We start from the raw sequence: 230,782 nt of genomic DNA, 5'->3' as shown, positions 1-230,782 counted from the left end.
CCGCGTGTCACTTTTATACAGCATCTTTACAGCACTACCAGGCCGGGTAGTTTGGCGGAAAGAACGCAACAGCTTATACGGCCGTCAGCTGCCTCTTCCTTACGGGTGTCATAATTATCCTAATCTCCGCATCAACGTCGTGCAAGTTCGCATACAGGTATCTGTATCTGAACCATATGCGCCAGCTTAATACACGTGTAGTGAAATTATAATAACCACTGCGTCTTATCAAACGTATTGGTTTTGCAAATGCGCATTACAGCTGACGGAACGACATACTGTAAGTGAAGCACAAGAGAACAAGGACAAAAGGAGGATACAACACTTGAAGAAATGAAGAATTAGTAGGCATACAGCAAACAAGCGATGACGGAGAACACACAATGATGCATCGGGTGTTCTGTGACATCGGTTTGCGTACTTACGGTGTTATGGAGATCAACGGCATAAAAACGTACTTACCTTCAAGCGTACTCCCTCAACCTCCGCCGCATTCATTATGATAATCAACGCCTAAACAAAATGAGGCACTATTCTTTGCCAAGAGTAGACCTTTTTAGAGCAAGTCTATGTAATGACTCGCAGACGAAACCAGCATGCTTTCGAAAATGTTTTACCGCCGTAGTATTCGAAGGCCAACGGCCAGGAAACACATCGATACCAATAGGCTGTCGGCTGTCGGTGGTTAATCGAGCACAAAAACCTTGACGCTATGACTAAAAAGCAGCTTCAACAATCAAATTAAAGAAAATCAACTGCCTATTTGCCTGAGGTAAAAAAGCATCCTTAGACACCTCGATTGTTCATGTCAATAGTTTGTGTAAACTAAAAAATTCAGCATGTTCAGCGCCCCTAGCAGAGAAAGCACAAATTAAAGTATTCGAGCAAATTACAGTAGCTCCACTTGCGCGCTTACGCTGAAACGCGCCTCGATTGATTTTTCGCCCTCTGTGGCCATTTGTTGAACTTGAGAGTGTGCGGGGCCAATGTAAAGGAGGCATTGGCGGGGCCGACTACAGTCTCGTGGTGCCGTCCTCCATGAGTGGCGCCAACGTCGAAATTGTTTGTGCCCACGCGTGCGCCGAGTCAGCGTCAGCCTTGTTCTGTCAGTTCTTTATTCTATGGTTCTGTTCTGCCGTCGCTTTTTGTAACTAGTGGGAACGCTATTGTGACGAATGAATGCCGTGTGGGCTTTTTGGAACAGTGTGTTTCGGTTATACGCGTGTTTTTCTCACCCCGTCGCGTCCACGCAGCGAGCAAAGGAAGTGATCTCGCACTCCCTGTAACGGCCTGCTGTGCGAAACTTCGCGTATTGTTGGAGTCATGGGGGCCTTTGGTAAGTCATTCGCGAGTTCGAAAACTCCTGTGCTTGCTGTTAAAGTTAACATGAAATGAAGATGTTTTCTAACATCCAGACTTGAGGTGTGTTAACGCTTTTAGCTCAAAAGTCGAACAACGCAGTGCTTGCTTTGGCAGCATATAAGTCGCGTCGCACGGGCTTGTGCTATGCTAAGTTGCTTCTACTGGTGTTTTACGTACCATTCCGCGAACCAACCCTAGGTCGACCATCTTACCGTTGAACTATAGTCTCACGTTGCTCCGTAGCCTGCTCGTAATGGTTGGCCTGATCATCCCATCTCCGACACAATTTGTCGTTAACGAAAACGTCGGTGACGTTCATTAGACTTAACAGCAATACATTGCGTTGCTATTAACATTACTTTTCCTCTGGCTTTAAGCCGTTGGCGATGGCAGTCATTGCACTCGTGACTTAGCAGCAGTGGGTAAACATCACTAGAGTGGTGACACACCGCGAGAGATCTTTCCACCACACAGTGGCAAAAGTGACGTCCGATTCAGCCATGCCATCACAATTTTCTGTAATTTTTGTCGCGTTTCTATATGGCTTCTTAATTTTTCATAAACTTCTTGCACTTCGCCCCGTCATGTTACCCACTGCTTTCTCAGCATTTTGGGTGTTGAAGTTGGAGTATTGTGCAGTCTTTTATTAGGGGCTCCTGCTCCTACTGCTAGTAGTCCTCTTCATTTCGTCAGTTCTTATAATGTGGCCAAGCCAAATGTCTGCCCTCTTGAACCTTTGCTGCAGTATATAGTAACGAACAATATTAGGTAAAGGGCCACCTTAAGCTGATGTTTGAAGTTGAAGTTTATTGCCACGCCATAAAGATACATGAGTGTCTTAGTATATGAGTGTTACAGGAGGAGGTCTCAAAGTGAAAACTGTCAGAGGAGACCTCCTATCGGTACATTGGTTGATTGCAGGGCAGGTGAGTCTAAAAGCTGTTGGTGTACAAATCATTAAAAAAAAACATAATGGAAACAAGGTTCTGTTCTAATCATGGTTTTATTCCTGACAAGCCCAGCCTTCCTTCATTCACTCACACAGAAGAGATTGCAAGCCAATACTCATCACCACACGAACACACTTGTATATTTGTGTATCTTGCAAGTCTTAGCAAATACAACTGGCCATTTAGCATTGGAAGATGTTCACTCGTTAAGTACGCTTACCACCACCTGACATGACAGTTAAATTTGCAAGTTGCCACGTCTACGAGGTAAACAGGTGTGGAGTGTCTCTCTTCTGTGTACATTGCGTTTATTTGTTGAGAACAGTGCATTGGCACAATATATGTTTGGCAAATAGCTCTTAAACTTATTAAAAATGTCCTCATCTAGTTGCATTATTATTAAAGAGCCTGAATGTATACATATCCTCAACTTACTTGCATACCTGGATGAAGCTGTAAATAGCATAGGGGGCATTTGCAACAGTGTCAATCCAAACTAATAGGCCCATTTTTGTGTTATGTACTGGATCTTTTTATCTCCTGGTGTAAAGGCTCTGTAGTGACAAGCAAACTTTGAAGTACTACATTGACACATGTGCTTGTTTACCTTTCTCCGGTGACTGCTTTTCACTGGCTAACAAATGTGTGTTTCAACTTCCAATGTGCATCTTGCAACCAATAAATGTTCACAGAGCATGCGATTGACGACTGTCACAAGACGTCCCCACACCTACTAATCATTCTTCTGTTCCTTAATCCTGGAAAAACGGTAACACTACTATTTATATGTTCAAGCTAAAACTCCCTATTACGCTTCATGACATTCCTGCTGTTTGTTGACCACTTCATGCATGATCCACAGCACATAACTTACTAATGGGATTTAGAAGGGTGGCTGAATTGGTTAGTTGGTATTTATTGTTCTTGTTGGGGGGGCACAAAGTGCGAAGCACAAACCATTGAACAACACCAGAGGAGGACAAGTTTCAGTTGGAAGTTAGTGCTCATCCCTGCCTTGTGTTGCCCTTTTGCAATTGCTTCATGCTTATATGCCCTGCAACAGAAATAGTGAATGTAATTCCTGCCTTCAGTATTACCATTTGGATGTTGGTCATGTTTAGGAACACCTGATGGTATGGGTCTGAATCCTTTCATTTAGTCTACATATCCTCCTGCACTGTTGTGTTACATAGTGCTGTTTGCCTTTAACCTCATAATACGAGTAGCAGTAATGCTGTGTGGATGCTCCGGTTGCATGCTGGCAAACATGGTGCTTAGTTTTGTCAGACTTGTATGGAAAGAATGACACTGTGTTGAAACTGTGTTTATCTTTGTTTTCAGCATCTAAAGTTATCATTTGTCTGGAGAACCTGGAGCGAAAAGTTGTACTACTGCGACGCTTCGACAGTTCACTCAAAGGCTACACCAAGTCTCTGGAAGCTTTACAAGATGCCATGGGACAACAGTAACATTGCTTAACTTTCTTGGACTGCATTTTTGCATGCACTCTTCAGCTGTGTCGAGCTTTTTACTACTGTGCACATTGAGCTATAATTCACAATACATAGAAAACCAAGGGGGAGCAACCGTCAAAAGATTGTTTTAGTACACCTGAGTAAGGCATCACTGTTCCCAGAAGGCAGTTTGTGTTACTAATAGGATAGAAATCTTGGCAGATGACTCAGTAATCTGATTGATGTCCCCCAACCCCTCCACGAATGCATGTATGGCAGCTCATTTTTTTCTCCATTTCAGAATCGATGAACTGCACCAGTTCGTCCAGTTACAGGTGGGACTGTTTTGATGGCTTTTATCGTAATGCATTTTAACATGAATGTGCACCTACTTGCAATGAAATTTGTGGGGGACCAAGCAGGGTTGCTGTCATTGTTACTGCAAGGAAAACTGGCAACCAGTGAGATGTAGTTCTACACTGATTTTTTAATGCCACATATTCAGACAAAAGGAAGGCCATAAAGTAGTGGCACTATTTATTAAATGGGAAAACAGTGCACTATTAGAAATTAATGTTGTGCAATGGCAACATGCAATATAGTTGGCTAGGGTGGATACTATAATTGGATCTAAAGTAGATGTGCATTTACCAAAATTGTTTGTAGAGAAACTTACTAATGTGCTGTTAGAGTTCAAAATTCACTCCTTGCACTTTGTCCTGTAATCCACTTTAAGCAAATGTGAGTTCTTAATTGCTCATCCAGGACAAGACTGTAAAACTGGCAAATGCGTACTAGTCGGGAAGCTGAACCTGCTGCCAGTATCTGCTGCAATAAGCTAGCTTTGCCTGTCAAAAATTGGACAGCGGGAGCATTAGGTTTGCCCGTGGCTAACAACTTTATGGTGCCATGTTAAGGAAGAGTGTTCGGTTGAACTAGGAGCATAATGAAAAAATTTTTAATAACAATGTTCTTAAGCATGTTGTACTTTCCAAAGTTTTCTTTTATTTAACATTACTATGTGAGCTCTACCAAAGGACAAATAATTCATATGTAAATAGGTTCGCATATATTTGCACTGAGCTGGATTTGAACCTGGGAACTTAATGTGAAGCCAGGCACTATCCACTATGCTACACAGCAAACACATTGTAGCTTTGACATTGGTATTTGTACATGTAATTTGTGCTGAAACTTGCAGGATGTTTCTCTGCAACTTCTGTGCTGCCCAAGTCCAGCAAAACTTTAGATAATAGTACTAGAGTTCGCTGTAAGTGGCCAGAAATGAAACATGGGTGCACATAATTGCAATTCATGATTCATTGCTATGTCTGTGTAGTAAAGCAATCTGAAAACTTGCGTATTGGTTATTGAAAAAAGAAAACCGCCCTGCAAAGTAAAAATATACTGACATGCACAATATTTTGCAATGTGACTATTATTTATCATGCATACTATGTATTCCTAAAATAAAAATTTTATCAAGCTGCATAATTTCATAAGAAATCACGCATGAAATGTTATCTTGCATCACAGAAAATATGTTTATTACACTTGAAACATATCTTTAAAGGGACACTAAAAGAAAATATTAAGCTAAGTTACATCGACAGATTTCTGTGAATGGCCACTCAAAGTCTCGCTGCTGCTCCTCAGGTTCAATCACCCGTACCAAAATGGACAAATTGGTGCAATTCCTTCTTGGCCTTTTTTGCAGCCATCACATTAGAGGTACCATAGTCGAAAATAGGTGGCGCCTCTCCGATATTTAATTTGGTCATTTTCTCGCTTATATTACTGTTCTTGCTACGAATATCAAATTCATTATTACAGGAGCCTTTCAATCTTTAGTCTTTCAATCTAGCTTGACTTAGTATTTTCCTTTAATGTTCCCTTTAAGCCCCTTTGAGATACAAAAACAAATTTTAGCATTAGTAAACAGGCTAATCGGTGTAAGAACACCCATCTTATATGGTACACATGAGTACTCTGCAACAATGGGTGCAGTTTTTAAAACACCTTCAGAACATTTATAGGTACGAATCTTTTTTTTTTTGTTATTTTTTCTGCTCTTTTTGGTTTTCATGTTCTTGTATATTGTAAGAATCTCAGCGCTGACGCCCGTTGTTGCAAATGGGTCGCAAGCCCCAAGGGTAGCGTTGGCCTGGCGGCCTGGGGCACAACTGGAAGCATCCGAAGGTCCCGGCAAAGCATGAGTCGACTGCTAACAGAACAACTTGTTTATTCTAGCATCGCAAAAGAGCGGGCGGTCAGGTCGACCGAAGTGGAGAGACGGGAGAGCACGTAACTCAACGGAAGAAATCGGAGCCTCTCTCTCGGTGTCCGGGGGCAGCTGCTCTTATACTCTCGGAGTTGAGGGCAAGAGGGAACGCCTCGATAGAGGCGCACGTGACTGGGCACGGACAGGCTGAGAGACACGTTGAGACGAGTGGAGTGACGCATCCGCCGGGCTGGCGCCGGACAGACCTCCTCGCTTCACACTTGGGGAGTTCCTCTCCCCGGCTGGCGCGCTTTGACAAGCGTGGGCACCACTATGCACACACACACACACACGCACACTTGAAGACACGTGGCATCGAAACATGCCTGGACGCGCTTGGCGGGGAGGCGTATCGGCGGCGAGGAACGGGCCAAAATGTCCGCCGCTTTGAACGAAGCCCCGGCGTCCGTTGCATCCGCGCCGGCTATACCGCGCGTCGTAGGCGAAACGTAACAATATATACCATTGTAGGGTGTTTTGGGCATACATGTGTGCTAAATAAGTGCAATTAAGGGTGTAAACACAGGAAGCATCCTTGTAGCACTCTTAATGGTGTAAAAATTTTTGCTGTGTAGAGCCGTGATGGATGCAGGGATTTTATCAGCTTTCGCTTTGAAACGGTGTGATGGCTATTGCAACCAAGCTTGTTATGTTTACCTTTCTACTGTATTTACTTTGACCACGAATCAGTCATTTGTGCAAACAGTAAAATCTTCAAAGTATTTTATTGCACTAAAAAGTAACATTCTTTTCAATCTGTTTGTTCTACCTTTACAACGCCTTCCCAGACACTTAGTAATACTAGTCTCAGTGAATAGCTGGTGACATAAGGAAAAAAAAAAACGGGACAAAACTAGACAACTGTGCATGCATTATGGGGTCTTGTCCCACTTTTTTTTTGCCCAGTCCCCAAGTATTCATCTAGATTATGTACCGACAAGCCCAGTTCATAGCCCTTCTGCAGTAATACTTGTCATTGTGGAAGCACGTGCAGCCAGTGCCCCTTTGTTGCCCTTATGCTAAATCTGGGAACCCTGCCTACACATAAAACTTTGTCATCTCTCGATTTGTGTCCCATTAATGATGACTAATATCTCTATAAGTGGCGCCCTTTAACAGATCTGAGTATTTGACGTGGCTGATTAGGCATTCTGGCAGTAACGCACTGCAGGATGCTATAGTATTAGCAGAGTCTTTCAATGCTTTTCTGGTCACGAAACTCCGCCCACAGTTTTATACAGTGACAGAAGCTGCCACTAGGGTCGCTGCTGTTAGCGTGGGGGCATTCCGTGCCCGCGCGCACCGCACTCGGCTGAAATTCCTGCACCGGTTCGAGGCAATTGTTTATCTTTCATCAAACAGCTAACATTCTACTGTCACCCATGTTTCGCCGACATACAATGCGGTTATTGCATGTGCGCATGAAAAAGTTACTTTCGCTTACCTTTGCAAGATAGCAAGACTACTATGGAGGAAGTCGTGCCAACGCAGCAATGTTGAATGTATGTGTTGTTGCAGCGCAGTTTTTTATCTAAGGCAGGGGAGCATGAGATTATTTATTTAAGAATAGGTCATTTGCTTGGGCTTGTGACACTGTGCAAGCCCAAGAAACTTGCCAACTCGCAAATTTAAACCTCGCAGCGAGACTTGAAGCAGCACCGATCGCGCTAGCTATTTGCAATGAAACCGTCTACGCCACGGGAGTTTGCTGCTGCTACATTACAAAACAGAAAAGCTACTAGATTTGCCGTGTTTACAGTGTATAAAAGCTAACGTCACTCTGCTGCAGCATATCACAGAGAGCATCGGCAACATTTCAAAGCAGGAACGACGAAGCTTTCGTAAGGCAACATTCATGTGTCGCGTGAATACCTAACCTGATCCCTAACGTAGTCTTAACTCCGAGTTTTCAACCACCGTCTGTTCATTTCTTATGTGTAACCTTGACAAGTTCATGTTACGTAGGCATTGCACGAGTGAAAGTGCTTCTCACTTTAAGTTGCGCAGCTACGCAAGGCCATCCGTGCAGCTCTATTTCTTGCGTTGCTTTCACAAATCTCCCGCCTCCTGGGACGAGTCCCGCTATCACCTCCACTCCAATTTGGCATGCTTCATAATGACAGTGTTTGTTGCTTGGACAGACTACACTTGCATGACGTGAGATTGTGTAATGAAGACTGCACTGGGGAGACTTGATTAAGCGTGATTAAGTGAAACGAAGCCCTGTTTCATGTCACTAATCTAAACAAAAATAAGCACACGTGTTCACGAGCATGACGCCGCTGCACTGCCGATTTACTCGGAATGTGAACCACATAAGATGGGGCAAAATACCCAATAATGTGTCACGCTGAGGAGACACTAATGTCCATTGCATCACAAGCTTCACTATAATGGCACATTTCATTACTTATGTTCGTGAACATGACACTGTCATGCAACAAAATTTACAGTAAACAAGGCAAGAAGGCAAAATACACAATATGAGGGAAAGCACCTCAAAAAACAGCAAGCTACGAAGTAGTTCTAATGAAGTAGTTTAAAAATAGAAAAATGAACAAGGTTGACACATTAGTGAAAGAAAAGAGGAAAGTCATTTTTTTTTTTACGATTATCTATCTCATTGAGAAAAAGCAGTGAAAAAAAAAACTGCTGCTTGTTTGCATGGCTGAAGCCGTTAAGGAAGCAATTCAGCACATCACTTTATTGTCCCCACGGGCTGGGCATGTTGCGCGCTTACTTGCTTGTGAAAGCTTGTTCTTTTCCCTTGTGAAGAAGTGCAGATGGCATCTGAGAAAAAAATGCACAATTTCTGCCCTGGTGCCTAGTACACCGGCAGCCCTTCGAACAGCTAAGGAACAGCGCTGGGCAAGGACACATCAAACTTATTGCTTCGAACAACGACCGTGGTGTCAAAATCTTTTCGCACATTCTACGGGTTGAGAGTCAAAGGTAAAGCCGCTAGCTTCCTGTCGCGGTATTGCACGTCTCCACTTCTCCCGCTCATTGACGTCACTAGGCAAACAAAACAACGATACCTTTTCGCTCGTACCTCTGTAGCCGAAGCAACAACGTGGTACAAGTCAACAAATTATCTCTTGAAATGAGGAAAACTGACTGCCGATGCCGCCAGACTACTTGGGTGCCCAGCCGTAGAATAAAGAACCAACTGACGCAGCCTGCAGCTTTCGTCTAGCCCCCACCGTGCTCCCAGCACCGCCGCGTGGCAGCTGTGGCAACATAGCAAGCTCTCCCATAGCGTTACGGCGGAGTTTCATGACCAGAAAAGCATTGAAGGACTCTGGTCTTAGTAATAGTTGAATCGAAGTGCAGTTGTTGCTTTTTCAATACATTGCAGTCGGCAGACCTGCAGTCCTTGGAGGTTGACCTTTCTCAGGGTTCTTCGAGCATTGAGAGTTCAAAGTAAGTCATAACAAGTCATTTGCTTCCTGCAAATCTCTTGAGGTGCATCTTTTCTGCGTGTATTTACTAATATTTTTCAATATGCAGTGGTATGGTAGAAAAAAAATCAGAATCAAATTCTCACCCGCCGTTGTTGCTCAGTGGCTATGGTGTTAGGCTGCTGAGCACGAGGTCGCGGGATCGAATCCCGGCCACGGCGGCCGCATTTCGATGGGGGCGAAATGCGAAAACACCCGTGTGCTTAGATTTAGGTGCGTGTTAAAGAACCCCAGGTGGTCGAAATTTCCGGAGTCCTCCACTACGGCGTGCCTCATAATCAAAGTGGTTTTGGCACGTAAAGCCCCATAATTTAATTTAATTTTTTTTAGAATCAAATTCTCGGGTTTTATGTGTAAAAACCACTATACGATTATGAGGCGTGCCATAGTGAGGGACTCCAGATTAATTTTGACCACGTGGGGCTCTTTAACACTCACCCATGCACAGTACATGGGCGTTTATGCATTTTACTGCTGCGGCAAAGATAAAAAAAAGAGAGCTAGGCCAGATTTTAGCACTCCTAACTCTCTAAGTATGCCATAATATACTTAGAATGTGATGATAGTAAAGTCTCGACAGCTGCTTGCACGTGCATCATGGGCAACCTTGCACCCTCTCATTTATCAAAGTCATGATTCTGTACCTCATATTTCTTTTGTGATTTTGTGCACCCTGTGATGAAATCGCTTATGCTCAACAAACCTAGAGTTTTGTTAGATGCCTCTGAATTAGGTGAAGTCTACTTGTAAGGCTATAAAGAAATGCATTAATGAGATCGAACCTCAGTCATCCAGCAAGCAGCCCAGTGCTCTAACCATTAGGCCAGGATTGCAAGCATGCTTCTCACATGCCAAAGTCTCTCTTTGACACACCTGGTGCAAGCACCACAAACCAGTTTCTTGCATTATTTCCTCACGACAGCTAGCGCTTTCAGATGCTGTGTTAGATTGCATTGCTTTTAGGATCAGGCCACACTTTTTGCAAAAGGATACCTACAAAGCATGCGAGGTCTGCCTATAATGCTACCACATCGAAGAGTTTTATAACTATCTCTGCAGGAAGTGAACAAGATGGAAGACCACTAAGATGGAAACAAAGTGACCTACACTAGTCGAACAGCGGAAGCGTCAGCCTGGCGCCAATGTTTTGACAAGTTGACTTGTCTTCGTTAGGGCTCCTATGAAGACAAGCCAACTTGTTGCAATGTTTGTTGCAGAAACATGCCTTGTTTGACAGCTATTGATCAAGTCTGTAGGTTCTGGTGGCATAAAATGAGGTTTTATTAATTTTTTTTTATACAATATGTAGCATTGTCTTGGAAGACACGGCCATATGCATTGATCTCTATCTAGGCCATGCTACTGTAAAGGCAACAGCAACAATACAATTTTTAGTTAGGTGTCATAGTAAGAACACCACATTACTCAAAATCGTCGAAACTTTACTCACACTCAATGTGACCAACAATATCGAAAATTATTCTATGAGACCATAAATAGTGCACTAGGGATGTGCGCCAACTTTGACAAGAAAATAAAGTGAGCACATCACTTTGCACAATTTATAAGGCTACAAATACACTGAATAAGTAAATTGTTACTCTTTATGCATCAGTAAGCATAAAGGTGCAGTAAGCATCACATTGATTTGTTGCTTAATTAAAAAAAATTGTTTTATGGAATTGGAGCTCTGTAATGTCTTTTGGAAAAGCAGGGTTGGTTTTTCCATTCTTCAATAACCCCTTTAGTCACCAAAGGGGTATGTCAAATTGTGCTTACGGGCCTGTAGCACCAAGAAAAGTGGAAAAAAAAAAAGTTGGGATGAACAGGAAGGACACAATGCAAGCTCTTCAGTCCATTCCTATTGCATTTGCACTCTAAGCTTGTGGAGGCATCATGCAGACATTGCTGAACTGCATTCCATGTTAAGGTTCAAGTGACTTGAAGTTTCTCCAGAGGATTACTGATGCGGCACTGTCGACTTCTCCTTTTTTTTTTACTACAAAGGCAGAGTGAAACCCTCTAAACACTATAAAAAATACTGGCAAGTTTGAGAGTGCCCTAAATAAGTTACTAGAATACTTGCTTCTACAAATCAGTTTTGGTTTCTGTACCAAGGACGTGGATGGGTCATGATGTCATAATACAGTTAAACCTTGATATAACGAACTTCAATGTAAAGAAATTATCAATATAACGGAAAGCATTGAACATCTTATAACGAATTGTGTTTATACACAAATTCAATATAATGAAATTTTATTGCCGCGGCAAAGGAATACCGAGACAGTAAATGGAAACTCCAGTGGACACAGATGGTCAAGGGGTTGAATTACAAGCGGCAGCTTGCCAATACACCTCTCAAATCACGTGCCGCCGTCTGACCAAGAGGGATCGCCGAGCCGTGTCATGTTCCGTATAAAGTCCAAGTGCAATAAGATCCTATCGCACCCTGCACGAGTGGGTGTGCTTTGGGTGCTTGTGAAAGCATGCAAGGGTGAGCCGAGAAGAATGGTGGCTTGATGAGCCCTGTCTTGTGTCTCTTCGTGCGAGTAAGGGCAAGGGGTGGAGGCGAGGGAGCTCGTGGTAATCAAGCACATTGGAGGGGAGCGAGGGAGGAAGTGGGTGGCCAGTTACTGTACGTCTCCTTTTCCAGTGCAGCTGAGGGCATACGCAGCCCGCACACCCAATTTTAGAGGTAATCAGCTATGTGTGCAAACAGCGTGAATGTTGAGAACGTATTGCATTATGTGCGTTGTCTTTCAGTGTGTTTTAGGTCTGGAGGTTGCATAATCTTGAGTTTCGGAGATGCATTGAAGCGAGGGGCAGATCACGCATTCGCTCCCCGCTGCTGCCGCTTTTCATGATACCGTCGTCCTACCGTGGGCGCGGCGGGGGTGGAGGGATAAAAAAGCCTGGTTGGGTTTGCTACGTACCGCTGATGTGAAGATATGGTCGACACAGCATGAAACAGGATCTTTCGTTGCCGACTCCTAAATTCAACAAAATTAATTTTTTTTCTCATCCAAATTTTCTTTTCAGACTGCCCAGGAATGGGGGGGGGGGGGAATATTGCAGCCCCTACCGTGTTTAAAGAAATCCATCAGTGACTCTACTTATTTGCATAAAAGGTCAAATTTGAATGCAACAATATTTCGCTATATAAAGCAAATTGCCGCTTTTGCCAACTTTGTTATATGGAAGTTTAAATGTACATTGGCTCATTTTTTTCCTGTGATTGCTGCAGCTGCCACACGTGAGAGCAGCCAGAAGGCACTCGTGCAACACTTGTGTATATTTTGTGAGCGATGTCATCCTGACTAGCCTTATTGCTACATTATTACAGAGCATTGAGTGTCAAGACTCATGATAAAGTCGATAATGCCAGGGTGTCATTCCAAGACAAACTTTGGCATCAAATAAAAAAAGAAATGCAGATCTCATGCATCGTGGAGATCTAAGTAAGCGAAGCTTTCTGTGCTGTTTGCTCTGGCTGACGATAATTAGCAGTCATGTTGACGGCAAATGTTTAATTTCTTCAATGTTTAGCCCAATACAAGAGTGGTGGGTTAATGTTAAACATTACCTTGCGTGCACCAGTAGTGTTTCTCTGTAGTACACAAAACACACTGGGAAACGTGTTTGCTGGAGGCATTGTTGCTGCGCCATTGTTCATTACCTCTAAGAAGGTCAAGCATTGTCATTGCCTCACTTGGCACATTGCATCATGGCAGAAGTGTTAAACTTTAACTGAACTATGAGGCTGCATGTGCCAAAACCACAATCAGATTATGAGGCACGCTGTAGTGAAGGGCTACATTAATTTTAATGCCCTGGTGTTCTTTAATGTGCTTCTAAATTTAAGTGCATGAGCGTTTTTGTATTTTGCTCCCGTCGAAATGCGGCTGACGTGGCAGGGATCGAAGCTGGGACATCGAGCAATGCCATAGCTGAAAAGCTACCATGACGGGCACAGAAGTGTTAATTTGACTTGCGACCGCTTCCGTAGTGTCGCCTAGACCCTGTGGTGATTGAGTGCGACTTCGCATCTGCACGACCTACGCCAGTTGTGTGCTTGATAAATTTGCATGGTGTTTATTTTTCAGAAGTAGCAGAAACGTACTGTACCTTCAGTTTGCCTGCAACCACTGTTGTGTCTATAGTAGTAGCATTTCCTTGCCTTCTCACATTGCCTTTTCTTTTCCTTCTCCCGCCCTCCCCTCATGTATGGGAACTGCGAGTGAAAAGTGGTAAGGCTGTTATTCGCTCGTTTCGCGACTCTGTTAGTTCTACCCATTGTCTGACTCTTCCCCCTGCCGCCTCCCTACTATTCTATCTACCGCTACTCCTGACTCACACGTTAGTAGAAGGGTAAGTGCTACAGTTTCTGCGATGCTTTTTTGAGGAGTCACGGATTATTGCAGCTGTCAAGAGGCTAATGGGATGACGCCCAGGGAGCTCCAGAGGGCATTGTGCACATGGGATGGTATGGAAAAATCCAAACGAATTTCTCATGTCTCCTTTTTTCTCTGCCACTCTCCTTCCATGTATATACATGCTCTGAACCAGCCCCCAAAGCGACATGCAAAACAGCAGCAGCAGCAGTAGAAAAGTTGAAGGAAGAGGCAAAGGAAGCATCGCTTTAATATCTTATGTTTCCCAACCTTCATATTTGCTAAATGCCAAGAAGTGACTGGTGGAGTTTCTTCAACTTCAAAAATATGTCAGTAGCATGTAAGTTTGAGTTCCATGGTATAATTGGTGCAAAAGTTATACATAAGCAACAAACACACAGACATCTTTTTTGCACCAATTCTGTCATGGAATCAAAGCACCAAAGAACTTTTGCCAAACTTTTCTTTGAAGTTGGTGTTTGTCGTAAACATTGTTATATCCCCTTGTGCTGTTTAGATAATGTAGTAGTATGTTTGCGTTTCATAGTGAGAGAGGGCTTCTTCGAGTTAATTTTTCACTGAAATGCAATACTGAGGAATGTTGCCGTACACTTCTGACGTAGTCAGAAAGCTTTTTTCTTTGTTTTGTCTAGACTCATGCACATTTTCTTCTGTTGTCATTCTAGGATGGAGCAGACTGTTATTGGGGACTATGACTCAGCAATGGAATATGTGAGTGGCTTGGAAAGGCATTTTTGTTTGATCAACATCTTTATTTACTCGTTTTGCCAAGAAAGAAAATTTTGTGAATGATATGATTCAGGCCTTTGAGCATTGCTAATGGGACACTAAAGAGAAAAATAAGTTTACCTGTATTAGTAAACCATGCTTCTAGTACAGTCTATGCTTGCTACAACGGACCGTAATAATCCAGCGAAAAAGGTCAATACCAGGACCGTGCTATGTCATAACATGGCGGAACTTCAAATATACTGTTGTACAGTGACCGATTGATAATTCGGACTCAACAGGCACTGCCAAAAAGTGTGAATAATCAGTAGTTCAAAATATCAGATTCGCCCGAAAATAAGTTACTTTATTCCACAAATGGCCAAAATAGGTGTGCCATATTCTGAAATCGTCGCTTTCGTGGATACCATCGGCATATCTGAGCGGTGGCATTCTTGGTGCAGTGCCAAGTATGTGATCAACATTGCCCGTCGATGCGTCCACTGCTTGTCAAGCGAAATTTCGTGAAGAGTGAACATTGGAGAATATGGCCCAAGTTTGTCAACGCGTCACTGCGTGCAAATCCACTTGTTTTTCTTGTACAGTCCATGGCCGCAATTTTCTTGAAATGCCTTTTATGCTGTTCCTTTTTACACTTTTTGCACTTTGTCAGGGGTCAGAGTGATGCTCTGCACATCTTATCAATGGAATCAGTTGGTCGTGAACGGTGGATGATGAGAGTAGCATAAAATAGAGCGGAAGGCATCACTACAAAATTGCGGCCTGAAATTCGACCGTTGTCAGGCTGTCGCTGCAGTTAGATGAAAGTGCACTCAATACGTGCACTGAATCTTAATCACTGATAACTAGATTGACTAGTTTCGGTTTCTGGAAAGTGCTGGCAGCATGGCCGACAACCATGCCGGCGATGTATCAAAATGAAAATATCACTAGTTCTGCTCGACTCAGTTGCCACATTAACATACGTTTGCGAGAAACTAGCTTCCTGCACATACATTGCAAGAAGCTAGCTGCTAGCGTGTTCATTCTTTAAGAAACAGTGCATTTTTGTACATTTCTCAAGTGGCCAGAAATACAAGTTGCCTACAGTGCACTGTCACACACACACATCACTATGGCAAAGTATGCTGTGTGTGCACCATCTAGACAAAATTTCAGTGAAAATTTTCTGTTTTAGCTGATAGTTTGTTGTAGCCGGGTCCATTAAAAGCCTAATTTGTTGCAGTAGTATAAGCAGACTGAACTAAGTATGAATAATGATCTGTTATATCTGAAAGTATCTTGTATGCAGATCTACTATAGTAGGTGTGAACTGCGTATAAAGAAAGCCACTGTTATCGTGACAGGGAACCAGAAGAAAACAAAATGAAAAACAGATGTTGATGCCACCTTGAAGTTCCTACACCAGCTTGCTGTGATGTAAAATTTGACATCTGTTCAGGCCGAGTTAGAGGTATACTAAAGAGAAACACTGAATTAGTTTAGATGGATAAAGTATTCTTGAAGAACCCTAGTTTCATTGATTTCACTATAATAGGTTGAATATATGAAAAGAAAATGACTGTTCAAGTGTCATTCTTGAATTTCATGTCGCAACCACAAACCCGATATGCCACTGTGACATCACAGATCACAGACTATTTTTTTTGCATTTCTGCCTTTGTGGTTCAGTAAATGCTCCTGAAACTTTGTAAGTTCAGTCTTTGTCTCTTAAAATACAATGTAATTCACTTTTGCCAATAAAAAGTTAACTAGACCCGAGGAGGCAACATCAAAATCTGTTGTCACACCTAGCTGGTGAGGGAATTTCAAGGTGGCATCACCACCCGTCTCATTTTTCTGTATTCTCTGGCTTACCAAGTGTCTTTTCACAGTAATAGTGGATCTAATGGTATTGTGGATGGTTAGTTCACTAGCACAGCTCAAATCATTTTTCTTTTTGGTGTCCTTTAAATTTCTTATTGATAAATATGTACTGTATAGTATTCTGCAGGAGTCAAAAGCAAATTTTAGCAACTCTCAAAATTTTGATAAGTCACAGTGGCCAAAATATGGGAAAATACTTTGAAATCTGTGCTGTCATCCTGACGTATTTGTCCTGAGGTTGTGGCGTGACATCCTAAGGGCGACGTTTGATTTTCATTTTCTCTTCTAATAATCAGTAAATTACTGTCAAATGTATGGAAGAGAGTTCAGAAAGAACACATTATCAGTCTAAATTTAGGGTTTTTCTCTAGTATCCCTTTAAAGGGGCTCTGAAACACTTTTTATCGATGCCGAGAAATGTATTTGACGATAAACTAGGCTATTTCAGAAATATTTTGCAGCAAAAAGTACTGCAATGCGATTAGAATAAGTAGAGTTACTGGCAATGAAAGATCATGTTTGAACCTCTTTGCGGTGCTCCCGTTCCTTCTTCAATGCCTTGCACTGTGAAGGCTACGGCGGAGTGAGGCATGCCCACAATGCTTCGCCTATTGAACGTCACTGTGGCATGCAGTTCAAATTTGATTTTGGATGTTCACGTAGAAGCCACTACTTCTGGCTTTTGCGTCTGCGATGTGTCAAACTCGGAGGCTATCCCTCATGGTCGAGTTTATGGTGTCTCATCCCATTGATGTGCTACAATGTGCTGTACCCGCAGCTCTGTTTTCTTGCATCAAGGGGCTAGTAACACATTTCCTTACGCACTTATCTCTATGGCAGTTGCACAAGTTTTGAGGTTCAAACGAAACGTTGCCTTTACGTTCACTTGTGCAAGTACGTCAGCAGTTCCCATATCAAGTAATTGATGGATACCACACTACGGCCTCGCATTGAAAGGATTCCTAACGTAACAGGCTTTGACTACGATGGTGACACACCTCAAAGGTGTGCAACAAGTTGGATGCTGGCACTCGAGCCAACCCGCTATGCACCTGGAGCCATGTCACCCACAGAGACCCCTTAGTATACACAGGTGTCCTCAGCAAGCTGTCATGGCAGCCTGCAGTGGTCGCGGTATGTACGCCGCGTATCAGATGCAGCTACGTGTGACTGTATGCAATACTTGCCACGTGCACGAGCACTGCCAATAGCTCAATATGAAGTGATGTTTGCCAAGGCATCTAGCCGGGAGTAGCCAGGAGTGAGTGCACACTGGCAAGCGTCCGTCTGGTCCGATTTTAAGTTTCGCTTGATTTGAGGCTAATTGAGCGTTCAAAACTAATCGAAATCGACAAGGCCTCGTTGGAAAAGAGAGTGATTGAGAAAAAGGCGACTTCGCGCTCTGCTTGTAAGTTCCACACGCTGTACACAACTCCAAAATTTGGCGGAGATGTTCACAGCAGCATATGCTATCCACGGACTGTTTCTTCACCAACCCCGAGGGGTGGCTCAGGACCCCTTTAATGGTGGATAGCACAAACAGAATGGATTCCTGTCTCCTTGTTCATTTGCTTGTGAAATCCACTATTACTGTCTGGCAACTGGCCTATTGTTATATTCTATGGTCAGCGGAGAGTCCATGTTCATTGGGCAACAGAATCAGGGATGTAACAGTCTTGCCCCCTCCCCGCCCCTCCTATGCTTACTGGTAGAAGGTCACTGCCACTCTCATCTTGAATGCTGTACAGCATAAGGCACAAACCCTTTGTAAATATACTTTCAGCCCAGATTCTGTGCTTTTTCTGATGAATTGCTTCTTGACTCCACAAACATACGTGCATTAAAGCTGGTTCAAACTTGATACAACACAAAGCTTATGCAGTGAAAAAAATAGATAAAAGGCAATGAATTGTTAGGCAAGCTAGTGTTAAATAACTGCAACTTCAAAATATTAGCTTTATGGAAGGAATAGGGCTTTTTGTTAACTGTAGTCTTTGTGTTTGTAAGTGTTGTAGCTGCCATATTTCTGCATGTATAACCTGCACCAAAAATGAAAACTTTAGCAGTAAAGTAGGAGTGTGCGTTATATGTGAATTTCGCCTTGAAGTAAGGCTCATGGCAGTGCTGTCCCTGCTGCCATGAAGCCACGCCTCAAGGCAAGGTTCTCTGCCATTCAAAGTTTGTTATCTCCGAGGAAACCCCACCCTCTCTCCACGGTTTCATGTTGAATCACTGTTGGGATTTTTGGCTCAGTCGCATTTGCTTCGCCACCGTTGCCCATGTAAGGGCTGCTCTGTTCACGCATGTAGCTGTAAACTGAGCTGATTCATGTCGCATATCTGATTCATCCATGATCACGTCCGTCATGTGAATCCAGCTTTATCAGCATGCTGAAGACGAGGGAACAGAGCTGATGGCCGAAAATACGACGTGGACGAGTCGTGCATTCACAAATAGAGTTGGTTTTTTCAAAGAATAAAGTGGTGTTGTATGCAGTTACTTCTGTGGGTTATACACATATTTTTAATATTTCTGGGCTGTTGTAATTGTGGGTGTGTGGTATACGTAGAAAACTACGGTATTAATGAGGAAACCATGGCTGCGGTAGTCTAGCGTTTTAGCTAAGGCAGGGTCAGCCAGAAGGTTAGGCAAGGTTGGACCATTAATGATTAGTCACATTCCACAATCTGTAGCACTCTTAACAAGTAACCCATTTGGTGTGTTGGTTCTGAACTTGCTATAGGAACGGTCCAGTGGTACAAAGTTAGATGCAGGAAAACTGGTTGCTGCTCCTCTCCTCTTCATGTCTTTTGTCCTGTTGTACTGTTCCTATAATGCATTCAAATCACACATTGTTGACTGCTTATTACAGACACAGTTTAAGTGGTTTCATAAGCTGCCATGGCAAAATCTTGCAACTCACTAGCTCACATTGTGATAGCTCATGCACCATTGTATGTTGCAGCCATTGCATTTCATTCTTAGTCAACAGCACAGAGACTTTCCCCGAGGCAGAACAGCATGCACTTGTCTGTCAGTTCAGCTGTAGCCTTGTTTATTTTTACAATGACTCTGCATTGCATTGGAATTGGTGGTCCACTGTGGTGGCACCACACTCCCAGACATTTTATTCCCGTTTATATTAAATAATGGACAACTTTTGCCATTTTCTGCTGCTTCTTTGTGTCTGCATGACATGCTATGAAGGGAAGTTGGCGTGACCTTAACAGTACCCTTTAGACAATCGCCAACTGATTGAGAAACTGGCTCCCTCTAAGTGACACCTCCCTTTGGCATCACCAGGCAGGCATTGGAAAAATAGAGAAGGCTGTGGCTTGGCCATACTACTGTGTTTATTTCAGTGTCAGCACATTTCTTTTTGCTGCCATTCATTTTGGGTGGCTTACAAGCAGTGTTCTTTCAGATTGAAGACTTTCTGGAGCATGAAAAAAGCACATTGCTTGGTGCACACCCCTTCAAGTTGTGAGTGGTCTTTGATCTACTTTGAGTTGCTTGGGTGGTCACATTAAGGTACTTGGCGTCATCGGGAGTTGTAGCATGGCCACTGCGGGATAAAGGTCTTATTTGTTTGCTTAAAGGGCCCCTGAAACGGTTTGGATAAATTTTGTAGACGCGTAAGGTACAGCTTAAGTAGAACATTCGCACCACAATTTAAGTGAATCGTTACGTATTAATGGAGCTACAAGCGATTACAAGTTACCCTCCTCCCTTGCCATGCTTTTCGCCCTCAACTTGTTCGCTGAGCGATTGGGGCTAATCCTTCACTGCCTTCACTGGTTCTGCATCATGATGCGACGTCACATCGTCCACTTCCGGTTGTTTTGGAGCCTGCCCCCGCCTGCGTGAAACCTTTCCGCTAGCCGCTTGGCCGTTGACCCCAAGCGAGAGCTATCGAAGCAGCGTGCGTTGCGATCATTCTGTCATAGCGCCGAACGTGTCTGGCATTCCGGTAATCACACACTAGCTGAACGTTTCGGCGGAACGGTGGAGGCATAAACTCAAGCTGATGAAAGAACTTTAGTGTAGACGTACGTGAGCTGCCTGATCGGTCTTCACGGTCCAGCCACCTGTTGGTGCAGAGCTTAACCAGCCAAAGAAAGAGCTAATATTGCTCTAAACAAGTGTAAAACATTTGAAACATTTACAAAAACAATGTGTTAACGATTACACTCCTGCGAAAAATTTACACCAGCAGCAAAGACCCTCCGGAAATCTCTGGAGGGGGCTCGGGCCCCGGAGCCCCCCCCCCATAGTCGGCGTCTATGGCAAGGCCATCAAAACGCGCAGCTAGGCGCCAGTGTCTGTAGGGCCAGCGTATAGTAAAGGAACATGCATAAATTATAATGGACCCTTTAAAGTGGTAAAGGGACCGACAACCGTATTCTTGCTCACAATGATAGGAACAAGTGTAATTTTATGTCTTCAGTATGGAATCGGCGCTGAAACATACACTAAAATGGTGCAGGGTGGCTCTCTGCACTGAAACATGTCATTAGGGCTTGAAAACCGTGTCCAATTCTAAATAACTGTATAGGCCTCTGTTTGTTTCACAAACACAAAAATGTCTATTTCCTGATATTGCAAATGAAGTCTATTTCCCTGTATACTTGCTATTCATAAATAGCTTTATTGAAAACTGGTGCTGCCCATGCGCAAGAAAGCGAATCCATTAATTGACTGAGCGTTGACATGGTTGAATTTGAGTAGTGGGAACAGATCTTGAAGGCTATGCTTTTTCTCTCTCAAGCACCGAAATTTCAAACTCTGAAACACGTCATGGCTGCCATGATAATTCTTGACCACTTTTCTTTTGCCGGCAGGAAGTTTTGCAAAACAGAAAACGTCTGTGACATCTCTACAGTAATAAAAAGTTGTGGCTGTTTTTATGAAAGTGACTGCAGCGTTAAATACAAGAGCTATTCTGCCGCCTAACCAGAATGTTTCTGTCACGCGCTGTTGCCACTGAGATCAGTTATCACTGTTGCTGCCACCCATACACAGTAAGTAGAGGAGATTTTGCAGATCGAAAAAATGTTTTAGAAATTTCCAGATGCTTCCTAATTAAACTGCTGTGAGTATAGAAATTTCAGAGTGTAGGCTTTTCATTGCGCCAAGAAAAGATGCGGCTGCTGTTCCCTTTAAACTTAGACATAGGGAAGCATTTGAAAAGGCTCAAATGCAACTAATTAACTGCACTGCTAATTAACTGCATTGTGAAACCTTTGCAATTCTTAGTTCCAAAGGGTGTGAGAAGTCCTTTATACAGCTTTACTGTCTTTGATGCACAAGTTGCTTATATTTGCATACATCTTCAAAGCTTTTAATGAGGCTGGATGTGCAAATTGACTATGACTATCAGCATGTGCAGTTATTTTTTCTCGTTATCCATGTGCAGGAAACCAGATTTGGCTGTTGGTGCCGCAGAGCAGACTACTTCAGTGAGTGTCAAGTGGGCTTTGAAAATGTGACTTGTAAACTTCAACAAGCAAGTCTTCTTCTTCTTTTTTTTTTTTTACAGATGTCTCCTTCGCAGCTCAAGACAGCTTCTCATGAAATGCCGGATACAATGTAAATTTTCCAATTATATCTTGCATAGGCACTAAGAAAGGCAAATGCATTTAAGGGCAACAGAGGATTAGTTGCAGCGATTTTGAGGCCAGGAAATTTGCATGTATAGAGTGAGTTTGACCTGTGCAGGACAGGGTAGTTGGTGACTCCTGAGAGAGACCATTGTCTTCAATGGACTTGTGTTGGTGCTGTTGAGATGCAGAGGAGTCTCTTATACCGCTTCACTGTATTTTATGTACAACTTACTTGAATTTTATATCTTTGAAGCTCGGCAAAATGTGCAAAATGGCAACAATGACCATCAGTCAGCACATGCAGTTATTTTTGCTTCATCTCTGTGCAGGAAACCAGACATGGCGTTTGGTGATGCTGAGCAGACTATTTTGGTGAGGGGCTTTCAAAATATGACCCACAAATAACAGTGTGTGGATATGAATTGAAAACGTATACTTACCTTCAAATATCAAATAATATGCATATGCATTTCTTAGCAAGTATGGTTGCTTTAAGATGTTGGAACTTCACATATATACTGTCAAAGGTAAGGAATTGACTAGTAATTCATTAAAGTATATGCTTGTTTACTCAACTCATGTTATTTTTGTAAATGAGTAATTCACACTATCTGCCTGGTCTCTTCAACCTCTGCTTATTGTACTGCATGAAATGCCCATAAACTGAGAGGCGTTCGGTCCTGCACTAGTTGTCACTCATCACACTTGCTGTCAAACAATAAACTCTGGATGGTGCATTGTGCTGCAAAAGTTACAAATTAACGAAGAAAAACTGTGCTTGCACCCAACCAAAACAAAGTGGTGCTGTACTGTTTTCCATGACCATTGCTTAGAAAACAATCGCAAGAGCACAGGTTTTTTTTGCTTCTTTTTTTTACTTTATAATTTTGCTCCACATGCTAGCAGCACCTCTGCAGTGCAGTTTGTGTAACAAGCTCCTTCTGTTGTTTTCCTCAAGTGTTTTTCTTCAACCCACTCACTGTTGGCCAAGTACTGCATTTTACCAAGTAAAGCAACTATAAAAAATAATACAAGCTGTGAAAAAGAAGGTGCTTCTGATTGCAAAAAAAAAAAAGAGTTTTCATTGTAACTTCAAGTAAGTGTACATAATGCAGCCGTACTCGTTTATGATAATGTCTTTTAGCATACCGTGATGCGTGCAGGTTTCGTGGTAATGCCCTTTGCCCGTGAGGTCTGTATACATTCAGTGTCCCACTCGGGTATGTATTGCGGTGGCGGATCGCCCATCGGTCTATGCTGAAATGCTGTAACATGCGTGTAATATGCTGCGCTGAGGCACGACATGGGCATTTGGCAGTGAGCTGCCATGTTTGCATAGTGAGGCTACATGGATGGTTGTCGCTGTTGAGGATCGGCCCATTGAACTAAGACTTACAGAAAGATTCGTTTGTGCAATCGCCCTTATCGCTGTTTGTTGCACATTAAGTGTACCCTCACTGAACCTCTTTGATCTGTCATCCCAAACTGTCTAGGGCTGCTCAGGATGCTACATTTGCAACGCTAATTGACTGAAAGCACCACTTCAGGCAGTCCAGGTTTGTCAGGGACGGATAATCGAAGATTTCTACTTTTCGTAAGCCCGTTGAGAGGCTGACTTTTCCGCAACAATTCAAAGTCGGGCGGCTGGGCACACTTTAGGAGTTAAATTCTGCCAGCAGCACGAAATCGTCGCAAAATTCATTACAAAATTGGACACATATTCTGAGATTAGATAGAAACAAACACTAAGAGCGGTGTCTCCTCCCCCACAGCCAGCAATATACTTGATTTGTTTCAAATATTTGTATCCTACAGAATATTATGTTGAATTCCAATGGCGGAGTCGGAGCAGCCGACGGACTCCGCGAGCGAGCACTTGACTCTGGCGTAGAGCAATGCCTCCGAATCCGCGAGTGGAACACAGCCTGCGCCGCTGGAGCAAGGCGGAAGCGGAATTTCTATCACCGAGTTACCCAGGATACCTTGCGTGTTGTCATTTCCTTCCGCTGTTTGCTCCCAGCACCTCCGCACCGGTCACTTGTCTCTTCAGCGCCGTTCACTTGTTGTTTTTTTAAAAGTGCGGAATGAATATCTCATCAAGCGTGCAGCAGCCTTTGCTTCCTCGCGAGTCGTGAACGGTGGCGCCTCCCAGCAGACAAACATGGTAAAGGAAATACATCACGCAGAGTTCCGGTCCACTCCGCCGATTTTGGCGGAGCATCTTTTTCTGCTCCGCGGAGTGACTCCCGCTCTGAATCCACTCAGATTCTCTCATTGGAACACCTTACTCCCGCCCTCACTTTGTCATTGGAACAAACTTGCTCCGACTCCGCCATTGGAATTCAACATTAGACAATTTCTAAATTTCTAGTTTTTGAGTCAAATGCAAATATTAAAAATATAATATTCGGTAGTATTAAAAATTCTCGAATATTTGCACAGCTTTGCTCACAAACTTCAACATGGGAATCTTTTTTTTTTTCTTTCAGATGTCTGTTTCTTCACAGCTCGAGTATTCAGATGAAATGCATGGAACAGTGTAAGTTTTTCAATTGTGTTCAGTATAAGCACTAATGCGGGTGTCACACGGTGTGTTTTCAATTGCGATCGAGTCCAATCAGGATTAAATTTCCCAGTCGAAATTGGCTCCTTTTCGCAAGTTACCAGAGGGAGCCAATCTCGGTCGAGAAATTCAATCCGGATCGGCCTTGATCGCGGTCAGAAGTGGGCATGTGACACCGATATAAGAAAGGCAAATGCAGAGAAAGGCAACAAAGTGTAAGATGTAGTGATGAGACCAGGAAATTTGCTTGTATAAAGTGGGATTGCTCATGACCTTGAGCAATGCCATAGCCGCATAGCTACCATGGCGGACACAGGAGTGTTGATTTGACATGTGACCACTTCCGTAGTGTCGCCTAGACTCTACGGTGCACTTTAATGTGACTGTGCTTCTGCACGCCCTGCATAAGTTGTCTGCTTGGCAAATTTGCATGGTGTTTATTTTTCAGAAATAGCAGCAATGTGCCGTACTGTAACTTGAACTTAAATTTATCCTGTTTGCCTGCAACCGTTGTCGTGTCTATAGTAGTAGTGTTTCTTTACCTTCTAAAGTCACTTTTTCCCTCCCCCCCTCGCCTCCTTGTATGGGAACTGCGACCAAAGAGTGGCAAGACTGCTATTCACTTGTTTCGCGACTGTGTCGGTTCTACCCATTCTCTGCCTCCTCTACCATTCTATCTAGCTTCCCTCTGGACTTGCACGTTAGTAGAAAGGTAAGCGCTGCAATGTCTGCAGTGCTTTTGCAGGGGCGTTGCAGATAATTACAGCTGTCAAGAGGTTAATGTGGCAACACCCAGGGAGCTCCAGAGGGCATTTGACACATTCGACACAGGGCAAAGGTCCAAATAAGCTTCTTGCGTCGCCGCCTTCTCTGCCGCGTCCTGTCATGTATACACACGCTCTGAACCACCCCCCGACGCAGTGTGCCCGACAGCAGCAGCAGCAGTGGGAAAGTGTGAGGAAGGCGCAAAGAAATCTTCACTTTAAAACAAAACTTATCTCTTGAGTTAGAGACGCCCTACCATTCACAAGCAACATCATCGATCACATGCACTTATCATGAAGGCACATGGAGGAAGGGAAAGGTGGGCACGAGTGTAGGGCTGCTATGCGCTTGAAATGTGGCTCTGGCCATTGCTGAAACGGCACTTTCGAAGTGAAGAAGTTAGAGCACACAACTTTCTTAAGAATGCTTTATGGAAAAGCGTTCCACTGTACAGCGAAGCCTTTTGGAATGTGATTTTGCTGTGGTATCGTCAAGTTGGCGTGTTATGGCTGAAAATTTAGATAAATGCAACTCGCTGCACATGTTACTGAGCTTGTTTATCTTGTTTGCCACGCTCGTGTTTCCTTTCCTCTCGGTCCTCTCACCGTTATCTTTCAATTTTGAGTTTTTGCGCTACTAAGATTATGTTGTTTATCTTAGTTGCACTGCTGCCGTTTTGCTGTTTGCAGCTGGTGTGAGCGAGCATTGCTTCTCCTAGCACTCTTCCTTGGCCAAATTGCTCAACCTTTTGTCTGTATGCACACGTTTACAGTTCCTGCCATTCTTGCGCCCTGCCCCCTGCAAACTGGAAAGCTAAAATAGAGATTAGAGAGGTTTGTAGTCATACTACCATCATGATGCTGTAGTAGTCTCTGTTGTCATTCCAGTTTCATCTAATTTTCATCACGCCATCATTTTCACACAGTCGGTTGTCATCCAATTTCCATCATGCTGTCATCATCACACCGTTGTCATCATTACTTCATCATCATATGTGGGATTCGCATGTTTCGGCACCACAACATTATTTTGAGCTAAATTTTTTCTGGTAAAAATGGGATTGTTTCCTGGTGTAATGGGCTTCCTCCTTCTGTTAGCTCTCTTGCGTCTCTCAAAGGCAATTTTCCCATTTTTATATGCGTCTGTAGATGCTCCAAGAACCTGTTTTCCTGCTACAAAAACGTCCTCCAAAATGGCCTTGGCCAATCAAATCATTGTGTTGGTGATATAGAGAAGTCCTTTATACAACTTCACTGTCTCTCTCTTACAAGTTGCTTGGGTTTGCATACATCTTGAAGCTTTTAATGAGGCAGGATGTGTGAATTGACAGTAATGGCCATTAGCGCATGCAGTTATTTTTGCTTCATCATCCATGTGCAGGAAACCAGACTTGCCTGTTGGTGATACAGAGCAGACTGCTTTGGTGAGTGCCAAATAGGCTTTGAAAATATATTTCACAAACTTCAACAAGCAAGTCTTTAAATGCAAAACATTCTTGCTTAGTTCGACCCAGTTTTCTGTAATGGCTATGGCCAATTTTGTGGGCCAACTCTGCATATAGTGCAGCATTGAAATATGAGCTGTTTCTGTTAGTATGTGCCGCTCTTCAATGAACCTCTTTCATGTCTTCTTGGGTATGTGCCATTGGGGCCACAGAGTATTTCAGTGAGCCTCTTTGTGTCAAAGCGAACCCAAACAGAAAACCATAACTGAACCCCAATTTTGTGCAGAACTGAACCCGAACCCGAACCGAACCTAGAGTGAAAAAAATAAAAATAAATAAATAATGGTTACTAGTTCAACATGAAACAGTTCAAACATATAAGGTGACCATGAGTGCTTAATAATTTGCACAATTTTTCGAGTGACTACTCCTTCAGTTGGTGCACCCTACAAGCAGATTGCTACTACTCACCGAATTGCTTTGTGTGTGAGAACTGGGATAGATGATGGGTGTATGCTGGTAACTACAGCCACCTCGGCAGAGACGCTTGCACTTCTGAAGTCAGCCATACCACTAATGTCCCGTGGTCGAAAAGTTGTTTCAGGGGCTTCGCGAAAGAAGAATTTCTGTTGACACGCCTAATTTGGCTGTTAGGTCAACTTGTTACTAAATGTAGATAAACGTGGACAGCGGAAAAGATGATGTCCTCGAGGAGAGATGTTAACAAGTTCAGCTGCATGACTTATTGTAACCATAACAGTGCAGTCACTAATGATTGCAGTTAGCTTCTCAGTGAGCGGCAACTACGGCTGTGAAATCTGTTTTGTTACGTGCCCCGATTCAACATACATTTAGTTCTTAGCCAAGCAGAGTACAACATTATTTGTGGGGCACAATGCGCATGCTTTTTACTTCATTGTCTGCCCTTAGCCAGCGCAAGACTACACCACTTGCAGATGCATAAAAATGATCGATGCAGAGTTCAGTGCAAACTGTCCTTGTTCATCATTCAGAAGCATCAGTGTTCTCACCTGCTTCTCAAATAGCAGAAAACTGAGCAAGATGTCAAATGCTGGCTTCTTTCATTGCTACAGACTTAGAAGATTGAAGTTGTAATTCATGTAATACAATGTGAATTCAGGGCTGTCTTCGACACCATGATCACATGCCTCAGTTTGCTCACCACCGGTCCTGTAGTAAAATCCTGAAGTAAAATGAAAATAACTGATTCTGCAGCTGTCAAAGGAACAATGTTGAAGCTGCACAGACCTCACACTGATGCAGGGATTCTCACTAATTACCTCTTTCCTTAATGTGTACGTACTTGCAAATTTCCCTTTATCTGTGTAATTCATAAATTTCTACCATTTCTTGATTAAACATGCGCATGTAGCATGTGGACAAGTCAATAGTATTATGCAGTATGTCGTCATGGGGCAGGCTAAAATGTACTGTGCTGAACTGGTTTGCAAGCTGTTATACACTTTTATTTCACTGAGTCAGAGCTGAACCAGAAGGAAATTGGAGCGTGTTGAACATGAATCAAACCAAGCCAGTATTTTTTCGGTTCGACACCCTGATGTAAACTACAATAAACAACATGTGCTGCACTCCACATCAGTTCGCAACATGTCACACAAGTATGAACCGTCACCCAAGTTGGCAAAAGCATTACCCAGTGACCCAAGAGCAGCACAGCTAGCACCACTGGGTATGCCCCACTGGGTATGTGCCACTAGGTACGCGTCCGTATATAGATACATATACAGTCAACTTCCGGTTTTACTGACTCCAGGCAACCGCGAAAACGTCCGAAAAATTAGGCTGTCTGAAAAAATAAATGCATGCAAGAAACACACCATCCTCTATGGAGCGAAAAAGTACAGAATTTTCGGCGTCCACCACTCACCCGCCGTCCAAGAGCTGGCTGTTCACTACCAATCTACTCTATCCAGATATTCGCTGCCCAGCAAACACAGTCATCGGAATAGGTTGCGTGGACCAATGAGAGCGTGGAGAGTGTGGACCAATGAGAGCGTAGCAGAACCGTTGGCTTCTGTCAGTGTCGTGAGTTGAGGTCGTCTGGCCACAGTGACTCCTCGCGTGCTGTGTCGTCGGCACAGACAGTGGCTTTCTCCCGCTCTTGCTTGCTTCGAGTGACGGATACGCGGTGGCGCTTCACGCTGGATGTTCTGCCGCGCAAAATTCGTCACAAAAGATTGCTCCATGGAGGCTAGCCTTTGTAGCTATTTCTCAGGTGGCGAAAGTCGAGAACAGAGTAGCAGACCACTGCATCTGTGCCAATGCATCATTAAGATGGCTCAGAAAAGTGCTTTCGATTTTTAAAAAAATGCCCGGGTGCTATCAAAGTATAGTGGCTTAAAAATTTGTGAGTGCACTTTTGTACAGTGTTCTGTTTAGGGATGCTTAGGATTATTAGTATTGCATCACTTTAGCCTTTAATCAATTAATTACATTCAATGTAGGGTTTTACATTGATTAATTGATTAAATGAAATTTTTGCCTGGCACTTTTTGAAAGATTGAAACACAGTTATCTACATTTATAGGACCCTATTTTAATGTTTGAGAGGTGAAACTAAGTTTGAAACACAAGTGTATAAATGAATACTAGATAAAGTATAAGCATTAACTTGTTAAAGACTAAATATAGCTGGCACTGGGGACTTCTGAAAATATAAACAATATATGCTGTAATATGGCGCTTACTGCAGAATTAAATAAGATACATGGCATTAGTGAATCCCTGTACAGCACAGTTAAACAAGAAATAAGAAAAATGGAAAAATTGAAAGGTGAAGTCTAACTAAAATATTCCAGAAATTGCAATATGCACGGGGGAAAATGAAATTGCTAGTTTGGGATATTAAACCATATGATCTTTTCTACAGAGAAAAGGAATGTCAATTTGCTGGGATGTTTGGGTCAAACCAACACTTTTGAATGGCCACACAACCAGCATGGGATAATAGATGCTTGGAAGCTATAGATTTGCTGGAATCGACACGAACTCCATTGCTATTTCAAATACATGCTCCAGACCAACGCGCATGCTGTGCCACCTCTTTAGCGGACTGGGAGTAGCACGACGATCGACTGGGTTGCTACAGTATCTCCTGAATTGTGAGGGCATTTCAACCCTGTGGCTTTGTGTGGCGTGGTTGCGTGTGCGGTGTGGGGGAAGAGAGGGGAAGCACTCTGCTCGGCATCAATTGTGACTTGGTTAAAACAGTCGACCGTCACTCTGCCACAGCCGCACAGTCACTGCTCATATGCCACCCTTCTAGCACAATCTCAAAATTTTCGCACCACTCCCACCAAACTCTAGAAAACAATTCATCGAAAAAGTCTAATCAATTTGGTTGATTAAATGAAAGATTTAAATCAACGAAGGCTAATTGTGTTGTGGGATACATTTAATAGATTAATAATTTATCAGTATTACTGATCCTAGTGCTTGTACACACTAATGTCTGCTTGAATTTTGACTAGAGTTACGTCATCACTGTACACTGATGGCAACGTCATCAGCTCTTGTGTCAATTCAGAGCTTATCAGCAGTGCAGGCGCTGGCTCTTCATTGCCAGTGTCGGCGCCATCATTTGACAGACAACTTTATTGCCATTGAATGCTGCACAGAGGTTGAGTTCATTGTCACTGTCGGCGAATCATGCAAATGTTACCTCAGCATAATTCACAACTACCAGCAACGTGTAGGTCGATTATTACAAAGTCCATGGAAATGGACTAATCAGACATACTGTTGTTATCTTTGGATGAGATCGCTGGCTCAATATGCATAATCAAAGGCCATCCTTGAAGCTTCCACTTGAAAGTTTCTTGAGCTTGCCTCAAAGGAGCTTACGCCTAAAATATATTCAGCTTTCTTCTTTAAAATCATGTCATGATTGAAAAACCATTGCTAGTTGTAGATTACGACATAAATTCCTAAGATGCTCCTGAGTTACACTTCTGGAGCTTTCTCTTCAACTTATTTTCATTTTTCACCATCCAGGTGATGTTGAAAGACCAGGGCACCATGCGTGTGAAATTAATGTCTGTTGTGCTGTAGGTGATCTCAAAGAATGGAAGCATTTGATTTACGTAACTTATGGCATTGCTTTAGCCTTCAGACTGCTGCAGCCATTTTCACATGTTGAACATGTTATAGCGGCTAATTTTGTACTGCCCAAAACCTTATGCCAGGGTATCCACCAACTGGGACAACCGGGAATTCTCAGGGATCTTGAGCAGTCTGGAAAAACTCGGGGAGAATTCAGGGAATTTGTGCCTCTATCAGGAAAAATTTGCTGTAATTTTATTGAAAGTGTTGAAAGTCGCGCTGATGCTGGCTTGAGTAACAGACAGTAATCGTAATGAATCGCCTTTGATGCCCTGTCATCGGCTGGAGGAGTTGCCAGTGTACCACCACATACCCCATAGAGTCAATGTATCGGAACGTCTGAAATTTTGGACGCAAGAACTCTTTGCCGTCCGATTTTCCGGACGTTTTTCCGTGACTGTAGATCCAAAACGGCCACCACCGCTGCCATTTTGATTAACTCGCTGCCTCGAACCGGCGCTCTCGCACGCAGATCCGCTGGCAGCCATAGCCACCACTGCGGCAACGCTAGGCCCCTAGCTGCGTTGACATTCGCTATGAAGCTTCTTGCCATTGGGTGTCGTGTTTTTTATTGAAAGAATTCGCTGCTGTCAGCAATGGCACGGGCTTCACCTTTGTGGTCCTTGCGATTGGCTTAGAAGCTCGGAGAGCACGGTGCGTTGCATAATGCCGGTTCCCGAAAGTGAGCTTCGCCTCTGTACAGAAATCTTACGTGGTGAAGCATTCGCAAAAGTATTGCAGTGAAGCATAACAAGTGTGGGAAGGGGCTATTGCCACGGGGCATATTATGTATTCCTTAACCCTTTCGCTGTCGGGCCTTTCTGGCCGTGACGCCCCCCCCCCCCCCCCCCCCCCCAGTGTCTGCTTGGTTTCAGGGAACGTGCATAACAGGGAATGAACATAGCAATTTACTTTTGATTATTATTGGTATAGTCAATGCAATATGTACATTTCAGTGTTCTACAGCTGTTGTTAGTAAACATCATCATCGTCACCAGCCTGACTATAACATCCGTTCAACATCCGAATCTGACGATGCGGAACTCACCTCTTCCTCGCATGAGACTGTCCGAGTCCGAATCCGAGCTCGGCTCGTATTCTGAATCAGAATTGAGCCACCGCTCCAATGAGCAGACGAAGGTCCACGCGCTCAGCCATCCGAAAGTAACCGCGCGCAGGGAGGATGCGCTTTCAGTCGCCCGCACAACGGAGAGAAATGGGGCGTTGCGTGATCAGGAAGACAGAGGGAGATGGAAAAAGGTTAAAACAAAGTTCGAGGGGCTTTACGTTTACTGCTGCAAGTCGGAAGCGAGGGTGCGGCGAGAGAGCGAAAACAGCAATCGAGTCACTCTTTTCGGAGAGGCAACGGCGCGGCGCGTGCCTCTGAACTTGACGTGCCGTAGCAGACACACCAACAGAAGAAAAATAAAAACCTTCAAACCAGCGGAGATGGCAGAACAACCCTTGAACCCATAACCACACGCGTGCGACGCAGGGTACAGCGAACGCGGAGCCACCGCGCCACTTAGCAAAGAGAGAGGGGCGAGTGGCAGTCGCACCGTACTCTTCAATACATGCACTAACACAGGTCGAGGCGAAAATACGAACTTGTAGAAAGAGTCAACACATGGCGTGGCCAGTCCGGGAGCGCCAGCTTTGCACTGAGGCTCGAAATTTTGAATGCACGATAGAGAACGTACCGGTACGTCAATGACACTGTGAGGGGGAAGCGCAAAGACGTACCGGTACGTCCGTGACAGCGAAAGGGTTAATTATACATGCGTGCACCCGGTATTTCCTGTCACAATATGAGCACCGATATGCCTAATACATGTACCGACAGGCCTTCAGAGCGTTTTCGAATGTGCGTGTGGTGGTTTGAGCCCTTAAGGGCAGTAAATGACATGCATTTATTTTTTCCAACTGGCCGATTTTTTGGATGTTGTTGCGGCCCCTAGGGAGTTTGAAAAATTGGACGTAGACTGTGCAACTGACCAAGAAGATGCTTCAAATGGTCTGTGGGGCGAACGAGTGGCGGAAGGAGGACAAGAACAGAAAGGACCTACACATTGAGGAATGAACGGGAAAGGAAGCATGCTACCGCTATTTTGAAGGAGCTGGAGCTCAAAAAACAAAAGAGTTGGCTGATTCTGAGATGCAGGTGTCCCTCATCAAAACCAAAATAAACTCTTTAAAGCAGTGAAACACAACACTGAGGTGTCGTGCTTGGGCTGAGAGTATGTCAGGACAGTTGAGGTCGACTTACGAGCTGTTGAGAGGGAGTTTCAATTGTGACAAAGTTCGGGCCTCATACCATTGAGCTTGCTATCAGCTGATAGAAATAGCTCATATTCGAAAATATTTGCTTCTGTATGCATCTAGTTTTTATTCATATTTGAGAATGGCCGACTCTATTTGCAATTTTTTTCGAAGGCATTTTATATGCTGTGCATTTTACTGACCCCTTCCTTCTATTCCATTTTTGAAGAACATAAACACTACTGCTTAGTATTCAAATTGGATTTAGTCGTTTTTTGTTTAAATGTTTTTCATATGCTTACTAGAGAGTGACAGCATGGGCAATATGGTTTCAGCCCTTACTGACATAAAACATAGTTCTGCGTCACTCACAGAATTTTGGAAAGGCACTCATGGAAAACCTGAAAAACTCAGGGAATTTGGAAATATCAACTTGATAGACTCCCTGTTATGCCCTTACTTTTCTGTGGTGTACCCCTGTTAATTGAAGTGGACTCATCTTTGTTTTCATTTATAAAATAGTATAAGCTAGTTTGTAAAGCAATATTTTTGTCAGTTTATTATGGATAGACAGATTCTGTATTGTAATCTATAATTTATGATTGCATACACAGCATTCGAGGTGCAAAAACATGGTCAAGTCAAAATCTTCATATGTGTGTGTTTTTTTGTTGGCTGTTCAGTTCTTAGCACTGCCGTCCAGTGGTTACGTAAAGGATTATAACTACACAGCTCTTAATAGAGCCGTATACAGGTACACTTGTGGCTTTATGTGTTGAATTCTATATTTGGAACTTGCTTGGCAATCACAGTTAGGTGTCCATTCATTTGTTTTGACATCAATAGAATGAAATGCTTAGATTTGCTAATACAAGTCATTCATAGTGACAGTTATAGCTTATGTTACCTTGAAAGTAATAGCATCTGGTTGCTCAGTAATGAAGGTATGGAACATGATTTGCGGGAGAACATGATGATGACAATGGAACCCCACAAAAACCATCTGAGACGGAGAGGAAGGTTTACCACAATAATTGAAGCTTGTTACTCTAAATAATATGATTCTTTTCTTGTTGGAACAGTTTAGCCTGCCTAGCATGATCATTCAGTTAATGGCTTGTAGAAGGAAAAGAAAAGATAGGGCAAGCACTTTGTATCAGGACTTTTTAAAATACTATTACTCAGATTTGTAGGCACTTGCCTAATAGGCTTGTGTGTTGATGTAGTTTGAGTGACGTGACAATTTTAAGTTGGTATGATCTACATTCCAGGAAGCTTGCATGGCAAAACTTGAAATTGCTGGAGACATATTCTACAGTCATCTACAGGAGCAATGGTAAACACCATTCGAGTCCTTACTCCTAGAATTGGATTTATTCCTAACCTTCCATCGGATAGGATAAACTTTATTAAAAGAATAATCAGAATAATCGCTAATGGTCGGGGCCCCTAGTCCAGGGCTCCGCTGGCTCTTGCCATCTTCTCAGCTTTCTGTATCTGCTTGAGCTGGTCGTCGAGGGCTGAGCTGGACTGCAGTGCCTCCCATTGCTCTCTCGTGGTAGCAACACAGATGATGGCCATCTTAAGTCCCATCTCATTAATCCAGCTGGGAGAAAAATAAGCAAAATAGGGAAACAGGTTTTGTTGTCTTACGTGATGCCAGCAGCATCTATAACTGCTGTTGACTTCCATTGATGTGATACTGATGGGACATAGAAAACTTGTTTGAATTATCCAGTGTTTTAATTGTTTGATATGTTTGGGTGCCTTTTGGAATTTTTGAATGGTGTCCAAACTAAACAGCAGGTCAAATTAACCCATCAGGTTAAAAGATATGTCAACTGTACAGCCATATGAAGCAAACATACAATTCAGGCAAGGAAAGCGTAAAATAGTAATTTTCTTCCTTCTTTTATATAGAAATAGGGAAAAGGGAAATGAAAGCGGACAGAAAGACGACTAGCTGCAGCTGACAGCCTAACTCGCATCTTCCATGTTACACTTTATTATTGAGCTACCACAGTAGCCATTATCCTGTCCACTTTGCTGAGTTTCGTGTATGTGTGCTAGATATAACCCTTCGAGTGTTAGCCAGCATGGCACTACACATGGCTACTGTGGTGGTTGCGCAACATTAATTAGATGGCAGGCCCGTTGTCCGCTTTCATTTCTCTTTTCTTTTTCTATATTTCAATTAGAAAATAGGTTAGTTTCCCCTTTGCTTTCCCTGGTTGCATTGTCTGTTTGCTTCACATGGTTGTAACTGACAAAAAGTTGCACCCCCTTGTTCTCATGCACTTTACAGCTATTTTATGAAAAAAGAAAGGCATTCATTGCAGCACTTACACCGAGTGCAATTTGTTGTTTATTAAAGGAAGCTTAAGTGGCTCACTGTATGTGTCAGGTAGCACTTTAGCCTTAGCTTTCCTTGTTCCTTTCATATGAAAACGTTATACAGAGGTCAGAGTATTTTGCAGTAGCTTTTGCATGTTTTGCATACAAACCATATCGATGGGGCTCTACTACCCCCTCTTCTTTTCTCATTAAACAAGCCACCTCCTCTTCCTAAATAAGGCTGCAAACCAGCCTTATGTGTGCAATGAAGTCATTAATTTATTGGCACCGCTGTTGCAGGGCACATATTTGTGACCTTTGTGATGGCTTCGTTGTAGCAATTCCTGAAAATTGCCTGAAGACATCCATAAAAGTAAGTGTGCCCTGTGGTTCATGTAAATTTTCTTGACTTGTAGGTAATGCATTTTCAAGTGTGTTCCACTGTTTCTGTTAAACATTGTTTATTAGTTTTTAATCAACAGTTATTAGCCTAACATGGAGAACTATTGAAACTGTTAGCAGATAGATATATGCATTATTTTGCTAAAGCTATGTTATTTAAGTATGTACTTTATATACTTGGGCACTGTTCAGTGTCTTCGTCTTCGTTTGCATTTTTAAAAATTTATTTATTTCAATTTAGCGTGTGTCATAAAATGTAAACCTGCTTTTTTGATGACTACTTTAGCTCTGCAAAAGTTTACTGCTTTTTCTGTGTATGTGTGGTTATCTGCACGCAAGTTTACTTTTTTTTTTTTTCACTGATATGTGTAGCAGTTTAAATGTGTACAATGCCTCTTCCATGGTTGTTTATCATGCCTCAGTTTCTGCTGTTCTAAGTAGCGCGAGAATAATAGTGCTTATGGAGGTTTGTGATGAGTGGCACACAATTCGTAAACATCAGTATTGTATAATTGAATCTTAAATTGATTCAAAAGAAACTTTCTGCAAGTGGCAACAAGTTACCTGTAGTGCAATTTTTTATGTTGAAAATGCACAGGAACAAAAAGTGCAAGTACTGATGGGCTCTCATACACCTGTTGCACTGGAGGATTTAATGTCATTAGATTAAAATGACATTGGCATTGAATGGTATTAATTGACTGCTACACATAAACATTTAATGTATTTAGGATCGAATAAGTCTGAAAAACTCATTTGCTTTTGCATTCAAAATGAATGTTTACCTCTACCCCAGAAACTCATTAAAACAAGAAAAGTATTTTTCATTTGAGGACTGTGTTATGGCAAGAGTTAACAATTTTGGAGTACCTTAAGGCATTTATTATTTTAAGGAAAAAAAAAAGATGTATACTGCAGACTATCACGCAGTTCTTATTCTCCATCTCAGTAGCATTTGGCGCTGCTTTTCTGCTTGTTGGCGATATTGTGTACACTTGGGTGCCTTTAAGTATTTGCTGCTTGTATTATTTCATTCACTTTAGAGATATGCTGTGTGTGTTAGTGAAAAAATAAAAATTGGGAAACTGTATTGCATGCTGCTTCGTGGACACTAGTGTGACCGCATTTTTGAAAACATTGATACATAGACAAGGTGCTTTTTTTTTTTTCTACCAGGTGTGCAGGGTATTTCAGGGCATGTTTTGGAATAGCCATAAACATTAGTATTCTATCTGTATAGGTGCTTTACTTCATCCATGCCAACCCTTCTGCCATCTATATAGCACATTTATTCCAGGATATCGGCTTTCAGTATGATGCTGGAGATGAAGGTGTACGTACCTGTAGTCTCCCTAATGCCAGCCACAGAGACTTGGAGATCACCACTTTCTTTGAATGCCGCAATATTTGTTGCTTGTGGCGTGAGACAAGAGTTTTGGGTCAATATGATCTGTGAAAAAAGACAAATTGGCACTGCCAGTAGTCAGATGCCATTCAAGCAGTTGAGTTTCTTCAGCAGGTGGAAGTCATGATGAGTGAGAACCCTGAAAAATCAATTATGGGCATTCCAAAGCGGCTTCGAGTTGCAGTCAATATTCAAGCTTGCTATGCACGATTTCATTGGGCGCCACCCCTCAGTAACAGATTTGCTTTCTCCCACAGCGCCTGTGCAACCCAAGGATGTCTGGTTGTGAACTTCTGCAGTGGCGTCACCCTTAATGTAGCTTCTTAGTTTTTAATATCTAAACCTGTACACTGCTATGTATGGCAGGCATCACTGAAAGGGAGACTAACAAGCAGCCACAATGATAAAAACTTGACAAACGCTGCTGTTGTACAAGCACTGCCCAACATCAAATTGGTGCAGGCATTCAGCTATTATTGAAGCTGAAGTCACTCAATAATTGATGCTGAAGATGGTTTTATTTATCAGTTTTATAAAGAAGCAGCAAAGGAAACTAAAATATTTGGAAAGAATATATCAAATCTCGTCTGAAATATTGTTGCTATTCGTGAAGTCTTATTATCTCCTCAAATATTTCTTGCACCCGGTACTGTGCCGTGTATTTTTTCATAAAATGTTTTTTGCATCTTGTTTTATTGTGTATCATGAGAAGCCAACAAAGACTCCAAGGACAACATAGGGGAAATTACTTGTACTTACTAATTGGATTAAACAATTGATAAATTAATGGCAATGAAAGTGGATGAAAAAACAACTTGCCGCAGGGGGGAACGATCCCTCGTCTTCATATTACATGTGCAATGTTCTAACCAATTGAGCTACCACGGCGCCATTTCCCCATCCACTTTCTTGGTATTTATGTGTTACTCCTAGAAGACAAGAGAGGAGCGCTACAAAGACGCGGACTAAAAGAAGAACATGTACAACAGACAGGCGCTCGTCTTTGTAGCACTCTTTTCTTTTCTTCAAGTATGTTAAACCAACTCGCCCACATCAAGCTTCTACTGCTAGAACTAACCTTGGGAATGTTAGCTAGCACCACCACTCACGAACCTTGGCAGCGGATGTGAAACATCCTTTCTGCCACAGGCGTCACGAGTACGCGATCTTTCTTAGTGAAGGCAACTGATCAATAAACCCGCACATACTACCTGAAGGCATCAATGTTGCCGGATCCGATACCCTCATTATGTAAGAATGAGAAGAAAGGGGGTTAACCAAGGGGCCTGATTCTTATTAATCGTATCATGAGAAGCCATCAAACACACCAAGGACAACATAAAGGAAATTACTTGTACTTACTAATTGAATTAAAGAAATGATAAAGTAATGGCAATGAAAGTGGATGAAAAAACAAGTTGCTGCAGGTGGGGAACGATCCCACATCTTCGCATTATGCGTGCAATGCTATAACCAATTAAGCTACCGCGGCGCCATTTCCCTATCCACTCTGTGGATCGGGGAAAGGGTGCCACGGTTTTCTCTAGTGTATTTTTTAATTTTTGCCTAAAGGTGATGTATGTATATCAAGATTTGGCGTGCATACATGTGCATAAATATGCGACAGCTGTCATTATAGCTGAAGTGGTTGAGCACAACATTCATCATGTAACAAGTTTGGGTATAGCTCCCCCCGTAAAAAGTTTTTTGCAAATTTGCCCCATAATTTCCTTATGCTGGTGTTGGCTGGATTAATGTAATTTTTACTAGAAGATGTGCCTTTCGATTACCTTAGTTCTTTTCTCTTCTTACAGTTGAGAGTTGTTAAAGGGTTTTCTGTATCTAATGATCATTCTTTGCAGTACTGGATGGAGCTTGTCATGGCCCTGATTAGCCAGAGAAGCATCAAGGAAGAAGACAAACATATGTGAGAAAACGTTGAACTCCTCCTGTTTAGTGCCTTACTATGCCAAGACTTATCTTTTCTTCCTGTTGTGTCATCTTCACAAGTTGCAAAACATGTCATGAATATGCAGTAATGCAGCCCCAGTTTTGGTGCTGGCAGAAATGATAGTCTACCTCATAGTATTTGCTTTATCTCATGCTTACCTTACACCATAACCATCAGGTATGCCATGCTGAAACCTACTGCGGTGGCAAAGTGGCTTTGGCGTTGGGTGCTAAGCCTGAGGTTGTGGGATCAAATCCAGGCCACAGCGGCCACATTTCGATGGGGGCGAAATGCAAAACGCCTTGACTGTGCATTGGGTTGCATTAAAAAAAAAAAACCAGGTGGGTGAAGTTAATCTGGAGTCCCCCCACTATGACATGCCTCATAATTATATGTGGTTTTGGCATGTAAAACCCCAGAATTTAATTTTTTATTCTTCATGCTGGAAGTCTCGGAACAAATACACTGTTTAATAATATTTTGCAGAATGTTATCAAACAATTAGTCCTATAATACTAGATTATACAAGCTTTGTTTTTTCGTTACTTTCAAACATTTTTTGTGCAACTGGCACGGTGCCACCTTCAGTTAACCATAAATGTTTGCGTAATGAACAGTCCCCCCCCCCCCCTCCCCTGCAAAATGGAAGCAAAATTAGGAGATGTGTTTATTATGCGTTTATTGGAACTTTTCCAAAAGAGCAAAAATTGAAAAGACTGCAGTGATTTTAAAAATCCTTTAAATAGCGTCCTTTGCAATAAATATACATGTCCACTATTTGCAAACTATGACATTTTTTTTATTGCACTTTACTGCGCATCGCAATCACTAGACCTGTCATCCAAGTTGCTGGCCGCTTCTTCCACATCATGGTTCCAGAACAGGTCGTCCTTGCTGCTGTCCAGCACATTTGTGATGCCAATCTTATTTAAGCTTTTTGTGGTCAGGTCAGCTGGCAGCGAGTGCCATGTGTCCAAAATCCAGGAACACACCAACTCTATGGATGGCCTCTTAACCTTGCCAATTGGTGTCAGTGTGCCCTCCCTGGGCCATCCACTCTGTGTACAAGCATTTCATGTTGTCCTTATTAAATGGCTTGTTTGTATACACATCTAGGGGCTGCAGCACCAAAGTGAGCCCACCTGGAATGATCGCAATCTCGGTGCGCACGCCCGCAGGGGCGTCTGCGTCGGCAGGCATTTGGTGTGTTGCGACACCACGTACCTGAGCACACGAAGGTTGAACCCTCCTGTGTGTAGCAGTGCGTGGCTTAGCCATGTCTGGGGAAAGGGGGATTCTGGGGGTTGAGCCGATGCCGGGTGTTCGAACCTGTTAGGCCCCCACACCTCTTTGGCCTCTTACACACCTCTTTGGCCTCTGCTTCACATAGACGGCACCCGCGGACTGACCCACCCGGGGGAAATTGGTAGTTGCCTTTTCCTGTCTCTCTCTCCCTCCAACCTTCGTCTTTCTCTCACTTTCCACCTTCCCTGTCTTCTCCTGGCTTCCCTTTACTTCCAATTTTTCCAGGCAGCAAGGGTTAACCTTGTGTGAATAGCCAACCTAGGTTATTTCATATTTGGTTATAGTGATAATGTACAGCTGGCGTTTGCAGGACCTGTTTTTACAGTTCCTGTAGCGTCCCCTTGTAGGGCTCCACAGTGGGTGGCTGGCTGGCATTATTGCCGAAAACTACACATTCCTCTATGGATAGTTCCTTCCCCCCACTCCCTGATCGCCCTCAGAAAAGAGGGCGCACCTATGAAGTATGCCAGTTTTTTGGTCGGCAGAAGGAATCCTCCCCCGTTTCCATAGTATTCATTCTCAAAAAGCAGATAAACCAGTTCGAACAATTTCACCCTTCCTTGTTTCCAAATCATTGACTGAAGTGTTTGGTCCAGGTTATAAGGCGTCGAGGATGGTAAGCGGTGATCTCCTCTTGGATCTCCGCGATCAGAAGCGGTATGACAAATTGCCAAAACTAGTGTCATTTGAGGAAACCCAAGTAATTGTAACCCTGCACCGTACGATGAACACAACCCGTGGCGTTGTCTCAGACGATGACTTGCTGGAGCTCACTGAGGCTGAACTCTTGCAGGGCTAAGTGGACAGAATGTTATCAGTGTCAAAACAATTAAGATGAGGTGTGACAGCAAAGAACTCAAAACCAAGCCCCTGATACTCTGATTCAGCTCAAGTGTTCTTCCCGAGTCTATGAGGCCGGGTACATCAAGCTCCGTGTTAGGCCATATGTGCCAAACCCCCAAAGATGTTTCAAATGCCAACGTTTCGGCCACAGTTCACAGAGCTGCTGTGGCCACCAAACCTGTACGAAATGCAGTGCCTATCAACATACCTCTGAATCTTGCGAGAACACTCTCCACTGTGTAAACTGTGATGGGGAGGGGGAGCTGTGACGGTCGTGCCCATCCTGGAAAAAAGAAAAAGAAATTGTGACAATAAACATAAAGGAAAACGTAACTTTTCAGGAGGCACTCTGGCGGGTATCCTACCTGCCAAAGAACACATTTGCCGATGTGACACGTCAGGAGGCGGTGATGGCTTCTGGTGGCTGTCCGGCCAACACACAGTGAGCCGGCAGTGATGCCATCTGGCCCCCTGGTGGCTACAGCTTGTGCTGTTACGCCACCCCACAAGAAGTGACCGTCTACCTCCAGGCAGGTGGTCTCAGACGTCTCGTCCAATGTGCCGACGCCTTCACATCAAACACAGCGCTCGGAAGAGTGCGTATCCAGCTCCTCGCAAGAGTCGATGGACACAACAACCAGCCAGATGGTGCCACCAGTGCCTAAGGAGCGGCGAGGCTCTCTCAATCGCTCCAAAAAAGACAAAACTCGCGTCACGGCGCCTGCAAAGGGCCCGTGAGCTAATCCTTATCTCTTAAATACATAGCACACAACACATTTACCATAATGGAGACACAAATACTACAATGGAATGTTAGAGGACTCATTCACAACCTAGACGACATTGCAGAACTTCTACACAAGCATCATCCAAAGTTGCTGTGTGTTCAAGAGACACATCTGAAACCCACACACACAAACTTTCTTCGTCAGTACACAATCTATCGTAAAGACTGCAACGAGGCTAATGCCTCAGGCGGTGTTGCAATAGTTGCGGACAAGTCTGTAGCTTGCCAACAGATAGCTCTTCAGAATCCCCTTGAGGCAGTGTCAGTTTGGGCAATCCTTTTTAACAAACAGGTGACTGTGTGCTCTATATACATACCTCCTAACTATCATCTGAGAAAAAACGATTTCTATAACCTAATTAATTAGCTTCCTGACCCCTACCTACTTGTAGGTGATTTTAATGCCCACAACATGATGTGGGGAGATTCGTGATGCGACACGAGAGGCCGATTGATTGAAAATTTGCTTCTTACCTCTAGTGCCTGCCTGTTTAATAAGAAGGAGCCGACCTATTATAGCATACAACACAACTCATATTCATCGATAGATCTAGCAATGGGCTCTGCTTCTCTTCTGCCTCATCTGGAATGGAATGTGATCGATAATGCTTTTGGTAGTGACCACTTCCCTATAACTTTAAACTTAATAATGCAGCATGACAACCGTCCCCGTGTTCCCATTTGGAAATTAGCATCGGCTGACTGCGAGCATTTTAAAAAATCAACTCATTTATCACCCGATTTTATAAACAATTTTAGTATAGATGATGCTGTCGCATATTTTACCGCTTTCATTTATGATGCTGCTGAAAAGTTTATCCTGCAAACGAGTGGTGGTTCACTTAAGAGATGTGTTCCCTGGTGGAATGGAGACTGTAGAGATGTGCGAAAGAGGCAGAATAAGGCATGGGGCATATTGCGCAGTTCGCCGAATACAGAAAATCTCATTGAATTTAAACACATAAAATCGCAGGGAAGGCAGATATGACGTCAGGCGAAGAGAGAAAGCTGGGAGAGGTTCCTTTCTGGTATAAGTTCGTACACACAAGAGCCAAAAGTTTGGAATGCTGTGTAAGGAGGCTAAAAGGGCAGCAAATAAATCCGTTGCTTCTGGTGAATGATCAAGGGAATACCTTAGAAGAGCAGGCAGACTTTCTTGGGGAGCACATTGAGCGTGTGTCGAGCTCAATCCACTATTCTCAATTCTTCCTTAAACACAAAGAAATAGAAGAACGTAAGCCAATCATACGTACATGCAGACAGAATGAACTGTATGACCGGCCTTTCAGTATTGCCGAGTTGAGAGCTGCCTTGAACACATGCAAGAGCTCTGCATCGGGACCTGACAGTCATGTATGACATAATCAGAAACTTAGATACTGACATACAAGTTACACTACTCATACTTTTCAACACTATATGGGCTGCGGGATATCTTCTATCCACATGTAAAGAAGCGATTGTGGTCCCTGTTCTGAAGCAGGGTAAAGACCCTTCCTTGGCTGCAAGTTATCGTCCGATAGCTCTTATAAATTGTCTGTGTAAGCTTTTTGAAAAAATGATTAATTGCAGGCTCATACATTTCTTTGAACTCGACAATATACTCGATCCCTATCAGTGTGGCTTCAGAGAACAACCGATCATCTTGTGCGCATTGAAGGATACAGTAAAACCTTGTTAAACCGTACCCACTTAAACAGTAGTTTTGTTTTAAAAGTAGTGAAGTGAAATCCCCGACTCAGCGGCCACTGAATGTAATGTGTTTTGTATCCGCATAAACCGTACCAGTTTATTGCGTACGGATTGGTTAACACATAGTGTTTCCCTTTTTTGTCGCACAAATACGGCGGTGCGTCGTCTCCATCAGGCGGCCAGGCAGAACAACAAGCCTCAGAGATCAGCACAACTACCTCCAAGCACCCTGTGCTTTTGCACGTGAAGCCACATCAACATCAACATCATTTCGGTGCCGTGTCAGGGAGCGTTGGAGCGTCGTGCAAGCGAGAACTCCCGTCATGCCGAAACTCATAAAAAAGACGCCGGGTGCTTAGAAGAAAAATTAGACATCGTTCGTGCTATTGAACGTGACGCACAAAGTCGGCGCTGGCACGTGGCATGGGTCTACTGTTGACTATGGTGTGCGGCATTTGGAATGCGAAGAAGTTGCTCGGCAGCGCTGCTGCGACCGCGAACATGTCGGCTACGAGGTCCGACTTTTCGCCATTGTTGCCTCTGTTGCCGAAATGTCGCCTAGTGACAATGATAAGGACAACACGGAAAGCGACAGCACGCGCGATTCAGGCCCGACAGTGGCAGAAGCTGCACGTTACGTCACCCTCATGAATGCAGTTGTCACGACGAGAACAGCACCCCGCAATGAAAAGGTGCCCCGCGACTTCTGAAACGCTACTGTGCCTGTGCATGGAGAATATGCAATGCCAACGAGGAATCTGCCATGCGAGTGTTTGCCGAGAAGTAGGGACTGACTGAAAAGCTGGCTCACACCTGCAGCAAGTTTGAGGCTGCTGTTGTCGCTGCTAGGCCGCCGCAGCATCAAATGAAAATAATACATTTGTTGCGCGAAGTAAATAAATACTGCATGTTTTTTCCCCTTTCATCGCACTCTCTCAGAGTTTCGTTTTTTACTGGTAAGTGGGCAATCTCATGCTATTTTGGTTAAGCAGTACTACCGTTTAGTACGTACTTTTTCCGAGCTCCGGCCAACTACGGTTTAACGAGGTTTCACTGTATATCCGCGATGCATTTGTACATAAACAGTTTTTCTTATCGGTATTCCTCGATATGGAGTAGGTGTATGACACAACATGGCATTACGGGATCTTGCGAGACTTGTCGGGAATGGGCATCTGTGGAAATATGCTGAACATAATTGAAAGCTATTTGTTGAACTGTATCTTCTGCGTGAAAATCGGTAACGTATTATCGCAACCTTTTATACAAGAAACTGGTGTACCCCAGGGAGACATACTCAGTTGCACACTCTTTATCGTTAAGAGGAACACACTTCGTGCTTCACTACTACCAGCCATTTTTTATTCCGTCTACGTAGGTGATATACAAATAGGTTTCAAATCCTGCAACCTTACAGTGTGTGAGACAGGTGCAGCAGTGCTTAAACAAGCTGTCCAAGTTGGCAGACCAAAATGGACTTAAAATAAACCCCAAAAACGTTCTTGTGTTCTCTTTACAAGAGAGAGAGGCCTGGTTCCAGGTCCTTGTGTAGAACTGGGCGGACAATAAATTCCTGTCAACAAAGAGCACAAATTTCTAGGTGTTATACTTGACTCCAGACTTACTTTCATTTCACACATAAAACGTCTTAAAGCAAAATGTCTAAAAACAATCAACTTACTTAAAATCCTATCCCACACAACATGGGGTACCGACAGGAAGTGTTTATCGAATCTTTAAAGGAGCATAGTTCAATCTCGGGTAGACTGTGGTGCCGTAGTATATCACTCTGCCACACCAAGCGCGTTAAAGACGTTAGACCCCATTCACCATCTGGGTAGCCGCCTGGCCACTGGTGCATTTAGAACAAGCCCTGTCGAAAGTCTATACCTAGAGTCAGATGAGTGGTCACTCCATTTTCAGAGAACATACATCAGCTTTACCTGTTTTCTCAAAGTGCGCACAACCGTTAACGACTTGACGTGTGAAACACTTTTTCGTTATAGACCCTGTATGAGACTTCCTTTGTCACTGTGTGCAAGAGAACTTAGCGAAGAAATGGATGTCCCAGTTTTTGAACATCGCCTAATGCCTCCAGCTAAGCTATTACCACCCTTGGAGTGGCAGGTGCGCAGCTCTTGTGGTGTCCAATGTACATTACCTTACACGGGGCCACGAAAACTGTCCAGCATGAGAAGAGGCAGGAGAAGCAGAGCACCAGGTCGCTGCCCTTGGCCCCAGACAGTCCTGGTTCAGTCGGCCATTAAATCAACAGACATGCAACCTTTTTCTTGAGCTCCCACGTGCATGCTTGTTGGCAATTTAGCCTTCGGTGTTGTCTTCCTCTTGCAGATAACATAAGACTGCAGCTTCTGGCTGTCTGCCGTTATCGCAGGCATCATGGTGAAGCGCTCCTTTTCGGCACATGTTTTGACAAGCATGCTCTTTTTCCTTCACCATCTTAAGATGCTCATCAGCATAATGTTGATAGGTGTCCGATCGGTGTTTACGATTTGTGAAAGAATAGATTTACTGTCCTGCCACAGATATATCACAAATCTGTGAAAAGCAAGGATGTTCTCCTCATATCAAGGAGGCAGTCATTGGCAAAGTGAAGTGCGCCTTTTCAAGCACAGTCCGTTGCATCACATGAACTGTGTGGTCCAAACTTTGTTCGGTTTAAAATCCATGGACGCGATGCTGTGCTTTCTTGCCATGGCTTCTGCGTGCATCCTGATCATTTCATGTGAAATAGCACAGCCTTCCTTTTGCAGGTTCCTGACTTATTTGAGGACTTCTTTCTCCACACGAGGAAAATTTTCGACCTTGGACACCCCCCCTCCTTCTCTGCCCCCTGGAAGGCGTAGTGTGGCTGATTTGTAATGAGCAGCTTGTGCTGCTTCCGCCAGTATTGCATGCAAAAATTCAACACCGAAATGTCTTCCGGCAGCACGATTCCCCTGTTGCATACTCTACAACTTTAACTTAAAACTGGCCGTATAACTGGAATTATAGCCCTTCACACATAGCAAAATGGAAGAGTTTGTAGTTTATTTCACCAGTGTTTCAATGTTTACATTACATGAAGCAAAGACACAATGTGTGGTGTGGAATGCGGGAAAAAAAGCTGCAATATAAACGCAGCTTGGCTGGCCCCACATCCCAGCAATACAAGGCAGAAAAGTGACAGTATTCGTAAAGTCATGAAAACAAGTAAATAGGCACATAAATGCATAGTGAAATTGGCACAATAAGGAATATAATTATACAAAAAAGAAAAGGCAGAAAAATTTGCACTCCTCGAGAAAAAAAAATTTCTTAATTGAAAAAAATGCAGCATTTTATGCCGCATTTTTTGCAACAAGAAATACATCATGTTAGTAAAAAAAGATTGGACATATCCTGTCGCAAAAGAAGGCACAGTTGTTCTAATTAAAAATTGAATTTGTTAAGTATGTGTGGTAGTGAATGCATTTGGAGACCATAGTTTGTGTGGCATCGAGGAACCTTCTAATAATCGCTCTGTCTAGTAGGTCGAGACGAGATGCTGCGCTCTAAGCATGCTATGGAGGTAAGATTATTATTTCCTTTGTTGAATTCAGTTTTAAGACAGGCAGAAGAGTGAGCAACAGACAAGCGATGAGAGAAGGGTCGCTTTCAGGTAGTAAAAAAAAAATTAGGGCTAATGTACGCCTCACTGGTTCACTTGCTTCTAGCTGCGCAGCTGTATGCATCGCTATTGGTGAGAGCAGAGAGTATATTGTCCTTTGAAGAGAGCCATATTCTGTGAGACCCGAGAAAGAACTCATTAGGTCACGTAGAAAATATGGGCAATTCTTTAGCTATAATAACAGGCTGAATGCAGGGAAAAAATTGTGCACCTCCTTGCCCAATGGTTTTCACTCAGCAGGGTGTGCATTATAATGCACATTGGGTGTCAATGGGTACTATGGCATTTTGCCTTGTTTATTATACCTGTGACAGATTCACACGGTCTGAAGCTGCCTGTTGCAGTTATGTGAAGCAGCGATGCACAAAAACACATTGCAGGTCATGCAGCAAAACTTTGTGTTTTGGGAGCACCTTGGGTTTTGGCATCGTGATGGTTATACTTTGTGGACAGGCTCTAGCATGTGTCGCGCTTTGGCAGCCCTCTGCGGTTGAGGCAGCGGGGGGGTTACTTTTGACTTCATTTTCTGTGGTGGCTCATCAATTGATTTAATATCCTATTTATCCTGGGCCAGAAGGTGCTGGGCTAAAGCCCTCCTTATCTTTAGGATGCTGAGGATCTCTTTATTTTTGTTTTCGCAATAGCTTTGAGTTGTATCAGTACTGCATCCATGAGTTCACGGCTTTGAGGTCTCTGATGAATGTCATGGGTACAGGCTGAGCATCCTGTCTTTGAGATCAACCTCTCCCATGTTTTGGTTGTACTCCAACTATTGCTGATTGTGCAACATCTTTGTAGGCTCTCTCTCTCTTTGGCTATCACCAGCAATGTTACATTGGCTCCATTCTGATGTGAGTGAGGCAAGCGTTATTGGCTTATTGTCTATCCACTTCACTAGGCTTACATTTGACAAGGCGCTGACAACTTGGCAGCTTGAGCCTTTTCCTTTTCTGGTCACTTAGCTGTCGTCTTATAGTTTTACATTTTTTGGAATCCAGTTTTTCATGATTGTCCAAGTTGCATAGAATTTCTGTTTTTCCAATGCTTCTAGAAGTGGCAGCATTGCGAAGTATCTGTCAAAAAACACTGTGATGACCTCTCTGGCACTGTTTCTGCCAAACTTTGGATGCCAATGGGTCCTACACCTAGGTGCTTGCAGTTTTCATATCTGAAAGATGCTTCACCTTGACAGATTTCAAAGCCGAGCACCATGCCACTTGGACTAACAAGCACAATGTTATTCAAACCCGTAGGGTGCAGCATCCCTGGTACATACTGTTTGAGCAGTGTGACACCGGTGAATGGAATAATCTGCTCATCAGTACATACTGGCAGCATTCTTGGGAGTTTCCTACAGGCTGACCGGACATCATTCAAAACATCATTCAAAGCCTGTCTGCTTGCTTGACATCATCGGGGACATCCAAGTCATTCACTGCTTTCAATTTTCTTCTAAAAGTGAAAAACCTGTCCCTTGTCATCACATCTGTTATAGCAGGAATGCAAGTGCCTCCTGCCCAGTACAGACGCATTTGTGGAAACCTGAGCCAGATTATTGTGAACGTGGCTCCAATTAAGTTGTGCATCTTATAGGCTGAGCTATTCAGGAACTGCTTTATTCTCTATAGTGTTTCGACACCATGGACTCAAGTACATGAGGGTTGGACCCTCTCGCACCTAGCCATGCATAGCTTAGCCGTGTCAAGGGAAGAGGGGATCCTGGGGGATTGAGCTTATGCTGAGTGCTTAGACCTCTAAGGCCTATGGCGGAGGCAACATGGCCTTGGCTTTGAGTAGACAACACCGCTGGATTGACCCACACGAGGAAAACGGCAGTTGCCTTTTCCTTTCCCCTTCTCCACTCTTCCGCTTCCTCTTTCACTGTTTCTCCTTTCCTGTCTTCTATTTACTTCTCACTTCTGAGTTTCCGGGCAGCAAGGGTTAACCTTGTGTGGCTAACCAGTCTCTGTTATGTTGTATTTGGTTATAGCAGCAATGTACAGCTGATGTTAGCAGGGTTCCCCTTGCAGGAACTCCTGTTACGTCACCGCGTTGGGCTCGTTGGTGGTGGTTGGCACCACTGCTGAATAATTAACACATGCTATGGCTATTGCACTTCCCCCTGCCTCAGACTGGCCTATGAAAAAAGGCTGCTACTCTGTAACCTGTCATTTTTTTGGTAAGCCAAGGTGTCTTATCAACCGGGAAAACCAGGAATTCTCAGGAAATTTGTGCTTGTATCAGGAAAAGTTAGCTGTAACTTAATTGAAAGGAAACGAAAGTTGCGCTAATGCTGGCTCGAGTAACAGAGATGAATCGTAACCAATCGTATTTGACTCTGTGGCGTCGGCTGGAGGAGTTGCCAGTGTACAGGCATCGACCGATTTTCTGGACGCCCGATTTTTGGGACATGCCCGATAATTCGGATGGCTTCATGGCACCACCACGTGCCCCATAGAGTCAATGTATAAGAACGTCTGTAATTTCGGGCACAAGAACCCTGTCTCCATCCGATTTTTCAGACTTTTTGCCGTGACCGCAGGTCCGAAACGGCATTAATCCAAGCCATCACCGCCACCATTGTGATTATCTCACGGCCTCAATACGGCGCTCTCACACGCAGATCCGCTGGCAGCCGTAGCCACTTTTGCGGCAATGCTAGGCCTAGCTGCTTAAGCTTCTTGCCGTTCAGTGCCGTGTTTTTCATTGAAAGAATTCGCTGCTGTCAGCAATGGCACCGACTCTGCCTTTGCAATCCTCCCGATTGGCTTCGAAGCTCGGAAAGCACGGCTTCGCCTCAATACGCGAAGTATTGCGGTGAAGCTTAGCAAGTGCGGGAAGGGACAATTGTCACGGGACCCAGTATGTATTCCTTATATGCGCATGCATGCACCTGCCGTCCCCTGTTATAGTACGAGCACCGATGTGCCTAATAAGTGTAGTGGCAGACCTTCAGAGGTTTTTCGGACGTGCCTGTGGCAGTTTGAGCCCTTAATAGCAGTAAAAGACATACATTTATTTTTTTTTCCGACTGCCAGATTTTTTGGACATTTTCGCAGCCCCTAGGGAGTCCGAAAAATTGAACGTTGACTGGACGACTGACCAAGAGGATGCTTCAAGTGATCTGTGGGACGAACGCGTGGTGGAACTAGGACGAGAACAGAAACACACAGAAAGGACCGATGTATTGAGGAATGAATGGGAAAGGAAGTGTGCCGCCGCTTCTTTGAAGGAGCTTAAGCTAAAAATACAAATGTTGGCTGATGCCAAGATGCAGGTGTCTCTCATCCAAACCAAAATAAACTTCTTGAAGTAGTGAAATGTAACACTGAGGCGTTGTGCATGGGCTGAACGTACGTCAGGACAGTTGAGGTTGACCATCCAGCTGCTGAAAGAGAATCTCACTCGTGACAAAGTTAAGGCGTCATGCCAATGAGTTTGCCATAAGTTGATAGAAATAGCTCATATTCGGAAATATTTACTTCTGTAGGCATCTCTTTTTATTTGTACTTGAAAACGTTAGACTCAATTTGCAATGGGCTTTACCATTTCTTTTAAAGATATTCGCGGTGCATTTTACTAACCCCTCCCTTCTGTATTGTTTTTGAATAAAATAAACACTGCTCTTTACTATTCAAACTGGATTAAGTCGCCTTTCTTTAATTTTTTAACATGCTTGCTAGAGAGTGACGGCATCGGGCGACATAATGTCAGCCTGTCTTGACGTAAAACAAAGCTCTGTGTCTCTTGGGGAATTTTGCAAAGACACTCGGGGAAAACCTGGAAAACTGAGGGAATTGGGAAATGTCACTTGGTAGACAGCCTGTAAGTGTCAAGACAACCTAATCAAGTACCATGTCATACACTGTGAAAAACCTGAGACTAAAGCCATAATAATCTTGCCATTTATTGTTGCAAAATTTCTGAAAGAGGCCATTGACATAGGCTACAAAGCTATTAAGATGGCAAGCGAAGACATACTTCTAGAAGTACGCGACAAAGCTCAGCAGAGCAAACTAAGCTGCCTTGCGAGTTTTCGTGACATCCCAGTAACAATCACTGCACACCGTACCATGAATACTGCCAAAGGTGTCTCAGAAGTTGACCTAATGAATCTTGTGATTCTGAACTCTTGGAGGGATAGAGAAACGAAAACGTCATTTGATGTTCAAATAATTAAGATCAACAAGAAAGGACGCACAAGAATCACGCAGCACCCCTTCACATTTAGACTCGGCGCAGTGACAATCCCTGAGGCTTCTGAGATCCGCATACTGGGTCTCGATATTCACCAATCCGGCAGTGGTGCACACTGGCTCCGTAAAACCAGACAGAGTTCGACAAAAACACTTCACCTTATTCGTCGCATTGCAGCAAAAGCAGCTGGAGCTCGTACTGACGTAGCTCGACGGTTGGTGCGTGCAGTCTTGCAGCCACGAATTTTATATCAAGCACAATTTCAACGGCTGACTTTGGCACAGCTGGCACAGTTGGAGACGATTAATCGCGATGCTATGCGCACAATCACAGCACTGCCCCGCATCACTCCGATACCAACCTTACAGGAACATGCCCAGCTCAACACAATTGCAGAGCTAATTTTGCAACGTGAAAAAGCACGTGAAATAAAAAAGCAACTTATTCCGGCTGTCGCTGCGTTGCATGCTCATTTTCACCGCGGCTCTCGGATTGACAATCAGCCCTATCCAATGCCTCCCTGGGAATTCACCAGCATCACAACTAATAAGCCAACGAAGTTACGACGCAGCGATACAACATTTATTATTGACGAACACAACAAAGTCGATGCATCATGCGTTAACACCTGCAAAGTCTATACGGATGCTGCCATTCTCCCAGACGGCGGAAGGACATCATTCCTGAGTACTACGCATAATTTCATCACCGGCCACCACCGCTATTTATCTACGGAAGCCAGCGCTCTAGTAATGGAACTTCAAGCCATTCACGACGCTGTGCAAGATGCGACATCTAAGCTGCCTACCATCAAGCAACTAGATATCTTCACTGATTCTTTAGCGGCTATTCAGGAACTCAAGAAGGTTGATAAGGCGATGGAAATCTGCGAGAGAATACACACTATGAATAGTAAGACAGCTACTTGCGTCAAGGTACACTGGATTCAAGGCCATTCAGCAAACCCTCACAACATTGCTGCTGACCAGCAGGCACACTGTCCTCCTAATCCTGATCCTCCACCTATTCCCCTCCCACCCCAACCCCGTAACTCGCTGCGAGCCCGTAAAAATGTTCTCCGGCAGGACACACGCGCTCTTATCCCACCGTGTGTCTGCTCCCTCCCCCTTCATCTTACTAGGGCGGAGGAAGTTGTGCTTAGGAGGCTTCGGGCCGGGGTGGCCCTTACACCGGCTGTTGTCTCAAGGTGGAACTGGTCGAATTTACCACTGGGTGCTACGTGTCCATACTGCTCCATTCCTGTGGTGGAATCAGATGCATACCACCTAATATGGACATGTACGGGTTTACAATCGGAACGCTCGCGTCTCCTACTGCAAGCCGGCCTCCGCTACAGTGTGACAACCAGCTATGACCGCTGGATACATGACAACAGATTCCACAAAACACTGCTTCAATTCATACACAACACAGGCCTCACAGCACACATATAATACACATATACGCTCCAAGAATTATGCCTTAAGGGCAAGCCTTTATCGCAATTAAAAAAAAAAAAAAAAATGCAATGACCAGGAAATACCCACCAAACACCTGATACTCACTTTTGACAGCAGCACACTTCCAGAAGCAGTTGAAGCGGAATACGTAAAGATCACAGCGACCCTATATGCCAAACCCGAGGCACTAAGGCAAATACTAAGTCGATGTGGACTGTTTAAATACCATTCCTGAAACCTTGCAATGCTTGTTTTGTGCCAAGAAAAGACTTAGTTTATGACAAAATTGCATCTGAAGGGTCCAAATGCCTTTTTCAAAAGTCAAATCTTATCGGGGGAGTGGGGACATTGCATATGCCATCAATACCCTTTGCTGCCATCGGTGAGTAAAACGGCGCCCGACAGACGGCGATACCAAACCAAGTGGGTTTGCCGCTGCAGCTGCTTTGTGGCCAAGTGGCGTAGACCGTTCGGGCATTGCGTGACATCACATGAATCTTGTAATTCTCTGCTACTTGCTGTTTGTGCGAGTTTCGCGAGCCAGCTAAACCAGCGTAACACGGCGCGATAACGAAACTAGTGAAACGTGAAAGTGTGGGCGACGCGAAGTTGAGCGAAAAGGACACTTTTCGACCGCCCGTGTCTTTGTCAAGAGTAATTTCAATGGGTTATTTTTTCTAAAAAATGATATAGAACTGGACAAATTTTATTTTGTCTTATAATACAATACAAGAATGTTTTTTGCAACAAATGGTTGAGTACTTGTTACGTTATGGCATTACATTGTTTGGGTTTCGCTCATCTCGATGGCTGTGTCGAATTGACAGAATTCTAAAAAATGCGTTATGACAAAATTTAACTGAGGAGTGCTTTTGTCATCAGGCAAGTACTCTAATGTTCCGGGGGAGTCTCTGACCATGTCCTGCATTTACCTCAATTTCTTGATTATTAAGGCTCTGTTCGCAATAATATTGACGCTTTAGAGATTCTCGAGCACTAATCTATCACATTAGCTTGACTTAATATTTGCCTTTAGTGTCCTTTTATGTGCCAGAAGTTTGGGCACGGGTCCCAGAGTTGCCGAGGTTGGTTGACTTGTGCAAAATGTGCTGCAAAGGCCATGCTTTTGACGATTGTAAAGATACACTCCACTGCCCCAATTGTGAAGGAAACCACTCGGCATACTCTCAGTCCTGTTTCATCTGGAAAAAAGAAAAAGAAATCGTAACCATCAAAGTTAAGGAAAATGTCATGTTTCAGAAAACACGCAAACGTTTCTCATAGTTACAGCGATGTGGTGTGTCAGGGTGCGGTGCCACACGTCCAGGCCACGTCTAGTGAGCCTATGATTGCACCTCCTGCCCCCACAGTGGGTGTAGTGAACGCTGCTCTGCCCTCCATAAAGACACGTCAGCAAGCCTCCTGGCTGCCAGGCCTGAAAGCCCTTGTCCAGGAAGCAAAGGCCCAGATCCCAGCATGTCTGCAGAAGCAGCAAACATCCAGCACCTCAGATGGGGTGATGCGCACAAGCCCAAGCTCCTCGGTATTGTTAGTGCTGAGGGAAAGGTGGTCCTGCTACCTAAAAAGCACAGCTCTACACTTGAACACTGCACACATTTTCTTTCCTAAATAAAATCGTAACACAAATATTTCACTGGAATGCTCGTGGCATTCAACACAATTTAGATGACATCAGAGAGATAATACAAGAGTTTAATCTGTATCTGTTCTGTGTTCAAGAAACACACCTGAAATCATCGAACACAAACTTAACCCAAAACGCAGCATTCCGTAAAGACCGTGATGATGGTCACACTGCAGCAGGTGGCATTGCAATTATAGCTCGAAGTTCGGTTGCTTGTTACTATGCCTTCAAACAAATCTAGAAGCAGTAGTGTTTAGAGCTATTCTATTTGACAGAATTGTGACAGTGTACTCCTTGTATGCCCCGCTCGACTACCATCTGGAGCTTAGACCATTTGAATTACTTGTTAATCAGCTGCCCGAGTCCTACGTCTTAACAGGTTACCTAAATGCTCATAACTTGCCCAAGGGCAACCCTCTTTGTGACGCAATAGGCCAGACAATTGGAAACTTTCTTCTGTGTTCTGGTGTGGATCTACTGAGTAAAAAAGCACTTACCTTGTATACCGTCGCACATAAATCACAGTCTTCCTTCAATTTAAGCATAGCCTCAGCAGCATATCTCGACTGGAAAGTCATTAAAAATCCCTGTGGAAGTGGCTATTTTATAGTTGTCCTAATCCACACCACACACTCTGAAAATCTTCCTTTTGCACCCCGCTGGAAAATAAAATCGACCAACTGGGAAGATTACTGCCAACTTACATTTCTGAGGCGAGGTGACGTAACAGCCTTTAGCATAGACGATGCCTTCGCATACTTGATAGCTTTTGTTATTAATACTGTATCCAACTGCATTTCACAACCAAATGGACATCCCAGTAAAAGATGTGTCCCATGGTGATATGAAGAATGCAAGAACGCCCATAAGAATCAACACAAAGTTCGGGGACTTATGAGAGTCTCCAACTGCAGAAAATTTCGTCGATTTCAAATGCATTAAGTCACCGGGAAGGCGAACACGTTGACAATCTAAGCGGAAAAGCTGGCAAAAGTACCTTGCAGAAATCAACTCTTATACAGATGAGAAAAAAAGCGTGGAGCAAGGTTAGGAAAATAAAATGTCTGTTGCGACATCTGATTCCATTCGTAAATCATCAAGGTAATAGTCTAGAAGATCAGGCGAACTCTCTTAGAGCTCACTTTGAGCAACTATCTAGCTCTGCCAATTATTCACATGAATTTTTAAGTCATAGCAGCTGTTGGAAAGGAATCCACTTGAGCACGAACGTAGGTTACCTCAGAAGTATAACAGTAATTTATAGCAATAGCAATTATATGGACACTCCAGGTGCATTTCCGCTGTTGGCATCGCTGTGATGTTCCATATAAAGTCCAAGTGCGATAACATTGTGGCTGCGTGCCCTGTGCTGTGAGTGCGAGTGAAAGAGTCCAAGAGTGAGTGGAGGATGGTAGCTCAATCTCGCGCGCGCCAGGCAGGAAGGTGGGGAGGAAGTGCACAATCTTCCATCACGTGCAAGGTACTGTGGGTGGGAGGAGCAGGGGCATTTAACTCCACCGCCTGTTGTGTACGGCACTGCTGACAAAAGCCGCATGGGCCCTATATTGAAAGCAATCTGCGACGGGTACAGAGTCTAGGCGTGCCGACGGTGGTTAGCTTCGTGTGCATTGTGTTCTCACTGCTTAGTTCGCATTGAAGCGAGAGGCAGCACGAAGCTCAGTTTTCTCCCTGCTGCTGCCAGTCTTCCTAATGCCAGCATTTTGACACCGAGTGTCTGCGGTCATCGAGGGAGATGTGTTCACGTTTTCCTGTGCGCGCGTGACACTGTGCATGATAGTTTAGTTAGTAAGTGAATCATTACAAGGTTAAAAAATAACGTACAGCGCGAAGGACAAGGACTGCGAGAGATGACATACACAGCGCTGACTTCCAAATGTCGTCTCTCGCGGTCCTTGTCCTTCGCGCTGTATGTTATTTTTGATCATGAATTACCAACTAGCCCAAGCAACCACCCTAGATTACAAGGTTATATGGCCGATAAAACTGCTATCTTTGCTTCTTATAGTTGTCTAATAATTTGGTATTGCAATCGATGCTTCCTCTTTTGTGTGAAACTGCGGCTTTTTTTTTTTATATAATATAGCTGAACTCCACACAGCACTGAATTCCTAAGTCTGTGCCAGGACCTGGCCTGGCATGACCTGGCCTGGCATGACCTGACCTGGTATGATAAAACACCTACACCTGGAAACTCAAATGACACTTCTTTCACTGTTTAATATTATATGGTAAGCTGGGTACCTTCCTGCCTCTTGGAAGGAGGCTATTATAATTCCTATTCTTAAGGAAGGAAAGGACCCGTCCTTGTCGAGCAGCTTGTGGGGATGCGCGACTGTCACGCGTCCCCTGATATCTTGTTTTCCCGCATAGCTCCCGTCTCCTGCAATGCGGCTTTGCCGTGTGGCCTGGGGCCCGCGGTGGTCGGTGTGGTTGAAGCGCAGTATGAGAGATGGCGCGAGTGTTGGGCGTGAAAAGGAGAAGGCTCTTCGTCTGCAGGTCGGTAAGTGGCACGGACCTTCCGCGCATGCGCTGATCCCTGCTTCTGTGAGACCGCCTCGCGTGGCCTCCTTCGAACGCGCCACCGTTCGCGTGACAGTACACGTGAATGACCAGGCGTTGGGATCCAGCATGGGGCGAACATATTCGCTCGCTGTCCGGTCGTGGTGAGTCGGACTTCCTAGATTTGGCGCGCGCCACGCCCATTGGCATGTTTTGTGGATAGCAACTCGGCTAGCAGGCATTAGTCTATAGATGGTGCAGTAAATGCCCTTGTGATTGTTTGCACTACTGTGTTGTCGTTTCTTTGTCCCAAGAGCACAGATGAGAATCCCACAAGCTACAGACCAATAGCATTGACTAGTTGCCGCTGTAAAGTCTGAGAAAGTGATAGACTGGCACCTAATTAATTTCTTCGAAATTAGCAAGCTATTAAATCCATTCCAGTGTGGTTACAGGGAAGGTAGGTCAACAGCTGACCACCTTGTCCATGTTGAGTCAAGCATTAGACGCACATTTATACACCAACAATTTTTTCTCTCGGTGTTTCTAGACTTAGAAAAGGCCTGTGATACAACATGGCGCTATGGAGTCCTGCAAGATTTGTTTTCCATAGGTATCCAGGGAAACATGTTAAATATAGTATAGAGCTACCTATCAAAGCTAATATCGTGTAAGAATTGGCAATACTCTCTCTCGGACATTTATTGAAATGACTGGAGTGTCACAGGGAGGTGTACTGAGCTGCATCCTCTTTATGGTTAAAACAATTTCTCTACGTGGATCATTACCACCAACAATGTTTTACTGTGTGCATGTTGATTATGCTCAACTGGGCTTTAAGCTGTGTAACTGCACCAGCTGCGAGAGACAAGTTCAGCGTGGTATGAACAAAGTATCAAAATGGGCCAATGAGATTGTATTTAATCTGAATCTGAGTAAAAACTCTTGCCTTCTCAAAAGAAGCCTTGTCCCAGAAACAATATAGAGCTTTATGGACGGCTGAACATGCAACACAAATATTTAGGCGTCATGTTACCAACCTTCGTCGTTGAAACCAACCTTCATTCCGCACATAAAGCATCTCAAACAGAAATATCTAAAAACAATGAACCTTCTTAAATATAATCACATACAACATGGGGCAGTGATAGAAAGTGCCTAATGAACCTGTACAAGAGCCTCATACATACACATTTGGCATATGACGCAATAGTGTATTAGTCTGCTACACTTAGCGCCTTAAAGATGCTTGATGCTTTTTTACCACTTGGGCATCTGGCTGGCCACAGGTGCCTTCAAGACAATTCCTTCATAATGTCTTAATGTAGAATCGAATGAGTGGTCACTTTCTCTGCAAAGGTGTTACACCAGTTTCATGCCAACCCAGAACATCCTTTTTATCCTACTGTGAACAAACTGACATGTACCACACTTTTTCAAAACCGACCTGCTATGACTAAACCCTTCTCACTGTGTGCGAGGAAACTTGGTGAAGAAATGGGTGTTGCGCTCTTTAAAAAATCATCTAATGGATCCAGCAAAGTATTGCCGCCATGACAGTGGCAGCTTGTCAAGTCTGACACATCATTTGTGGAAGTGACAAAGCACACACCAGAGGCACACATCCAAATGCACTTTTGAGAGCTTCAGTCAAAGTGCTTATGTCCTTAATTCTACGCTGATGCATCAAAGTCACCCACCGTGGTTGCTCAATGGCTATGGTGTTGGGCTGCTGAGCACGAGGTCGCGGGATCGAATCCCGGCCACGGCGGCCGCATTTCGATGGGGGCGAAATGCGAAAACACCTGTGTACTTAGATTTAGGTGCACGTTAAAGAACCCCAGGCGGTCAAAATTTCCGGAGTCCTCCACTACGGCGTGCCTCATAATCAGAAAGTGGTTTTGGCACGTAAAACCCCATAATTTAATTTGATTTAATGCATCAAAGTCATGTGCTGCATTTCTTATACAGCAGTCGGACCATCTTTGTCGGAATCCGACGTCTTGCACCAGCAAACAAGTATCTCCACAGTAGAGGCCTGTGCAGGATTATCGGTGAATAAACACATCAAGTTATTTTTTTAATTATGGGGTTTTACGTGCCAAAACCACTTTCTGATTATGAGGCACGCCGTAGTGGGGGACTCCGGAAATTTCGACCACCTGGGGTTCTTTAACGTGCACCTAAATCTAAGTACACGGGTGTTTTCGCATTTCGCCCCCATCGAAATGCGACCGCCGTTGCTGGGATTCGATCCCGCGACCTCGTGCTCAGCAGCCCAACACCATAGCCACTGAGCAACCACGGCGGGTCATGAAGTTATTGAAACCACAAAAAAGCAATCATATTTATACTCCTTAAGCATTGTAAAGCTTTAGTATCATTGAAAAAGCATAGAAATCATGTAATTCTTTGTTTATTTGCTCCTGTGTACAACCTATGTATCAGACCAACGTGTCACTATATGCTGGGTGCCTGGACACCGAGGGGTTAAAGGCAACATGTTTGCAGGTAGAATCGCCACGTCCATAGCAAGGAAAGCTAATAACTGCTTCGTAGCTATTCTCACCACCATTCTTGCGCAAAAAAACTCGGAAGTTATTGGCAACAAATGTGGTATAGTCAAACCTCAAATTAGCTCTTTTTAAGTAAGCCATGTTTACAAAAACTGGGCACCAACAACAGAAATAAGCGAACTGAAGTCATTTTTATGCCGGCTTAAGGTAGGCTATACATATGGTGCACGTTCCTACCTTTTGATCTGCGATGAATCTCCTGTATGTGGTAAATGTGGCAATATGACAACCATCTTCCACGTCTTGCTGGAGTGTCGGGAAGCTGAAGTTGACATGAAAAAAGCACTTTCCTCTAGCGTATCAATGGCACATACGCATTCATCCAGCATTGTTTCTTGGATCAGGATTGTTTTTTACGATAAATCAGTTTTAACCTTTTTTATGTAATGTTGACTTATTGCATGTTATAAGTCAAAGAGATTTGTAGCACATCCTTTTACCATAGGCTACTGCTGCCGTAGTAGCATCTTGCATGGCACATGTCTCCAGGCCCTTGTGCTTAAGTTAAGGCTCTGTTGAGGCAGTAGTGCTACTTGCAACAACATATTTTAGTATATCACCTCTCTGTAATATATATTTTGTTCATAACTCACATCATTTGTCATAGTCATAGATTTAATACATATATTTCATGCACTTATTAGCCTATGTTTTTAGGCCTCTATACAGCCGCGTGTCATCCACGCCTCGTCATTCACAGTTGATGTACCATTGACTAGCCGTTACCATTGCCTTAGCACTCTTTGGCCACACCTCGCCCTTGCACCAATAAACCCCACTAACCATCATCATTATCATATCTGATAATGGGCAATCGCCGTCATTTCTTGTAGTATGCTGTAAGTGCTCTCAGATGTGCTCTGAGTAAAATAGTAGCTAGGCCTACTGTGTCTCCAAAGTTCAGGGAAGATATCCAGTGGACTCTGATCGCTGGAAATAGTTGATTTAAACGATTCCATATCTCCTCTAGAGACCTGGCCTACTGTCTACGCTGCTGCAATGACAGTAATTTAAACCAATCAGAAAGGTTATAGCAACCCTGTCAGCCAATAAGAGTTGACAAGGTGGTGAATTGGATGCTATGGTGGAATTCGATTAGAATCTTCTACTCTTGAACATGCGTTCAGAGCAAGCGCACCTAATCTTGATGCCCGTCGCTGTGCATCAGCACAGCTCATGCAGAGGCTGCGAGTTTGATGATGGGGCAGCTGACGACAAAGCCATGACGAGGGAACACTGGCAGAAATCATGTGGTAACAGGGTGTCCTGTGACCTGGAAAAGTCGGCGAAATTCTGAGCATCTGGAAAAGTCATGGAATTGTCAGGGAATTTTTCATTTTATTGCATTAAGTCATGGAATATGACTGATTAAGCTGCCCAGTTTGCAAATCCATGTAGATGGGTTCTCTGCAAAGTTATTAGGCTCTTTGTAACATTGTCAAGTCAACTTCTGTGCACAATAATTCTGTTTTTGTTCACCATAAGAAAGGAATTCATTTGTAAATTACCGCACAGGGGCGTCTGTGCCAGCAGGCGTTTGGTATGTCGCGACACCATGTACCCGCGTCTAACCGCGCGTGGCTTAGCCGTGTCCAGGGGAAAGGGGATCCTGGTGGTTGAGCCAGTGCTGAGTGCTTAGGCCTTTAAGGCACCTCGGTGGAGGCAACACGCCCCTTTGGCCTCAGGTTCACATAGACAGTACCCCTGAACTGAACCACCCGGGGGAAATCAGTAGTTGCCTTTTCTATCCTCCTCTCCAATCTTTGTCTTTCTCTCTCGCTTTTTCATCATTCCTGTTCTTCTTTCGAATTTCCTGGCGGCAAGGGTTAACCATGTGTAATATATCCAGTCTTGGGTATATATATTAGGTTATAGTGGCGGTGCATAGCTGGCGTCTGCAGGTTCTTTGGAACCTGTAGTGTCCCCTTGTTGGGCTCGGTGGTGGGTAGCTACCACCAGGGCCAAATTTCGAAACCATGTTATGGCAGAAGCATTCCCCCGACTTCCAGATCAGCCTCTGAAAAAGGTCGCACCTATGCGCTTTTTCAATTTACCGTCCAAACCGACCTAAACAACTTCTCACGATACCACATCTTGCATATTGAAGGAACAACAAGTATGCGTAGGCGATTCCCTTTCTTGGTGGCAAAATGCCTCATGGAAAAAATTGGTAAAGAATACAAAGCCTCGAAAATGACCAGCAGAGACCTCCTAATAGAATTCAGAAACAAAGAACAAGTGCAAAATCTGTCCGAACTCGCCAGTATTGGGGTGAAATCAAAGTCACGATTTCTCCCCATCGCTCCCTAAACACCTGCAGGTGCATTATCTCAGAGGAAGATTTTTTAGCTTGAGTGACGAGTAACTCCTCGTGGGGTTCCAAGAACAAGATGTGATCAAAGTTCAAGGAATTACAATTCGAAGAAATGAACAACTCCCCACCAAACATGTGTTTCTTACATTTGGTACTAGCATTCTCCCCACTTCTCTCGACGCAGGATATCTAAAGGTCAATGTCAGACCATACATACCGAACCCAAGGCGGTGCTTCAAGTGCCAGAGGTTTGGCCATGCATCACAATCATGTAGAGGCAAAGAAACATGCGCGAAGTGCAGTGCCAACAATCATCCATCTGAAAACTGTAACGCTCCCCCACACTGTGTAAACTGCAAAGGGGACCATTCAGCATGCTCACGATTATGTCCCTCTTGGAAGAAGAAGGAGCTGATTGCCCTCACAGTTAAAGAGAAGATTTCATTTTTCGAAGCGAGAAAGAGGCTTTCACTCTTGCCTCAAATAAGCTATGCCAATGTGGTGCGGCAGAGGGCAGCACCACATCGGTTTCAGGAGTCTACGGGAGTCACAGTCAGTGGTCCCGTAGCAACTCCATCCGCCCCCTTGGTGGCAGCAGCTAGTGCTGCTCCACTATCATCCAAGACGGCCCTGCAGGCAGCTGTTCTGCAGGTCCTAAGACTAAACCAAACGGCAAGGCTTGAGACGTGTATTTCAACACCTGGCTCTCGATCATGCAGCATCTCGGAGAAGGCGATGGAGGTCTATACCAAAACCCTGGCGTCATTGACGCCAAAGGAACAGCGTTCTTCTGAGCGCCCTAAGAAGGACAAGCTCCTTGTAACTGCGCCGAAAAAGGGACAGGCAACCTGAATGATTACCATCAATGATACGTGTATAGTTCCCTATTGCATGTCACCTTTAATCTTTAAGTTCACACACATCAGTACATTTGTCATTTCACAACCATGGCTTTCATTGTACACTGGAATTGCAGAGGTCTCATACATAATATAGGTGACATCAAAGTCGTCGTCAACATTTTTTCACTGGTTGCAGTTTGTCTTCAGGAAACAAATCTTGGTCCAAAAAATAGTCAAATTCTCAAAAGTTTCACCGTTGTTCGAAGGAACCGCAAACACTCCAGCCGCTTGTCAGGAGGAGTTGCTGTAGTCATGCAGGGCAACACTCCTACCCGAAATGTTCAATTGAAGACATCTTTTGAGGCCATAGCCGTCACAATTCTGTCTCACAAAACCATCACCATTTGTTCACTGTATATTCCACCCCACAGCTATTTTACTGCTAAAAACTTAGAAAATTTAACATATCAATTACCTGAGCCATTTGTTTTAGTAGGAGATTTTAATGCTCATTGTAATCTTTGAGCAGTGTCAAAACTCGCCAAAGAGGGCAACTCGTTGAAGATTTTATTCTGTCTAATGATATCTGACTTTTAAACTCAGGTGCACTAACCTACTTTTCACCGACTTCCTGCACTTTTAGTTGTTTAGATATAGCTTTTTGCTCACCATCACTTTTTAATGATATTAAATGGGAAGCCCTCGACACATCATATGGTAGCGATCACTTGCCTGTAGTCATCAAACTCTTATCGTCACCACCGACGTTAGGCACTAGGCCACGCCGGTGGAAATTAGACTGACTGGTTTTTATGGAGAATGCAAAACGGAAAGTTGTCTTTTTGCCAGAACTAAGCGTTCATGGACTTAACAAAGAGAGAGAGAGAGAGAGAGAGAGAGAGATGAAGATGAAAGGAAGGGAGGTTAACCAGATATTAGTCTCCGGTTTGCTACTTTACACTGGGGTTGGGAGATAGGGGTTAGAAAGAGGACAGAGAGGAAAAGGTAAAAATAAAGAAAATGCACACACAGAGACACACACACAAAGAGCGTTCCAGTTAGAGACGTTCGCAAAGACCGGTAGATCGCAAGAAGCACAGTAACGCTTGCACAGCCTTCTTCTGTTATGTTAGGTCCTGTCGATGGTGTAGAATTCCTTCTTCCGATAGTGGTCGATCGTCTAGCTGGTTGAGTTCATGGCGAAGGGATTCCCTCTGTGTACTGTACTGCAAGCATTTGCACAAAATATGGCAAATTGATTCTTCATGGCTGCAGTGGTCACAGGTTGCGGTGTCGGCCATCGCTATGCGGAATCCATAGTCTTTGGTAATGAACTTAAGGAATTCACTGAGGTCATAATCTCAGCGGCAGAAAAGGCAATACCCCAGTCATTCGGTATTGTGCGCAAAAAGTTAAATCCCTGGTGGACAAACGAGTGTACTGAAGCTAAAGAAGAACAAAAGGCTTGGGGAATCCTGTGGAGGTACCCCACCTGTAGCAACCTTTTAAACTTCAAACAGGCCAAAGCCAAAGCACGATTTATTCAAAGAAAGGTGGAGAAATCATCATAGCAAAAATACATATCTTCAATTAATAGTATGGTCGCATCAAAACGAATGTGGGACCAGGTGAGGAAATTTAAAGGAAAGTACCCATCATACACACATCCACTGCTTACATGTCCAGGAACACAAACAACACTACAGGAACAGGCCAATTTATTAGGCGAAGACTTTTACATCTCCAGCTCTGCAAACTACTCAGATAAATTCTTAAAACATAAAGAGTCTGCAGACAAACAGACTGCCCACCTTTGGGGCAGTCAAATGAACCAAATGAATGAATCAAATTAACAATATAGGAATTGAACAGTTTTTTCTGCTGGTAAAAAATGGCAACAGGTGTTGACCGTATCTACTACACAATGCTGGCACACCTATCTCAAGCATCGGTAGAGGCACTTCTTAAGTTTTTCAACAAGATATGCCTACAGATTGATGAGAACAAGAGAGAGATGAAGAGGAAAGGCAAGGAGGTTAACCAGATATCAGTCTTCGGTTTGCTACCCTACACTGGAGATGGGAGGTAAGGGTTAGAAAGAGGACAGAGGAAAGCGTTAAAAAAAAAAAAGTAACGTACACACGGAGACACACACACACACAAAAGGCGTTCCAGTTAAAGATGTTCACAAAGGCCGGTAGATCGCAAAAAGCGCAGTAGTGCTTGCACGGCCTTCTTCTGTAACATTAGGTCCTTTCGATGGTGTAAAATTCTTTTTTCCGATAGCGGTTGGTTGTCCAGCTGGTCAAGTTCTTGACGAAGGCATTCCCTCTGTGGACTGTACTGTGGGCAAGCGCACAAAATATGGTCAATCGATTCCTCATGGCCACAGTGGTCACAGGTTGCGGTGTCAGTCATCCCTATGCAGAATGCATAGGCTTTGGTAAAGGCAACGCCCAACCACAGTCTATACAAAAGCGTGGCGTCTCCATGGCGAAGCTCTGATGGCGCTCAAAGACTTAATGTCGGATCAAGGGAGTACAGTCGCGTATTTCTTAAATGTGGCTCTTTCCATTGCGACGTGGTGCACTGCTGAGCAAGCAGGCGGAGCTTCCGTGCTGCGTCAGTTCTAGAAAGTGGAATTGGTACGTGGTGCTCCTCAATATGGGCTGAGCGGGCAGCTTGATCAGCCCGTTCATTGCCGATAATCCCGCAGTGACTTGGAAGCCATTGGAAGGTTATTTCATGGCCTGCATCACTTATATGGTGTAACACCTCTGTAATGTGAAATATTAGCTGTTCGTGCGGTCCGCGTCGTAACGGTGACAGTAGAGACTGCAGTGCCGCCTTCAAATCGCAGAATACCGTCCACTTGTGTGGCGGTTCATCACCAATGTAATGAAGGGCAGTAAAGAGTGCTGCGAGCTCTGCTGCCGTCGATGTTGTCGTGTGAGTCGTCTTAAATTTGATTGTTGTAACTTTCGCTGGTATCACGACTGCCGCCGCGGAGCTGTTTGGCAGGACAGGTCCATCATGTAGATATGCGTAGAGTCGCGGTAGTTCTCATATAAAAAATAGTAGCGTGAGCTGTTTAAAGGCTGTTGATGATAGATGAGCTTTTTTCGCGATGCCAGGTATTGTGAGGTTGATTTTTGGCTGAGCGAGGCACCGTGGAGGAATCGAAGGTCTCGCAGCCGGAGTGAAACAAGCTGGCAATGATTCATCATATGCGGTTATCGTTTGGCTGAAAAATGTGCGTGGTCTGTCCGCTGGTAGAGAGGCCAAGTGGTGACGAGGAGTCCTGGCTAGATGCCTTATATGGGTCCTGAGCACATCAATTTCAATGTGGGTCTTGACAAGGTGGTCTCTAGTGATTGCTATCGTAGCCACTGTTGAAGCACTCTGAGGCAGGCCTAGACAGATCCAGAGCGCTTGAGCCTGAAGACTTTCTATTGTGTGTAGATTAGTTTTACCTGCGTTGGTTATTGCTGGCAAGCTCTAATGCAGAAAGCCGAGAAAAAGCACCCTGTACAGTTGTAACATGGCACTTGTCAACATTCCCCAGGTCTTGCCAGTGAAAAACTTGAACAGGTGGCAGATGCCTGTCAACCGTTTTTTTCACGTATGATACGTGAGGGCTCCATGACAAGTCCCTGTCGATTACGACACCTAGAAACATGTATGATTGAACACGTACTATTATTTGGCCATTTATCATTACGCTGTAGTTTGTCATGGGTTTGCGCATAAATTGCACTAGTGCGCATTTCTCAGAGGAAATTTCCAGGCCTTGATTATGGAGGTAGATAGCAGTTTGGGTGGCGGTTCTCCGAATTCTTGCTCGCAACTGTAGGCGTGTCACTCCAGACGTCCATATGCAGATGTCGTCCGTGTACATTGATAGCCTGACTGTGGTTGGCACGTGCTCAAGGAGAGCAATTAGTGTTAGATTAAATAACACAGGGCTAAGTACACCGCCCTGGGGGACGTCGCGGTAGCTATAATGTAGACAAGTACGGCCTTCCTCGGTGCTTACAAAAAAGGATCGCATGGAGAGATAGCTCCGTGTCCATTGGAACATCCGACCACCCACTCCTACCTCTGCGAGAGCAGAGAGGATGGTTTCATGCGTAACGTTGTCATACGCCCCTTTAACGTTGAGGAATAAAGAAGCGCAGAGACGCTTACAGCATTTCTCATGTTGAATGTAGGTGACCAGGTCGACGACGTTATCCATCGATGATCGACCACGTCGAAAGCCCGCCATGGCATCCGGGTAGGTGCTGTGGTACTCCAAGTACCACTCCAGGCGTCCTAGGACCATCCTCTCCATTACTTTGCCCACACAGCTCGCCAAAGCGATCGGGCGATATGACGAGAGTTCCAACGGGAACTTGCCAGGCTTCAGCAGTGGAACAAGGCGACTTGTCTTCCAGCTTGTTGGTAGCATGCCATCTCTCCAAGATTCATTGTACAACTGAAGGAGAACATCTCTCGCTCGCTCCCCCAGGTGACACAGAGCTCGGTGGGAAATTCCGTCAAGTCCTGGCACTGATGTACGGCCACACAAAGCTAATGCTGCCTTAAGTTCTTGGATTGAGAATGGTAGGTCCATGCGGTGATCACGTGGTGGCGGACAACTACTCGAAGGCGATGGAATGTTGGTAGCTGTGAGTTGGGCAAATAATCTGGGTAATAATCTTCTGCCACGTCAATCTCTGATCTCTTTTGAGAGAGGGCAAGAGCCTTGAATTAGAACTGCTGTACGGGAAGTGTCTGGAGACCGCGCACCATTCTCCATAGTTGCGATAAAGGTTTGCATGGATCTAGTGACTCACAGAAGGCAGTCCAACATTGCGATTCGAGCTTGTCTAACCGGCGCTGGATCTTCTTTTGCGTTCGTCTGGCGGTCTGTAAATCCTCCATTGTCTTCGTACGTCGGTATCGTCGTTCAACACATCGTCGGATTGCTCGAAGTCGTTCTAGTTCCACATCAAATTACGTCAGTTTCGTAGAGCTTGTGAGAGTACGCATAGTGTCTTGCACCACGCTTTAAATAGTACAGTCGCATCAAAACGAATGTGGGACCAGGTGAGGAAATTTAAAGCAGAGTACCCATCATACACACTAACACTACTTACATCTCCAGGGACACAAACAACACTACAGGACCAGGCCAACTTATTAGGCTCATTATTATTATTACTGATTGGAAAATTGCAGTAGTAGAGCCTTTTATAAAATTTGGTGAACCCGTAACATCCCCAAGCAGCTACAGACCCATTGCACTAACAAGTTGTCCATCCAAATTCTATGAGAGTATCATAAACATATGACTCGCATTCATCCTTGAATCAAGAAGCATAATAGACATGCACTAGTGTGGATACAAAAAGGGCTGCTCCACCACTGACCATCTCGTGCGACTAGAACATGAAATATGTGACGTGTTTCTACACCAACAACACTGTCTTGCAGTTTTCTTTGATTTAGAAGAAGCGTATAATACCACCTGGCGACGTGGAATTTTGAGAGACCTGGCTGACCTGGGAATTCGTGGCAGAATGCTAGACCGTCTGTCTGGTTTCATGTCAAATAGAACATTTTAGGTACGTCTCGGCACAATACTTTCATGCACATTTACACAAGAAAATGGCGTTCCACAAGGTTGCATTCTGAGCATGACACTTTTCATAGTCCAAATGAACTCTATTAATAAAATCATCCCATCCTCTGTTATGCGTTCAATATATGTAGAGTATTTGTAAGTGGCTTGCCGCACCTCAAATCTACCCACCTGCGAAAGACAACTACAAATAATGATAAATAATCTTACAAAAATGGGCTGGCAAGAATGGTTTCCGGTTTCGAACACACAAAACTGTTACAGTTCTGTTCTCCCAGAAGCGAGGGTTACACTGCGATCCAGTTCTGACATTGGATGGTACAACGCTGCTGGTCAAAGAAGACTATAAGTTTTTAGGCGTAACTTTTGACAAAAAAAAAACTGAACTTCTTGGCTCACCTTAACAAAACTAAAATCAAGGCAAATAAAGCACTAAATATTCTCAAAGTATTATCGCGCAAGCACTGGCAATCTGACTAAACATGCCTGTTACGTATATACCGGTTCCTTGTGCGTAGCGTTCTGGACTATGGTAGTGTAGGTTATAGTGCAGCTAGGCAATCTTGCATTAAACGACTTGATCCAATTCATAATCTCGCCCTACAACTGGCGAGTGGTGCCTACAGGACATCGCCTGTCTAAAGTTTATATGTTGACTGCAATGAGCCTTTCTTACAGCACCGCAGAGCATTACATACACTTTCCTATGTACTGAGAATTCAGTCATCACCACAACATACATACTGCAACATCGTAACACAATTCAAATCATGGGTACACTACACAAAGAAACCCAACATGATTCAGCCACTTTTCTTATGACACGGGGAATACTGGTTAGACTTATCATATTCCTCATGAGGTCCTGCAGGTTGCTGAAAGGCCACCAAGATTGGCCCCGTGGTGCAATTTTACATAGCTATGTGATTGGACACTAACACACCGAAAAAAAAAAGACATTCCACAAGAACACATAATACAAGAGTTTCGAGCTATTCAAGAAAAATATAGATTACACGGAGTTTTACACTGACGGCTCTAAACCTAAAAATATGTGGGTGTAGGAAAATAGCATTCGGATAAATAATTTTTCTTCAGTCCTTACCGCCGAAGTTTATGTGATATGGATGGCAGTAAAAAAAAAAAAAATTAGTACCGACAAGCAGAAGAATGCTATCATTTATACTGGCTTGTTAAGCGCACTCAGAGCTCTAAACTTAAACTCCGCGTGTGAACCTCTGTTTGGCGATATCCTAAACATGGTGGCCTATAATAAATACGGAAGAACCATACGATTCTGCTGGGTCCTAAGCCATGTTGGTATACCAGGGAATGAAGCAGCAGATAGATGCGCGTTCATGGCAGCACACAAAGGCATATTGCACACAACACTTCCATACAAAGACAGTATCCGAGCGATTCCTAAGGGCCTGGCATCAAAGTGGCAACTAGAACGGGACTCTCTCATAAATAACCAGTTACACGCAACAAAACTCCTGCTTGGCGAGTGGAAGTCGTGCATTCACCAGCAACGCTTCTATGAGCTGATCCTATGTCGACTTCGGATTGGGCATACACACCTGACACACAATTGTCTTCTTCAAATGAAAACACGCCCACTTGCGAGAGGTGCCATGAACCACTTACAGTAACGCACAATATTATGACATGTCCACATACAGAAACACAGAGATGGAAGCTTTTACAGAATCTCTATAACTTACTTATACACATGCCTCAATACTGGGAGATGATCTGCTAGTGCCTTTCACTGACTTGTTGAATTTTTTAGATGAAGCCGGTTTTTTGCACAGACTATAAGATAATGCAGCTTTCGCTGCTTTAACATTTGATTTCTTAATATCTTGTGGCTGGCGCAGCATGGCTTTAGTCACTTTTGCGCCATTAAACCCGAATTAACTGATTCGTAAATTATGTGCAGCTCTGGCTCAACGCGTGCACACACTTAGGCCGTGCATGCACTTGAAAGATCGTGCAACCTTGTACCACAGTACAGTTGTTTATACACAAGGCTTGCTGTATGTGAAGCATCTTGCATAGCGCACTGAAAAATTTGATGGCAGGGGCAAAACTGGCACTTATGTGTACATGCCAACGATGGAACTGTGGAACACTGTGGAACAAAGCTTTTTTCTTTTTTTCAGGCGAGTCGATGTTGCATTGCAGCTGCATTGTAGCCAATAGTTATACGGATCTATTACAGACAGTTTGTTTTAGTGTAAGAAATCTCATGTGTTGCGCTGTCACACACACAGGGTATCAACGTGTGGAGACTGTAGATGGAAGAAGAAGCTGGACATAGCACAGACCGAAAGCGCAGAGCTGCCGTGACTGCTGTATTAATGCCTTTTGTTACACTACTAAAACATAGTTGTAATAATGTATCTTCGTTGGCTACTATAAAGCAGCTATGCTGTATAAACGAAATGTGCCATGATGAAGTAAGCTTCTGCTACACTGCTGAAAAAGGTCTGTTCTCTTGAAGAAACACCCATATATATATATATATATATATATATATATAGCATAAACTTCTATCTAAGTGTACAGTGCTTAGTTGGAAAATGCAATAGGAACAAGTACATGTCAGTGTGGTGAAAGTCACATACATGTCGAGCACTCCAGCAGCGGTTTCATATAGGAAAAAACAGTCAGCACATCACTTGCTCTCCAAACTAAGGTCTGCATTGCAGTGAAGATGTACTGCAGATGAATGACCATGGATGGAGAGTGTCTGGTTGAAGGAGAAAACGAAAGGCTGCTAACCGCATCGTTAGTGCCTAGCATGTGACTGACACCTGAAAATCGATCAGCACTGTGGGAAAGGAAAAGAATGGATATGATAATGACAGAAATAGGAAGCAAGAGAGTGCTTGGAGCTGATAGCTCTGCTGGCATATAAGTGCAGTGACCCAATTAAAAAAATATTTCTTAAAAAGATACTTTCACTGAGCTTCCTTAAACAAGTTATTACGGGTCCTGCTGTCTGATAAACTATCACTGATATTTTTAGATGTCTCACAACAATTTGCCAGTTAGAGCAGAACACACTGCACAAGTGCCATTTTCTCAAATTTGGTACCATTGTTCCCTTCCGATTTTGTTTGTTACAGGACAAAACACTTTTATACAATTATTTATGTTTAAGACTGCCAATATTGGATAATGACTGTGAGCAAAGCTAAAAATTCTAATAGCTTCAGACCTGCCTCAAGTTGTACATCTTGATTCAACAATAAATACAGCAAAAATAGAATGATAGGCAATAATAAGAGGCATACAACAAAGTGCATTTTCTCTAAATTACCCACAAAATGTTTTGCTGCTCAAAGTTATGTGTAATATTAAAAAAAAAAATTCTTCTACTCCATGTCTCGTCTTGCATTGTGGAATTTAATTGCGGTGAGGCAGATGAAAATTTCTTCTTCTGCCGGAAATGTTATGGGAATGCACTTCACTAAGCATAGTTGTTAGCCACAACTTTTTAAGCTTGACGAGCAGTCTTTTTTTACAGCTGTACTATTCGGATGTTGTCACGGCATGATCATGTGCCCCATAGAGCCCAACCATAACGATGGTCAATGTTTTGGACACCCTGCAAAGCTTTACTTGATCTCTTGCGACACCATCTGCTCATGTGATATTGCAAATGAATTTAGAAGCAAAAAAGCTAATCTTTCCTGGTTTGGTGCTAGGCACAGGTGCACAGGCTGAAAATAGGCATTTTCGACAGATGACATTTGTTTGATGCCATCACTGTACACTAAGTGCCACCAAGACAGATGCTGCCGCTATTGGAGTCACTATTGGAGTCACCATTGTGGTTAAGTGAGCCATTGCTCACCAGCCAAGTTGAAATTACATGACAAAGGCCAATTTCAGCATCGAAATAGGTAAAGTTTGGGCCCATAGAACTGTATGGGCGCCAGCCAGCACCTTCAGTTGCAATTGAATTAACTGGAGTTGAATTAATGGAAGTCTGCTGTACTTAGATTTTTACTGCTGCAAGTGTTAGCTTAAAAATTTCCATGAGTATTGTTTCTTCTCGATCACTCAATTTATTGGACATTGTGAGAAAAATGGTGGTGAAAAAACGTTTGATGTCTTCTTCTGCTGTCATGGAATTGTTATTGCAGAAGACATAGAAAATCTAGAAAAGTTGGGGGATTTTGAAAAATGAATATACTAGGCAACCTGGGTAAGAACAGGCTGTACATTATCACGGTCGCTTTTTGCACTAAGCCTCACTGTCCCCGGCAAAAAATTGCCAAGAACTGTGAGACTTAGAGAAAAGAGCAACCGTGATAATGTTCTTGCCACATTTGCCGCCAGTGTTCCCACAATCCCACAGCCCCTGCACGGTGGCACTGACATATAGCAACAGGCATTGATTAAGTGTGCTTGCTCTAAACGCGTGTGTGAGAGTAGAAGATTATATATAGTCTCCCCCCAAAACTACAGCACAGCCGTTCTATCACGGGACTGCGTGGGACTAAAGTTGGGTGGGTGATTATTATGAGGGGAAAAACATGTCTTAGTTTTCAAGAACAAAATTGGGGGTGCATTTATTATGCGAGTGTGTTCACAACACGAGTACGTACAATATTTTGATTTGATTAATTGTAAAACAAGAAAAAATTAGCTTAGTATCAAAGAACGCAACTACAGATTTCTATTAAACGTATACAGATTACCCTGATATTATGCCGAAGTTGTCTGGGTTTCATAGTTGACATCACTTAGGATTGCAACTGAATACAGGAGTAGACACTGAATACGGGAGTAGACAGAGAAATGTTTAATTACGAGGTCTAGTGTGGTTTGGCCAGAGCAGGTGTTTAGCCTGTTGTGCTGTGTACTAATATGTGCTAAAGGACGCTATTAGTGGGTTAGCATTCTTAAGGTACTTCACACACTTTTCGGGGGTTATCATGTTTGTATCTACTATCTATCTATGTTTGTATCTAACTGTTTTCCCGCCTACCTGGGTGGAGTGAGAGAGAGAGAGTGAGTGTGAGTCACCTTATTCTACCAACCTATGATTCTGGTGCATGGTGGCAGCTCCTTAGGATTATAACTGTATCATGCAATCACAACTGCCCAACAAGTAAAGTGGCAGCACTTGTGCTATTGTTCCTTTTTGTTGTCAACTTTTGCATGCACTCTTCATTTGTTATTATGACAAACAAGGCAGCTACTCAGAGGCATCAGCAGAATTGCTCCACCACCATTGAGCATGGTTTAATGGGACACAGAAGAGGAAAGTTATTTGGGCTGTATTAGTAAATTACTGCTCTACAATACCAGTAAAGCCGATCTTACCATGAGAAGCAGCACGGTAGGAAAAAAAAAAAAAACTAATGACAGGTGGAGACACCAGCTTGAAATTTCCACATCATTTTACCATAATGTCACAGATTTTGACGGAGTCTCGTCTGGCCTTGTTAATTTTTATCAGTAAAGATAGATTATGTAGTATATCCTAAAGCAGCCAAAGACTGATTTTAGCAAATTTCAAGAACATTTAGTGAGGCTCAATGGCCTTAATACGAAAAAATACTTTGAAATCTGCAACGTCGCACTGATGTGCCGGCACTAGGATTTCGGCATGAAATTATTGAAATTGAACTTTGACCCTAATTTTCTCTTCTAATATTGAACCTTTTGGAGCTAATGCGAGGAAGGCCCAGCTCCGGCAGTGTTGGGTTTTGAACTGTTCTTTTTATTTTGTTATATTGCGCTGCACACGCTGCATGGCTGGGAGCTAACTTCCTCCTCCTTGACGAGCGCTGCACGCGGAGCGAGTTGTGACTTGCGGCCCGATCCTGAGGCAAGGGGTGCTACAGGGCTCCCCCTTGTAGAGCGGAAGCCAGAGGAGCTGCTCAGTGAACATGCTTAGATGTGACCGCTGAGTGTTGGAATCGAGGCCAGGTTGAGTGGAGGGGTCGCGGGCGTAAAAGTGGTGACATAGGCAGGTTTGAATTGGTCAGCAGCCACGACGTTTTCACGACCATTAGTGTCCAGCATGAATGTCTTAGGTGTACGATGGAGGACGTGGAATGGTCCATCGTAGGCCGGGGTGAGGGGGGTGGACGCACTGGGTAACGCCAAATGAAGACATGGCTGCAGGAATCCATACCCTGGCTGACAAATAAGGACTGGTGGTGCCGGTCAGCTGGAATTACAGGAGCAAGGTCCCAAAACGTTGTGCGCAGGTCACTGATACGTGGTCACAAAACGTGGTGAAGCATCATGGGTGCAAGGTGGCGACGACAGTATGAAGAATTCTCCAGAAGGCGAAGGGGAACACCGTAAATGAGTTCAGCCGAAGAGTAACTTAGGTCAGTCTTCAGTGCTGACCAGATGCCCAGAAAGACGAAGGGAAGGTGGATGGATGGATGGATACAACTTTCTTGTATGTCCGGCAAGGTTTAACGCGACCCGCGCTCAGGTCTCCCACGGAGGAACGTCAAGGCCCTGCCTCAACGCCGCTTCACGGGCTTGCTGGACTGCCCACATCTGAATTCCGAGGTCTGAGCTGCGCAGAGCGGCGGCCCACCTCGACGACAGGGTCTCCGGAGTAACTGCCATCCCTTCTATAACTACATTGCACTCCCACAGCATGTGTTTGAGTGTTGCTGGTCCTTCCTGGCACAATTTGCACGTGTCGTCCTGATGCTTATCTGGGAAGATACGTTTGAGACGGAATAGATTAGGGAACGTGTTTGTCTGTAGTTGTCGCCAGGCGACGGCCTGCCTCCTGTTCAATTTGGGACTCGGCGGTGGGTATATCCTTCTGGCGTTCAAATATGCACTGGTGATGTCGTTGTATCTGGTGAGCCTGTCCCGTTCTGCTCGAGAAGCGTTCGCTATCGTGCGAGAGGCGTTGCCCTGTTCGGCGCGACGGGTCATGTCTCGCGCCGTCCGGTGCGCCGTCTCGTTTAGGTTCGGGAGCGCGTCGCCTTCCGTGGTGACGTGCGCGGGGAACCATATGATCCTCGAGCTTGCAGTTTTGGATCTGCCCGCTTTGGCCAGAATGGACAGGGCTTCCTTGGAAATTCGACCTTTGGCATAATTCTTTATTGCCGTTTGCGAGTCACTGAGTACAACTTCGCATTCCTGTTCTGTGAGGGCCAGCGCAATCGCTACTTCCTCCGCTATTTCCGAGTGTTTGGTGTATACACTGCATGCGGTTCTGATTTTTGACTCTGCGTCTATGACTACGGCGGCGTATGTTTGGCCATTCGCATATTCGGCTGCGTCGACAAAGCGCGCGTTTCTCTCCCTGCCGAATGAACGGAGCAGAGCCTCGGCTCTTGCCTTTCTTCTACCTCGGTTGTAATCGGGGTGCACGTTTCTTGGGATGGTTGCCACCGTAATGGTCTCTCTGATTTTGTTGGGGATTTGCATTTTCTGGCCGTGCTGGTTGTGGTACGTTATGCCGAGCGTGTTCATAATGTGTCTTCCCGTCGTGGTGGTCGACAGGCGTTCGAGCTGCGAGATGCGTTGTGCTTCGGCTATTTCTTCTATGGTGTTGTATATGCCCAGCTGAGTCAGGAGCTCGGTACTTGTCGATTCCGGTAGGCCCAGGGCTATCTTGTACGTTTTCCTTATGAGCGTGTTAATCTTGTTCTTTTCCGCGACGTACCAATTGTGGTAGGCGGCTACATAGGCGATGTGGCTGATAACGAATGAGTGGATCAGTCGAATGACTTTGTCTTCCTTCATGCCCGCGTGTCTATTGGTTATTCTCTTTATGAGTCTCGTGGCGCTGATGACTTTGCCGTTGATCTTCCTCACGGTTTCACTGTTAGCTCCGTTGGCCTCAATGACCATTCCGAGGATTTTAATCTTGTTTACTTTGGGGATTGCGTTTCCGTCTTGGGTGTACAGGCCGATTTCCTCGTACTCCCGGGGTCCTGTGTAGCTCTTTGGTGGCATGCCTCTGCGCGTGGGCCGGTAAAGGAGTAGTTCGGACTTGCTCGGGGAGCATTTGAGGCCCGTTCCTTCGAGGTACTCTTCCACTTTGTGAATGGCCGTTTGTAGTGCGTGTTCAATTTGCCCATCACTGCCGCGGTCTGCCCATATCGTTATATCATCTGCGTATATAGCGTGGTGGATTCCTTCGATTTCACGTAGTTTGCTGGGGAGACCCAGCATGACTAAGTTGAAAAGGAGCGGAGATATAACTGAGCCCTGGGGGGTACCTGCACTTCCCTGGGTTTGTTCTTCGGACTCGAGGTCGCCAACCGTGAGGGTGGCTTTGCGATCGTTCAGAAAGTCCCTCACGTAGTTGTAGGACCTTTCCCCCAGGTTCAGATTAGACACTTGTTTAAGGATCGACTCGTGAGCGACGTTGTCGAATGCTTTCTCCAGGTCTAGTCCTAGGATGGCTCTGGTGTTTCTTGTCTTGTCGTCAAGGATCTGGTTCTTTAGTTGTAACATGACGTCCTGCGTGGACAGGCGGGATCGGAAGCCTATCATGGTGTGGGGGTAGGCTTCCGTCTCTTCTAGATGGCTGTTGATACGGTTCAGGAAGGCGTGTTCCAAGACCTTACCCACGCACGACGTGAGAGATATTGGGCGTAGGTTCTCCAAACTCAACGGCTTTCCGTGCTTGGGTATGAGGATAGCCTTGGACCTCTTCCACTGCTCCGGGATGCGGCCTTCTTTCCAGCACTTGTTCATATAGCCCGTGAGTTTGGTAACAGATTTGTCGTCCAGGTTTTTGAGCGTTTTGTTGTTAACCCTATCCGGTCCCGGGGCTGGCTTACTGTTGAGTCCTTGGAGTGCAGTTCTGATTTCCGCCTCACTGAAGTCTTCATCTAACTTGGGACTAGGACTGCCAGTGTACCGGCCGTGCTCGACCGTCGGTCGTTGCGGGAGGTATTTGTCGCAGAGTTTCATGACGATTTGCTTCTCGCTCGCCGCCCCTTTTTCTTTGTGCAGAAGTCTCTGCATGTCGGCTCTTTGCTTGGATTTGCACTGGGTTTCGCCCAGCAGGTGCCTCAGCAGTCGCCACGTATTTCCGTTGTGGAGTTGGCCATCCGCGGCATTGCAGACTTCGTCCCACTGTTGCTTGCTCAAGGTGTTGCAGTGCTCTTCGATTTGTTTGTTTAAGTCGGCTATCTTTTTTCTCAGCTTTCGATTGAACGGCTGGCCTCGCCATCGGGTTTGTATGGATTTCTTGGCTTCCCAGAGGTGGGCGAGGCGACTGTCCATCTTCTCCGTCAGGAAATCGGGAGTGATGGTTTGCGTGGCCTCCCCGACATCCCTGGTCAAGTCTGCGATCCATCTGTCAATGTCACCGATTGGCTCGTCGTCTTGCCTGATATCCCGGTGCTTGCGGAACTTGTCCCAGTCTGTCCATTTGAAGCTTTTGACTGGGAGGGTGGTTCCCGCTCGGGGGATCGTGATCTCGATGATCATGTGGTCGCTACCTAGGTCTTCTAGGGTGTTTCTCCAGGTAGCCCTCTCGATGTTTTTGACCATTGTTAAGTCCGGTGTGGTATCTCTTGCAACCGAATTGCCCATACGCGTTGGGGCGCTGGAATCCGTGATGAGCGTGTATTCCAAGTCTTGCGAGTCCTGCCATAACTGTTTGCCCTTGGTTGTGGTGTGGCCGTATCCCCAGGCATGGCACGGCGCGTTGAAGTCCCCACCCACTATTAGCGGGTTCAGGCCGGCGAGCACGGCTGCCTTTTTGAGCAGGGAGAGAAAACGCTGCCGTCTTTTCGATGGGCTACTGTATATGTTCAATATGAAGATGCTATTCTTTTGCGTTCTGTTAGGAATAATTTCTATCATTATATGCTCGGCCTGCGGCCCTTTAATCTCATGTTCAATGGGTACTAGACCCTTTCTGATTAGTGTGGCGATGCCCCTATCGTTTTGGAATTTAGGGACGAGGGCGTGGTAGCCCGGGATGTTGGCCGACGCGCCCACGGTTTCTTGTAGCATTATCACATCGGGTTTGGGTTGGATGTTTCTTACGTATTGTTGTAGGACAGGTTTTTTCCCGGCTATACCTCTGCAGTTCCACTGCCAGACCAATAACTCTTTATCGTGTCTGGCCATCCTGGAGTCTTGAAGAAGAAGCTGTTGAAAAACTGGAGCGGTGCACGGGGGGCGGTGCCAACATGGGAACGTCTGAGATTACGGGATTTATATTATGATTTCCCATGTTTGGCTGTGGTGATTGCGACAGAGACGGTGCCCACATCGCACATTCTTCGAGCTTGACCACCCTGGCTGTGAGGCCGGATATGGCGGAAGACACATTGCCGATTGCACTTTGTAGTTCGGTAAGCATGGCTTTTATTTCTGATCTCGCCTGTTCGGCGCGGCTGGTGTCTTGGCTTTGTACGGCTCGCTTTTTCGCGGGTGGGGTTGCTTTGTCCTGTTCCTCGCCATTGTTGCTCGGAGCAGGAGTACTGACGGGAGTGGGTCTGGGGATTTGCGCGGGAGGCGCGACCTTTCTCAGTTCGCGTACCTCTTGGGTTAGCTGTTGTACAAGGCTCCTGAGCATGGCGTTCTCACGTTTTATTTCTGCAATAATCTCATTGTCTATGTTCTTTGTGACTTGCGGTTCTGAGGCAGTTACTCCGTAGACCCCGCGCCTCGGCGCACCCTTGACCGCGTCTGCCCAGCTCACCTTTTCTGGGAGGGCCTGGATGGATCTGGACCTCGCTCGGCCCGGTCCTGGGGTGCGACTGCGAGCTCTGCTCCTCGACTGGCTGTGCTGGCGGGAACGAGGGGTCCCGGTAGCCGACGTCGATCTGGACCTGGCCCGGCCTCTGGATCTGGATCTTGGCTTTTGCAGGGCGGGGGCTTGATCTTCTCCGGATTCCTTGACCGCCTCGAGTTCTGCTTCCGCTTCGGCTCTTTTCCTTTCCCATCTTTGTTTCTTGACTATATACGGGGTCTTGAACTTTGCTCGGCAGGATTTGTCTGCCGTAGGGTGTTTCCCTCCGCATAAGCGGCAGTTTGGCGTGCACTGGTGATTGGGGTCTGGGTTCTTGGCACCGCAGCCCCTGCAGATCTTGTCCTGGGGATTTGGGCAGACGTCCATACGGTGCCCCAGTCTACCGCATTGGTGACAGATGTCGACCTGCTTCCTGTACAGCGAACAGCGAAGCAGAGTGCCTCCGTACCTGACGAGAGTGGGCACTTTTAGGCCTTCGAAGGCGATGATGACTGTGGTCGTGTTGCTAAGACGCTTGGCTGCCAGGGCTGTCGGGTTCCTGTCGTTCACGATCTTGGAGTTAATTGTCCTGGAGTCTTCTTCGAGAGGTATGCCTCGGATGACCCCCTTGGCCGTATGATCGGGCGCCGTTTCATACGCGTTGACCTCGTATTGGCGGTCGCCGATCCTGATGACCTCGAGCTTCCTGTATTTTTCTGCGTTGGTGCTGCTGGGTGTGCTGATAACGACGATATTTTGGTGGGTGTTGGGGCAGACGGTGTCTTCGCTGGCGTCTTGATCGGACACTCCTGCAGTCCGGTATATAGCTGACGCAATCCTGACTGCGCCGATCGTTGCGGTGTTGAGGCCGCCCCTGGGTCTAACGACGATCTTGATGTCGTTCCTCGGGAGAGCCGGCATTCTGCTGGCCTTGAGTATTTGTTGTTTTACGTTCCGTGAGCGTCGTGGCGGTTGTCGACCGTCTCCCTCGCCGGTGCGGGAGTAGGCTTCGTTCTTAGGTCTATCCCGCGATGCGCTGGGGCCGGACCGGCTTTTGGAGCCGATCATGCACCAGCCGGCATCTTCACCGAATTCCTCGGGAGACATCTCCTCTCCTTCGACCTGGACCTCCATGCTTGGCAAAAAGTGATTCTTAGGGCTTGGGTATTGTTAGGCCTGGCGGGCGGTAGCTCGCCTAGGCTTGCCTCCAGGCGTGCCCAGCGTCTGAGCGCGGCGTCGGCGTTGCTCGGGCGGAAGCGCTTTCTAAAGTAGCCAAAAAACGTTTCCCACCTTGAAACTTGATACCAGCACGCTCCTGGCAGCTTGCTGCAATCGAAAATAGCTGAGCTAGAAAAATAGCGTTCTGGCTCCAGGGAAGGTGGATGAGCCAGCATTTTCTTGGCCGATAAGTAGTGAAGGCAGCAGCTTCAGTTGTCAATGAAGTCGTTCCACCATGCCATTCGCGGAAGGATGGTAGGTGGTCATATGGATGTGTTGAATGCCCAGGATGTTGGCAAGTGCGGTGAATAGGGCCGATTGAAACTGGCGGCCTCGGTCGGTGACGACGACAGAAGGGCATCCGAAACGCAACACCCAGCCGCTCATGAAAGCCGTAGCAACTGTCTCTACCATAGTGTCTGTAATGAGAAACACCTCGGGCCATCAGGTGAAGCGGTCCACACATGTGAGCAGGTAAGACGCCCCACGTGATGGTGGGAGAGGGCCGACAATGTCGAGGTGGACGTGGGAAAACCTTGTGTCTGGAAGCAAGTTGTGACTAGCTTCTGGGTCGCACGAATTCCAAGGTGGTTCATGTTGTGCAGTTGATAAAAAATTACGGAATGAAAAGCCAAAGGCACGAAGGGTTGAGGAACACCACTGGATGTCTCGCACATTATCAACGAGGAAGAAAATGGAAGCGGGCACTCAGTGAAGAACAGGGACGTGGATGAGAAACGCAGGCGATGCAGCTCAGGGTCGTTGTGCTGGGCAGCTGCTAGCTCCTCCATGTCTACTGGTGGGTGGGCCGCCAGTGCATCGATGTGGGAGAGTGCATCAGCGGCAGCATTTTCTGATCCATGCATGTGACGGAGATCCACTGTGAACTCGGAGATAAAGCACAGTTGACGGATCTCCCGTGCTGTGTAGTTGCTATGATTCCGATGGAAGCAAACAGCAGGGGCTCGTGGTCTGTGACGACGTGAAAGTCCCGGCTCTCCAGAAAGTGGCAAAAATGCTTATGGCGAGGTACACTGCGAGGAGTTCTCGACGGAATGTGCTGTATTTAGGTTCAGGTGGCTTCAATTCTTGCGAGAAAAAACCAAGAGGCTGTCAACCAAATAAGTGTTGCTTGAGAACTGCGCTGACTGCCATGCTCAATGCATCGGTGATGAGATGATTGGGGCATCAGGAACGGGATGTATGAGCATGGTGCAGTCTGCCACCACCTTCTTGACAGTAGCGAAGGCAGATGTAGCTACCTCAGTTCACTCAAGTGGTGCAGCCAGATCTTTTTTGATAGCCAGTAGGTAGGTCAGAGGCTTCAGGAAATTGGCACACTTCAGAACAAAATGAAGATGGAAGTTCAAGTAGGCCCAGGAATTCTCCGAGTCTTCTTAGTGAAGTCGGGGGTGGAAAGTCTTGAATTTCCTTCACTTTGCTGGCGAGAGGCCGGATACCTTGTGGGGTGACAAGCTAGCCTAAGAACTTGATGGTAGCAACGCCAAAGATGCACTTGTTCGGATTAATGACGAGACTGTAATCATCAAGGCGTTGAAAAAGGGCGCGCAGGTGAGCTTCATGCTTGGGGCTGGATGAGCTTGCAACGAGGAGATCATCAAGGTAGGTCAACACGAAGTCAAGACTTCGCGTGACCTCGTTGATAGTGCACTGAAAAGCCTATGCTGCATTGCGCAATCCAAAAGGCATCCTCACATATTTGAAGAGGCCAAAATGGGTGGTAATGGCCTCCTTTGGAACGTCAGCAAGTTCCACAGAAATTTGATGATCGCTTTCACTAAGTCAGTTTTATTTTAGAGAAGATTGTACACCCAGCCAAATTCCATGTGAAGTCTTGTATGTGAGAAAGTGGATAGCGGCGTGGTAAGGTGTGGCCGTTCAGAGCGTGGTAATCCCCACACGGTCTCCAGATGCCAGGATCTTTCTTTGGTACCATGTGGAGTGGCGATGCCCAGTTGCTTGAGGAAGGTTGCACAATGCCGAGTTCAAGCATGTGCTCAAACTCGCGGCGAGTGATGGCGAGGCAGTCTCCAGATAGTCGGCGGGGCCGAGTAAAGATGGGGGTACAGTGGTCATGATGTGATGAGCGATCGAGTGCTTCACTGGTGACTGTCTGGTATGCGGCTTAGTAAAATTGGGAAAATCAATGAGGATTTTTGTGTACGGCGAAGAGGGTGCGAGAGCTCGAAGCTCTGTCGGCGAGGCAGCGCAGCATACACCGTTGATGGAGAGGTGCGTGCTGAGATCGATGAGGCAATGAGCATGCATGTCTACCACAAGGTTGAAGAAACTGAGGAAGTCAGCGCTGAGAACAGATTGCGAGACATCAGCAAGAATAAAAATCCAGTAAAACGTACGGCGTAATCCAAGGTTAAGTGTAAGAGACCGTTGGCCGTATGTGTGGATGGCGGAGTTGTTTATTGCTTGGAGTGGGCAAGTCTGTTCATTGTGACGGCTATCTGTACAAGAGGCGGGTATGAAGCTAACCTAGGCTCCTGTGTCGACAAGGAAGCAAGCGCCACTGATCTTGTCAGAAATGTAGAATAGGCGGCATGTCCTTTGACTAGTAGCACTTGCTGCTGTCAGTGGCCGGTTGCAACATTTCCTGGCCAGGAGCACGGACGGGTGCACTTGCAAGCAGAGGTGCCAAATATGCGGTGGTACCAGCATACAGCCGAAGACGAGCTGTCACGACACGCGTTGGATGGTTGAAATTCTGGAAAGCGTGGGAACACTGGGGAGTAACAGCAGTACCGGAATCTCGATGAAGATCAGCGTGAGAAGGGCGCGAGGACATCGAGACGTATGACAAGGGCGTCTGGATGGCCCTCTATGTTCGCGAATGTAGGGGCTGAGGCAGTAGCTGGAGGCAGAGTTGTAACAGCGCTGAGGCTAGGGGCCCATGAGTAGTCCACAACTCGGTCAGCCAGTTCAGCGAGCTTGTCTAATGGCACATCACCCGTAGCCGCGAGAATTGGGACCATGTTCTGCGGGAGGCGCTGGAGGAACAACTCACACAGCAGCTTGAGCTGTTGAAAGGTGGAGACTCCGCCAAGAAGCTGGTACATGCGTCAAAGACGCTGTGAAGAGCAACTGTCACCGAGCTCCGTAACTGTAAGGAGCTGCTAGAGTCTGCTGTGCTCGGACTGTGGCTTCCGGAAATGATAGCTGCCATTAACGTGTCGAAGGGATGGGTTGGGTCCAGCGAGGTGATAACATCCTCTAAGTCCTCAGCGATGTCCTGAGGTACGGAGGACACCAGATGTAAGAACTTAGTCTGTTGACTGGTGATATGCTGGAGACGGAAGTGCACCTCGACCTGCAGGAGCCAGATGCTGGGTCTGTTGGGCCAAAATGGTGGCAGGTTGATGTGTTAGAACGCAGCCACCGCAGCACTGCCAGGTCAGGCGACCTCCTGGGCGTCGTCACCGGCAGGAAGAGCAGTAGAGCTCGCAGGATCCATCAGAAGGTTAGATCTGTGTGTTCTTTACCTGGTCACCAAATCTGTCGGAGCTAAGGTGAGGAAGACCCAGCTCCGGCAGCATTGGGTTTTGAACTGCTCTTTTTTTATATCACGCTGTGCGGCCGGGAGCTAACTTCCTCCTCCTTGACGGGTGCTGCAAGCGGAGTGAGTTGTGGCTTGCGGCGCCGGCCTGAGGCAAGGGGTGCTACAAACCTGTTAATGTGAAATAAGCAAGAATACTGTTTTGGAATATTTTATCAGTGCAAAAATGTTCCAAAATTGTGGTGAATTCATGATTGAAGATAGGTTTACTCCAACTTAGCATAACAAATTAGAACAAAAGGTTATAGACATTTCCAGAGAAAACTCCTGGAATCGTGATTCACCCGTTGCGACAAATTGGCCTGTATCACCAACCATGGCCCCCTGCTGGACATATACAAGGACATGTGGGACGAGTAAACTGGACCTCCCACATTTGTGTCAGTGTATACTGAAAATGCCACATGCATAGGTGGCAAAACATCTGTAACCATTTGTTTTAATTAAGTCGAAGTAAGGCTATATTAAATCTTACTTTATCAGTCTAAACTAATTTTCTTTTTAGTCTCCCTTTAAGTATGTACATTTTGCAAGCTCCCTCACTGTTGAGGGTACTTTCCCGCTTTACTACATAGTGCTATTAGGGCCTCTGAAATTTCAGTGATATGCCGTTTATAATGTTCATGACTTTGTTATAACAAAGGTTTCTGTTAACTGTTCTTCATATAACACATTTCTCTTGTGCTCTTCATGGCTTAATTGTTTGTTGACTTCATGTAGTTGTAGCAACCAAAGAGTGAAACATCTCAGTTCCCCTTATTCGTCTCTCTTATAACATAGTGAAGCTCTCTGTTTAGTGCCATGAAATAGCACATGGGGACCCACCGTGGTTGCTCAGTGGCTATGGTGTTGGGCTGCTGAGAACGAGGTCGCGCGATGGAATCCCGGCCACGGAGGCCGCATTTTGATGGGGGTGAAATGCGAAAACACCCGTGTACTTAGATTTAGGTGCACGTTAAAGAACCCCAGGTGGTCGAAATTTCCGGAGTCCTCCACTACGGCGTGCCTCATAATCAGAAAGTGGTTTTGGCACATAAAACCCCATATATTAATTAATTAAATAAATAGCACATGGGGGCTCATTGGCCAGTTGCCTGCTCGTAAGTTGACGCTTGTGGTTAGAAGGATGTTCCATATCCACTGCCATGGTTGTTAGTGGTGGCGCTGGCTAGCACTTTCAAGGCTAAATCTGCTACTACACCTACACAAATACCCAAGAAAGTAGATGATAGAACAGTCACCGCAGTAACGTGATTGTTAGAGCATTGCACATGTAATAAGGAAGGTGCGGATTCAGTTCCTACCTGCAGCGAGTTGCTTTCCACTTTCATTTTTGTTTTTCCTACTATCTTCTACATTAAAATTAAGAAGAGCAGTTGATTTTCTCTATGCTTTATTTGGCTTCTTGGTCTGCTGGCTTTGTATGGTTGTACTTTAGAAAAGATTGAGCCCCTCATTTTGCTTAAACTTTACCGTGTATGAGTTTCAACACACCTCAGGCTGTAGCTGGGCAACTTAACAGAAACAGGATTCACTTCTCCTGCAGGAGGAATGCAAGGCTGAGTGTGGTGTGGCCCAAGAAGGACTGTCGCAGTCACAAAATGCTGTTGTCCCTAAGGGACAACCTCCGCCAGCAAATAAAAATCCAGATGCCTAGTCTCCATCGGCAGCAAAGGCTGCAAGAACAGTTGCAGCAGGACGTAGTAAGTGCAATCTTTTCAACTGAAGGTTCCAATCCTTTTGAATACCAGCACTGCAAGTGTTGCACATTGTATACTGTAAATTCATGTGCATTTGCAGTCTCAGGATTTAATGCTTTCAGTGATCAAACTTAGTAACCTTTGAAATAATCATCAAAATGTGTTTTGAGATCGGGACAAATCTATATGGGAGAAAGCTCCTGTCAGTGTTAGACCGCTCGCAAAAATGCCAAAGATTATGTGTTTACAGTATGCAATTTTTTTTTTAATAGAACATCAGACATGATGCAGCCAAACAATAAACAAGAAGGGTCCGTCACATTTCAAGCATTTCAGTGGTAATGACAGTGGGGCTAGACAAATTAAAATGCTCAGCAATTCATCCTGTCGCTTGTTTCCTTTGTGTTTGTTATTCATGCTGCTTCAATCATGTCAAACCACATCTTATACAGTTGCAACTGTCGAAGAAGCAAATGTGCCAACATTTCAGCTTTAGTCTGTTTCTGCTTGTGGTGTTCAGGGGCTAAATTTTTAGCCTTGTGTTGTGATGTGTGACTCCTAGGCATGAGTCGGATTTTTTGTTTGGTGAAGCATTGCCTATTCCGTGATTTTGGTCTATTTTGGAAGCACAGCGAGTGCTGGAATTTGTACACTTCTGATACTAAAATCACCTTTTATCTGTAAACAAAACTAGCGAGTGTAGTGGCACTGTCATCATGACCAAAGTGATGCGAGAAAAAAAACTCGAATCACGTATATTGCTTTAAGGATAAATTCTCGATTTTGGCTCAGTTTTACACAACCTGACTTTACTAAATTTGACAAAGTTCTTTTGATAACCTCTACTCACATTCACAGAGCCTAATAAGTTGAAATCCTTACAGTGAACTTCTTGCCAGTTTAATTAGAGAAGGTATCGGTAAAGAAACACGTCACAGGAAACTTGTAATGTTTAAAATGCCTCTAAATTTATTCAAGTATTGCTACAGTGCATTCGTTACCATGCCAGTTTTGGTCGAACAGTTCTTTTACGAAGCTTCCTATTGAAATGCCTCAGCATTGCGAGCTTGAGTTGTCAGCGCAGTCAGTACTTGTCCACAGTTCTTTAGCCTGATGAAGCCCACGGAGCCAAAAATAGCTACTTTTTTCACTGTTGAATGAATACTATGTAATTTGCACAAGTGTATTAATTGTTGTTGATTTTACAAACTTCTTCATTTAACCAAAGAATGCTTGTGTCCCATTGGCTTCATTAGATTGAAGGTTAGATGGACAGTTTATAAACTTTGTGTTGGCTTCCCTGCAGTGATGTCCTCCAGGTTCCCTGTTGCCACTGATTTTCATTTCAGAGTTCGCAATTTGTCACAGGTTACTAAATCTCCACTTCTGCAAACATGCAGGACTTTCTTGACATGGTGGCCATAGAGCTTGCAACCTCAAACATGGATGTCATTGACAAAATGCATGAGAAGCATATACATGTAAGTGGAGTGCTTTATGCATATGCTCCCCAGGAAAGTGATTCGTAGTTCTTGGCCTTCGAATTGGAACACCCTTCACTGGAATAAAATTACTGAAGTGTGGCCTGTTTGCATGCTACTTGCAATGTCACCTTTTAGGGAGGATAGTTAGTATGCCGCTGTCACCGTTGAGTGCTTATTGCCTTCCTTTTATCAGCTAGACAGCACAAGAGAGAGGGCAACCAACTGAGTGTGTTGACAGCATTGTATGTACATTGTGCAAGCTATTTAAAAATGGAATGAATCTATAATAATGGTGTAGAACATATTGCTGTCATTGCAAAAATCAGTTGATTAAATGTTTGGGTGTTGTGGCATGCTGCTTCATGCCTGAACGTTTTAACTCCAATTCTGCAGTTCTGCCAAAAATCTGCAGTTCTACCTAAGTGAAAATTTGCAGCCCCCAGCATTATTGTCATGTTTATGTCTGTGAGGTGGTGCCATGACATGTGAAACAGAGATTTCATGTTTACAGTGATGCATTCCCAAAATAGAAGTATGATCTTGCTGAATGTTTTCTCATTGTGACACTATAAAAGAATATGAAATTAAGCATTAATAAATTATGCTTCTGCAATAGCAAGATGGCCTGTCTTACTCTCAGAGGAGAGAGAGAGAGTAAAACACCTTTATTAATAATATTTTAATGGCGAGAGCAGTGTGGGAGGAACCCTCAGTCCAGGGTCCCTAAGATGATTCTGGCGATGTTTCGAGCCCGTTGTATCACAGCTCGGAGGACCTCGGGAGGTCCGTCGCGGAGGGCATCGTCCCACAGCTTTTTGTTGCGTAGGGGGTAAAGGAGAGTTAGCAAGGGACGAAAGAGGTTTGCAGTGCACTCAATCGTGACGTTGAAGATTCTGGGCGAGCTGCCACAGCCAGGGCAACGATCTGCATAACAGCGTGGGTAGACTTTATTGAGAGAGACAAGATTTGGAAAAGTTGCGGTTTGTAACTGGCGTAATGCCACTGCTTCCTCTCGCGAGAAGGACGGCGGTGGTGCGGCGTGGGCGCGACGAATGCGTGTATAATGACAGAGTATGTCTTTGTAACGGCGCAAGGGATCCCCCCACTCTGAACTAGTCACCTCACCACGCCGAGTCGCCCGGAGGGAAATTTCTTGGGCAACCGCATGTGCGCGTTCATTACCTGGCAACGAGGTATGACCAGGGGTCCAGAGTAAGTGGATGCGGGGAGATGTGGTTGGTGTATTTTGCGGGATCTGTTTGAGAATTTGGTGCGCCGCTCTCGGGATGCCATGTCCTGATAGGAACGCCCGGCATGCCTGTTGCGAGTCCGTCAATATATACACTTCCTAAGGAACACGGATGGCGTATCGAATTGCAAGAGCAACACTGAGAATTTCTCCGTAAGCGGCACTTGTTCCGCGCATTGCAGCAGAGTCTCTCAGGGATTTGGTGCCATTCAAAACTACCGAGGTATAGCCCTCTTGAGTGCGTGATGTGTCCGTGTATAAAGTATGTGTTTCCGGGATGTTTGCAAGCATGCGGCCAATGTATCGTACACGGGCTTTGCGCCGCCCTTTGTCATGCTCGGGGTGCATATTACGTGGCAATGGATGAATACTTAGTGCTTGGCATATCGCTGAGGACAAGATCGTTACGGGTTTCAGACTCAAGGGGTGGGACAGAGTATCCTAGCTGTGTGAGAAGATGGCGGCCAGTAGGAGTGAGTAGGAGGCGCTGGCGATGGCTAATGCAATGTGCCTCTAGCAGCTCGCCTAGTGTGTTATGTGTCCCTAAGTTGAGGAGACGGCGTGTGGAAGTATAATTCGGGAGGCCATGGGCCAGCTTCGTCGCTCTGCGAATCATTGTGTCTATGCGAAGTTGTTGCGCTTGGGTCAACCGCTGAAATGGGAGATGGTATGTAAAGCGGCTGATCATGAATGCCTGCACCAAGCGCAGCAGGTCCTCTTCTCGAAGGCCCGAGCGCCTGTTGGAGACCCTCCGGATCATGCCCAGAATTTGCTCAATCTGTCTGGATAGAAGGGAAACAGTGTAGTTTGACCTGCCATCCGCTTGGATGTGTAGGCCGAGGATACGAACACGAATAACCTGTGGTATCGGGGTGCCATCCACGTGCACAGTGATAGGGGGAGTAGAGGAACGGCTCCGGGGGCGAATGATTATGAGCTCCGACTTTTCCGGAGCGCATCTTAAGCCGCATTTTCTCGCGTACTCGGAAACTGTATCGACTGCTTGCTGCAGTCGGTCCTGGATGGCTCCGTCGGAACCCCGTGTCGACCAGATAGTAATGTCGTCCGCATAAATAGCGTGGGCGACATCAGGGATCTGGTCGAGTAGCTGGGGGAGCCCTGCGAGCGCGAAATTGAATAGAGTAGGGGAAAGAACTGAGCCCTGGGGTGTCCCACGTCCTACAAGGCGAATTGTACCGGATCGATGCGGTCCCATTCCTACGGTGGCTGTGCGATCTCGAAGAAACGCGCAGATATAGTTGTACATACGAATTCCACAGTGTGAATGTGCTACATTGCGAAGGATGAGGTCATGTTCAACATTATCGAATGCCCCGTATAGGTCTAAGGCAATGAGTGCTCTCGTTTGGGCGGACGACGGAGGTCCTATGACTTCCTCTCGCAATTGTAAAAGCACATCTTTGGCAGACAGATGAGACCGGTATCCGAATTGAGAGTTAGAAAAGAATGATTTTTTTTCGAGGAAGGGCTGCAGACGCCACAAGAGTACATGGTCCATGAGCTTACCAATGCAGGATGTTAGGGAGGTGGGTCGTAAGTTTTCAACCTTAACAGGCTTGCCCGGTTTGGGGATCAGTGTGATGTCGGCGTGTCGCCATGCTTGGGGAAGCATGCCCTTGCGCCAGCAATCATTGAAGATATGGGTGAGGTGGTTAATATCCACGTCACTGAGGTTACGAAGGGTGGCGAATCGGATGTGGTCGGCTCCCGGTGCCGTGTTGCGGCGTAGGTCTTGTAGGACCACCCGCACCTCGTCAGATGTGATGTCTGCATCGAGCAATTCATTCGCCTCGCCTACATAAGGATAGTAAGGGTACTGCAGCGGCGGGCCTGTGGGTATGAAATGCTTCTTTAGCTCTCTGAGGAGTGTCGAGACATCGTCCCTGTACTCGTGCATTAGGATGTGCAGCTGTTGAAATGTTTTTCCCTTTGTTGTGGTGGGATCTGTGAGTGAGCGAAGAATCGACCACGTTTTTGCTGTGCTCAATGTGCCTGAGAGGCGATCGCAAAATCCTCGCCAGTTATTCCTCGTAAGGATCTCTGCATACTCCTGAGATTCCCGTGTAGTTTGATCTATACGTTTCCTAAGTTTTCGGTTGAGGCGTTGTCGTTTCCATCGTCGTGTCAACCCTCTGCGGGCGTTCCAAAGATGAAGTAAATGCGGGTCTATGTCTGGTGTCTCGGTTGTGGTGCGCAGTGTGCTCGTGGTGGCCTCTAGATCTTGTGCAAGAGTCAAGCCAGCGTTCGTACCCTTGGCGCTCAGGTGGGTCCTGGCGACGTTCCCTGAATTTCGCCCAATCCGTTATATGCACATTTCGCTCGGGCCTGCGCGCACCCCGTAATGACAAGGTTGTCGCCACAATGTAGTGGTCACTACCAAGGTGCTCCTCTAAAGGCCCGTGCGCAACGACTGGGCCAGTATTGCGCACGAAGGTAAGGTCAGGGCAGGTATCACGTGATACGCTGTTGCCTATCCGAGTGGGGTGCTCTGGGTCGGTAAGCAGTGTGTATCTCATGTTACAGATGGCATTCCATAAGCGGGTCCCTTTAGCCTGCGATTTAACGTAACCCCATGCAGTATGCGGAGCGTTAAAGTCGCCGGCCACCACACAAACCCGTCCAAACCTACCAAATTCTGTTAGTAGGTGCTGAAAACAGTGCGTTCGCGAATGGGGGGAACTGTATGCATTGAATATAAACAGACTCTCGCTGCGTTTACCTTGCGTAATTATTTCCAATATTTGGTGAGGAATGTCAATGTTAGTGAGACTAGGTGCAGTAGAAAAGATGCAAAAACAGAGGACTGGTGGTTATACCACCCTGAAGTTCCAGCTCCTGCTCGCTGTGACGTCATGGATTTTGACAGCATCTACTTGGGTCTAGTTAACAGTTTATCGCTGATGAAAGATTACAGGGTGTTCTAAACTCGGACAAAATGGTTAGCCTAGCCAATTTTGATAGCTTTCCTGAAACAACACGCACCAGGTACGAGAAAATGCATACTTGGAAGTCCGCATCACACTGATGTACCAACTCTGAGGCTTTGGCATAAGTTCTGAAAACTTAAGAGAAGCTTGGCCTTCATTTTCTTTAGTGGCCAGGTGGTAAAAATGAGTCTGAAGGGATGGAAGGGACTGCAGGGATGGAAGTGCTGTGCGAATTGTGTCACCCTGGGCCAAAACACTAATTTCATCTGAAGTTGCTAAATTTAGTGGGATGTGCATGTTCACTGGCACCCACACAGCCATAGTCATGTATGTTAGTCTTCTGCATTTCCATACTATGCAGACCATCTAAACTGGTGACTGAACAATGATTTGAACTAGTGCTCTTTTTTATGGGGCAGTCAGGAAGGAAAGTCATGTTGTTAGCTGAATAAATAAATCGTACTGTCTGTTCAGCGTGTAGCTCAGCAGTTTCGTTATAGAATTTAGAACTCACTTGTGTGCCCTATCGGTAAATCTGTGTCAGTTAATGGGGATCATGCATGTAACGTACAGTTAAACCACAACATAACGAACTTCACTATAGCAAAATTCTCGATATCACACAGTATTTAACTTTTTACAACTTCTTGTCCATAGAACGCCATGTATTTAAACCGCATTGTAACGAAGTATGTTTATACACAATTTCAATACAACAAAATTTCATTGCTGCCATGAAGGAATACCAAGACAATAAATGGAAACTTCCGCAGATGCAGATGGTCCAATGGTTGAATTGCAAACGGCTGGTTGCAAACACGTTTCTATGATCGCACGCCATGCAACCATGAGCGACCTTTGAAACGGAGCAGGGTCATGTTCCGAATAAATTCCAGGTGTGATAAGATCCTATAGTGTCCCACATACTGTAAGCTTTGAGTAGAAAGTGTGCAAGGGTGAGCCAAGAAGGATGGTAGCTTGATGAGCGCTGTCTTTCTGCATGAGCCAGGCGAAAGGGGTGAGGGGAGCAGGTTGCCACACGTCTCCTTTTCTAGCACAGCTGTGGCTTCGCATGGCTGTCAGCATGGTTGAGCACATACACAGCAAGAGGGCCCCTGTTATAGAGGTAATCTGCCGCATCTGTGAAGAGTTGGTGTGCTAAGATGGCATGGCATCACATGCACTGTCTTCCCGTGTGTTTAGTACTGGAGGTTGCGTAATCTCGAGTTTCAGACACGTGGAAGCGAGAGGCAGACAAAGCATTCGCTGCCCACTCCCAGCACTTTTCATGATAGCGTCGTCCCACTAAGGGCGGTAGTATCAGCCACGAGTTGCAGAGTGGACGCAAAAGCGTCGCTGGCTTTGCTTTCTACCACCAATGTGAAGAGATCGTCAACATGGCATGCAACCATATCTTTCATCCCCACCCCTCAAATTCAACAAAATGAAACTTTTTCTCATTCAAGTTAGCTTTTTCCGATTGCCCGATAATTTGAAAAATATTTGAGCCCCTTTCATGCAAGAAAACCTACTAGTGACTGTACTTAATTGCATAAAAGGTCAAATTTCAATATAAAAAAATTTGATGTAATGAAGCAAATGATTTTACTGATTTCATTTTATCAAGGTTTAACTTTACTAAATCTATTTTGCACATGCGACATCTCTGGTTACCAGGATGATACTGCAGCATGCCAACAAACAACCTGCTTGCATCCAGGAAACTTATTGACCACGAATATCCTATGGCAAGCGTAATCGTCTCTCGAATTTGAACTGGCTAGTCTATTTTCAGCACAACCACACCACACAAAATCAGTTTTGTTGCTACAGAACACAAGCTAATGGTGTAAAGTTTCGGTTTTAGTCAACCATAGTGGCCCAACAGCACTCATACATAGTCAGCGAAAACGCAAACGGCAGAAATTGCTTTCGCAGGAACGATGTTCATGACGCAACTTGCGTAAATTGAGTCCGAAAACTTGAATAAACCATTGTTAGGCATCCAAAATATTGGTCACCATTTTACATTGGTTTTTGGGTCCTGTGGCCAAGCCGAGAATATGCCTGAATAAACGAGCTTGTGCAATACATTGGTCGATGTCGCAAATCTTAAAGCTAGTGAACATTTTTTTTGCCGTTATTCTGTTCAAAAATATCAGTTTCTTTCTTGGCAAGTGATGTGAAATACTGGTAAACATGCAGTGGCCAGGGAAGTAACTTCACATTTATTCTGCTGCATTCTGCTATCCCAGCTGAACGTGTGTAGAATTAAAAATTTTAAATCGATGCCACTTTAGTGACAGCAGGCCAATGAATAACACATGTTACTGTGCACCCCGGCGACACGAGCCAACCTCCGACTAGAGCAACTCTGCCCACATAACATGCATGTTAATAAAAAATGGGCCTCTTCATTTAGCAGCTACATTATTGTGACGGGCCCCCTCACCATAGTGAGTGCCTTTAAAAAAAATATGCTGTGCTCATGACAGCACTTACAGACGTCAAAGATTGCAGCAATCTCAACACAAACCTCATCAAATACGGGCACTGGGAACGAGTGGCCGCACTCTTTTCTCGACGCATGAGCAGCTTTTGCCACACATCTTCAGTCATTATCAAACACAAACTACCGCGATCTTCATAACGGTTAGCTTCCCGAACCATTACAAGACTGCACCTGTCGTTCACACGGGCTAATATACACAACATACTAGATCATGATTTCACAGGCTTCTTTTTTTTTGTTTCTGGAAAAAAGGACCACACTAGACCTAGGTTGCTTTAAACTCTGTTATCGGTCATTTCTCAACTTCCTCCACAACCTTTGCATTGGCATGTTATTCAATAAGTACACAGATGTTACCTAATAATAGTAAATATTAGGTGCTTGTACACAAGGAAAAAAAATTGATGAGCATTAACAAAAGGCTATCAACATACATTGGGTGCTGTTTGTGCAAAGCCCTTGTTCTTTTTGTTTTTTTCTTGTTTTTTTTCCCAGGCCACATTTAGATGATACATCCAGTATGTAACTTAATAGTCGTTTCTGGGAAACCCCTATGGGTGTGTGTGGTTTGTGGTTTGTAGCTTAAGGTTACAGTCTGCTTAAATGATATTGCGCGACATAAAAACGACACGGACGTGAAAGAAGACGACACACCAAGCGCAAACTTTCAACTAAGTTTATTGTGCCACTGCGTCATTTTATACATGGCAGGCAACGCAGATCGCACATGGTAGCGTTGCCTGCCATGTATAAAATGATGCAGTGGCACAATAAACTTAGTTGAAAGTTTGCGCTTGGTGTGTCGTCTTCTTTCACGTCCGTGTCGTTTTTATGTCGCGCAATATCATTTAAGCAATGGATTACCAACTTGCCCGGAATGCTGCTCTCGTTACAGTCTGGTGGATGACAATTTTTCTCTTTCATGAACTTTCCTCCACCTTGCAGGCTCCTGTAGAAATTATTAGCCACAACTTTAGAGTGTTCTATGCACTCAAATAAAAAACACCTTTTCTTGATCTTCATGTATATCACTGATGTTGAGCTTTACTAAGCCACTCCAATATGCATATCTTCTGCTCCAGAACGGACAGTTCCTGCTCCAGATCTGCTCCAACGTGCCAGATTTGCTGCTCCCAGAGCTGCTCCCAAACTCTCTTGGCCATCTCTACTCCTACACTATGGCATGCCTCATAATCGAGTCATGGTTTTAGCATGTAAAACCCCAGAATTTAATTTTATTTATTTCCTACATGTTAATGAATTATGTTGTATTGAGCCATCATGATAATGACAATGATACAACGGTGGCATTTGGAGACTTGTGTGTATTCTGTGCACAGGACAAGAAATCCACTGCTACGGAGCTGCAGGCACTGATGCCAGAAGTTGAATATCTTAGTGCGAGTCTACAAGAACGAAACACGGCAGCACGGGCCTGTCTTGTTCCTGCTGAAATGGCCGCAGCTGCTGAGGAGCCACCAGCCTGCATTGATATCTTGGGAAAGCACCAAACTGCGATCCTCCAAGAAGTCCTCATGTTTCTTGACAACATCCAAGTGGAGGAGGACGATGCTGACCTTGAAAGTGAGGCACAATCTGTACTTCATTTCATACTCGACAGGAAATTCTGTGGAAGCTGTGCACTGAGTGCGGTCATAGCAGTCCAGTTACGTGTGTTTGTAGTGCAGTTGTTTTTTATCTGTGGCACTTTGTATGGAATAACTGTTTAAATTATTAAAACTACAACTTCTGGATGTAATATTACACCAGACTGCATATACAGCCGACAGTTGTTACAGTGGATCTTAATAATCTAGCGTGAAAGGTTCATTATATCTAAAATCTGTTCTGTGCAAAATTAGGGCCGAGGTATGCTGTTAAATGGTGGAACTTCACATATACCACTGTCTAGTGTTACTGATTAGGTACTGATTAGAGTGTACTAAAATATGGTTCTACTGATGTGGAAGGAAGCCCCAGCAATCCCAGGTGCACTACGAAGTTTGGCTGAAGTCGCATGTCATTCGTCTATTGAGCAAAGGGTGGCTGGGCACTGGTTGCTCTCTCTGACATGATCTTGGTCAGCACAGTGTAAAGTGCAGAGGCATGCTTTGCTGGGAGTGATGTCAGGGCCTTTCCTGCTAGAAAATGCACTACAAGGCGTGTGCGAAGGTTCGCTGGCACCTTCAATCGGAAGTTGCTGTCGCTGCAGAATGGTGTTTACACTTTTTGCCAATATTGTAGCTACATAAAAAGTATGGAAACCTCTGGGTAACGACTTTTTCCTGGTACTTGCACAGCCGAGATTTCGAGAACCACAAGCCCTGCACAATAACTTCTCTAGATAAGGGTGAAAAACACATAGGGTTTGACACCATAGCAGAAAAAAAGCTCGACTTAACCGATATTCAGGGCGTCTACCAACCGGGAAAACTGGGAATTCTCAAGGAATTTGAATAGTCTGGAAATACTCAGGGAAAACTCAGGGAATTTCTGCTTCTACCAGGGAAAATTAGCTGTAATTTTATTGAAAGGGAGCGAAAGTCGTGTTAATGCTGGCTCCAGTAACAGAGGAATCGCAACAAATCCTCATTGTCGCCGTGTCATCGGCAAGAGGTATTGCCAGAGTAGTTAATGACCGATTTTCCAGACGCCCGATTTTTCGGACATGCCCAATAATTCGCACGGCTTCACGGCACCACCATGTACTCCATAGAGTCAATGTATATTGCCCTGAATGCAGTTCTGAACTGGCATTTATAAGCCACCACTGCCGCCCTTTTGATTATCTCGCCGCCTCGAACTGGTGTTCTTGCACGCAGATCCGCTGGCAGCCGTAACCACCACCGCGCAGCGTTAATCCCAGCTGCTTGTACGTTCGCTAGCTTCTTGCCCTGCGGTGCCGTGTATTTCATTGAAAGAATTCACCACTGTCAGCAATGGCACCGACTCTGCCTTTGTAATCCTCACGATTGGCTTCCAAGCTCGCAAAGCACAGCGCGTTGCGTAATGCCAGTCTCCAAAAGTTAGCTTCGCCTCATTACATAAATGTTACGCGGTGAACCATAACAAGTGTTGGAATGGGAAATTGTCACAGGACACAGTATGTATTCCTTAATCATACACGCGTGCTTCCCCACCTCCTGTCACAGTACAAGTACAAATATGCCTAATAAGTGTACTAGCAGGCCTTAAGAGCTTTTTCAGACGTGGTGGCAATTTGAGCCCTTAACTCTTTCGTTACCACGAGAAAATGGTAGTTTTTTATAGGTCTCGGAAAAAAGATATTTACCACTACAAATAATATTCCAGCACACATTGCGTGCATAATGAAATTCTCTTTCCAAAAACATACGTTCCCAAACAAAAAATTTTTAGGTAAAACAAAAATTTTAGAAAGTGCCATTTATGCTGCCAGTTGATAAAAACAACAATAAAGGAACGATATCTGCTAGAACATTAATATCAAAGGAAATTCCTAATATGCATTTCTAAGATAAATAACCCAGGAATAGTGTCTGAAAAAATAAATGCTCAGTGCACCGCCGTTCTTCGGATACAAAAAAAGGAACTAAGACCAGTTCATCGCTCATGCCATGCTGTGAAGCAGTCCCTGGATTTTGTGAAGCATAGGTGCACTCCGCACTTTTCCCACACTATGTCTGGTATTTGTTCATCTTTGCGGTCCTCATAACACATTTTGCAGTTCTGTCTTTTCGGCATCTTCTGAGGATGGTCCGATGAGAAGTCCCGGGAACGTACTTCACCAGTTCGTCTAGAGTCATGCGCCTTTTCCAGGACCAATTGCTCTCAGCGTAGCTGGGCAACTACAAAATTATGCATCCAAGCATATCTGTTTGCATTTTTGCAGATTGTCTTTATCATTTCTGCAGAGAAGAGTAGAAAGAAATCCCACACCTTTGCAAACTGTCTTGCGCTGATCCGCAGTGCTGGGCCGAGATGTGCTACGGGTGGCCTTCTTGGCGTGAATGGAAGTTTCTTGGCTGCCAATGGCAGCACATCATAACCAAGCGAAGTATACACCCTGAAGATAATCAGGAGAGCTCTCAGGCCATGCAAAAAAGTCGGCAGATAAGTGTGCGCAAGGAAAGAGACTGCTCAAGGCCGTAACCTAAACTCGCTGGTAAACAGTTGCGGATGTCACATGCTGACTCAAAACATTGTCGCCGTCAGAGCTTGAATCTGCTTTTTGCTGTCATCTTCAGAATCATAAGTCGAGTCCTCATTACTAAATTGAAGTGCGGGTGCAGCATAGTTTCGAGCACGACGCTTTTCTCGCGATGCAGCCGCGCGAGATGGCGCTATGGAAGCCACTTTCAATAACTGCGCAGTAACACCAGCAGTGCCCCTTGCCTGGATTTTACGAGTGAAGCGAAACCGATACTCTTGGAAACTGGTTGAAAATGCCAGGTCCACATGTTTGACATGCGGCAGACCTTCAGAAATACATTTTGGTGGAATAAAACGACTCGGACTCCAAACGAAAGCTCACTAGTGAACAGCTGGCGTCATTTTCGGTTAATTATCACCGCTCAGCATTGTCGGACAGCAAAGCTGGCAATATAATTTAATTCTTGACTTATTGGGAGTCATTTGATTGCAAAATTTTGATGCTAGTGCAGTGTAATCGTGAGCGACATGATTTTTTGTCAAGCGCGGCAGAAGGTGGCGGCCATGCCTCTTTTCTCTACAACATATGGCATTCGTTCGCAAAAAGGTCCATAAAGAATGGGAACATCACTGGAGCGCAAAAATTTTGACTGGTTCTGAAAGTTCAATGCCTAACTACTGGATCGCATTAAGTGGATATGAAACCACTCCAACATGTCGAAATCAGCGATCTAAAGTATTGATCCCCGGTGATCAATTTTAATGTGCATGGTAACAAAAGAGTTAAGGGCAGTTAAAGAAAAGCATTCATATTTTTCGGACTGCCCGATTTTTCGGATGTTTTCGCAGCCCATGGGGAGTCCGAAAAATCGGACATTGACTGTACAACTGATCAAGAAAATGCTTCAAATGATCCATGGGGCGAACGCATGGCGGAAGGAGAATGAGAACAGAAAGGACCAACACAGTGAGGAAGTAACGGGAAAGGAAGCATGCCGCCGCCTCTTTGAAGGAGCTTGAGCTCAAAAAAGCAAATTGTTGGCTGACACCAAGATGCATTTGTTCCTCATCCAAACCAAAATAAACTCTTTAAAGCAGTGAAACTCAACACTGAGATATGGTGCATGGGCTGAGAGTAGTATGTCAGGACAGTTGAGGTTGACTTCTCTGCTTCTCAGAGAGAATATTAGTTGTGACAAAGTTCAGGCCTCATACCCATGAGCTTGCTATCAGTTGGTAGAAATAGCTCATATTCGAAAATATTTACTTCTGTATGCATCTCCTTTTCATTCGTATTTGAAAATGTTCGACTCGATTCAAAATGGGTATTTCCATTTCTTCCGCTGTGCATTTTACTATCACCTTCTTTCTGTTTTCTTTTTGAATAATATAGATATTACTCCTTACTATTCAAACTGGATTAAATCATTTTTTTTGTTTCAACATGCTTACTAGAGAGTGACAGCATCGGGCAACATGGTGTTAGCATGTCTTGATATAAAAGAAAGTTCTGGCTCATTCAGGGAATTTTGCAAAGGTGCTCTGGGAAAACCTGGAAAACTCGGGGAATTTGGAAATGTCAACTTGGTAGACACTGAATATTTCAAGGTATCAGAATTGGAGTAACGAGGGCTTACTGCACTATTTTTTGGTCAAGAGCACAAGTGGCAGCTGGCTGCAGAAACATGTCACTCCACTCATTTGGTGGTAAGTAGGCTAATATCTGTGACACATTCAATGTATTAAATATGTCTTTAGTGAAGAATACGAGTGCTGACCAAAGATCACCGCCAGCGCTAGGCATGAGATTGCTGCTCGAGCTCGCTCTCGGTGTGCTGTTCCTGACTGCTGTGCTAACCATTGCGAATGCCTGCTAAATAAACCAGATAGATAGAACAACTTTATTGAAGAATAAAACGCTCAATGGTTGGAGCCCCTAGACAAGGGCCCCACTGGCTTCCGCACGCCGTCTTGCTTGTCGGATGATGGCTCTTTGGACCTCTTCCTGTGAGCTGGACAGCGCCGCCTCCCATTGTGTATGATCCGTAATTTCTATGTTTGTCTTTTGTGTATATGCCGTGCATGCCCATGAGATGTGGTCTAAGGTTGGCGTAGCTCCGCACCATGGGCATGTGTCCGCATATCTTTCAGGGTGAATTTTATGGAGAATGTGCAGGTTGTTATATGTATACGTTTGTAGCTTTCTCCATATAACCTGTTCTTCCTTACTGAGGTTCTTATCTGGGGGTGGTAGTTTCATTCTATTTCCTCTGTGGTAGTTTAAAATTGCAGAGTAGTTCTGGTCACTCGGGATCAGCTCTTCAGAGGCGTCCGTGAGCACCCGTGGTGTGTAGCATGCGCACGAGCTACTCTGTCAGCCTCTTCGTTTCCCTTGATTCCCTCATGACTGGGTACCCATATAAGGTGAAATCTGGCTCGGGGTTTTATATCTCGTATAATCCTATAGGCTGCGGTGCATACTCGTCCCCTGAGGTAGCTTCTGCATGCCTCTTGAGAGTCTGATAGGATGGTTATTTGTTGTTGGTTTGGTTCCGTCGCTTTGATAGCAAGGGCTATTGCGATTTCTTCCGCTTCCACGATAGTGGTGTTGTGAGTGGAGGCGCTAATGATTTCTCTGCCCATGTAGTCAGTGACAGCAGCTACCGTTCTTTTCTGCCTGCCTGGGTATCTTGCCGCGTCCACGAAGCGGGAGTTTGGTTTGTCGCCGTGCGTTTTTTCAATGTATGCAGCTCTGGCTTCTCTTCTGCCTGCATGTAGAGTTGGGTCCATATTTCTGGGTATTGGCGCCACTTTGATGCAGTTTCTGATTATTGTGGGGATTGGCTTAGTTTGGTTGTGTTTTTCAAGGAGCTCGTGATACCCGAGTCTACCAAGGAGTTTCCTACCCGTGGTCGTTTGTGCGAGTCTGTTTCTTTGAGTTATCAGTTGAGCTTCTGCCAGTTCCTCGAATGTATTATGAATCCCTAGAGACATGAGTTTTTCGGTTGGGGCGCACTGCGGAATTTGTAGGGCGATCTTGTAGGCTTTCCTTAAGCACGAATTGATCGCATCCCTCTCTGTTTTCGTTAGCTGGTAATACGGCAAGCTGTAAATGAAGCGGCTAACCACCAGACTTCTGATTAGGCGAAGGGTGTCTGATTCCTTCAGCCCCGTCCTTTTCGTGGCTACCCGCTTTATCATTCTCGCGACTTGTTGTGTTGACGTCTTGATGAGGTTAAGCCCATGTTGGCAGTGTTGATTTGATTGTAGCCACATGCCTAGTACCCAGATTGTGGTCTTCTCAGGTATTGCATTATTGCCAAGTCTGATTTCCAGTTTAAGGGCAGGGTCCGTCGGGACGTTACGATTCCCTTTCCCTCTCCAGACTCGTATAATCTCAGATTTCTCTGATGCGCATTGCAGCCCTCTGGCTCGCACGTACGTCTCGATTTCACAGGCAGCTGCTTGTAATCGTTCTTCTTTTTCACGTAGCGACCCGGTGACACACCAGACTGTAATGTCATCCGCGTATAGGGCGTGCTGGATACCCGGGATGGCTTGTAGTTTTCTTGCAAGGCCTATCATCGCCACGTTAAATAGCGTTGGCGAGATCACTGCGCCCTGGGGAGTACCCTTGTTGGGTGCCTTGAAAGTCTTGATTTCTACTGCGCCAAATTCAATCTCAGCGGTTCGTTGGTTTAAAAAGCTGCGAACATAGTTGTATATCCGCTCTCCGCAGTTTGTTTCAGCCAGGCCATCGAGTATTCCTTGGTGGCTTACGTTATCAAAAGCTCCTTTTATGTCGATGGCCATGACAACGTGTTCGCTTGATTTTGGTATATTTGTCAGGACTTCTTCCTTCAACTGTAGGAGGATGTCTTGAGTTGAGAGCTTTGGTCTGAATCCAAACATAGTGTCTGGAATGACTTCATTGTCCTCCAAGTAGTTTTGTAATCTAGAGTTTACTATTCTTTCAATCCAGGCAAACCAGGCATTAAGAATTGGTGGAGGTGCTGGATATCTTGAAAATATCCACCCTGGAACTTTGATCCTGCATGCTACGATCAACCATCAATTTTTTAGACATATACTATAAGTATAAGCGTTAATGTTAAATCAAGTTACATGATGCATGAAACAGTGTTAATATGTACATGGTGGAAACGTGACATATCTATGCTCTAAGTGATAATACATATGCATTAGCCGGCAAGAACAAATCTACTTCTCTTGACTTACAGCACTGCGAACAAAGAAATGTGACACCATAAGTAATTGTAATCTAAAACATGCATTAGTTTATCTTTTTTCCAAAGTAGTGAAAAACGATCCCGACTCTCTCACATGACCGTGCAACAGAACATGGGTGGTAGCGATTTGAGGGAGCACAGCATCCTAGCAGACAATGTATTGGCTTAGTTGAGCTTTTTTCAGTGCGTGTGTGCGTGTGTGTGTACACAATGACCTACTGAGTGAAAACTGGCACAGCTTATTTGAAACATGGTATGCACTGCCGCCTAGCGCTGCCGCGTGTGCGCAGCATGTCGCCAATTAAGCAGATGCTGTCTCTGTGCTTGCTGCAGGCATGTAACCAAGGGGGGCCTGGTTCCCCCCCACCAACGCCACCACTCCTCACACACATTCCTGAAGCGCTGCCAGATCAATCTTGAGACTTGACAGCTATTTGGCGGTCAACATTTTGCTGCCTTTTTCACCCCTTTTGGATGGCATTAGTTATCAGAATCTCCTGGGGTTCACTGTGAAGGCCAGTTTTCTCATCGATTCAGTGCCCGCACGACTAACTCAAGATGCATTCAGTTGTCACAATCTCTTGCAACGGTCACACGCATTGCTGTTGCTTCATTAGTTCAACGTTTGTTTAGGCTGATCCTGGGACCAGGAAAGGGATTTGGTTTGTAGTCAGCTGGTCTGTATGCGGCTGGAGAAAACACCAGTTGTGTTTAACTTATCCTTTTGCTTCATTATTTCCTCGAGTGACAGTTTGCCGCGACGCTGGCAAATCTTCGGAACCATATACCCGTGATATGGGTTACATAAGGTGGAAAATAAAATCATGCGAAACAGCATCCATCATCAAACCCTGCAATAACCATTAGATCCATAAGCAATATAAATGTCGCCCGTTACCTCGTCTAGTTTTTCTTTAGTTGTACAACGCTTCTCATGCAAAATTGACAACTGGAAACAAGAGTCGCAGAGAGTTGAGAAAATAAACTGTCTACTGAGGAAGAGAGCCGAGGCAACAGCCAAACAGGAAGAAAAAGCTAAAGAAAATAACCCTTGTTTGTGAAGATATTTATGGATCAACATCCTTTTATTTAAAAAGGAGGTAGAGAAAACGCCGCTGGAAGTGGAGAACGATTTCGTGTATTTTGAATTATGCCTCTAGAGTTATCAGTCGAGCCACCTGACATAGCCAGTTCTCTCTGCTGTGCTTATGTGGGTTTTCTTCTAACCTTCTGTAGTGGGTGATGGGACTGGCGGCCATGCATCGTTACGCAACTTCCCAAAGAACAATACGAGCCGGTTTTGGCACTTGGTAGAGCAGTAAACAAGATCCAAAAGAACTGTGATTGTTCCACAAATATATATTTCTCTATAATTCTTCTAGAGCTAGATCAAAAAAGCTACTAGAAATCTTTATTTTACACTTTCGCTTGTTTACTTCTTCTTGGCAGTGTTCTTCCTGCACTTCTTTCCTGCGCAAGTCCATTTGACGTGGTTCCTTGTTTGTCAAGTAAAGGAGAGGTGTATCTGACAGGCTTTGGGATACACCTTATTTCATTTCTCTTTTGCGGGTTTACGCGTCTTTATGATGAACGGTGGACATTAGAGACTTTTAGCGTGTCTGCTATTCCGGCAAACCGGGGCGGTTTGGGCGGATTACCGGATGGTTGGGGGCGTAAACGTGAGCGGCCGGAGTGGTGCAGCCTCCTGGTGTTGTAGAGCTCAATCAGACAAACACAGAGCTAAAATTGCAGTAACCTACTTTATTCTGCTTCACTGCTGGTGCAAGTTTTTGGCAGTGGCGTATTTGTGTTCACAATTATGCCGCTGTCAAAAACTTGCACCCCAGCTAAGAAGAATATAGTAATTGGCTTTGTGTTTAGGTGGTTGAGCTTCGCACCACCACCTGGCGCCACCAATCTGGCTGCTCACGTTTACGCCCCCGACTATCCGGTAATCCGCCCAAACCGCCCCGATTAGCCGGAATGGCGGACACACTAAAAGTCTCTATTATTTAAATTGGTACTAGTAACCCCCCGGGCATTTGCATCGAAAAATTACCTTGGGTTGCCCCCCCGCAAAATAATCCTGGGTACGTGCCTGGCTTGCTGTATGCTTACATTTACTGGCAGAATACACCCATGTTTCATGTGGGCATCTGTGCAATAAGCTGTCTTCATTCTCTCACTGCCCCTGGCCATGCACAAGTGTGGTGCATAGCTTTCAAGGCCAATGCGGTGCGGCGCCTGTGGGCTGTTTTCAGTTAGGCATGCGACGCACGTTCAGCCAGCCCCACTCAAAAGGTGTGGCAGCGAATGTGGTGCGTTTAGGTTATTGACTTAAAAGCATGCATAATGCTTCCAGCATTGTTACTCTACACAAATATGCTTATTGTAATAGGGTTGGCAGCAATAATCATACAGGCACGCCTGTCGGTGGCTTCTAGGTCCATTTTTTGCTGAGGCTGCCATCACGCCTCCGTGCATTTCTGATGCTTATTCATATAGGCATCACCACACCCATACTGATGCCAGAATCGGAATCACTCTCTGCACTTTCTGAAGAGACAGAATATTTTTTTTTTAGCACAACACGCCATTAGCCGCACCACAAGGCATGGCTAGGCAATGCAGTTAGCAGAAAAAGTAATCATAGCAAGCACTAACCTAAAGGCATATGACGAGCAAGCCACTGTGGCTTAAGCGGTCAGCCAATAAGGCTCTATGCAGACTGGGTCAGGGAACTTTCTACAACTATGCCTTAAGTGAGTATGTATTAACGTTTTACTGATTCTTTCTTTTATATGTGATCCAATATATTTTTTTTATTTGCAAATGTGATTATAGTGAAGAACCCAAAATGGCAAGAATGAATCCCGAAGTGTCAGACCTGCGATGAGATGGTGCCAAGAAGACCTCAAACGGAGAACTGCCCGGTCATCGGAGCACTCGTAGAGGCCTCGTGAAGTGACAGCATTGAATGCAACAAAAATACTGCTTTGACGGAGTGCTTGTTGCTGGTGCACGTATCGCTTCTGGTATTCTACGATGACGGGCCCACGGACAATTTCCACACATGTGTGGCAAAAGAAATTAGAGGCACCCATGTATCTCGAAATTGCTAAGAGCGTGAAAATAGCAGAGAGAGAGAGAAAGCCACGATGCAAAAGAGTGTCGACTGCTTGCCTAAAGTCTAACAACTCTGCTAAGGAGATTAGGCACAACTATGGTGGCTAGAGGGGGGTAGTGTGACGGGCGGGAGCGGAGGGGTGCACAAATTTGTGATGAAAGATGGCGGCCCCAGTAGATGGCGCTGGCTGCGCGACAGGTGCCAGCGGGGCTGGCCGGTTTCGCGTTGGACCGCGTGTTTTTACTTTCACCTTGTTTCCAATAATCACACGCCGCGTCCGTGCTAACAGGACATGAACTAGTCATTTTGTTAGTTCGTTGAAAAGCGTGCGTTTGAAATTTTAAATGGTGCTACTTAACATAAACGAAAACCACAATATTTCTGACAGACGCAGCTGGCAAGCGGCGTTTAGTTTATAATTAAATGTTTCTCAGCATTGACCAGATTTGACATGTTTCGCCAACTTCATGTGAATTAATCCATTTACGTGAGCGCAGTCATACTGTCTTGAGTGTTTGTTTCTTTATGGGCTTTTTTTGGAGTGTGAGCTGCTTAATATTTCCTCTTATAAGAAGCAATGGTTCGCGTGTTTATTTTTCGCTCTCGAAGGGTTTGTTCAGTGTTGAAATCATTTAAATTTAATTTTCTCTTTTCTTTTTCCTTGGAGAGCTTATATCTTTAGAGTAGAAATGGCAATGCTGTTGTCAGGGCTCTGTCGCACCGGACATTTTCATTCATTATTTTTTTAACTGTTTCACTCCCGTTCCGTCGCTTTCGTGAAAATTGATTCTGGAGCAGTTTTCTCAAGTATTTGCAATGAATGCAGGGGCCGTTACTTTCACATACGTAAGTGCACTTGATGGAAAGGTAACACCCAGCAAACGATATATATCTTCCTTGCTCCTCTGGTTTCACGCCGCAGCCTCCACACAATATAAGTGCATGTGTGCTGTGGAGCACTGACTGCGCTTCCTCCGGCGAAGAAACAGTACACTGTGCGCGCAATTGGCCCCTGAGGAATACAGAGCAACACAACGACTCCGGTTGGTTGCTTTCCGACTTGAATTTCACTAACTTCGGCACCAAGATGTGGTCAACCTGCTCGCCCTCGAGCTCACTGGTTCCGAAAAACACACTGTAACGTTCACTTGGAAACGTTACCTTAGTCCATGTTGCATCAGGTAGGCAGACATTATGACACGCACGCTCAAGTTGCACGGCGTGCTGTTTATCTGAGGCAATGATATCTGGTATATCTGGCCCCTGGCGTAGCTGCGTGTGCGCTACGGTGTCTTCTTGCTGGGCGTCTTGCCTGTTGATTGCGTTCAGCTTTTGCCGTTTTGCAGCAGGTCCAAGCTGCTCGCATATATTTCTCTTTCCTCTTCATCGGAGCTTCGTGAAATACTTAGGTGCCTCAGGGAACACAGTGGGCACGGCGTCTTCTTTCAGACGCGGACGATCGCGCGGCAATTCCACAACCTCACCGTCGACTGTGTGCCGGTAGGTCCTTTCGACGAACCTTTCGTCGAAGTGCCGTTCACAAACCACGCTGTCGTTGGTAAGCTCTTTTTCAGCCCGTTTAATATTTCAGGTCCACTGCTCCCTTCGCAAGACATCAGTTGGGGCTTTCAAACACAGGAAGCTTTTGCGAGAAAGATCGATACCCGCCTTTGCATCCAGGTATAAAGCACGTGCTTGAGCGGCCTGACGGCAGGGTTCATTACATCCAACAGTCTGAATCTGAAGAGTCCATTCCTCGTGTGGCAACGCGACGACCCAACACTGCAGACAAATTTCACAGACGACGACAGAGGCGACAGCGAAGCGTCAACGCAGCCGGCGAAGCCTTGTCAGTGCGCGGCCGTCGCAAGCGTGGCACCTTTGAACACAGCAGTGCCCCTAGCGGTGGCTAAATTTTCACCGCGTTCCGCGCGCTCCTCCTCCACGGCGCGGATGAGGCGCCCGCCACACTACCCCCCTCTAGCCACCATAGGCACAACCCAGTAGGTGGTGGCTTAAATTTGATTGTGACCTCATTGGCTAGTGGAATGTCGGGCTGGGCCAGCACTTGCTGCCTACCCCTTTTATTTGTTTACTAAAATGTATTTCAGAACTGTATGGAACCCATTCCATTTATTCTAGGCTGTAATCACAATACTAATAGATCAGTAAGACTCCATATGATGTGTCGCTAGTCTGGGTCGTAACCACTTAGTGGTCGAACAGCAAGATTCAGTTTGTCATATATAGTGACAGGTGTCGTGGGCTCTAACTCAAGAGAAGTAGAAGAGTAAGATGCTGTATAGTTGTTTGTTTATATTCTGTCTTGTTAGTGCCACTTGTTACAACACAGCAACGGGTATGACGGCGGACAAATATGTTGTAGTTGATGACGTGAGTTGCTTGGAACTGACGATTGACGACATCGTTGAAATCATCAATGATGAAAAGGGCACAAAAGTTAACGAAGGCACCAGTGATACAAGAGCCTGAACCAAGTACCTTGACAATGGAGGCAATAGAGGCATTGGACACATTGGAGTTTAACTTTGCGTCGCTCCTGTATTATGCCACAAAGCTTACCATGAATCTCAATGCCATAAGGTCGGTCTAGAAGAACTTGTAGCTGGGCTTGTCAGTAATCCATCTTGTCTGAATTGGACTAGCCGATAATCCAACAGCTTAAAAGTGCAGGAAAACATACTCGCATACATGTACACACTTCTCCATTCAAAAAACCCAAGAAAAGATTTCCCTTTTTCACACAAGCGCTTGTGTGAAAAAGGGGATTCTTTCTTGTTTGTTTACAGGTGTGAGTGCATGCGTGCATGTGTATGCATTTTCTTGCACTTTTAAGCTGTTACCAAAATAAAGTCGACTGAACTCTCATATTTCGTCGGATAAATGTACAGAAGACAATCAGTGACTTCTTTTACTCAAATCTCTTGAATTGATGTAAACTAAAGGTTTTATTTTGCTGGATGTGCTTAGCCTGCTATACGTATTGGGAATCGTACAATGTGCGGTCTTTACAATGGAGTGACCTGTACAACAAAGGATTTTTGAGGTCTCAAGTGCTTCGTTATAAAGGCACTTGACAGTAGTTATGTACTTTCATTTCTGTGCTCTGTGACTACAACACACACACACACACACAAAAAGTCATCTCAAGTTCTTTTCCAAGATCAAGAGAGTCGACATGTAGCTAGGCTCTTACTGATATTATGCGTCTTGAGTCTCAGAACATGCAAGCGTATTGTAATGATATCAAAATACATCATTGAAAGAAATCTCCCAGTGTACAGCAAGCTAATATTCATAAGTGATAGGGTTACCACCTTCTAAATTTTGGCTCCGCGCAAATTCATTACAGTGTAGCGATGTAATGAAATGTGTTTTATCAGCCTCTGAATGCACCCGTTGTGGTTTCTCGGGGCTATGGTGTTAGGCTTCTGCGCTCAAGGTCGCGGGATCGAATCCCGGCCTCGGCAGCCGCATTTCGATGGGGGCGAAATGCAAAAACACCCGTGTACTTAGATTTAGGTGCACGTTAAAGAACCCCAGGTGGTCGAAATTACCGGATTCCCCCACTACGGTGTGCCTCATAATCGGTGGTTTTGCCCATAATACCCCATAATATAAAGCCTCTGAATGCAGCAAGATTGCATCTGTGGCCTCCTAAAGTAACAAACCATTATTTCCAAATTTCAGTAATAATAGCCTCAGGCCACTGAGGCTATTATTAGCATTGGTAGATTTGAAGAAGCATGGTGGATTTGCAGAAGCACGTTCTGGCAGATTGCTACATGTGTTCTTTTGTGCATTGCCTCTGATGTAGTCACACCACATAAAGAAGCGAAGAAACAAAGATGCCTCATGTTAAGAAGTTTCCAGAAATTCAGGAGTTTCCCCTGTGGCAATAAGCTACATCAAGTGAATTCACTGTATGTATGCAGATAACCCTAGATAGGTTGCCCACATGAGGCTGTGAACATGTTTTGTGTTCTGTGTGGCCATGACATAACACAATTGGTAGCTTGCTGTAAATGAATAAATAGCTGCTGCAGTAGCTTAGTGGCTATGGCATTGTGCTTGTGAGCTCCAGTCCGTGGGTTCTGTTCCCACCACTGCAGCTGCACTTTGATGATTGTGTACTTAGATTTAGCTGCACAAAATACACCATTTGTTCAAAATTTATTCACAGTCTCCCACTACAGTGTGCCTCATAATTATATTATTGAGGTTTTGGCATGTGAAAACTTATAATTCTAGCTTGCTGTAAACCGACAAAACACGCAAAATTGCCGCGTGACTAGCCACTCGAGGCACTGTACATGTATTTGCAGGCTTCTTTCATGCTTGGAAAAACACTTTTATGTAACACGTACAGAGCAACAGAAAGCTGTATCCAGAGTTTTTCATGTTGCTCTACAATTTTCTCGTTGACACTTTTCATCTAATTATGATAATTTAGAAGTTGATTAAATAATGAAGACTAATTATCTAATTAGGTGGAATGAAAAAAACGATCTGAGTGTGTCCAAGCGACAGCAAACAACATTACCTTGGTTCTGTCCAGCTACGTAGCATTTGCATATGTTTAAAGTTTGGCTCAAGTTAATTAAAACACCCTGTAATAGCAGATAGCCGATGACAGGAGATAATCCATGGTAGATTTGATTGAAATCAAAAAATGATTTTTTTCTTTAAATTGTCACGCAACCTAAAAATTTCGATGTTTCTTCAAATTTTGCCAACAAAATCGGAAATATAAATGCTTTACTACACGTGTAGCACGTAGCAAAGTTTGCACAGAAAATGACCATGGAGGAACTCATGTTTACTAGGCACATTACGAAATTGCCAAGAAAGGCCCATTTTTTAGCCTCCTGTTCCAAAGCCAAGCTTACCGTCTTTGTATTGTGAGCTTGTGCAAACAACTAAATTTATTTTATTTTCATCCACAGAGTTGTTTAAGTATGGTATAAAAATATAAAAGCACAAAAATGGTAAAGTTTGTTTGCTCTCAAAAATTGAAAACATCTTGCAACTGTGTTAAAATAACAAACTGCACAAAAAAAGTAAGCTTAATGTATGGAGGGATTTTACTGTCATAAAAATTTTCTTAACATAAAAATGTAGTTGGGACCCCTCTGCTCCTGTCCTTATCTGAATACCCCCTGAAATGCATCAGCTGCGACATACAACATTTTGGTGAACTTTCCACATAGACCAGCCAGTAACTTTGCTGGAAGACTTACATGATACTCCTATTTTTGCAATATTTGGTATTTCATACTAAATTAACAGCCAGATGGTGGACAAGGGATGCCTCAAAATGCCTGTCGTGGTCTCTAAAATACCTATACAGTCGAATTCCGTTAATTCGATACTCACAGGACCGACGAAACTGGCCGAATGAAAGAGAAGGCAGTAAAAACGCCGAAACACGCAGTTCATTCACTTAGCAGTATTGTCTTTAAAGTTAGCTTCGCCTGAATAGAACTGTGTTATGCGGTGAAGCATATCAAACATTGAAAAGTGCTGCAGTTGCTTACGGGTCATAGCACATGTTCCTTAATTTACACATGCATATGCGCCATCTCCGTTTGCAGTATAAGCACCGAGATGCCTAATAAGTTTACTGGAAGGCCTTCAGTTTTAGATAAACCCCCGCTCTTTTGTTGGCTTTAAACGTTCCCTCGCCTTTCTGAGTTTTCATTTTACCACATTCATTTTCGCTAGCCTTCCCAAAACACAGATGAATTTTCTCCACTTAATTATATGCGGACACGAGGCGTGTCTTTGCATAGAATTAAGGCACACATTCTAGGCCCCGTTAATGGTCTCATATACGATACGCGCATGGTGAGCGAAATAAGGCCTCAAATCGCCACAACAAGGTCAGAAACAGCTCTGAATGGCTGCAGTATGCTCATTAGTCGTCTAGGTGCTCGTACTGTTACCGGAGACGGCGCATGCATGCCTGTATGATTAAGAAATGCGGACTGTGTCCCGTAACAGTGGCCCCTTTTCTTTCTTAATACCCTTCACCACAATAATGTATGTGTGCTTCACCGCGTAACACGTATCTATTGCGGAGAAGCTAACTGGTCAAGTTCTAATTATCTGTCAAAGGCCAATTTTGAGATCGAAGTAGCGGAAGTTTGGCCCCATGGAAATGTATGCAGCTGAATTAGCTGGAATCAAATTAACGGAAGTCTAATGTATTTGGCACTAGGACATAACTGTAATGTCATCTTCCGGAAGCACACCACTGACATGGTATGAACCTAAAACAGCATACTTCTCATAATTTGGCTGCTGGCACTGAAATGAAGCACCATGCAGGCATTCTTCTGGCCCTTTTTATAAGTGCCTTCAAAACAAGAAAGTTGGTGGCTGCCTTGTGATTGGTCCTGGGAAAACTGCTAACACTTTACATATACCATATCTTCACAAAATACAATGGATGGCCACAGTGTTTGACCATTGCAATGAAGATGGCTGAACTGGTATTTTGTGTAAAAGAAGCAATAAGATATATTTGGGTTGTAAAATATGTTTTGTAAAACAGCAGCCAATGTCATCTCAATGCAGTGATCACACAGGTTCTCAACAAACAGTCATACGTGCTCATGTATTTCATCGCACAATATGTTTTCATTTCACAGAGCACTGTCATGCATTATTTCCATTTATCCTGCAATATTCATATTTTGCCGTCAATGGTACTGCCTATGGGGTTCTTCATTGCCTGTGTGAAAAATAATGCAATTTGGTCGATTCAGGTGGATTGTATGAAGAGGTCGACACTACTTGCTTGAAAAATATAAATGACCATGCAGTAATTAAGCCCTTGATGCCCAATTTATTTTGGGCTCAAACAGAAGATATTAAACTTTGTAGTTTCTTAGGTTTTCACCACACATATTGACAAACTATATTGGGAAACTTCATTGCACTGCTGTATTTCTCAAAATTGGTATATCACTAATTCATGACTTTGGACATTTTTACCTTCATCGGCCAGTTCTGAAAATTTATGCAGCTGGGCATGCAATTGCAGAATGCCTGCTTTTTGTCTTCTTAATGCTCTTTATCTTTAAAGAACTTATGAATTCAGTCTTGTTGGCTCAAGTGCTGCTGGAACTTGAAGAAGGAGTTCGTATGCTTATTGAGGCAGAGATAGACATTGGACTTGGAGTGCACGAAAACCATGTGTTCTTTACAGTTTGATTCTTTGCACCTATGCCGTGCATCTTTTACAAGTAGCCAATGCATCATGCTCTCATCCTCAGGCCCGCAGTTGGAACTGGCTTCCTGAGACACCTCTTCTTTGCCACAAGAGAGGCTTTCATGGATAGTGACTGCCTGCCGCTGTGCTTTAGAGCAGTGTCCTTTGTTATAGAGCATGTGGCATCAGAAAAATTTAAAGTACTCAATTGGTGCCTTCGCACTCTTGCTCTCAGGTAGATTTTTACCAATGCAACATCTCATGTTTGTCAATGCAGTATGTTTTTGTCCTCTCAATCTTTTCTATTTCCAAGAGGCATGTGTTCAGAGCGACTGATGTTTTCGTCTTCCTCATACTCGCCACTCATGTCGATTATTGTGGACGTCATGTCTTGAAATCTGCATGCATAGTTCATGACATCTTATTCGCTGAGACACCTGTCATCACTCTTCCCTTCTGGTGGAAGATGTGTCCTTGGTCCACTTGATCCATCAAAAGAATGTGTGTCCGTTATAAGAAACTAGCACAACACCCTGTAATTAAATGAAACTTTTCTCCAACCCATGCACCCGCACTGAAAAGTAAAAGCATGCGAGCGTCACACACAGCCACGCACTCAGTGTTGAATTGCAGCAGAATGCTTGAAATTGAGGATTCAAATCACTGCCAGCATCATGACAACAGATGTCAACAGTCTGCATGCTCAGCTCATTTCACCAGCACTGCTATGTCAAGTCCCTATTAGGTATGTTGTTTTTCACATGGTCCGTTTCCACCTAACAGTGGGATTACAAAAGCAGGGACAAATGGCTGGTGCTGTGAATTCACACAACAGAGAAAATCCACGCATTCCACTACTAAAGCCGCGTTGTGGTGGTTCAATAAGGCTAATAATAAATCTTGAGATGCACGAGAACAACCAATTTCATTTTAAGACCAGTATCAACTCATGTACTATCAATAGACAATAACAGAAAAACGTGAAATTGCAGAGACTCGACTACAGCATAGTTCTCTTGATGCACGCATGTTTCTCGTTCAGATTATTGCTCAGAAGTGGCAATCCAAAATTTTCAACGAAGGCGCTATATGTCGAGAACACAGAAATATCGAAACCAGCCAGTAATTTCTGTGCATTAATGTGGAATCAATGATTATTTGGTATGTTGCAAATTTATGACACTGGGCGTTAAGGAGTTGGAAAGATGCATGAGTCAAATTTTTTAATTATTCACTAGTTCAAGTTGTGAAATGGAAACCAAGATGTGGTGAAGTCATATCTGCCAGGCAGAAATTTGGAGTTCAACATCCTGAAATTGTGGTAAAATATGCATCAACGCAGCTGTTAGCCTTCTAACCTTTTAGGAGTGAGGCTTTCGCGAAAGTGTTAACAGGAACACCATTATATTTTGTACCACACTCTGGAGATTCAGATGTCAAAATTGGTACTAGGGTTAGGATTTCCACTCAGCAGGCGTCACCTCAGATCTACTGTACTAATCCCTTTCATACTTATCATGCAGCACTGTGGAAGTTACAGAAGAGGTTAGGTCATCAACATGTATCACTTTGTGCATTTCGTGGTCAAGTGCCGTAGTCACACAAACTCGCACAAGCCTGTGCATGAAGCTGCCATGAGGGGCTGCTAGTGCAAAATAGGTAATTTTTATGAATTGAACCTTTTTTTTTTTTTTCATTCATTACTGAGCCTAAATAAAGCACAGTCCTGCATATAATTTCTGGCAAAAATACCAATCTATTTCATGCTGTGAATGCAGCTACTGCAAGAAGTCTTGCTTGCCTCCATAACATTGCATGAAATTCGTGAAATGGAGCATAAATTTCACACTTTCAACATGCAACATAAAGGGAACATATAAAAAGGTAATTAGTGAATCTTTTCAATTATATCCACCTGGAAACTGATTTGCCATGCAAGTAGCAAGTAATGTCCGCATTTTCAGAAGAGGCTGAATTTAGTTTTCAAAGTGATTAAAAACAATATATTCTCTTACTGAAAAAAAGGCAATATATTTCAAAGCGCCTGAATTTATGCTTGTTATGAAGCTTCATTCATGACCTACTGTGGTGGCTTGCAGCTATGGCATTGTGCTGCTAACAAGGTTCAAACACCTCCTTTAAATCCTAGAAAAACCCTCGAATTTTAAAAATATAGTTTCAAGGGTCCTTAAAACTTCTTGAAAATAAATGTGCTACTTGAATTCCTTAAAGACTAGGGTTGGGGTGACTGAATATTCAAAGTTGCATGGAAAATCGGACATCCACTTTGTAGCAATTGCTGCGAACGGGTGGATGTCTGATCGGGTGGATGTCTGATTTTCCCTTTAATAATTACTTCTCTCCACCTTGCGGGTTTCTGCAGAACTATTACGTCAAAATCTTGCCTTTGCTTTGTGTTGTCGACAAATTCGACTTCGCCCTACCATCTGCTAGCTGCCTGGTTAGCTCAGATGGTAGAGCGGCTGCCCCGGAAAGGCGGTGGTCCCGGGTTCCGAGTCCTGGACCAGGACGAATTTTTCTTCAACTGTGAGGCTTTTCTTTTGAGGAACCCGTATGCGTTTTCTTTGTAGCAATTGCTACGAACGGGTAGATGTCTGATTTTCCCTTTAACAATTACTTCTCTCCACCTTGCGGGTTTCCACAGAACTATTACTTCAAATTCAAAGTTGCAAGACACAGAGAAAGAGAAGCAAAAAGGGAAAGGCAGAGAGGTTAACCCAGGACGTGCCTAGTTGGCTTCCCTATATTTGAGAACGGAGCAAGAATAGATCAAAAGAAAGATATAAAAAATAAAGAGGCAGTTTTAAAGTAACAAACTCTGCATAGGGGGCTACGTCATGGACACTGTCCATTGTGAAAGAATCTTAGTTTTTTATTCTGAGGATGTCACAGCCACCAACCACAGGCTTGTTAAAATCACCGTTGCCATTGTGGAGCTAGACAAAGGCGGATAAAACACCCAAGCCATGCCAGCATATTGTTGTTTGGCTAGTTGGTTCATACCACAGCCATCAGGGCTCCATTTTCAAGCCCTAGGCTCTAGAAATGCTTGGCAAAATGGCTGAAACTTTTGAAAGGTACACAATGAAAGAAACTTACTGAAAGATACACGACTTGTATCTGGTTTAAGTTAGACACTACTAACCATCATGCCAGAAGGCGATTGGCAGCTGAAGAGCTTGAAATGTGTTTTAACTCAGCAGCTACTTTCTGCAAGAAATTGTAGCAAAAAAGAAGGAGATTTCACTATTTTTCAGTGTGTGTTTAAATAAGGTTTGTTTCCCCCTTCTTGAATTTTGGCCTTTGGCATCCTTGAATTATCCTTGAACAAGAAGAAAGGGGGTTATCTGATGGGGCCCGATTTTTATTAGTGATATCATAAGAAGCCAACAAACTCTGACACCAAGGACAGCATAGGGGAAATTACTTGTGCTTAATAATTGAAATAAAGGAACGGTAAATTAATGGAAATTAAAGTGGATGAAGAAACGACTTGCCGCAGGTGGGGAACGATCCATGCGAAGGTTCTGAAATCGTTCCCCACCTGCGGCAAGTTGTTTTTTCATGCACTTCAATTTCCATTAATTTATCATTTCTTTATTTCATTTATTAAGCACAAGTAATTTGCCCTGTGTTGTCCTTGGTGTCAGTGTTTGTTGGCTTCTATTGAATTATCCTTGAAATTTTTGTCAAATGTTCTGTACGAACCTTGTTTTAAACACGAAATCAAATTCTGGCTGTTGCGGCCGTACTTGAATGGATGTGAAATCTAAAAACGCCTGTGCGCGGTGCATTAGGTGCACATGAAAACATCCCCAGACGGTCAGAATTTGTCTGGAGTCCCCCATTACGGCGTGCTTCATAATCAGGTCATAGTTTTGTCACGTAAACCCCTCCCCTTCTCCTCTTCCCTTTTTTGTGCGTGCATGCAAGTTGAGGAAAGCAGCAGACAGTTAGGAGCTACCAGGACACTGCAGTGTTTTGGCTGCTCTTATCCCGTTTTCCACTAAATTTTTTTTTTTTTTTTTTATTATGAGTATGGTGCGTACGTAACACATATTTGCGCCCTATTGTGGGCTTTAGTCACAGCATATCAGCATTTGATAAGACAAAAGCAAACATTGCGTGAATGCTTCTGGGGCTGTTTGAAATACTCTCGATATGTTGATAGAGACTTCGTCACCCACAGAGACATGCGTTAGCCCTTCATAACGATTTAGTCTTTATTTCTTAATTCTTTTGGATGCATCATTATTTATCATAGGTGAGCGGCAAACCACAGTGTCTAAGGCTACCTTGGCGTTGCTAAAGCTTTTGTTCTCGGCCCACTCCCGTAATTCTGATGCGGCAGCTGTGCCCATGTGATTGATTCCTCATACCACGTCACATTGACTACAGTGTCATTTTTTCCATTGATGGGGTTCGTTTTCAATACAGCATAGGGCACCAGGTTCTTTGGGTGGCCAAGACGACGCCAAGTTGTTGAAATGTGAAAGGCAGCATTTAGCAACGTTTTAATAATGAATGATCATTATTAGTCATGGTTGTTAATGCTCCTCACTGTAAAGCATTCTTTTTGCACCAAATGCATAAGTGTGTGAAATTGAACTGCCTCTAAACACTTAAAAGAGGATGAAGAAAAAGGACAAGTTAAGCAAATGGAGGTGTTGGGGGGAGCTGTCTCTAAGCACTTTGTCTTTTGCTTTTTCTTGTCAGAACTCGCCAGCAAAGTTGCCACGACAGAAGAAGCTGTCAACACAGCAAAGAAGTGTATTATGGAGAGTGATCCTGTTTCAGCTGTGAAAGAAGTTATCGATTCCTTACAAGCACTGTGCGTACCTACTGTTCTTATTTTTATGCTAGCCCATGCAAGCGCATAGAGTTTGAAGATCGAACAATTCCATTTCAATTTTTGTTTGTTTTATCTTTCAGGAGGAGGCAAGGAGAAGTTTTTTTGCTCTCCAAAGCAAAAGTTGAGGGCCGCACCTTCAAAGAATGGTTACCAGACATTGTGAAAAGATTTGAATCGGGGCGCCAAGCTAGACAATGCTTGAACCTAAAAGTTTCCACCTCTGTTTCATAATAAGTCTGTAAACATGCCTTACCAGTTTTGAAACCGTGCCTGTCCTTACTTAATCCTTTTACTGCCACTCCTGGGATAACTCGGGCACCCACTGTCACACTCATCTAAAAGCAGCGTGGGCAAAAAAGAACATTGCGCATGCTATTAGGTGAGTCATACCCACAAAAAACTTGCAAGGTAAATTTCTAACTGTAGCTGGAGCAAATGTCTCAGTGCTGTCAGCGCACTTTGATAGACAGAGATTTACGAACTGTTGATTAATTCTCAATCAAAAGAAACTGATGACAAAGAACTAGTTCCTATGTAGCATGCGGAAAAATTCTGACAGAACCCATCCCACAGTGAAAGTCGACATTAATGCGATTAGCATTGAAGCAATGTAGTGAGACACCATATTGCCACTGCAAAAATGTATCATGTATGAGACGTGTCTACAGCTGGACAGAGTCTTCTTCCTCTTTGGACTCCCACTACTGTTTGTCGCACTGGCCTGTTTGGCCAATGCTAGTACAGCTGAGCAGAACCTCGTAGATTACTTCTGGGGTGCAGTAGATGAATGTGATGATGTGTAATGCCAATCGCATTAAGGGGGGACGCGGCTTTCGCATTGCGAAAAATTGCCAAAAAAAAACGATTTTTTTGAAAATCACATTTTCAGTTTCTACAACCCTTTTTCTACCTGATACCCAAATATCATCACTGTAAACCACTTAGAAGTGCTCGAAAAAAATTCGTTTTATCAGCCAAGGTGGCGAAAAATCTCGTGGAAATCAAGAAAGAACAGCTTTTTTCAAGCCACAATATCTCCGTAACGGCGCGACCGAGCGCCGCCAACTTGGTCTCGTTGGAAAGTGCATTTCTCCTTCAAATTTGCCGCTTCAGCTATCTCCTCCATACAGAAACAAACGCACAAAAAGCAAATGATTAAAGGTCGTGCCGGAGTCTGCGATTGGCCGCGCCCGCCACGTGACTCTAGCGCGGTTCGCCATTGGTCCGGCGCTCGCTTCGTCTGCTCGGCCCTTTGCACCTCGCGAGTCGACGTCTCCACTTCAAAACAGGCGCTACGCGTACATCGCAGTAGCGTGGCCGATCCCTATGCTTGTGGATGTTGTTTCAGACTCGCGGCTAAGCTTTCCGAGCATCGGCGACGTGGATTTCGCGACCAAGATTCACGCGCGGAATCTTCGGACATGCGGCTAAGCCTTTCGGCACTCGGTGTTTCGGAATTCGTGACGACGCACATTGCGCACGCAATCCTCGGACACACGGCTATGCATTTCGCGCTTAGGGAGTCTCCGACTCTGCGATCAAGCACATCACGTGCAGACTTCCCAGATCCTCGCCTGCGCATTTTGTGCATCGGCACCTCGGACTGCACGAGAAAGCGCATCGAGTGTCGACTCCTCGAGCCCGCGACTAGGCATATCGCCCGTCGGCACCGCGGACTGCGCGAATAAGCATGTGGAGTGTCGACTCCCCGAGCCCACGACAAGGCATTATGTGCGTCGGCACCGCGGACTTCGCGAATAAGCGCACCAGACCAGAGGCCACATGTACAAGAAGCCCCACATCACAAAACGCCCCAATGACTACAAATTTGGTACCCTGCAATGAAGTTTGCCTGTACATGTCGCGCCACCTAGCAGCGGCGGTGAGCACCCGCGGGTAGGCCCTCACTGTCATCTCACCATTGTCCGTGGTGCGCTCAGGCACGCCTGAAAGCCTGCTTTTCCAGTTTTCCAATGGTTTCACCGCGGCCTCTTAGCAGCTCCTCCGTGAGAAGTGTGAACAAAAAGAACAAGCGTAGATACTGTTGCGTTAAGGATTGTCACAACCGCGGAGGGGATTGTCGGCATCAAATTGTACCGCTTCCCTTAAAAACCCGGGGAAGCCACCCGGCGGCTGAAGTGGATCGTCGCGGTTCGGTTCGTGTCGGTGTTGAGAATTTCTTTTAAACGAACTAAGACGTGAATGCAAAAAACAAGAAGAAAAAATATAAAAAAGAACCAGTAGCGGCATCTGTCAAAACACACAATAAAATGTCAACTGCATAAAAACGCATGAACTTATTCGCGCTGTTGTAAATCAGTTTAGGTAGTTGTTTAGTTCGTCTTGCTCGAAAACAAACGCGCAGTGGTTGTTTCGTGTCAAATCTAGCTTCGTAAGCGCTTCGTGCTGGAGCTTTACACGCACTGTGCTTCTTCCTGCGCCAAGATCGAGACGCGTATACTGGAACCGAGCTCATTCGTGCCGATGTTTTCTTGCGCTTAGAACAACAGAACTAAGGTTGGAGTACAAAGCAGCACACGTCGAGTATTCGAAAATTAGCATTTCTCTCGCGCATGCTATAGCGCATATTTGTCCAGTTTTCACATTCTTTTGTTTCAGCTGATTGCTCTGTATGATGCTTCAGCGGTAATGCTCTCTCACATTCGAACCCGAACGACAATACGAGAATATGCCCGAGGCACTTTGTTACCGGAGAAAAAATCACTTACCTACCAATTCGCCAATACCTCTACAATTGTGAGGTGCAAGGCACACTCCAAATAATGACGCGACAAATGACAGCTGAAAGACGTACATGGCCGTGTTTTCCCACTTAGGTGCCATAAAATAGTGATTTATTAACTCACTTTGAGTTCGACATCGTAAGCAAGCTTGCTTTGTTGTGACAAATACTTCGCGACCTGCGGTGGTTGCTCAGTGGCTATGGTGTTGGGCTGCTATGCACGACGTCGCGGGATCAAATCCCGGCCACGGCGGCTGTATTCAAATGGGGTCGAAATACCAAAACACCCGTGTAATTAATTTAGGTCCACGTTAATGAAGCCCATGCGGTCCAAATTATTCCGGAGTCCCCCACCACGGCGTGCCTCCTAATCAGATCGTGGCTTTGGCACCTAAAACACCATAATTTAATTTAAGCACCTCGCTATGATGTCCGTGCTGTTTACTTTTTTGACACGATATACACGGTTGTAGTCGCAACTTTAACGTCCTTTCTCAAGCGTCGGTGGTCCAAAATGGGCCTCGATGTTTTCGATTGCCTTAAAACCGTAATTTAGAACGTCCGACAGGTTTCAAACGAGCGCTGCAAAAGCATGCCTCCGTAGCAGTGGCCGCCTCGATATTTCGCGCAACTGACACGGTGGCGCTGACGGCTGAGCCGATCGCTGCGCCGCCTGACCATTGCAGGGAGCCCTGAGGAGGTGAAACTTTGAGAGCCGTTTTTTCAAAACAGTTTTTCTGCCTTTCTGCTTAGTTTCTGGAGCTGATTTCGCTGTTACCGTTTAACATAATTTGACTCCCGGTTTTTTTTTTTTTTTTTGTCACGTTCCTTGGGCTACACTGCAGGTCGTGACATTCTCGCTTTCTTATCTTGACTCTTTGTAAGTTTACGATATGGCTATTCATCTACCCCGAAAGTGCGCTTGATGCGAAGGTAACAAAATATGGCACTCCAAAAAATGTGTGTTGCGAAAAAAAAATTCAGGAGTGTTACGACCTTCAGCACGCATTTGGCTATGCAGTCAATACTTAACAAGCCTTCTATCACGTTTTTTAAGTTCCCCAGGCTCTCCAAAAAGTTAGAGAGAAAAATTCTGCTCAATTTAATTGAATAAGAAGTTCTCAAGATATCACTGAAACTTTTAGGGAAGCATCAGGGAGACACTCTAAACATTTGTGCCAATTTTCATCAAAATCCATGAAGAAATAAGGAAGTTGATTTTCAAAGCCACGTTCCCCTTTTAATGTTGACAGTCTTCCTCTTTGAGGAAGAAGCTTGCAGACGCAAGCACCAGTGACCCAGATAGGCGTCAAAGAAGTTAATTGAAAAGTGCAACACACCCAGTGGCACACATACCCACACTCTAATAAACGTTTTTGCACCTAAAGCCGTTGATTCCTTCATGGCTAACACCCTGACCCCTTAAAAGGGGCACTGACAAAAACTTCTAACTTGAAATAACTGGTAGATTACATTGTTGCAAGCCAGGCACGTACCCAAGCCCCCCCCCCCCCCCCCCCCCCCCTTCCGCCCACACCACCAATCCTCACACACATTCCTAAAGCGCCGCCAAATCAATGTTGAGATTTCGCAGCTATTTGGCGGCGAACATTTTGCTGCCTTTTTCACTCCTTTTGGATGGCGGTAGTTATCGGCATCTCCTGAGGTGTGAAGGCCAGTTTTCGCATAGATTCGGCGCCCGCGCGATTAACTCGAGATGCATTCAGCTGTCACCATCTGACCAGGAAAGAGATTCCGTTCGTAGTCAGCTGGTCTGTATGCACGAGAAACGAGTTGCGTTTAACTTGTCCTTTTGCTTCATTATTTCGTCGAGTGATGGCTCGCCGCGACGGTGGCAGATCCTCGGAACCATGTACCCGCGATATGGGTTAAATAAGGTGGAAAATAAAATAATGCGAAACAGCGTCCATCATCAAACCCTGCAAAACCCTTAAGAGGAAGCTTTAGCTCGGGCCCAACTCCGATGCGGCCTATTCAAACAGATGTAAAACGCAAAAACGCGTTTCTGAGATAAACCCTGGACCGATTTGAATGAAATTTGTTGCATTTGAGAGAGAAGGTAAATTCTAGTGACTGTCGGAAGCGGAATTTCGATTTATGAGGTGAATTTTGTGAAAAAGATTTTCAGAAATTCGAAAAGAATAGACGCACGAAGTTTATAAATTAATAGCTCTGCATCAAAAAGAGATACTGCGGTTCTGTAAACGGCATCCATTAGATCATTCAAAGCGGACAAATTCGATACGTCAATTTATATATTACGTTAATTTGTTACATTGTATACAAGGGTTCTGCAAGAGCTGTATTTCTATATTGCAGATTTTTTTTTTTTTTTTTTTTTAGATTCACGTGTAACATATCGATGTTCCCTTTAGATGTAAGAGGTGCAATTCACGGAATTGATATTATTTTTCCTTGCTGAGTTAGAGAGTTGTAAACGTGATAGTTTCGTTTTGTGAAAATTTATTTTTTACGAATTTTTCAGTAAAAAATTGACAATCTAAATCAAACATTGGAAACCAACAATCACTAGATTTTAAGATTTCTCTTTTAAATGCAACAAACCTCGTCAAATTTGGTGCAGTGGTTGCCGAGAAAAACGAATTCTTTTACATGTTTTAGATAGGAGTACCCGAGCTAAGGCTTCCTCTTAAACCCATAAGCAATATGACTGTCACCCGTTACCTCGTCTGGCTTTTCCCTAATTGTACAGCACTTTTCGTGCAAACTTGGCAAGTAGAAACAAGAGTCGCAAGGAGTTGAGAAGTTGAGCGGTCTACTAAGGGAGAGAGCCAAGGCAACAGCCAAACAGGAAGAAAAAGCGAATGTTAAATTTAACCGCTGTTTATGAAAATCTTTCTGGAACAACATCTTTTTATTTAATAAGGAAGTAGAGAAAACGCCGCCAGAAGTGGAGAACAATTCCGTGTGTTTTGAATGACGCCTCTGCAGTTATCAGTCGAGCTGCCTGACGTAGCCACTTCTCTGCTGTGCTTATGTATAGGTATTTTTCTAACCTTCCGCGGTGGGCTCAGTACGTCTAGAACCGCAGCGTTCTGCGCTCTAGAAGGTTGTACGGGACTGGCGGCCACGCATCGTTACGTAACTTCCCAAATAACAATACTAGTCGGTTGTGGCACTTGGTAGAGCAGTAAACGAGAGATCCAAAAGAACTTTGGCGTTTAAAAAGACGTTCTTCTGAACATACTGAATGGCATATTCGGAACTGGTGATATACCCGAGGAACTTAAGATATCCGTTGTCAGGCCTGTGTTCAAACACGGCAAGAAAGGCGACTTAATAAATTATAGGCCCATTGCAATACTGTCGTCGATAGCACATATTATGGAAAAGCATGTTGCATACGTTATGCAATCATTCTGTGAAAAATACTCTTTGAACAATGCTGCGCAATTTGGCTTTACAAAAAATAGAAATACGACAACACTTCTCGAAGAATTTTCTGATTATGTTTACAATGCAATAGAAAATAATCACGTTGTGTTAGCCCTATTCCTGGATTTAACGAAGGCATTTGACACGATAGACCATGCGTTACTACTCGAAAAATTAAGTTCACTTGGTTTCCGCGGTCATTTTAAAAAGTTTTTTAACAGTTATTTTACGAACAGTTTGCAGTGTGTAAAGCTTGATAATACGTACGGACATTTGAAGAATGTTACTTTCGGTACACTCGGCCCACTGCTATTTAACGTTTATGTGTCTGATTTGGGTCTATTGCAGACTAAGTCAAAAATATTTCAATACGCTGACGAGACAGCGCTCGCACTTGAAGTCACTGACTATTGTACTGACGTTTAAACGTTTCAGGCAGATATAACTGAAGTAGTTGATTGGTTCTCACAAAATTTAATTTTCTTAAACCTTCACAAAACAAAACTGACATGTTTTAAAGACCCCCACAAAACAGTTGCCTTAATGCAACCACTGTACTTGCACTCATCCCGTTGTTACCCGTGTGATTGCGAAGCCATGCAAACAGAGCGAACAGTTCAATATCTGGGTATCAATTTCGACCAACATCTCACTTGGAACGATCACATCGTTTACCTCTCTAGAAAGATTAGGGCTATTGCGGCCATGTTGTATCACCTTCGGGGGAAATCTCCGCTTCACCTTAGACGAGTAATATACCAGCAGTAGTGGAACCTGTTTTAAAATATGGTATTACATTATATGGAAACTGCTCGGAATATAAGAAGCAAGCATTAAATGTCACACTAAAACGAATCGTGAACAGTATATCTTACGCTGCTGAGCACGAGGTCGCGGGATCGAATCCCGGCCACGGCGGCCGCATTTCGATGGGGGCGAAATGCGAAAACACCCGTGTACTTAGATTTAGGTGCACGTTAAAGATCCCCAGGTGGTCCAAATTTCCGGAGTCCCCCACTACGGCGTGCCTCATAATCAGAAAGTGGTTTTGGCACGTAAAACCCCATAATTTAATAAACAGTATATCTTACGGTACCAAATTACACTCGCTTGACATGAAAGAGAAATATGTTGAGTTAGGCATCCTACAGATTCGTGAGCTGTTTTATTTTGTTGTGTTGACGCGGTATTATTATTCAAATGAATATAAAACTCCTGTAAAAAAAAAGACGTTACATTGAGGAAAACAACATTTTCTTAAACCACGGGTCTATGGTAATTATGGTAAAAAGATGCGCAATTACTATGTACCAGCTGTGTTTAATGAAATTCCTGATGATATATATGTCTTGCAAGCAGCAAGAGAAAGATGATGACTGGTTTACGAGATTGGTGCGTAAATTTATTGCCTTGTGTATAGTTTTACTTGTTTTGTATGTTATCCTGTGCTGTCAGATTTATCGGCAATGTCTTGTATAACATGAAATGCATGTATATGAAGTTATTCTTTTAGAAGATTCTCCACCTGCTGCCTGACCAGCCAACGCACAACATGCTTAGGCAGGTCAGAATTTATGTATTTGTATGCTGTATTGACAAATAAACTTTGAAAATTTGAAAACTGTGATTGTTCCACAAATGTATATTCATCTGTAATTCTTCCAGAGCTAATTCAAAAAACAGCTGTTTTAATCGGATGCAACTCAAGTCTGCAGTGAAGCCCTGCACACGCCCTCATAACCGCCAGCCACTGTTCATCCGCGAGGCTGCAAATAATTCCTACTTCAAATTTTGCCTGTTACCCAAATCAGGCGGTAACCACAAAAATATATTAGTGCGTAAATTTATACGTTTTCCCTCGCCTGTTTAGTGGAATGTCGAATGCCTAATTCTTTATTGAACTGAAATAAAATGCTTGCTTCGCTGCAACTATGCAGCATATTGTCAAGTTGCACTTCAGTTAGCAGTAAAATTTCATGAGTAAAACGGGCTTAGCAGTGAAATGTACCACCGACTTTTGAAGGTTTAATTAATTATGGAGTTTTACGGGTGCTGAAACCATGAGGCATGCCGTAGTGGGAGACTCCGGCAATTCCTACTACCTGGGGTTCTTTAACGTGCACCTAAATCTAAGTGCATGGGTGTTTTCGCCCCAATCGAAAATGCGGCCGCCGTAGCCGGGATTCGATCCCCCGACCTCGTGCTTCGCAGTCCAACATCATAGCCACTAAGCAACCATGGCAGGTAGACTTAAGAGTGAAATGCTAAGACTCCATACACTTTGTCCATGTCTGTTGCGCACCTCATTGCTACCGTCGATGAAGAGACTTCAAGAACAGCAGACGCTCCGGAGGTATCAAGTATGACGCCATCTTGAAAAGGCCGCATGACGACGACTTCGTTTGTTTCGGTGATTGGCTGGCAGAGTAACACAACCCCGAGTGGGCCGTGGGCCTTGTTTGTCAACTGCTGTTTTTTTTTATGTTGTATGCTTCTTTCCTGTGCGAGTTCATTAGATGTGGTTTCTTGCTTGCCTATTAAAGGAGAGGTGTATCTCACAGGCGTGCCTGTGAGATACACCTTATTTCATTTCTCTTTTGCTGGGTTACGCGTCTTTACGGCGAATGGCGGGCGTTATTAACATTCGTACTAGTAAAGGTTACCCCCCCCCCTCCCCGGAAAAAAATTCTGGGTACGTGCCTGTTGCAAGCTCATAGTTATCATCCGTTAAGTATCAATAGCAAGTACAGCTTTCAATTTAATTTTTAAGTTTGTGCGAGCAACGAATCGGAAAGTGCAGCAGTTATTAATGCAGTTATCAGCACAGGTCTTATTTGTAACCAGTGTTACATCACAAGTTTTGGCAAGTGATTTCGGTGAAGTGCGACGTCATTAGCTTGTTTCGCCATTTCGAATATGGCTCATCACTGTTTGCATTGGGTGCTTTAAACTGACAGCACACGAAGCGTTCCTGCAAACTTCTTGCCGTTTACGGATTACCAAGTTACCAGTGCCGTGGCCAGTAGTAATACAGCTGTTGGCGACATCTTGTTATGATCTGTCAAATCATTTCTTTTCTTGCATCAGTGTTATTGTCAAAGGAAATTATATAAGAGTACAGTATGTTGACGATTATGTTGCTACCAACGCTTTACACCAGCAGTCAGGTAGACTATGTAAGTTGCAGTATTAGTTTCGTGTGCTCTCTGGTTAGACTGTGCATCACCAGCAGCTCCCACCAGCGAGGACGGGGCGAGGAAGCGAAGCGGGGCTTTCTTTGCTATCTATTTTTTCTTCGTCAGGCGCAATGCCGCCTGCTCGCGGGGGCGCAGGCACGGCGGCAGGGCCGCGAGTTCCCGCCAAATGCTAGCTCTGGATGCCAGCTCATTTCGCATCTCGACAGCTTTGTAGACTAGTTGGCGCATTTCTGTTATCATGTACTGCGCATATAAACGCGAACTACACAAGGTAACATGGACAAGGAGAGTGCAAGCCCTTTCCATGGAGTGGAGCCGCCGTGTCTCGCCGTTCAGGATATGCGTACTCGTAAGTGGCATTTTAACTTTACGTTGTGTAGTACATGACCGCCTTTGTCAAATGAACAAAACTCGCTTTGTATTGCGCAAATAGTTTTGTAACGTATGATGAACTCCTTGTTTTTGTGTTGTTTTTCTGGCAGGAATTAAGAAAAGAAAGATCTTTATATGAGAACATATCAAGCGTTCGAGAGTTGGGACAAGGAAATGTGAGACGTACTTTCATGTATATATTTTTAATATTATTTTTTCATTTTGTAAGCGCGGCGTATCTTCCTTAATTTTTTTCTAGGAAACACTGGAACGACACTGCTTAAATTGAAGCATGGTGTGCGAATGACCTGCTACGCTCGGAACTGTTATCGCCGTTCGGGGAGAAATCAGGTAAGAGGCTTGTCTGGTTGTCATTGCGGAAAAGTGATAATTAATTCGAAGTCGCTTTTGTTCCCACAGATGAAAAAACAAAACTGTAAGTACCCAGTACTGTGCGATATACGTCTGGGGCATATTTTTTTTTTTAAATTTGGGGGTTTTACGTGCCAAAACGACTTTCTGATTATGAGGCACGCCGTGGTGGGGGACTTCGGAAATTTCGACCACCTGGGGTTCTTTAAAGTGCACCTAAATCTAAGTACACGGGTTTTTCGCATTTCGCCCCCATCGAAATGCGGCCGCCGTGGCCGGGATTCGATCCCGCGACCTCGTGCTCAGCAGCTGGGGCATTGCAGGTAAGAATGGACTGTGTGTGGCACTTCTCCGCATATGGACTTGAGTAGATCTAGGAACATCAGACAAAAAGATCGACACGTACGTGAAACACTGCGGACAACCGATATGTAAGTTGTTCCTCAATTGTTCTGTTGTCGCATTTTCATAGTTTACGTGTAAAACGTTGTCACTGCTGTCTAAACGTTGTGCAAACCTATATACTCTGATCTCGTGGCATTTCCGTGCTACTTTGTTTGTGCAACCATGTATTGTCGTACTCATTGATCGCGCTGCCTGGATGTATATTTTTTGCAACAATATTCTGAGCCAAGTCAGTAAATTTATCGATTCTTCCTGTCCTCAAGTTTCCTCGGGCGCTTCTAAAGCGTGAATCACGTCGCAGAAGTTGTACGCACTAGTTTTCACTAGAAGTGCACAGTATGGTGTCTATACATACATGTGCAACGAAGAAATAATAATTTTGTCTGTGGCTGTGCCAGGATCAGGAATTCTTGCACACAAATGTGAAAAAGTCCACTAAATCATCTGCATGGTTCACAGAGTTATTCATTATTATATTATTTGTATGTTCATTTGTTTCAGTTTGTATGAGCACTGTAACTATCCAAGCTTCACTCTCGACGGGGACAAAGAAATGCCGGGTGCTGTACCGTTCATAGCCAATTAAGCACATAGGAACGGCTGAAGAAGAGCCTCCCAGGCACTATGCGAAATTCTCACAGCAGACCAGTATTGTCCTTTATCTGTATCATACTATTTCAGTGGAGAAAGACTACTTGCAAATTGTTAACACTGCTGCACGAAAAAATTAATGTATTTTATGATTGCAAAATAAACACGTAAAAAAAATTGCGTTCACGTGTTTCTTTTGTTGCGTGTTACGTATTTATACTAACGAGTACAGATAATAATTAGTGGCTTTTAATTATGTTTTACATGTGAATTATACGCGCATGTCGCGTATATCAATTGTCAGCGCGAGTTAAACGCCTCTAATAAACTGTATATCGTTGAGCTGAAAACGCAACGAGCAGCAAAAAAAAGAAAAGCCTGATGTGTTTTTTTTAATATAATAAAAAAAAAACGCCCGCACCCAGCCGATGGCCAACGGCAAACCGGTGCTTACGAAATGTTGGGTCGTAGTCGGCCCGCGTGCAGTGTGCACTCGGCCACGTCGGCTACAGTGGTCGGGCCCAAGTCACTTGCCGACGGTCGCTAGACGTGAGACCAGTGTCAATCCCCGATGCCGGCCCCCTTCGGATTCCGAGGTCGGGCCAACCGTTTTACAGTCGGCCAGAGACGTCGGGCTGATTTTGTAACAGGGACTTTCTGCTGCTTGGGCTATCGTTTCTTACTTGCTCTCCTAAGTCTTTATTTTCCTTTTGGTGCTACAATGTATTCATTAAATCTCAACCAACTCGTCCAGCAACAAGTTCTACTCAACTACATTTCTAGTACAGTGGGCCCCTTCTTTACCATGTCTGATTCAAGCTACACCAACCATATTTTGCAGTCAGTGTGTCGGTCAAGGTTCATCGGTTTCTGCTTACGGAAAGGACTTGTGCCAGCCGAGGTCAGCAGTTTCCTTTTTGGTCCTTTCAAGGCGTCAACAGGGCACGTTAAGCGCGTTTGTAAGATTCTTCGCTCGGAATTAATTAAAGTCAGACATAGCTGGGACGTCTTGCGTCTGCTTTGCTATGCATTCCTACCCTACCTGGATTGCTGCTGAGCAGCGTTTCAGGATTCTCAAGCGTCGGCGTCCCAAGCTACCGTATTCTTGTGGTTTGCTTCATGTCCCGAAAGACAAGAAGGCAGCACAAAGAGAGGGGCTGCTGGTGCCTGAAGACCATATCGCAATCCTGGAAGGCGTCACGTGCCCTAGGCAACGTGCCAAAGTATAGCGATGAACCAAATATAATAGCCCATCAACTTTTGGCCTCAAATAGCCGGATATCAAAGAAGTAAGCCACTAAGCCACAAGTGAAGACCAGGAGAGATGCCTTTTGGAAGGTGTTGATGCCCTTGGTAGGGCTCCGGCAAGTCCAGAGACCCTACAAGGACCGTCGAACTTTTTGTGCGAAGCATATTACTAGAGCTCAACCCAGCTCCTCAGGCGCGGCGGTGTCGCCTTCAATGACCTTTAGTGACCCCATGCCATACCACGTGACACCGTGACGTCACGACGGAGGAGAAACGGGGCTCCAACTCGCGCCGTCGCCTTCAAGGCTGACCACGTGACACCGTGACGTCACGACAGAGGAGAAACGGGGCTCCAACTCGCGCCGTCGCGGCGGTATATAAGCAGCTGCGCTTGTTTCTAGGTGGCTTTGGCTTAACTCTTGCAAGATGGGCTGGGTGGGAATCGAACCAGGGTCTCCGGAGTGTGAGACGGAGACGCTACCACTGAGCCACGAGTACGATGCTTCAAAGCGGTACAAAAGCGCCTCTAGTGAATGCGGTGTTGCCTTAGAAACGAGCTAAGGCTCAGGCATGCGTCGCTTGCTCAGGCGCACATTTCGTTGCCGCGCCGAACGCTGCGTTGCTCGACGCTCACCGCGTCCAATGCGGGGCGCGTAGTCGCTGCGCCGTAGCCCATTGTCTTACACCCCTTGGCGGGTCGACGGGAACGCTGTCGCGTTCCACTCTTGAAGGCGAAGCAGAGTAACGCATGAGTTGTTTCTTCGTCTAGCCGAACCAAATATAGCCAAGCAACAGCAGTTCACCAGGCTAAACAGTGGTTCAACAACTAAAATAAAGGCTAGTATGCTTCGCATCCTGGGCTTAACCTTAGCTAAGCCACAGCCATTTTTTTTTCAAAGAAAATTACCTTCAGCTTCTTCAGTCTGACAAGGAAGGAAGTTTCGTGGTGTTCTCAGGAGGTGTGTTTATAACGACAAGGCACAACAAGCTGTAGAAAAGAACTTAACAAAAAAGCAAGGGTCGAGAAACAAGCTTTAGCACTTTGCACAGAACTTAACCTTTCGAAGTTAGTTAAGGCAGTAAGTGAATGTAAAGGTGTTTCATTAAGACTGTTTTTCACAGCAAAATCGCACAAGGAATTTCGTTCAGTGCCATCGTAAGCGAGAAAGGTTAATTCTTTGCAGCAGTTAGCCAGTTTCTTTTAAAGAACTTGAAATCGCTGCAAGTGGATGATCGTTTCACAACTAAAAGCTCTATAGAGATGTAATTCTTGAAAGAAAACGCCTCTATCGCACACGCTTTTCTGTAGACGTAGTTGATTTGTTTTACGCAGTGCCTCAACAGGAAATGTGTGCCTCTCTTAGGCAATGCATTGACCGCAACGGCCCAGTAGATTTTCAGAATCTAGTTGGCATGTCCACTGACAATGTTACTTTTATAGGAATCTTGGTCTACTTTTATTTCTTTTAACGACCAATTGTATGTTCAACGGCAAGGAATATGCATTGGTTCCTGTGTCGCTCCTGTGCTGCGTGACATTTTCTTGGCGTTAAGTGACAGCGACCTGTACAGTTCCTTTGATGCTATATAGGTTCTACCTGATATGACGAGGATATTTTAATTCTTTTAAAAAGTAACCAGAATTTTACCGCTGGCCAGTGCATTAGCGAGGGCTTAGGAGTTTTTAGACTACACGGGAAGGACATGCTATTTACACATGAAATCCCTCCCCATGGCACTCTTCCGTTTTTGTATCTTTTAGTTTTTGACAAAAACCACGTCTGTTGGCACGTGCCCAGAAGGAATTGCTGCCGTACGATTCGGCACACTCAAAATTAGTCAAAAGAGCAATAGCCACCCTTTGCCTTGAATCTGCTCTCATGAAGTCGTGCCCTCACGCGATGCAGGCTAGCTTTGATAAGCAATTGGCGAGGCTACACACAGCCGGCCACCCGATCTCGGTCGAGGGGCGGTGTCAAAAGCATTGCTCCAGAAGGGGAAGGGAAAAAGGCATACACTCTACACTCTAAGAACAGTTTACACCCTTTGGAATGCCCCTTCTGCCAAACAACAATAATCGTCATCTGCCTTGATGCGTTTCGTTTCTTTAACGCTGCGAGCCCGGTACTTTCCAGTAACGAACGGCATGCGCGTTATCAGCATAATAGCATTCCCGACAGGAAAGTAGCGGGCGCGGCGTTTTCAAGAAAGGAAACGCATCAAGGCAGATGACGATTATTGTTGTGGCGGAAGGGGTACGCCAAAGAGTGTAAACTGTTCTTAGAGTGTAGCATTCCCGACAGGAAAGTAGCGGGCGCGGCGTTTTCAAGAAAGGAAACGCATCAAGGCAGATGACGATTATTGTTGTGTGCACTCTAAAAACAGTTGCACCCTTTGGGGAGTATATTTGCCACACAACAATAATCGTCATCTGTTTTGTCCGCATTTCATTTTAACGCGGCGAGCCCGGTACTTTCCAGTAACGAACGGCATGCGCGTTATCAGCATGACATAGCATTCCCGACAGGAAAGTAACGAGCGCAGCGTTTTCAGGAAAGGAAATGCGGTCAAGACAGATGACGATTATCGTTGTGTGGCAAATATACACTCCAAAGGGTGTAAACATTTCTTAAACAATATTACACCCTTTTGCCACAACGATAATCGTCATCTGTCTTGTCCGAATTTCCTTTCTTTAACGCGGCGAGCCCGGTACTTCCCAGTAACGAACGGCATGCACGTTATCAGCATGACAGCATTCCCGACAGGTAAGTAGCGGGCACGGCGTTTTCAAGACAGGAAACGCAAGCAAGACAAATGAGGATTATTGTATGGCAGAAATACACCCCAAAGGGTGTAACCTTGCCTAAGAGTGTAGCAGATACATCCCAAAGGGTGCAACTTTGCCTACGCTTAGAAAAATTTACACCCTTTGGGGTTTATCTTGTCCCACAACGGTAATCGTCATCAGTGTTGCCCGCGTTTCCTTTCTTTAACGCGGCGAGCCCGGTACTTCCTAGTCACGAACGGCATGCGCGTTATCAGTGTGACGCAGCATTCTCGACAGGAAAGTAGCGAGCGCCGAGTTTTCAAGAAAGGAAACGCAAGCAAGGCAGATGACAATTATCGTTGTGGGACAAATATACACCCCGAAATACCGGGCTCGCTGCGTTAAAGGAAATGCGGAAAAGAGAGATGACGTTTATTGTTGTGTGGTAAGATAGAACCGAAAGGGTGTAATTTTGTTTTAGAGTGTACATGAAATGTGCAACGGGCGTTATACACCAGATACCGCTGAAATGTGGGAAGTCCTATGTGGGAAAAATGGGGAGATGTGTCAACGACCGGCCCTGGGAGCATGAATTGTGTATAGTTAACAAAGGTATATTCCTTCTCGCTCTCTCATCCCCGCAACCAGCGAGCGTCTGCGAGACCCGTTGATGGCAGCGCCACGATAGCGGAGCGTGATTGCTCCGGGCACGCGGTCGCTGTGGCTTCGGAACTTTTGACCGAGACTGTACATTCTTCTTTCCCTTCGCCCACTGCTTGTGCATTTTGTTGTCCTGAAAAAAAATTTACATTTCAAGCGCAAACATCCACCTTATGAAGTAACAACGATCAGTCGACATCCAGCAAAAGAATGGGACGTCCTATGGACATGCATTAAATCTGAACTGATAATACAGCGCAATATAGTCGCACCAACTGCTTAGCATCATCCACGTCAAAATCATGGAAACGTACACGCATACAATCCCAAAGTTTTCGGGCCTACAATGCAGGTCTTAAACTTTATGGAGGTTCCATGGACATCTAAAACTTTGTGCAATATACGTCTGAGGTACTGTTTTTAGAGACGTTCTATGTATATTCAAACTTCCGTCCGCTGTACGTCTGATGAACTAAATGGAGGTTCAATGGCCATCCAAAACTTTGATGCCATTGTACGTCCCTTAGATAAATGTGCACGTAAAGGATGTCCATAGGACATCAGATTTCTTGCTGGATGTTTGGATCAATCCGGTACATCTATTAAATGTTTGTGGCTCTCTGGGTGGTTATATTGAGCTAGTTGTTTCAATAAGTCGACGTATTAACTTTCTTCCCTTGAATAAAGTGGTATGTAGTTTTAATATGGGCTGGAAGTCATCCACGTAGCTTCAAAACTTTGCTTGTGTATGGCTATAATGGTTCTCATTTAGTTTTCTCACGGTTTCTTTGCAACGGCAGTATCTCTCACCTTGTCGGCATTGAGATATGGAAAGCTGCTTAGAAAGGTGGTTTGATTTGCTTTATCGAAAATGGGGGGAAAAAGGAGAAAAACAAAGGGTCAGGGGTCAAGAGCCTGCGCTAACATGTGAGGCAGCGCTATGTTTGACGTACGTTCTCCAGGGCACAGGATTTCGACACATGAAGCTTGTCACCAGTGTACTACAGGCTTCATCGGCGTTCTTCATGGCCATTTAATTGAGTTCACTGGCCATTCCGAAGTGAGGAGGAGCTCTTAGATACGAACCATTAATTAGCATCGGTCAAGTTCCCCAAACGCAACCGCTCGCCGTCGCATTCCAATTATGGTGCATAGCTGCGTGTTGACCATGCTACCATACACGACAGACAGGTTGGCTAGCCCGTCTTCGTGTGCCGCGCGTGGAGCTTTTCTCCCCCTGCGTGACGTTTCCCAAAATAGCAACTGGAAGCCGGTACGGTTCGATGTAGTTGTCCCCTCCAGCTGAGCGCCTTCTGGGCGAGGAGGCAATGCCGGACGGAGGCAGCCGTCGGAGAATAGAGCCCATGGAGTGTCCCCATTGGCCGAACATATGATGCCGCTTGCACGTGCTCTACGGCTGGCTGAAAATGACGCGACGCCGACGGAAGCCAGAGAACCATCGGAAAGAGGCGTTATTGCCGCGGGCCGCAGCGGCCGATTTGCTGCCGGTCATAACGATTAGTTTTTTTACTGTTACAATGCTTGGTTCTACTTCTGTACATAATGTAAATAAACCTTCATTTCTCGAAGTCCACCTCAAGTCGGCCAACTCCCGCACGCAATGGCAAGATCCAAATAAGACAAAGCTTTGCTTACATCGATTCCTAGTGTGTGGGATCCGCACATTTTCTCCCCTCGCTCCATGTCCGCTGTGCTCACCTCGAGGAAATGTGATGAAAATTTCATCAGCAATATCTGCACAGCGACATGCACTATCGAGAAAATAATTTCAAGGGTTAATTAATACAGCGGTGGAAGAATATGAGGTGTATGAACTATGTGTCGTTGTTGTGGAGAGAGCGTCTCCGTCACTCGCTATAATATCTGCTGCTCAGCCGGTAGATGGCGGTAGAGAACATGGTCATTTTGCACATAATGTGAAAAAAAATGCTTTGTCCCACGTCGTAATACTGGGTACAAGTCACGCAAGCTCTTGTTCCTTGTGCCAAAAGACAACGATTGTTTGAACAGTGCATGCAATCCCAAAAAAGGGTCGATTCCTTCAGCAGACAGACCATGTCTGCCCAAAACATCTAGAGAACCAAGTAGTGTGCAATCGGTGAACAGCGCTGCACAATCTAGTATACTGCTACAAATGTGTAAAGGTATTTTCCTGTTTTACTGCACCAATAAAATCATCTTGTAGATGTTCTAGTGCTCCCTCTGTAGTGTCCACACACTGGGTGCATCTGCAAACACCTATGTTGTCTCTGTTTAGTAACCGCCTGTACTCTCATAGGTGGCCCCGAAACAATCACATAATATAGTGGTTTTAGGTCGTCCCATCAAATAACATAAGTTCAATTCGAACACCATTGATACTTCTGTTAACGTGAGTGCACTCTTTGGAATGGATAAAGAATATGCCTGAAAGGGCTATAGCCAATTTGATTGCTACGTGAGCAAAGCTATGCGACAGCCTCACCCTCCAAAAAACTACTCAGTAGCCATGCACTATTTAAAAAGTTGAACTCGAAGGTGGTTAGCGAAAATGAAAATTCACAACTTTATAGATGACGGGGACTTCATAATTCATAACTAAAAAGCTTATTTGAGCTAACGCCTCGTACAACAGCAAATGTGGGTTTCCCAGCTTGCAGGTGTTCACATCTACACAACAATACGGGATAGACTATGGGTAATACTGAACATCAATAAATTCCGACCAGGTTCATTCGAGGTATTTAAGATGCAAGAACAGCTATCGAATGTAAAAAAGTGACAGTGCCATTGATTTGGCTTTTCCAAACCTAAAAAAAGAAAGAAAAAGGAAGAACGCATCTTTACATGGATATGTTTACTGCAAGATGAGACAAAGCACCCTTTGCCTCATCTTTCAGCAGCACAAAATCACGCCAGTGATGGCATACATGCAGTACCTGCATGTTGCGTTGTCTAAATGTGTCTTTCTGCAATTCCCAAGCACTGTCGCATGACTAAGGCTCTAGCATAGGCATTTGGCTGCCTCATAGCATGTTTGTAGCTTCATTTCGTGGTCATCGTTATTACATCAGGGGCTAACTTAATGTATTACAAACCATCAAGTAGAGCAGCCGCCCGGATACTTGTTCTTTTCGTGCCCATTTTGCACGCCTACAGTCACTTCAATGCTTTTATCAGCATGAACAGTCCATAACTGGCACTTGAAAAGAAAGTTCACGAAAATTAATTTTGGAATGGATGTTACTAATTATAATTTGGCATGCTTTCCTAATGCATATGCCCCAAGCCGGCAGGACTTCGACAGATGGCCCCGGATGTACCGCGCTGCATGTCCAAAAAAGTGCGCAACCTTAACGAGTCTTCTCTCATTAAGAAGACCAGTTCATACACCTTGTATTCGTCCATTGTGATTATTACTGACAGCGTTCCAAAACACCCCAAAGCCTTCAATTTCAAAACACTTCAGTTTTTCTTTTAAGGAAAGAACAATGGGTGAAAAGGAAAAGAAGGAAATTCATGCTTTGCAGCTTTCTTAATTACACTATGAACAGACACTTTTGCTTCTTTGTGAATCATTATTGCAGTTTAAATATAATCACTACATGCCTCGTGGCTACCAATCTTGGGGTGAACTCTCCATCATCTGGAGATAAAAGAAAAAGCTTTTCCTTTTGTTCTGTCAGTCACTGGAGGGTAAATCAATGAGGGACTACAATACTAAATCAATATACAATACAATTAAAGCATATAAAAGCTTTTTACATCATTCAAAGTGTTAAATCTAGTGTTTCATAATCACTGCACTAAGCTAACTAAAAAGATTTCATTAGTATATTAATGCAATTTCTACACGAACATACCAGCACAATTCCATTACACGTATAACATATATACCCTCTCATTGAAGATGTCTATTGTAATAGCTTAGAATATCTTAAAACTGAACTGCAGCTAAACACTTGTGCAAAATCATTTGCAAGGAACCAATCACTCCTAGCCAACCTTATCACAAAGTAATGAAGCTAAATATTGCTTTACCTCCGTCAAGAACCAAACATTTATTGATTTTATTGAAGTGATTAAATGTGTATTTAATTAATAAAGCGATACTCTGCTTATATCCTTGGCCAGCTATGTTGAGGCCGTATTCTGAAATGTTCGCCTTCCATGATAGTTTTGCCGCCGTGATGGTCACGTTCAGTAAATCAATGGCTGCTTACCCGTGATGTCAGCATGCACTACCAACACGCGCTCTCGACCGGTTCACATCGCATGAGAGAAAGCGCCATGTGAGTGCAGGGCTGTGTTGTTTTTGTGTAGTGGCCGCAGTACGGGTTCTGCGCACCGACTACAGTTGGCTACGGCCACTTTAGGTAAAATAAATTGAAAAAGGAAGTGTGAAATGTTTTATTTTAGATGAGTCAACAAATATTGCCGCGATACAACACGTGTAAGACACCACCAAAAAGACTACTGTAAACTACCCCCTCTCATACCTACTACACTCCACCACCAACCGAACGCCAAAAGACGTGTTCGTCTATTCATGTCGAGAGCACCCATCGACACCATGACGTTAAAATGACTTAAGCCGGAACTACTAGCTGGCGCTGTTTATTTTCCGGTTTTGCTAAAACAGCCTATCCGTGTGCGCCGTTGGCGGAGGCGTGGCCAAGGTGATAGTTTCACAGAAGGCGAACGTTTCAGAATACGGGCCTTGTATATATGACTGTGGTGCAGGCCTGCTGGCCAAACCAATAAAAAAAGAGGACACAGAAAAGAAAGAAAGAAAAAAGTTAACCACTTCATGACCTTCAGGTGCCTCTTCCAACTTTTGACATTTTCACATTTTTCAATTTTCAAGAGCACAGTCAAAATGGTCAACCAAAACAAAGCACAATGTTCTCCGATACAATACATCACATTGATGCTACATATCATGCAGAAATGGAAGCACTGCCAAATCAGACCAGTCAAGAATACAAGTCATAGCATGACTCTTATCATCTTCTATTTCTTAAGCTTTCATTTTGTGAGGGACAGGACAGGAGAAAGACAAAACACATGCAGAGACAGTTGTAATGCCCGCTGCCTTTTGTTTGAACAATTTGGCAACAAATTCAAACGTTGGCGTGTCACAGAAACTACAGCATAAATTATGGGGAGTGTGAAATAAATTTAAATGTGTACTTGTCTTCATAAATTTTTTACTTATTACAAGAAGCTGCACATCTCACAGTTTCATTCAGTTATGGCTGTCGTGAACATGTCACTAAAAAATAAACATTTCTAGAGTTCTGCATGCACACACATAGTAAATATGGCATAACAGAAGCACCAAAACAAAATCTTAATGAAGCCCTTGTGATTATGTTTTTTCTTTAATACATAAAGACAGTGCTAACAGTGGTCAGCTGCAGCAAATGGAGGGCCTCAGGTGTGACTTCATTTTTCAAAAGTTCTACCCCATATTTTTCTGTGCAATTATGTGATTTGAATATTGTTTCATAGCAAAAACTAAAGGTATGTGTTTCCCAATGAGATTTGAGTTAGTGCAAGGAATTATACAGTTTCAAAGAAAACTGTAGTCATCCCTAAAAACCTGACTTATACTGCATGACAGCAAACTGCACACTGAAAAAAAAAAAGGGTAAAGCACACACACACACACATCCTATGTAAGGATGTTTAAGCTAACTTAAGATGGTTTTCCCTTGCAAAACCATATTAATAGTGTGGCAAGTTAAAAAATAATAATAAATTGGAATGGCCAGCAATTTTTTGTAACACACAAGTTATTATGCTTGTTGCCTGAAGACACATGCACCCTTCTTGCAGTGCTTACAATGGTGCTTGATAACTCACCCTTTCTTATTATGAAAAAACACAATTAAAAATCACTTACTAAAAAAAAAGTTAACCTGTAGAACTGTCACTTCGTGCTCAACAAACAACCTAGCAGTTCATATGTTTGTGAGCTATATCCACATTATTAGCACGTATACCGTAAATGGCTTTGAAAAAAAAATTATAAGGCTTTTAACATGTCTCCAAATAAATAAAGATAATTAGCCCGCAATAACTTAGGCTCAGAATGCAGAAAGCACCTTATTTATCATGAAGCTTAACCATATCATGCAATATACATAACACACATGACACAAAATCACAGTTTTAACATATTTCACATCATAAGTTCTGCATTATAAATAAAATGCATGTAATCAAGGTGAGGAAAGAATTTGTGAAAACTCCCAAATTCTACACAATTGCAATTATACTATGAAGCTGTCAAAACAATCGGCCAGCATATTATTGGGAACCGACAAGACTCAGTTATGGCAAACCAAAAGCAGCGTCACTCGCGCTCCAACATCCTCCTTCATATATCATTTATTCACGTGTAATGGTTTCAATTAGCGATAACACTTCAACCACAGACACACGGAAATACACCAATGCATAGCTTATTAATTTATCATGAATTCTCTCACATTAACTCTCCAACGGTACTTATATCTCATTTTAGAAGAGATTTTGAATCCATCTGGTTGTCAATGGTTTCTTTCGTTCATTTGGTCCCACATCACACAGCACTGCAAATGGCACAAGTTTAGCGGCACATTATACCAGAAGCTATAAATATAGCAAAGCCACAAAGCATTTAAATGATCTTGTTTTTGGTATCCTGCTAGGCATGGTGCTGTCTTGGATTCAACACACAGCAAATGTTTCAGAGTTTAGCCGCATTCAAGAGCACATAGTTATGGAACCACTCAGTTCTTGTGTCCAATCATTTGATCCCAATTTCACCTCTAACCTAGAGGTAATTCAAGCATGTTCATGCAATTGTGCACTCATTCATTTACAAGGTACTTCATGCACTCAAAAATATGTTGGCAACACTTTGTCAACTTTCGAAATTCCTCCTGAATCAAATCAATCACCACAGAGTTGCAAGCACGAGGGACAGAAGTGGATCCATTTGTATGAGTGAACTTTAAACTGCAACCATAAAGCATATTTTCTTCAGAGTAAATTTTCTTTTTACAATACGTGCAGAGCAAATGAAAATGACAAGAAACTGAACTTCAGGATCATTCATTAGCTTCGTACATAACCTCATTTGTGCTAAGCAAGAGGCATGAAGGGATTATGTCAGCAGCTTTGTTCATTGTAGAATTTTACAACCATTATTCTACAGCCAATGCTGTAGAAAAATATTCACTACCTGAAATGTTCTACATTTACAATAAGTGCTAATGTTTTCTGGAACACTGAAGTATGCTTGAAACATAGGAGATCCCCCCGTCTACACTAAAACAGTATTATAATGTCTTCGAAACACAATGGGGAAATCACAACTTTTCTTTTATGTTACATAGACAAGAACAAATACTGACTAGCTGCTGACATTATCCATACGCATGTCATTCATTCTTTTTAGCACAAAAGATAAATGCTCTGCAACAATCCTCATAACAGCAGCTGTACAGTAATCAGTTGCTTTTCTGTTCCACATGCTGCAAGCACATAGACTTGTTGGGAGTCACAACACACAAGTGACACACACACCAACACTCATGGCTGCCACAAACATCTCATGGGCCTTTCACTACAAGTCGAATTCTGCTGCAACATAGCACAGATGTCAGCTTCGCCTGTGGTAGTCTATGGCAGCCATAAACCCTGCAGACGTTCAGTAGGCACACTGATGCAGTTTGTTCCTTGGCCTCAATAATGAGTTGCACAGTTTAGATGTACTTCTTGGCACCTTTCAGCTGCACTGCTCAGCCGGCCCAATCGTCCAAAATTACATGAAAAACAACAAAGGAAAAGGTGTACACCATCAGGTCCACCATCACATCGGCCACAAGCTGTAAGCAGGTCGTGGTTCGTGATGAGACCTTTGGGGAAATACCACAAAGAACCAAGGCTGTAGCCAGGAAAGCTAGCGGCGCAGCTGTGGACCGCATAGACCGCTGGGAAATGCTGGGCTGTAAATATGTAAAGTTAGTGTCAGAGGCAGCAAACCATTGAATAAAGGCATCAAGAACTCTAAAGTACTAGATTTTACACTCCTGCGCCTACCACAAAATGATAAGTGCAAAGAGGGTTAAATTAACTTGATTGTACTGATGCATAGTATTTCCCCAGAACAGGCCTTTCTTTTGCATCTACAAGCACTACTCAATGCAGCTAAAGGAAACTGCAGTTTACTCTGGATTTACCAGAATGGGTATTGACTTTGACTGGCGTACCTGCCAACTTAAAGGGGCTCTGAAACACCCTCGGGACTTGATAAAAAAAAAAAGAACAGTCTTTGGATAGTGCATTGCTGTGAACTTATGCACGACACGTGCAGCTCGCAAGCGGAGTGTTAAGTCACCTTTAACTAAAACACCCTCTTTTCAAACAGAGGCCTTCAGCTCACCCATTTTGAAGCTGCTGGCGACTTGCATATGTCATCATTAGAGCAAAGATTTTAGGCAAATGCCTATTTCTTTTTTCCTTCCTTCATAATCAACCCTTTTTATTATATGAGCATGATTTGAGTGATAAGAAAACGTTTAGCACTGTTTTTATAATGCCTATATATACCTATTTTCGACATAGCTTCTATAAAATAATATTTAGCTTACAGCTTCACTTTCGAGCGCAGTTTAAGCTCTCTCATCTTACCTGGCAACATTGTTTGTTTGGAGCTTTATCAGGTGCAACCACAACGCTCAAGCCCAGTCTACATTATTGTTGCTATGTTCGAAAAGTGGTCTGCCAATATGCTCTGCACTTCTCAGCCATGCCGAAAAGAGAGATACCCAAGAGTGCATTGATTCGGCAGTAGACAGTTGACTCACTGTGCTACACTTCAGATGCACAGACCTTGTTCTGCAAACCATGTAGTTGAATTGAAAATCCTTTGCTGAAACAATTCCTACAGAAATATTGCAACCCTCCGGCCCATGTATGAAAAAATATTAGGAAGAATCAGAGAAGAGCTTGGTGACTCCTTCATTTGGATTTCCGTAGATGAAATGACCAACATGAAGGAGTGCTTTGTCACTCAGCTTGTAGCTCAGAAGCTTACAGCATAGGAAAAGACAAGACCTTTCCTAGTCTGCTCAAAGCCTTTGGAGAGAACAAACGGGGAGCATACAGCACACTTTGTAAACCAGTCCCTCAAAGTTCTGTACTGTACAGGAGTCAAAGATGCTAAGGTTCTGTTACTCTACACTGATGCCACAGCCTACATGCACAAGGCTGCTCATCTGCTGAAGACCGTCTACCTGCAGATGGTGCATGTGACATGCCTAGCACTTGTGCTTCATCGCATTTGTGAAGAAGTGAGGAAGCACTTCAAGGACGTTAACAAGCTTATTGCTTCAGCCAAGCTGTGTTCCTGAAGGCGGCCTGTTGCATGCGCTCGTAAAAGGAGGAGTTGTCAGACGTATCCCTTCCACCAGAGTTCATCACCATATGCTGGAAACATGGCTAGGAGATGTTGAGTATAACAAGTGCAACTTTTCTAAAGTGAAGGCAGTGATCAACCATTTCTGACGACAAGACTGCTTCAGTAAGGAGGGCTCAAGCTGCCCTCACTGAGGATGGCCTCCAAGGAGACCTGCATAATTGTGCACAAACCTCACGTTCCACGCAAACAATTTTGTTTGTGTTCCACGCCCTTCGTCTCATTTTCTTCACCCTGGTAAAAGTTTGCTGCAAGATCATCAACCAACTAACTCGCCCCAGAGTCCTAATAAATTTAGAAAAGTTCGGGCAAAACTAAAATTTAAAGCATTGTGCTAATTCTGGATGCAGAGCAACTTATTGCTGCCGTTTCTAAAGGACCAGTAGCTGAAAAGGTAGGTCTGATGTTACAATCGGTATTAAACAAAAACAAATTTTTGTACTTAAGTTTAAAAAAAAAAAAAAAAAAAAAAAAAAAAAAACACTGTCAGCCCAAGCTCTCCATACAGATTGTTAACCAGCGAAGCTGAAATGTGTGGCCCCGGTGTTTACCACTGGGTAAATCCTGACGGTTCATTGAAGTCTTTCTCAATTATTGGTTACGTCTTTGTATTTCTTAATTAATTAATTAATTAATTAATACGAATGCGGGAGAAGTGGCATGAGCGCATTTGCGTGGTAGAGCCAGCAAGCTAGCTGTGGAAGACGACACTGGAGCCAATGCTGATGATGATAGTTATTTCTGCACGTGGACACAATAGTGGGTAAAGCAGCCCTTAACAGCTTCACTGTAAAAAAATAAGAAAAAAAAATAATCGGGAGTTCTTGCCAGTGAGCACTCTAGAATTATGGCACTGGTTAGGCCAACAAATGTTCTCAAGTACAACTACGCTCCATTAACATCTGTTGACATCGAGCATTCCTTCTTGGCGTACAAGCTTGCTCCAAGTGACAAGAAGCATAACTTTGAATCCAAGAATCTGGTGATGGTGCTGGTCTGCTATTGTTCCCACAATTTAAACCGTTATTGTTGTATTACACTCTGCATGCTTTTGAAGCAGATTTTTGCATATAAGTGCAGGTGCATCCTCGTTTCTAGAAGCCTACTTTAATCTAAGTCTATTTTCAATGCAGCATTTGAACCCCTGACATGCCTCTGTTAAGGAATCACCCCAGTGCTGAAGATCCAATGGGGAAACATCACCATGCAGCTGAATTTTTTTGCACCTTAAAATTCAGAAGCCTGATGGGCCCTAAATATGCTTTTTCATCAAAAATCTCCATGGTTCTAAAACACCTTTTGAGAAATGTTTCTGAAATATGTGAGAGTGTATTTGGCAGTGTTGGAACTTCTTATACAATTCGTAAATCATTTTTGTGGGTGAGAAAATTGTCAGAGTTGTACCTTACAGTCATCGTGTAACAACATGTCAATTTTTTAGCAAACTGTCGTCTCTCTTGTGCTTATTATTTGTGCCTGTTTTCGTTGTGTTGCAATTTATTATGCATCGGAGGACATAAAATTGAATTTTTTTTCAAACATTACTTGCAAAGTTTTCAAGCATTTTTTTTCCCCGCCTGTTTCACAACATATCAAGAAAGGGACAGTGGTCATAACACATGATTGTGAGCAGTGTGGTTGTTGAATTAAGCCAATTGGCTGTCACTAGCCCACCAGTATTATGAAACAATTAAACAACCATATTCAACCGTTGGCACTGTTGAATTATCACAAATCATAAAGTTTTTGTTCTTCCTGTTGTAGATAAAAGTTGTGCACATCTTCGTTTGAAATTATTTGCATTTTTGCTAAAATTTATGGTGCTTGTATTTACGAAGTTGGATGCCTAAAACCCTGTCTCGCCTGTCTATTTTTGGCATCTAAAATGCACATTCTTAATTTCTAATAATCCAGCCTCTAGTCATCATATGCAAGATTTCCATAAATGGCTGCTATTGGCTGATAGCTGACATCAATCAAGAAGGGTATTTGGATTAACGTGCTTCTTCCTGCTGTTAGTGTGTATATTAATTGACAGAGTTTACTAAACAGGCTGAAGTAATCGAAAATCTGCAGTTTGAATTCCAATAAGAATTATACACTTCTGGAACAAGCAAACTATCATCTACTAACACACACACGCCCATGCAGGAATGAAATTTTGACCGCACAGCTTATCAGTGTCGCAGCAGTAGGGTGTCACTAATTTCAATTAGTCCTGAACACTTAATTAGCCTCAAACCACACAAAACTTATGCCCAGAACACATGTATGCCCTGCCTCGCAAGGAATGGCAGTTAGTTAGGAATGGCACACAAGAGGCACACGCCACCGTGCGTTAACTCCTGGCTACGCTTGGCTAAACGTGCTTTGTATTGAGCTATTGAAAGCGTTTCAAAATGCGAAATCTGGATTTGCCTACTATTTGTGCAGGATAAAGCTGGTCTGCACAACACAGCAAGCCCAGACTAGATGGAGCACACGAGCGTGAGCACACACACCAGCCCTGCCGTGCGCTACAGTTGTGCGTAGCCGAGTAGAGTAAATATTGAGGCCACTGTGTGGTGCCACGATGAGCCCTCTTACCGCAACGTCACAGGTAGGGCACTGCCACCTAAAGCCCCTGAAAAATAAAGTAGCGCCAACTGCACCCCTTCGTTCTGCCTCATCTCTTAACAGCTGCCACAGTGTGATCTAGGGTGTCTACAGGGAAACTCTGGCCGCAAGAACTAGCAGGAGCTATGGACTCTGCAGTTATGGCGGCTACTGTTCCAGACCTCACAAATCCACGATGACCCTGCTTCAAAATCAGCCCGTCCGATCTGCTGCAGCTGCACCTTTCACTGGGCGACATTTTCTAAACCCTGTGAAACTGAAAATGGCTCCTTAGTGCTGCTGTACCAACTTTTACACCTGCTAACACAGTAGGATGGCATTGCTAAACGTGCAAAATCACCGGGCAAACAGAATCAAGTGCGGCCAAGCAAATGCCATGCACCGATCGACAGTATGGAATGCTACAATGCACCAAGCCTACGCTGGAATGCTAAAGGGCTAGCGCTCCAGCAGGGCTGCGGACACAAATTTGGACATTCACGATGGCGCTTGCTAGAGTTGCTAAAACGTAGTGTTTCAGGTGTGAAAACTGGTGACTTCTAAGTGGCTTAGTTTACCTGAACTTAGCTCCCAGCCCAGCAGCGTCAACATCCCAAACGTTCTCACTGAGCGCGTCTGCTTGCTAATAGCTGGGCAAATAGTGTACTCCTGTCAGGGGTTCGTTACTTGTGTGCATGCTTTTGGCCAATGCAAGTGTTCTAAAGATGTTAATGTTCAATAAATGTTAATGTTCAATGTTCTTTGTGGTACTCCCCTGAAGGATTCAACTACTAATCGATGCATTGGTATGAACCTGTGAGTTGCAGCACAGGTGAAGTTATGCATCTAAACAAAACGCACTGCAAGCATTTTTTTTTTTTTTTTTGCATTGGCTGATAGGAACATTCTTACATGTTCAGACAAGACGAAAATCACACCACTTCCCTCTCTGCATGCTCCATTGACAACGTAAGGTGAATTTGTCCAGTTTTTCTATCTGTCAGGCTCTCTCACTATGCCACTCCTAACCAAACTGCCCTGACACACCTTGGTGGGAGGATCGTGTAAGGCGATCTCTCCACCCAATGAACATGCCCACGCAGGCTTCATACATCACAACTTGAATAGCCGCCAATGAAACGCACAGGAGAAGAGATGGCAGCACACATCAAAGAATTACACTACTTGCGCTTATATCTTGGGGGCTTTACCACCACCCACACTTCCCCACTCCTTCAGAACAGAGAATGTTGATGGGGAATGGGAAAGGTAACTATTGCATTCGTGTATCAACCTCTTACTAGGCTTTTTTGAAAAATTTGTTCGTTAATATATTCCTGGGAGGCACCATAGTCGTTCAAAGGCATTTTTGAGGCAACTCGTAGAAATCCGGCAGACAGAAGACGTTAGGAAAAGTTAGAATAGCATGTTTTTTTAAAGCTTAACCGCACATGCAAATTTTGTAGGATACATACACACTTCATTAACAATGTTTTAGATACAGCACACAAGCAGCAGTGAAGATGGAAAAGCTTGACAAGCAACAGATTGTTTTCAGATTGGTGGCATTTCCAGCAACACTGTTGTTGCCAATTTAGTGCTTCGAGAACTTGTCTGAATAATTTTGTTTGAAGCAAGTATCCCTCTAACATATGGTGTCTTGCACTGCCACAGAAGTGTAGCGCAAGTACAATCACATTTCTTTCTTTTTTGTATGCATTTTCTTGCTATGCTATGCCACCCCATCTTAAAATACCTTTAAATTTTTTTCATTGAGCGAACTTATTTTTTGTAAATTCTGACTGACACATTTAACAAAATGCTCAAGGCACATATCAATCTTTTGTTTTGAGTTAAATGCGATGCATTCACGAAAGACCATAAATACATTTGATTGCGGCTTTCATAACTGAATTATCAAATGTGGACAAATATCGATATATTGAACACAGGCATAACAAATTATCAAATATAGTGAAGTAAATATGAAATTTGGCTGGTCATGTCTTATTTCAATGGCGTATGATCCTGCTACAACAAAATCTAAAATGCCAAATCCAACACAGCATCGGTCATAGCAAAGAAAACTATAGTTTTCACGTCTCAAACTATATGTTCTGGTAGCAAAAATATCACAAATATAGAAGCCAATTCATTTTTCAAACGTCTGAATTTTTCGAACCTGCCCAATTCCTGCGGCATCTCTAGTTAAACTGTACAGCAGCAATAACCGAAATTTTGAATGGAGCATAGTGTTTCAAGCATGAACGGCATGTGTGATGCAGCAAACATGGCGGCCATGAACAAACTTTCCACTGTGTCAACTGGCCCAGAACAATATTTTTGGTTGCAGACTTGACTTCACCCTGCCATCTGCTAGCTGCCTGGTTAGCTCAGACGGTAGAGCGGCTGCCTCAAAAAGGGAATGGTCCTGGATTTGAATCCCAGACCAGGACAAATTTTTCTTCAATGACGAGGCCTTTTCTTTCGAGGAACCCATATGGGTTTCCTTTGAAGCAATTTGCTACGTTTGGATGGATGTCTCATTATCCCTTTATTAATTCATTATAGGCCTACATACTGATATAGCATGGAAAAAAAATCACAATTGGATCTAGACGAAAGAAATGGATGCATGATGCCTTCAATCGCCAGCAACGGCTTTACTGCAAATTATGATAGCACGTCGGTGGATTGCTCTGCTGGTAAGTGGCATGGGAACAAGGAATTGTATACACATGCTTTACACAGTCGTTAATGTGCAACCGTGTGTGCAATCAGTGTGGTCATGCGATTGGAACACTGACTTATCGTAATACCCCTGGGGTGCTTTTCTGGGCATCAGTGAATTCTGCCATATTGTCAAATCCTACAATTACGGCATTTTGAAGAAATCAGAGAGGCCATAGGAGCCCTCTGGGCCAGCCAAAGCTAACAAAATGGCGAATTTGACAAAATAACGGAATTTGTTGGTTTCCAGGAGTGCAATCTTATAAAGGTTTAGAAGTGAACCGTTCGCTCGCCCCCAAGTTACTATCACACCGTATTTACCCAAACCTAATGCATACCCTTCTTCAGTGAAAATGGGATCAGAAATTGCCTGCGAATTACAATTGAATATGAAACCAAAACCGTGTTCAGCATTGGCAACAGCCTACCCTCAGAGCCGTCGGGCATAGCGTCACGTCAAGATGGCAACAGTGCTCTTTTTCGTAAAGGCTGCTGTGGGTTAATATTGTGCTTCAATATGATCCAGAGTGGTATTTTCAGTCAATAACTTCCGGAGATACTATCACTTTAGCGAGATTTTGAGTGACTCGGCACAGCATGTGTCAGCATACACAGCTGTCAGGGCTTCTGGCGCTGTGCTGAGCTTGCTATCAGTGTACAGTGCCAGAACTGCTGTCGGCTGCATACTTCAAGTCCGATGCAGCATTTCACAAAAGTGACTGCTCGAGAATACAGTCCCTGTATGCTTGGTATGTGTGGTCAATGAAGCACAAATAGCCATGACGAGACGCTATTTTCATTACGAAAGCTCATTAAAAAATTGGATGCAGCTCCACTCAATGTGAAAGCTGTCAGAAATGCGGAGCAGTGATTCGCCAGTGTTTCCCTCGTGTTACCGTATTTACTTGCATAGTCATAGCACTTTCTCGTAAAAAAAATTGTCGCAAATTCAGGGGTGTGATCATTACGCGGGTTAAATTTCCTGCGAAAATAAAACATCTTTTTTTTTTCAACCTGCATTTGCTGCAGTCTTGGCACACAACATATCGCTGTGGCAAGTTCAGGGTGTGATCATTACACGGGAAAGGAATAAAATCGAATTTTGACGACAAAATTCGGGGGTGCGATCATTACACGAGTGCGATCATTATGCAAGTAAATACGATATTGTTGTGAGTACCTTGTGTTTACCTTGTGTTTGTGTTTTGCTTTTGTTTTTCAGTGTTATAATTTTTCTGTGTTCAGCTTTTCTTTTTCTCTGTTTTGCTTTTTTTATTTGTTCTTTTCGTTTATGTTTATCCATTGTTTCTTTTTTTGTTGTTACTTGAGGTTGACTCTAGATTTGATTTTGTTTTTGTAATTTTAGTACATTTAGTAACAACAGTAGACATGGCTTAACCTTTCTACATATTTACATTACTACATATGTAAATTTATTTACATTTTGCTTTTCAGTGGTATGGTGGCAATGCGTGTGTACATTTTCTAGTAGCAGATGTCGCGCTGGGTCAATGTGGAGAGACTATGCTGCTATAACCTCTGGAACTCCTCTGACATGGAAAGTCTGCTGTGACGCCCTCTCTTGACTAGTTTTGGTATCAGCCTGGGTTCGTGACGCCCAAGGGGCTGTGGCGCGCTCTCTTGACTAGTTTCGGTATTGGCCTGGGTGCGTGACGCCCGACATTAGATCAACAACCTCTCGGGCCCCTAAAGTGCTCTGCACTTAAAAGAAATTTTCTTCCGGGAAGGTAAATTCTGCAAGTCTCATTTTTTCTGATCGCGACTATGGGGGAGATGTTATGCTTTCATTTTATAAATAGGCGGCATGTTCCTTATTTCAGGTGCACTTTTATTTTCTTTAGACCTGCAAAAATTGGGTGCACGTTAAATTCAGGGGCATGCTAGAATCAGGTAAATATGGTATTTGCGCTTTTGTCAATGAAGATGCGATTCTGATCAATCGCATGAAGGCAAGTGAACGGTAACGGTTCGAACCATTGTAAGATCGCGTCCCAGAGTAGAATCCTCACAGTGAAACCCATTCCATTCTGTTATTTTCGTATTGCCGTGGCAGTGCATGCCCAAGAAGCTCCACATGCAGCAGCAATCACAGTGGTGCCTAGTGGTTTAGCTCACTGCAGTTTGAATCACTAGAGAAAATAAAAGAGAAAATAAAAAACCGTAAACATCCTAGTAATCATTACTACATACATACTGTACATTACGAAGCATTGCCATTTGCTTCATAATTTGCAAAACATGCAGAATGCATTATAGTGTTTGTGTCACAAACCCGAATACTAGAAGCAATGCAAGGTGTGCGCTGAGATAAAAATTTTGAGAAAAAAGAAAAAAAAGAACTTCGTTTATATTTTCAAAATTTAGCTTTTGCAGTTCAGAATACAGCCATGTCAAAGAAGCGTTCATGCAGGAACTCACTTTTGAGCTGAATTTGCAGTAGCTATACATCGCTGCTTCCAAAAGGCAGAAAGGCAGCAGTATCGTCTGCAATCAAAAACCCATATACATGGTTAATACACCAGCAAAAGGACAAGATAATTTAGGTACAGTAAGCAGTTCAGCTATTTTTTTCATTACACAAATTCAAGCAAAAGTACTTGCAGTCATCAATTAATATCTGCATTAGAACAGATAAACCAAAATGGTTTTCCAGTGTGAATAACATGTACACAAAAAATTGTAGGTACAGTGAAATCTCTGCATAATGAGCTTCAGGGAATCATGAAAATTTTTTCATTACTCTGAAACGTTGTATTGTAAGCATGAAAACAAACCATAATACAGTTGATAAGGGGATTTACTGACGGTAAGTGACAAACGAAAAACCAGCACAGTCCCAAGGGAACAATAATCTCGGCGCCAACCGCTCGTGATCTGCGCTTGCATCCTACATCAATGATAGTGCCCCTCTACTGCTTGCTCCCTGTTCTTCTTCTTCGTTACAATAATCCCGGCGGCGAAGAGGAGCCATCCTGGCGACTCAAGGCGATGAAAGGATGAGATGGTCGTGACGGGGCTTGAGGCGGCTGACGTGAACCGTGTCGCGATCGAGGCGGCGCTTGTCCGAGGAGGGGTTGACCAGTTCAATGACATAAGTGATGGGAGACTGGCACTCGATGACACAGTATGGCCCATGGTACTTGGCAGCAAACTTGGGAGTGAGGCCAGAAGAGTGGAATGGTAGTCGGAGCCAGACGAGGGACCCAACGGCAAAACTCTGCACATGCTGATGGTTGTCACGGCGATCTTTCTGGAGGGTTTGGCTGTCGGATGTGAACGAGCAAGCCAGCTGATGACACTATTCTGCATGCTGTGCGACATCAGAAATTGGACTGAATTCGGAGGCGTCCGAGTGGTATGGTAAAATTGTGTGAAGTGTTGAGGACGGTTCAAGGCCCTATGAAAGAAAAAATGGTGAAAAACCAGTCGTTGACTGTGTTGTGGTGTTGTATGCGTAAGTCACGAAGGGCAGAACAACGTCCCAATTGGAGTGGTCAGAATCAATATACATCGATAGCATATCTCACAGTGTGCGGTTGAAACGTTTTGTGAGGCCATTGGTTTCAGGGTGGTAGGCAGTAGATGTCCGGTGAACGATATGGCACGAGCGGAGGAGCTCTTGTATGACGCTGGACGAAAACACTCGGTCTCTGTCGCTCAACAGGTCCTGTCGTGCACCGTGACGGAGTATGAAACGACGCAATATGAAAGAAGCGACGTCACGAGCTCCGGCCTCAGGGAGTGCAGCTGTTTCTGCGTATCACATGAGATGGTCGACCGTCACAATTATCCAGCGATTGCCAGCGACAGAGCACGAAAGCGGTCCATAAAGGTTGATTCCAATCGTTTCAAAAGAGCGGGCTGGACATGGTCGAGGCTGCAGCTGGCCGGGTGTATGGTTAAACGTCTTCCGTTGTTGACACGCGGAACAGGACCGAATATATTTACGGACAAAGGTGTACATTCCACGCCAGTAGTACCACTGGTGGAGCTGCTGATACGTCTTCAGCCCCCCAGCGTGGGAATGTTGCGGAATCAGCATGGAAGTAGGTAGGCACACACATCGGCCTACAAGTGCTTGGGTATGGCTAGTAGCCATTTACGTCCGTTGTCCTGGTAGTCGTGACGGTATAAAAGTGCATCGTGTATTGCAAAATGCATGGCTTGGCAACGAAGGGCGCGGGGTTGGCCAGCGGGTGAAGAGGCGCTGAGAACTTGCAAGATGGATGCAATCCATGGGTCTTTGTGCTGTTCCGAAGGCATTTCTGTGATGGTGAGAGCATTCAGAGAAAAGTCGACCACTGAAGGTGGGCCTTCGTCGGATTTCATGGGCGATCGAGAGAGCGCATCCGCGTCAGAATGATTGCGCCTGGATCAGCAAACAACGCGAATGTCGAATTCTTGTATACGAAGAGCCCAACGACTGAGGCGACCAGAGGGATCTTTTAGGGAAGCCAACCAGCAGAGTGCATGATGGTCTGTTACCATGTCGAAAGGCCTGCCGTACAAATAGGGGCGAAATTTTTCTAGCACCCATACAATTGTGAGGCATTCTTTTTCGGCAACCGAATAATTTGCTTCCGCCTTGGTGAGGGCGCGGCTTGCGTATGCCCCAACGTAGTCAGGAAAGCAGTGTCTGTGTTGTGCGAGAACTGCACCAAGGCCGATACCACTGGCGTCTCTATGTATTTCAGTTGGAACAGCAGGCTCATAATAGTGTAGCACGGGCGGTGAAGTAAGTAGACGACGCGGTGTTGCAAAGGTGTCATCGCAGGCGGGTGTCCAGTGAGAAAGGTCGCTGGGGCTACCGAGGAGCTTCGTAAGCGGAGCGATGATGGAGGCGTAATTTCGGACGAAGCGACAAAAATAGGAGGCCAAACCGACAAAGCTTCTAAGCTCTTTGATGGTAGAAGGCTTCGGAAACTAGGCAACAGAACGTAGTTTGTCCGGGCCAGGTAGAATTACATCCTTGGAGACGACGTGGCCGAGGATGGTGAGGCGGCGAGAGCCCTGAAGTGACATTTCTTCAGGTTGAGTTGAAGGTGTGCGTTCATAAGGCAGCGGAGAATTGTGCGTAAACGAGAGATATGTGAGGCGAAATCGGGGGAGAACATGACAACGTCATAGAGGTAGCAAAGACATATCTTCCATTTCAGACTGCGTAAAATGCTATTCATCATCCGCTCGAATGTTGCGGGCGCATTGCAAAGCCGAAAGGCATCACTGTAAATTCATACAGGCCATTCGGTGTAATGAACGCCATCTTCGGACGATCACATTCCGCGATAGGGACCTGCCAGTATCCCGATTACAAGTCGAGGGAAGAAAAAAATTCGGCACCTTGAAGGCAATCAAGGGCGTCATCTATTCGAGGAAGAGGATAAACATCTTTGCGAGTAATCTTGTTGAGGCGTCGGTAGTCTATGCAGAACCTAATAGCGGCATCTTTCTTTTTGACCAGTACAACAGGAGAGGACCAGGGGTTGCAAAAAGGCGTGATGACTCCATGCTGAATCATGTCGTCAACTTGTTCCATAATTACACAAAGCTCTGCAGGTAAGACACGATAGGGGCGCTGTCGTAAAGAAGCGTGAGTCTCTGTGTCAATCGTGTGAACAACTGCATTAGTTCAGCCGAGTGACGCTAGCAGTAAGTCAAACTAGGTGCAGAACTCGTGTAGAAGGGCAAGAAGCTGCGTCCGTTCAGCCGGAATGAGGCCACTGTCGATGGAACGGTGAAAAGAATTCGAGGGCGTGGCATCGGACGCAAGATAAGGCATCAGGGCGTTCAGCTAATGATTTGGCTCAGGCTCAGAGGGATCCAGGGGCACGCTAAAATCAACGTCTACGGGCTGCATGCGGCCAAGCGTTCCATTATGGTACAAGGCCAGAGGGCCCGAGTTGGGGTTGTAAACAAGTAGACCGGGATTATCCTGATGTAGCGTAAGGATGGCACATGGCAGTGACATTTTGTGGTGGCGACAAAATATGTCAGTTGGTGTGAACAGAACGGTGGCATCGGGAAGGGCGGCACAGGAAACGGAACAATGACGGCACTGTGACGTGGCAGGTCAGCATCGACGGCGACGACAAGCTTGCTATCATCAGGAGCGGCCACATAGGGGGAAGGCGTCTCGCAAAATACAGAGAGCTCTACCTGAGCACGAGCGCAGTCGATCATAGCGTGGTTATGCGACAAAAAATTCCACCCAAGGATGAGATCATAAGAACATGAAGCCAACACAAGAAACTCAATGCTGTAGATCACGTCTTGTATGAGCACACTGGCTGTACATGCTGCAATGGGTTGAATATATTGTGCGCTCGCAGTACGGAGAGAAAACCCTGAAGGTGGCGTTATCACTTTACGGAGGGAGTGGCAAAACTTCTGACTCATTATGGAAATAGTGGCATCAGTGTCAACAAGTGCGAGATTGCGTATACCTTCAAGAAACACTTCCGCGCGTTCATGGCGCGTTGTTCAACATTGCTCATGTGATTGTGCGTGCGTTGCTTGTGTGTTGGTTGTAGGTTCTGTGTTAATAACATTGGCGAGGGACAAGCGAGGACTTAGATGGGTGGACGACTGCGCAGCTCGTGCCTCAGAAGCTGTAGCAGTCAGTTTTCCGCCTCAGGACTGCTTGGACATTGACGCATAGGTGAAAGAGAACGGTGGCGCGGTGAAGGTGACCAACGAAAAGCGAAAGGCTGGGCAATGGAAGTCGGCTGGCAATCGTGAGAGTATGCCACAGGTTGTTGTCCTGGCTGCATGCTATAAGGAGGTCGGAAGGGGTAACCTGGATATCTCGGTGCACTGGTGGTCGCCGCAAAACGCCGGCGACAGAAGCAGGCAACATGACCCGGAATTGTGCAAGCGTAGCAGATCGCCTGGTTGTCTGCAGTGCGCCAAGGGTTTGCGTACTGCAGCAGATCCCCACAGGCGGCGTCACTGGTAGTTGAATTGGTGGTTGAAGGGTCAATACCGGCAGAGGACGTGGCTTCATGACAGCATTCGCATATGTCAGTGGCACAGCGAGCGGAGTCGCTGGAGCGGCAGACGGCCTCGCAAATAATAGCAGCGCGGCAACAGGAGTCGGCTGGCCGGAGACATATAGTGCGTAGGTGCTTGCATGGCTGGGAAGAACGAAAGCTGTTGAGTAACTTCCTCACGCACAATCTCCTTGATCTGTAGTCGCCGCCAATGGTCAACGCGGCGAAGGTATCGTCTGTTGAGATCTGCCACCAAGGTAAGACGTGCTTAATTCGTTGCAGTAAGTAACAGATTACAGATTTAATAGATAAGATCAAAAGTTCTGCAATTTAAGTCTCTGCAGTAGATATGGCAAACAAAAGCGGCAGATGGTGGAAGTTGGGAAGAGTGCGATTTAACAGCTGATGCTGACATTGTAATACGCTTATGAAAGTTTGCACAAATCTGCTAAGGGCTTTTCCTTGGAGTCCAAGAGGTACTCCCCCTACTCCTGCAAGGTTGATGTGAAGGGGAGGAAAGCTTGATGAGTGGTAATGCAGCGTGACAGATGTGATCCAGACACTAAAGTTTAGCTTAAGTGCAGTGCTACCACATGTTGAGGCTCACCTGTGGACCACCGAGAGCAGCAGCGCCCACAGCGAGCCAGAGCCGTGTGAATGTAGCTACCAGGCCCAGCAGCCAGGCTCGCACCAGACTTGGGCCACAGGGCCCCAGCAGCTCTAAAAGCCAGTTTAATGTCCCTTCATCTGTGCCTCGGGCGTCCGACCGGCAACGGGCATAGGACCGTGACTCTGCATCCGACACCTTCTTGGGGAACGAATACGAGGCTGACCGCTGTGAGCATGCTAGTCGTGGTGCTCCATTTGCTGCTGCTGTTTCATCCAATGACCGTGTGCGTGATTCTGACAACCGAGAGCCACTCACGGTGCTGCCACCTACAGTCCCCGAGACGTCTTCAGACAAGAACTGCGAAGCTGCCTGCATAATGATACATTGTTAGGGTTGGTACCACAACACAAACCAACATAAGCAGTTGCAGCCACAACTATGACATTTAAAAAAATGAAAGGATAGCTTCCATTCGCAAAATCAACATACACGTAACACTGTAAAGAAAACTTGAGATAAAAATTTTTCTTACAAGATAAGACTATGGGCAAGTATCAAGGTTTGTAGTGATGCCAAATTTATACTCAGAGGAATCGGTGCTTCCACAACAACTAAGAAACAGTAACACAGTGAATTTGAGCCAGCCTGCAGAAGCCGGATGTCAAACGGAACCGTAACTGCACCAAGAACCAGAACTGCGCCAGAACCAAACCAATCTTTTTTCTGCCATCTTGTAACTGAACTCTAACTGAACTGATTTTATTATGAGGCATGCCATAGTGAGGGACTCGCAGATTTATTTTGGCCACCTGGGGTTCTTTAACATGCACTCAATGCATGGTACACGAGCGTTATTGCATTTCCCCCCATCGGAATGCGGCTGCCTTGGCCGGGACTCACTCCCGCATCCTCAGGCTTAGTAGCGCAACACCACAGCCACTATGCCACCACGACGGGTCTCAAACCGGAACTTCTTGGAGGAACTGTTTTGAACTGGTTCTACCAAAAGTATAGCCAAGGGTCATCGTTGCTGAAATTCTATGACAATGCATACCACTGTGCTGACGAGAGCAGGTAATGTGTCTTGTGCGCATTCAGCGCAGCATGCAGTGTGTTGCCTCAGAAATGGTCAGGTGGCTCAGTACAGTGACCTCATTGGCTTAATCAACCTCGAGCTTTTACAGTTTGCCAAGTTCCCACTGTTTGATCGCACTCTTTCCCAGATCTGTGATTCTGTATACTGATTTGGAACATTGTGTGACATAACTGCTGCGAAAGTTATCCATGGCAAGCGCAGACAGGGACAACTGAAAGAAGTATTCAGAATAGCTAAACTTTCTTTTTTAGTGGTGTTGGCTATTAATAAGCAATACCCTGAATTTATGCAGTTGTAAGCTCACTCTATACCTTTTATGTGATACTCTTCTTTGTTTGTGAAGCTCTATGAACATGCACTCTGGAGAAAGCCAGGCTGGGATATGCATCCTTATCCCTTTCAGTGCCAGCACCATAATAGTACATTCTCCACTTCCTCCAGTCGGACGTGTGCAGTAACACAAAGTTAGCAAACTGCGAGGCAATTCTGCCACCTGTTGCTTATTTCAAAAGCATATTTTCTCATCTCTACGAGTCTGCTCAGTGTGCGTTTTTGTTAGCGTGCTGCGGAATGAGCCTATTCTTGGGCATCATTGTGCTGCGCAGAGCATGCATCCGCCGATCGGAGGGGTGGCTCTCAAACTTAGTGCACTGCTACCACTGCATTTCTCCATTCAAATATCTGCGCCGTTGTGTATATCTGCCCCACTGTTGCGTGCTTCAGTCATCTGCAGTTATTGAAAATTATTTTATTATTTTTTTTGATCCTGACACAGCAGCGCTATTGTGGAAAGTGCATGTCAGAACGAAACTAGGTAAGACATACAAAATGTAAATAGAAATGTCAGGACCATACTAAGAGTGTTTTTTCCATTATTCATGTTATCTTCTTCCCTTTTGAATTAACAAAAATAAACTGTTGTGTTCATTTTATAATATCCAAGAAAGAAACCCAGTAGTGAAAGGGTCTTGACACACAAAAAAATTTTTTTGTCTGAGATCTCCACGTACACCTCTGAATGTCACACAGTGTGTGCAGAGCTCTGCTCAAAATGTCTCCACTGAATACTTGCCTGTTTCTACTTAGATGACGTCAGTTACTACAAATGAGTTGTTATGCACATATATTATTGTTCTTTTGCCTTTTTGACACTATGTACTTTAGCTAAAATTATATATATATATATACACACACACACATATATATATGTTCAGTGCTTTTACTATATCATTTACTTGTTCCCTCTAAATATTTCAGCTATAGATAATCATGGAGTCATCCAGACGAGGAAAAAAATGTTTGAAGAGTTGTATTAATTGCGACTGCTCACTTTTGCAAAATGATATCCAGTTTTATTATAATTAGACACCTTTCACTTTGACAAAAATGAAAATGTAATATGTGGTTACCATATTTGCACGATTCTAACACACACCTTTTTTTTAAAAGGTGTGCTCAAATTTGCATGCACATTACAATCGTAACTAATTCTACCCAACATCAAACATAAAACCAATTCTTACAAAAAAAAAAATCTCAATGGAAGGTAGCTAGCCACACTACCATCGATCGGGTTGTCTGAAGAAAGTAACACACGGACGATGGTTGCGTAAGCCTCCAGAAGTGTAGCATTTCTAACGCATAAAATGGAACTAAAGATGACTTTCTGTGGTCAGTACAAAGCGAAAAGGAGGTGTTGTCAAACTCCAATAGCAACTAGCCACTCAGATTCAGCTGTGTGTGTGCACCTTTGCATATTCTGTAAAATCGTTTTAACATGGTACGCGTCGACTCGGGTGTCGTTGCTTGATGTGCACAGTAGAATCAGTGCCAAGTTATTATTTTTTTTTTATATCTGGGCAGTAATATAATCGTGCGTTACAGTCGGTGGCGTTTTAGAATTGTGCAAACACGGTAGTTAAAAGGGCAGCTCTGACGTTTTTTAACGATGTTAGAATATAGTCATTTTCGAGTGGCATTGACAGTCCTGTCACCAGTAGGGCAGTGCAATTTGCTTTGAAATTCACCAATAATTTTAAATAACCGATAAACAAGATACTGAAACTGAAACGGGTAGCTTCTTCGTGTGACGTCACACTGAGTCGATGATGTCAAATCCTACACTACCATAATGTAAACACGCAGAACATGTGCTAAATACGCCGTCGTGGTGGCGCTAACTCCAAAGAAGCGAAGTTGATGATGTCTCCTGACGACACAGGGAGCTTTTATAGAGTTTCCGAACTAGACAGTGACAGTGGCAATGTAGTCTCCGATGTGACAAACACAGGGTGGCCAGTAGAAAGTCAAGAGTCAGGAACGCAACCAATCTTTAAAATTCTTTTTCAGGAAAACAATGATTTGCAGCCGTATAGTTTGGCACAGATAATCAGAGTGCAAACGAGAGCATATATTCAAAATTTTATTAAGATCAGTGGACATCGAAAAATCACCGGAGTTGCCCTTTAAGCACATATGCACATAGAAGAATGGGCCTGGACCATTCTTCTATGTTCATACAGTATCGATTTAAAAAATGGCGGCTGCCAGTCGCGTGTTACCACATCTGTCCTGAAAGCGCGGCTTTCATTTTATTGAGTCATAAAGCTCCGAAGATGATGTGCTTCTGCGTGAAAGCATTGACAATGATGGCAGTCTTTTCATGGTTATAGAAACATCCAGTGACTCTGATATAGCCGACAACGAAAATGGTTTGATGAAGCGTGGCAGAGAACTAAGTTATATGGACAGAACCTTCTGCCAGCGCCTCCTCATTTTACATTTGTATATTGTCAGACAAAAGTTGTGAATTTACTACTCCCATGTCAAATATATTTAGAATCTGCAAAAGATTTGACATTCAGATGTGCAATAAAAAAGAACATTTTATGAACACATCTTAAAATATTTTGCTGAGACCTAAAAGGGACACTAATGGCTGATGCTAAGTTGACATTGACTGTTTAAATACCATTCCAGAAACCTCGCAACGCTTGTTTCGTGCCAAGACTTAGTTTACGAGAAAACTGCATCTGAAGAGTCCAAATACCTTTATCACAATTCAAGTCTCCTGCCATCCAACCGGGGGAGCGGTGACATTGTGTACGCCATACGCCATCACCACCCTTTGCTGCCGTCGGTACAGGCGGTAAGTAAAACGGCACCCGACAGACGGTGGTACCGAGCCAAAACAGAGCAGTGGATTCGCAGCTGCAGCTACTTTTTGGTCACGTGGCATAGACCATTCGAGCATCCCGCGACATGATATGAAAGTTGAATTCCCTTGTACTTGCAGTTTGGGCGAGTTTCGCGAGCCAGCAAAACCAGCGCAGCACTACACGATAACGAAACCACTGAAACCTGAAAGCGTGGGCGGTGCGGAGTCGAGCGAAAACAAAAACCTCTCGAACGCCCGCGTCGTTGTCAAGGGTAATTTCAATGAGTTCTTTTTTCTGAAAAGGAAATAGAACAGGACAAGTAGCATTTTATTTCGTCTTATAATACAACACAAGCATGTTTTTTGCAACGAATGGTTGAGTACTAGTCACAGAATGTAACTGAGGAGTGCGTTCGTCATCGGGCAAGTACTTGAATGTCCCGGAAGAGTCTCTAATCATGTCCTGCAGTTACCTCAATTTCTTGATTATTAAGGCTCTGTTTGCGATAATATTGGCACCTTAAAGATTCTCAAACACTAATCTATCACTTTCGCTTGACTTAATATTTGCCTTTAGTGTCCCCTTTAAAGCGTTAAGTGACGTAGCAAACCTACACAAAAGAGCCAATTATATTAAAGTAGCGTCATCCAGTTAGATGTATATGGCATACTTAAGGGGCCCTTTCACCTGGCCCCATAGCTAATTTTGGTTATATGCTGGAAGTTGTTACGTGTCCTCTAGGGAGCGTTCTCTGCCGCAAAAAATTTTTCAAATCACCTCATTAATAGCCGAGATAGAAATATTTCAGTGCAGCAAACCCATGATTTCAGCAGGCAGGGCTCCACTGCCAAGCTCTCTCCATTCGCCCCATCTAGCCTTCGCAAGTGAAGTTCCTTCCCTGCATTCTCCCATACCAGACCTCGAGGATCGCGTGACGCATAAGTCACATGGCCCTGCGTTCATTTTTTTTTTCTCTCGCTTTTTTTTTTCTTTCGCTACGCCTTTCCGCTAAGCGTGGCGCGCGCGAGCTGTTGTCTCGTTCGCGCAGCATACGATTATGCACGCTGTGCACAAGGAAACATGACTAGCGGTATAAATCAGTGCTACACGAATACTGAGGCAGAAAACGCGGATCGCAGAGCCTGATCACGCGCTGGAACAAAGTAAAAAATGGCATAGTTTCGACACCTGTGCACATGACTGCACGACCGTGGGATCAAGCAGACAAAGCAGATGAAATGGAAGTACATCGCTCTTGCTTCGGAGCGAAGTAAAACAAAAAACATGCAGACATTCCGTTTGTGTGTTTTATTATTTCTCTAAACCTCAATTCGTCAATTCAAGCAACGGATCACACAAATAACAGATGCTGCCTTGAATAATTCTCGAAGTCACAAGCCACCACGAGCTACGCCACACTGCGAACCCGATTACATAGGCGCGGGAGCCTGACTACGTCATCGTCCCTCTCCGGGCGGATTCGCCGCAAGTGAAGAGGGAAACAGCGTTCGGATTGAAATTTCAGGCCTTTCCACAGCACGCAGCAATGTAATTCTTGGCAAACTTGATCGTTGGTGCACATTGTATGCTCTGCGCTTATCAGCTCAAAATGGCCAGACCTGGTGAGGGGCCTTTAAAAAATATTTTTGTTTACATTATCCTTGCAGAAGATTAAATACCATCATAATAATAATTCATGGTAATAATATTATTATAAATTATGTTTAAGTGATAAATTTCCATTGTACTAGTACAAGAAAAAGATGCATGTTTTGCAAAAAAAAAACAACCTGATACAACGTAGTATGGGACGCAGCACAGAAATAGATGCATTTCATTTAGTAAAATAGAATACTCCTGTCATAGCATTTTTCCTAGGTGTGTACATTCTTACAGTGGTTAACCGTTCACCATAAACAAAGAAATTTTAGCTTGAAACAATTCTGGCCAGTTGTCACCTAAATCTCATTAATGCCAAATAAGCATCAGTAAGACCTAGCTGAAACACCTGTACACTTGGGCAACAAGACAAGTGCCATTTTGTTCTTGTGTGAAAGACACAAAAACAAAAGTACAGCACAGCTGAAATTCTATATAATAAAGTTCCTACCTATTCTAACGTTTTTACAAAACTGTGAATTTTAGCAGTATTGAATACACAAATAAAATAGAATTGGATACTAGTAAAACTGAACTTAGAGCCGAGACCTAAGACACAGGAGGGTTGTATCTTCTAAAAGTTACACAAAGCCATACATTGTAGCCACTGGGGCTCTCAGATGGAATCCACACAGGCTTCTATGTTACCTCCTTCAGTTATGCTTTTTGTGACAAACAATGGCATCTGATTGCGCTCATGTGCTCTTCAGAAGCTGCACTCTGTAGAAAGTCTGGATATCTTCAAGCCCCATGATGTGATCATGTGAGAATTCAAAAGCATAATGCAATGTTTTGAATATGGTGTGCATGGTGCAGCTCTTTAAGTCTGCAATCTTGCACCTCAATGCACACAGAATTTGAAATGTTGCTGTTTACTTTCAGTTCATGTGCTACATGGCTGCACAATAAAACTCCACCATTGTTTTCCTCCTCTAGCTCCTACAGGCACTGCTAAGTGTTAAAGGCTCCCTCACCAGTCCCCATAGCAAATTTTGGTTATACACTGGAAGTTGTTACGTGTTCTGCCGCAACAATTTTTCAAATCGGCTCATTAATAGCCAAGATAGTGTTGCGAACCCATGATTTCAGGAGCCGAGCTTCACTGCAAACATGGACGCTCTCTCCACTTGCCCCGTCTAGCCCCCGCAAGCGAAATTCCTTCCCTGCATTCTCCCATACAGGAACTCAAGGATCGCATGACGCCTACGTCATGGGCCCCGCCTTCTTTTTCTACATGTTTTTTTTCTCCTAGCGTTTTTGCGGCACGGCGCACTTCTGCTGATGGCGTCACATGCAAGCTGTTGCGATGTTGCAAAGCACACGATTTTGCACGCTGTGCACGAGAACACCTGACTAGCGGTATAAGTCTGTGCTACGTGAATACTGAGACAGACACAAGTGGATCTCAGAGCATGATCCCGCATTGGAACGTGGTAGAAAATGATATAGTTTCGGTGTCTGCGCGCACGACTGCACAACATGGGAACAAGCAGACGAAATGGAAGTACATCTCTTTTGCTGCAGTGCAAAGTAAAAGAAAAGCATGCAGACATTCGGTTTGTGTGTTTTATTATTTCTGTAAGCTTTAATTCGTCTATTCTAGCAACATATTACACAAGTGACAAATGTTGGCTTGTATAATTCTCGAAGTCACGTGTCACCACGAGCGATGTCACAGTGAAAACACGTGTACGTAGTCACATCAGCACGTGCACGACATCCTCCGTCTTGGAGCTCGGCGGCCGCGAGGAGAAGGAAAAACGGCGTTCGATTTGGAATTTCAGATCTTTCCGCGGCACGTAGCGACATGATCGTTATAGCGCAATGTATATGCTCTGCACTTGTCAGCTCAAAATAGCCAGACCAGGTGAGGGGCCCTTTAATGGGTGAGAATTTCATCAATTCAGAACTGCAGCACAAGATTGGCTAGGCCACTTAAAGGGCGACTCCGGTGATTTTTCAATGTCCCCTGACCTTAATAAAATTCTGAATATACGTCCTCTTTTGCACTATGATTATCTGTGCCAAACAATATGACTGCAAGTCATTTAGTTTTTCTGAAAATAAATTTTAAAGATTAGTTGCATGTTACTGACTCATGCCCATGATTATGAGTTTCTAGTGGCCACCATATGTTTGTGACGTCCGAGTCTACACCGCCGCTTCGCCCTGAAATGGCGAAGCTGGCTCCCTTTTCACCGAGACAATGGCTGATAATCATAATTTTGACAGACGTAATGACCAGTGCTTCTCTTCGTCTTGCCGCAGCAAAATGTGTTGAGCCTGGTGTTCGTCAGCTGCCTTGCATGGCGGTGGCGGGTCAAAAGCAAATGGTGATCCTTCAGCGCTCATATCGTTGCTGAAATTGCTGCTGTCTAGTTCAAAAGAGCTGGAAAAGCTCCCCGTGTTGTCAGAAGCTATTGTAAGCTTCGCGTTTTCTGCCGTTAGCAACAAGTGTACTGTGTGTTTACATTACAGTAGTGTAGGATTTGAAGTCATCAACTTGTCATAGGCATCACACAAAGCAGCTACCTGTTTCGGTGCCGGTACCTCATTTATTGGTTATTTAAAACTATTGATAAGTTTCTAAGCAAACTGAACCACCGTACCGGTAACAGGACTGTCAATGCCATGTGAAAATGACAATATACTAATATGGTTAAAAAAAACGCCGTAGTTGCCCTTTAATGAAAAGAAAAGCAACCTTTATTACAAAACAGTGAAATCAAACAAAGTGATTAAAAAATGCAGTATGAATTCTGAAAGGCTGGGCAGTATGATAGGACACACCCTAGACTTTTGAAATTTCGTAACGCCCCATACTTAACCAAGACAGGATCAGTCACATCCTAATGTTAGCCATGCTTCATTTGTAACATTACTGAAAAACTTTCAACCTTAGCCAACACAAAATGAAGAATAAAAAGAAAAGCTTGCAAGAAGAGCACTACTTCATGTGGTGACAACACTTACATCGCCCAGCGAGTAGGACAACCTTGTTTGCTCTCCTAAGTTTGTGCACCTAGTTTCAGATGACGCCAGAAGTGGTTCCTGCTTTGTTGTTTGTATCTGTGTAGAAATGCTTGCCTCTTTCGGTGTATCTAAGAATGACGAAGAAAAAAAAAATCAAGATGATTCATTCAATGCAATCTCCACTAAAAAAGTCACCTTCTCATTATTTTTAGTCGACAGACCTCAAGTCAATTAAGAAACGGCATACTTTAAGTACCATCAGCATTGCCAAGCAATAACCAGTGGGATTATTGGCAAGGTTACATATTGGCACTCTGAATGCAAGGCTCTGGTTGCCACATGTGCACATGGTTAAACAGGCACGACAAGTGATTATAAATGATGGCATTGAAAGCATCAAAGATGTGTTGCTCTCAAGAGTTGCAATGTCTGTATAAGACCTTCATGGGCATTTTAACTGCTGTGGTTTTACTCAACAGTCACCAGATTTGGCAGCAACACAGAATTTAGATAGCAAATCACAATACAGTGAGCAGCTGGAAGCCATTCAAATGCATCTTTAAATGGACCCATTTCTCCAAATTCTGCTAAACCAGAATTCTAGTCTTCACAAAATGTTGCATATTCCAGGCAGATCATGTAAATATTTGAAAACTTGCAACTACAAACATCAACAACAAAAACTGGTCCCTAGAAGACATTTAGAAACAATACAACTGCCACCTAAATTGAAGCCAATGATGACACACATATCAAGATTCAATGGCACACATGTGCAAGATCAGCACTCCCGATACAGCGACAGGGTAACATCACGCAAGACAGTCTAAATAACAACAGGAGTTATAGTGACATGCCTCTGAACACTGTTAGGGCTGTTCAAAACAATGTAAGTAAATACTAGACATTACATATGGCCCTCTAACCCGAGCAGTGCTACCAAAGATCTTCCTCATAGAAAAGATTTAGCTGAAACAATGGCAATAGGTCTTCAATTAACCAATACAAGCAGCGCTGCATTTAGTTTGTAGCAATTCATTAACAATATTTCCCTGGCCTGCACCATCACACATGCTGCACATTGCGAGAAAACTAACAAAGAAGTCACATTACTTCATGGCAGAGAATAAGTGCTTGATGCTCCCTCTACAAGAATTTCGTCTTTTGCAGTAAGAAATGTGGTCATGTCAAATGAACCTGGTATATAATCGCAAAGAGCTGCAGAAAGCTTGTAAATACACTGTGAATGAGCTCAACAAATGCGAAACTGAACAGAAAAAATAATTAAATTATGGGGTTTCATGTGCCAAAACCATGATCTGATTACGAGGCACGCTGTAGTGGGGGACTCTGGAAATTTGGACCACTTGAGGTTCTAAACATGCACCTAAATCTAAGTACACAGGTGTTTTCGCATTCTGAACAGAAGCGGTCACCAATCTTAAACATCCGAACTGTTAGTGAAAGTGCAATGATAGCCAAATTACAAGAGAACTAAGATTGTGTCCTTATGGACATAAAAAGACCAGTCAGCATTACCAGTCTACACCATTAAGTTTTTATCTCCATCATTAAGTTATTAAGCTTTGAGTTTGACTGGATATGCAGCAACTGGTGTGCGATTGTGAACAATGCTCCTGTATGGGAGCTTAAACGTTATTAAATTTATTCCTTTCCAAACACCAATTGCATCTCGAATATGAAAAAAGAAACACCCCAAAAAAGTCAAAGGATTCACGCTACCTTGGTTAAAGATGCCAGGCTAAGGCCACCTAGCAAGTTCATAGATTACCTATACTTTTGTGATGCCCTGCAATGCTCATGTGTTTTTCTCTATATTTCAATTCTCCATTAATTTTCTTTGCTATTAAAAATTAAAGCCACCATCAGCAGGGTATCTTGACCAGGAAAACAGAGCATGGTCAAAGTCATGTCAGTCAAATATACAATAAGCACAGTGTGGCTGTGCATAAAGGTGTTGGATAAGCTGTGCTAGGATAGTCCACAATGGCAAGAGTGGAAGCAAGATACATAAGGAAGCAGCAAAGACTTTTGCTACATTGTACCATGCACTGAAATCTACGAGTCATGGAGATGGTAGAGGTATTATTACTGCATTCGTCCTTACAGCTGTCACCCTTAAGAGAGTACCGACACAAACATTTTTTGCCCCCCCTCCCCCCCTTTTTTTTTGCTTCTTAAGGTAGCTGTCTACTCCATAGTTATGGCAAGAAGTCTCGATTTCTCGACAGCACCACAAATAAATAATTACAGCACCTTTTGTATGCCCTACCAAAAAATGCCCGTTAAGCAGAGCACTGCTTCGAAAGTGAAAAACGTTACTTCTCAGGTCACCAAAAGCGGAGATGACAGGGTGTGGTTGCTGAAGGCCATACAATGACCATGTCGCTGAAAGCTGCCAAACTGACCCCTTTGATTGTTCGCTTTTCTTGGAAACGCAGGGGGACACTCTCCACCCTAGTGTCCCGTCAAGTACTGAATTGACTCCGCTTTGGCCATCACAGCCAGTGTGTAAGTGGTATGTGGTACCACGAGACTGCCACAACAGGTTTCGGTGACAAAACCCGACCTTGTTTAGGTCCAAAGCCACACTGCTTTTCGCGTGCATTTTGAAATGGTCATATATTTTAAAAGTTTACGTAATTAATTTGCTGTGCTCTCAGGAAATTGAGACTCCCAAACGTAATTTCTGGATTGAGGGCTACTAATAAAGTAATAAAGATTGGAGAAAAAGCTTTGTCAGTACTCCTTTAGATAAGCCTGTAACATAGGGCACACAATGCAAGGAAGTCTGTGCACCCTCAATATATTTCATTTGGTGAGGTCTGTATGTAATGTAAGGAAGTCCATGCAATCTCAATAGGAAGTTTTAGATGTTGCGCACCAAAAATTTAGGGACACAAACCGTTTGATTTACAAAAGAATGCAATAAGGTATAGGAAAGAAAGCAAAAGGCATACAAAAGAATGCAAGCAGGGCATGGTGATCTGGGTGCGCAAAGGTCCCTTTGAGTACCCAAAGCTGTTTGTGTATGCACAATCTAAAACTCCCTAATATCATATTTCATTTGTCGATGCCTGTGTGCACGTTGCCAAAGGTTTCGAAGTAAGTGCACAAGTAACAAGATCTGTCACCAGGCTATGCATTCTGAATTAATCACTTTCAATGGATAGTCATTGGCTAAGCTAGCAGGCAGAACACTTCGTCTCTCCTGTAAGACATTGTCAGACACTACATCACACAAGTACCCCTGAAAGTGATCAGCCAAGAATACAGCCCCTTGTTCTTCTGCAGGGCATCCATAGCACTCCTCATTCTCTAAAGTTGAACAGTGACAACTGTCCCGCATTCATCAAGAGTACTCAAGCACTCACAAGCTTCTCTGGGGCCCTAGCGCATAGCCAGAACACAGCTACAGTTCCTACATACAGCGCCTTCATAGACAATGGCACTTGCCGCAATAGCGCAGTGGCTATGGCAATGCGCTGCTGAGCACGAGGTTGCGGGTTTGATCCTGGCTACGGTGGCTGCATTCTGATGGGACAGAAGACAAAAGCGCTTATGTACAAGTGCCCCATTAAAAAACCCCAGATGGTAGTAGTCAAAATTATTCCAGTGTGCCACTATGGCACACCTCATAATCAGATTGTGGTTTCGGCACATAAAGCACCAGAAATTTATTTTTCAATACTTTTGGCAAGGGCTGTGCATGCAACAAACAACATAGTAGGTACTGCATAATACAATGCGCTCACATAGCAGGGCTTTGCTACCCTTTGAAAATCCTGCAGGAAGTTTAAATGCAGGCAAACCTCCTTACTGTGTCACCTATAATTGAGCAAGCATGGGTTGGCATAGTCAGACACGAGTACACCAACTCACACTTGCTCCACTCATTTCACAAGCATGAGATAATGTGTTAATGAGTAGATGCAAGTATGAACAGGAATGAGTGCCAGTTAATTTGAGTGGACGTGAGCATAAACAGGAGTGAATGTCGGTTAACTTGGGCACAAACGAATGTCAGTGACAGTGATTTTGAATGGGTGTTATTATGTACATGAGTGTTGGTGAGTGGGAACAAATACGAGTAAATATTAAACCTAAGTGATCTTGAGCGCGATGGCGACAAGTGACGAGATGGCTCTCGCATGCACTCATCGCTTATAAGTTGAACCCCATGTGAGCGATGACTTTGAGCGACTCTCCCCCGTGTTGCAGGTACGATGGCCGCAAGCACACACTAAAACTAGCGTGAAACTTTCTCTAAAAACTTAAGTTGATCTGTTTTGCTGTGAAGAGCAGTATAAAATATTCTTGAAGGTCTTGCAGCAGGCCTTTTTACCTTTGCCTGCATCAAAATTCGGTCGTTTGCTTGTTCTGTGCGACAACCGGTCGTATGTCACTGATGTATAGGCTGTTGCAGCTTCGCACTATTGGATAGTCGCTCAAACCACTTACAAACAACCAGTGGCGTAGCTAGGTCGTCTGGCACCCGGGGCCCATAGGTCTTTTGTCACCCCACGCCCCCGGTGTAGCCGGCGGAAAGAGGGGTGTACACACCCCCCCCTCACTGGCCCCTTGCACCCGGGGCCCACGGCCCCCCGGCCCCCCCTGTTGCTACGCCACTGCAAACAACGAGTGACAAATTCTAGATTTCCAGAACCAAGGGATCAAGCGACAAGAATGAACAATTTGTTTGCGCAACAGCCCATTTCATTGCTTGAAGCAGTCACTGTCGCACACAAGATTGCTCACATGTGGTTTGGGGTTCATAAATTGAGTGGGTGTTTGCAAGTATTAAGTGACTATTAACAAGAGTGAGAGTTGGAGAGTATGAGCAGGCATGAGTAGGAACGTGAGTGAGTGACGACAAGTCTGTGTGTACATGAGTGCGAGTGAGTATATATCTTGTGAGCATATTCATGAGTATCCGCTAATTCTGTTGCCTATGTGTGTCACACGATGTTAAACTGATCCCATATGGCTAGTACTTAAAAATGCGCCCGCTTAAATGAGTAATAAGCATAGAATATGTTAAGAATTATTTTTAATTCTGAATATACAATTTCAAATCTCAATCAAATGGGTGCAAATTTCAACACATGTCCGAGTTATTTCAGCTACACTTGAGCGCGTAATCGGGAGAGATACCGCACACACAGAATCGGCCGGTACATTCAACATAAACTCAGTATTTCTCAAGCCGCATGAAGGGCATATTATGTGTTCAAATACACAAAAACAAAACCACCACGGCTTCTGACGACACAAGATAGAACTCTAAACCAGGTTCTTTAGGGTGTAAACAAAAAAAAGGGGGGAAGACAAAGAACCGTACTACGTAAAGAGACCGCGTACTACGTAAAGAGACCCGAATCATGTTTAGAAGTAGCCTCCAGTGTATCATTTCTTGCCCACTTCCGAGACAAACAACACATAGCGTTCTAATGTGCTTGCAGAACTTATTGGCGGATAAATGTACGCAAGAAACACCATCATTTCTCAAGCTGGCCTGCGTTTAAGGAAGTGCCGGGGAGAAAAGAGCATCTTAAGATGATTGAACAGACGTGCTAACCTGCAACGTTCGTACAAAAGTGCCCACATAGCCTCTAAAATAAAACGTGTGAAAGAACGTTTCTGAAACGGAATACGTATTTACAGCAAGGATTGCTACACACAAGCCATTGTACAGCTGCCCCCACTTGGTTGCGAAGATTCGATTAAATCGGATCCACTATTAGGCTTACACGATCGCAAACGTAAAACAATCTGATGAATGATCAACACGTCAAAGTACACTACAAGAGGAGCGTTAACCTTGACTATGGTGCTTTTCTTGACCCATAATTTTCATCCATCGAGCATCAGAGTTTTCCAATATCTTCTTTCTTCTAATTTCTCTCCTACGAACTGCTTGCTCGGCGGCGTCCTCCATTATGCGAACGCTTACAGCGCCATCTCACAAAATAACAAGTGGACAGTCAGCTCAATTGGCTCAATCTCGGAGGTCATACGTGGTCATACTACTGATTTTATTCATCATCAGCAGCAGCAGCCTATGGGGCTCTTGCATTGCCCAGGGGGCGCTGCGAAAAAGGTGCTAAAAAGCGCCCTCTGTCCTAAAATGGGTCGTACCAAGCTCGGTCGTCTGCTTCGGAAAGCACGTTTACAATATGGACCCGCCACTTTCGGTTGTGTTGTATCACGGCCTACAGCGAATATCGGGCGCCGAAGATTTTTTCAGGAGTGGCACGCTGCGTAAAAGCAAGAAATTATGCAGTGCCGAATACGTGTATGCCGTTCAAGAATTAAGCGGCGAAACTTTAGCGCGGTGTCAATCGCACGTGAAGCGAGTCGCGTACGAAGTGGAACTTCAGGTAAGGTTTGCACGCTGCTAGATTCAGGCGCACAAACGCGAGGAAATGCTTGTTATAAATGAATCCACAGCAGCGATAAGCAGACATCATGTGTATGGAACTGCTCGAGCACACGACGGTACGCGCCGCGACGGCAGCGGTCTTTCAGCATGCCGCGATGTATGAACTGCTCGGGCGCACGATCGTACGCGCCGCGACGGCAGCGGTCTTTCGACATGCCGCGAAACGGCGGGTCTCCTGCAATCTTTGTTGACTGCATGCCGCTAAACAAGTAGTTATGCCTGCGTTGTAGTAGCGGCCATCTGTCCCTTTTAGTAACTGGTAATAACTGATGCAATGCATATGAGCTCGCACGTACGTGCGAATCGCGCTGCAGCGCGAGCTCGTGAGCTGCTCGCTTGATGTAGCTTTTAATGACAACACTCGAAAATCGATCTGCTGTAATCAATACTATCTTGCTGCGCTGCCTCAACATGCTGGCTTGAGGACAAGTATGAGCACATTTATCTCTCTAACCTGTGCTGCTCGTAGTGGGGTAGTGAATTGTCACCGAATCAGCCCAGCCATTTGTGGTCATTTGCACACATGCACCTGGGCACTTCACCACTTCGCACCGGTCGAATTGTTAATTGTCGCTGTGGCCGGGTTTCGAATCATGAATCACCAGCCATGTCTGCTGCTATGTCGGTCTGCCGTCGGGTCTGTAGGTGCAAAAGACCGAATTTTAGAACGCACATCTATAATTAAGCAAGCTTCAAGACAGGTGAAGCATTCAGCATGGCGCGAAGTTTCGCTTACCCAGCGCGACGAACTGCAGTTATACAGCGCGCCCGACGCTCCGCTTCGTGAGGCCTTGAAGGGAAACGATAAAATCGGATGTTGGGATTCAGGCCTTCTTGTTCATGGCAGCCCACGACGCAGCAGTATCGACGGTGACGCTTTTTCGATGCTGAGCTAGGTCCCTCCGGATCGGCGTCGCCGATTCCTTCTGCTTCCAGCATTACGTCGCACGGCACACGCAGAGTCCGTTTTCGTTAAACTATAGGCTGCGACCAGCCCGCAGCGTGGTCGACGTGGTCTGTGAGAAGTGACGAGCCTTTTCGCACTCGCAACAGGGCAGAAGAAAGTGCGAATCAACGCAAAACTCGGCCTAGAAACGTGCTTCGCCACAGCCAGGGCTCAATACGACCCAAGCTGGTACGACCCAGATGTCGTTTCCCGCGCCGCCACCAGGCGCCGCTACTATACCTCAAACTCCAGCGCAAGACGCCCATTTTATGTCCACTGCAAGACGAAGGCATCTCCCTGCGATCTCCAATTACCGCTGTCCTGCGCCAACCGATTCCAACTAGCGCCTGCGAATTTTATCCAGCGCCTGTTCGATCCATCGAGTTTCCTACAACTGCATGAAACTCTATGGTTTTCTCCACGGGTTTTCTCATACGTTGTTGATGTTGTCTCAGTACGTGGTGTCTAAAACCAAACGCCCGTGACGTGTTCCGGCTCCTGCAAAAATTTGGAGGACGCTTAAAGGAGCACTTGCAGAAAAACTCGCAAGTCGAGTTAACGTGTGGGATCGATTTCTGTAGGCACACACACATCGTCTGCAAAATATAAACGGCGAATACAGCTTCATCATCATCATCATCAGCAGCAGCAGCAGCAGCAGCAGCAGCAGTAGCCTGTTTTATGTCCACTGCAGAGCGAAGGCCTCTCCCTGCGATCTCCAGTTACCCCCGTTAGGGTGGCTTCTAGCCACCCTACCCCCGTCCTGCGCCAACCGATTCCAACTAGCGTCCGCGAATTTCCTAATTTCATCGCTCCACCTAGTCTTCTGTCGTCTTCAATTGCGTTTCCCTTCTCTTGGTACCCATTCTGTAACCCTAATGGCCCAACGATTATCTAATCTGCGCATTACATGACCTGCCCAGCTCCATTTTTTTCTCTTGATGACAATTAGAATTGCTCCCTGATCCAAACCGCTCTCTTTCTGTCTCTTAACGTTATGCCCAGCAATATGGCACGGTCGCTCTTGGCACGGTCCTTAACTTGTTCTCAAGTTTAGCTTTGTCAGTCTCGAAGTCTTTGCTTAGAACGTATTTAAAATCAATTTTAAAGTGCGTGCACGAGACGTTCATTTGAGGCATAGAGTTTCTCACTGTAGTGAGAAACTCTATGATTTGAGGGATCGCCATTCGTTTATGCGCAGGCGCAAGTAAGAGTGTGCGCGAGAGAGAAAATCTGGGGGCTTTGGCTTCTTGTGCCTAGGTACTAACAGAGTCCTTCCTTAATGGAAGGACTCTGGTACTAATAAGGACGTTTCTTAGCGCGTGTTGTAGGCGTTTGTACCTACGCCTGCCGGCACTGGGGAGTGGGGTGGAGTTTCGCTGGCTACCGGCGCGGTAAAGTATAGGTGATCCATAGAAGTCAGTCGTGCCGGATCGTAGCTTTCTCGCGCCTTACGGCAATGTAACTTGTAAATAACATCACACATGTTTCTCTGGGAGCAGTAGCGACCAGGGGCGTAGCCATAAGGGGGGGGGGGGCTTATGGGCCTCAGCCCCCCCCCCCCCCCCGAATTTTTTTCTTGCTGTCATGCGCCGCCGACTAAAACAACCCCCGGTGCCGGAAATCATGCTCGATTTCGCCTAGAATGTCCTTTTCACGCTCGAAAAGAGATTTTAGCGCGAACATTGCGCAATTGGGCTGGATATCGTGGCAACGCCAATGCACCGGGAGTCACATATCGTAACACCCAAGGAGCTCCATCCGAGCACAAAGTTTCAAAGGCGTTTTAATGGCTAGCGGGCTTGTCGCGGCATCTCACGCAGGCCGCGGAATCTAGGGAGCGCTTGGATTTCAATTCTGAAACTTTATGGGTATAAAGTTCTCGTAAACTTTTGATGCGAAAGGTGCATTGGCATTTCCAAAGTCTAGCTTTTAGTTTTAAATTCCGGAACTTTGCGGATTTAATGTTGTTATAAACATTTCACGCCAAAGGTGCATTGAGTTTTCTAAAAAGTCGTACGTCGGACCATACAATGAGACAAACCAAGTCAACACACTGTCAGAAAAGTTTGCAAAGTACGCAGTGAGGTCCTATGAGTCGAAGCCTTGTGTTGGTTCATCTGTGCGGTCATGTCAAAGGAAAGAATAGCAACATTTTTTTCACCTGCGCCAAATCATCCATGTCAAGACACTAAAGCCAGCAAAGGTAACTACGTTCGTATTAATTTTTCGACTGACTTTTATTCGCGAGTACCACATTGAGCCTCTTCAATTTTCTTGTTCTCTCTAGCCGCGGGCTCCCAGAGCCAGCCAGAGCGCATGCGTTTTTCTCGTCTTGGTCCGACCACCGCGTGGTGCATTTTGGGGCGCGTTCGTTTGTCTGACCGAGTGAATTATTGCCTGGCAGAATTTTGCACGCTTTTTTGCTAGCAGACGAGTAAAAGAAACAATTACTGGTCACTCGCCGCCATCACTGTGGGGACTCGACGGATTGCAACGTGTTCGCTTGAGCGCAATATGTCCGGAAAGTCTTGTCTCGCCAGTGTAGGATGCCGAGGAGTATGCGTACGGTAATTCTCTGTGGGACAAGCGTCCCATGCTTTCTTCGATATTCCTTGGGTAGTCTACATGAGGTGCCCAAAGTAGACATTCGATTGTGTCCAACATACTTTCCTTTGAGTTTTTTCATTGCGGTGGCCCCACCCCACAAAAGAAAAAAAAATACATTGTTGCGGCGCAGTGAATTGCCGCATGGTGAAAGTTCGATTTCGTTACTTCTTTTGCGGAGGGTAAAAGGCCACGGGACGCTTCAGTAGCCGGGTGCTCTTATTATATTATTGTGATAGCAGTTATACAGACACTCCAGGCGCATTCCTGCCGTCGCCACCGCCTTCATGTTCCGTATGAAGTCCAAGGGCGATAACAACGCGACCGCGCTCCGCATTCTGTATGTGCGAGTGAAAGCGCAAAAGGGCACAAAGGCGGCACGGGTGAGCCGACGATGGTGGTTCAGTCTTGTGTGCGCAAGGAAGAAAATCGGGGATGAAGCGCGCCGCCTTCCGTCGCGCAAGCTACATCAGGGGGAGTGGAGTGATAGGGGGCTGTGATCTGTGAATCTGTGGTTGCGCAACACATTTATTGGCCTTGTTTGACGCATCATATATAGTGACTTTTTCTTACATAGGGAGATTTATTGGAGACTTATACGTATATTTAAATATCTTGTTTCGAGGTTTTGTGTATAAGTGCAGTGAACTTTGTTTCCAGTGACACTTTCTTGTCCTAGCTGTATCTTCGCATTTTTGCATTGCATTGTATCTTCGTATTTCTTGTGTACGAAGGCGAGTAAATGAAAGTGAACCCCCCCCCCCCCCCCTGCGGAATAATGGCTCGGTTCATTATCTGCGAGGCATGCGCGTGGCACAGAGGCATCTCCGATTTACAAAAGTGACACGCAGGTGGGAGGATCAAGGTTCTTTAATGCTCTCATACACTGGGTTGAACATGGTTGCGTGACATAATGTACACTCCAAAAGTTGAACAGCAGGGTGTCGTGAGGTTTCTGACAGATGAAGATGTTTCCCAAAAAGAAATTCGTCGTCGTATGGCTGCCGTGTACGTTGAACATTGCATTTGATTGGCCACTGTGAAACGTTAGAGCATACGGATCAAAAAAGGACATGAAAGTTGCAAAGACGATCCAAGACCGGGATAAAGCCACCGTTCAATCACCCCCAACACAGTTGCAAAGGCTGATTAGACAAAAACGGAGGATAAGCATCGATGAATAGGCAGGGCGTGTGAATATGAGTCACGATTCGGGTCTCACCATACACTCTAAAATAAAATTACACCCTTTGGGTCGTATCTTCCACAAAACAATAAACGTCATCTGTCTTGACCGCATTTCCTTTCTTTAACGCTGCGAGCCCGGTACTTCCCAGTAACGAACGGCATGCGCGTTATTGCCATGACATAGCATTCCCGATGGGAAAGTAGGGGGCATGGTGTTTTCAAGAAAGGAAACGCAAGCAAGGCAGATGACGATTATTGTTCTGTGGCAGATATACACCCCAAAGGGTGTACCTTTGTCTAAGAGTGTAATTCATGATTATCTCGGTTATCAGCTCTTATGTGCGCAATGGATGGCAGAGATCTTGAACCACCGCCGGAAGACGGAAAGGTTCGGCGCTGCCTTGACTCATCTAATCCGGTATCACGATGAGCGTGACGACTTTTTGTCTGCTATTGTCACAGGGCATGAATCATGGTGCCACTACTAAGAGCCGGAAACACGACGGCAAAGCTTACAGTGCAAACATTTGAATTCAGCACCCCCAAGGAAAGCAAAAGCCGCCATTGCTGCCGGAAAGGTGTTGTTGACTTTTTTTTTTTCGATCGTCAGGGGCCATTATTCATCGAATTTGCTAAACCTGAAGAGACTATCAATCGTTTCCGATATTGTGAAACGTTGGATCGGCTGCGTGTCGCAATCAAGAACAACCAACGTGGAAAATTGAGGAATGGGTTCATGTTGCTCCATGACAATGCCCGTCCCCACGTCGCTGGTGTGGTGAATACAAAACTGGCAAAGCTTAAGTGGGAAACGCTGCAACATCTGCCATGCAGCCCAGACCTGCCGCCTTGCGACTTTCACATTCTGGAGCATTCGAAAAAACAGCTCAAGGGAACCAGATTCGTGTCGGACAATGACGTGAGTCAGTCGCAGATTTTTTGAAGCAGCAACCCAAGGGACTTTATGAGACAGGAATTACGCGACTCGTTAGTCAGTGGGACATATGTCTAAATGCTTATGGAGACTATTTAAAAAAAGGTACCCCGTTTGTCATATATTCGCATTGACTCACTTTAATTTGACTCGCCCTCGTATATTTTGCAGAAATCCTGCTTTCTATAGCGCTCAGTTGCGACTATAGTTTCGGAGCAATTACAATACACGACCGGTGACAGCTGCTCCTGCGCAATACATTCTTACAAAGGACAGCGTCACTGAAATTTTTCCCTGGTCGTTGCATATGTACAAAAATGTAAACAAGGTTCTTGAATGACAGAGAGAGCTCTCTCTCTCTGTCATTCAAGAACCTTGTTTACATTTTGAGAAAGGCGAGTAGGCTAACAAAGTTTTATTAAAATATTTGTCCTCAACTTGTTCATTTCATGGCCTTTACATTTTTCATATCAGCGGCATGCGCTGCTTTGCTGGTCTCAAAATGATATAGTTCTAAAGTTCGTGTGATATTAGCTTTACTTATTAAATATACAGAAAACATGGAAGCACTGATATCACTTCGGGTGCAATTTTTGAGACATACGTGTCTATTCTCTTATGAAAAAATACATATTTAACTTGTCTTGACAGTGTGTAGCGTTCAAGAATTCGTTTGCAGCAGCTTTGGCAATGGCAACGCACTTATTATTAATGTTTAGTGTATTTGATCGCTCGACCATTTCTATAAGGAGTAGGCCGAGCTGCAAAGACGAAGGATTAGTCTTATCGCAGTAGGCTTTAGAAGGCTTTCACCCTCGCGTCTCTTGGGCGATAGCTAAGGACACCTGGCACCCCTTTTTCTTGCCTGTGCGCGTATGTTCACCGCAGTTATTATATTCAGCATGCCTTTAATTAATTAGTCGCGAGTGCATCGACTGTCCATGTCTTTGTCTTCACAATGTGAAAGTTATAGCTTTTGCGCTGTGGCCTATTAATTGAATAGGACGATTGCGGAATTTCAGTGCGAACAAGCGGTGCCGGCAACCACTCATCGACTACAATAGAGGCCGAGGAAAAGCATCTACAGAATATTCCTTAGGGGTCGGTGTCAAGGAAGCGTTAAAAAATACTCGGTATATCTATGGGAGAAGACATTCTATATATTTAGGCAAGAGAAACGCCTTTGGATAACGTATTTTGGTAGTTCACACCGAAATTTTGTTACATTATGTAGTAGCATATTTAAAATTGTGATTTGAATTAGGCATCACAAAAGATTTATAGCAATGAAAATCAAACAGCATTGTCAGCAGAATGTTTTTTTATGTACACGCACTAACGTTGGTTGACAAGATACACGTAACCGAGAACAAAAAATAGAATATTCAACATCAATAATAATAGTATTGAATATAATATTCTACATCAGAATCAATGCTAGTGTAGAATTATGAGAAAAAGACATGCTCAAGAAAACAACAGTGGTAACATATCATGAGAAGCCAACAAACAAAGACGCCAGGGCAACATAGGGGAAATTACTTGTACTTATCGATTGAATTAAACAAATGATAAATTAATGACAATGAAAGTGCATGAAAAAACAACTTGCCGCAGGTGGGGAATGATCCCTCGTCTTCGCATTATGCCTGCGTGTTCGCGTTTTTGCGTCCCATGTCTTCGCGTAATGCGAAGATATGGGATCGTTGCCCACCTGCGGCAAATTGCTTTTTCATCCACTTTCATTGTCATTAATTTATCATTTCTTTAATTCAATTGGTAAGTACAAGTAATTTCCCCTATGTTGTCCTTGGCGTCTTTGTTGGCTTCTCACGATATGATTATTAAAAAACGGGCCCCTCGGTTAACCTCCTTTCTTCTCGTTCAACAGTGGTAACAGTATGTCATGACACAAACCTACACTCTTTTACACATGATATAGCATTTTAAGTGTGGCCGAAAGTTGATCGACAATGTGGTCTTGCGCTAAGAGCTTGTCCTTTCCAAACGGCGGCTCTGTTGCAATGAAAACGACACTGCAGGTGAAGGAGATGGCACGTTTTGTTTTGAGCGGAGCCGCTATTTGCAAAGAATATGCAATGCGCGGATGCTCTGGAGGTTCGTATCATATGGGGCGCGCATGCACAATAAAGTCCCTAATTTTATGAGCTCCATAGCCGGATACAGCCTAAGGACGAAGCGGCAAACACTCCTCAGAGCATGCCTTCAAACCAACGGTATCGACCGCTTGTCATGACGTCGTGGTTAATCCCCTAGCGTGACATCGCAGGTGGGGTAGGGCTTCTGGGGTAGGGGCTTCTGCGAAATGGTATGAACGGCAACATCATTGCAATTGGTCGTTACCATTTATTGGATTGAAGGATGACCTCTGGGTTCGCTTTTGAGTTGTACCTGACTGCTGTAAATGAAAAGCGCAAGTTGTATTTAGAAAATAACAGTATATGTGCCGTGAACAATGGTGAGCTTGGCTTCACATGCCACACGAAAGGCTACCTTAACTCGTATCAGTGGCGTAGCGTTTATGACATTTGACTGCCAAGGCTCCTACGAATGCCTAGGTAAAGTATAAAACTTAATAGAAGCAGCTGCAGACCCTTTACAACTTGCATAGGTGCTCACCACCACCTTACTTGATGGTGGACACTGCGGCACGCATGCCAATACTTTTGCTCGCGCATTTTGACCTTTCAGCCATAGCAAATCTTTTTGAAGCTTCGGTTTTCACAAGAATCTCTATGCGGACATTGCAAAATATTTGAACAATTTTAGGAATAACGTTGTGACATGAAGGAAAGCATGTTTGCGCGACAATGCTTCGAGTAAGCTTTCCTGCACATCTGCCAGATTTACCGAATTTAGCATTAGCGCTTCTTTGTTATTGCGAAAGTAGCTATCAGCAACTTTGGTTACCTCAATCACTCCTTGTCACGGAGTAGTCAGAGACTGGCGATGTAGAGAAAATTGTTTCAATTGTATCAATTTGACAGGTGTGCCGTCTTCAACCAGCGAACTGTGACAGTCTTTACACTGTATTCGCTTTATCAGCCTCGAAACTACGTAGCCTGCGAGGTATGCTATCGACTCCTCTACTTCAGGACTTAAATCTAGAAGGTCTTCTGGAGCTTGAATGTTGTCTGTCTTGAGTTTTGCCTCACTTGTGTCCTGCAAATGTATTAACAAATAGCCTTCCTCCTCAGAATAGCTGACATGCTTGCTGGGCTTGAGGAATTGCGCTAGCGTTGCACTCCTCAAGCTGCACTTAAATTCATAGGGTCGTGGTACAGGGTTTTTCGCTCGCAGGGTGGAGAAGAAATTTTCGGGGCCATCTTGGCTTAATCTGCTTAGGAATACGTACTGGAAGTTATACTTGCTGAGAAGTACATCTTGGACTTATAGGGCTATTCTTGTAGCTAGAATGACGCCTGTTTGTACAGGCTTCCAAACAGCTTTGTTTTCACTGCCAATAAGAATTTTTGAGAACAACTGAGCTGTAGCATTCAGAAATGTAACACTGTCTTGATGAGCTTTCTCAAACGCATATAGCTGAAACCGAGGTTCGTTGTTCGTGACGTCATGAGGCGAAACCACCTAAATACGGTTTCAATGAACCATGCAGTAGTGCGGGCATTTGTTGAAATTTTTTTTCTTCTGCTCAAGCAGACGCACACCAGAAGCCGTGTCGTTATGAAAAAGCGAAATAGTGGGGCCTACTTTCATTTTATCATAATGATTTGGATCAAGAACCGAAGCGTTCAAGTGCGGCGCAAGCTTTATGTCATCCTTCTCGTCATGCCTCACAAGGGCCTTTATATACTCGATGTTCACGCAGTTTGTCGGCAAATCATGTTTCTTTACAATTTCTTCGGGAAGGTGGGTGACCTGACCTTTAGTCAAATGACTCCTTAGATTTTTGAGCAAGTGAGGTACATCGGCCATGAACCAAAGCTTTCTCTGTGGGTCACAGGGGTGAGGGCAACTGGTTCGTGGCCTGCTGTGCGTTCCAACGGTAATTCCGAAGAGCCTCCAAAGTGCCTGATTTGCACTGCCCATGTCAGATACAACATGAATATTGAGGCCGATAGACTCGCATGAGGTAATTAGGTCAGCTACTTGAGCTTTCAAGCTGGCAGCGTGAATCGATTTGTCGGCCAGGTGATATCCGATGGTTTGCTTCCATCTTGTGGAAAGTCATCCGAGCATGAGTGCCAAACCGTGTGTTGCCAAGCAATCGTCAGGCAGTGAACCATCAGATAAAGGCAATGTGGGTGCGCCCAAGACTTCACGGCACGAATGGTCATATACGAGATCCGACGTGATTTGCATCTCGTCTAACAGCAGAACCGCATGTCGTTCCTCTGGCTTCATGATACTGACCTGCAGAATGCAAATCAATATTAGGAATGACTCAACGTTAACTCACAACAGTGTTAATGGACGACGTAGCATACAGATCGAAAACGCGCAGGATAGACCATTCAACTAAATAAAGCAGAAGCACAGCAAAATATGTGGATATACATACTTCACATATTAGCTGTGTACTGGCGAAAAGAAAAGTAAAGAGTGTCGCGCATCTTAGCTTTATAGGATAGCCAGGCAAAGAGATCTGACACTAGGCAAGCTCACAATGTAGCAGGCGTGGGAAATATTAACTATATACCTTTATCTTGAGGGGTTCCAAAATATCAGTAAGCAGCCCGGGTCGAAACTTTGCATGCTCGATGTGCCTTTGCAGGGTGCGTTCTGAGGGCAAAGGGTAACCATATTCCCTGAGGAGATTGTAGCCCTGCGTCCCGCATGCCAGTCTCAGCCTGTGACATGACAAGTGTGTTAGCTTCCCACCGCGATCACTGAGTTGACAACCACTCTAGTGATGTCATCCGATTATAATTGAAAAGGTGTCTGATTTTTTTCTTTAGCTGTGCCTTTTCTGCTTCGCTGTTCAAGTACATTTTTTTGCGGCTTGTAATTTCCTCTTAGAATCCTCTTGATCACGCTCCAATGCAGCTATGCGCTCCAAGAGTGCCTGGTGGGATGCTGAAAAAAGAAAGCTTTAATACCTGCAATGTATGTGTAGTTTAAGCACACACTGAATCATTAAAAGCATTGCGTGCAGGGCTTGCAGAGAGGAACGGAAAGAGAGAGAGAGAAACAACTTTATTGACCAAGGGGTTCGGGCACGTAGGTCCCAGGGTTCCCGCACGACCCCACTGCGCTACACGTTTGTGAGTTCATGGAGTTCCATGACGTGGGCGGCCCGGTCAGTGGCGATCTTCTGCCTGGCCGGGTCCGTCGAGCGCAGAAGGGTCTCCCATTCCTCCCATGTAGTCAGGAGCTCCGGGCCCCGCGGTGGAGGGTCCGCCGGGCATTCAAGGAGAATGTGGGTAAGCGTAGCATGGGGGTGAGTGCATTGAGCATACGAGGGGGTGTATGCTCCCGGGCGGATGCGGGAGAGGAAATAGGGGGAGGGAAGGGTGCGAGTCTGGAGGCGGCACCATAGTATTTGGTGATAGTTGCCAAGGGATTGGTGGGGCGGGGGGTATAGCTGACGTTCGGCGCGATATGCCTGGGTCAGCTCGCTGAAAGAGTGCATGCGCTCCCGGGAAGAGCTCGACTCCAATTCCGCCGCCGCCCGGTTGATGAGACCTCGGGCGTGGTCATTGGCGGCTTCGTTGTCGGGGTTCCCAGAGTGCGCAGGCACCCAGATCAGTTCCACCTGACGGGGCGGGTTTGCGGAGGGCGAACTGAGAATGCGGAAGGCGGTCTCGTGGACTCGTCCTCGTGCAAAATTTAGGAGTGCGGTTTTTGAGTCGGAAAGGACGTACCGAGCATTAGTGTGTGTAAGGGCAAGCGCGATCGCCGCTTCTTCCGAGGATTCCGGGGTGGATGCGCCAGGAAGGTGGAGAGTTGCGATGGGTTGGAGAGTATTGTTAACGGCTACAGCTGCTGCGTCTTCGCCCGTGCAGGCCGCATCCACCCATACCGCGTCAGCTTCGATACCGTAGTATTTGTGTAGAGCTTTTGCGCGGGCTTTGCGGCGGGCCGAATGATAGGTGGCGTGGGTGTTCCGAGGGAGAGGTTTTACTGTGAGCTGAGTGTGTATGGGGCGGGGAACTGATAGGAGTGTGGGGTCGGCTGCTGGTATGTGAATTCGGAGAGCGTCTAGTATGTAACGTCCTGTGATAGATTGAGCTGAACGAGTGTATTGTGCTTGTCTATGGGCCTCTATGAGTTCGTGTGTGGTGTTGTGGAGCCCAAGCTGGAGAAGTTTGGTGGTTTGCGTGTTAGGGGGGAGGTGTAGGGCCACCTTGTAGGCTTTACGAAGCATAGCATCTAGGATGGCGATTTCTTCTTGTCGAAGTCGAAGATATGGTATTGTGTAGAGGAAACGGCTAAGTATGAAGGTATGAATGAGACGACACAAATCGCGCTCCTTCATGCCATAGTGTTTGCCGGAAACTCTTCGGATGAGGTGCGACAGCGCTTCCGTCACCCGCTTGAGTTTCCGGATAGTGAAAGTGTTCCGGCCGTTGCTCTGGATGTGTAGGCCCAAGATCCGCATTGTGTCGACCTCCGGGACGGGGTGTCCGGCCAGAGTAACGGTGATTGGGGCGGTGGGAAGAGTACGTGGTGAGGGACGCATGAAAATTATCTGAGACTTTTCCGGGGAACAGGAGAGACCAATGCTTTGTGCGTGCTGTTGTGTGATGTTTGCAGCGGTTTGTAAGGTTTCCTCTATGTCACCATCACTGCCGTGGGTGGTCCACAGAGTGATGTCATCTGCATAGAGGGTGTGGTGAAGGTGAGGGATATTTTGAAGAGCATGAGCTAAGGGAATGGGTGTGGAATTGAAGAGAAAAGGGGAAAGGACAGAACCTTGCGGAGTACCCACTCCGCTGAGGGTGTACGGAGGGGACGCATGGGAGCCCATATGAACCTCGGCCGTGCGTCCCGAGAGGAACGCTTGTATGTACGCGTACATGCGGGCGCCTACATTGAGGGGGGAGAGAGCCGCCATGATCGCTTGGTGTTCTACGCGATCAAAGGCCTTGGACAAGTCCAGGGCCAAGACGGCTTTAGTATGAGCGGGGATGAGAGGGTCAAAGATGTCGTGCGTCAATTGAAGCATTGCATCTTGGGCGGAGAGACCTGGGCGGAAGCCCACCATGCTGTGCGGATATAGGTTGTGGTCGTGCATATGCTGATTGAGTCTGTTTAAAGCAACATGCTCCAGAAGCTTCCCGAAACATGATGTGAGTGACATGGGGCGGAGGTTTGATATGGTGTGGGGTTTGTTCTGTTTCGCGATGAAGATAATTTTGGCATGGCGCCAGGACTATGGCAGGGTGCCCTCTCTCCAGCACTGATTAAAATATTCTGTAATCTGTGTGATGGATTGATCATCCAAGTTACGGAGCATAGAGTTTGTTATTCTGTCCTTTCCCGGTGCAGAGCTTGTGCGGATGTTTTGCAGGGCCATGCGGACCTCTTGTTCCGAAATATCGGTGTCAAGGGCCTCATTCGCGGCTCCTGTGTAGGGTGGTAGAGGGGGGGAGGTGCCGGGTGCCGTGTGTTCTGTCCGGAGTTGGTCCAGAAGGGTGTCGGGGGAGAGCGTGGAGTTGTGGATGAGGCGTGTGATGTGATGTTGTGATGCTGTGCGCGAGTGTGTGGGGTCAACAAGATGCCGTAGGAGTTGCCATGCGTTCTTGGTAGAGAGGTTGCCAGATATACTGTTGCACACCTGACCCCAGTTGGAACGGCACAGCTCCTCGGCGTGTGCAGCGATTTGTGTCTGTAGCGTGGCCAGTCTTCGTTTTAGCTTTCTGTTATGTTTTTGGCTTTTCCATCTCTCTAGGATGCTGTGGTGTGCCTCCCAGAGGTGGGCTAGGCGCGTGTCCAGTGTTGGGGTGTCGGGTGACGTGGTAATGTGTTGTGTGTGTGCGGTTATATCGTTTAGGAGAGATGCGACCCACTGATCAATATCTTGTATCGGGGTGTCTGGGTGTTCTTGTCGTGCGGACCGGATTGCATCCCATTTGATAAGATTGTGGGTGAGGAGTCGAGGGCTGTGTTGTGTGTGAGGTATTTGGATGGCTATCATGTAATGGTCGTTTCCGAGTGTGTGTTGCGTTCGTGACCACGAGATACCTTTGAGGCAACGGCTAAGTGTAAGGTCCGGACTAGTATCTATGGTTACACTGTTGCCAATGCGGGTTGGTGTGTGAAAGTTGTTATGTGTAGTAAGGCGTAGGTCTTGGACAGTAGTCCAAAGCCTGCGACCCCGTGCTGTGGTGTACCGATAACCCCAGTCTGTATGCTGAGAGTTAAGGTCGCCTCCTATGAGTAGGGGATTTCGGCCCGCGATGCTATGAATTTTATGGAGTAGAGTATCGAGAGTGGTCATAGCTTGGCGTGGGGTGTGGTATATGTTGGCAATAAAGATCGGAGGTGTATTACGTTTCGTGGGGATGATTTCAATGAGGACACACGGAGTGGCGGAGGTGATTGTGTGTTCTTGGTAGGTAAGTGCGATGTATCAGTGTGGATACCCGAGGGTTGGCGGTGGTGTCTGAGTGTACTGCGTGGTAACTGGGAAGTTTGGCTTGGTGTTGTGTGTCCTGTAACAAAAGGATCTTAGGTATGGCAGGGAGGGTAGGTATTAAGAGCTGCAGCAGCGCGCGCTTGCCCCGAAAGCCGCGGCAGTTCCATTGAATTAGTGATAGGTGGGTAGAATTATCCCGGCCCGCCACATTGGAGCGTGGGTGGGGCGAGGATATGTTCTCGTGGTGGTAGTGGAATAGGAGGAGTAGGTAGGTGTAGGATGGAGGTAGGGGAAACCTCCTGTGAAGAGCTGGTATTTGTTTCTAGCCTCTGAAGGCGCGTCTCAAATTGTGCAAATGTACGTTCGAGAGTTAGGCTTAAGCGTGTGAAAAGTGTGTCCATCTGTTGCTCAAGGCAAGAAGATAGCTGTTCGGCGAGTGTTGTGAACTTGGTTTCGAGGCGCGTCTCCAGAGCTACCAATTTGGTGCCAAATTTGGATTCCAAGTCTTTGAGATCAGCCTGATAATCGGCATGCGAGTCCGATGTGCGTTTCTTTTTATGGGGGGGTGAGGCGGGTATGGCAGGTGCGGTGGGTGATTCTACAGTGGGTGGGAGGATTCGCTCTGGGGAGGGATGCTGGGGTGTGGAGGGGGGAACGGGGTTGTGTGTTAAACGTGTTGTGAGGCGGCTTACCTCCACACGCAGAGCCCGAAGCTCCTGGTCGCGGGGGTCCGGGGTATGCGGGGTGTTGCTTGCCAGTTTTGTGTTCACGTTGGGCGTCTTCAGCTTGTCCGCCCATGTCGGTCGGTCCGAGCTCTTAGAGCGCCCTGTTTGTTGGCCGGCAGATGGTTCCGGGCGTTCGGATCCTGAACTGCGCGGTGAGTGGTGGTCGTCTTGTCGCCGGGATCGTGCTTCGCGTTCGGGGGTAGGCTTCGTTGTCCTGTGGAGGTGGCGGTGCTCGCATTCCCGGGTTCCGGACAAGTGCGGGCCTTGGCAAATGATGCAGACGGGAGTGCATGTTGGATTTGGTTCCTTCGGGTGTGACTCGCCGCATCTGGGGCACTTGTGTGTCCTAGGTTGGATACAGACATCCGTGCGGTGGCCTATGGTCTGGCAGTTGCTACAGGTCTCGACCCTTGGTGTGTAAGGCGTGCACAGATGCAGTCCTCCGCCATAAACAATTTTTCGGGGGACGATGGCTTGACCGAAGGTGATAAGTATCGAGCGTGTGAGTCCCATCCGTCGAGCATCTAGTATAGTAGCGTAGGGGTTGCGGGCGATCAAGTCTGCTAGAAGCTCTTGCGGCGATTCTTTCCAGTAGGCATTCGTGATAACTCCCCTAACTGAGCCATCAGGGGGTGCGATATATGCCGCCATGGCATACTCACGTTGGTCGTAGATGATGTGCTGGAGTTGCACAAGCTTGAGAGCGTCATCTTGATTCGCCGCAGACACTATGCAAGTGTTATTGACCGGGTGAATCCGAAGTGTCAGCGTAGATGGGTCGGTCAGTGAAGCGGCCTGCATGAGAGCGGTGAGGAGGTAGCGTGGCTGGAGCATCGTCAGGTCAAGGCCTCCCTGGGAGCGGAAGACGACTTTATATTCGTCTGGGGGAAGAGCCGGCAGTTGCTTGATCTTTTGTGCAGCTGTACGGAGCACGCGTAGCTGCGTCGAGGAGCTGTGTGGTGCGGGAGTTGTGGCGGTATCCCGCGTTTCCCGCGACTGACTCTGCGATTCCCGACCGGTAGGATCGGCGCTTGGACCTTGGGTCGCTTTTCTGGTTTTCCGGTGATTGGCCTGTGTTCTCAGGACTTGGGTTCAGTCCCGAGGGTCATACTGGCTCGGGTCCATGTCGGTACCTTGCACCTGAACCTCCATGCTGTATGAAGGCGTTGGTGTAGTCGTGCGCACTCGAGATAGCAGCAACCGGCAGTTTTCGCCGTCGCGGCGGCCGAGCGTCTCGCCGGAGCTGGGGAGCCGGAGTCAGGAACGGAAAGCCCTCTCTCTGCGACGTAGTATGCAAGAAAGTTGGGGTGTGCGAACAATGCCGTTTCGAAACCGAATCGGATACAGATAGTGTAGCTAAAAACCGAATGGAATACAAATAGAATATTTGTGTGTATATTCGCTACTTGTGCAAATATTCATACAGAACGAATATTCATGCGAAAGAGGTAAGCTCTAGCGGCGAGTCATTGAAATACAGCTGTAGCTGTCGAACGACGCAATACGATGTCCACATAGGGGACGCCCAACTCGAAATATGTATATTAACTCTGTTACCTTCAGGTAATACTCATAGGAAAATTGCAATTTGCTACTGGTGATGACAACCTACAAACTAAGGCCAAATTCCATTTGGTGAAAGGAACGAGAATTCGAATCATGGCTTCCGTATTAAGTATACCAGCAGGGTTTGCTGAACGTGGCTGACTCTTTAGCTGAAACCTGCCGCGTCGCACTATCTTGAAGGCCATAAATGAACATTGTGAATGCGATCACACAAAAGGACAGCGTCGCGGCATTTAACCCGCCTTTCTGTCCGATCGTGGCAGTATGCTGTGCGGCGTCGAAACGGGCTTCTTTTTTTTTTTTTTACAGTCCTCGGGAAAACTGGACAACGCACTATTCTCACTTCGTGGTATTTATTCAAACACTATTCGAAAACTTGAGAACGAATTCGATTCGTTTCGAATAATTTCATTCACTATTTAATTCGCTACCCAATCAAATTTCGATGGGGGCGAAATGCGAAAACACCCGTGTACTTAGATTTAGGTGCACGTTAAAAGAACCCCAGGTGTTCGAAATTTCGGGAGTCCCCCACTACGGCGTGCCTCATAATCAGAAAGTGATTTTGGCACGTAAAACCCCACAATATATATAATCAAATACAAGCATATTCGATTCGACATTCGAAAATTTCGAATATTCGCACACTGTTAAGAATGGCGAGCTGCAATGTAGGATTGCCACCCAATTACGACTGGGGGACAAGACGCGCATCCCCCACTCTCCGTCGCTTCAGCTAGGATGCGTTCGATGAAGCGGGCTTTGTGCTGACACCGCCGCAAATCCTCAACCCCTACAACTGGCTGACAGCGGTGGGATGGACTTTGCGACATGGTGCTGTATCTGCGGTGAGTGCTTGATTCTTGCTTTGACTCTCTAGGCTTCATTTTGAGGTTGTTCTGTTTAGAACTGTAAGGAAGCTAGATTGTTGAGTGTTAGCTAGGTTGTGTTTTCCTAGCTAGATTTAGAGAGCAGAATCAAGGCAGTAAAGCAGCAGTCATGGAGTTAAGGACACTGCTGAGAGACGAGTTGTTGATTGTTGGTGAGGAACTGGGCCTAGATGTACGCAAGGAAATGCTAAAATCGGAATTATTGCATATCATTTCCGAACAGGCCAGTGAGGAAGAAATTGAACTGGGGTTTGAACTTCGGAAAAAGAGAGAAGAACGAGAGAGAAAAGAAAGGGAGGAACGCGATAAAGATCGCGAGTTAAGAAAAATGCAACTTGAACTTGAAAGCAAACGTTTGGAGTTGTCTCAAGGAAGTGAAGGCGCTCTGGGACGATGAAGTGAGGCAGAATCGTACCGCATGGACAGGCTATTAAAGCCATTTGAGGTCGGGACCGACATAGGCTTGTTCCTAAGCAATTTTGAAAGGACTTGCGAAAAGATGAACTTCGGCCCGAGTACATGGCCACAGCGGTTGCTGTCTATGTTGCCGTGTGAGGCGGCGGAAATAATCGCCAGACTGAGTGCACAGGATGCATATGATTATGCAAAAGTTAAGGCTAGTCTCCTGAAGAAATACCGACTTTCAGCCGAAGCTTTTCGGCAAAGGTTTAGGAGCACAGGCAAGAAAGATAGCGAGGGATATCCGGAGTTTGCATATAGCTTAAAGGCCAACCTAGTCGAGTGGCTTAAAAGCGCGGAAGCGTACGACAGCAGAGACATGATCATTGAATGCATGTGTCTAGAGCAGTTTTACAAAACCATCCCCCAAGCTGTGAAACTGTGGGTGCAGGACAGAGGTAATGTAAACACTGTGGAAAGGGCGGCTGAATTAGCCGAAGAGTACGCAACCCGTAGAAAGTTGAACGCCGAGGAGGGAAACTGGGACGGTCGAAATGGACCGCGGAAACCATTTCCGTTCAAAAAGGGTGCGCAGACTAGACGATCGGAGCCTGTAGACATGGCGGAAAAGGCCGCAGAAAAGAGCGAGGAGAAACTTAACGGAGAAACCGCACAAAAAGAACAGAAAAGAAAATTCGAATCTTTTAGACCAATTCGCTGTTACAAATGCCACAAACTGGGACATATAGCTGTAAACTGCGAGAAGTCTAGCGTAGTTTTCTCCTACGTGGAGGAAAAAGATTAGAATATGGAACTTTTAAGTCCATATCTTCACGACCTGCAAGTTAATGGAAAACCATGCCGAGTGCTAAGAGACAGTGCCGCCACGATGGACATTGTCCATCCGTCTTACGTGACGGTAGAAGACTTCACCGGAGAAGTAGCATGGATAAAACAGGTTGTAGAAGAACACAGCGTGTGTCTGCCCATGGCCAAAGTCAAAATCAATGGACCATTCGGGGAGCTAGAGACTGAGGCTGCAGTTTCAAAATTTTTGTCACTGCAGTATCCTTACATCTTTTCGAATCGTTCGAATCAGTTACTGTGTGACAAAGGGCTCAAACTGGGAGAGGGCATAGTACAAGCATTGACCCGAGGCCAAGCTCGTAAGATCGCGGCGCTTTCGGCTGAAAATGCTCAAGCTCCTCCAGCGGAAGCAGAAAAGGGGATAACTTCAATACCCGAATCCGAGCTAGGCCCGAGGGACAAAAGAACAGTTGAGGAGAGCCTGCCAGCTGACCAGCTCAATGAGAGCGTAGCACTAGAGTGTCAAAGTTCTGGCTTGCAGGAAGAGCGAGCTGACGCACTCACAAGCGAGACAGGGTCGTTATTATCACCGGCCTCAAAGAACTTTGATCAGCTCTTACGTGTGGATAAAGAGTCACTGGCAGCTGAGCAAAAGAATGATGAGAGCTTAGCTAAATTACATGACACAGCTAAAGAAGGCATTGCTAGGCGCAACGTGACGATACATGAGAGAGGAGGATTGTTGTATCGGCACTACAGAGATCGAAGGGTAGGATTTTAGATCAGTTAGTCGTACCTACTAAGTATAGGGAGGACCTTTTGAGTCTCTGTCATGGAAATGGGTGGTCCGGCCACCTAGGCATAAACAAATCAAAGGAAAGATTGCTTATGGAATACTACTGGCCTGGCTGTTTCAAAGACGTAGAAAACTTTGTAAGATCATGCGACGCCTGCCAGCGTTCTGGTAAACCAGGAGAGACATGGAAAGCTCCACTGAAGGTAGTGCCCTTAATAACAGAGCCTTTCAGACGACTTGTAATAGACACGGTAGGGCCTCTTCCAAAAACAAAATCGGGCTACAGGTACTTGTTTACCATGCTGTGTCTGGCTACCAAGTTTCCAGAAGCAATCCCTTTGAAAGAGCTGAGTTCCACCGAAGTAGTAGACGCGCTTTTGACAGTGTTTGCACGAGTTGGGTTTCCAGCCGAAATTCAGGCAGATCAAGGGTCAGTATTCACGAGCGCACTGACTTCCACCTTCTTGCAAAAGTGCGGGGTAAAGTTAATACACAGTTCTGTCTATCACCCTCAGTCAAACAGTGTAGAGAGGTGGCATTCGGTGCTTAAGCGAGTTTTGAGTGCGCTCTGTTACGAGCATAAGGAGGACTGGGAGAACTGTCTGCCGGCAACTTTGTTTGCTTTGCGAACGGTTCCACATGAAGCGACAGGGTTCTCACCAGCAGAACTAGTGTATGGGAGGACACTCCGTTCTCCACTGAGAATGTTAAGAGAAATGTGGGAGGAAAGAGGGGAGAGTCCAACAGTGGTTGAATACGTGCTAAATTTACTGGAACGGCTAAGCGCAACCCAAGAACTAGTCGGAAAGAACATGGGAGTAGCTCAAAAGAACGCCAAATTCTATTACAACAATGCGAGGCTTCGTACGTTTAACGCCGGAGACCAGGTAATGATCCTCAAACCTTCAAGAAAGAACAAGCTTGAAGTTCACTGGGACGGGCCCGTTAAAGTGTTGCACAAAATTTCAGATACTAACTATGCTCTGAAAATGCCCGGTCGCAGGAAGGAGGTGAGGATATATCACTGCAATTTGATGAAGCCGTATGTAGAGCGGAGCGGAGTCGTTAACTATACCATCAAAGAGCCGGATGGCACTAGTACCAAGTTTAAGGAGTATAGGGCGACCTCCAACTCTGAAATCGGCCTAGAAGAAGTAGTAGAACACGCGGTTAGCTCGCACGCTCTATGACCCGAGCAGCTAGATGAGCTAAAAGAGGTGTTAGGGGAATATCTCGACAGATTCAGCGATCGGCCGGGTAGAACCGAACTGATAACGCATGAAATTGAGCTGACATCAACCGAACCAGTAAGATCAAAGCCTTACAGGGTGTCTCCAAGACAGAGAGAGATTATGGAGGCAGAGATACAGCGCATGCTTGAGTTGGGAGTTACTGAGCCCGCTGAGAGTGACTACACGTCACCGCTAATACTGGTAGAAACCCCTAACAATGACCCTCGTCCGTGTGTTGACTACAGGAAGTTAAATGCCATCACTAGGGATCAGCTCTACCCAATACCCAACATTGAGGAACGAATTGAAAGAGTTAGCGCTGCTAAATACATTTCAACTATAGATATCGTGCGGGGGTACTGGCAAGTTCCCCTTTCAGGAAGCGCCAGCCGCTATGCCGCATTCATCTCGTCTGTAGGCACTTTTCGCCCTCTCGCACTCAGCTTCGGGCTGAAGAACGCGCCGTTCAGCTTCTCTAAGTTAATGGATATTGTCCTAAAAGACTTGCAGGAGTTCGCCTTGCCCTATCTTGATGATGTAGCAATTTTTTCGGACAGCTGGGAACAACACGTATCGCACCTCAAACAGGTGTTCTCACGGTTGAGGGAAGCCGGCTTAACGATGAAAGCGGAAAAGTGTAGGTTTGGTTGTTCGCAGGTTACTTATCTGGGCCATGTTGTCGGTCAGGGCATGAGACGGCCGGCTGAGCTGAAAATAGCTACGATTGGAGGATTTTCTCAGCCGCGCACGAAAACGGACCTTCGTTCATTTTTGGGACTTGTGGGGTACTATCAACGGTACATTCCGAATTACTCGCAAATGGCAAGCCCATTAACAGATGCCCTCCGAAAGGGAGCACCGAGTAACGTACACTGGGATAAGGACAAAGAGAACGCTTTCCAAAGTTTGAAAACGCTATTGGTTTCTCGCCCTGTGCTTCGCGCGCCAGACTACACAAAGGAATTCATAGTTCAATGCGACGCAAGCGACAGAGGTATGGGCGTGGTACTTAGTCAGGTCGGCGACGATAACGAAGAGCATCCTATCCCCTATGCCAGCCGTAAACTAAATGTAAGAGAGGAAGCCTACAGCGCTTCATAGAAAGAATGTGCTTGTTTGGTTTGGGCCGCACAGAAGTTGTCGTGTTACTTGTATGGAGCGAAGTTCATCTTCGAGACCGACCACTGTCCTCTGACGTGGCTCAATCAAATGTCACACAAAAATGGCCGCTTGCTCCGATGGAGCCTCACTCTCCAAGAGTACAAATTCTCCGTTAGATATAAGAAGGGAAAGTTGCATAGCAATGCGGATGGATTAAGCAGGCTAATTTGAATTCTGCGTTTGAGGGTCCCGCCTAAATTTTAGGGTTACTAGTGTTAATTTTTTTAAGCGAAGAAGAACCCCTCTCATTTAGCAGGATTCCCTCCATGATTGCTGAATTTGTCAGCAGGAATTTGCTTCAGAAATTGGCATAGCGAAAGGCAGCATTTTTTTTGTTTCTGCACTTATGATGTTTTTTTTTTTTTTTTGAAGCCTAGCGGGTCTAAAGTGAGAGCCAATGCACGTCATCTCGGCGCAGAGCCGTGTTGTGGGGTTCATTTTGCAGTTGCCTGTCCTTGTTGGATGTTTTGGGGCGGTGACATCAATACACAAGTGGTCACTGCGAGCCAAGACATCAATCCCCCCCTGACCACCTGCTGTTCTCTTCCTGCCTAGCGAGCTGCAATGTAGGATTGCCACCCAATTACGACTGGGGGACAAGACGCGCATCCCCCACTCTCCGTCGCTTCAGCTAGGATGCGTTCGATGAAGCGGGCTTTGTGCTGACACCGCCGCAAATCCTCCAGCCCCATCACCGTTGTGACGGAACGAGTTCGGAGGGCGAACTATTGTGCCCGAGCTCTCCAGCGCGGACCTGATCTGCTACGCGTGAGCGAGCTGCCGCGGGAAAGCCTTCTTTTGGTGCTTCTCACGCGACGAAGATGAGCAGGACAACGAGTTACCCAGAATGGCTCCGAGCTTCCCGGAACCGCGCCCCTCTGACGTCGGCGCCGGGCATCGGAAGGTGTGTGCCTATGTGTGCGTAAACTGCTCCCGGAACGGCGCCCCTCTGACGTCGGCTCCAGACCTTCGCATCTGTGTGTTTGCGTGTGTGGGTGTAAACTGTGCCGTGGAGAGGCGACTAGCTTGCGATGACTAAACGAACGTTCGCATCACCTTGTTTCGCGGGAGGACCGAGTGTTTAAAAACGGCTGTTGTGCGGATGCTCGACACACTTTCTCTTGAGCAGTCATGTTGGACTGACACTCTTTTTCTTAAGCAGTCATGTTAGACTGATGCACTTTTCTCAAGCAGTCATGTTAGACTGATTTAAATACTGTAAATAAACCCATTTTCCTCGTTCTCGATGAGAAGCAGTTCTTCCCTTCATCAACGTCCTCAGCGTGGATAAGTTGGACGACGGCATGGGCCAGCTACCTTCGAATTCATGCCGGACTCCAATCTTGACAACGGACCACGAGCGATGGGATTGAGCCCCCAATCCTGACAACACCCCTACAAGGTCTGGTGGCAGCAGGGACTGCTTTGAAGACCACAGTGCCATTGGCTACCACTACATAATGAATAAAAGGTGCCATTTACCATTGGCCAAAACCGGTTCATGGCAAGCAATAGGTAGGTCACGGCAGTCTTGAGATGGTGCTGATGGAGGAATTAGAATTACTGCATAAGCGCACGGCAGCTCACTGACTTCGTGTGTACTTAAAGAAACAATAGCTTACAGCAGGGTTCACTTGGTGAAGTGGCAGGCCCTATTACCAGAGCATCGTTGTTTTCCGGCAAGGATGCAGTGGCCGCAGCCGCAGTGTAAAAGATTGTAAAGTCGTAGGATGCAACAACAAAATGAATAAAAGGTGCCATTTACCATTGATAAGATTTGGTTCGTCGCACGCACCAGGTAGGTCACGGCAGTCTTGAGATGGTGCTGATGGAGGAATTAGAATCACTGCACGAGTGTACGGCCGCATGCTAAATTCGTGTGTGAAAAGAGAAAATGGTTTACAGCAGGGTTCACTCGGAGAAGTGGCGGGCCTTATTGCAGGCACATTGTAGTTTGCGGCAAAACCCACCGTGGCGACAGGCCCTGCATAAAGGGTCATAGTGTCCTTGGCTGGGTCGTTAAACCACCGAGAACATTATTGCTGAAATTATGAGAGGTCGGACAAGCAGCAAGCAGTGTAAGATTTTGCAGTCGTAGTCGTAGGGATGAACTTGACTCTTCGTCGGGACTTAGGCGAGCAGGATTTAATTGCAGTAGTTACATTTGAACATGGGATACATTTACACAGTCTAGCGTCACTCCCAAATGGGGCCCGCAAGACGAAGCATACAGCAAACGAGCACACAGCTCACGAGTGTATTTCGAGCACAGAGCACGACGACGAGCACACTCTAGCAGCCGACAATCGCTGCTTATAAGCACTCCGTTCGACGTCACCGTAGACCAGCCGCCTCTCCGCGGGACGGTTTACACACACACACACGCACACACAAGTTTCAGCGCCCCCTCCGAAGGCAGATGACCTTTGCAGCGCGACCGTCGTGTTATCCATTGTCCTGCGTCCCCGTAGTCAGCTGGTCACGCCCGAACCCATCAGGCGCCTCTACATTCCAGAGCTGCCTTTCTCCTTTTCTCCGAACGAGGCGCTTGGTGGATGAACGCCGCCGTAGTCAAGTTCTTCAAAGGAAGTTCACGGTTGGTTAGCGCTGTCCTCGCTGGTTCTCTGAAGGGCGCCACCACCCCGGATCGGTCGACGCACCTGCAGCGGACGCACCTGCAGCAGTACCCCTGCAGGCCGATCCTAACAGCTCCTCCATGGCCCGGAAAATCTCGCCTGGCCAGTGCTGGCAACCGCTTGGCAGGAAGAGAATGGCTGGCGAGCAAGACGATGGCTTTGCTCTCTGCAACCCCTGTGCACTTGGAATGCCTTCAACCATCTCACAACAACTGGCACAGAAGAGTCGATCCCAGCAACACAATACCACTCAGCGTGCAAACGCCCGGAATCAGCTGTTAATCCACCAGGCTTCCTATCAAAATTTCCATGCAAGACGCTCAACTGGGAATCCCAAATTTTGCCCCAAAATTTTGTGCCGCCAAAGCGAGCGTTCACGTTCCCCTTGACTTCGACCAAACCTGACTGTCGTGCTGCACAAGAGCAAAGGTTTACGCAGAACTAAACCGAAGGCTCTCAAATACCAATACCCAAACATAACTTAAGCAGCCTAACTTCACGAACAGCCTGTTCTTACCCTATCACAGTGGCGTACTTATCTCATGTACTGTTGCCACTGGACCGTCTGGCCAACTCCACAGGTACGTAAATACAATCGCGCTAGCTTTGTGGTCCCTATTCCGAACACGTGCTTGCGTCATACACAGTTTTCATCACGCTTACTCACATTTGTTCCTTTAGTCCATACAGGACACGTTCCTTAAACGAACAACCAAACTTGCGTAACTTACGCAACACAGAGGAACCTTTAAACAAATGTGTCTTCTAATAACTAGCTCTACGCACGCGTACTGGAGAAGTCAGAATACGGCTGCCCTCAACACACACGAGCAACCCACTCATAAACTTTCTGCTTCCTTCCGTCCGCACAGGACACGCGCTCAAGGAACTAAGAACGCTTCTCAGTGCAAATCATGCACTCACTGAAAATCTACGCGCTTAACCTTAGAAAATAAAATAAAACATAAAAAAGAAGGTTAACTAATACACACGCGCGTTATGATAGGCCTCTCAACGATAACCTTGACGTTCAGGTTACTCACACACACAAAGAAAGAAAGCCTATCTACTCATTAATGAACACCTCGCGAAATTAAATGTTTACACAAAACGCCTCTTTCAAATCTCCGAGCTTCTCAAACAAAACATAAAGAAAGGTCATACCTTACATACTGAAAGAAATCCTAGTCTCAAATCGCGAAAATTTGCAAATGTTCAAAAATAAAACAAAACAACACGTTTTCCTTCTACGGAAGCTCTCTTGGCCTCCCCTTTCAAACGTTTACAACTGACTCATACTATTTGAGCAGTACTCGAGGTGGTCGCGGTTTGAAAGCTACTCTGGCTACCGAGGAACAACAAAAGGGCCGACTCACTATCAGCTCCCCCAAGACGTTACAGTCTAATGCCAATTTGCGTCCTGGCGCTCGCCTTTCATCACGAACTCGATAGACCGCGTCGCTACTCCCTATCACCTCGTTTCGTCTTGCCACCTCGCGCTCCCTCGCCCTACACGCTGAGCTTCGAAAAGAACGACGGAACGACGAGGAATTTAACTGCCCCATGCCCTTTGTCCGCGTCCGTGCAGAACATGCTTCTCGGTCTCCTTTTGACCTGTGGCTCGAACGTTTATGATGCGTCAACATCGTCAACGACGATCGCACCTTTATTTTCCTTGCGCCCTGGCTTTTTGCGTCTTTCGCCGTCTTTGGCTGCGCTACATTAGCCACCGCATTCCGATCTTTAGCGCGCTTCTTTCTACGGCGCTTTTTTCTCGAACTCTCATGTCGCCCTCTCGCGCCTCGTGCTGGCCGTTACACATTTCGTCGGCCCGGATCGGTCTCTTACCCGCACAGTCTGAGTGATTCTTAACTAAATCAGCCATCTCTTGGCTACTGTTGTGCCATTACCACAAGCCCGGATTCCGAATCTGCAAGATGCAGAATTTATCCTGCGAGCGCCCTTTGGACAAACACGGGGCTGCGCCGAAAGGCACAGCGCCCTAATTCTCCCTTGACAAGTCAAGATGCTGAGCCGTCAGGCAGTGGTGTCCTCCGGAGAAGCATCGGCGGGCAACATGTTCAAACGTGTCGCCAAGTGCCAGACAGCCCGGCGCCGTACCTCCCCTTGCCTGGAGGTCACCGCGCCCGCCAACTTTGAACGGGGTGGCCAGCGCGGTCGCTGGTTGGACCTCTCGGACGACCGTCGAGTGCTCGCTTTGTATTGGGCCGTTTGAGTGACAATGGTTTCTGGGGCTTATAAGCCGCGGCGCGCCGCCTGGAAAACCGGATCCGCCGACCCACCGGGAGCCAGTGCCGCTCTCGACTGGAGTGAGATGTGTCACGCGTTTTCGCCGGACGTCGCCGTGCGGGAACAGTCGCGCTTGCTGTGAGCTCTCGGCCCCAGTGCCGATCCCTTCATGTCCTGTATAATGACCTGTATATAGTGTATAAAGTCCCTTTTGTTATTCTCACCGACGCCTGACTCGGAGTCTTCGCTACCAACGCTCTGTCACGAAACGGGTGACGAGCGCTACGGAACCACCTCAAAGTCGTAATAGTGGTGGCACCGGTGCAAAGTCGTAACAGTGGATGGCAGCTATGGGATTGACCGGCATCGGCTACCTTGGCGCGGTGAGTGCCTGAAGTTTACCTCAAACACCAGACTTTCTCTGACACAGGTTATAGTAGCTCAGGGAAGGATTTGGTGTTGCATTGTGTTAACCTTGTGTGTTTCAAGCCTAGTTAGAGTGTTTTGAAAACCAGGGGATGCTGAGGGGGTAAACAGGGCAGTGTGTGAAATACTTGCACATGTCTTACTAGTAGCATTATAGTAGCGTACGGCAGGTATATTGAAAAAGGGTAAACAGCAGGAGGACAGTGTGAACGATGGAGAAGTACAAGGTCAAGGAACTTCTCCAAATTTGTGAGGAGTTGGGCATTGAGTTGGGCTCAACCAAAAGAAAGAATGCGATCCTTGAGGTCATGAGGACTGGGGACGTAACGGCTGAGGAAGCCGAAGAGGCCTGGGCGGATATCAATGAACGTCGGAAAAGGGAGGAAAGGAGAGAAAAGGAACGTCGCGAGGAGGAGAAGGAGGAAAGGAGAGAACGTCGCGAGCACGAGCTTAAAATGAAAGAGTTGGAGACCCGAAATAGCTCGCCGGCGCCTAGTCTCACTTCTAACGTTCCAAGAATACGCGATCAACTTCCACCCTTTGTCGTCGGAGAGGATATGGCCAAATACCTCGTGAAATTTGAGCACGTGTGCGAACGGAATAGCATTGAGCGATCCCTCTGGGCACAGAATCTGTTAGCGTTGCTTCCTGGGGAGGCATCAGACGTAATAACTTTCTTATCGAAAGAGGCGTTTGAGTGCTACAGTGATGTGAAGGACGCGCTACTGCGGAAGTACAAATTGTCGCCCGAAGCTTTCCGGCAGAGGTTCCGGTATGCAAAAAAGGGCAGGGAGTCGAATGTTGACTACGCGTTTCGTCTAAAAGCCGACCTGGTGGAATGGCTGAAGGGCGAAGAGGTTTACGACGACCGCGACAAAATCGTCGAATGCATCGCGTTGGAGCAGTTCTACCGTTGCATTGATGAGGATGTCAGGCTCTGGCTGCAAGATAGGCTAAAGGAGGTTAAGCTAAACAAGGCAGCCGAGTTAGCGGAAGAGTATTAAACCCACCGCAGCTTGCACAGCAAGGCAGTGCACGTAGAAAAAGCAGATAAGAGAGATGGGTTTTCCGGGGAGCCCGACGAATGGAAGGAAATCACGCGTCGCGAGTTTCGGGAAGATGAGTCCCTTACCAAAGAAACTGTAAGGGAAGGACAAAATGCATCTCAGAATGATAGCGATGGTCCCAAACAGCGAAACGATACGACGCCTTCTTTTGAAAAACGGAGACCGTTAACCTGCTATAATTGCAAAAAGCAAGGGCACATCGCTGCGAACTGCCAAGAGAAAATTGCTTTTGCAACAATACAGGAAACGCACAAAAACATACGACTATTGGAGCCCTATGTGCAGGAAATTGAGGTAAACGGTAAGAAGTGCCGAGCACTTCGGGACTCTGCAGCAACTATGGACGTTGTCCACCCGTCTTTCGTCTCCTCGAGTGATTTTACGGGAGAGTGCGCTAGGATACGGCAAGTGGCCGAGGAGGAGAGTGTCTGTTTACCCATCGCAACGGTTATCGTTGAAGGAGAGTTTGGGAAACTTAACACAGAAGCCACTGTGTCTGCCGCCCTCCCGGAGCACTTTCCCTACCTCTTCTCAAATAGCTCGGAGCAGCTGCTGAAGGATGAGGGCAAGTCATTCTTTGCCGACGTGGCGTACATGGCCCTCACGCGATCCAAAGCGCGCCCGCTGTCGAGGGAACTTGACTTTGCGTCGGTGAGCGAACAGCGGTGCGGCACACGGACCGATCAAGGTAACTTGAGTGGCGAGCAGGCACGGGAGAGGCAGAGCTCGGAGGCTGGCCTGGGCGAGCGTGTTCTGGAAGTGAGTGGGAGTGACGCGTGCAGTGCTAGCCGCGATATGGACGCGACGCCGCAGTTAGGCGACGCGGGCTCCACACTCGCCCCGGTTTCCGCCAGCTGGCAGGAGCAGGCTGCAGTTAAAAGGGAAACTCTGATTCGCGAGCAACAGGAAGACTGTTCACTAGCCGATCTGAGGAAGAGCGTCAAACGGGGAGTGAAAAAAAAAGAGGGTTTCATTTTACAAGGAATCTGGCTTATTGTACCGCCGCTACACGGATAAGCAGGGTCGCAAATATAAGCAGCTGCTGATTCTGCGAAAATATCACCGGGAAAAATGAATGACCTCATTTGCTTCCTCAGTACTATGTTTTCGGTCCAAGTGATTTCAAGGGGACCCTTCTATTTGTCATTATTATTGCTGATTATTAATTATTCTTGATATTTTGGTGTGTTGTTAATTTGAAAACTGGTTGTTTGAGCCTTGTGTACCAGATCGTACACCTGCCTCTTGTTGCAGCGGGAGCAAAAAGAGGGATAGCAATTTAGTTAGGTTGATTTGGATTATGGCCTTGTCTGATGTTTGGCGGGAGACAGAGGGCACTTGTTCGTGTTGGGTGTTGCCTTTTGTCGGTCGGTTTTGCAAGCTGCAGAATGACCAACCGGGACCAGTGGCGAGAAGCAAGGGCTTAGGAACGACCCGAGCGGAGCTGGTCGAGGTGCCTTGGCGACAACGCGGTGAGCAGAGCTCCTGTCCTGGCGAGTTGGACCTGGGCACGTGAAGTTACCTGGCGTTCCGACACTGGACGTGAACTTGGACGAGCCTGACGAACGTGCGCGCCTGGCATCCGAGCCACGTGGAGACAGCTCGTCTTCCCGGCGCCTTATCTGAGGGCGGGGATGCTGTTGTGCCATTACCACAAGCCCGGATTCCGAATCTGCAAGATGCAGAATTTATCCTGCGAGCGCCCTTTGGACAAACCCGGGGCTGCGCCGAAAGGCACAGCGCCCTAATTCTCCCTTGACAAGTCAAGATGCTGAGCCGTCAGGCAGTGGTGTCCTCCGGAGAAGCATCGGCGGGCAACATGTTCAAACGTGTCGCCAAGTGCCAGACAGCCCGGCGCCGTACCTCCCCTTGCCTGGAGGTCACCGCGCCCGCCAACTTTGAACGGGGTGGCCAGCGCGGTCGCTGGTTGGACCTCTCGGACGACCGTCGAGTGCTCACTTTGTATTGGGCCGTTTGAGTGACGATGGTTTCTGGGGCTTATAAGCCGCGGCGCGCCGCCTGGAAAACCGGATCCGCCGACCCACCGGGAGCCAGTGCCGCTCTCGATTTTTGCACCCTTTGCCTAATCAGGCGGTCAACCAGTTCGTGCTTCTCCTCGCTGAGTGCTCCTACCAAGTGTGGTTGGCATGCCGCGATGCAGTTTTCGGGGGAAGGGCGCCGGGACTTCACGAAGTGCTTGCGAAAGCACGGAAGGAGGTCTGGTTCCATCTCACCCGGGAGCGGCACCGCTTGGGCGAGAAGGAGTTTCTCGAAGTGTGGGCCCGTCCTGCGGTGATTTTTGATGAGTCAGGCGGAAAGCTCTCCATTAAGTTATGATGCATGCTCCTAAGGTCGCTCGACTCGGCCGTGTGCGCCAGTCGATCTACGGGGTTTTGTTTGGTTCAGTGGAACCCGGAGCTAGAACCGGTGGTGGCGCACCCTTGGTTGGTCGCGCTGCTCCGCGGACGGCTTTGGTGCTCTGCATGGTTGTATGCCTTGGCCTTTTTTGCGCCGAGGCAGTCCGAGGGTCATTCAGGCTTAAGTCCTGTAAGGCCGACACGGCTGTTTGTGTGTTGAGTGCGGTAACTCTGTGTTGCTGCACCACAGCAGCCCCCTTGTCCGGGAAGGACCGTTGGCCCGAACCAAGTCCCCCCACCCAGTCAGCCCGGGTTGTGGGGGAGAACCGGGGTCAATGTATCGGATGATGATGGGTTGATGAGATATGTACGCTCATGGACGCGGTGCCTTCAAAGGTGCCAAGTCCTCTTCCCATCTGACAACGGTTCGACTGGAGTGAGATGTGTCACGCGTTTTCGCCGGACGTCGCCGTGCGGGAACAGTCGCGTTTGCTGTGAGCTCTCGGCCCCAGCGCCGATCCCTTCATGTCCTGTATAATGACCTGTATATAGTGTATAAAGTCCCTTTTGTTATTCTCACCGACGCCTGACTCGGAGTCTTCGCTACCAACGCTCTGTCAGAAACGGGTGACGAGCGCTACGGGACCACCTCAAAGTCGTAATAGTGGTGGCACCGGTGCAAAGTCGTAACACTACCTAGACTGGCGGAGAGCCGCACCGATCCCTGAACGATGCAGTTGTCTTCCCTTGAGCTACGCAGCTCGCAATCCTGAGAACTACCCTCAACTGCATCGTCCAGCTCGTACATCACTTCGGCACGCAGATCTGACTCGACATGGGTGCTCGTGTCTGTCGGGTCAACAGTACCCTGTACCTCGCTAACGACCTCGATACCATGAGATGCGACGCACACGCGCAGTAACTGTGCCAATTTGTTCGCAGCTGGCCTAGCTGTCTCTACAGTCCTCTCTAGGCACAGCACCTCGTCGCTCTCACTACGGCCTTTAACGGCCTCTGTTGCCACTAAAGCATCGTTAGCTGCTAGCACTTCGAGTTCACCTATGAACGTGCTGTTAATCTCACAGGTACTACTACTCTCCCCGGCTTTCGACTGAAATCTGCTGTCGACTTCCTCCCAGTTTCGCTGCGTCCAGCCTACAGGTTTCTGAAGCCGCTGTTGACTTCCTGCGTTTAACTGCTGCAAATCTTGTATCTCTTTGTTCACTGCTGCCATTTCTTTTTCAAGCGCTTGCCGTTTTTGCTCACGCTCTTGGCGTTTTCGCTCGCGCTCTCTGCATTCTTGCTTAATTGATTCCTGTTCCTGTCTTTTGTTTAGAATTCGTTTACCTAGTTTTTCGATGAGTTTCAAATCATTGCCACTTTGCAAAATGGTCTCACGAATTTCTGATTCCGTCAAGTCCTTGTCTACGTCTACCGTGAGCTCTTCACACAACCACAACAGGTCAGCTCCCGTCAAACACATTAGGACCATGGTCGCTACTTTAAGCTTTGGCTCTGCTGTCACACAATACTTGCTGCGATACCCACGCAAATCAAAATACAAGTAAAAGATCTCAGCGAATCAAATCCAAAAACACAGAGAAACTGAAGCCTGGTAAATCTTGCAGCCAAAACCAAACGCTTACCCACTGAAGCAGCACCATACCACCAGTCCTTCTCCGCCGTATCCAGTCAGTTGCAAGAGGTGGTCAATCCCAAGTGGCCTCAAACTTGATCAGGATACCGGTCGGTCACCATGTGCCAACGTCCGTCAGCTGCCGTTGCTGTCTCCGAGTCGTAGGCCGATCGACGAGCCGTAGGCCGATCTCACCGCTGCCATTCAGATGTAGGAGTTGGGCTGTCGTAGCTGTAGGGAGGACCTTGACTCTTCGTCGGGACTTAGGCGAGCAGGATTTAATTGCAGTAGTTACATTTGAACATGGGATACATTTACACAGTCTAGCGTGACTCCCAAATGGGGCCCGCAAGACGAAGCATACAGCAAACGAGCACACAGCTCACGAGTACATTTCGAGCACAAAGCACGACGACGAGCACACTCTAGGAGCCGACAATCGCTGCTTATAAGCACTCCGTTCGACGTCATCGTTTGGCGTCACCGTAGACCATCCGCCTCACCGCGGGACGGTTTACACACACGCACACACAAGTTTCAGTGCCCCCTCCGAAGGCAGATGACCTTTGCAGCGCGGCCGTCGTGTTATCCATTGTCCTGCACCCCCGTAGTCATGTGGTCACGCCCGAACCCATCCGGCACCTCTACATTCCAGAGCTGCCTTTCTCCTGTTCTCCGAATGAGGCGCTTGGTGGATGAACGCCGCCGTAGTCAAATTCTTCAAAGGAAGTTCACGGTTGGTTAGCGCTGTCCTCGCTGGTTCTCTGAAGGGCGCCACCACCCCGGATCGGTCGACGCACCTGCCGCGGACTCACCTGCAGCAGTACCCCTGCAGGCCGATCCTAACAGCAGCAGCAATCACTTACTACTGTTAGTTCGAGGTTCGTGTCTCTCTCGAGGGGGCTTCCTGTGCTTCACGACAGGTTGGTGGAAGAAAATTGTTGGAACTGCGTTGCGCTTCAGCTTTTTTCCCCAAGTTCTTGTAATATGCGCGGCTCAAATTGGTCTTCAGTGAAATGTAGCTAGAACAATTAGCGAAGAGTTAATTACTTAGACAGGATGTATAAAACGTCTTTATACATTTATAATAATACGTTGCACTGCTAAACATTATGGCCTGCAGAATATTATCTGCATTACTACATCATTTCCACAATCACGATTGATTGCTCAACCTTCATAATCAAAGCGCATTGATGCAATGATTTCGGCTGGTGTTAAATCGATGGAAAAAGTTTACCCGCCGAACAAAACCGCAGATAGGTGGTTTTAAAACATTCGCTATTGAAGCGAAGATTCCCGGCCTCCGCCTAGATGTCGATATCAATAGCAAGCGTGCGCGATCATGTGAACACCCCCTGTAAATTGCCTGTATCCGTGAGAAAACCAAATAATAATCGTCGCCCACTCATGCGTGCGTGGAAGCGCAGTTTAATGCAAATGCCAAAAATCAAAGGTGTCGCTAGCTATCGCCCAAGAAACGCGAATGCGAAAGCGTTGTAAAGCCTACTGTAATTCACCTTAATCCCCTTCAATCAACCCCAATCCACGCTAATCGGTATTAATCCTCCATAAATCCCAATTACCTTAATCCTCCCTAATCGGCCTTAATCCTCCTCAATCCACACAATCCTCCTTAATCCTTGTTCATGCTCCTTAATCCATCCTAATCGGTCTTAATACTCAATGAACCATAATTCACCTTAGTCCACCCTAATCCACCTTAATGCTCCTTCATCCACCTTAATACTCCCAATCCACCTTAATCCACCTACATTGTCCCTAATGCGCCTTAGGCTACTCTATAGGTCTTAATCCTCCTTTATCAACCCTAATCCACCACAATCCGCCTTAATCCTCCTTCATCTACTTTAATCCCTATTCGTGCACCTTAATACAACCTAACCCTGCTTAATAGTCCCAATCTACCTTAATACATTCTAATCCACCTCTATCAAACCTATTCCAGCTCCATGGTCCCTAATCCACTTTAATCTACACTAATCCTTCCTAATCGGTCTTAATCCTCCTCCATCAACCCTAATTCACCTTAATCCACATTAATGGGCCTTAATCGTCCTTTATCCACCTTAATCCTCCCTAATCCTTGTTCATGCACCATAATCGGTCTTAATACCCTTTTATCAACCCTTCACCTTAATTCACCATAATCCGCCTTAATCCTCCTCCACCCACATTAATATCTATTCATGTATCTTAATCCTTCTTAATGCACTCTAATCAACCTTAATCTTCTTTAATACACTCTAATCAACCTTAATGCTCCCTAATCCACCTTATTTCAATCACTAATGATTCATTAATTAACTTGGGTAATTATTCTCTTATACAAGGGTGGACATACTTTGAGTGACCTCTGGCCTTCCTTGGGTCACGTGTTACTTCCAGTTTACAACGCGACCTTAAAACATGGAGGGAGATCTAAAGGCTTTCGCTTTAAAACTTAAAAAAAAACCGCAATGTGGACTAGCTAACGCTAATCACCTGCAATACCACGGGTATACGTGCCACTAATTTTTGCAGGGCGTAAAGCAGTATCTATAATGCTACACTTCCGACTGAATAACAACAGATGGCGACGTGCGAGGTGATGCAGCTGCCCCAGAATATTAAGCATACTGAGGACAACCGCATCTTTATGCAACGTACAAATTGCCGCGATAAATACGCTGGTGAGCAGACCGGAAGAATTACTAGATGCATTACGAGATGCTTTGCTACGAGCAATAAGAAAGACGCCTCACCTAGAAACAACGCTGTTCTTTGTCAGAACAAAGTTATTTAGGCCAATGGTATGCAGCCACTGCTTCCTGCGCAAGCCGTCACGATTTCCTTGTGGTATCATAAAAACGGCATAACCATCTTCAGGCTTCTTGCTGCAGTTATATGCGCAACAGCACGGCATAGCGCTAGCAGATAGAGCAGGAAACACAGCGTACAACGTCCGCTACGCCGAGCTAAAGCGCCGAGCCAGCCGTGCTCAGGAGAAAAATGGCGCGAACGAAAAAGAAAAACACAAGCAAAACTCAAGATCCGCGCGTTTCCAAGGGCAACGGCAGGGAGACCAATCGTCGTGCAGAAAAACGGGGGCACAACTGGTTGCCGCGGGGGGGGGGGGGGGGGGGACGCGCAAAGGGCGAGGAGGAGGCGAGGTAGTCGCGCGTCGGCGGCAGAGTTCAAAGAGTATCGTTACTTTCAAATTATCAAGATACTTTACCGCTTCTCCCCTTATAGCGTCCTCGATCACCCGCACCGGTGCGCACCGGGGCGCCTTGGTGCGCACTTTCATCCTCGATCAACCGCACCGGTGCGCACTGACCATCCTCGATCACCGGAAGCGCACCCTGTTGGAGCGGTTTTCCGTTGCCCCGTCTCGCACCGAGAAAATCGGCGGTGCGCCGGAGTGCAATCCCAGCAAGCACTGCGGGACGCGCGACGTGCGCGCGTACTGCCGACTGCAGAACCGCGGACGCTCTGGCCCGAAAGCTGCGGTACGTTGCAACGGAGTTGACGGAGTTAGCTAGTGGATTTGTCGGCAATGAGAAAGGAAGCGCTGCTAGTTGCCGCAATCGATGAGCATTCTTCAAGTTCGTCTGACAGCGAAGACGACATGCTGCTCGACCTCGTCCGAGAACAGTGTGGTGAAGAGCGGCCGAAAGTGGACAGGTTCATTGAACGGGTCGTCAGGATTAATTATAAAATCCATTGGTGTTTGCTTGCAACCAGGTATGTCGGAGCACGCAGTTTGACAAGGTTCGAGCGCTTGCCGCAGATGCTCAGCATCTGAAAACAACAAAATATGCGCGCGCACGTTTTGCGCGCCAGGGGCAAAGTAGCGCTGCATGCAAGCACCCTGCACAGGGTGCAGTTTTGTCCTCGATGTTGACCCTCCGCAGTGCGGCACCACGGCGGGGCAAAGCGCACCATTCTGGTTTCGGGGCAACCCCGGGGCAAGGTGATCGAGGACGCTATTAGTCTCGTTTGAGCGCATTGGGGCCGTGCGGGGACCGGTGCGAGGATGCCCCAATACCCTTGCGTTTAATAAGTTTTCTCGCTCTCTCCCCTTCTAACTTCCAGCGTGCGTCACTCGAACTCTCGTGTTTAGGCGACGCTGCTCCTCTTTCCGCTCACAGCGCGATTCCTAGGTGCAGCGTCCGATGCGGGACGCCTCTGACGTGTTCGCTGCGCCGTAACGCGTCTGGTGGGAAAGCGTCCCCTGCGATGTGTGCCGCGCTGCTGGCGAGGAGTTATGCGTCTGCGTGATGCTCCCAAACGAGATAGAGGACGATCCGATCGAGGCGTCACCCCATGATCGCGTCCGCCTTCATGGCGCGTCGCGGCCCGGCTGTCCGTGCCGATCACGACGTTTGGCTCGCATAGATCGTTATGTCTTTGTGTGACTCAAGAGCAAGCCGAGCGAATGAGTGGGCGGTGCGAACGGGGTGCGATATATAACGCTATCGCTTTCCACTCTTGAAGGCGAAGCTTAAGCGTCCTCCAATCTTTTTCGCCGCTGACGGCAGCGCGGAAAAAATTGTTTCCGGCACGAAATAACTCAGAGTAAAGTGACCTCGAAAGTGTGCATGTCATAAAACGTTGCACGAAATAGTAAATCATTGGCGTGATTTTGACTCTCAAGCGGTCAGCGCAGCCGCCGCAGCAATCGTCTCTGCGAAGCGGCTTGCCTGGCTAACGTGTTTTCTCATCGCTACCGACGGCGGCGGGAAAACTAATTGTATTGTCACTTATAAGCGACATAAATGCGCAGACGTTGATTGTGCTGACGAATATAGGTGCTTTACTACGAGCTGCGGACGGATTGCATGTGCCGTCGCCCTCAGATCCGACGGCCAACAAGCTAGACATATGCCGTTTCCTAGCGATCGCCAGCTCGCCTGGCTTGCTCGTTCGATACCGTCGGCGTACGTCGATGAGCGGCAGAAGTGGTCCAAGTTCGCGCACGCCGCTGGACGCTTAGAATGTACCCCGTTGAAGAGCAGCGAGATATTTGCTCATTTCGAGCGTGCCTGGTATAAACAAAACCCGCCGAGCTTAGAGCAGACCGATGATCTTCCACCAAGACTACGTACCCCCAAGCCTAATGCTGTGCCGACTTTTACCCCGCCTTGTGTCCTGCTCCGGAATATGCGTCATTCCCAAAGCGCCCTCGACGAATGGTTCGTACTACTTGTACCGGTACGTGCGTATATTGGTAGCTGTCTAGCCGCACTTTCCGAGTCGCTGCTTTGTGGCGGATCCAATCAAATGCGGTTGGCCACGTCTAATATGGCGGCAACTCCCGCCTGCAGGAAATAGTCGCCGCTGGAGGACGAAAACAAGGACGGTGATGATGGCGAGGACATCGCAAAGCACGCGCAGACGTAGCAGACGAACTAGCAACACGAAGCTCGCGCGCGTACGTCACAGTTTTGTGCGATCCCGGCTGTGTTTACATTCATTCTTCGGCCATCTCGTTGCTCTCTGACACCGAAACTTGGACTGGTCGCTACAAACAATCTTAGACTCCAAATAATTACCTGTCGTGCTCTGAAGCAAATGATGTTTCGTGCCGTGATTACTGGGTCGTTACTTATTGCAGCGAAAAAACCATGATCGAACATTTTTGTGTCAGTACTCCTTTAAGCTTCGCCTTTAAGCGTAGAACGCGATAGCATTAAAAGATCCCTGACTGCTTCGCAAGCTTCCCGGCAACTGCAACATATGTAACCGTAATGTTTACCGGGAAACGCTCGCGGCGGACGCTATCTGGTAGAAACGCGCGGCCTCTTGCGTGGCCCGTGATGGATGGATGGATGCTATGAGCGTCCCCTTTCGAACGGGTGGTGGGTTGCACCGTCAAGCTCTTGTTATTTTGCCTAATGCCCTACATATTTAAAGAAGAAAAAGAAAAGGAAAAAAATTCACGATGAATTTCTATAACCAAACTTTCTGAACCCTTATTGTGAACTTTGTTTTTTGTATGCCTCCGTTGTTTGTCGTTTCTCTACTTTTCTTCCACCGATCTTTCAATCGCCTCTTACTAATGTCTATGGCGGACATGGTTACTTTCCCGCTGCTCTCGCTAAACTCAAGGGCTTCAAGGAGGCCAGAGGTGCCTAAATCGACCGCTGGGCAGATATCTTCATATTCTAATAAAACATGCTCCATCGTTTCCCAAGCTTTAGAGCAGCAAGCATATGCTTCTTCTTCCTTCTCGCATCTCGCTTTATATGTGCGTGTTCTAAGGCATCCTGATCTCGCCTCAAAAAGTAATGAGCTTCCCTTTGAGTTATCATAAATTGTTTCTTTACTGATTTCGTTTTTACAGCGAAGCTGCATACCTTTACCGTCCAAAGAAATTTTCGTATCGTAAGCGAAAAAAACTCCCCATACATGTGGGGCTTCCCATCCGCACTGCAAATGAAAAGCTTTTAGCTCTAGGGCTCCACGACACTCTTGAGGAGATCACTGAAGCAGTGAGGATCTCGCAGTATGAGAGACTTGCGGGAAGCCCTACGGGCAGGAAAATCCTAGCTAGGCTAGGCATAAACTATGAGGGGCAGGAAGGCATCAAAGTCGACCTGCCGCGAAGCGTGCTGAACCGACTAATAATCCCACCACTACCTCAAAACATGCACCCAATCCATCACAAGGAACGCAGAGAGAAACGGGCCGAGGCTCTTGAGAAGCGTTTCAAACACTCGAAGGACGTGCTCTACGTTGATGCTGCAGACTATGGCAACGGCCGCATGGCCCTAGCTGTAGCGAGCGCTGAAACTAGATTGATAGCCAGTGGCACTGTTCCAACGGATTGCTCTCAGATTGGAGAAGAATCTGCCATAGCACTTGCAATTGCAAGTACTTCAGCCAAAATTATAGTCAGCGACTCTAAGGTTGCGGCGATGAACTTTGCCAGAGGCAGAATTTCTCCCGAGGCGAACAGAATCCTGCAGACCTGCAGAGATAGCAGGAAAATTGAAATAATCTGGGCACCTGCGCACGCCTCCCTCGCTGGGAACGAGGCGGCCCACGAATTAGCTCGAGGACTTACATTCCGAGCTAGTGGGCTAGCCGAAGGCTTCACGGGGCGGGACCGCTTAGTGTGTTACAGAGAGATCACACAACACTACAGACTAGGGCGGGTTAAATATCCTCCGGCTGATATATCCTTAAACTGGTGTCGGGTCCCCGGTGCCCAGAGTGGACTCGCTACGAATATTGGGGATGTATATCGAGTCTACCGGAGCCAATGGAACCGCAGTCAGAAAGATCACCGCCAAGACGGAGAGTGCTCTCGGTCTCATCCGGAGGATTGCCAACAGGCACCGGGGAATCAAGGAAGACAATCTGATCCGCATTATACATGCTTTTCTTCTCTGCCACCTTTCATACTCGGCGGCCATGCATAATTGGCATGTTGCAGAGAGGAACAAGCTCAATTCTCTCATCAGAAAGGTCTTCAAGCTTGCTCTCGGCTTACCTGTCAGCACCCATACCGAAAACCTGCTCAAGCTCGGAGTCCACAACACGCTCGAAGAAATAATCGAGGCACAAGAGCGCTCACAGCTGCTCAGGCTATCCAGCACCTAGGCGGGCCGCAAGATACTCGACGAGATGGGCCTCAACCCTGTCGACCAGTGCCCCGACGCCATGCGGATTCCCAGCGACATCAGGTCTCAACTGCACATCGCGCCCATTCCCCGCAATATGCACCCTGCAAACACCCTGCACCCGGCAGACGTCGGGCCAGGGGTACAGCTCTACTCGAGCATGTCCGCAACAACCACATTGAGGCAAGCTTCGTGGATGCCGCGGCATATGTCCATCAAGAGGCATTCGCCGTCTCCATCGTCGATTCCAATTCAAGGCTCACTTGCTGCGCTATGGTACGCACTTCGAGGTCCGTGGTAGCCGAACAGGTTGCAATCGCGCTGGCTGTGCTCGATGGTCGCAGAGAGGCAATATATAGCGATTCAAAGGCAGCCATTAAGGCCTACCAAACCGGCATGGTCTCCCCTCAGGCCCTCCGCATTCTCCAAAGCGCCAAAAGTATATCTCCGCATTCTATCACTTGGTTTCCCGCTCACTTGGGGTCGACTGAGGGCTCTCCTTCTAACCCTAACCAGGGTGCGCACGAGGCCGCGCGAGGACTCACTGACCGCGCCGCCTCCGCAGTCCCCGTGCCCCACGAGGAACCCTTGCTCACGTTCCATGAGGTTACCTCACACTACCTGTCAAGACGGGCATTCCCCCTTCCGCACTCCGCCTTATGCAGGGCGCGGGCGGTGACCCTTCGACTTTTACAAGCCCGTGCGTATCCTAAACTTGCGGTTCTTCATGCCATATACCCTGAAAGGTATCCCAGTGCGGACTGCCCTGCCTGTGGACTAACGGCAACATTGGACCATGTGTTGTGGGAGTGCGAAGCCATCGGCTCCTCCTTCAGCGAGGATAGGTGGGCTGCGCTCTTGGGCAGCCCCGAACTCAACGACCGAACCCAGGCCGTCCAGAGTGCCCGCGATCGGGCCGTCAAGCTCGGCTTGGCGGTCCCTACGTGGGACTAGCCGGGTGGCGCGGGGTCTCCCCTGCGTCTTCTCTGGACCTATTAAAGTTATATCACTCACCACTCACTCACTCAATCCCCATACGTGGGCCGATCCCGAAGATCGTGCAATGCCGGGCCGACCCGCGGCGGAGGTGCAGTTTGCCATTAAGGTGCCCTACACAGCTTCGCTGGTCATCCTTCACAGAGTAGAAGGGCAGTGAGTTTTTTTTTTTATTGCGATAGAAATTGTAGGAACACTCCTGTCGAAATTCCGCTGACGCGGACGTGCGCTTCAGTGGATTGTGGCACGGCCGCTGGATGTAACTGCAATGTAATTTTCGTACACATTTCTGACACGTTTTGTTGCATACTTTACAGCCATGCTGTGTTCCTGCCATCAGCCTGCATGTTCCCGCGCATCTCTAGGGTCGAAGGTCGGGTAAGCTTGGCTCTGGAAACGCATTGCAGCTGGAAGCAGCAGGAAGCGATCGCTTGTCGCTGCTGCCTCGCTTCATCATGCCATCGTTCCTACAGCGTGTTTACCGTCAGTGAGATATGTGTTCATGTTTGGCTTTGCGCACAATACCAAGTTTGTTAATTTAACAAGGGAGCGAACGTTTACTGTAATTTACACTGGCGATATACACGTACAGATGCTTAATTATAGCTGTCTGGTAAATAGCTGTCGCAATCACTGCTTCGCTTTTCGGACGAAACTGCGATGTTTTTTACTGTTATCAGCTCGCTTGACATAGCTATACTGACGTAGAGACTAGGGGAATTCCTTTTATCTTTGTACAGAGTTGAAATCATTACAACTTATTCTCTGATAACTGTTAGCTCAGCAAGTTTGTACAAAGCCTCAAGGAAGCAATGTTGCTGTCAGAACCAGCAGATTGCTGTTAAAAGTGCAGGTTGTTAACATGCACACGGTGGATAGTAATTTTCGTACACATTTCTGACACGTTTTGTTGCATACTTTACAGCCATGCTGTGTTCCCGCCATCAGCCTGGTGCCATCTTGGGTCGACATCATTCTTTATTGATGATCAGCACAGAAACAAGCGCACGGAAATCTTCTTCTTTAGTGCCCCCGATCTCAACAGTGAATTTTCGTGTCTGCGACCGCTGGGACCGATCCTGCAGGATGACTAGTAAATTGTGTAGCATACCAGTGATCTCTTCTGTTCTACATCTGCAACCATGGATGAAAGCATGTAGTAACTTCCTTATGGGCCGATGTACCTGTAAACTCTGGGCTCATTTTTGTCTCTGTGACTGTTCAAGCAAGTCCACAGAAATGCTCGGCTACATTTCTTAGTACTTATAACTGCAATTTAATTGTCTGCGACCGCTGAGCTAGCCTGCAGCGAGCCTTAGTAAAATGTTTATTCGCCAAGATACCTGTGATCTTTTCAGAAGTATTTGTATCTGCTGCCATGGAAGAACAGCCACGCTCTGCCTCTGGTAACTTCCACCGAGACTGTCTGATACCCGTGAATTTTTAGGATGAACTTGTGTTTGTGTGTGACCGCTGAAGCAAGCCCACACAAATCCTCTGTTTACTTTTGGTATGGGTTGTTAGGATCGGCCTGCAGCTATTTCAGCCCGCTGCACATGTTCTAATCAAACCGGACGGGGCGTACTTCAGAGAGCTGCGGATAACCAGCAGCCACGTGGCCCGGGGTCAGCTCAGGGGAGTTCTCGAGGGGAGGTAATTGGCGGAACCTCCTCATGAGCTTTTCGAGAAACCAGACAATATGCTATCCGGCCGCGTCAACAGGGACGGCTCAGAGTTCTACGAAGCCCCTCTGACGTCGGCTCCGGACCACTGAAACCTGTGCGGCACTGAAACCTGTGCAACATGTGTATGTGAGCCCGCCTCCTCCAAAAGGGCGGGTCATCTTGAATGACGTCGAACTATGACGTCGAGCAGAGAGCTTATAAGCAGCGATTATCGGTTGCTGGGAGTGCTCGTCGTCGTGAGCTGTGTGCTAGTCGTAGGGAGCTGAGTGCTCGTTGTCATGCTCGAAATGTACTCGTGAGCTGGGTGCTCGTAAGCTGTTTGCTGTATGTTAGTCTTGCGGGCTCCATATGGGAGTCACGCTAGACTGTCGATATATGTCTTGATTTAAATGTAAATCCTGCAAATAAGTCCGCCTAGTTCCTGCCAAGGTCCTTCCTACAACTACGACTGCCAACTCTGACAACTGAATGGCAGCGGTGAGATCGGCCTACGGCTCCTAGATCGGCCTACGGCTCATAGTTTGGCCTACGACTCGGAGACAGCAACGGCAGCTGACGGACGTTGGCACATGGTGACCGACCGGTATCCTGATCAAGTTGGAGGGGACTTGGGATTGACCACCTCTTGCAATTAACTGACTGGGTACGGCGGAGAAGGACTGGTGATATGGTGCTGCTTCAGTGGGTAAGCGTTTGGTTTTGGCTGTAAGATTTACCAGGCTTCAATTTCTCTGTGTTTTTGGATTTGATTCGCTGGGATCTTTTACTTGTATTCTGATTTGCGTGGGCATTGCAACAAGTATTGTGTGACAGCAGAGCCAAGCGACCATGGTCCTAATGTGTTTCACGAGAGCTGACCTGTTGTGGTTGTGTGAAGAGGTCGAGGTAGACGTAGAGGAGGACTTGACGGAAGCAGAAATTCGTAAGACAATTCTCGAAAGTGAGAATGATTTGAAATTCATAGAAGAAATGGGCAAACGAATTCTAAGTAAGAAACGGGAACAGGAACCAATTAGGCAAGAACAGGATGAATTTAGGCAAAAACAGGAAGAAGCTAGGCAGAAACTGAAAGGGGTTTCGCAGGAAGAAGGCCTAACAGAAGTAAAGAGGCAGTACGTTGCTGCATTGAACAATGAGATTCAAGGTTTAGAGCAGTTAATCGAGCAAAGTCAACAGCGGCTTGAGAAATCTGTAGGCTGGACGCAGCGAAAGTGGGAGGAAGCAGACAGCAGATTTTGCTCAAAAGCCGAGGAAAGTAGTAGTACCTGTGAGAGTAGCAGCGCGTTCACAAGTGAACTCGAAGTGCTAGCAGCTAACGATGCCTTAGTGGCAACAGAGGCCGTTAAAGGCCTGAGTGAGAGCGACGAGGTGCTGTGCCAACAGAGGACAGTAGAGACAGCTAGGCCAGCTGCGAACAAATTGGCACAGTTACCGCGCGTGTGCGTCGCATCTCATGGTAGCGAGGTCGTTAGCGAGGTACAGAATACTACGGACTTGACAGACACGAGCACCTATGTCGAGTCAGATCTCCGTGCCGAAGAGAAGTGCCAGCTGGACGATGCAGTTGAGGGTAATTCTCAGGATTGCGAGCTGCGTAGCTCAAGAGAATACAACTGCATTGTTCAGGGATCGGTGCAGCTCTCCGCCAGTCTAGGTAGCCTAGATAGGGATGATTCAGTTATTAATCATTCGGACTGTGCGCGTGAGACAGCGATCGATACTGACGGGCTGTGTGCCGATGCACAGCGTGAGCTGGGCAATGCAGTAGACGGCAGTTCGCAAGAGTGCGAATTGCATAACTCGAGTAAAGCCTGCTGCATTGTTCAAGAGTCGGTTGAGCTGTCCGCCAGTCGAGGCAGAGAGAGTGTTCATTTAAATGAAAATCAATCAGACTGTGCGGGTAAGAGACCGATCCGGGCCGACGAGATGTGTAACGGCCAGCACGAGGCGCGAGATGACGGCATGAAAGAGAGTTCGAGGAAAAAGCGCCGTAGAAAGAAGCGCGCTAAAGATCGGAATGCGGTGGCTAATGTAGCGCAGCCAAAGACGGCGAAAGACGCAAGAAGCCAGGGCGCAAGGAAAAGAAAGGTGCGATCGTCGTTGACGATGTTGACGCATCATAAACGTTCGAGCCACAGGTCAAAAGGAGACCGAGAAGCATGTTCTGCACGGACGCGGACAAAGGGCATGGGGCAGTTAAATTTCTCGTCGTTCCGTCGTTCTTTTCGAAGCTCAGCGTGTAGGGCGAGGGAGCGCAAGGTGGCAAGACAAGACCAGGTGGGGAGTAGCGACGCGGTCAATCGAGGTCGTTATGAAAGCGGGGCGCCAGGACGCAAATTGGCAGGGGACTAACGTCTTGGAGGAGCTGATAGTGAGTCAGCCCTTTTGTTGTTCCTCAGTAGCCAGAGTAGCTTTCGGACCGCGACCACCTCGGGTACGGCTCAATGTATGAGTTAGACGTAAGCATTTGGAACGGGAGGCCAAGAGAGCTTCCGTAGAAGTAAAAGATTCTGTTTTGTTTTATTTTTTGAGCATCGGATAACTTTCGCGATTTAAGTTTCTTTCAATATGTAAAAGTATGAGCTTTGTTTGTGTTTTTGTCTGAGAAGCTCCGAGAGTTGAAAGACGCGTTTTAAGTAAACATGTAGTTTCGCGAGGTGTTCATTAATGAGTAGATAGGCTCTTTTTTGTGTGTGTGTGTGTGAGTAACCTGAGTGTCAAGGTTATCGTTGAGAGGCATATCGTAACGCGCGTGTGTATTAGTTAACCTTCTTTTTTTATGTGTTTTTTATTTTCTAAGGTTAAGCGCGTAGATTTTCAGTGAGTGCATGATTTGCACTGAGAAGCGTTCTTAGTTCCTTTAGCGCGTGTCCTGTGCGGACGGAAGGAAGCAAAAGGTTAATTTATGACTGGGTTGCTCGTGTGTGTTGAGGGCAGCTGTATTCTGACTTCGGTAGTTAGCGTGCAGGGAACGAGTTATTAGAAGACACATTTGTTTGAACGTTCCTTTGTGTTGCGTAAGTTACGCAAGTTTGGTTGTTCGTTTAAGGAACGCGTCCTGTGTGGACTAAAGGAACAAATGTGAGTAAGCGTGATAAAAACTTTGTGTATGACGAAAGCACGTGTTCGGAATAGGGACCACAAAGCTAGCGCGATTGTGATTACTTACCTGTGGAGTTGGCCAGACTGTTCAGTGGCAACAATACGTGAGATGAGTACGCCACTGCGATAAGGTAAGAACAGGCTGTTCGTGAAGTTAGGCTGCTTACGTTATGTTCGGGTATTGGTGGTTAAGAGCCTTCGGTTCAGTTCTGCGTAAACCTTTACTCTTGTGCAGCGCGACGGTCAGGTTTGGTCGAACTCAAGAGGAACGTGAACGCTCGCTTTGGCGGCACGAAATTTTGGGGCAAAATTTGGGATTCCCAGTTGAGTGACGTGCACTGAAATTGTGATAGGAAGCCTGGTGGGTTAACAGCTAATTCCGGGCGTTTGAGCGCTGAGCGGTATTGTGTTGCCGGGTCGACTCTTCTGTGCCAGTTGTTGTGAGATGGTTGAAGGCATTCCAAGTGCGCAGGGGTTGCAGAGAGCAAAGCCATCGTCTTGCTCGCCAGCCATTCTCTTCCTGCCCAGTGGTTGCCAGCACTGGCCAGGCGAGATTTTCCGGGCCATGGAGGAGCTGTTAGGATCGGCCTGCAGCTATTTCAGCCCGCTGCACGTGTTCCAATCCAACCGGACGGGGCGCACTTCAGATAACTGCGGATAACCAGCAGCCACGTGGCCCGGGGTCAGCTCAGGGGAGTTCTCGAAGGGAGGTAATTGGCGGAACCTCCCCATGAGCTTTTCGAGAAACCAGACAATGTGCTATCCGGCCGCGTCAACAGGGACGGCTCAGAGTTCTACGAAGCCCCTCTGACGTCGGCTCCGGACCACTGAAACCTGTGCAACATGTGTATGTGAGCCCGCCTCCTCCAAAAGGGCGGGTCATCTTGAATGACGTCGAACTATGACGTCGAGCAGAGAGCTTATAAGCAGCGATTATCGGCTGCTGGGAGTGCTCGTCGTCGTGAGCTGTGTGCTCGTCGTAGGGAGCTGAGTGCTCGTTGTCATGCTCGAAATGTACTCGTGAGCTGGGTGCTCGTAAGCTGTTTGCTGTATGTTAGTCTTGCGGGCTCCATATGGGAGTCACGCTAGACTGTCGATATATGTCTTGTCTAAGGTGTAAATAATGTAAATAAATCCTGTTCACCGAGTTCCTCTCTACGACCTTCAACTCCTTCAAATGGTGGCAGCGGCGAGATCGTCCGACGATTCCTACATCTGGTTGACAGCGGTGGGATCGTCCGACAACTCTGACAGGGTGAACTCATAACAGAGCATTTTTGTGTCTATGACTGGTGAAGCGAGCATGCTGCAAGCCTTTAGTTAATTGCGTAGTCGCCAAGGTACCGGCGGCGTTTTCAGCAATATTTGCTTGCGACCACGGAAAGGTCGCATTCAGCTTGTTTACTTGCTTAGAGGCATTCGAGCCTGTGAACACTTACGGTGAATTTGTGTCTGTGACCACTCAAGTACAGCAAGTATCTTGTAACTTCTAGTACCTGTGAAATCAGTTTGGTTTTGTACCAAAGCAAGTGTCTTAACTGCTTTTGTACCTGTGAACTCTCCCGTAATGTTCGTTTTTGCAACTGCTTGAGTGATCCTTCAGTAATTTTATTAATGCCCATCTATCAAATCTTTAGTACTGTTACTGTGTGCAACCACTGAAGCAGGCCCGCAGAAAGTCTGGAGTAGCTTCCTTCATGGCTAAGACACCTGTGAACTATTCAGCAAATATTGCAATAATGTGCCTGCAACCGTTGAAGTGAGCCAGCCCGCAGTAGCCCTCCTACTAACTTTCCTTGTACGCCCACCCTTGCAGAGGGCTTTTAGAGTTCTTTTACTGGCAGAGGTGCATCTGCAAAATATTAGCTCAACTGAAATTGTCTCATCACTACATCAAAGTGTCAATGTTTGCTCTGGCGACTTTTACCAGAACTTGTGGATGCATAGTGCATTTGCTCTATAAATGGGTGATCATACAGCAGCTGTTTGTATCTATATATGACCACTGAACTAGTCTCAAGTAATTTCATCAATGGCTAATGTAGTTGCGACATCTTTAGCATAACTCGCGTTAGTGTGTGTAACTACTGAATATGCCTAAGGAAAGGCTCTGGCAACATGAAGTGGCTAACGTACCTCAACTGTTCAGCAAATTTAGCATTGATGTGCCTGCGACCATGGAAGTGAGCCCACAGCAAGCCTCGTGATAACTTTCGTAGCGGCCCCACTGCGAATTCTTGAATTTTATTGCTACCCAAAGTGCATTTGTAAACAGTTTAATTCATGCGCACTTTTACTAACCATTGTGCGTCATAAATAACTCCTAATGGCTGAGCTTGTGCGATGAAATTATTGAGTTTTATTTGTTCGCATTGATGCGCTTTACTGAAAACTGCTGAGTGCATTTGAGAGTTGAACTCATGATCTTCCTGCAACTGTTTTGTTGAAATAAATGCCCCATTTTTAATGAGATTGACAAAAGATTCAGAAGCCTGCAGAACTTAGTTCTATATAGCTTCGTTCCTGTTAGCACTAAAAAGTATAGCTTGCATGTGTATATATGTTTTGAATTATAGTATTTTTATCAAGTTGTATGTAATGTATTAGCTTACCATAGCAAGGAATTATGTGCACAATGCTTAGCTACACTGCAGCCTTCTTTAACGTGCTTTGAGATGCGGTGGGCTGTATTCTTGGCCCGTCTCTTGGTACTTCAGCTTTTTCATGACAAAAATGTTTAGTTGACCTTATTGGACCCCTGGGATGAATCTTCGAGCCATGCAATTCCTTTTCATCATTGCCCCACAAGCCAACAGAAAACCAAGCCAAACTTACTTTGTTAATGGTATGTAAAATGCAGCAGGCCTGCTGCACTGCTAAGGAACATTATGAGGAACGTCACTATTTTGTTAATTTATAATCAATAAGGATGTCCTGTGGATAACCTAAATTCACATCCAAATGTCCCACAAAGGTCCTTTGGACGATTGGTAACACAATGTCCTAGAAGCGTCCGACATCCTGAGAAAAATGTCCTTAGGATGTACTCGGGATTATGCAAGAAGAATAATTCATATTTAAACATCTCTTGGATGTCCAGATATACCATTATGATGTTCGTGGGACGTTTCTATGAACGTCAATTCGCGTGCATGGGACGATCCCATGGACGATCCAGCGACATTCGAGTGTCCCGTTTTGGATCTCTGTTGGACATCTGTAGGACGTTGGTGGTCGAATGGGTTATCACCAAACGTCCTGTGGACATCTAAATATCCGATTTTGATGTACGATGGACGTTCTTTGGATGTGCTTTTTTTGCGTCGGACGATCCTACGGACATCCGTAGTACGTCATTGGGACTTCTGTGGATGTCCGACGGACGTCATAATATACGTTGTGCGATGTCCTTTGGTTGTTAACTGGACATCTGTGGTCCAGTATAGTGAGTCTGCAGTACTTTTTGATAAACCTTTATTCTGTTCCATAACAGCAAATACTAACATTAAAGATTCACTGAAAAGGATAAAGAAAGCTACTAGGAAAGCTAAGGAAAATGGAACGAAAACATTTGCAAAATACACTCGCCGGTAGGAGCGCTCACTTGTGTATGTACGGTAAAGCAAACATCTTGCATGTACAGTACTCAGCAATGTTACATTCATAAATTTTCTTACACACAGATGAAAAAAAAGGAAAGGAAAAGAAAGAGAAAGAAAAAAAGAACCTTTCGTTGGCAACAATTATGAAGCATCAATTATCACCCCGTCTGATTCGCCACCTGTACAGTCGCAGGATACCATAGTTACTGCACTGTTGTGTCACTTACCTTGATGCATGGTGGGGGGATCAAGGATGGGGTTTTACGTGCCAAAACCACGTACGACATTATGAGGCACGCGTGGCGGACTCCGGATTAATTTTGACCACCTGAGGTTCTATAACGTGGACCCTGTGCACGATACACGGGCGTTTCTGCACTTCGCCCCCATCGAAATGCGGCCGGCGAAACGCGGCCTTGACGGTCAGGATTTTATCTCGCGCCCTCAGGCTCGTCAACGCAACGCCAAGGCGGCGGGTCGGGGATCCACGAGAATGCCATTTGTTCATGAAGTGAAACTGACATGGATGTCTGTAGAAGGGTAAACTAGATCAACTTGACCACTCAGCCTTTATGCGACGTTATCTGGGCTGCGGCATGCATTTTCTCTCTCTCCTTCGAGGTGGTGCAGGGTCCACTATACGCCTGCAGATTTTGGCTGTTCGTACGATGACCGCAGCATACATGTTCAAATCACTGGAGTGGCTCCTCTGTGTCAGGTCATTACCAAAGAATGTGTTGAGAAAGAAAGGAGGCACAGCATACATTTGTAGATGAAGCCTCTCCTGCATTCTTGTCGTCTCACCAATTGCAAATCTTTGACTGATCATGACAGTTGGAGGAACAAGCAGGGTTGAGAGCAGACATTAAACTGGCCCTGAACCACTTTTTATCGAAGATGGAGAAAGGAATTTGAAGTGAAAATAGGCTATTTCGGTAATACTTTGCCGCAAAAAGTATTTCAATGTGTTCAGCAGAAGCGGCGTTATTGGCAAACAAACACGGCCACCGCTATGCCCCCGCTGTGCAGCCGTCTAAGGGAATGACGAAATACTGCGTTCGATGACGAAATAATACGTCTAGAAAAGAGTGAGGACAGGGATTTCTGTTGAAAAGAGAGCGTTTTAGAGAAAGGCGGATTCGCGATCCACTTGCGAGCTCCACACACCGCGTACGACAGTAGAACGTGGCTGAGATGTTCACAGCAGCGTATTCTACCCGCGGACTATGTTATTTTGGCAAGCCCGAGGGGTGGTTCCGGGCCCCTTTAAAGTGAAACACTAAATCTTCTTAGACTGATAGTGCATGTTCTCAAAACTCTATTTTCGTTTTACTTTCGCAGTAAGAGGATATCGTTACTATTGTTTCGACTGGGGGTCCGAAGAATTGTGGTATCCCTTCAGCATGGAGGAAGGAACGTGGGGCTGGGCATTAGTGTACTGGAATAGGGTAGTGTTATGGTAGTGTGTCGTCCGGCGGCGAAAACGCGCCTCTTTTTGCGATGACAGAGGGGAATGCTGGAGCACGGATGGACGGATTGATGTTATGAGCGTCCCCTTTGGAGCTGGGCGGTGGGTTGCGCCACCAAGCTCTTGCTATTATACTGCCTAATGTCCTACCCAAGGTAAAAAAAAAAACGCTATCAACTCCCATAATCTCTATTGCGGACGTGTTTACTTTTCCCCTGCTCTCGTTGAACCCAAGGGCTTCAAGGAGGCCAGTGGTGTCTGAATCGACCGCTAGGCAGATGTCTTCACATTCTAATAAAACATGCTCCATCGTTTCCCTAGCTTTACCGCAGCAATTGAGCACATGCTTCTTTTTCCTTATTATATTTCGCTTTATAGGTGCGTGTTCTAAGGCAGCCTGATCTCGCTTCGAAAAGTAATGAGCTTCCCTTTGAATTATCATAAATTGTTTCTTTCCTAATTTCGTTTTTTCCTCTTAAGTAAAGCTACTCATGGCAAGTTTCTTTTGCATTGCCGCCACCCATGAGAATGTTTCAGCCTCTCTGATTTTCCGCCTGACGTTCTTTGTTGCTGTGTTGCCCACCCTACAGGCCGCATACATGCTGGTAAGCTTCCTAGTTCGTTTCCTCCACTGTGAATCAATGTTTATCCTGTACAAACACCTCAACACTCTCCCAGTCCATTAACTTTCTTCCATATTGCTCAGTAGTTCTTCATAATCAATTTTACTATGAGCTTCGCGCACTTCAAAACTTATCCAGCCCATATCACCCTGCACAACTTCATTTGTAGTCTTCCCGTAAGCGCCCAATGCGAGGCGACCTTTGGTTCCCATCGAGTCCGGATTGTATCCCTGATTTCAAGCAAACAACCGCATTTCCAAAAGCAAGTCCTGGAACCATTACACCTTTCCACATACCCCGGAGCACCTCGTACATATTGTATCCCCATAGCGCTCTGTGCTTCATTACGGCTGCATTTATCTTCCCCTTTACTGTTATTGTTTTTTTTTCCTGTGTTTCCTATATATATTGCCTTCGTTTATCCATATAACAGGGTATTTATATTCTCTTACCCGAGGTATTTCCTGGCCGTGTATTGCCACTGTCTGTTCACTGTTTTCATTGAATACCATAACACCTGATTTTCTAACACTAATGGTTCATTCACACCGGCGACTTGAGGAGGTCCCGCGACCATTTGCGACTCGCGATCAAAAAGCGACCGAAGGCGACTGATGTTCACACCGGCAAGCCCGGCTGAGCGCGACCCGCAAGTCTCAATCCCGGAGATTATCGTAATGTTATCGTTCTCAGCGAGAACTCTCGGAATCTACGCTACAGTGTACTACAGGTTTTCCGGCTCAATTTAATCCAAGCGCCAGTCAATTTAATCCGAGCGCCAGTCAATTTAATCTAAGCGCCAGTCAATTTAATCCAAGTGCCAGTGATTTTAATCCGAGCGCCAGCCGAAATAATCCGAACACCAGTGAATTTAATCCACGCACAAAGGCATTCAAGAACCTTTGGTTTTCAAGACTTCTGAAAATTTGCGAACATATTATGAGTTAACACCTTGAACATGAAAGAGCGGGGTGGTAAACTAGTAAGTATCCTGCCACGGGACTAACGACAACTTTTGGAGGTTTTGAAGAGAAAAGTTTCACTGCGCTAGTCAACACCGCGCATCGCGCGAGCCGGCGTATGTCGGAATTGGCTCCGTGAGCGTGTTCGGAGTCGAATTGGCTCCGTGAGCGTGTTCGGGGTCGAATTGGCTCCGTGAGCGTGTTCGGGGTCCAATTGGCTCCGTGAGCGTGTTCGGGGTCGAATTGACACCATAAGCGTGTTCGGGGTTGGCGCAGGTGGCCACTGCCGCGCGCTATGCGTCATCGTTTGACGTTCGCCGCAAGCGCGTGTTTATCGCAGAGGCCGACTATATAACCGCTTGCCAGAGAATAGGCGTGCGCATTCAACATGGAAGAAGAGAGTGATACTACCGATACAGAGAGCTGTGTTTATGGCTGTACAAAAATCGCAAAACAATGTGCCCAACAACGATGAATAAAGAAGTTTAATAATCCTGCATAACTTATGGTATATACCATTGATAAGCAGTTTGCATAACTACACAAGGCACACGTATAGCATAACCATAAGCTAACCAAAACATATCCATAAGTGAAACCGTAAGCATAACCATAGGCTAAATCATAAAGCATAACCATAAGCTAAACCGTAAGCATATCCATAAGTTAAACCATAAGCATATCCATCAGTTGAACTGTTAGCATAACCATAGGCTAAATCATAAAGCATAACCATAGGCTAAATCATAAAGCATAACGATAAGCTAAACCATAAGCATCATTGAACCTTTTCGCTTCGAGATATCCAGGCTTAACCTTAGCTAAGCCCCTGCCAATTTTTTTTTTTATTTTCTACTTCGTTCTGACAGCGACACAGAAGATGAACATTCTCCAAATTAACTGACAGGAAACGTCAGCACGAGTACGTCGAGTTAATGGCACACATGCGATTTGGTCAAGGCTATCAAACGAAACAATAAAGGTTGATTCGATGATAATCACTAGGCCCTCGCCGGGAGGCTTCGGTCGCTAGCGAATACGATTCACTATTGTACTGCGATATCGGCAGCCTCCAATCAAAGACCTTGTCATCGGTACCGCTAAAACAGTCATGAATACCACTTAATTGCATAACTGATATATGGTCGAGTCACTAGTGATCACAAGTGAAATACAATGCGCAGTTCGGGGTTCTTGGTGTTTTGCGCAACATAACGTCATATACATCCAATGGAATACGATGAAACGAGTGACTCACTATGCATACTATAAACTCGTATACTTAAGTCACTGGTGAATATTATTCACCTATTTTACTATCCCTGAGGCAGCTTTCCCTCGTGAGTGCCGCCAGTAGTATCAATGAAGCTGCAGCACGATGAGCAATTTTGCGTTACCACTGCCAACTGATACCGCCGAGTTTTTAGTCATTACTAGTGATGCGCTCACTGCGATGATCTCGAATTTTCATGCCGAATAGCGTCATAGCCTCACGAGGGATGACGCAAACGATGACGCATAGCGCGCGGCAGAGGCCACCTGCGCCGACCCCGAACACGCTTATGGAGCTAATTCGACTACGAACACGCTCACGGAGCCAATTCGACCCCGAAAACGCTCACGGAGCCAATTCGACCCCGAACACGCTCACGGAGCCAATTCCGACATACGCCGGCTCGCGCGATGCGCGGTGTTGACTAGCGCAGTGAAGCCTTTCTCTTCAAAACCTCCAAAAGTTGTCGTTAGTCCCGTGGCAGGATAGTTACTGGTTTACCACCCCGCTCTTTCATGTTCAAGGTGTTAACTCATAATATGTTCGCAAATTTTCCGAAGTCTTGAAATCCAAAGGTTCTTGAATTCCGTTGTGCCTGGATTAAATTCACTGGCGTTTGGATTATTTCGGCTGGCGTTTGGATTAAATGGAGTGGCGTTTGGATTAAATGGAGTGGCGTTTGGATTAAATTGAGTGGCGCTCGGATTAAAGTTACTGGCACTTGGATTAATTTGACTGGCGCTTAGATTAAATTGACTGGCGCTCGGATTAAATTGAGCGGGAAAACCTGTAGAATACTATTCTAGTACACTGTGTCTACGCGGAATTTGCTGCGACGCGGGAGGAGGCCGGATGTAGACACATGAAAGATCACTTCCGGTGCTCCGCTGATTGGTTCATCAGTTTTGCGACCACGGTTACCCTACCACGGTCGCGCGACTGAAAAAGAGAAACTGGTCCAAAATGGTCGCTTTTCGAGAAAAGCGACCATTTGCGACTGGTCGCTTTGCGACCAACTTGGTCGCGCGACAACTGTCAGTCGCCGGTGTGAATGAGCCCTAAATTTCAAACCTAAATTCTTGCCTTCCTGTCCACAGATATTAGCCAGACGTTGTAATAAAAGGCGCCGGTCCTGTCGTTTGTGTTCTTCTGTCCTGGTCTATTGCGCCTTGCTCTTCACACATTCAAGCATGAACCAACTAAGCCAAGCAAGAGATTTACTTGAGTTGCAAATAACTTTGCTTGTTAGCCAGCAACACGTACAATGTCGCCCGCATAAAATAAACCTGGAAGCTGCTGCTCTACTACTGTACCCGCATGCCTGTATGAGAGATTAAACCCGATATTACTAGAGTCACTGGAAAAAATTTCAGAGTACCGCAAAGGTCGGGATTTGACTGGCAACACTGAGCGGCCACCGCCATATACCTTCCAAGTCGACTGCGTCGCGGGAAGGCCGCCGTGTTGGAAGAGCTTGATATTCGGTGACACATCGGGTTGAGTGTTTACTGAAGTACAAATACTTTGTGCCCGGAGATAATGGTTGCTAAGAACGAAAATAAAATGCTATGTTGTGCGAAGTAATGCAGCCGGTGGTTGTTTTGCACGCCGATCGTGTTTACTGTTGGAACTGTGCTACGATTGCGGGCAGCAGCTTACCGCCGCTATCAGGAGCTTATGCACGCGTTTTTTTTCCTTCCGCGGAGCGAGCTACGAAGGAATCATTTCGTCACTTCGAGCCGGAATGAGGGAAGCTTGTGCTTTTGGGCATGAACATCGTGGACCGCCATCGGCTTCTATTGAATGTTTCCAAGCAGGACGAAACTAACACCTGACAGTGTCACAGGCACGTACGTTCATTGTATAATTTCACAAGCTGAATCGGATACATCTAATTTAGTTTGTAAACGGATACCGCGCGTCCTCGATTCTGCAGGGCGACTTTGTACGCCCTATACGCACGACACACTGCGACTGCCGCGTGCGCGCACCGGAGTTTGGCCGTGATCGTAAGACGATCTGTGCACAGCAGGCGTAAAAACCAACTTCGATGACCATTTTGAGCACTAAATCTTGTGGAAGGCCAATATGAGCCATTTGCGTGATTACAGCAACGTATATGTACTTCTGTAAACTGATAATGAGCGAGAGTTTGCTACATTGCGATTTATGAAGGCGGCTGTCTAGTGCGTTCATGAGCGGCTACTCTTCTCAACTTATTTATGACTGTTTTCTTAGAATGTCAAGATTTTCTGCCTGTGTAAAAAAAAAAAAACAGGAACGCCTGCTAGTGACGCAGCACTTTTTTTTTCTAAGTTACATAGGCGATGTATGAAATTCTTGTGCTTTTAGAGCGGCTTATGTAACATGCATAGTGACAGAGTGAAACTAAAGCTACTGGGTGTTCTGTTGTGTTGTATTTCTTGTTACGCATCAATCACAACATTATTTGGGTATGCACCGTAGCATTTCAACATAAAACATAATATGTATGCTGACTTCAGTTCATTGCATGTGCTCGGCTTACAAGCTCAAAATTTGAAGCACGTGTTGTGAATATCACCTGGCCATTGGTTTCAAGCTCGAAATGCGTATGTATAAATGAGCAAAGGATATGTGGAAAAAAGGAAGTATCATGGGCCTCGTATTGACCATGTTTTTATTGACTGCGATCGTCACGACCTGCGAAAAACAAGTACCATATGGGTCGAGCGACTCGAGGCGAGAGCGCGCTCACGTGCGCGGAGAAATCATGCGAGTACCTGGTGCACGTGAGGACGCGGAATTCTCGCGCGACCAGTGTGCCCTCGCGTGCCACGAGCACGTGTGTTGAGCAACAAACGCGTACACTTGTACCCGCGTCAAGCGTGCAAGACGCGAACGATCCCTGCAATGAACTCCTATTTTCGTAGCATCGCTAACACCGCGTGCACTTCGCCTAAATATCTTCTAAACAGTGCCGAAAAAGCACAAGCAAGGTGTACTTATATCTCGCACACGCGGGTGTTTTCTGTAGGCTTGAAGTTCTCCCGGCCGATTCTGTGTAACCACGCAGCATGACGCTCTCGGTCATTTTTCCCGGTCGGAATCGAGAAAAAAGTCTTTCCAGACTCAGTTCGGTTACTGCATCCGAAGGCGCAGCAGCCAGGCATGATTTCCTTGCAGTCAAATGCGAGCGCGACAATCGGAACACACACACACACACACACACACACACACACACACACACACACACACACACACACACACGCACACGCACACACGCACGCACGCACGCACACACACACACACACACACGCGCAGGCACGCACGCACGCACGCACAAAATACGTTGGGAACCTGCGCTGCCTGCGCTCTAACTCAGCCGGCCCGACCGGCGCTTGGAAGGTATATGGCACCCCAGAGGTCACATGGTACGGTTGGGCCAATGAACGTGTCGGCGGCGCGGGGAAAACGAATGCGGTACTCTGAAATTTTTTCCAGTGACTCTAGATATTACTTCCTTATAGCGCCCTCTACATGCATCCTCACCAGGTACATCATAAACAGCATTGTGGATAAAGGGCACCCCTGCCTCGGTCCCTTGTTGATATCAACTTTCTGCTCGCTCCTCATCCTTTCCCATCCAACGCAAATGGTATTTTCTAGGTAAATCTATCTCAAAAGCTGTAGACAATAATCACCTAAGCCTTCCCCTTCCAGAGTACCCCACAAAATGTTGCGGTCTACGTTATCATACGCTCCTGTAATGTCTAAAAAGGTCACATATAACGGTCTGCATTCTACTCTTGATATTTCAATACACTGAGTAAGAACAAATAAGTTATTGTCCAAATGACCACTTATCCTGAGGCCATTCTGAATTTCTCCCAAAATGTCATTATTCTCTGCCCATGCTTGCAGCTTTAATTTGATGGCCTGCATTGCTCGCCTGTATACTACCGATGTAGTGGACAACGGTCTATACGAGTGAATTATATCTTTCTCCCTCTTACCTTTATAAATTAAATTAATTCTACTTTGTCGCCAACTGTCTAGTATACGTCAATCATTTAAAGTTTTTCCACTGCTTTTACCAGAACTTCCTTATTTTTGGTCCTATAGTTCATTAATCAGCCTAACAGGAACCTCGTCTAGCCCTGTAGCTGTGCGCTTAGGCATTTTCTTTTCGGCTTTCTTCCAGTTGAAATTTGTCAGCACCAGCTCCTTTTCCACTTCGGTCTCTTTCATGTTCTCTTTTCTTTCAAGTACAACCTCGTCATTGGCTTGGAAAGATTCGGCTCTTATTTTGCGGATGTAATTTATTGCCGCTTCTTCTTCCAGTCAGTTTTCATCTTCGTCTAGGATATGTTGTTGTATTGTTGTTGACTTCCTGCCTAATAATTTTATGTGGTTCCAAAATATTCTAGGTGCGGCCTTCTTTTTCTCACGTATTTGTGACAACCAACGTTCACTTTCACCTTTTAATTTTGCTTGCACCAGTATTTGAACCATAGACTTTTTCTCCCGGTATATTTCCCATTTACTGGTTACTTCATCCTGTGGCAACTGCGCCTTCTTTGCCTGCCTGTGCTCTCGAGATGCTTTCTGTCGTTCGGCGATCGCTTCTCGTATCTCCCTGTTCCACCAGCTTTTCGGTTTATTTTTTCCTTTCCAACGAACATGTTGTTTCTCTTTCTGTATTTACACTGTATTTTCTGTCTTTCTGTCGTTATTACACTTAGAAGCTCACTATATTCCGAATCTTTACTTGGCCATTTGCCAAATTCTTCCTAGACTCTAGTGACTATACAGTATTTGTTATTCGTTCATCGTTCAAATTTGGACTGGCCATTTTCCACTCCTTGCTCCCTTTCCCAACTACATATCCCATTTTCAAAATATTGCGTTCGTGGCCACTCCCTATGCTGCTATACCCTTCCTAATCAATGACCATATCTCTCAACTTATCATAAATTCCTTCTCTCAACAGACAGCAATCAATGGTGGATTTCCGGTTTCCCACTTCCCACGTGATCTGCCCTTCACACTTAGGCCCTGTATTCACAATAACGAGGTTATGTTGCTCACAAAGGTCTAGCATTGACTTCTTCCAGCTGTTGTCGGTATAGCCATCTAAATCCTGTATGTGGGCATTCATGTCACCTGATAGGATAATTTCAGTATCATTCCCGAAACCCTTAATATCAGCACTTATGCATTCCACTAACTCTTTATTCTTCTCTGCGCAATTATTTCCGGTCCGCAAATATGTAACGCCCAGCCAAGCTTTTTTCCCACTCATTGTACCTGATAACCAAAGATGCTCATTTTGAATTTACTCTTTTCCATTTGGCTCCCTGATGGATGAGCATTCCGACTATAGTTCTGTTGCACCCTTCCCAAACATAATTCTCAATCACTGGCGGCTCTTACGAGTCTTTAAGGTGCGTTTCTGTAACCGCTTACACCCCTATTTGTTCTCTATTTAACTGCTCCTCAATCTCTGCTCACTATTCCTTTCTTCTGCCTACCTGCATGTTTATGTAGCCTATTGCATGGCGAGCTCTCTTTCTTGCTTTCCTCCTTCTACTGTTATTGACGGCGATGCTATTCCGAGGTTCTCTTCACGTTCCCTTCAGCACGGATGGATGGATGGATGTTATGAGCGTCCCCTTTGGAACGGGGCAGTGGGTTGCGCCACCAAGCTCTTGCTATTGTACTGCCCAATGTCCTACCTAGGTTAAACAATGAAAAAAAAAAAAAAAACCACTATGAGCTACCACGCCCAAATTTTCTGATCCCCTATTGCGAACTGTGCTTTTGTACGTCTCCGTCTTTTGTCGTTTC

The 230,782-nt window shown here is 45.5% G+C and overlaps 2 protein-coding genes and 1 long non-coding RNA gene across 4 annotated transcripts; 1 reads left to right on the top strand and 2 right to left on the bottom strand.

The window, feature by feature from the left end:
- The first annotated feature begins 985 nt into the window (after window positions 1-985).
- On the top strand, window positions 986-118,148 carry LOC126548113 (uncharacterized). Of its 2 annotated transcripts, none has more exons than XM_055063531.2 (19): window positions 986-1,336; window positions 3,654-3,777; window positions 4,068-4,101; window positions 9,406-9,470; window positions 14,589-14,634; window positions 19,943-20,001; window positions 21,935-21,977; window positions 22,058-22,107; window positions 22,451-22,493; window positions 24,611-24,660; window positions 26,830-26,872; window positions 34,567-34,631; window positions 35,930-36,002; window positions 39,299-39,363; window positions 85,920-86,076; window positions 87,474-87,554; window positions 95,607-95,850; window positions 117,749-117,863; window positions 117,965-118,148. In XM_055063531.2, exons 1-19 carry the CDS (start codon window positions 1,324-1,326, stop codon window positions 118,113-118,115), a joined length of 1,521 nt encoding a protein of 506 aa, XP_054919506.1. In that variant the 5' UTR covers window positions 986-1,323; the 3' UTR covers window positions 118,116-118,148. The 2 variants fall into 2 exon arrangements, with proteins under 2 accessions (XP_054919506.1, XP_054919505.1); XM_055063530.2 differs by having other exon boundaries at window positions 85,902-86,076.
- Window positions 34,737-41,826, bottom strand: LOC129381063 (uncharacterized). Its single transcript, XR_008609290.1, has 3 exons — window positions 41,744-41,826; window positions 37,373-37,481; window positions 34,737-34,901 (listed from the first exon to the last, which is right to left on the bottom strand). It is a non-coding gene; the product is annotated as an uncharacterized lncRNA (long non-coding RNA).
- A 19,553-nt stretch (window positions 118,149-137,701) lies between the features above and the next one.
- Window positions 137,702-170,972, bottom strand: LOC126548122 (uncharacterized). Its single transcript, XM_050196237.3, has 5 exons — window positions 170,804-170,972; window positions 164,963-165,090; window positions 156,074-156,445; window positions 150,896-150,961; window positions 137,702-141,659 (listed from the first exon to the last, which is right to left on the bottom strand). The coding sequence occupies exons 1-5, from the start codon at window positions 170,919-170,921 to the stop codon at window positions 141,453-141,455; spliced, it is 891 nt and encodes a 296-aa protein (XP_050052194.1). The 5' UTR covers window positions 170,922-170,972; the 3' UTR covers window positions 137,702-141,452.
- Between the last annotated feature and the right edge of the window lie 59,810 nt (window positions 170,973-230,782).

Source organism: Dermacentor andersoni, chromosome 1, assembly GCF_023375885.2.
Source record: "Dermacentor andersoni chromosome 1, qqDerAnde1_hic_scaffold, whole genome shotgun sequence".
Classification (NCBI taxonomy): Eukaryota; Metazoa; Arthropoda; class Arachnida; order Ixodida; family Ixodidae; genus Dermacentor; species Dermacentor andersoni.
Note: the sequence above shows the minus strand (reverse complement) of the source record. Positions and strands in the feature narration are given on the sequence as shown.

Coding starts and splice junctions, on each gene's coding strand:
- LOC126548113 (XM_055063530.2), top strand. Junction 26,873..34,566: donor ATACAGAGCAGACTGCTTTG/GTGAGTGCCAAA, acceptor TCTACATTCCAG/GAAGCTTGCATGGCAAAACT. Junction 87,555..95,606: donor TGCATGAGAAGCATATACAT/GTAAGTGGAGTG, acceptor TTCTGTGCACAG/GACAAGAAATCCACTGCTAC.
- LOC126548122 (XM_050196237.3), bottom strand. CDS start 170,921: ATGGAGGACGCCGCCGAGCAAGCAGTTCGTAGGAGAGAAATTAGAAGA. Junction 156,446..164,962: donor TGTCCTACTCGCTGGGCGAT/GTAAGTGTTGTC, acceptor ATCATTATGCAG/GCAGCTTCGCAGTTCTTGTC. Junction 150,962..156,073: donor CTGCTCTCGGTGGTCCACAG/GTGAGCCTCAAC, acceptor TTTTGATTGCAG/ACGATACTGCTGCCTTTCTG.